Consider the following 241,528-nt stretch of genomic DNA (forward strand, 5'->3'; position numbering starts at 1 on the left):
TCTGTTTTGGCAGGAGGGTTTGCCACCTGGGAAGTAATCCCTAAGTGAATCCAATAAAGATGCTAGAAAAGGCTCACTGTGAGGCAAAGAAATTTTCCGTGCTACAATCAGGTATTTTTCTATTTAGAGTCATAAATTATGGGCAAGTGGAATTCAACTAAGGCATACATTATGTACAAGGTCCTAATATAGTGTTACCGGTCATAGCATGAATATTATTTATAGATTTTATCTTTTTCATTACACGCATTATAGGAAAGCTAAACTTAATCTTGGTTCACAATGATTCTGAAATAAGACAGGGTAGGAAAAGCCTGAGGGTCAAAACACAATAGGAATTATAGCTGGGCTGCCGTCTATGGGGTCACACAGAGTCGGACACGACTGAAGCGACTTGGCAGCAGCAGCAGCAGAAAGGCTTAAAATACAGGTTTAATCATGTTAACAAGAGGTCAGTAATTATAATAAGTAAATTGAAGACATACATGTCTCCCAAAAGTCTTAATTCATACCATTGTTAAAACAAACTGTTAAAATCACAGCATCTTTGTTACTCTTAGGGACCTTAACTTACCCCTTCTGTGAAACAGAAATGGTAGACATTCATACCATGTCTGAGGATAGGCGGCATCATGCCAAATTACTGGCAACCTGCTGGAAAAGCTCTTTTTAAAGAATGTAGTAAAATAAGTCAATGGCATTGGTAATTTCATACAAAAATATAAAATCAAATGAGAGTAAGGACTCAAACAGATGTCTGTACATCAATGTTGGGACACTGCTTACAACAGCCAGAAGGTAGAAATATCCAAATGTCCACTGACAGATGAATGGATAACAAAATGTGTATGTACATATAATGGAATATTATTCAGCCTTAAAAAGGAACAGAACTCTGATATATGATACAGCATGGATGAACCTTGAAAACACTATATCAAGCAAAATAAATCAGACAAAAAAGAATAGATATTATGATTCCACTTCTGTGAGAGACCTAGAAAATAAGATTCATACAGAAAGTAGAACAGTGGTTACTAGGGGGTGGAGGGAGGAGGAATGGAAAGTTCTTGTTTAATGGGTTAAGAAATTCAGTTTCAGAGATTTAAAAGTTCTGAAATGCAGTGGCAATGGCTGGGGGAAAATGTGAATATACTTAATGGCATTGAATTGCATACTTATAGGCAGTTAAAGTGATAAATTTTATTATGTAAATTTTGATACAATAAAAAACTAATTGAGAAAAAATATATTTAAAAAATCATGAGAAATAGTAAATGGTAAGTTCTCTGATTTGGATTTTTCTAATACATGTCATCAAGTAAAAACAGACTTGGATCCACCACCTCAAAGTCATTTACCCTGTGTGTTTATTACTCTATAATTCATGTCCACCATGATTATGAATGATGTATTTACATTAAGTACAAGTTCCAAACACAGAAATAGAGAAACTGAAGCAACGGATTTATGTCAACACAATTCCATCTGTTAACACTGTCCTTTGAACCCAGGGATGAAAGTCATGTGGTAGGGCTGGGAGCGTCACCTTGGCTGTGAAGTCCTACTTTCATGCCATAGGGCACTTCTGGAAGGAAGCTCTGGAATGACCAACTCTGACTACTTGCAGATTTCCTACTAGTCCTACAGAGGAAGTCATTCTTGTGTCTCACCTGCATGAGTTCCTGTTTTGAGACCTGGGGGCTGGCGAGTTGAAATCCAGTTCCAGGGAGTGATGTCATCTCAACTGAGCTATGATCCTGGTGACCTGCTCCCCATCCTGGTGTTGTTGCAGCCCTTCAGCTGGGGTTCAGGTTATAAGGGGACCAAAAAGGAAAATGGGGGAGTAGGATAACAGAACAAGGAAAAATGCTTGCACATTTCCTTCGTTCCACTGAAGCATTTTCTGCTTCCATTTAATGTGATGGGCGGACCTGGCCAATGGCAGCTGGAAGCTGCACAGAGGCTCTCGGGGTGGGGAGAGGCTCTGTCACAGATCTTGAAAATACAAAGAATTAATACATACAGAAAACTTTCATTATGTTTGTGGCACCATTTGGAAACGGTGATTTATTCTTTCATCTTTGGATAAAGTTTTAAAAAAACAGGCATTAACTTAAAAAGTTTGTATTCTGTTGTAAACACAGTATGACTACAGGAGCAATAGTAGCAACAGAAAGAAATAACAAACACAAATGTACAAATACTCACGTTCTTTTGACACAATGTCAAACAGATGAGAAGGTCAAATCTAGAAATCCTGTCAATACGTAACAAAATAGGATTGCCATTCAATCCCACTGAGATGAGATCCTTTGGTTCTTGGGATACTGAGCCAAAAAACTAAAACACAGTCAAACACAGTAAGCAGCAGAAATTGCTAACCTTTCAAAATGAAAGGAAGAGAGGTCTTTGAATAGAAAAAAAAAATTGTAAGCAATTAAAAGAAAGAGAGACTTCAATTTTTAGAGCATTTATTTTACATCATGATCCTTTAATTCTTATTAAGTTGATACAATTTGGGGAAATAAATACTCCCTTCCCTTTTTTGCTGCCTATGTATTAGTAGCGGTAGAAAGAACAGAATATGACAATAGGCAAAGGGTGTAGAAAGTGGAGAGAGAGAGAGAGAGAGAGAGAGAGAGAGCTGAGAGCTCATATGAACCCTACTGTTAGCAATACCAACCAAGAAAGTACAGAGTTGACAACAGAAAGTGTTTTTTTCTTACATGGACTTCAGAAAGAATGAATATGGGACCACATTTGATATACATTAATTATATAGCATTGTGGTTGAGGTTCCCTACCAGACATGATGCGTATCTTTTTTTCCCTCATTTTTTAAGCTTCATAGATGACATTACGTGTGAAGCGCTTTTAGTATATATATCTTGGTTAGCGAAAAGCACAGTCAGCTGCCATGTAAGGGTCGTCCTTCCAAGTAACACTTCATTCTACACTCGGAGCTTCATCTCAGAGGAAGTTCTTAAAGGGCATTCCTCTTTTAGTTGGGTTTACAACTCACCTGCACCACTAAATGCAGATAAAATAAAGCTCACACCTTGGTTTGTATATAACAGCCCCTTGCAAAGGCAGCCAATATCTTGTCCAGACACTAACTGTAAAGGAATTGTTCTCTCTCAGGCCTTTTCTCTCCATTTCCTCTAAAGCTCTTCATCTTAATGCTTGGTGTCCCGTAAGTGAGCGTGAAGCAGAGCTGCCTCCGTGCTAGAGATGCCTGTCGCAGAGAAGGCCAGAATGTGTGCAGAGAACCCTGCGTTCTGTTCATCTCATCAGTTCTGCCCAATCCACAGGGGTAAAAAATGGATGAGATTTGATATCTTCAACACCAGCAACTCCAGCACCAAGCCGCTCCACAGGGTTGAACTGTAAGAGCTAAGAAGGAAGAATTTAAGTGAGTAGTGGGAATCTAACTACAGGATCAAAGGAAAATAAAAACAGAAGGAAAGGAAACGACTTCTAAATTCAACCTCAATAACAAATGGACTTGATGACAGCCAACTGACTATATTTCCTTGAAAAAGGGTTATGTCTGTAACACTACTCTAGCTATGGAGTGGTGGGGAATATATCTGAGTTTATGGCTTTTCAAATGATATCACCGTGAGTAACTCACTTTGTTACTATATACTATATAGCTATAGTATATCTAGTAGTATATATCTAGTATATCTATACTATTTATCTATATATATACTATACTATATATCTATCTACTATAGGATAATTACACCTATCAATTTCCTACTCCAAAAGTATGATCATGACATTACTTAGATACTGCACCAAATTCTGAGAGATCCAGCTACTCCTTTCATGGTTAGAAAGTCTGAAAGGCACACTAAGTGTTTCAACCTCTAGTGAATTATATATGCCCCGGGACTAAACTTTATCTGAGGTCTGAATGTGTGTGTTAGCCACTTCAGTCATGTCCAATTCTTTGTGACCCTACGGGCTGGAGCCCATCAGGCTCCTCTGTTCACAGAATTTCCCAGGCAAGAATGCCCCCCTCCAGGGGATCTTCCCAACTCGGGAACGAACCTGCATCTGTTATCTCCTGCATTGGTGGGTGAGTTCTAAGCACTAGTGCTGCTGGGAAGCCCAAGGTCTGAATAAGCAAATTCATATTCCAAAATTGCTTTCTTTCAACGAGCTGACTCACATGGAACAATCTGATCCAATGAGGGAAATGTGTTTCAACTTCTTCACTAATAGGAATCAGGTCTAAAATAAGTTAATAATGTTATTTGCAACACGATTTGTTAAGAGCAGGAAAATAAAAGTAGTCATACACAATAACAGATGATGCTGGTCATACTGAGAGAATGTGTTGCTTAAGACATTCATGTATCCTCAAATTTCTGTTTTAACAACTTTACTGAGAGATAACTTACATAGCACAAAATTTATCTATTGCAAGCGTACAACCTAATGATTCCTAGCAAATCTGAAGAGCTGTACAACTATCACCACCATCTAGCTTGAGATCACTTTGATCACCCTAAAAAGTTTCTCCATGTTGTTTGCAGTCAATCTGCATTTCCCTCCCCACCCCCAGGCAACCACTGATTTGCTTTCTATCTCTATAAACGTGCCCCTTCTGGATATTTCATGCAAATGAAATCATAAAACAGCTGCCTTCTTTCACTAAGATTAATGTTTGTGAGGTCCATCCGTGTTGTAGGTGTTGTAGAAGGTGTCAACAGTCTGTTCCTTTTGGTTTCTGAAGAGCATTCCACTATTTGGATATAACTACTTGGGCTTCCCTGTAGCTCAGATGGTAAAGAATCTGCCTGCAATGCAGGAGACCCAGGTTTGATCCCCGGGTCAGGAAGATCCCCTGGAGTAAGGGCATGGCAACCCACTCCAGTATTCTTGCCTGGAGAATCCCATGGACAGAAGAGCCTGGTGGGCTACAGTCCATGGGGCTGCAAAGAGTTGAACACGACTGAGCAACTAACACCACTACTACTACTTAGATATAACATATTTTGTGAATCTGTTCACCAGTTAATGGACATATGGACTTCCCAGGTTGTGGCCACAATTAATTGTATTGCTTTTAACATTTACATATATGACTTCCTGCAGACATGTATTTTCATTTCTTTTAAGGACATTCCTAGGAGTGGGAACAGTCAGTTGTGTGTTAAGTTTATGTTTAGCTTTTTAAGAAACTACCAAACTTTTCTAAAGTATCTGTACCATTTTACATTCCTGTCAGCAATGTATGAGAGTTTCAGCTTCTCTATATCCTCATCAACACTTGATACTATCTTCTTTATATAGTCCTTCTAGTGGGTATTAATGATATCTTATTTTGGTTTTAATTTATATTCCCTAATGACTAATAACCGTTGAGCTTCACAGTTGGGAAGTTGTGGCTGGACGGCTGTGGCTTACCTGTAGTGTTTGTGTTGGGTTTAGGGGACTGTGAAGAGCCTAGGGGGAGGTAAGGTGTGTTTGGAGCCTATAGGCTCTGAAAAAGATTTGTAAGAAGGGTGAGTCGCCCTTAGGCTCCTCCATCAGCCAGCGGAGAGACAGAGGTCATCATAGAACCGACTTCCAGCCCTGGTACCACATCCGAGACAGGGTACTCGGAAGAATACACAAAGCTGCCACCGTAGACAGTGTAGCCAAAGTCCACGAGGTTCTGTTGCTTGGAGAGAATGAGCGGAACGACAGGGACAAAATGAACAACTTTCGCCAACTGACTTCTCAATATACAGAAAAGAGACCTAAAACTTCTGAAAATAGCAACACAGCTTGAACATCAGGAAGTTCACGGACACGTATTGCTGAAGCCTGGCTTGGAGAATTTTGAGCATTACTTTACAGGAGCTACCCCACGTCCGAGGTCAGGGGCAGCGGCCTAGAGTGCCAGGCTGCGATGGCGCAGTAACGGCCAAGAGGAGCTACCCTGCGTCCGAGGTCAGGGGCGGCGGCCGGGAGGAGACACCCCACGTCCGATGTCAGGGGCGGCCGGGAGGAAACACCCCACGTCCGAGGTCAGGGGCGGCGGCCAGGAGGAGCTACCCCGCATTCGAGGCCAGTGGCGGCCAGGACGAGACACCTCGTGCCCGAGGCCAGAGGCGGCAGCTGGGAGGAGCCACCCATGCCCGAGGCCAGGGCCGGCAGAGGCCGGTTCGGCCAGGAGGAGCAACCTGGGGAGCGGTGGCAGCGGAGGCGCAGGAAGGCCTAGAGGAGCTATCCCACGTTGAAGGTCAGGAAGGGCGGCAGTAAGCAGATACCCCTCGTCCAAGGTAAGGAGCAGCGGCTGTGCTTTGCTGGAGCAGCCATGAAGAGATACCCCATGCCCAAGGTAAGAGAAACCCAAGTAAGATGGTAGGTGTTGCAAGAGGGCATCAGAGGGCAGACACACTGAAATCATACTCACAGAAAACTAGTCAATCTAATCACACTAGGACCACAGCCTTGTCTAACTCAATGAAACCAAGCCATGCCTGCAGGGCAACACAAGACGGGCGGGTCATGGTGTAGAGGTCTGACAGAATGTGGTCCACTGGAGAAGGGAATGGCAAACCACTTCAGTATTCTTGCCTTGAGAACCCCATGAACAGTATGAAAAGGCAAAATGACAGGATACTGAAAGAGGAACTCCCCAGGTCAGTAGGTGCCCAATATGCTACTGGAGGTCAGTGGAGAAGTAACTCCAGAGCGAATGAAGGGATGGAGCCAAAACAAAAACAATACCCAGCTGTGGATGGGACTGGTGATAGAAGCAAGATCCGATGCTGTAAAGAGCAATATTGCATAGGAACCTGGAATGTCAGGTCCATGGATCAAGGCAAATTAGAAGTGGTCAAACAAGAGATGGCAAGGGTGAACATCGACATTCTAAATGTCAAACTAAAATGGACTGAAATGGGTGAATTTAACTCAGATGACCATTATATCTACTACTGCGGGCAGGAATCCCTCAGAAGAAATGGAGTAGCCATCATGGTCAACAAAAGAGTCCAAAATGCAGTACTTGGATGCAATCTCAAAAACGACAGAATGATCTCTGTTCGTCTCCAAGGCAAACCATTCAATATCACAGTAATCCAAGTCTATGCCCCAACCAGTAATGCTGAAGACGCTGAAGTTGAATGGTTTTATGAAGACGTACAAGACCTTTTAGAACTAACACCCAAAAAAGATGTCCTTTTCATTATAGGGGACTGGAATGCAAAAGTAGGAAGTCAAGAAACACCTGGAGTAACAGGCAAATTTGGCCTTGGAATGCGGAATGAAGCAGGGCAAAGACTAATACAGTTTTGCCAAGAAAACTCACTGGTCATAGCAAACACCCTCTTCCAACAACACAAGAGAAGATTCTACACATGGACATCACCAGATGGTCAACACCAAAATCAGATTGATTATATTCTTTGCAGCCAAAGATGGAGAAGTTGTATACAGTCAACAAAAACAAGACCAGGAGCTGACTGTGAATCAGATCATGAACTCCTTATTACCAAATTCAGACTGAAATTGAAGAAAGTAGGCAAAACTGCTAGACCATTCAGGTATGACCTAAACCAAATCCCTTATGATTATACAGTGGAAGTGAGAAATAGATTTAAGGGCCTAGATCTGATAGATACAGTGCCTGATGAACTATGGAATGAGGTTTGTGACATTGTACAGGAGACAGGGATTAAGACCATCCCCATGGAAAAGAAATGCAAAAAAGTAAAATGGCTGTCTGGGGAGGCCTTACAAATAGCTGTGAAAAGGAGAGAGGCAAAAAGCAAAGGAGAAAAGAAAAGATATAAGCATCTGAATGCAGAGTTCCAAAGAATAGCAACAAGAGATAAGAAAGCCTTCTTCAGCGATCAATGCAAACAAATCGAGGAAAACAACAGAATGGGAAAGACTAGAGATCTCTTCAAGAAAATTAGAGATTCGAAGGGAACACTTCATGCAAAGATGGGCTCGATAAAGGACAGAAATGGTATGGACCTAAGAGAAGCAGAAGATATTAAGAAGAGGTGGCAAGAATACACGGAAGAACTATACAAAAAAGATCTTCACGACCCAGATAATCATGATGATGTGATCACTAGTCTAGAGCCAGACATCTTGGAATGTGAAGTCAAGTGGGTCTTAGAAAGCATAACTACGAACAAAGCTAGTGGAAGTGATGGAATTCCAGTTGAGCTGTTTCAAACCCTGAAAGATGATGCTGTGAAAGTGTTGCACTCAATATGCCAGCAAATTTGGAAAACTCACCAGTGGCCACAGGACTGGAAAAGGTCAGTTTTCATTCCAATCTCAAAGAAAGGCAATGCCAAAGAATGCTCAAACTACTGCACAATTGCACTCATCTCACATGCTAGTAAAGTAATGCTCAAAATTCTCCAAGCCAGACTTCAGCAATACGTGAACCGTGAACTCCCTGATGCTCAAGTTGGTTTTAGAAAAGGCAGAGGAACCAGAGATCAAATTGCCAACATCCGCTGGATCATGGAAAAAGCAAGACAGTTCCAGAAAAACATCTACTTCTGCTTTATTAACTATGCCAAAGCCTTTGACTGTGTAGATCACAATAAACTGTGGAAAATTCTGAAAGAGATGGCAATACCAGACCACCGGACACGCCTCTTGAAAAACCTATATGCAGGTCAGGAAGCAACAGTTAGAACTGGACATGGAACAACAGACTGGTTCCAAATAGGAAAAGGAGTATGTCAAGGCTGTATATTGTCACCCTGCTTATTTAACTTATATGCAGAGTACATCATGAGAAACGCTTGACTGGAAGAAACACAAGGTGGAATCAAGACTGCCAGGAGAAATATCAATAACCTCAGATATGCAGATGACACCACCCTTATGGCATAAAGTGAAGAGGAGATAAAAAGCCTCTTGTTGAAAGTGAAAGAGGAGAGTGAAAAAGTTGACTTAAAGCTCAACATTCAGAAAACGAAGATCATGGCATCCAGTCCCATCACTTCATGGGATATAGATGGGGAAACAGTGGAAACAGTGTCAGACTTTATTTTGGGGGGCTCCAAAATCATTGCAGATGGTGACTGCAGCCATGAAATTAAAAGACGCTTACTCCTTGGAAGAAAAGTTATTACCAACCTAGATAGCATATTCAAAAGCAGAGACATTACTTTGCCGACTAAGGTCCGTCTAGTCAAGGCTATGGTTTTTCCTGTGGTCATGTATGGATGTGAGAGTTGGACTGTGAAGAAGGCTGAGTGCCGAAGAATTGATGCTTTTGAACTGTGGTGTTGGAGAAGACTCTTGAGAGTCCCTTGGACTGCAAGGAGATCCAACCAGTCCATTCTGAAGGAAATCAACCCTGGGATTTCCTTGGAAGGAATGATGCTGAAGCTGAAACTCCAGTACTTTGGCCACCTCATGTGAAGAGTTGACTCATTGGAAAAGACTCTGATGCTGGGAGAGATTGGGGGCAGGAGGAGAAAGGGACAACTGAGGATGAGATGGCTGGATGGCATCACGGACTCGATGGACATGAGTCTGAGTGAACTCCGGGAGATGGTGATGGACAGGGAGGCCTGGCGTGCTGCGATTCATGGGGTCACAAAGAGTCGGACACGACTGAGAGACTGAACTGAACTGAACTGAACTGAATGACTAATAATGCTGAGCATCTTTTCATATACTTATTAGCCATTTATATAGCTTCCCTGGTGAATCTTTGACCGTTTTTATACTGAGCTGTCTGCTTACTGAGTTAAATGGTTTCTTTATTCATTCTGAAAACACATCAGTTACTGGATGTCAATGTATTTTCTCCCAGTCTGTGGCCTGTCTTTTCAATCTTTTACTGTTAGCTTTTGAAGTGCAAATGTTTTTAATTTTAATGAAGCCCACTTTATCATTTTTTTCTTTTACAGATCATATTTTGGTGTCACATATAATAATTCTTTTCCTAACCCAAGGTCATGAAGATTTTCTCCTATTTTTCCCTATGATTTTATAGTTTCAGTCCACATATAGGTCTATGAGCTACTTTGAGTTAATTTTTGCATATGATATGAATTAAGAGTCTTAGTTCATTTTCATTTTAGCATGTTAATATTTTATTTTCCCAACACCATTTCTTGAAAAGACTATTTTTCACCAAATTATCTTGGCATTTTTTATTGAAAAATCATGGGATGCAGAGGGGCGTTGAGAGGGGGGTTCAGGATGGGGGTACACATGTGCACCTATGGCTGATTCATGTCAATGTATGGCAAAAACCACCACAATATTGTAAAGTAATTATCCTCCGATTATATAAATAATTTTTTAAAAGAAGAATAAGGAAAAAGAATATTTAAAAATGAGTATGGTTAATGCAGGAAGCCTCACATCCACATCCAACTAGTAGGTGTTCCAGGAAAAAGAAATAAATGGAGGAGTGAAGAAACTGTCAAATAAATAATACTTTAAAAACTTTCTGGGACTAAAATAAACACATCTACAGATCAAACAAACAAAACAGTCTACTACTCAGTTCCAGCCAAAGCCATACATCATCATAACAGAACAAATTTTGAAGTATGAGTATTTCAGTAAAAAATTATCACTATAAATTTGTATTAAGCATTTTAAGTGCTGACTTTTAATTGATAGTATAGTATACAATTTCTCATCTGCTATCAGCTGTTAGGTTATTTCTATAGTCTCTAGTCTGCACATACTGTGTACTAAATAAATGCTCAGTTCCAATTGAAAAAAAAATTGTTTCGGATACTCTAGGTCCCTTGTCTTTTTAAAAAATTAATTTATTTATTTTAATTGGAGGCTAATTACTCTACAATATTGTAGTGGCTTTCCCCATACATTGACACAAATAGCCATGGGTGTACAGGTGTTCCCCATCCCATCCCTCAGGGTCATCCCAGTGCACCAGCCCTGAGCGCCCTGTCTCATGCATCGAATGTGGACTGGCAATCTATTTCACATATGGTAATATACATGTTTCAATGCTATTCTCTCAAACCATCCCACCCTCACCTTCTCCCACAGAGTCCAAAAGTCTATTCTTTATCTCTGTGTCTCTTTTGCTATCTCACATTTAGGGTCATCATTACCATCTTTCTAAATTCCGTAAATATGCATTAATATACTGTATTGGTGTTTTTCTTTCTGACTTACTTCACTCTGTATAATAGGCTCCAGTTCATCCACCTCATTAGAACTGATTCAAATGCACTCTTTTTAATAGCTGAATAATATTCCATTGTGTATATGTACCACAGCTTTCTTATCCATTCGTCTGCCAATGGACATCTAGCTTGCTTCCATGTCCTGGCTATTGTAAACAGTGCTGCGATGAACATTGGGGTACACGTGTCTCTTTCAAGTCTGCTTTCCTCGGTGTGTATGCCCAGCAGTGAGATTGCTGGGTCATATGGCAGCCCCTCCCTTGCCTTTTTAAAATACTCATTTCTGAAGTCAGCTAAACATTTCCCAATTTTGCTAATCTTTTCAAAGAACCAATTTGAGATTTAATTTGTCTCTTATTTTTATCTTCTAGCCAATGAAGATTTTCTCTTCACTGATTTCTGTTTTCTTTCTTCTGCTTGTTTGGATTTATTTTGCTTTTTATAGTTTCTCTTTCTAGTTTCCTCAGTTCCAAGGTGAGATTTTCATTTGAGACCATTCTTCTTCTATATAGATTTCTAAAGCCATACATTTTTCTCAAGAACTGATGTACCTGTATCCTGTAAATGCTGATATATTGTGGATTTGTTTTCATTCCATTTAAAACATTTTATGGCTTTTCTTGGGATTTCTTCTTTGACTCAGGCTGTTTAGAAGTGTGTTGTTTAATTTCTAAACATCTGTTATGGACTCACCAGATCTCTTTCTGTTGATGATTTCTAACAAAAAATTGTTACGGTCAGTGTATGCTACGTGATTTCAAGCCTTTCAAATACTGAAACTTGTTTTATGGCACAGCAAATGATCCACCACAGAGAATATTCCGTGTGCATGTGATAAGAATGTATTCTACAATCATTGTTCTATACATGTCCGAGTTGTTTGATAGTGTTGTTCAAGTCTTCTCTATATCATTGCTGATTTCCTATCAATGATCATGAATAGGGTATTGAAGCCTCCATTTATTATTGGAATATCTACTTTTCCTTCAATTCAATTGGGCTTTGCTTCATATGTTTTGAAACTGTTATTAGAGCATATACATTTATAATTGTTATATCTTTCTTTGTATTGATCCTCTCATCATTATAAAAAATCTTAGTCTCTGCTAAGTCTCATCTTCACATCTATTTTATCTGATATTTAATAAAACCACTTCATCTCTCTTGTGGTCACTGTTTGCATCGTTTATCTTTTCCCACCCTTTTTCTTTCAACCTATTTGTGTTTATTAATTTAAGTTCTCATACACTGATAATTGGATCTTTTTTATCCAGTGAACAATCTTTGTCTTTAGCTTCATATGCTTAGAGATTCACACTGATTACCATTAACACGGTGAGTTCACATTTACAATTTTGCTATGCTTTCTACAGTTACTGCCTTTTCTATTCCTCTTTACTGCCTTGTTTTGTGCCAAATACTTTTTACTGTACTGTTTCAGTTCCTCTATTAACTTACTATTTTTTGAGTGGTTGCTATCAAGACTATAATATGCTTCTTGATTTATCACAGTCTACTTCAGATTAATATTAACTTGCTTCTTCCAGTGAAATGAAGAAATTTTGCTCTACTCTGGTTCTATCCCTTCTGCCTTCCTTTGTCTTAAATGTTGTATGGTTGTTGCTGTTTAGTCACTAAGTCATGTGTGACTCTTTGGTGACCCCATGGAGTGTAGTCCACCAGCTCCCCTGTCCATGGGATTTTCCAGGCAAGAATACTGAAATGCATTGCCATTTCCTTCTCCAGGGGATCTTCCCAACCCCAGGACTGAACCTAAGTCTCCTGCATTGGTAGGCAGATTCCTCACCACTGAGCCACCAGAGAAGCCCTAAATACTGTATATTATATCTATATGTCATTAAATACTACATACATAGTCATTGAATACTATATATTACATATGTTATAAACCTACCAGCATAATATTATAAATATTGCTTTGCTCAACCTTATGTTTTTTAAAAGAAGTTGAGCAGAGAAATGAGAAAAAAACATATTTAGTCTTCTCTATTAACGCATATTTATCTTTCTAACACTCTTCCTTTCTATAAATTTAAGTCACTATACAGTAACTTTCAGCCTAAGGACTTCCTGTATTATTCCTCATAAGACAGGTTTGCTAGGAATGAATGCTCTGTCTTTACTTGGAAATGTCTTTATTTCATTTTTATTTTTTGAAGGACAATTTTGCTGGATAAGGGATTCTTGGCTGAAAGTTACTTCAACATTTTAAATATGCCTTTCCACTAACTTGTCTTCCATTGTTTCTGATAAGAAGTTAGACATCAACGTTCCTTTGAATACAAGTTGCTCTTGGCTGCTTTCAAAATTCTCATCTTTGTTTTTGTCTTTCAACAATTGAAAGATGAAATATCCCCATGTGGATCTCTCTGTATTTTCCAACTTAATATCCACTAAGCTTCCCGAATGCATTTTAATGTTCTTCATCAAATTTGTGATGCTTTTAGCTATTATGTCTTAAACGTTTTTTGCTGCCCTTTTCTCTATGTCCTCTCTTTCTGGAACTCCCATTATATGTATTTTGATGTACTGGATGTGAGAGTTGGACTGTGAAGAAGACAGTGAAGAATTGATGCTTTTGAATTGTGGTGCTCGAGAAGACTCTTGAGAGTCCCTTGGACTGTAAGGAGATCCAACCAGTCCATCCTAAAGGAGATCAGTCCTGGATGTTCATTGGAAGGACTGATGCTGAGGCTGAAACTCCAATACTTTGGCCACCTCATGCGAAGAGTTGACTCATTGGAAAAGACCCTGATGCTGGGGGGGATTCGGGGCAGGAGGAGAAGGGGATGACAGAGGATCAGATGGCTGGATGGCATCACCGACTCGATGCACATGAGTTTGGGTGAACTTCGGGAGTTAGTGATGGACAGGGAGGCCTGGCATGCTGCGATTCATGGGGTCGCAAAGAGTCGGACACGACTGAGCAACTGAACTAAACTAAAATATCATCTTACAGCTCTCCATATCCCTGTTCATTTTTCTTCAGACATTTTTAATCTGATTTTCAGACTGAATAATTACTATCTCCTGGTCTTCAAGTTCTTTGACTTTTCCTTCATCTGTCTCAAATTGCTGTTGAGATGCTCCAGGGAATTATTTTCACCTATTTAATTCTTCATTTCAATTACAGTGCTTTCCAACTTGAGAATTTCAATTTGGCTCTTTTTTTTAAAAAAAAAATGATTTCAATATCATTGAGAATCTTTATTTATTGATTCATTATTGTCTCGATTTCCTTTAATTCTTTTCTAATTAATTATTTTCAGTTGTTCTGGGTCTTTGTTGCCACGTGCGGGCTTTCTCTAGCTGCAGCAAGCAGGGGCTACTCTCTTTGTCATGGCACACCAGCTTCTCACTGCGGCAACTTCTCTTGTGAATCACAGGTTCTAGGTGCACGGGCTTCAGTAGTTGTGGCACGCAGGCTCTAGACTGCAGGCTCGGCAGCTGTGGTGCACAAGCTTAGCTGCTCCACGGCATGTGGAATCTTTCTGGACCAGGAATCGAATCTGTGTCCCCTGAATTGGTAGGCAGATTCCTATCCACTGTAACACCAGGGAAGTCTTCCTTTAAGTTATTTATACACAGATTCCTTTAGTTCTTTGAATATAACTATAATAACTGCTTTGGAGTCTTCACTATATCCAAAATCTGGGGACACCCAAGAGCAATTCCTATTGACTGCTCTTTTTCTCTGCCTATTTTGTTTCTGTGAATATCTTACAATATTTTGCTAAAAATGAGACATCTTAGACAATATATTTTAGTGACTCGAGTCATTCTTTCCATGAAGACAGTTATCATTGCTGTTTGTTGGTTCATTCTTTGTTTGGTAACTTTTTCCAGCTAGATCTGTAAATCTGCTTTCCCCCACCCCCACCTCCAACTATAATAAGCAGAGGTTGACAGACCTGCTCATTTTTTTTTCCTTTCTTAACAAAAAAAGTTGTTTTTTTTTTTTCATTTTTAAGCTTGGTTTCCTAAGGGTCACTCCTGTGCCTGCATAGCTTAGGGGTCAACCAGTGATTGAAAAGGGTTGCCAAGTCTGTCTAACTTTATAATTTCCTTTTTTGAGAAGAGAACTTTCCAACCTTCTCATACATGGCTAGTTATTCACATATAAGAATATCCCTAAAGCATATAGTTTTTTTCTTCAGAATTTAGTCAACTGCAATAAAATATCTGGATGATTACATTAGTGGTTCCACAACTGTAGGAAATCCCACTACTCAAATTAAACCTACACATTTGTTTCTTGTTTTTCCTTTATTTCTATTTTTTTCTTTCATTCACTAATCATTAATTCAATTATTCATATAAAAATATCAGTTGATTTCCTATTGGGTGCCAATCCACTACTTTTCTAGACCTTCTCAACATGTATCACCAGTAGTTGCCTCCTCTTACACTGGCAACCCTACACTATAATTCAACTACATACTTCATCAAATTATAAATTACTACACATCATGAGCTCCCAATGCTGCTCTATCAATAATAATAATACAAAGTTTTTATGTGACATTTACTGTGTACTAGGCATTATTCTAATTGCCTTGTATAAATTAGTTCATCGAAGTCACAACAACTCTATGAATAGTTACTATAATTATTTCTGTTTTATAGATGAGAAGATAGAAACTTGTTTAAGGTCATATTAGGCAGTAGACGGCAAGGATACGATCTGAATTCAGGTACTAAGTCTCCAGAAGCCATGCTGTTAACCACAACACTACACTGCCTTATGAGTGTGTGATCTACAAATGCCAAGAATCTATTACTTCACTTTGATATTACCAAATCCACAAGGGCAGTGAAGTATATACTTCAAAAGACTGTACTCTCAGTCTTTTCACTTGACATTATTGTATCCAGCATTCAAAATGAATTTTTATTAAAGTGTATTGAGTACAAAGACTTTTTATGTTAGAAGTTGCTAAAGTGTGTTAAGAGAAAAGCTGTTATTATAAAACAAACATCTAAGAACATTCTAACATAGCAAATCCATTTTCAAAATCAGACAATTCATATCTACTGATTGAGGTTTGGAAGGCATCAAACAGTTGAATATAAAACTAAAATACTACACATTGGTAAGAATTAACTAAACTATAGCATGTTGTTTAATATTTCAGCAAATATGTAAACATGTAAGTTCTCTCTTTCTTGTTACAATTGGTTTTTCCACCCCCATTCTCTCCAAACCATGACCTCATTATGAAATTCCAATGGAAGTTCATATTTTGACTTTTACTAAAGTCAGTTTACCTTAGTTCATGAACTCTTCTATAAACTTGTAAGTATAAATCCATAGGCAAAAATATAACTGTTTTACCCATAACTGTCTTGCTTATTCTGCCATTTAAAATATTAATACTATCCCAGATCTTCTGAGAGATTTCACAAAGATTCCTCTCCTAAGAGAATGTGTTGACCAGTGGCAAAACCAGGACAGTCACTGCCAACTTTCTTTCTCTTAAAGAATAGACAATAAAGCTGAGCAATGGAAGCACAGAAGTTTGTTTTGATGGTCTTTTTCTCATATAATATCTTTCAACTGACAAAGCAATTGTGTCATAAAGAACTAAATGTACACTGTGAAGTACAAACATACATGCTCTGAGGATCTGTAAATTGTAAATATATATTTTTTAATTGCATTCAAAATGTAACTATGCTTACTTCAGCACCATTCACTTGGCCTGAGATGACTAAACCATGGGTACAGGGAATTATGAACTCTAGGAAGAAAGCAAGCAGCTAAAAAGACCAAAGGGAGGAAAATCTCCTCAAAGTGGAATAATTCTTTCCATATAAATCATTTGATGATTTTTTAAAATAACCTCTATGAACTGTGAGGTAGTGGAAGAGGAAAGTCAAAATGACAGATTGCTAATCATGCCAAGAGACCTCTTTTCCCTTTCCTGATGATGTTCCCTTAACGTGAGTGGTAGTTTCCTTAGACAGGCCAGGGACAGAATGCTGCTTTACTATATAAGTATGCTCTATAAGATATATACACATCTGCATCGGGGAACTTAACATACCCTGAGCTCAGACTCCTTACAATATAAATTCTGATAGACAGGAGCAGCAGATCTTTATTAATTACTGTGGGGAATTCTAGTCTCAGTATTTGTCATGATGACTACCTCTTTAAGAAAGAGAAACAAACAACAGCAGTTGCTAGCCTTCCTTAAATTAACAGACAAAAAAAAAAAAAAAAAAAAGACTTTGAATTTACCTTGCTGTTCCACAACAAATAAGAAGAAAATAGAGGAGGAGATGTCCTTTCTCTCCATTAGAATGAAATGTTTTATGAATCTTTACATTACCTCTTAATCCTTGTACAAAGTGCTCAGGGTACTCTCATCTCACTATTTTCAACCTAATTATGTTTCTTTATATTTTACATACTCTGGACAAATGAATCTTCCTGAAGCACAACTCTGATCCTTTCATTCTTTGTGCACAAAAACTTCAAATCTCAATTTTCTTTACTGAATTAAATACTATCATTCTCCCCTGGTATTCATGATAAGAGAATCCCAGCTTCTCTTTCCACACTCATTTACTACTATTACTCATCCCTATATTCTCCCTGTACTCTAGGTAAACCAAACTTTTGATTTCCCAAATTGAGTCTTTCTGACTCAGTCCTCACCTTCATTCAAACTTTTCATCCCTCCCAGCTATTCCCCCACATCTAACCTTCTGGCTAAAGCTCCACGAAAGTAACACTCATTACATAAAACCTTCCTTAACACCACCACTGTATCAGTTAGAACACCTCTTTATCCTGACTTGCCAAAGTATTTTTTAAACCTCTCTGATAGCCTTTATCAAATCCATCTGTGATATAGCTATTTGTGAGTCTCAGGTTTGCAGCTTATGACACCATGCCTTTATATATATATATTTGCTGAATGGAACCAAAATCACTGCCTAAGAAAATACTAGGTAATCTTTTCTTAATATATTATCCCTTCTCCTTTTTTTCCCTCTCACTTTTTTTCTTTTTTACAAATTTTGTTTTCCTTTATTTAAAAAATAATTTATGTTTCATTAAACAAAAACTTTGGTTCTTCATCTTTTTCAAATAAGTTTTCCATTGATATTTTCCCAAAAGTGAAAGGGATCACAGTTCTGACAACTCTTGCTGATCTGTGGTGAGTCTGCCATAAAGCTAGACAAGCATTTTAAAAGGAGGGAATCAATTTAAGGAGCTCGCTAGAGTAAGCCTCCCTCTGGGACACCAAACTTTAATTATCAATGGTCTCTTTCTCCAAAGCCACCAGAGATACACTAACTGACAGCAATATTCCAGTTCCATGAACGGCTCTAAAGTGATTTAACTTGGCAGGATTTTCTACCACTTCTCTCCCAACCAGCCAATTCTTAAGCTTATCAATATGAATTAAAGATTTAAAATAGCCATTTATGAAATGCCGAGACTAGCTCTAAGGAATAAACGCTTCAATAACTGAAAAAAAAAAAAAAGGAAAAAAGGAGCCATTCGTATATGGTTACGAAATATAAAGCAGCTACAGACAGGCTTAAAAGCAATACTTAAATCTCACGCCTACACAGATATATGGAATTGACTAAACATTAGCCTGGATTTCAGAAATAAAAAAAAAGTAATACAACTTTTAACTGTTCTCTTTGACATCACCAATACTTAGATAATAACAGAAGCCTAAAGATACACAGTACTAGTTCTGAATGTGCAATTACTAATGGGTCCTTCTTGCCCAAAACTAATTTCTTTAAGGTTTTAGAGGTGTGGGTTCTGCCAGTTTGCATGGTTGATATACTTGGCCAATAGGTCAATTAAATTACCTGTTGAATGAGTGAGCGAGCCTCTTCAGAGACACATTCTGGCATGTTCAAAGTGGTGTGAGTATTTATTCCTGCTGGATGGCACTCAACCAGAGTCTGAAACAATCAATCACATACACTTCTTATCCAAAGTAACATCATCTTCTGTTCCATCACAGGGTTTACAGACAGCAAAGACAAGACAGCTCAACAACCACCTTCGCCGCAGTGCCCTCTAAGCAGTCTAGGACAAAGGCTATGAGCCTAAAGCACTTATAACTGGAAAAAAGGCAGTCATCAAAATCACATCATAAGCTTATGCCACTTGCCCCTTTCCCTTAGATATAAAGAAAACAGTCCATAATAGAAAGATTCCATTACAGCCAAAACCTAAAACAGGATTCTGTACCTCAGAAATTTTGTAATGTTCTTAAAAACGTCCAAAGTCAAGAATTTGATAATAATAATGTTTTTTATATGTATAGCACCTTATGCCTCAAATGTATTATCTATAGGTGATTTGTATATTTCACAACAATGTTAAGAGCTCAGTATTAACTACATATTTAAGGTAGATGACTGCTTACAAAGATATGACTGTTCATTTCTTCTATTTTACTCCCAGGAGGCAATTTGCCCAATGCTCTATTAGAATCTATTAACGTCAAATATCTTACTTAAAAGTTATTGATCAGAAAGAGTATGAATTCTGTATTTAAGCCAGAACAGAGAGGAAAAATTTAGTGTTGAGAAAAAAAATCATGCTACCTTTAATATCTACATCAATTTTCTAAAGTGCTAATTCCCTCCTGATTTCAGACAGGTGCTTAAAACAGAGAATTCTAACAAATTATTACACAACCCTTACAGGTTTAACTGTTAAAATTGAATCACAGAAAAAGAAGAGAAAGAATGTCTAGTCTTGTATCTTGCTATGTGCTAACACTGTGACATAACAGAATTTTACTATCAATTTATTCACTGTAATACAATTCTACTTTTTAAAAAACCTGGAATCTTGACAAATTTGCATTTTTCTGGTGTCCCATCCCTTTTGATATCAAGGTTTTCTTACTTAGTCCCCAACCTAAAAACTAAAGGCAAAGGCTAAATATTCTCAATTTGAAATCAAGGTAGCATCTGGATAAACTTATTAAACCTCCAGGTCACTGCTTACCTTGCCAGTGAGAAGTTCAAAGAGGACAGCACCCAAACTCCACCAATCACAGGCTTCAGTTTCTTCCGTGATTGCTCCAACCTCTAAACACACCAAAAAAGGTTGATATTAAAATTCCAAAGGTCAATTAAACTCTCAAAATTAACATGTATTAGCAAGGTGACCTTTTTAATGCTGAGAGAGCACATACTAAATACTACTGGGCTTTCAAAATTCCTGAAAGTTACTTATCCCTTTGGTCACCTACTGTGGTTGCTTTTTTTTTTTCCTATGCAGTCATATATTAAACTGAGACATTTGTTCTTTAGCTGATAGAGGGACACCTTCAAGATGCTATACTTAAAAGCTACATGAATCTACTAGATCAGCATTTTGCTTAATTTTTCAAATTTGAGAATATACAGTCAACTCTATCTCAGAGGTCATTTTTTGTTTTAGGAATAAAGACTCTAGGTTTCAGAAGGAACTTCGAAAATTATCTAAACCAGTATTAATTATCCTTTGAGTTACAGACCAGAAACCAGAAAGGTGAAATGTCTTGTCCAATGTCATACAGTAAATCAGCTGCAGAACTAAGACCCAGTTTATAGTATCACCCCTCTCCTATATAATCCATTGTTTTCAACTAAAGAAGGAGCATGTGAAATGCAAATTTGTTATTCAGAAGTACAGACAGATATGGTGTTTTAAGCCACAACTGAAAATACTGGCTAAGATAAGGGCTTTTAGAATATCTCCAAATTACAATTTTATCTGTGTTATCCCTATCTCTCACCAGCACAAGTTCCTGAAATGTAATCGTTTTCAAGTGTAATCTTTCAGGTTTCTCCACAAATCAGCAATAACTCCTCATTTCACCATTTTTGAGGTTTTTAGCTAACTCATGTTTTGATGTCTTCTTGTCCTTTCCTAATAAGATCCAACTAGTCACTAAGCCTGAATGTATCTGCCCTTTCATTTCCATTAGACTGACAAAACATGCTTGATATTTGTCTGCAGGTAGCCCACAACTCACAATAATCGTGTTGAAAAGGCTTTGTAAGTAGTTAGGTTAGAACCTGGACAATAATAATAAGTGGAAGAGGTGCTCAGGTGCCCAGTCTTTTAACGGATACTTAGCAAATCTACTATCAACTATGTTGGAAAATCAAGAAGACTTGTAATACAGCTTGAGTTTTGAGTTTTAAACTAAAGGTCACAGGCATCAGAAAAAGAGCCATTTCTATACAGAATACTGAAATTATTCCACTGCAGCAACCTTCTTCCTTATCCCTGCCCCATTCTGGGTTGCCAAAGGCCTATGTTCAACTACACCCTCCACACTAGAGCCCACTCAGTTTTTCCCCCGAGTTGTGCTATCCACCAAATGACAACCTCTATTCTCTAACTCAGCTGCTCTCAGCTAGGTGGTAAGAAGAAAACATAGATATGTAACTAACTCAAATTATTCTGTGAATGACCAAAAGTCTCCTAATCCCCTGAGAGCCATTTGCATTCACAAAATAGCCAATTTGTTTGAAAAACTGAGAACTACCTTACTATCTGACAGCAAAGGGTCAGTTACTCATATATTGGCACATCAATGAAACATTACCACATAAGCATTTTAAATGATGTATTCACACAAGGTTGAAGTACGTAAGTAAATGTCTGGATATATTAAATTTTAAAAACCAAGCTATAAAACAATAGAATCTGAATTTTTAAAATATGTATTTTTTTCCTAAGAGACTGGTGAGAAAATACAACAAAATGTTCTAGTTTTTGCCTCTGGGATAGTGAGATCTTTATTTTCATTCTATACTTACTAACCTACATGAATATCTAAGTGGTATAATTTTAAACACATAGTGAAATGACATGAAAACTTCATTCAGGCTTGTTGGAGCAGGACAGATGAAGCTATTATAGGTCAGTCCTCCGTAAGAATCTGTCTGCCTACAGTTTGCTCTTGAACTTAGCCAAAAGCCTGAGAAGCGATCCTCTACTTTAACGTGTTGTAGAACATATTTGAGACAGTAGAAGACTAGGAACCAAGAGTCCTGGACTAAGAACCTTGAGAAATTCACTTGATCTCATCCTAACATAGGCATTAGATCTGAGGGCCTCTAGGTTAAATTCAGCTGTATAATCTACAATTCTGACACTAACGGACTTCCTGAAGGAGATTTTTTTGAGGGACCATTCCTTGGGGGCTCTCATTCAAAGTACTTACACTAGCCCTCCCAGATTCAAATACACGACCCCCAACCCCATTCCCAACATCCACACAGAGAGCCACCATCACCTTCAGAAGAGTGCTCTAGAAACTCTGGAAAGGATGTGTGTTCTTAGAAACGTTTGGAAAGCAGAAGAAATTTACCACAGCCCTGTCATCATATATAACCTTTTGCACATTCCCCTCTAGCCTAAGGCAGGCAATGCATTATATCACTTACCTATTCAAAATTCTGAAATGGCTTCTCGCTAAACATTCAGTAACATTCAAATGTCTTGCTTAACCAGGCATGTATACATTCAGGTCTCCATAATGAGGTCTCAATGTATTTGATTCATTCAAACCAACACTTATAAGCAGTACTAACTAGGTCCCCTGCTAGGCACTATTGCTCTGCACAACTCTATGTACTTACTGCGTTGCTAAATAATGTGAAGCTAAAGTCAGCTTCCCTCCTAGCAGGGTTAATGGCTTTCATTTTAAATATCTTGCTCAAGAATACGTTATGTCATTTTCTTTAATCCTATAGCAAGTACTATATACTCCTTACTTTTATAAAGGTGTTATATGTTCACAACTCAAGACCCCAAGTTAATGACCAGCCATCTGTTTTGAATGTGGCACCTCCAAGTCTAACTTTCTGTGTATGAATGTTGCTAGTGGGCATGTATTGCAATAATGATAGCTGCAACAATAAAACAGCAGCTAACATCTGCTGACTGCTTACTACATGTAAGGAACTGTGTTTAACATTTTACACAAATTATTTAAAATTTCCAAGCATCCTTATGGAGAACTTACTTGCGTAGAAAGACTTTGGAGGAGAAAAGAATACTATATTTGTGTGTTCAGGCAAAGTGGGAACACCTGATCCTGTCAGCTCAGATTAAGTTGTGAAAATCAAACATGTGTTGTAGGGTCTAACAACATGGCCTGAGGAGCTCTATACTAGAATCACACCCCAAGCCTCGCTCCCAAAGGTTTCCTGTCACAACAGAGCAAAGGGTCACTAGGGTGAGTCTTCACAAGGTAATCAATGGCTAATACAATTTATAAAGGGACCTTTCAAATTCAGCTAAGGTCCAAACTGCCATCACCAGTGCAGCCTAGACAACCAAGCACTATGTGTTTGCCTGCTTCCCAGATCACTGCTAGGAAGGCGACTGGGGGTGAAATGTTACCACGTGTGGGGGTGGGCCGGGGGGGAGGGCTCCTTGATGCCACCATAAGCACGGTGCATCTTCCCGAGCATCAAAGATTTTTATGTGTGGGAGGGGGCAGGATATTGTTTTATTATTAAAAGAAACACAGACCCATCATGGAACAGAATGTAAACCTTGCATGGATTTGCAAGATAAAAAGACTTCAAAGCAATGTCAGGATCACATGACTAGTCTCAGGGGTCCCCATTTCACCACCTCTACAGTCAGAACTACTTGGACAGAAAAGTTTGAGAGGCACTTGCGGAGACAGACACGGTGCTCTGCCTCTATTGGTTTTCCGCAACCTCGCTCAACTAAGGCGTCTAAGAACAAGGTTCATTGGTGTTTTATGCTGCTTTGAAATCTCTCACAATTTTCTGCCCGAGTCCTTAACAGGTAGGTAACAACCAACATAGCGCTTCGAAACGAGCCTCAGGCTGAATGTGAGACAACACAGACAGTAGCAAGAGACCCAGACAGGCCCTACAGCCAACGCACTTCCCACTTTGAGCGGGCTCACTGTACGGTCCAGGATGCGCTACACGGCACCTCGTGTGACCGCTGGCGACACTCTGGCACCATCAACCTTAGTCGGCTTCATCTGCTCCCCGTTTCTTTTCCCCTCTTCCTTCCTCCACAAACAGCCTGCTTCTTTTCCCCTCCCCTAATTCTCACTTTCCTCCCCTCAACCCCTTGGCCACCATTGGTTAAGCGGAATTTCTAAAGCACTTGAGCCTAAAGTAACTACTGAAGCCCCAATCTAAGAAAAAGTGTACCTGAAAATCTGGAGGCAGCTAGGCTGAATATCATCTTTAATCTGACTGGACTAAGACAGCAACTTTGAAAAGTTAATTTTTTTTCTCATGGAAACCTGGAAAAAGACACTAAACAATCTTAAATCCATCCCCTTAACAATGCAGCTTGAACGACTTCAAAATGAGTTTATATTAAGCAGGGATTCATTAATTAATGTGAAATTGACATCGTAACCAACTGTCCTTGATTTTAATGGATAACTCTGAACTACAACAAAGAGTTTTGTATTTAGATAAGATACAAAGGACCTCCCAATGGCTAAGAAAATGTAAATGTTAGAACAACTGGAAGCAGAGAGTTATAAAATTTCTCCTTTAGGGTTTTAAAGTAGAATCTCACTTTCTTTTAATAATCAGAATAAAATATTTTGGTTGTCTTTTTAACATTCTTTATAGATCGATAATTCTTAGATTAAAATTTTGAAGGTACACTCTGAAATCTCATTGCCAAAAAGAAGACTGAGGTTGTGCAATTATCAAAACTAATATTCTAAGACTGCTTATTTGTAAAGTCTATACAAAATTTCAAGCATTAAACAAGAGTGCCAATTCATATATAAAGCTACATGATAGCTACTACAAACACAAGGTGAATAGGTATGTATATCTAAAGTCAAACACAGAGAATATAAAGAAATATCAAACAAATCTGTGAGGCTGCTTTTAAAAGTTCTTATACTCTTACACTCTTTTAAAGTATAATGTAGTAACGCTGAGAAATTCCTTTAAACTCCCACCTTGAATTTTTTAAATCTCTGGGGGGAAAAAAAGCAGAAAACAAAAAATTTAAAGGATAAATTCTACCACTGCTTTGTCAATTTTCAAAATATCTTCCCTATAAAACCCACTGTGTTGAGTTCCCACGCGGACCCCTCCCCCGACACTATAGCCTGTATTTGCAGTTTCCAGGGTGGTTGAGCAGTCTCCCTAGTCTCCATAAGTATGGCAGGGCTACAGGCATTAAGCAAAGTGATGGGGTGCGGGGGCGGGGGAGCGGCGGTGGAGGAAGTAAACTATTTCCTATAGAAACAAACAAATTCTCAGGTTATTCCCATGAAAACTCAAACAGTGATATCAAAGGATGCTGGATTTTTGTCTTCCAGTCAAAGAAATGTACCGATGGGGCTCTAGCTCTGCTACTGTTTGAGCCCAGCTGGGTATTTCAGCTTCTCTGAAAATGAGGACAGCCAGACTTCTAACATTCTTTCTACCTGTAATTTTATGATCCTGAAAGTGTTTTCAAAAGCACTCATGAGCCTTTCTCATAACTTCTCTCTCCATTAACCTAAGACGCCAGAAGAGTGGGATTATGCTAAAAAGAGCCAGCATTCCACAGTCTTTCTTCTCCTTTCTCTCCACAGTGACTCTTCCCTTCCCCTGAGACCTGATGGTGAGCAAAATGAATCAGTGTCACTAAATCGAACCGCTATTATCGTTTAACGTAATGGAAACACAAACTCAGTTCCAGATTACATTTCAACTCATCCAAATTTTTTGGAGGACAGCAAATATCTAAGAACTCTTCAGTAAAATTCTAGAACTCCCATTTTAGCCCTATCAATACTCATATCCTAACAATATAAAATCTAACTGATTCACACTAATGATTCAACCCAAAATTCACAAGTGAAATAACAAGTTTAAATAAAACAATAAAGATATCACAACATAAAAATTGTTTACCTCTGTTTCACTCATGTTTAACTCACAGAACACTTCAACAAGCTAGGATATTTTTCAGAAAAATAATGCTGCTTTAGTAACCCATATTGTCAAAAGGCTTGCTAAAACATAGAATAAGAGTTTTATAGTCCTCATGATAGTCAGTTTATTGTCTCCTTCTTACAATCAAAAATAATAATGTTAACCTGCCCCCAAAACTGTGTTATAAGCAGCTTCACTCCAGAAAAGTAAAGAAAGCAGAAACCCTGGACTCAGGAGACAAAAAAAATATCTCTATGTGTATGAGAAGAGAAGGGAAAGACGCAAAGAACACACTCTTAGACTATGTGAAGTCTGAGGCACTGGAGAGGCCAGGTGATCCCAACATTACTGAAATCACAACACGTACTGTCTACTGACCGAGGCCCTGCCTTTTAGGGCTATACAATTGAAGCCACGTGGATCTGTCAAAGACATGACTCAAAAGTAACTGTAGATAATACTAAGCGAGAAATTGTACAGAAAATTTTAAAAGCTAGAAAATGTGTCTCAAACCCAAGCTTTAAAAATGAACACCAACCTTCCTATAAAGCTTTATGAAGAAGGAACTACCTTGCATTTAAACTGAATTCCCAGAGTTAGAATTTACTTTTCTTTAAGAGACATTACTGCTATGGTGCTTGATAAAGAAGGGAATCTGATATTCCACATTTAGGCTTTGATGCATTTGTTAAGGCACATTTTCAGACTGGTGATGTCACTTGATTCTGTTCCCTGGTTTTTCCACTAAGGGAGACCCACACATGTCATCGCATCCTTCTCCTTACCTCTACTGATAACAACAAATAGCTACTCACCCACATTCCAAAAATACTAAGAGACAATTCCTTGACCTCCCTCTGGCAGTATATTCTGTTGCTGCTCTCTTCCATTCAGGATATGATAGGAAATACAGTATGTTCACATATAGAGAAATTCTATTTAAATTTAGAGTATTTAAATATCTCTCCCAAACTCTTTCCCTTAACTACACTTCTTTTTAATAAATAGAATCTTAGACACTTCATTTCTCTTCACTCTCGAAGTTACAGTAATTGTGAAACTGTTACTAAGAGGTCATATAAAACTCAATTAAAAAGCAACTATTGTTGCAAATTAAACCAATATTTAGATGCTAAAAGAATTAGTCACAAAAATGATGGAGCACTTGATCCAAATATCAAAATGATGGAACAATTTTAAAAGTATACACCTACAGAATACATTAAAATGATAATCAATAGTAAGTATACTTTGAGGGGAGGTGGGGGGGAGGGTAAATGCAGTTCTCTAATGTCACAGGATTTTCTTCCCAAAACAATTCTTTAAATTTTGAAGTTAATTATATGACTCAAGGATTCCAAGTCTCTCTTTTGGGGAAAAAAAAAGTAAGAAAAATATATAAGCTTTTGGAATAAAAGAGAGATCTTTGGTGAATAGGACAATATAAAAATTAAGCCACGTTCTTACGAACCTTAAAATTAAGCACCACATACACTTTAACAGTATCAAAAAAAAAAGCTATGGTGTTAAGTTTTCCATAAATTCTGTAAGTGTTGAGTAAAATTTAAAACAAACAGTTTGTTAACTTTCTTCCAAAAGAGTCAGACTTCATTAATGGCCTTAGAAATTTTTATTTTAATGTGATCTATCATTAGTGATATATGTGAACCAAGGAAAAGAATATCTTTCTTCTGCAATGAGCATTCCATGTCAGCTAGAGCATGGAAACATTAGTCCTGTGTTTCTACACAGACAGTCTTTCCCTGCAGCATCTGTTGCTAATTGAAAGGAACTAGAATTACAAAATTCTAGTCAATTTCTCTCACCAGCTCTTGCTGTGTATAAAGATTTTCTATGCAGGGGCTGAGCATTAGTCTTCCACTATAGATAATGACTAAAGAGCTAAGAGAAACACGGAAGAAAACATTTCTTTTCTGTTTATATATCCAACAATACATGGAACTAAACTGTGAGAAGAGGGACAGCTAAGCATATCCTTTGTTAGCTTGGTAAATTACAATTCTGTAAACATAACTATTCACCTATAAAGTCCATTAGTGTCCTAGTTAACCAACTGTGTATGTCTACTGTTTGGGCTGTCTCTTCACACAAATCTTCAGAAGCAACTGTCAATATCAAACCAAATCTGTCTTGTTTCTAGCTCCCAGGCACAGCACCTGGCACGTGGGCAGCACATTAACAGATGTGTGTTGAACCACTATCTCCACCTCATGTTTTGTAGCATGATGCATTAAAACACCTGCAAAGGCTGCCCTGCATGCATTTTCTTTAAGTCTCATTGAGCACAGAGATCTACAGCAAGTCTTTCTGCATCTTTCATGCAGTAGGCCAGAAAGTTTTAAACGTTATCAAAAGCATCACTCTGGCTGCTAGATGAAACCCAGATTAGAACAAGGTAGAAATGGAGGTCAGTGAGCTAAGCGTGAGGATGGCAATAGTCCAGGGAAGAGATGATGGTGGCTTGAAGAGGTGTGGTCAAATGGACACCCTTCAGGGCTCCCCTCTGCAGAGTGTGACTACAGTCTGTCCTGGCATGGACAGCGTGTGGTAAGGAAAAGGGACTGCAAAGCTCTGGGAGTAGGAAGGAGGGAGAGCTGGGAAGTAAACTGAGCTTTCCTCTGCCCATGTTCAATGGAAGGAATCCAGACACAATTACATGCAATGTGCTGCTAACGGGTCAGCTGGAGATAATCCCTAACTAGAGCCTGGAATCTGCATTTCCTAGCCCATCCTTTCAAATGGGCATTTTGCTCCTTTGTTATTTAATAAAGTTTTATCTGTATTTCAGAAAATGTAAGCTGCCCAGTTATCTGGCTCCATATGCCATAAAGTCCTTCAACATTGTATTCAACTGATTATTCAAATACCTTATTGTCAAGTAGAGCGTATGAACCGCTTACAAGTTGCTGCTGTTGCGTCACTCGGAGTCATTAGAGTGTCACCAGACAAGACCGAAGACGGGCTGGCACTTTCCATAGGGGAGAGTTTGCAGCGCCCGGGCTCTATGCTTCTCCTCATACCCCAGGTGACGGGACGGAGGCGGGGCTCCTGCCCTCTCTTGGCTCATCCCAGTCTCTAGCCTTGCTTCCTGCCACCACCAGACTAATTCGGGTGGTTTCCAGGTAATGTCATGATATGAAACCCTGGGCCCTGGGTTGTATTGCGGAGACTTGAACATAAGTAACAGACCACACTAAGACAATTCAGGGGAGGGTTGACAGACTTCTGAATCTCTCACTACCCATATTTTAATTCCTTGTTGTCGTGGCGACCTGGCAACCATGTTGGGTCAGGACTCCTTGATTTAACTAGATGCAGCATTCCAGAGCCAAAAATTACTGGTTCAAGGAAGTTTATAGGTACCGTTACTGTATCATTTTCTTGTGAGACAAAATAAGAAACAGCTAACTACCAGATGACTTCTGGTTGACTGACTGTAATTCTGAGCTCTGTACAGTCCTGCTTACTTAACTCTCACCCTGCATTTCTGGTAGGAAAAAAACCAATAGCATGCTCCACTTTCCATTGATCGTATCACAACAACGCCACTCTGAATAGCCATCGGGTGTCACAATGTTACCCAACCAAAGCCATTACAGTTGATTGATGAGAAAAAGGCTAACTGGGAACTGTTGACTGTGACAGGCACGGTTCTCCCTCTCCCTGCTGCCCTGTTGCTGTGTCAGGCAGAGCTACATGCACTGCTACGAAGGGAGTTTCAGGAATTCTATTTGCTTTCTCATCAATTTTTTAAAACCTTAGGATTTTTAAACATGTATTGGAAGGAAGTATTTATGAATAACTGTTTAGAAGGCATCAGACCTGGTTACTTCCTGGCGATTCAAACTGACAAGACTTTACATGGTATAAAAATTGAGGATTTGGTCAAAGCAGCTTGGCAAGAGTTCTGGTATGTAATGCTGAACTCAGCTTTCATCTTCGTGTTAAGTATCAGGAGTAAAAGACAGCTCCCTGTCTTCTTCAGAATAATATGGTGGTAAGGTCAATTAACTGAACAATTGCCAGAAACACATCTGGTCTTAAAATTAAGAAGCATTACAATGCAGCTATTACTTAAAACTATTTAAGAATCTAATCTCATGTTCCTCTTCTAAAAAAGAAATTTGTCTAAGATCATAAAGAGAAAGATTAGGAGGAAATAAGAGATGAAAATTAACTTTCTTTTAATAATCTGAAGCTTGAAGTAAACCCCTTATTTCCCAATATCAGGTAGTACTAGGAAATGGACAGCAACTTTGTTTTTACACAGAAGAGGTGAAATACAGTATCAATTCATTTACCCTTATCAATTTTCTAGTTCTAATAGCCAAAGAATTTCTTCTCTTAAGAGAGACTAATAAATTATTTACTCAAGTGCCAAATAACAAGAACTAAACACTCTATTACTCTGTCTCATTTTTACCACTAGATCCAAATCACATTCTGATCTGATAAGAAGTATGGTTTCAAAATGGGTCTATTTCAACACAGAGTGACCTTAACGCAGAGGTGAAGGAGACTGGCCCATGATTAAGGGATTCATGAAGGCTTCAGGATATACCCTGCCTAGGGATTGATCCCAAGGTTCCAGACCCTCAAACATACATAAGTGAAAGTGAAAGTCGCTCAGTCGTTTCTGACTCTTTGTGACCCCATGGACTATACAGTCCATGGAATTCTCCAGACGAGAGTACGGGAGTATGTAGCCGTTCCTTTCTCCAAGGGATCTTCCCAATCCAGGGATTGAACCCAGTTCTCCTGCATTGCAAGCAGATTCTTTACCTGCTGAGCCACAAGGGAAGCCCAAGAATACTGGAGTGGGTAGCCTATCCATTTCCCAGCAGATATTCCCAACCCAGGAATCAAACCAGGGTCTCCTGCATTGCAGGCAGGTTCTTTACCAACTGAGCTATCCAGGAAGCCCAACAAACATAAAGTAACCCTTTAATCTTCCTTCCATCAGAAAGCTCTTGCCCTCCTGAACACGGTTAAGACTTAAGCTGAATTGAACCTTTTTTTGCCTAACCTAATATACTCAGGGCACAAGCTTCATCAGTACACAGGGGTATACCGATGGGGGTGTAGTGCACTGACGGAGGGAATTTTCCTCGTGTAAAATTTCCACTATTCTATGGCAAACTTGAAAAGATACTGCTTCTCTCAAAGAAGATATAGATTTAGTTTTATAACATTAGGAACTAAAGGCAAAAGATTAAAAGTACTCGCTAATCATTCGAGGAAAACATTAAAACATTTACTATGTACAAGAGAGCTACTGTTGAAGTTTTGCTTAAGGGTAAATCAAACAAAAGAGCTTCTGTTTGAAACATAACGTTTAAATATTAACCACAGATATTTCACTCTTTTAAAATTACTTCTATGATTCCCTCTTGCCTTTTTCTTCCTTTTCCTATGGGGTGGAAGACTAGACCAGAAATACAGCCATACTTCCTGGTTGTAACATTATTATCTCAAAATATACATCTATATTCGTCTGCTTTCTCTATCAACTTCACATGCTTAAAATTAGATTCCTCACTCATGGTGAAGTTACCTAGGACCAGAAATTCTGAGATCTAAATGATCCTTCTTTTAGACAACTTTGTTAAAAATCCTGGCAGTTAAATTTCACACTATTCAAGAGCTGTCTTGGCTTTTTTCCTCCAAATGAAAATATTTTCCATAAACTCCTCATTTCCATATTGCATATCATTTATGTACAAATGATATATGAGTAAAAACAGAATACTTAGAAAGTCCTCCAAGTGAAATAATTTTTTAACTTACTGATGTTAGACAAGAAATCAGTATTTATTCCTCAGGGGAAAAGTTCTTGCCTTAATAAGATGGACTCCAGTTTTGACTAAACTTTGTATAAGAAGGCTATTAGATCATCTGACATCTGGCATGTCCTCAATATTCAATAAATCTACTTCAGGTAGATATATGATAAAGCAAATGTTAATATTATAGGATGTTAACTGCAGAATCTAGGTGACAGATAAATATGGGTGTACAATTCTTCCAATTTTTCTGTATGTTTGAAATTTTTTCAAAATAAAATGTTAAGGAAAAAGTTCAAAAATCTATTTTACTACTGAAATATTAAGGCCTAAAAAGTCTTAAATAATTTGTCTAATGTCATGCAATGAGTTAATGGCTGATTTCAGAATCTTGAGTTTTGATAATTCTCAATTCCATCATAATATTCTAAATCTTAAACCTATGACACCCTCATGGTATTTTTAAACCATCCATGGTCTGAGTCTTAGATCTAATTATCAAATACATAACTGTCACACAGAACACCATGCTTAAAAGGCAACTAATCGTGTGTAAAGCATGCTTATGGAGAAAGGCAGGAGAGACTATGCCCCAAAAATATATTCATGGATTATTTGACAAAATCAGGCAAGAAGAGCAAAGAGTGGTAGTAAATAAATGTCATGCTTTAAAAGTGAATTTTGCAGATAGTTTTCAGCATGGTTTTTCTGTTTCACTTTTCACCGTCAGCTGTGAGCTGTTTCCAAGTGTGAAATCGCCTAAGAGACGAAGCAAAGCTGTCATTTGACATCTGGGAGCGTGGAGATTGGGCTGCGGTAAAAAGCACTTCGGACTTCTTCAATTTACACACACATTCACCTATAAATTCTCAAGTGTGAAAAGTATTCAATGAAAAATATCAATGTAAATCTCAAGCATTTATAAAGGCTCATAATAGGCTGGAAAATAAAGGTGAAAGACACACTGACAGGATACCATATCAACTTGTTAACACTAGAATGGGAAACTTAAGTGATTATGTTAGCATAAAAACTAACATATAAACAAATTTTACTCACTTGTCTTAATTGCATATTAAACCTTCAAATCTAGTCTTTTGTGTTTTTATGTGCTTAATATTCTAAGGACTATTTTCTAGCTGCTTTTTTATGATAAAAGACGAGAACACTAAGAAAAAAATACTAGTAAAAAAAAAAATTTGACATTTTATTTTTCCTCTATATTTAAAATACTGTAACAAAAATTTTATTCTATATTATGATAAGCTAATAGCTCCAATGATAAAGCACATAAAATCTTTTACATAAATCTGTGTTTGTAGGTGTGTATATACAAACAAATAAAATCAGAGTAACTGTAAGGAAGCCCTCTGGAGAAGAATAACCAATTAACTCCATTTTTTCTATAATACTCCAGATTATTCTAAAATCTCTCCTAACAAAAAACAGGAGACTGATGTATGGCAGAAACCAACACAATATTATAAAGCAATCATCCTTCAATTTAAAATAAATAAGTTTAAAAAAATAGAAGAATCTGTCTAGACATCTCTTAATAAATATCTAAAACTCTCCTCAGATGGGAACTAGATAGTGTTATATTTATATTGTCATGCTATAAAATCTATTCCCACTTTGGGGACTATTTCTTCACTCTTTCTTTTCCTGAACTCTGTTCTGTGTTTCTATGGTATGAAAGGAACCCATTTGCCACGAATGATGTTTATTTAAAATAAAACCTTTCTAGAGAATCATCCTAGATAATCTAAGGATACAAAGTGAATATAAAAGGAATGGCTTCTACTTTGAAAACAGGGCTGGGTTTGATCAGTGAATTCGTATTCTCAAGACCCTCTTGATGGGCCTGCAGCTGCAGCCATTTATTTGCTGGCTTTTTCACAGATGTAGACAGAGAAAGCTCCATGGTTTTTGTCTTTTTGTTGTTGGATTTATTTTCTTTAATATAAAAATGTGACAACTTTTTTTTTAAGTTTTTGTTTCACTGTAGAAACTTGTGCACACCGGACATCCTTGGTAGAATATACATCGTTGAAATAACTATAACTTTTTAAAATTTAAGATCTCAAAGTTGGCAGAAACTATACTTAAATAACAGAAGGTGATCATTTGCATTTCAAAATTTATCTATCTTGCTTTTCCCCTCAATTAGACCAAAACATGTTGATTCACAGGTTTCTCTGTGTGTGTTTTCTTTTTTAAACTTATTTATAGAGCAGGATAATGGCCCCCCTGCTAGTTTGGCATTTGCTCAAGTTTCTGTCGAATCTGTTACTGGAAAATTTTCTCAAAATATAAAGGCACATCATCCACAAAATAAAAAGATACACTGCTGATATTACAGAGTACAGGGCAGGTGGGCAATGTTTTTAGGACAAATGTGTGATAAGGATTCCCAGGAGAGAGGAGTGGTGAGGGAGAGGCTGCACGCTGTTTACACAGAAGTGAGTCGTTCTCATCACAATCTTCCGACAACTTTACTTTCTAACCAAACATCAGCTGTTTAACATGCTTCAGAGTTACTTGGGCAATAATTCTAAGGTCAGAGCTGGGAAACAGGAGGGAAGCGGGGACATGGGAGACGTACTTCAACCCTTGGTACTACAAGGGGCAGATCAAAAGATAACTTGGTACTCTATGTCCCCGTGTGTTCACTGATTCGTGATTTTAACCACTGAAACATCAGCTTCTTATCACTGCTTCCACCCCTCTGAGAAGAGGAGCAAAGTCTACTTGTATTTTTATCAGCAGCACTGCTGTTCAGTTTTGAAAGAAACAGTAAATCACAAATTTTTGCTCCTTACAAATGCAACTCCCCTTCTCTATAAGCAATGGGCAGGAGTACACAAACTTGAGTTCTGCACCTCTAGGTTTCAAATCATCTAAACTTGAACACCAGCGTTACTTTTCAATTAAGGCCATTACTGATCTGAGTTTTATCCTATTGGTAAATTAATAGGTCCAAGGAATGAAGAGACTTCTCACATTGTTCAATATATGCCATAATACAAAACGCTTTTGTAACTCACAAAGCTTTAAAGTGCAATTCTTTTATACAAATAATTAAAACAAAGCCCTTCTTCAGATGACAGCTTTTTTCAAATGTTAGAGGACAACCTAGACCATGACAGAAAAAATCCATTAATGGTAGACTGCCACCTGCTGGTAAACTTTGGGAACTGTGCTTTCTGGGAAAAGGCTTAAAAATTACAACTTGGAAACTGATCTGTGTTAAATTCAGTACACAAAACTGTATTCAACTGAGCACAGAGGCGAAAGTATGTACCTGCTGATGAACATCATATGGTTTTGTTCCACATGTATTAGAATTCTCAGGGGGTCAACAAGCTATGGATGTTAAACATGTCTGTAGTTTGAAGAAAAATAATCTGCTAGAAAGCCAAAGTACAACCCTACGGATAGTTTTCAACAAGAAAGTGAGAAGAAAAATAGGAAATAAAGAGTCAGTTATAAACATTAAACTACTTCACAAACATCTGGTTTTGATGCGAGGTTTATACTACACTTATACTTAACGATTTAACAGGTTTTACATTAAAAAAAAACAACTCCCAGATTTAATGTTGACCCTAAACCCTTGAATCTGAGCAAACTCTAGGAGATAGTGAAGGACAGAGAGGCCTGACATACTGCAGTCCACGGGGTCACAAAGAGTCAGACACAGCTTAGCTACTGAACAACAATAAAACCTTGAAATTCATTATATTAACATACATATTTATATACATTGGTACCTAAAATATTATTTATTATCAAATTAGAAAGGGGGAAAGTCTGTCAAAAAGTAAACCAGATAACCATAATAAAGTGATTTCACTATGAAATTTTTTTTGTTATCCCATTAACTAAATCATACTAATAAGATCAACAGCCAGCATAATATTATCTATTTGTGAGAAACAAAAAAATGTAGGCATGTTCTATGCTCTATTGCCCCTGGGAAGAAACAAAATGAAACGATCCTAATTTGGGGGACGAAAGAGGAAAGAAAAGAGTGTAACAGTAAGAAGAAAATCTAATTCATTGTTTTCAGGAAATAGTTTGAGGATATCTGCTTGGCATATTGAAAAACTTTTCTATTCCCCAATAAAGAAATAATTCTTAACAATGAAAATTATAACTAAAAACCATATAGCTCTTTCAATCCTAATTATAATCATTTCCCATTATGCAGGGAAACAATGTTAGCATAAACAAAACGCTGGTTTGCAAGTAAACGTTAAATACTGTATTAATCAACAACCAAGCTGATCATGTCAATACAATCCAGAGTGGTGACGAGTAAAGCAACTTTGGCCATCCAAAGGGGCTGAAAGTGAAAGTCGCTCAGTTGTGTTTGACTCTTTGCAACCCCATGGACTATACAGTCCTTGGAATTCTCCAGGCCAGAAAACTGGAGTGGGGAGCCTTTGCCTTCTCCAGGGGATCTTCCCAACTCAGGAATCGAACCCAGGTCTCCCTCACTGCAGGCAGATTCTTACCAGCTAAGCCACAAAAGAAACCCAAGAATACTGGAGTGGGTAGCCTATCCCCTCTCCAGCAGATCTTCCCAACCCAGGAATCGAACCGGGGTCTCCTGCACTTCAGGCGGATTCTTTACCAACTGAGCTATGAGGCAAGCCCATACTAGGCAAAAGGTGAACAAACTTTGGATTCAAACACAGCCCCATCTGCACTGATGACAGAGAAAGTAACTCAAACCCAATTCATATGCTTAAGAGACCTGTAATTATCAGCAAAGGACCTAACAACCACAGAGAGTCTCTAATAAATCTCTAATTTTAGAAAACAAAGATAATACAGTAAATATCACAAAGATAATACAGTAGATAATACAAAGATAATACAGTAAATATCTGACCCAACAGGTTGGGTCAGATATTTGGTTATTTCAAAACAAGAAGAATACGCTTCCTAAAATTTCTCAAATATGGAAAGAATTCTTTAAAATCTGTTCTAAAATGTCAGGATGACTCATTACTGAAGTCACAACATTGTATTTTTTTTTATTTCAAATTTTATCCATTTATAGCCTTAGGAATTTTATCGTTTTAGTCATCTACCTCTCACATCATAAAAATGATCCATTTGAAGAGGTTCAGGAGGACTTCCCTGCTGGTCCAGTGGTTAATAATCTGGCTTGCAACACAGGGGACAGAGGTTCAATCCCTGGTAGGGGAACTAAGATTCCATTGGCCATGGGAAAAACTAAGCCTGCCCGCAGCAACTAAGACCCAATACAGTCAAATAATTTTCTTTTCAAAGAGATTCAGGATACTTAAAGGTCTTTTTAAACACTAAGAAGTTAAGACATTTCTACAAATTCATTGCCAGTTCTAAGAGAAGTATAAACCCATTTAACAGCATACACTAACAAATATACATATACACATATGCTATGGACCATATAATGATTTTATCCCCCAAATAATCTTTTTTAGGTTAAAGGGTTAAAGAGATAACCAGATCCAATATTTTATCAATGGCTAGTGAAAATATAACTTTGATAAAGAAATGAGAGCTGATGAACTACTTTTGCAAGTGAGACATTTAGGAGATGGCTCTAACCTGGGGCACAGTACATTCTCTCTATGGCATCGCTGTCACAGGAATCTTCAACCTCACTCCACCTGCTAAAATACGTTAGCTGAATGTGTCCTAAAAACAAAACGACAGGAGAAATCAAAACATTTTTCTCTTCCATTTTCTGCAGAAGTGAACTGTAATTACTCCTTTTGTAGCTAAAAACAGTATCATTAAGAATAATGGCATCATTAAGTACTAGAAGCTATTACTGGGGGTGAATTTGCTGCACTGATAATGAAGCTCTAGACAGGAAATGAAGATACTAATTACAAGATAAAACGCCTACTCAGTTAATTGGAAGCAACAGCGAATAAAAAGAAATGCATTTGCAAAAGTTCCTGACCTCTATCATTCAATAAGATGTTGTTTGGGTTCAAATCGCGGCACACAATCCCCTCTCTATGTAAAGCATCAAGGGCTACCACCATTTCAGCTGCCCATCTTTGAATGTAGCCCTCTGGGATGTAAAACCTGGAGTTTAGTGCTAATTTTTTATCAAGGTCCTCAAAAATCTGATGTATTTCCTTGTCTCCTTCTTGTGCTAGCCCACTCGCTTGCTTAGGCTCCAAGTCTCTCTGAAATATAGCGGGTTCCTCTTTAGCCAAATCATCAGTTTGATCTGTAAACAGCAAGACTTCTTCAGTTTTTAAAGTGTCTGTATTTACGTTATATTCATTAGCACCTGAGAGTGGGTCAGAAATGTGGACTAAGCTTTCCTCTGTGCTGTTTGCAGTTCCTGGTGACTCAACCACGCGAAGTCCTGGGAACTTAGACTCTGAACTGTGTAACAAAGACATGCCTCCCGTATTACTATGATCAACAGCTGGTAAAAATAACATCCCAAGATCCCCCTGTATATAGTGTTTCTCTGTTATACTGTGGGCTTCAGGCCCACAGGGATCACTCAGTTCCTCTGTGCCTTTTTCTTCCTGGGCTTGGCACTGTTCAGTACTAAGCCTGAGGCATAAAACATCAGGGGTTTCCAACAGTTTACTTTCTATTATGCCTATATTAGTCTGTGTGAACTTGGTAGGTCCCATTGCCACGCCATCTTTCATTGGCTCCAGTTCACCAGGTAGATTTACAAGAAGATCAGGCCTTCCTTCATCAGCACCACTGACATCATCAAAAGCAGCATCTTTAAAAGAAATAACGGGGACTGAGTCATCTGAGCCCCTGCTAACAGTGTCCTGAGCTATACACTCTACCTTGCTTTCACTAGTACTAACACTCCCGGGAGTGCTTTCTCCGTCTGACAGAGTGAAGAACGGTTTCAAAGGTTCTGACTTTAGACTATACAATTTTTCTCCAAAATCAAGTCCTAGGAGTTCACTAGTGCTGTCCTTACTATCTATCCTAAAGAATTCCATGGGGATGTTTTTAGATCTACTGAGGGAATCTGATGTTCTTGGAGAACTAGCTGCTTCAAGGCCATCATCTCCAGGGAAGAACTTCAGCTGTCTGCTGTGGCTGTCGCTGTCAGTGGCAAGCTGTCCTGGGAAGTTTTCTACAGCTTTGGTACCAACATCATTCCTTTCAGTCTTCATGAAAGGTTCCTCACTCAAAGACCCTGGTTCAATTTTCTCTTGCCCGTACTCATTGCATAATGTTAAATAACTAGTAGTACACTCTTCTTCGGAACTTGAGCCAGAGTCTGGCCATTTTGGAGAGCTGTCTTGCCCACCATCATCTTGGTTGCTATCATCCTGAGAGCTTGGAGTAAGACTAGTCTTCAAAGGCAGGACTTGGAGCGAGGCTCCACCATCACTTCCTCTGGATTCAAAGCTGGTGCTGTCCTGGGGACTACAAGCCGGTTGTTGCAGATGAACTTTAGCAACTGGAGACTTTTTCACTTCTTTGATGTCAAAGCTTTCTTCAGGACTTCTGTTGAGAAACTTACTGATATATGACCAGAGTTTGCCACCTGTGAACAAATACAACCAAAAAAAAAAAAATTAAGAACCCCAAATTAATGGTTATATATTGAAGCCATTAGAAAAACAAAAAAGTATTCTAATAATCAAAAGCAAGTCAATGATACCCATTAACATCAAGTATGCTGTAGGAAGCATTTTAATAAAAATGCCTTCTTAAAGAACAGTCACGCATGGATTTGGGATTCATGACAACAAAGAGTTTAAATAAAATTTCTACAATGAAAAAAGAAACTAAATATTTTATTACTGGTGAGTACAGTTTCAAGCATATCTCCTAATATCAATTATTTTATAAATATCAACCTATTTCTTCCTTTGAAGAACTGGTTATAACAAAAACTAAATATGAAATTTCACAGCTAAAATTCTACTTACAAATAATTAACTCTAGAAATATCTATGTTCTGCTTTGTTAATAATTTTTTCAAGCATGGCCACTGAAGCTCTCCTGACAAGAAAACAGTATTACAAAAAGAAAGAATAAGTCTGATCCATAAATCTTAAAAACAGTAATTATGGGAACATACAAATAGCTGTGAAAAGAAGAGAAGCGAAAAGCAAAGGAGAAAAGGAAAGATATAAGCATCTGAATGCAGAGTTCCAAAGAATAGCAACAAGAGATAAGAAAGCCTTCTTCAGCGATCAATGCAAAGAAATAGAGGAAAAGAACAGACTGGGAAAGACTAGAGATTTCTTCAAGAAAATTAGAGATACCAAGGGAACATTTCATGCAAAGATGGGCTCAATAAAGGACAGAAATGGTCTGGGCCTAAGAGAAGCAGAAGATATTAAGAAGAGGTGGCAAGAATACACAGAAGAACTGTACAAAAAAGATCTTCATAACCCGGATAATCACGATGGTGTGATCACTCATTTAGAGCCAGACATCCTGGAATGTGAAGTCAAGTGGGCCTTAGAAAGCATCACTACGAGCAAAGCTAGTGGAGGTGATGGAATTCCAGTTGAGCTCTTTCAAATCCTGAAAGATGATGCTGTGAAAGTGCTGCACTCAATATGCCAACAAATTTGGAAAACTCAGCAGTGGCCACAGGACTGGAAAAGGTCAGTTTTCATTCCAATCCCTAAGAAAGGCAATGCCAAAGAATGCTCAAACTACCGCCCAAAGGTACTCATCTCACACGCTAGTAAAGTAATGCTCAAAATTCTCCAAGCCAGGCTTCAGCAATACATGAACAGTGAACTTCCTGATGTTCAAGCTGGTTTTAGAAAAGGCAGAGGAACCAAAGATCAAATTGCCAACATCCGCTGGATCATGGAAAAAGCAAGAGAGTTCCAGAAAAACATCTACTTCTGCTTTATTGACTATGCCAAAGCCTCTGACTGTATGGATCACAATAAACGGTGGAAAATTCTGAGAGAGGTGGGAATACCAGACCACCTGACCTGCCTCTTGAGAAATCTATATGCAGGTCAGGAAGCAATAGTTAGAACTGGACATGGAACAACAGACTGGTTTCAAATAGGAAAAGGAGTGCTTCAAGGCTGTATATTGTCACCCTGCTTATTTAACTTATATACAGAGTACATCATAAGAAATGCTGGACTGGAAGAAACACAAGCTGGAATCAAGATTGCTGGGAGAAATATCAATAACCTCAGATATGCAGATGACACCACCCTTATGGCAGAAAGTGAAGAGGAACTAAAGAGCCTCCTGATGAAAGTGAAAGAGGAGACTGAAAAGGTTGGCTTCAAGCTCAACATTCAGAAAATGAACATCATGGCATCCAGTCCCATCATTTCATGGGAAATAGATGGGGAAACAGTGGAAACAGTGTCAGACTTTATTTTGGGGGGCTCCAAAATCACTGCAGATGGTGACTGCAGCCATGAAATTAAAAGACGCTTGCTCCTTGGAAGAAAAGTTATTACCAACCTAGATAGCATATTCAAAAGCAGAGACATTACTTTGCCGACTAAGGTCTGTCTAGTCAAGGCTATGGTTTTTCCAGTAGTCATGTATGGATGTGAGAGTTGGACTGTGAAGAAGGCTGAGCGCCAAAGAATTGATGCTTTTGAACTGTGGTGTTGGAGAAGTCTCTTGAGAGTCCCTTGGACTGCAAGGAGATCCAACCAGTCCATTCGAAGGAGATCAACCCTGGGATTTCCTTCGAAGGAATGATCCTAAAGCTGAAGCTCCAGTACTTTGGCCACCTCATGCGAAGAGGTGACTCATTGGAAAAGACTCTGATGCTGGGAGGGATTGGGGGCAGGAGGAGAAGGGGATGACCGAGGATGAGATGGCTGGATGGCATCACCGACTCAATGGACTTGAGTCTGAGTGAACTCCGGGAGTTGGTGATGGACAGGGAGGCCTGGCGTGCTGCGATTCATGGGGTCGCAAAAAGTCGGATACGACTGAGCGACTGAACTGAACTGAACTTTGTCAAGATGTAACTATTGCTTCCAAAAATAGGAAATAATGCACTAAAAATGAAACCCTGTACTAATAAGAAGACGGCAATTTTTTCAGTACATTTTTAAATGTTGTTATTAAACATCATGTAACAAAGGTAACTAAATCTCAGGGGAAATAATCATTGACAGTCAATTATATGTGTAAAAAGTCGATGGAAGCATCCAAAAACTCTTTCTCCTTGGCATTTCACTTCATTTAAAGGAACTCAGTAAATAACATAAATATCCAACATGGTGCCCAGCACAGAGTAAATGCTATGAAGGGTAGTTGTCATAATATTATTCCTAGGATATTCAGACATCTTCTACCAGTGATTTAGTTTACAGACTTATCCCACTTTTTAAATTCAGAACATTGTGGTTTTTAACTTTTCCCTGTGGCTTTTTCTTAGCTAATCTTCTGTCATCACTAGATTATATGCAAGAGTCTCGTTTCCCCATATTCAAACTACTTTAAGAATTCATACATGGCTTTGAAATTCACTCGTTCACACACAAAATAAGCCATGCATTGATTCCACCTTTTTTATTTCTTTGACAACAACGATGACATTCCTCTGATCACAGATACCTTCCGTGGCACACTGATAATAACGCCTACCGTGGGACTCTCCTGGTGGTCCAGTGGTGAAGAGTCTACCTGCCAACGCAAGGGACATGGCTTTCATTCCTGGTCTGGGGAGATCCCACATGCCACAGAGCAACTAAGCCCACGAGTCACAACTACTGAGCCCCGTGCTGCAGTTACTGAAGCCTGAGGGCCCAGAGCCCGTGCTCTGCAACAAGAGAAGCCACTGCAATGAGAAGACTGCGCATCACAATGAATGAACGTGTGCACGCCCCACTCGCAAAACTAGGGAAAGCTCCGGGGCAGCGACGGAGACACAGAGCAACCAAATAAATAAATAAGCAATGCCTACCCTGAAGCTGGTATTCTTGTGTGAAATCCAAAAAACCATGTCGTCTACTGTTTTCAGTCCTCTTAGATGATAACTACCGTAAGGACAGGACCAAGTCTTTTTCATCTTTATGTATCTACTGCTGATATGGTGTACAGGAAATGACAGGCATCACTCAATGCTTGTTAACTCAGATGGTTACTCATTCGTCATGAGATACACCATCACGAAGTGGACACGATCCATAGCTGTAACGTTCCAGTAATCAGCAAGGAACTTAATAAAGTTCTTAAGAAAAGCTGCATTTATTTTTAGGCTAATTGGGCTTCCCTAGTAGCTCAGACAGTGTGAAAAAAAAAAAAAATCCACCTGCAATGCAGAAGACCCAGGGTTGATCCCTGGGTCAGGAAGATCTCCTGGAGAAGGAAATGGCAACCCACACTAGTATTCTTGCCTGAAGAATTCCATGGACAGAGGAGCCTGGTGGGCTACACAGTCCATGAGGTCACAAAGAGTTGGACACAGCTGAATGACTAACACACATGCACATGCACACACACACACACACACACACACCCTGGATGAGCTGCTCAAATCTAAAACTGAGTGTGCTTAAATTCTTTATTTTTGCTCCCCAGATCACTTCCTCTTTCTGACTTCAGAGCTACTGCGGCACAAAAACTTTGGGCCATCTTGGACTATTTTCTGTCCCTGTTCTTCCTACATCTGACAAGTTTCAATGTCCTATAAGATCTCCACATGCTTCCCACAGTCCTCCTCTTCTTTCAATTCCTCCGATCACTCTGTGTTTCCCGGAATAATGTTACAGCTACAACTAGACCCCTACTGTCAGTCCTTCTTGTGGCACCCTGCCATACCAACTGCTACCCAAGTAAGCTTTTCACTTTAGCACAGATCTTATCATGTCACCTCTCCAAAAACCCCAATCCCCCTGCTGCCCACCTACTGAATGATGTACATCCTCAGTCATTTCAGTCGTGCCTTTTTGTGACTCCATGGACCGTAGCCTGCCAGGCTCCTCTGTCCATGGGATTCCCCAGGCAAGAATACTGGAATGGGTTGCCATTTCTTCCTCCAGGGGATCTTCTTGACCCAGGGATCAAACCCACATCTCCTGCATCTCCTGCATTAGCAGGTGGATTCTTTACCACTGCGCCACCTGGGAAGCCTCACTGAATGATGTACCAACACCATATGGGCATTTAAACCCCTACTAATGCAGTATCAATCCATGGCTTGGTTTTCTCCCTCAAATTACTATGGCATTTTACCTGAACAGAATTTCTCCACATATAACCCATGCTGTGTTTTTGCTCAAATGAAAGCTGAGTGCCAAAGAATTGATGCTGTTGAACTGTGGTGTTGGAGAAGACTCTTGAGAGTCCCTTGGACTGCAAGGAGATCCAACCAGTCCATCGTAACGGAAATCAGTCCTGAATATTCACTGGAAGGACTGATGCTGAAGCTGAAACTCCAATACTTTGGCTACCTGATGCGAAGAACTGACTCATTTGCAAAGACTCTGATGCTTGGAAAGATTGAAGGAGGGGAGGAGAAGGGGATGACAAAGGATGAGATGGTTGGATGGCATCACTGACTCAATAGACATGAGTTTAAGTAAACTCCGGGAGTTGGTAATGGACAGGGAGGGCTGGCGCGCTGTGATTCGCGGGGTTGCAAAGAGTCAGAAATGACTGAGCAACTGAACTGAATTGAACTGATATTTATACCACTTAGAATTTTCTTCCCTGTTAAGTTTCCCCAATATCTGCTTGTCAAAATCCTATCCATTCTTGAAGGTCTTTCAGAATTTGTTTTCTTTCATCAATTTTGTACATGTCCTCACTGGATACAAGGGGCTTCCCTGGTGGCTCAGAGGTTAAAGCATCTGCCAGCAATGCAGGAGACCTGGGTTCAGTCCTTGGGTCGGGAAGATCTCCTGGAGAAGGAAATGGCAACCCACTCCAGTATTCTTGCCTGGAGAATCCCATGGACAGAGGAGCCTGGTAAGCTACAGTCCACAGGGTAGCAAAGAGTCGGACATGACTGAGCGACTTCACTTCACTTCACTGGATACAATTCCTATTTTCTCTGAATCCTCTGTATCACTTCATCCCTCTTATTACATTTACAACATCCTATTTCCTACTAATATTACTTTTATGCTTTCATCAGCTCCTTTACCAGAGTGCAAGGTCTTCATAACTACAAAGAGGGGATTCTGTGTGGAAAGTAAAATAATAGGAATTAAATATTTATTACAGTTTTAAAACAATGATATTTTTACAAATTTTTAAAAATCTTTCAAGGAAAAGCTTATGCACACTAAAAATGTCATTTTTTTGGTCATACTTTCTTCTTATTCTAAAACAGATACATGTCATAGTTTTACTATGAAAAAAATTTAAATACAGAAAAGGACAAGGAGAACAGCAAAAAATTCAGCATATATAATTCAACCACAAATACTATTAACCATTAGTATATTTTTTTTCAGACTTTTCATAACTAACCTCTAATTTTCTAATTTCATGAGAATACAAACTTGAATGCCTACGGAGCATATCCATGAGTTAAACAGATAAGGTGTTTAAATGTTCCTCTACTGTTGAACATTTGCTTCCAGTCTTCTACTATTAGAATTTAAATAGTGTATATTCATAGTTTAACTTACAAATACTTAACACCTCTGACTATTTCATCAGGACAGAATATCAGAAATGAAAGTGGTAGGTCAGGAAGTATGAATATATTTAATGCTCCTGATATGTGTCATTAAACTGCTTTAAAGGCTATGCCAGAATCCACTCCCGCTACGAAGTGTACTGGAGCCATCTTCACGGCATCTTACCTGCACTGAACATTAGCATGTTTACTGATTTGATTAATCAACTATGGTTAGATAAAATTTTAATGTGATTGTGGGCATTTTCTTTATGAAATTTGTTACTAGCCTAAATGAGTACCCTAACACAAAATATAAAAACTGCACGTTCCAAAGAGAAAAAAACTGTTTCAGCTCATCTCCATTCTATGTGGCCCCAGTTAGATCTACAGAATATAATACAGAGCTACAGAAACAAAATTTGGTCCTATGACATATTTTTTTTTTTAATTACAAAATCATGAAAACCACAAAACTTACAAAAAACATATTATTCCATGAAGTTCCTGATCCACAGAAGCTGAATGGGTTTTACTTTCTACAGAGTTAAGATCAGGCCTAATACACAAGCTTACACAAACATTAACATTATTATTGTAACATTAATGACATTAACCTAGAAAATCCCATTATTGCTAACTCACAAATATAAATAGAAAATACCTAAAATACTTAATTTTTAATACTCTAAAAATATAAATTACACTTTTTAAGCCCTGTTGAAGCATATAAAATTGTATATAGTAGCTATTTTATGCTACAAAAATAGCAATCCATGAAGTTTAATAAAAATTGTCTCTCAAGATTTTCATCTATTGGTTTTCTACAAGAGTGCAAAGAAAACCTGTTCAATTTACCTGATCAGAATTGGAATTGTTTTAAAACATATGATAAAATATTTCTGAACAAATGATCAAAAATTATCTTTTGACCCAGAAAGTCTACTTCATGAAATTTGTTCCATAAATAAGCAATAATTTATTATTAATTAATTCAATTTTAAATAAATATTTATACACATGTTATTTCATTCAATTCTAATAAATTACTGGTTATTTAATTTATTCTAATAAATGATCAATAATTATAATAAACTGTTATTTAAATAACTCTCAAAACAAAAATGTACAAAGATGTATAGGGACAAGTACTGGAAACGATTTAAACAACAATTGACAGAGGACTACTTAAATCAATTACAGTAAATCAGCACAACCAAATAAATACCCTGTGTCTATTAAAAAATAAATAGAACAACAATACTGCAAACATGTTCTAGGCACTATTTTAAGTATTTTACATATATCAACTACTTAATCCTTACATCAACTGTATGTAATTATTAGAGTTAACGATATAACTATTATATAATTCTTATTATGCCTATTTTACACATAAGGAAACAGAGGCATAAAAAGGCTAAATAATTTGTGCAAGGTCACCACTAGTAAATTATGAACCAACCTTCAGTCTAATGTGGTCTGGCTCTAAGATCCAGGTTTTCAATGACTATACTATACCGCCTCTCTGAGTACAGACAACTATACGAGGTACTGATGAGGAAAGATGACCAAAGTACACTATTAGGATGGGGGGAAAGCAAGCCATAGAACAACATGTGAAATCCATTTATTTTTAAAAATCAGAAAGATGAAGAGGGAGTTCAGTTCAGTTCAGTCCAGTCCTGTCTGACTCTTTGCAACCCCATGGACTATAACACATCATGCCTCCCTCTCCATCAGCAACTCCCGGAGTTTACTCAAACTCATGTCCATTGAGTCAGTGATACCATCCAACCATCTCGTCCTCTGTCGTCCCCTTCTCCTCCCGCCTTCTATCTTTCCCAGCATCAGGGTCTTATTTTTCAAATGAGTCAGTTCTTCGCATCAGGTGGCCAAAGTATTGGAGTTTCAGCTTCAGCATCATTCCCTCCAGTGAATATTCAGAACTGATTTCCATTACGATGGACTGGTTGGATCTTCTTGCAGTCCAAGGGACTCTCAAGAGTCTTCTCCAACACCACAGTTCAAAAGCATTAATTCTTTGGTGCTCAGCTTTCTTCACAGTCCAACTCTCACATCCATACATTACTACTGGAAAAACCATAGCCTTGACTAGATGGACCTTTGTTGGCAAAGTAATGTCTCTGCTTTTCAATATGCTATCTAGGTTGGTCATAACTTTCCTTCTAAGGAGTAAGCGTCTTTTAATTTCATGGCTGTAGTCACCATCTTCAGTGATTTTGGAGCCCCCAAAAAATAAAGTCTATCATTGTTTCCCCATCTATCTGCCATGGAGTGATGGGACCGGATGTCATGATCTTAGTTTTCTGAATGTTGAGCTTTAAGCCAACTTTTTCACTCTCCTCTTTCCCTTTCATCAAGAGGCTCTTTAGTTCTTCTTCGCTTTCTGCCATAAGGGTAGTGTCATCTGCATATCTGAGGTTATTGATATTTCTCCTGGCAATCTTGATTCCAGCTTGTGCTCCACCAGCCCAGCATTTCTCATGATACATATAAGTTAAATAAGCAGGGTGACAATATACAGCCTTGATGTACTCCTTTCCTGATTTGGAACCAGTCTGTTGTTCCATGTCCAGTTCATGTCCATGTTGCTTCCTGACCTGCATATAGGTTTCCCAAGAGGCAGGTCAGGTGGTCTGGTATTCTCTTTCAGAATTTTCCACAGTTTATTGTGATCCACACAGTCAAAGGCTTTGGCATAGTCAATAAAGCAGAAATAGATGTTTTTCTGGAACTCTCTTACTGGATGATCCAACAGATGTTGGGAATTTGATCTCTGGTTCCTCTGCCTTTTCTAAAACCAGCTTGAACATCTGATGAACTATGGATGGAGGTTCGTGACGTTGTACTGGAGACAGGGATCAAGACCATCTCCAAGAAAAAGAAATGCAAAAGAGCAAAATGGCTGTCTGAGGAGGCCTTACAAATAGCTATGAAAAGAAGAGAAGTGAAAAGCAAGGGAGAAAAGGAAAGATATACCCATTTGAATGCAGTTTCAAACAACAGCAAGGAGAGATAAGAAAGCCTTCCTCAGTGATCAATGCAAAGAAATAGAGGAAAACAACAGAATGGGAAAGACTAAAGATCTCTTCAAGAAAATTAGAGATGCCAAGGGAACATTTCATGCAAAGATGGGCAAAATAAAGGACAGAAATGGTAGGGACCTAACAGAAGCAGAAGATATTAAGAAGAGGTAGCAAGAATACACAGAAGAACTATACAAAAAGATCTTCATGACCCAGATAATCATGATGGTGCGATCACTCACCTAGAGCCAGATATCCTGGAATGTGAAGTCAAGTAGGACTTAGGAAACATCACTATGAACAAAGCTAGTGGACATGATGGAATTCCAGTTGAGCTATTTCAAATCCTAGAAGATGATGCTGTGAAAGGGCTACACTCAATATGCCAGCAAATTTGAAAAACTCAGCAGCGGCCACAGGACTGGAAAAGGTCAGTTTTCATTCCAATCCCAAAGAAAGGCAATGCCAAAGAATGCTCAAAGAACGCACAATTACACTCATTTCACATACTAGCAAAGTAATGCTCAGAATTCTCCAAGCCAGGCTTCAACAGTACATGAACCAAGAACTTCCAGATGTTCAAGCTGGTTTTCTAAAGGCAAGAAGAGGGAGTAGTGTATGTTTATATACAAAGGAAGTTTCTGAAAATATTCCCCTTGTTTCTTGGGCATCAAAGTGAATAAGGAAGAATTTTCATTTCTATTTTATAGACTTCCATCTAGTGTGAATTTCTTTCTATATTCATTTATAATATTTTTTAGAAACTAGCTAATAAGAATCATTTCATCCTTTGGGTTCCCAGGTATCTTGAGGAGAAACTCTTTCCTATCCCCCACCTAATTGGTGTGTTCATGTTCAGATGCTTTTCCAATCACTTTCTTATAACCTAATCATTCATCTTTTCTTATTCAGTATTGAACAGTTATACACTGAGCACCTTCTATGTACCAAGCATTCCTGTAAGTGTGGGTATCTGTATACACAATGAATCATAATCCTTAATCTTAGGAACCTAAAGTTTTTAATGACACACATAGCCTTGACTGAATATATTTGTTTTCTCCCACCTTTCCTTCTTCAAACTGAATTAAAGTAAGAGATCCATTCATAGGAACAATACCTGTTTTAACCCTCTCTCCTAAAATCCTGTCTGGCATTTCCAAATGCCTACTCAACACCACCTATAAATTTAATTTAATAAGCATCTTAAACACAAAAGGGGCTTCCCAGGTAGCTCAAATGGTAAAGAATCTGCCTGCAATGTGGGAGATCTGGGTTCGATCCCTGCATTGGGAAGATCTCCGGAGAAGGGAATGGCAACCCACTCCACTATTCTTGCCAGGAGAATTCCACGGACAGAGGAGCCTGGTGGGCTACAGTCCAAGGCGTTGCCAAGAGTCAGACAAACACGTTCACTTTCAAACTCAAATGTCCAACACTGAATCTCCAGTTTTTCTCCCTAAATCTACTCTTCCCAGAGCTTTCTTTATCTTAGTAAATGGAAACCATTCTTTCGGTTATTTGAGCCCCAAACCATGGAGTCATACAAGGCAGAACCATGCCAGTTCTGTCTTCAAAATACATTCACAATCTAATAACCATTTCTCACCACCTCCACCTCTATGTTCATACCAGCGTCGACTTCTGGATTACTCCAACAACCTCCAAAATGGTCTCCCTCCTAAATTCTATTTTTCCTCCTAGATTCTGTTTTTCACCAAGCAACCAGAGTGATCCCTACCTTGTCATTTCTCTGCTCAATATCCCCCAGCAACTTCCTATCCACCCAGAATAAAACTATGTTCTTAAAGTGTCTTAGGAGGCCATACCAGATCTGTCCACGTGTGTGTGTCCCCACTTCTACAAGACCATTTCCTATCACTCTTCCCATTCTGCTCCAGCCACCGCTGACCTTGCTGTTTCTTGTACAGCAAATACACTCTTGCCTCCAGGCCTATGTGCTTGATCTCTTTGCCAAGATACTCTTCCCTCCCACGTCCACATCTGCTCCCGCTCTCACTTCCCTCAGGTCATTTGCCAAATGTTCCCTTCTTAATGAGATCGACCACTCTGTAAAACAGAAACCCTCAACTCACCCTTCTGGCATTCCCTCATATATTTACCAATGAATTTGCTTATTGTCTGCTCTGCCTCTATACTATTAACTCCGTGAGGGCATATTCTTCTTTTTGCTCATTACCATGTTAGAACTAAGGCTTCTCTGGTGGCTCAGATGTAAAGAAACTGCCTGCAATGCAGACCTGGGTTCAATCCCCGGGTTGGGAAGATCCCCTGGAGTAGGGCATGCATGACAAGCCACTCCAGTATTCTTGCCTGGAGAATCCCATGGACAGAGGAGCCTGGCACCCTGCAGTCCATGAGGCTGCAAAACATTGGACACAACTGAGTGAGTGAGCACAGCACATGTTACAACTAGGGCTTCCCAGGTAGCGCTAGTGGTAAAGAACCTGCCTGGCAACGCAGAAGGCATAAGAGACGTGGGTTCAATCTCTGGGTTGGGAAGATCCCAGGGCATGTCAACCCACCCCAGTGTCCTTGCCTGGAGAATACCACGGACAGAAGAGCCTGGTGGGCTACAGTCCGTAAGGTCACAAAAGAGTCAGACACAACTGAACCGACTTAGCATGCATGCACACATGTCAAAACTAAGAGCCCAGAGCATGCCCCAAATATTTCTAATTGAATGAATTAAAATGTTAAGAAAATTAGTCCAGGAGACTCGTGTGAAAAATGAATAGTTCTGTAAGCAAAGGGAAGTTAAAGCCGAAATCATAAATATTCAAACATTTATATTATGGAGAAAACAATTCTTCAATGTTTACTTTTTCAGTAATAGCTACTCATGCATATGAAAGTGGTATTTTTATGCTAAATGCACAACCTCCTGTTTCACAGGGTAACAAAGTACCAGTGACACGTAAAAGATAACACACTGTCCAACCAGTTCACGTGACTGCTCATGCCAAATCCAGGGAATTAGCCTAAATTCTCTCCCTAACTTTAAATCCATCATAGGTCCCACTGAAAGTGAAAAGTGAAAGTGAAAGTTGCTCAGTTGTGTCTGACTCTCTGTGATCCCATGGACTATGAAGTCCATGGAATTCTCTAGGCCAGAATACTGGAGTGGGTAGCCTTTCCCTTCTCCAAAGGATCTTCCCGACTGACGAACTAAACCAGGGTCTCCTGCATTGTGGGTAGATTCTTCACCAATTGAGCTATCCAGGGAAGCCCACATAGGGTCCCATTGATTACCCTCAAAGCAACTCCATAGTATCCCAGAAGGCCATGCCATCATCATCTCTTGCCCAGGTTCCTTTACTAGCCTGCTCACTGCGTCTCCTCGTGACTTTCTATAATCCATTCCACACGTAATAGTCAGAGGGATTTTCTTGAATGTGAACCAGATCTTGTCACTGCTTAAAATGTCCAATCATTTCCCAATGCCCTTGAATGAAAGCCAAAGTCTCTACCTTGCTCCTGCCTGCTTCTTCCGTAACTTCATACAACACCAAAGCCGTCGACTGCTGGATCCCACTGAATGGTCTCCATTCTTGTTCATCAGACCAACCAAGTTTGCTTCTGCCTTCGATTTTTCACACTGATCCCTATACCTAGAACAGGCTTCCACCTTACATTCAACGGGTTATTTCTTTTGTCATTCAGAACTCCTCTAAAATGTCCCTTTTTTAGTGTAGGCTTCCTTGAATAAGTAAAGTTGTCACGCAGTCACTCGCTATTAGATCTCTCTATGTTAAAAATGAGTATGAGTGAGTGCTAAGTCGCTTCAGTCATGTTCAATATTTTGTGATCCTATGGACCATAGCCAGCCAGGCTGCTCTGTCCATGGTATTCTCCAGGCAGGAATACTGGAGTGGGTTGCCATTCCCTCCTCCAAGGAATCTTCCCGATCCAGGGATCGAACCCTTGTCTCTGGCATCCCCAGCACTGACAGGCCAGTACTTTACCACCAGCACCACCTGGGAAGCCCCACAGATGAGTACAGCCCCTGTTATTAACTGATATTATCACTCTTTCATTTTCTGTTTGACTCTCCACAAGAAGAATGTAAGTTAATTTTTCTGTCTTGTTCATCGAAAAGAAAGCCGAATAGATAGTACACACTCATTAAATTCGCTGAATATTAAATGAATCCAGAGTCCCTATTTCTACTATAATCTATCTGTATCATAAAATCTTTTTAAAATTAAACAATAAACACCTGAAATAAACTGTCAAAAGCAATTCGTCTCCTCTCCCCACCCCCATCCACCTATCTCCCCCCCATTTAAATAATTCAGGACAAATTCCATGGCCATGTGATTGTTCAAAGCCAGGCATGGTCAATAGCAAAGGAAGAGATTTGGTGAAGACAATCTAAAACAGTGAAAAATTTGAAAGCCACATGTCTATGGCTTTAAAGCAGATTATAAACATCTTCTATAGTAACAAGGTAAAATCAGTTGAAACATGAGCTTTAAGAAGTATAAAAAATGATAAGAAGATGGCATAAAAAAAAATTAAGTGTTGGGAGAAGGAAAAGGAAAAACAGGAAGAGGAAGCTTCAAATAGCACAGGTAAACTAGGATTGAAAATTTACCACAGATTATCTCCAACATGAATAATCCACACTGGGTAATAGAATATTGGCTATAATTACATTCATCCTACTGACCTTGTTCTAAATTATTATGGATTATTACTACGCAAGTTATTTTGTTCCACACCAGAGGTGGCTGTATTTCGCTATCAGATGACATGACCTCTAATTCAATAATGTCTGTAATGCACTGGTATCCTCAGATAAAAGCTGTCTATAATGTCTGAACAAAGGTGAATTAGTTATCCAATTCACACACGCAATTAACTCTCTTAATACCTGAGAGACCATGGAGCCCCTTCTGAATTTCCTATTAAATACTACATATGGAGGTCTTCCCTCCATCTGTAGTTATCTTGCACTGTACTTCATAATAAACAATATTAATAGTTTATTGCCCCTGTCAAAAATCTTACATTAGTTATCATAAGAGACCTCATTCCACAAAGCAATGACTCATTTTCCTAGCAAAATGCATTCAATTCAAATGTTAAGCCTATTACTAAAGCACAACAGTTCTTTATTCTCAGTGACACAGAAATAATAACAACACCTTCTTGAAATATGGAAAATAATTTAATTTTCTTTACCATTTAAAAAATATCTCTCAAAACCCAAAAGGTAATGCTTATCTTGTGCATTTATATTTATATGCTGTGTTCATTTTAATAAAAGACTAATTATTTAAACTCAAGTGTTAAAGGGCAAAAACAAACCAAAATGTTTTTTTTTTTTTGCCACCTGTTCCCTTTACTAAGAGCTGAAATCTCATAAAGAGTCTGAAGGCAGAGCACTGCGCCTCTGCTTTGTATCCATATGTGATGCCAATGGCTGTATTCATAAAAACCCAGATCAGAATAACTAGTTAATGTCAAACGTTAAGCAAATACCTACGCCTTCTAAGAAAGGAGGTAATTAATTAATTCTTCAGGGGATGCTTTTCATTTTGTCATCTAACATTAATGTATTTTTTTTCAGCAAAGAACAAGAGAAATCCCTAAAATAAAACCTAGTCCTCTTAGCACATGGCCGCATTAAACTTCTCGTCATATTGGACCCATCCTCAGAGTAAGGAAGCAGTTAAGCGTATCTAAGAATGTTCCTACAGTTCAAATGAAATCTGCTGCTCGCCTGGGCTTTCATTGTCCCTCACAACTCAAAGTTGGGGGTGGGGGGCAGGGGGCGAGCAGAGGAATAAGGAAACAGTTTCTTACATGTGTTTCGTATGTTTTATCCACTCAAGGAATGACAGAAGGAAGAAGGACATTATAGGCACCAAAAAGCTGAGAAGGCTGCCCAGCTTTCAGTGCATAAACAATTTAAGCTGCAAACCAACCTTCTGCGTGCTGCAGCACAAGAAACACCGACTCCTCAGAAACGATGTACTTGTGCAGGCACACCATGTTGGGCACGCAGCGGGGGACGATGGTCTTTCTGTTCCTGCTGTATTCACTGCTTTTCCTTAGACCCTGACAGAGAACAAAAAGGTCAGTTGTACCCTCAGTTGCCTTTGGAGCCTGCTGTGCTCTGTGTTTATCAACCAAACTAATCTATCCGAGTTACTCTGGGCTTCAGAGAAACCACTCATCTGCTGCTCTATGCCCCTCGGTCCCTGGAGGCTCTGCTGATGGCATCTGGCGTGAGTCCAGAGCACTGAAGATGCCACAAAGCTGCCATTAAAATCAATTACGTGGGTCAGTGTTTTTATTAGAGATGCTCTCAAACTAAGTCATCAGGATGACACACAGTTATTTCTCTATGACCTTTTCTTAAGTTTTATTTTACTTATGTGTATCTTCAAAGCAGCAGATATCGTGAGATCAATTCAAATTGCTGAGACACAAAAGGTATTCCGAGATTAAACGGGCAGTTTTGAAATTCTATCCCCCCAAAAATACGAAGATCATTTTAAGTTTTCTCCAAAGGAACAAGGTATGTGGAGTTTCTCACGTCACGCCCTGGTTTAAAAACCTGAGGACATAGCAGCAGTAAAGTACACACAGAGAGAAAAATTTATTTCAGTGTATGTCAATGTGACCTACTGCCATGCTGATAAGTAAAAGGAAAAAATCAGAAAAATATAACACTAATTTGAAATTCATTAATTCTGGATGCTGAGGAAATGCTTAAAATTAGGATACTTTTAGAATATTGCACTAGCAAAATCCACTTCAAATACAATTTTGAAATTACAAAATTGAGGGGGGTTTCTTCCCTTATTCACTTAATTACAAATTGAGTAATACAGAGAATCGAAATTGAATTTAGGTAAAAGACACGGCCAGGGATGTAGATAACACTTTTCCAAATACCTTTAACAAAAAAATTTCAGCTCTTAAGAACTGTAATCATAATCAAATGTATGATTGCATGTAGTCTTCATAAATTATGCAAAATATATTAGAGATGTATTTAAATTATACAAGATACATTTAAACAGCATAAAATGAGTCTTCAACTTATCTAAAGTATTTCCTCCATACTCTTTTTAAATGTATGCTACAGAGTATTTATCAACTGTGATGGAAGGACACACAGTAAAGTGAATCCAGATGACTGTAAACACACACAAAAAAATTCAAACACCCAAAAAAAAACTACTTTCTTTCAGAAGCATAATTTGAAAATACACTTCTAAACTCATTAAACAGAAAAATTCTACTTACTTTTAAAATAAATGTCTGTTCTGTCCTTGTGTCCATTACAAGTAAAACCTACAAAAAAAGACATGAAGAATAAATTATTTACAATACAATGAAATACGAACTCATAACTTTTTGAAACCATACTAAAGGTTTGGGGGGAAAGTATTGAAACTGACTCAGCCAAAACTGATAATTTCTGAACAGGCTTTTTTTTAAGTCACCAAATCACACAGTGAAAAATCTTATCCAAAGGGTATTTCCTTTCTAAAAATGCCATATTTCACAAACTCTACCATGTTTCCCCAGATTTGTTTTAAAATATAATTCTTAAAAGGAAAAATTATTTTAGAAAAAGAACTTCTTATGAAACATTTAAGTGGCTAAGTAAAAAATAAATAAATAATTGTTTTACAGAAATTGAAGTCTCAATTTTCTTCCCAAAACCTCAAACGTAGCCACTTGCTACAATGTGATCTCAATAACTCAGGCTCCAACCCAAGGCACCCTTCTGGTGCTACTTCTCCATCTTGGACTCATCCTTAAATCCTCTTTTCCCATCAGCAAATCCTGCCAGCTCTATCTTCAAACTGGATCCAGAATCGGAACTCACCTCACCCCTTCCACAGGTATTACCCTGAATGAAACAAAGATTTACCAGGATTATAACAATGGCCTCCCAACAGATTTCTCTGCTTCCATCTTTGCTGCCCTATGCTGTATTCTCAAAATAGTAGGCAGGTTTTCTTTTTACAACATTCAGTTCAGTTCAGTTACTCAGTTGTGTCCAACTCTTTGCGACCCCATGAATCACAGCACGCCAGGCCTCCCTGTCCATCACCATCTCCCGGAGTTCACTCAAACTCACGTTCATCGAGTCAGTGATGCCATCCAGCCATCTCATCCTCGGTCATCCCCTTTTCCTCATGCCCCCAATCCCTCCCAGCATCAGAGTCTTTTCCAACGAGTCAACTCTTCGCATGAGGTGGCCAAAGTACTGGAGTTTCAGCTTTAGCATCATTCCTTCCAAAGAAATCCCAGGGCCAATCTCCTTCAGAATGGACTTGTTGGATCTCCTTGCAGTCCAAGGGACTCTCAAGAGTCTTCTCCAACACCACACTTCATAAGCATCAATTCTTTGGTGCTTAGACTTCTTCACAGCCCAACTCTCACATCCATACATGACTACTGGAAAAACCATAGCCTTGACTAGACGGACCTTTGTTGGCAAGGTAATGTCTCTGCTTTGGAATATGCTGTCTAGGTTGGTCACAGCTTTTCTTCCAAGGAGTAAACATCTTTTAATTTCATGGCTGCAATCACCATCTGCAGTGATTTTGGAGCCCTCCAAAAGAGAAAGTCTGACACTGTTTCCACTGTTTCCCCATCTATTTCCCATGAAGTGATGGGACCAGATGCCATGATCTTCGTTTTCTGAATGTTGAGCTTTAAGACAACTTTTTCACTCTCCTCTTTCACTTTCATCAACAGGCTTTTTAGTTCCTCTTTCTGCCATAAGGGTGGTGTCATCTGCAAATCTGAGATTACTGATATTTCTCCCGGCAATCTTGATTCCAGCTTGTGCTTCATCCAGCCCAGCATTTCTCATGATGTACTCGGCATATAAGTTAAATAAGCAGGGGGACAATATACAGTCTTGATGTACTCCTTTTCCTAGTTGGAACCAGTCTGTTGTTCCATGTCCAGTTCTAACTGTTGCTTCCTGACCTGCATATAGGTTTCTCCAGAGGCAGGTCAGGTGGTCTGGTATTCCCATCTCTTTCAGAATTTTCCACAGTTTATTGTGATCCACACAGTCAAAGGTTTTGGCATAGTCAATATGTTATATCATGCCACTTGTCTTATTCAGGAAAAAAAGCATACATCCAAAAAATGACGTCAAGACCCCTCATAATTTCACACATCACCCCCTCAAACCACCTACTCCCCCCTACCCATCTTGATGAAAAGAGTGAACAGAGATAGGAAATTATCCTCTCATATTTACATTTATAGTTTATAAATATATTTGATATTTACATATTTTATATCATGCTGATCTTATCATTTTGGAGACATTACAGCAGAGGCTGGCAAACTATTCCTGGAGAGATACAGACAATAAATATCTTAGGCTTTGCAACCCATGTAGTCTCTGGTGTAGTGACTGAACTCCACTGCTGTAGCACAAAAGCAGCAGAGTCTGAAATGGGCCGTGGCGGGAGAACTTACACAGAGAAATCTGTAAACATCTGGCAATCTGTAAGCACTGTATACAAGGCCTTCTTTCCTGCCCTCTTCAGTGAGTTGGGAGCCAAGGGTAAAAGAAGATATCAAGCTTAGGGAAATAAAAGAATGCTGAGAAGAAACAGGCAAGTTAAAATGAGGAATCTGTTTAAGACCTGATGAATCTGAAGTCACAGCGACAACTTCATCCTTGACCCCTCTTCTCAGTGCTTCATCGATCCTATTCTACTCCACCTAATCTCAAACCAATACTCGCATGGATACCTCCTGAACTCCCATCCTCTTCCCAAAGCCCTCTTCTCACTAAAAACAAATCCCAGTTTCACCTCTTAACAGTATTAAATAATATTATCACCCATGAAACCCCCTAAATCCAAAAGCTCCCTAAGTCCTGTGAGTTCTCCCCTGTCCCCACCTTCATGACCAGTGGCCTAGCAGCCTAGTCAATTCTACCCCCTAAGCATTTCTCTTCTCCACCCTCCACTCTCTTTCGCCAACCATGGTTTCAGTGTTTACTATGTGCTATGCTTCAGTCATGTGTAATCATTGTTAATTCTTTCAATTACCCAGTAAGATAATTTTACCATTCCTACTCCATATGTGAAGATAGTACAGCTTCATCTGTAGAAGATATAATGGTGAGGTGAAGCAAAAGTCACTTAGTGGTATCTGACTCTTTGCGACCCCATGGACTGTGTAGAATTCTCCAGGCCAGAATACTGGAGTGGGTAGCCTTTCCCTTCTCCAGGGGATCTTCCCAACTCAGGGATCAAACCCAGGTATCGATTTGAAAAACTCACATTGCAGGCCGATTCTTTCACCAGCTGAGCCACAAGGGAAGCCCATAATGGTGGATAATAATAGTATCTACCATTTGTGAGAATTTCGTGAGATAATCTTTAAAAGTGCTTGGTACAGCCCGTTGTTACTATTACTGCTGTTACCATTATAGCTTCTTCTCCCTGAAATGTTCGCCCAGCCCCTTATCAAACAAACACTCATATTTCCATATTCAGCTCAAATGTCACTGATGCTCTTCTTCTTATGTTTTCCTACTATATACAACACCAGCCTCTTCAATATGGTTTTATTTGGTCACTTTGGTCTATATCCCAACCAGATTTCAAGCTTTTCATCAGCATATTGTAAGCAGAATAACAGTTGCCAATGATGCTCATACCTTAATCTCCATAACTTGTGAATATGTTATGTTATTGGCCAAAAGGACTCTGCAGATGTAATTAGGACACAGACCTTAAAACAGATTACCTTGGATTATCTGAGTGGGCTCAATCAAATCACATGAACCCCTAGAGAACTGTCTCAGTCCAGAACTGTAATGATGCACAAAACTGATGTGACAGAAGGGGAAATCAGAGGGATTCATAGTATGAAAGAGAGGTGCTACTGCTGGCTCCAAGACACAGAGGTCCACATGTAAACACAGGACATAGACCTCTAAGGAGCTCACAGTAACCATGAGAAGGAACAGGCAGCTTTTAGGCACAAAGACCAACCCTTGGCTGAGAGCTAGCAACCACAGTCCTACAACCCCGAAGAAAGGAATACAGCCAACAGCCTGAATGAGCTTGAACGTGGATTTTCCCCCAGAGTCTCCGGGAAAGAAAGCAGCCCTTCCAGCACCTTGATTTCAGCCCAATGCAACTCATGTCAGACCTCTGATCCAGAGAACTCTGACATAATAAAGTGAGTTGTTTTAAGCTGTAGAGTGTGGCAATTTGTAATGCAGCAACAGAAAATTAATACAGGGCAGAAACTGTATTTCCTGCAACACATAACCTATCCACCTCCCAAAGTAACTGTTCACTAAACATATGTGAATGAATTTAGGCATAAAGTTTGGAAGGTAGATAGCAATGTGGGAATGGAGTTTAGAAAACAAGTCAGGACTAGAGATGTATATGAATAACTAAGAATTCTCCATTAAAAACAATAGCTAAGACAGGAGAAATTATCCTACTAGAATGCTTTGAGCAGGCACTGTGATGGGGTTTAAAGAATCAAATCACATAATTCATTCAACAATCTAATAAGGAAGGTATACTTTTTCCTTTTCTCTTTGATCACACCATGTAGCATGTGGGATCTTCGTTCCCCAACTAGGGATCAAACCCATGCGCCTTGCAGTGAAGTGTGGACTCTTAACCACTGGACTGCCAGGGAAGTCCTGAGCTAAGCATACTTCTATTAATCACTTTTATAGATGAGAAGGCCTTTCCTGGTGGCTCAGATGGTAAAGAATCCACCTGTAATGCAGGAGACCTGGGTTCAATCCCTGGGTTGGGAAGATCCCCTGGAGAAGGGAATAGCTACCCACTCCGGTATTCTAGCCTGGAGAAGTCCATGGACAGAGGAGCCTGGCAGGTTAGGGTCTATGGGGGTCACAAAGAGTTTGATGTGAATGAGCAACTCTCACTTTCATAGATGAGAAAACAAACATAAAATTGTTAATGTGCTCAAGCTCACAAAAACAATTAGAGGAAAACAGTAGAACAGGAAAGACTACAGATCTCTTCAAGAAAATTAGAGATACCAAGGGAACATTTCATGCAAAGATGGGCTCGATAAAGGACAGAAATGGTAGGGACCTAACAGAAGCAGAAGATATTAACAAGAGGTGGTAAGAATACACAGAAGAATTATACAAAAAAGATCTTCATGACCCAGATAATCACGATGGTGTGATCACTCACCTAGAGCATCCTGGAATGCAAACTCAAGCGGGCTTTAGGAAGCATCACTATGAACAAAGCTAGTGGACGTGATGAAATTCCAGATGAGCTATTTCAAATCCTGAAAGATGATGCTGTGAAAGGGCTGCACTCAATATACCAACAAATTTGAAAAACTCAGCAGTGGCCACAGGACTGCAAAAGGTCAGTTTTCATTCCAATTCCAAAGAAAGGCAATGCCAAAGAATGCTCAAACTACCGCACAATTGCACTCATCTCACACGCTAGCAAAGTAATGCTCAAAATTCTCCAAGCCAGGCTTCAAGATCACATGAACTGTGAACTTCCAAATCTTCAAGCTGGTTTTAGAAAGGCAGAGGAACCAGAGATCAAATTGCCAACATCCGTTGGATTGTCGAAAAAGCAAGGGAGTTCCAGAAAAACATCTATTTCTGCTTTAATGACTATGCCAAAGCCTTTGACTGTGTGGATCACCACAAACTATGGAAAATTCTGAAAGAGATGGGAATATCAGACCACCTGACCTACCTCCTGAGAAATCTGTATGTAAGTCAGGAAGCAACAGTTAGAACTGGACATGGAATAACAGATTGGTTCCAAATATTGTCACTGTGCTTATTTAACTTATATGCAGGAGATCAGCCCTGGGATTTCTTTGGAAGGAATGATGCTAAAGCTGAAACTCCAGTACTTTGGCCACCTCATGAGAAGAGCTGACTCACTGGAAAAGACTCTGATGCTGGGAGGGATTGGGGGCAGGAGGAGAAGGGGACGACAGAGGATGAAATGTCTGGATGGCATCACTGACTCGATGGACTTGAGTCTCAGTGAACTCTGGGAGTTGGTGATGGACACGGAGGCCTGGCATGCTGTGATTCATGGGGTTGCAAAGAGTCGGAAATGACTGAGCGATTGAACTGAAGAGTACATCATGAGAAATTCTGGAATGGATGAAGCACAAGCTGGAATCAAGATTGCCAGGAGAAATATCAATAACCTCAGGTACACAGATGACACCACTCTTATGGCAGAAAGCGAAAAAGAACTAAAGAGCCTCTTGATGAAAGGGAAAGAGAAGACTGAAAAGTTGCTTGAAGCTCAACATTCAGAAAACGAAGATCATGGCATCTAGTCCCATCACTTCATGGGAAATAGATGGAGAAACAGTGGAAACAGTGACAGACTTTATTTTTCTAGGCTCCAAAATCACTGCAGACGGTGATTGCAGCCATGAAATTAAAAGACGCTTACTTCTTGGAAGAAAAGCTATGACAACCCAGACAGGATATTAAAAAGCAGAGACATTACTTTGCCAACAAAGGTCCCTCTAGTCAAGTTTTTCCAGTGGTCATGTAGGGATGTGAGAGTTGGACTATAAAGAAAGCTAAGCACCAAAGAATTGATGCTTTTGAACTGTGGTGTTGGAGAAGACTCTTGAGAGTCCCTTGGACTGCAAGGAGATCTAACCAGTCCATCATAAAGGAGATCAGTCCTGAATATACACTGGAAGGACTGATGCTGAAACTGAAACTCCAATACTTTGGCCACCTGATGCAAAGAACTGACTCATTGGAAAAGACCCTGATGCTGGGAAAGGTTGAAGGCGGGAGGAGAAGGGATGACAGAGGATGAGATGGTTGGATGGCATTACCGACTCAGTGGACATGAGTCTGAGTAGGCTCCGGGAGTTGGTGATGGACAGGGAGGCCTGGCGTGCTGTAGTCCATGGGGTCACAAAGAGTCGGACACGACTGAGTGACTGAACTCAACTTAACTGAACTGAGAGGTGAAATTTAAACCCTACCAATCTGGCTCCAGGGTTCTTCCTCTTTAACTGCTAAACTATACTATTTATGTCTGTATATACATAGCTAGAACACTGAGGGTATACAAGACAATAACCACCATAGTACCATAAGAAATGTACCCCCAAAATGCAGAAAATACAGTAGTTCAGACATCAGGAAAAGAGACTGTAAGACTTTGACGCTGGGAGGGATTGGGGGCAGGAGAAGAAGGGGACGACAGAGGATGAGATGGCTGGATGGCATCACTGACTCGATGGACATGAATCTGAGTGAACTCTGGGAGTTGGTGATGGACAGGGAGGCCTGGCGTGCTGCGGTTCATGGGGTCACAAAGAGTCGGACATGACTGAGCAACTGAACTGAACTAAATCACCTACCTGTGCCAAACAACAAAGAGAAATCATGAAGAATAAGGACTTAGAAAGGACTACAGCCTAAGGCAGTTAGGGAGTCACTGATAACTTTCAATACTGCGCTATGCAGTGACCTGGGGACAGAAGCGAACTGCTCTGAGTTAGTAATGGGGGATAAGAAAATGGAGGAAACATATACATATCTTTCCATAGAGAAGTATATCAGAAGAAGGAAAAACACTAAAATGAAAGAGTTGGTAGGATCATCAGGTTTGCACTTTCTCAGAAAGGGTCAAACTGCTCTCCCTTGGAACCTGTATTCACCACCAATCTTGAACCTCCAAGTCAAGGAACTATAGTTAAAGAACCTGAACCTTGACAGTCAAATTAATATCATGAGTGCAAAAGGAGGCACACCCCTGTAAAGGACAGCTCAATAAACATCTACTGAGTCTGTAAAGACATTCAGTGTTCCTTAAATCTCATTTGTTTTCATATCGGTTTGTGACTCTTTTAAGTCACTCACCAGATTCCAATCCAAAACATTTCACCAGGTCAAAGGTATGGAAGCTGTACAAAGGAAAGAACTTTTTTCTACCAGAAGCTTCTTAATCGACTGGACAATATATACCTGTGTAAATCAGCAGTGTTATCTCTTTGATGGTCTCATTTAGCCATGAAGCATGAAGTATAGATAAAAAGGCCAAAGTAAGATCAATAAACATGGCTGAGAAGGGCTTCTTTGTTTACATTTACTTTCTTCTCCTACCAAGTTTGTTTGTGACTAGACAATGTTCACATTGAGGCAATAAACACAAGAACATATGTGATTTTTTTTAAATGTGCCCTTTGACTGTCAATTTCTCCCAAACAGGTGTTGGCTAAATGATTATAAATTGGCCTCTGGATACACCTCTTCAACTGAGCCGTACAGGGCTGGTGATAATATAATTAGACCTAAAAACATCAGGCTGGTGAATGCTTTCCATCTGTTTGGCAATAATGTTTAGTTAACAATAGTCTTTAAAAGAAGCACCTTCAACTTTAGTTCTTAAAGTTATTTATAGAGCCATTCTTAACACACCAGCACTCCTGCTAACAAGAGCTTTAGCCACTTGGAAATTATTAGCCATACGGCTGTATACAAAGAGAAACGACTGCATTTAACATCTGTATCTTTCCAAATTTACACGCTTCAACCTCATTTAGAGTCATTTCTTAATGAACAGTGCTATGGCACTGCATTAATATTATAGTTGCATGCACAAAGATCATAAGGAGCCAAACATTTTTTTAATGCCAACAGTAGGCCAATCTGTAATGAAGCTGTCAGCATAAAGGACAAAATAATAGCTTCTTTAACCCTCAAACAGAATTTGTTCATTTGTGGACTAGAACACATCAATTTAAAAACTGCTCATGGGTTTGCTCACCTTTATAAAGACAAAAATCTAATCTAGGACTAATTTGATACAATTGTCTTTCCAATAAAAGGCTCCTAAAACCAGCTTTTATTTCATGATAAAACAAGTTCTATAACTCAAACTGTCATGAAATAATTATCTTGGATGGCATACCTTATTGAGAGAATACAATTAATGTATTTTTCCCTTTCATTTTTCACACTTACTTATCAGCACTATATTAGCATATGGTCTAACAGGAGAGATTACTCCATCTTTGCCCATGGTAATATATAGAATCACTGCTCCTAACTGGAAAAAAAAAAAAAAAAGGCAAACAACTTATCCCTCTAGGATTAGCCTCATCTGTTCTTCAATTCCACCAGCACAATGAGACTTGCCTACTTTCCTTTCACAACAGTAGCAAGAAAAGCTCCAGTTGATTATCAGTAAATTTTGTTAAGTAGAATGGGGAAGACTTGACATTTAACTAAGTTTAACTAGGTACTGCCTCTGGAAAGAGGGGAGGCAGGAGAGCATATCAAAAGCATCAAATGACAATTAATTTTTAGGCACATGAAAAATAAATTTAGAGAAAAGAAAAGAAACAAACAGCAATAAAGACATGATGAACGTGGTAAGGAACTGCAGAAAGTTCCCTTCGGTGACGATTATATGTCATCTATTTTTGAATTTTTTTAGATACTTAATTTAAATGCTGACATTCAAAGTCTATAAGCCTGGAGAAGTAACTTCAGCTCCAATTCCTTTAAGAAGAAAGATTACCTGGGTAATCCAAGGGAACATCTCTCACTACTTTGGTGCCACTTATTTCACAGAACTCCAAAACAGTTAATAAAAGTGTGTGTGTGTGTGTGTTTTAATGTTTAAGAAAAGCCTACAGAGACAGCCATAGTGGGGCAAACAGCCTTTCCTTTAACGGTTGTCACAGTACTGTTCGTGTTGTCTGGATGTCATCTAAATGGACGTCAGTTGTGCAAGTTATACCATTTAGAATTCACATATAAATACACCAGAGAACAAGGAGATCAACATAAGAAAGAAGGCAGAGAAAACAGAGAAGCCCAATCACACAAGTTAGCTAGTTTTTCTCAACATAGTTCTCAACACTTGACCATTATTAGATTCACTAAACTCATCTTCGCAGCGTTATAGGTACTCGTAATGTTATTCTTCTGTAGAAATAGTCACAAACCTAAAGTACTAAACCGTTGCTTTCCCTGTCAATACCACATGATGACAATCAAATGTTCCTTACACTCATTGCTAAAACTCATCTCATTTCATAGGCTAAGAATATTCAAAATGTATTTTGACTGTTAATTCCATACCTTATTCTTATGAGAGATATCTTATAAAAATTCAACAACCAGAAAACAAAAAGTACTTGGTGAACTTTAATACCAACAATTTTTCCAATTCTTCCCACCAGGGTCTAACTTTCTCTTTCTTGGATATCAGAAACTAGCAGTGCTTCCTGTACCACCGCCCAGCAACTAAAAAACAAAGGATGCTCAGCCTACCACTTTTTTCCATGAGAAATTGCAGCACCAGGGGCATCAGCATGGACAGTGAAGAGACACTTCTTGCCCTTATGCCATGAAACCAATCTGTTCTTGATGGTCCTGTGCTCACAGAAGTTGTTTCACTGATAAGAACTGAAGTATGAAGAACAGCATTTGACATGGATACTTACAACTCCTTACAATCCTAAAAGATGGAGAGTTCAAGGATCTGTTTTCAGTAAAGCATAAAAAGTACCCTTGTGACTGAAAGGAAACAGAAAAAAATTCTTTGGCATCTTATTAGTGCTTTATTGGTGCTAGAATTTCCAACATAACACAACATCATGAAGTAAGTGAACAAACAATCCAAAAGGATACTGCTCTGTGGATTGATGGCAAAGCCAAAAACATCACCAAGCAGCTTACAGCAAGGTGAGATATCATTTTGAAGTGGGCTGAGTTCTCTAGGCATCTATATAGCCTAGAAATATCTTCAAAGGCAGGAAACAACAGAACTGATCTACTAGGATTATATGGAAGTAGTATGCAAGATCCACATTGTTTTCCAGTTATTAAATGTCAAATTATCATAAATAAAAATATAGTTTAAATGTTTATCCAAACACATTTAATTCCCCAAAACATCCCATTTCAGTTTACCTAACTTTCTTATCTGCCTTAACTACAAACAAATTGGGGCAGGAACAAGGGGAAAGAATGACATTAGGACAAGCAAGCAACACAAAACTAAGCTGGTAAATAACTAATTTCTCTATGAGAAAACAACTGATCTTAGACTTCTTTAAATGCCCACACATTTGCAAAGGTTTGAGTATGCTAATTTTTTAATTAAAAGATATTTCAGCAGTGAAAGCTCTTTCATATGCACTACTGATTCTTCATCAAACGTTAACTTTCCAACTTAACACCAGTATAGCCGGTGGCAGCCTGAAGGTTCACCATCTGCTGCTACCCAAAGTCACTGTGGCCACCTTCAGAACATATGCATCAAAGCCTGGAGATAAGAGACTGAAGGAATACTGCCTAAGTCAGCATAAGGGCGATGACAAACCCAGAGGCAGGCAACAGGCAAGCTACCAGAAAATTCAGAACATCACAAACCAGCAGTCACCTCTTCGAATACATACCCAAGGTCACAAGGGACTCTAGTGGCTGAACAACCAGCCAAGAGAAATACTACCACTAATGGAATTTACTTAAGTAAATAAGTGTGATGATTTTTTCCTTAAAAGAGAGGGGATAGTTATTTTTTAAGTCTCCTATAATTTTATTCAAAGCAAGCATATGGTAAATAAAATGAAATATAAAATTGAAGTTATATTAATGAATAATATATAATAATATATATAAATGAATAATAATAAAGGTATAAGTATATATTTTAGGCAGTCATAAAATAAGGTACTTTGCTTTAAAAGATTTATTTTATTTTCTGTGTACCATCATACCTACCATTCAAATACTAACAAAGTACTTTGAGATGAGATTTTATAAAATTCACAAAATAGCAATTAAAAACCCTGATTTCTGGCTACTGAAAAATGTCATTTATTTAAGGTAATAATCATATTCACTACAATACTGCATATAGAAACATAATATCGTGGTGTCTTTTAAAATACTAAAAAGAGAAACTCAAAAACCTGGCTATATTCAATTATAATACTGAATAATTGACATATTCATCTTAAAAGAAATTAACTAATATGAAATTTTCTTATACATCATCTTTCATTTCTAGGTTGGTTATTTTGGTTTCTTAAATGTAGTGTAAAAAAAAGCAATACAGAAAATATCTTTTAGAGTATATAAAGCATCTTTCTATTCTTAATTTTAAAATGGCAACAGATACATTTACTTAGAATTCATTCTAATCTTAACCCAGATAGTTTAAAATTCTTCCAAACGTCCACAGCAAATTAGTTATAAATTAAGTCTAGGGCATTATTAAGCATTCATATACCATAGGAACTGTCATAATGAAGCCTATTTGTCCTGCCCTCTATCAAAATTGAACACAACCTGTTGAGCACATCTACAGCTTCTACAACCGAATACAATAGTGTAGTGTGTGTGTGCGTGTCCCAGGTAAACACAATTCATACCTCTGTATACTTAGTAATTTCAATAACAATCATGATGATTTTTTCAAGGTTCATAGTCTGTCATTGTGAGAGCTAAAAATAGAGTTCAGTTCAGTTCACTTCACCTCAATCGCTCAGTCGTGTCCGATTCTTTGCGACCACATGAATCGCAGCACGCCAGGCCTCCCTGTCCATCACCAACTCCCGGAGTCCACCCAAACCCATGTCCATTGAGTCGGTGATGCCATCCAACCATCTCATCCTCTGTCGTCCCCTTCTCCTCCTGCCATCAATCTTCCCCAGCATCAGAGTCTTTTCCAATGAGTCAGTTCTTCACATCAGGTGGCCTAAGTATTGGAGTTTCAGCTTCAGCATCAGTCCTTCCAAAGAACACCCAGGACTGATCTCCTTTAGGATGGACTGGTTGGATCTCCTTGCAATCCAAGGGACTCTCAAGAGTCTTCTCCAACACCACAGTTCAAAAGCATCCATTCTTCGGTGCTCAGCTTTTTTATAGTCCAACTCTCATATCCATACATGAACACTGGAAAAGCCATAGCCTTGACTAGATGGACCTTTGTTGACAAAGTAATGTCTTTGCTTTTTAATATGCTGTCTAGGTTGGTCATAACTTTCCTTCCAAGGAGTAAGCGTCTTTTAACTTCTTGGCTGCAATCACCATCTGCAGTGATTTTGGAGCTCAGAAAAATAAAGTCAGCCACTATTTCCACTGTTTCCCCATCCATTTGCCATGAAGTGATGGGACCGGATGCCATGATCTTCGTTTTCTGAATGTTGAGCTGCTTTAAGCCAACTTTTTCACTCTCTTCTTTCACTTTCATCAAGAGGCTCTTTAGTTCTTCTTCACTTTCTGCCATAAGGGTGGTGAGGAGAGCAAAAAAGTTGGCTTAAAGCTCAACATTCAGAAAACGAAGATCATGGCATCCGGTCCCATCACTTCATGGGAAATAGATGGGGAAACAGTAGAAACAGTGTCAGACTTTATTTTGGGGGGCTCCAAAATCACTGCAGATGGTGACTGCAGCCATGAAATTAAAAGACACTTACTCCTTGGAAGAAAAGTTATGACCAACCTAGATAGTATAGCCAAAAGCAGAGACATTGGGAACGCATGTAAGAATTAAAGATTTTACATTTTTTAATTAATTAATTAATTAATTTTAAAAAAAAAAGCAGAGACATTACTTTGCTGACTAAGGTCTGGCTAGTCAAGGCTATGGTTTTTCCTGTGGTCATGTATGGATGTGAGAGTTGGACTGTGAAGAAGGCTGAGTGCCGAAGAATTGATGCTTTTGAACTGTGGTGTTGGAGAAGACTCTTGAGAGTCCCTCGGACTGCAAGGAGATCCAACCAGTCCATTCTGAAGGAGATCAACCCTGGGATTTCTTTGGAAAGAATGATGCTAAAGCTGAAACTCCAGTACTTTGGCCATCTCATGAGAAGAGTTGACTCACTGGAAAAGACTCTGATGCTGGGAGGGATTGGGGGCAGGAGGAGAAGGGGACGACCGAGGATGAGATGGCTGGATGGCATCACGGACTTGATGGACGGGAGTCTAAGTGAACTCCGGGAGATGGTGATGAACAGGGAGGCCTGGCGTGCTGGGATTCATGGGGTCGCAAAGAGTCGGACACGACTGAGTGACTGAACTGAACTGAATTGAACATCTGCATATCTGAGGTTATTGATATTTCTTCTGGCAATCTTGATTCCAGCTTGTGCTTCCTCCAGCCCAGCGTTTCTCATGATGTACTTGCATATAAGTTAAATAAGCAGGGTGATAATATACAGCCTTGACATACTCCTTTTCCTATTTGGAAGCAGTCTGTTGTTCCATGTCCAGTTCTAATTGTTGCTTCCTGACCTGCATACAGATTTCTCAAGAGGCAGGACAGGTAAATATTATCAAAATAACTTTATCTTCCAAGAAATGTTATCAATATATTATGAATCATAACATTTTTAAAAAAGTAAGCATATTTTGGTGGTCCTAAAAGAATTTGCAAATACAAGTAATGTACGCAAAATTCAAAAACCAGTCATTCTCACACTATTTCATTGCTCCAAAGGGCACTGAAATATGGCTGTCAAAGGGTGTTTTCTTTGACAGTCTAATATCAGGATCAGAAAAGATAAAAAGGATTTTAAGGATGTTTCTCTACTTCCCATCTAAAAGTCATTTGGCCAACACCTGGATTATTCATCCTTAGGCAAATAGCTAAATCTAGTCCTGCCCTACAGCAATACAAAACACATGTGATTCTCTGGAAAATAACCCAGGGAGTAATTATTTCAACCACAAATATGAATTTTAAATCTCTTATATTCCTATTAGCCAAATGTAAATGAATGTGAGCCATTCCTCAGTGATATCTCGTATTAGGATGTGAAGTGAATGATTTAGTGAACAGTAACCTATATAGAAATGTCTTATATATATACACACACACAAACATAAATACATGAAAAAAATTTTACTTTGTATAATTTTTAAAATCCTAGGCCTATACATCTATTACTTCATAAAACATGCTTCTAAAGGACATGGTGTGTCTTTGTAAGAAAACAGGATATAAATACAGCAGAAGGCAGAATATAAAAGACAGAGAAATCAGGTTTAAAACGGAAAGGCTGAACAGCTAGGAAAAACATCCACTTAAATGCTTTAAAAGCTAGATCTCTACACCTTTGTCATTCTCATTTTGATTGTCTGTCTTCTGTTTTTGTGAAGCAACTTGCCCAAGGCCACAAAGAGATTATGCTAAAGAGAGGTTAAAACTCTGAAGTTCTAGGTTTATAGGCCCAAGTTCAGCTTATGTCATTCAATTCCATAATGAAACCATTTATTTTTTTGGTTTGAATTCTGAAGTTCACTTGGGATAATGATTTGACACTGTTAACTTTAGATGAAAATTAACTCAAAAGTATGATCTGTTATACTTAGCTTTAGATACATTTTTTTTTGTATTTGCCAGAAACATCTAATACTCCAGTGCTGATAAAAAATATCCATGAAATTAAAAGACACTTACTCCTTGGAAGAAAAGTTATGATCAACCTAGACAGCATATTCAAAAGCAGAGACATTACTTTGCCAACAAAGGTCCCTCTAGTCAAGGCTATGGTTTTTCCAGTGGTCATGTATAGATATGAGAGTTGGACTATAAAGAAAGCTGAGTACCAAAGAATTGATGCTTTAGAACCATGGTGTTGAAGATTCTTGAGAGTCCCTTGGACTGCAAGGAGATCCAACCAGTCCATCCTAAAGGAAATCAGTCCTGAATATTCATTGGAAGGACTGATGCTGAAGCTGAAACTCCAGTACTTTGGCCACCTGATGTGAAGAACTGACTTGCTGGAAAAGCCCCTGATGCTGGCAAAGACTGAAGGCGGGAGGAGAAGGGGCCGACAGAGGATGAGATGGTTGGATGGCATCACCAACTCAATGGACATAAGCTTGAGTAAACTCTGGGAGTTGGTGACAGACAGGGAAGCCTGGCATGCTGCAGTCCATGGTGTCTCAAAGAGTCAGACACAACTGAGTGACTGAGTTGAACTCAACTGAACTCCGTCTTCACCTGTCTGATTTTTAAAAACAAATGGATTTCACATATTGTTCAGTAGCTTGCTTTCCACCTGTCCTAATAGTCTACTTTGATCATCTTTCCTTATCAGTGCCTCATATAGGTGTCTATATTCAGAGAGGCAGCATAGTATAGTCATTGAAAACAAGGAGCAAAGAGTCGGACATGACTGAGCGACTGAACTGAGAGACTGACAGTGATTCATACTCTGCCTTAATATTTTCATTCGGCTGCTAAATGCGCTGTCAATACACTCCAATAAATTTATAGGTTCTGGAAATTGAAATAAGTTCCTAAAAAATAGCAAATACATGCACATAGTTTGTATATGGTGTTCAAAATTGGAGTAGTGTGTACTCAGCAAATGCTGCGTTACAAAGGTAACAGGCTGACACAGAGCCTACATCTTCAAGTCAATCATATGTATCCAACCAAGTTACCAATGTCAGAGACAGCCTGATTCCAATGCAGAATAAAATCCTTCAAGGGCAAGAAAGCTTTAGATGCTATTAAGTGTTTTAAATGGGTTTTGCACTTTTAGAGCAGATGGAGTTGAAATTTTGGTACTGATTAAAATTTAACAGTGTTTTCATATGACCTAGAACATTTATTTAGTTTAAAAATCCAAGTGTTGATGTTCTTAAAAACATTCCAAAATATTTCAAAGCACATACGAAACACAAAGACACAACACTCATTCTCAAACTGACAATTTCATTAACTGCAACTATTTCCCTGCCAACAATCTACACGTGTATTCCGTGAGATGGTGCAAAAAAGAGGGGGATGAATGCTTGGACAGTTTTCAAAACCCCTCTCTTGCTCTGATCTTGAACATACGGTATAGTTTGAGGTGCAGCCTCACAGAGTATGTGAAACCTTAAAATACATGTATTATTTCTTTTTGTCCCCTTTATAACTATTCAGCAAGCATTTATTAAATCCTTACTGGATAGACAGCAATATATCTAATCAGGCATTATCAAAGACAGGAAGAGAGGTAAATAAGGTATACTTTCTGCCCTCTAGGACAGGTTAACAATATATTTAAGGCAACTAAAGTGAAAATAAGAGACAAACGAATGCTAAGTTTAATTCAAAGAAAGGAAACATGAATATTACAGTTGAGGAGGTAAGCTTTCAACTACATCGTGAAGACTGGACTATACATAGGCAGGCAGGAAGGAAAAAAGGAGAAAATTCACAGTTGAAGAAGCTAGAAAGAAAGCTCTGAGTCTGGCACATCTCTGTACTGGCATTCCTTTAGCCTTCTATGAGTAACCCTACTCATTTCTCACGTCTTTACTTTCTTTAAAAAGCCTCTCGAGAGCCCCAAGTTAGGTACCTCTCTTACATGTTCTCATAATACTCTAGTGTACTTCCCTCACTGAAACAGCTTCACATTGTGTTCTAACTGCTATTTCCCACTAAATTATAAACTCTGAGAGAGTAGAGATGAAGTGTTTTATTCACCATTATATCTCCAGTGGCTATTATCACATTTGACATATAGCAGGAGCTCAACAAAACACTGCAGAGGGTGATTCCAGCCATGAAATTAAAAGATTTGGAAGGAAGCATATGAAAAAGCAGAAACATTACTTTGCCAACAAAGGTCCATCTAGTCAAGGCTATGGTTTTTCCAGTAGTTATGTATAGATGTGAATGCTGAAGAATTGATGCTTTTGAACTGTGGTGTTGGAGAAGACTCTTGAGAGTCTCCTGGACTGCAAGGAGATCCAACCAGTCCATCCTAAAGGAGATCAGTCCTGGGTGTTCACTGGAAGGACTGATGTTGAAGCTGAAACTCCAATACTTTGGCCACCTGAAGTGAAGAGCTGAGTCACTGGAAAAGACCCTGATGCTGGGAGGGATTGAGGGCAGGAGAAGGGGACCACAAAGGATAAGAAGGTTGGGTGGCATCACTGACTCAATGGACATGAGTTTGGGTAAATTCTGGGAGTTGGTGATGCACATAGAGGCCCGGCGTGCTGTGGTCCATGGGGTCACAAAGAGGTGGACACGACTGAGTGACTGAACTGAACTGAACTGAGGAGCTCAACAAATATTTTCTGAATTAATGAATGAATGAGAAAATAGAAATAGAAAAGACCTGAAGAGAAATGGTGAGGAGGTAGGTCAATTAGAATAAATGGTCCCTACCTGTTTTTAAGATAATATGAGTAGAGAGGTATCATTCATTTATTTATTCATTTTTTTCAACACATATTTATTGAGTATCTGCTGTTTCTAAGTCACTATGCTAAATGTCAAAAACACAAAATTAAATAAGACATAGTCACCAAGCTGGTATTTGACATCTTATAGAGGCTTCCTCTTCAAAGACACATTATCTTCTGCCCAAGATTTATACTATCTTTCCTGTCTAAAATTAATAGATGTCTATGATACTGTATCAAAATACACAAAAATGTTAATTTTTAAGAAAAAAAGAAGAAAAATACCTGGTATTTGAGGCGTGTGAAGGCTTGCTGGAGGAAGCATAGAAATAGTATCAAAAACTACCACACAGGGACTTCCCTGGTGGTCCAGTGGCTAAGACTCTGCACTCCCAATGCAGAGGGCCTGGGTTCAATCCCTGGTCAGGGAACTGGATCCCATATGCCACAACTAAGAGTTCGCATGCCACAGCTAAAGAGCCCACACACCACAATAAAGATCGAGGATCCTGCACACTGCAGTTAAAACCCGGAGCAGCCAAATAAATAAATATTTAAAAAATAAATCTACCGTATAATATGGATGAATGCTATGGCAGGAAGGTTCAAGGCATTAAAAAGACACAGCAAAAGATATTTTAAAATATCACACAGTAGAGGTAAGCAAGGTAGCCTTCCAAGAGAAGATAGTAATTCAGAATGAGACAAAATTAAGTGAGGAAGGGAAAAAAAAGTCACTCCAGGTAGAGGGGTACATCCTGTGTAAAACTGTGTACCCTGCGTACCTGACAAGTTCCACAGGGCTGTACCCAAGGAAGCATGCTGAGGTGGTCTGGGAATGGTCTTTGCAGGCTTAGATAAGAAGTGCAAACATTATCCTAAAAATCTATGTGATGGTATTAAAGGCTTATAAGCAAGAGAGTTATTAGCTTTAGAGAGATCACTTTTCTAAAGCATCCACTTTATGAATTATTCTGACAGCAGTGTCAACAATGAACTGGAGGAAAATCAGATTAGAGGCAAGTATAGTATGTATTAAAAGGGGGATAAAGAGAATAGTGTATGCCTTTAAACTTACAAGTAACTTGGGATGCCTAAGTTTTGATTTGAAACAGTTGAAGGTTAGTTGTAACTAGCAGTGCCCAGAAGGTATTGGGTCAACTTGAAATAATTATTCTAGCTATATGTCATCTACAGGATTCTTTGTCCTATTTTGGTGAAAAAAAAAATTGTTAACTTGAAAAAGGTCAACAAAGACATGTTGATCAAAATCATGGACACCACGAAGCTGAGAGGTCCACACAATGTGTTAAATTTAACATTCTCTGAAATACGGATCACTATCCCCTACAGAAACTGGTGATGGACAGGGAAGCCTGGCGTGCTGCAGTCCATGGGGTCGCAAAGAGTCAGACATGACTGAGCGGCTGAACTGAACTGAAAGAAAATTTTAAAGCTATATAATAATGACTACAAAGAAAACAAGAGAGGAGATGAGAAAAGATGGAAGACAGAAAAGATAGAAGACAGACAAGAATGAACCAGATACTACAGACAGCTAAAGCAGGGATTGAAGAGTGGCAGTGAAAATAGGGCTTATATGAAGACCTACACACCAAACGGATGAGGACAGTGGTCCTCCTTCAACCACTGGGCTCCCAGAATCCTGGCTGGTCTAATACTACATCCCTCAGTAAAAGACTGGAAAGTTCTTTTCTAAGAAAACCAAGTAGCCTAAAAGATAAGACAGATAGATACTGAAACTATTAGGTTTCCTAATAAAATATCTGTATCATTTCCCAAATTGAAGGTCACCAAACGCCCAACTCAACAAATTAAAATAAAATAAAATCCCACCAAAACAAATCACTGTGAAATTCTGAAACAGTAGAGTCAGAAAGAAGAGCCTACAGGCCTCCAGCAAGCAGAAAGAAGGTGGGGGTGGGGGAAAGGTCAGGAACTGGAATTCAATATAGAAGACTGATGGAAGGAATTCCCAGGAAAACAAGTGAAAGTGTGATGAGGGCAGCTATGCAGAAGACCAAGAGAACAAACCAATCCAGACTTGAGAAGAGCAAAGAAGGAATCTGAGAAAGAAGACTACGAGAAAACCACTGATCCAAAGTACTGTCTGAGGCACCGGATGGTACTGAGACATTTTAAAGTTTTATCAAATGGTTTAGTAATAAATGTAAAAAATAAGAAAGACAGGGACATAGGAAAAAATAAGAGGAGCATGACGGGGAGAGAAGGAACCAATCTATTAACCCTAAGGAACAAAAAGTGTGTAAAAGGAAAGTCTGAAGATATTTCAACAGATTGAAGTTTTGGTCAAATTTAAGCAAAATAAAACTAGAAGAAACAAAAAGAAAAACAATACCAACTGGAAAGACAACACACTGTCTTGAAATAACTAAAAAATGGTTATCGGAGAAGGGCAGTACTAAGGACTAAAGCAGCAGTACTTGGCTCAAGAGTAAACAAAAAAGCCTTTCTAAGAGTTTCAATTGTGTAAAATGGAATGACCGACTGAGACACTGAGTAGCTCAGTCTTTACTCACACTTCTTTATAGTCCTTCCCATGTTGTTTTAGAATTTACATACTGACCTGTATCTCTCCTGCTAGACTAAAAGGAAGAGACAAGTCCTATACAGCACCCAGCAGTGGCTGTCATATGGTGGCATTCAAAAGAAGCTTGTTAAATTAACAAATAAAAAGAGCCTAAAGCTGAGCAGCCATTCAGTGGTGCACTACAGATGGGCCACAAGATCTGTAATTCATTGGGTCAGATGACCTTAAAGTCCTTTCTAACCCTGAGCTTGAATAACCATTAGGAGGTAAAATGAAACTAGCTCCTTGATCCCAAAATTACTTAGGTTATCATATTATAAAACTGCCCATACAAATCTATCCCTAAAAATATATTAGATAATCATACTTTAAGTACAAAAAGAATTAGTTCTTTAGAATAAAAAAAAACTCTATTAATCTATTAACATTAATATCACAGATAAAGGGTTTTGCAAGTATAGAATTCATTTTTATATATTCAATTACAGTTAAGACGTATGTTTCCAAGAGAAAGAACAAAATATTTAAGTATTGAACATAATGAAACAACCAAAATGCATGTGTGTGTGTGTTTATCAAACATGTAGCTATCCCTTGTTTTAAAAAACAGGTATATTAGATGCCATTCTTTAAAGATGATATTACTAGCTATAATCAAAGTCTATTTTGATTTCATGTATAAAAACTGTGGCTAAACTACATGCCCTTCAACAATATGCATAAATCAGCTTGTGGTTATCATGTTATCAGCACAATCCAACTCTACTGTTAACTATTCCTTAGCTTCTTGAAGCAGTTTTAGGTTCACAACAAAATTGAACAGAAAGTACAAAGTTTCCATACATTCCTCCTGCCCCCAAACGCCCTACAAGCTCCTTCACCATTATGAACATCTTGCAGCAGTGGTACATTTGTTGAAACTGATGAACCTACAGTGACACGTTATTATCACCCAAAGATCACAATTTAGAGTCCACTCTTGATATTTCAATGGTTTTTGACAAATGTACAACATGTATCCACCATTATATCCAGCAGAATAGTTTCACTGCCCCCCAAAATTCCATCTCTACCTGTTCATCCTTCCTTCCTCCTCCTAATCCCTGGTAATCACTGATCATTCTCCTGTCTCCCTGACTTTGTGCCCTTTCCAGAATGTCATATACTTACAGCCATACAACACGTACCCTTTTCAGGTCTGTATCTTTTACTTGTTTGGGCCTCCCAGGTGGCACTAGTGGTAAAGAGCCCGCCTGCCAATGCAGGAGACAGACGAGATGCAGGTTCAGTTCCTGGGTTAGGAAGATCCTCTGGAGGAGGAAACGGCAACCCACTCCAGCATCTTTGCCTGGCGTCCCACGGAGAGAAGAACCTAGAGGGCTATAGCCCACGGGGTTGCAAAGAGTCTGACGCAGGCAGCATGCACATCTTTCACTCAGTGATATGCGTTTAAAGTTCCTCTGTGTCTTCACAGTTTGATAGCTCATTTCTTTTAAGCGCTGAATCATTTTCCATTGTCTAGATGTACCACAGTTTATTCATCCCATGAAGGGCATCTGGTTGCTTCCAACTTTTGGCAATTATGAATAAAGCTGTTATAAATATACACATGTAGACTTTTGTGTGGATGTTAACTTTTCAGCTCATTTGAGTAAATAACTAATAAGCACCATTGCTGGATTATACAGTAAAAGTATGTTTAGTTTGGTAAGAATCTGTCAAATGTCTTCCAAAGTGACTGCACCGTTTCATACTCCCAGCCAGCAATGAATGAGAGTCCCTATTGTTTCACATCCTCGCCAGCATTTGGCGTTGTCAGTGTTTCAGATTTTGGCCATTCTAATGGCCTCCCTGGTGGCTCAGCAGTGAAGAATCTGCCTGTAACTCAGGAGACTTGTGGGAGACGTGGGTTCGATCCCTGGGTCGGGTCAGGAAGATCCCCTAGAGAGGAAAATGGCAGCCCACTCCAGTATTCTAGCCTTGGAAATCCCATGGACAGAGCAACCTGGCAGGCTACACTCCATAGGGTCACAAAGAGTCCCACATGACTGGGCAATTCAACAAGTATCTAGAGGTATTTCATTGCTGTTTTAGTTTACATTTCCCTGATGATGTAGGATGTGCAGCGTCTTTTCATATGCTTACTTGACATCTGTATATTTCCTTTGGTGAGGTTCCTATTAAGGTCTTCAGCCCATTTTTAATTGGGTTGTTCATTTTCTTATTGTTAGGTTTTAAAAGTTCTTTGTATATTCTGGATAACATTCCTTATCATATATGCTTTGACAAATATTTTTTCCCAGTCTATAACTTGTCTTCATTATCTTTACAGTGTCTTTCATAGAGGAGAAGTTTTTAATTCTGATGATGTCTAGCTTATCAAATATTTCTTTCATGGATCACATCTTTGGTGTTATATCTAAAAAGTCACTGTCATACCCAAGGTTATCTAGATTTTTTCCTATGTTGTATTCTAAGATTTTTATACCTTTGTGTTTTTCTTTAGGTCTACAATCCACTTTGAGTTCATTTTTTTTCAATGTGTCTATGTCTAGGACCCCTTTAAGGCCTGCGTCTCGGGCCCCTTTAAGGCCTGTGTCTCGGGCCCCCTTAAGGCCTGTGTCTTGGGCCCCTTTCTTCACTGGCTTTGGTGCTTCAGTACCATCTGCTGATGCAACTATCTTTTCTCCATGGTATTGCCTTTACTCCTTTATCAAAGACCACGAGACTATATTCATGTAGATCTATTTCTAACTCTGTTCTGTTCCATTTATCTGTCTATTCTTTCACCAATCCCACACCACTGTCTTGATTTCTATAGCTTTACAGAAAGTCTTAAATTCAGGTAGAATTACTTCTCTGAATTTGTTCTTTTCCTTCAATATTATGTTAGATTTTCTGGAACATCTGTTCCTTTATAAAAACTTTAGAATCATTTTCTCAATATCCACAAAATAACTTGCTGTGATTCTGACTGAGATTGTACTAAATGCATAAATCAAGCAGGGAAGAACTGACATCTTGACAGTAAGGAATCATCCTACATAGAACATGGAATATCTCGCCATTTATTTAGCTCTTCTTTAATTTTTTTCATTAGAGTTTTATAGTTTTCCTCATATAAAGTTGTATATATTTTGTTAGATTTATGTCCAAGTATTTCATTTTTTTGGAAGTGCTGATATACATGATATTGAGTTTTTAAATTCCCCTTGTTCACTGCTGGTATATAAGAAAGTGATGGACTTTTATACATTAACCATGTATCATGCAGCCTTCCTATAATAGTATTTTTGGGTGCATTTTTCATATAGACAATCATGTCACCTTCAAATGAAGTTTTCTCTCTTCCTTTCCTATTTTTGTATCTTTATTTCCTTTCCTTACCTTACTGCAATTGTGAGAACTTTCAGTAGGATGCTGAAAAGGAGGGATGAGAAAGGACATCCTTGCCTTGATCATTATCTTAGAGGGAAACTTCAAGATTCTCAGCATTAAGGATGATGCAAACTATAGGAGCTCTGTAAAAGTGCTTTATCAAGTTGAGACATTTTCCCTCGATTCCTAATTTGCTGAGAGTTTTTATCACGAATGGGTATTGGATTATGCCATATGCTTTTTTATAGTCAATTGAGAGGATGATGTGATTTTTCTTCTTTAGCTTGTAGATATGCTGGATAACATTAATTGACTTGGAAATGTCAAACCAGCCTTGCACGCTTGGGATAAATACCACTTGGTCATAGTACATAGCTCTTTCTATACATTATTAGATTCAAAATTCTTAATTTTTTTAGGCTTTTTATATCTATGTTTATGAAAGATACTGGTCTATAACTTTCATTTCTAGTAATATCTTTACTTCTGTTTTTAAGCTAACACTGGCCTCAGTGATTGAGTTACGAAGTATGACCACTGCTTCGATCTTCTGGAAGAAATTATAGAATTGGTTCAATCTCTTCCCTAAATGTTGGTGGAATTCACCAGTGAATCCATCTAGGCCTGATGCTTTTGACTCTAGAAGCTTATTAATTATTGGTTCAATTTTTTTTAATAGATATAGACCTACTCAGATTGAATATTTCTTGTGTGAGTTTCAGCAGACTGTGTCTTTAAAGGAATTGGTCCATTTCATCTAGGTTATCAATTTTGTGTGCATAGCACTGTTCATGGTATTCCCTTATTACCCTTTTAAGGTTTATGCCTAAAGTGAGATTCTCTCTTACATCTCTGATCTTAAAAATTTGTATCTTTTCTTTTTATTAGTAAACCTAGTAAAAAGCTTACTGACTTTTTAACAGAACCAGGTTTGAGTTTTTCTTTTTTGAGTTCCTGTTTTTCAATTCTTATGATTTCCGCCTTAATTTTTATTATTTCTTTTCTTCTGCTTGCGCATGCCCGCTAAGTTGCTTCAGCCATGTCTGAAATCCCATGGACTGTAGTCCACCAGGCTCTTCTGCCCGTCGGATTCTCTAAGCAAGAGTATTGGAGTGGGTTGCCATGCCTTCCTCCAGGGAATCTTCCTGACCTAGGGATCGAACTCATGTCTCTTACATCTCCTGCACTGGCAAGAGGGTTCTTTACCACTAGTGCTACCTGGGAAGACCCAGTGTTAGTCACTCAGTCATTTCCAACTCTGCAACCCCATGAACTATAATCCGCCAAGCTGCTCTGTCCACGGAATTCTCCAAGCAAGAACAATGGAGCAGGTAGCCATTCCCTTCTCCAGGGGATCTTCCCAACCCAGGGATCGAACTTGGGTTTCTTGCATTGCAAGTGGATTCCTGAATCCATGCCTGGTGGACCACAGTTCATGGGGTTGCAAAGAGTTGGGACATGACTGGGCGACTCCCTATTTATTTTGCTCTTCTTTTTCTCATTTCCTAGGATGGAAACTTGGATAATTGATTTTAGATCTTTCTTCAATTTTAATATATGCATTCAATGCTGTCAATTTCCTTCTAAGCACCACTTTCACCATATCTCACAAATGTGAAATTGTTTATTTCTCCTTTCAGTTTTATCAGTTTTTTCATATTATCAGTATAGTACTAATTAATAGACCAAACTTAAATTTGGTGAGTACATGTCTAGGACTGCTACATATTCTTAGTGGATTAACCCTTTGATCATTATATAATTTTCCTGTCTCCGGTTAATCTTCTTTGCTCTGAAGCCAATTTTTACATTTTCTGTCTGTATTCTTTGTTTTTTCTCTTTTCTTTTTCTTGCCTTCCTGTGAGTTACTTGAATGCTTTTCAGAATCCCATTTGGTTTATCTAGAGCGCTTTTTAGTGTCTCTCTCTCTCTACGTCTACCTTTTTTACTGCTTACTCTAGCCATCAGATACAAACAACATCTCTGCCTACTGGTGTCATCATTCTACCATTTCAAATGAAGTGCAGAAACCTCACATTCCTTTATACTCCTTCATTTATAATTATCGTAAATATTTTCTCTCTACACTTTTAGAACTACATGAGGCCCGCATGAAGCAGGGCTCCCAGGGCTGGTGCTCTGTAATAGCCTGGAGGGATGGGGCGGGGCGGAGTGGGAGGATGGGGGACACAGGCGTACCTGTGGCCTACTCATGCCTATGTATGGCAAAAGCCATCGCAATACTGTAAAGTAATTATCCTCCAATTAAAATAAAGAAATGATTTTCTTTAAAAAAGAACATCAGACAGGATAGTTTTTGTTCAACCATAAAACAACTTAGAATACTCCAGAGGGAAAGGAAAACATCCACTCGTATTTCACTCTTTTGTTCTTTCTTCCTTAATATTTCAGAATTCCTGCTTTTATTATTTCCTTTCTGTTTAGAGAACTTACTTAAGCTGTTCTCTCACAGCAGATTATCAAGTGACAAATTCCCTTAAGTGTTGCTTCATCCTTTTCTTCAGCCTTCAAAAGGGCCGATTTCCCCTTCATTCTTGACCGCTGTTTTTCAAGACAGAAACGGGGTTGACAGCTCTTCTCCAGCACTCCAGTGTTGTGCCATGTTCGCACAGCCTTGATGATTTCTGGTGAGAAAGCCACCGTCATTTGAACTGTTTCTCCTCAATAAGTAAAGTGCTGCTTTCCTTGCACTGCATTAAAAGGAAAGATTTTCCAATCCCAGTTAAGGAACAGAAAGTCACTTATTCCTCTTTGAATTCTAGACCAAGACACAACTATGTAATTACTGTCCCTCTGGATAAGGACATCTAAGTGTCTTGAACCACGATACTAGATAGCAGTCTCACGTTATACCAGTAGGTGTCACTCTATATATGATACATTAAAAGTCACTTATGTCTCAATTTCATCCCTTCAACAAATATTGACTAAGTGTCCATTATGTGCCAGGCATGATTCTGGATGTTGAGATTATAAAGGTGAACAAGAACGACATGATCTTATTTTCATGAAGCTTACAGTCTAGATATTAATGAACAAATCTGCTTTACTTGTTTTCATTATAAACGTCTGTCAAATTCTATTCCAAAGGAAATTTTATTTTCCTAAGCTATTAGAGAATAACATTTTAAATAGCTCTTAAAGAACGTATCATAAGGAAACAGAATTAGAGAATCTATGTTCAGTACAGGTGAGATTGGGGCTTCCCTGGTGGCTCAGTGGTAAAAAATCCACCTGCCAATGCAGAAGGCACGGGTTCGAGCTCTGGGTCAGGAAGAGCCCCTGGAGAAGAAAACAGTAACCCACTCCAGCATTCTGGCATGGGAAATCCCATGCAGAGAAGCCTAGTGGGCTACAGTTCATGGGGTCGCAAAAGAGTTGGACACAACTTAACAACTAAACAACAGCAGGTGATGATTAATGTATCTAGTGTATTTTCTAGAATTGACACAACACTTCTCTTCCAAACTTTTAAGTTTCTAAAACCCAAATATTAGGTATCCTTCATTTCAATGGAGAAGAATTCATCTTTAAAAAAAATTCAAAGTTTTAAAAAATCTATCTATTCATGTTTTTACAATAGAGACTATTACAAATTTTTAAAGATTATTTGCAAAGTTTATTAATTCCAAAGTACAGATTTCTTTATTTCTACTTAGAAAAGTTAAAACGTCCCCTTCTAAACACCAACATACTCCCCCAGTTAACAGAACAAAGATAATAGTGAATTATCATTCTCAGCATAGAATTTAGGGATTCCTCCACAGTCGGCATCCTTATTTGGATAAATATGTGAGACTCATAGCTATTACCAGGACTTAAAGGTGACGTACTCATGATTAGAGTCGAGCAATGAAAGGTCATATTTGTCAAAATAAACAGATCTAAGAGAGGGAGCAGACACAGTACCTCAAAAAAGTACATTTGCCTGCACAGAAATCCAAGAACTTTTAATTAATCCAAGAACTATTTAACTGCTATTTTACTTCTCTGAATTCTCAAACAGAATTTTCTCTAATCTGGGAAGGCTAGAAAAAAATATGGTTAAGGAAATATTTCAGGATCAAAAGTTCTATTGCTTAGAATTCTTTAACTTCAAAATTCAGTCAAATAAATTTCTCTGAGACAAACTGATGCTGATAAGAATTTAAAAAGACCACAACAGCTTCATGTAATATCTAACCTAATATTCCTTTTGAAATACCTCAAATTACCTGAGATACATTCCACATTATTCAATTTTAGCTTAGAGTCACACACATACTTTAGAACACAAGAAGCAGTGAATGAATGTGAAGTTATAAATAAACACTAAGGTGCTTCATAAAGGATTGACTGACATCAAAAAGATTAAATTAATTTATATCTAATATTAAGGCGTTTTCTTTCACTTTGAAAGGTATTAAAATAGTGGTGGTTGACCAAAAATATTTAAAACTGGCTCACGGGGTATGATTTTACAATTACTCAAAAACTTTCTGACGCCCCAGCACTGTTGTTTGGCATACCTGAGATGTCACCAAATCTGGGGAAACTGAATGGCAGAGACACCTGCTATCGCAATACTTGGATTTCAAATATAAAAATGTGAGTGTGTAAAGGGGGATTTAGTGTTCAGGGGAAAAACACAGTTCTTGGTGTTACAATGATCCTGGTTTGAATAATAAATATTTCTATGTGACTTTTGGGGCAAGTTACTTAAACTGTTCTAAACATCACTTTTCCACCAAGATGCAAATAACAGGGTTGAAAAAGGATTATGTTGTTTATACTGTAAACATACATAAAACATTGTATTATGTTGTTTATATTACATAAATTGCCTAATACATGGTCTGATAAGTAGTAGGTACTCAAGAAACAGTATTTATTAGGAGAGCACCATTCTTCTTTGACCATTAGACTGACTATACCAGTTAATGCTGAACAACTACTGACTCACTAGTGTTTGTAACTAACACACAGTGTATCTTTATCTGCTAAAACAGGTTTATAAAATCAAACTCTTTACTAGACTGAATGCCAACAAATAAGCACCTTCTCCTTTAACATAACATATTTTGCATGACCTTACATGAATTGCTTAGATAAAAGCTTTTTCTTTTCTGCTTTTGTTATTTTAAAGTGCAGATGCATTTGAGTCATTTTCTCCTTTTGTTTCATATCCTTAAGATCCAAAGCTTCAAAGACATAATGTCAGCATGCAGTCGATTTATTACTGAACTCTTGAAGAGACACTGAAGAATTACCTTGTCAATCACCCCAAGGACTCTGAAGGCCTTCAGCTCCTCGGCAGGGCTCCTTAGGTTCCAAGGGGGCCTTGAACTTAGTGATCCTGGAGGCTAATGGAAGATATCAAAGATTACACATCAATCAGGGAGGTACTTGAAGGAAGACTGCCTGCTGAAGCAAATGCCAGGCCAAAGGAACTAAATTTATCATAAATCAGAGAATGGAAAGATGAAAGGAGGAAGTTTCTGTTTGTCTGTAATATAAAGTAAAAAAAAATAATAAAATCAAAAATGAAGGAAATCAAAAAGAAAAAGCAAGAAAAAAGTTGCAAGTAAATAAATCATGATAACACTGGAAACAAGATTTTAAAAAGAAAAATTAATGAGCTGATACAGTTTCCAAAGCAACAATTCAATTCAGAACTGTACAGCTATAATGAAACTTTGTAACAAATGGATAACTGAACCGACAATCAATCACAGCCTTATATTTGTCCCAGAAGGCTCAAGAGTAATTTAGAAGAAAAAGACTAAAAAACAATAGATAAACTTGGGGAGAGAGGGAACATAAGTCATTTTCTCTCATCATAAAACTACAGTTCTTTAATGCTACTTTTAAAATATATACTATGTATGTTAAGAGGGATTGGCAAATTTAAGGTCAACCAGAATTGCTAATAATGGTGAAGAATTAAGAAACTCTATCCCATAACCAATAATTATTAGAACTGAGATTGGTTAAGCCTAGAAAAGAGATGATTTACAGAAGAAAATGTCTTTTAAATATTTGAACACCTGTGATGTGGAACACTTCATCTGTTCACCGTAATAAAATGTGCAAAAAAGATCAATGAATACAGAAGGGATATTTCAGTACCACTTACAATGAAAGAATAATCCTAACTTCCCATCCATTGGTCTTAGTTTTTCACTACCAGTCATACAAAACATTAGACTAGATAAATTCCAAAGACCTTTCCATTTGGCATCTACAATCAGAAAGCAATCCTTTATTAACCTTTATATTAAAATGGTGATGCGATGACAGGACACACGAAGCCTTATTATATCCTCAAAACAGACCTTTCTCTTCTCAACAATCTGTTAGAATACAGAGGAAACATTTATCACCCCACTGAGTGGCTACTGATAAATAACCTGGTTAACCAAATGTTATGATTACTGGAGTTACTGAGTTACCATTTTCGATACTTCAAGTCCTAGCGCAGCCCAACATCACTAGACAAGAAGCTCCTTGAGAACAGGAAGTATGCCTTATTCACCTGTATATTCACAGTGCCTAGCATGCTGGTTGGAAGCCAAGAGGAAGAGCAGAAAAGAAAGGAAGGAGGAATAGAGGAGAGTGACAAGTGAGGGAGGTCACATAGACAAATCAAAGTGTCTTTAACAGCTAGGAAAACTATCACTTTGTGCAATTAGCTTTCAAAATTTTTTTTGTTTGTTCTTAGGTTTAGCAAGCAAACACTAACTTCAATATTCCTAAAGAGGTGATATTTCAAAAAGATAACTCTTCACTTTTTAAAGAAACTTGAGAATGTTGGTGATAATGGAAACTCAACAGGGTAATAACAATCTTTTCAAATCTATGTAATTTCCACTTCTAGGATATGTTTCCAAAAAATTACATTTTTAATATCTCACTTATATTAAGTGCTGAGCTAGATGACATAAAACACAGATACATCTCTGTCTCCCTAAAGCTTAAAATCCAAGGCGAACTTTTAAGGCTAGAAAAACACTTAGCAGGGCATTTTAATAGAAATAAAACAGAAATACAGACTCTTCTCTCTTAATCTATGTTATATTATTTCATCCTCATACCTCACCCTGGTCTGAGTGTAGTACTTACGAGAAGTTATCATTATAATCCCATTTTAATAGAAATAAAACAGAAATACAGACTCTTCTCTCTTAATCTATGTTATATTATTTCATCCTCATACCTCACCCTGGTCTGAGTGTAGTACTTACGAGAAGTTATCATTATAATCCCATTTTACAGATAAATAAAAGGAAGTTCAGAATGGTTGGCAGTTTACAGTCAGAAAGAGCAGTGAAAGATCCCGGACTAGATCCTAACTCCTTACTTGGTTGCTTGCAGTCCTTCTGCTACACAACACATTCTGATGATTAAAAATTCGGCTCTCCCTACTCTATTATCAAGGAAGCCTCAAGAACTGCTTGTGATTTTTGTAAAAGGAATGGCTAGAAAACATTATAAGAGGAAAAAGAATAACATGGCCAAACATGGCCAACATCCCTATCTCCTACTCATCCCTCTTATTCACTGATGTCACAGGATCTTTCAGTTTCCAAGGAAAGTTATCAGTTCACTTTATCAATCTCAACAGCAGACAGAAAACCACAAGCTCTCTACTGTGTCTTTCAATAAATTACCATGCCCACTATGTGCATGATAACTGAAAGGGATAAAAATCATCAAAAGACACAGTCCCTAGTTTCAAGACATTTACAATTGACTTGAAGAGATAAGCTAAACACATGAAAACTTAAATAACAGTAAAACATTTTTTAAAAATATAAGACAGGAGACAGAAAAAGATGGCGGAGGAATAGGGCGGGAAGATCACGTTCTCCCTCACAAATTCCTCAAAAGAACATTTCAACTCTGAGCAAACTCCACAAAACAACTTCTGTAGGCTGGCAGAGGACATCAGGCAACCAGAAAAGCAGACCATTGTCTTCAAAAACAGGAAGCCCTTATAGAAGAGGAATGAACCCTGAGCGGTGTGAGTGGCACCACCAAGTTCCTTCCCTGGAAACTTCCCTCAGCATCTCAGCGTCAAGCCACCATAGCCTTGAACTGTGTCTATAAGCATCTGGATTTGCTCTGTTTATCTGTTAGCAAGATGTATCATAAGGTAAAAAAAAATAAAATAAAATAAAAAATAAAAATATAAGACAGAGATAAGTCATTAGTCAATGTATGATAAACTATGGTCTCAGAAAGAAGTGAAATCAAAGGGGATTTTAAATGTTATATAGAAATAACATCAGGAAAGGATATTATACGTAGGATTGGGGGAAAAATGGCTTGGTAGGGGGAAAATGTTGCAATTGTAGAACAGAGGAAAATAAAATTACACATTTAAGGTTGGTTGGTTTTACTGCTTTTAACAGGCCTTGAATGCCAAGAAGAAAAGTCTGGACTATGTTCTCCAGAATCTAGAAAACAAGTTTTTGTACAAGAAGCAACTCAACAAAACAGTATTTAGTAAGGTTACTTTTGCAAAGACAGGAATGGTGAAATTGTAATGGGGAAAGACCAAAGGCAAAGTGATCATTCAAGTTCTCTTTCTACTTTAACCATCTATAAAAGTCTAAGATCAGAGAAACGAACAAAGAAAGATCATGAAATAAAATCATCAATAAAAAATCCTGTATTTCTGATATGCAGTGTTTAAATTGGGTAGAATCCCTATAGATCTATTCCTTTTTTTAGATGGCAAAAGGAAACATAAATCCACAGAATTTTAAGAACAGAAGAGGCAGAGATCAAGTCCAACATTTTTTTTTTTTTTTCAGATGAGAAAACTGAAAAGCAGCAAGGTTTAGCAATCTGGCTAAGATGACAAAACTAAGTAATAGATAAGAGGGGATTAGAGCTTATTTATATAATTACATAACACTGTTTAAAGGAACTTCAGCAGATACTGTTGGGGCAGGGTAAATGGAAATATTTCTAGGCAATATGGCTCATTTCCTTAAGAAAGAAAATAAAAATTTTACTTCTTTGTATCGGCTACAATATCAGAAGATGCCTAGAGAAACAAAAAGTTCAAAACTAGATACAGGAGGTGTGGAAGCAGGGGGGAAACACAAGAATAGGTGATAATCCACCAACTTTCAGAAGCAAAGATGGCACGTACGTATCACGCAACTGCTCCAGCCTATGGCAGACTCTCTTAGTCCACACACTGTCTTGCACTTGGCGGCCACCACCAGTGGACCAGAGTTATCAGCACACCAGCAAGACCTATTTACTATCACTGTCTGACACTGTCTACATGGCTAAAGTGAAGCTTGCCTTTGTTTTCATTTGGGTTCTTTTTTTTTAAGTTGTTACTTATTCAGCCCAGAGTGTTTTTTACTTGATATTATTCCCTTTTCTGAATGAGATCTATCTCAATTCTTAACGATCTGTTAGTGAGGTACTTTTCAAACTTTAACATGCATGCGCATTACCTGAGGACTTGATGAAAATGGAGATTCAGACTCAGTCCGTCTGTGGTAGAGCCCGTGAATCTGCATTTCCAAGAAGCTACCAGGTGATGCTGAGCTGCTGGTCCACCACCTGTATGTGGAATAGGGTTAGCTACTTGTTCTGAGAGCTAAGTCAGCATTATCTGGGTGGCAACAAGTAGTCAAAGGCAGAAGGAAAGTTCTACCAAGAACATATCAAGAATCCATACTCTGAAACCATGATAGCTAACTGCACTAGTTTCTGAACTTGGCTTCAACTATAGATTTCTGGCTTTGCTGAGGCTTTCCCTGGCAACCTACTAACCCCCAGTACTCAACCTCCTAAACAAGTCTCTCTTAGGTCACACTTCAAGCATGACTCCTAACTGCAGTCCTATTACTGATCTGGAGTGCACCTGACTGCCACCTTTGCTTTGCCCATGTCTCATTAAGGGTGACACAACACTCGTTCTAAAGTATTTGCTGAAGAAGAATTGAGACATACCAGTGACACTAGTAAATAAAATGTACAACAGTGAAATACTGTCAATACTATAGCAACTATACTCAGACTCTATGAAATACTCAGGAAATGCATACATTCTACGCACAACTGTCCCTGGAACCAATGCACAGGAGACTGATTCCAGGATCCCCATGAATACTAAAATGCACAAATGCTCAAGTCCCTTATATAAAATGGTGTGGTGCTTATATAACCTACGTAATCCACCCATATATTTTAAATCATCTCTAACTACTTATCGTAGAAGGCAATGGCACCCCACTCCAATACTCTTGCCTGGAAAATCCCATGGACGGAGGAGCCTGGTGGGCTGCAGTCCATGGGCTCGCAGAGTCAGACATGACTGAAGCGACTTAGCAGCAGCAGCAGCAGCATTTTGTCTCCCCAACTATTTTCAGTTTGCAGTTGGTTTAATCCACAAATGTGGAGCCCATGTGTACAGAAGGCCCACTGTGTTTCCATTCATACCTTATAACTGCCAGTAAAAACTGCATTCATACTTTAGAAACTTCACAGTCTTTTACGTCCTAAATTTAGACCATTTACTTTTTCTAAATTTCATTGATCTTGAGTTTTAAATTCCTAGAGCTAAAAATAGCAAATGAGCTATTCCATGTCTTTAACAGGGAAATCTCCTCTAAAACTACTAACTCTTAAATCATTCAAAGTCATCTACAGTTCAAAAAGAGGAAAAAGAAATCCATCTCCTTTAGTTAAAACTGCAACTTTAAGTGAAAGTTTTAGTCGTTCAGTCATGTCCAACTCTTTGCAACTCCATGGACTGTAGCCCACCAGGTTCCTCTATCCATGGAATTCTCAGGACAAGAATACTAGAGTGGTTTGCCATTTCCTTCTCCAGGGGATCTTCCTGACCCAGGGATCGAACCCAGGTCTCCTACACTGCAGGTGAATTCTTTATCATCTGAGCCACCATATCTTTAGTTTACACAAAGATGATTTTTTTTTTTTTGAGATTTGGTCTTTAAATTTCCTCGGAGCTTTTTAGTAATGAAGAAAAGAAACAGTAGGATAGCGTTTTTGCTCCTTTCTATCCTTTTTTTGAAAAAGATATTATCAACAACAACTGGAAAAATTTGGAACTTTTTATTTACTGCATGAGAGTCTCAAATAAATTCAATAAAGCTAAAGTTTGAACCATCACAGAAAACTCGGGTAAAGTAACTCATGACCTAGACTGCCCCAAAGGAAAAACACTGATCAACAAAAAATTCAAAACTGAAAAGGAAGATTCTTTTATTTTCTTAATAACCAGGCTAGAAACAAATGTTTGTTTGTGTATTCAAGAAAAAGATCTGCTCTGCAGAGAATTAAAGACTTGCCAAAAATCATTTAAATCAATTCACTTGTTGTATTGGTTGACAGTATGGTCCAAATACGGTTAAAGAAGAGAAATAAATTCATCAAGCTAATCAAGAACCTCCAAGACATTTACATTAAAGTTCAGACAAGAAATAATCAAGCATGACTCTAACCTAAATAAAGGCCAGGTTTAATAGAGTAAGGGCTTCCCAGGCGGCACAGTGATAGAACCTGCCTGCCAACACAGGAGACATAGGAGATGTGGGTTCAATCCGTGGGTTCGGAAGATTCCCCTGGGGGAGGAATTTGCAACCCATTTCAGTATTGTTGCCTGGAAAATTCAACGAATGGAGGAACCTGGAGGTCCATGAGGTGACAAAGAGTTTCAGAAAAGATTGAGCCACATGTATGCGTGCGGAGGCACACACACACACACATACACACACACATTAATACAGTAAAATACCAAAGTGAAAATGAAAAGTAAATGCTTACTCCAAAAGAAAAACACCTTGCTCTTAACTGCCTAAGAACTGGGGAAAAAAATCCTAACATATCAAATCTAACTCCCTAGGTACCCCTTTTTAACCCCTGCTGATACAGGTTTTATTATTCTACACGGCTCTTACAATTCTAACGTTCATCACCTCTATTATGCACACATACTGGCTCCCCAATTATGCTTTAGGGCAGTGGTCCCAAACCTTTCTGGCTCCAGGGACAGGCTTCATGGAAGACAATTTTTCCATCGACCGGTTGGAAGGGGGATGGTTTGGGGACGATTCAAGCACATTACATTTATTGTGCACTTTATTTCTTTTATTATTACATCAACTCCATCTCAGATCACCATGCATTAGATCCCAGAGGTTGGGAACCCCTGCTTTAGGGTATGCAAGAGCAGAGATTGTGTTGAAATAACTCCAATGCACACCTAGTTTGATACTGTATACACACTGAGTCTTAGATGCTAGTGAATTTATACAATCCAATACAATCAGCTTCCCTATACTAAATCTCTTTTATTTTCATTTAAAGCTATGCCTGAAAGAAAATTCTGACTGATACACATCATGGTTCCTTTCTCAAAGTCAAAAGTTACATGGCAGGCTTTATATATTTATTTGCTTAATAAGTTATTGCCTTATAAAAGTGATTATGGGGAACTGTAACAGAGAATGTATAAAATAGGGAGCCTGAATGAGTAAGGATGAGTAGAAATGCCAGGCTGGATGACTCACAAGCTGGAATCAAGATTGCTGGGAGAAATACCAACAACCTCAGATATGCAGATAATACCACTCTAACGACAGAAAATGAAGAGGAATTAATCAGCCTCTTGATGAAGGTCAAAGAGGAGAGTGAAAAAGCTGGCTTGAAACTCAACATTAAAAAAACTAAGATCACAGCATCTAGCCCCATTACTTCATGGCAAATAGCTGGAGAATAAAATGGAAACACAGTGACAGATTTTATTTTCTTGGGCTCTAAAATCACTGTGGATGGTGAGTTGAGTGAAATAGGTAAAGGAGATTAAGAGGTAAGAACTTTCAGTTTAAAGTAAATAAGTCAGCACAAGGAACACTGTTAATAGTACTGTAATAACCTTATATGGCAATAGATGATAACTAGACTTACTATGATGCATGTTTTGCAATATATAAATATACTGAATCAGTATGCTATACACCTAAAACTAATACAATATCATTAAGTCACTTATACTTCATTAAAAATAATTTTCAGTTTTAAAATTAGATAGAATAATTCAATAGTAAAGAAATAATAATAGTAAAAGAAAAAATATAATTGAAATAACAATGACAGAAAGCAGGAAAAGGTTAGCAAACAGAACAGAGTTATAACCATTAACAATCTGAAAATGACTCAGCAGGTAACTTACTTAAACACATTTATTATGTTAGAAGTAACAAAAGTGTATACAGTTTGTCCTAAAAAGAATGGTCAACTGCTTAACAACAGAAATTCTTACACTAGAAGTATAGTTCTGGTAACTGTATGTTTTAAAGGCCACAGAGAAAATGAAAAGGACTCAGAAAAGCAGCAGAAAAATTTCTAGCGGTCTGATGAACCAAGATTACAGTCTGTTTCTAAACTAGAAACTGAAACCTTTTACAATTTTCAAAAAGTATAAAAAGCATTTATAAATGTGCAAAAAGGTATATAAAGTAAATATATGAGGGGAGATGGAAAACAGGTTAATGCTTATTAAGCTAGTCTTAAAAGCCACCTCACGTGAAGAGTTGACTCACTGGAAAAGACTTTGATGCTGGGAGGGATTGGGGGCAGGAGGAGAAGGGGACGACAGAGGATGAGACAGCTGGATGGCATCACGGACTCGATGGACGTGAGTCTGAGTGAACTCCGCAAGTTGGTGATGGACAGGGAGGCCTGGCGTGCTGGGGTTCATGGGGTCGCAAAGAGTCAGACACGACTGAGCGACTGAACTGAACTGAACTGAAAAGCTTCGCTTATCAGCCAGTCTTTTTACAAGGCAGGCGCTTGATTGTTTACATGGGAGTGTGTGCATGCATCCACATACGTGAGCAATTTTTTTTAACCTATTTAATCCTAACAACAGGGAATTACTATTATCCTCATTATTCACATGTAGAAACTGAAGCGAAGAGGTGGAGTTAAGTATCTTGTCCAATCTTCCATAGCTTCAAGGGACAGATCTGAGACGTAGACAAGTCTGCCTTAGATTAATTAAGAAACATTTTCACTCTAGAAGATGTAACTCTTAAATTGCATCATAAAAATAAAACCTTAGTTTAATTAAAAAAGACAATTTCTTCCAGAAATATGCCACATCTAGATAGATGTAACATAAAAACAATCACGATAAACCACAATGTTTCTAACATTTTAAGTATTCACCTGCTTTCTTAATAAGACTAGGGGTAGCCCCAGATAAACTAAATATCCCTGTTAGAATTATGCCTTTATAATTCCAGGTGATCTCTAGCTGCCACTTGTAGGGCTTATGCTTAAATTATTAGTTTTAGCATGAATCAATAAAACCGTATGTGAATGCCAAAAGAATCATAATTTTAAATTTCAAATAAAATAAAGTATAAAATTACTGTCATTCTACACATGGCGATATTAGGGATATTAGGGATGGAATTCCTGCCTGGAGAATCCCCAAAGACAGAGGAGCCTAGCGGGCTACAGCCCATGGGGTCGCAGCGAGTCAGACACGACTGAGCAACTAAGCACAGCACAGAACAGAGAGCTAAGGGCTAAGAAAAAGAAGGAGAAGGTGAGTGTCATTTTATTTCATCTTTGGTGGTTTGCTTTAATGCTTTTCACCCATCAATAACTTTTAAGAAAATCATTAATGGAAAAGGTAATGGTAACCCACTCCAGTATTCTTATCTGGGATATCCTGTGGACAGAGGAGACTAGCAGGCTCCATGGGGTCACAAAAGATTCAGACATGACTTAGTGAGTAAACAACAACAGCAAAATAAAATCATGAACAATTAAAATGACAAAACTGATAAAGAGGAACAGTTGTTATATATACTTGTTTAGACTCATTTCCTTCTTTGGATCCCAAGCCTATGCTAATTACCTTCTAACACTGTGCAGGCCAAAATGAGCAATCAGAGGTCCTTTAAGCCCTTTTAAGAACTTTTTGTTTAACAAAAAAGTTTTCTTGACACTCACAGAGTAAGCTGCTTAAAAGGGACTGATTCAATATTGTCGGTACCAGTGTGAGTGAAGAGAAACTGAACTCCTGGCAAAGAGACGTTAACTTAGAAGGCAGGAAGTTGTCGTCTAAGAAGTACAAATAATTTTGCACTGCATGAGAGAGACGTATATGATGTGATTTACATTCCATTTTATATATTGCCGGGAGAAGTATCAATAACCTCAGATATGCAGATGATACCACCCTTATGGCAGAAAGTGAAGAACTAAAGAGCCTCTTGATGAAAAGGAAAGAGGAGAGTGAAGAAGTTAGCTTAAAGCTCAACATTCAGAAAACTAACATCATGGCATCCGGTCCTATAACTTCATGGCAAATAGATGGGGAAACAGTGGAAACAGTGACAGACTTTATTTTGGGGGGCTCCAAAATCACTGCAGATGGTGACTGTAGCCATGAAATTAAAAGACGCTTGCTCCTTGGAAGGAAAGTTATGACTAACCTAGACAGCATATTAAAAAGCAGAGACAATACTTTGCCAACAAAGGTCCCTCTAGTCAAGGCTATGGTTCTTCCAGTCATGTATGGATGTGAGATTTGGACTATAAAGAAAGCTGAGCCCCAAAGAATTTATGCTTTCGAACTGTGGTGTTGGAGAAGACTCCTGAGGGTCCCTTGGACTGCAAGGAGATCCAACCAGTCCATTCTGAAGGAGATCAATCCTGAGTGTTCACTGGAAGGACCGATATTGAAGCTGAAACTCCAATACTTTGGCCACCCGATGTGAAGAGCTGACTAATTTGAAAAGACCCTGATGCTGGGAAAGATTGAAGGCAGGAGGAGAAGGGGACGACAGAGGATGAGATGGTTGGACAGCATCACTGACTCAATGGACATGAGTTTGGGTGAACTCCAGGAGTTGGTGATGGACAGGGAGGCCTGTCGTACTGCAGTCCATGGGGTTGCAAAGAGTTGGACACAACTGAGTGACTGAACTGAACTGAACATTTTACAGACACCTCTTCAAAAGGAAGAAATAGATTTCCTAATTAGTGTTATTTATGTTTACACTTCAGAGAAGGCAATGGCACCCCACTCCAGTACTCTTGCCTGGAAAATCCCATGGACAGAGGAGCCTGGTGGGCTGCAGTCCATGGGGTCGCTAAGAGTCGGACACGACTGAGCGACTTCACTTTCATTTTTCACTTTTATGCATTGGAGAAGGAAATGGCAACCCACTCCAGTGTTCTTGCCTGCAGAGTCCCAGGGACAGGGGAGCCTGGTGGGCTGCTGTCTATGGGGTCACACAGAGTCGGACACGACTGAAGCAACTTAGTAGCAGCAGCAGCAGCAGCAGCAGCAGCAGGATGCTTACACTTAATATTTTACCCTGAACTCTTCTGAATTTCCCCAGGCTTTGCGAATTCGATATGTGAAATTTTGATCATGGTGGAAAAAAGAATGTCTCGTGTCTCCTACCGTCACTGAACTCAACAAGATTTACACTTCCAGGCTCAGTAAATGTCTAGTTAACTAGTAAGTAAATACTGTAGACAGCGGTGGATATACAAGTAAGGTAAAACCAGTAATTTACCGTTTATTACAGAAGACAGCTCATCTTTTCTATGGCATTTTTGCACAAATAAGTGACTTTATAACCACTTTGGCCTTTTCTTTCTCAAGTAACCTTGTAAGCTGCTCCTTTATTTTAATATAGGAATAGTGGGAATATAGAGACGTTTTCCATTTTGCATGCTGGGTTGGACAGGAAATTGGTAGAATTGGGACTGTGGAATGTGGGTCACTTAAATTTTTATATCTCGTATAGCCAAATTTTTAATATAGGAAATTACCATGTTCCTATTATCTAGTACTTTAAGGGCCTGTGTATAACATTCTATTTCATTTATCCCAGGTATATACCTGGGATTCAAAACTCTTTCAAAGGTATATCTTGAAGGTGCTTCTATAAAAGCAGCACTACATGTATTCATTAAGTGATCTAATATTCCTAGAATAGTTTTCATCTTCTCTTTTTCCCCTCTAAATAATAAATTTTCATAGAGCTTCTCTTTATTTCTTTGGGTTTTACTTATTTTCCATCTCTTTCATTGTTGCTGCCAACGTAAAACTTCTCTTTTGCTGGTGGAAAAAAAAAGTTTTATTTTGAATTTTAATTATCATGTATCATACATCAATTAGGCTCAATAAAGTTGCCATTTTGAACTAGAGGTATCCTGTCAAGAGCCTGCCAAGTAGTCTCATTGCTTCCTCTAAGAGCAGCAAATCAGTGATATATCTGCCCAAGCAATATTTTGCCCGAACGTTTGTGAGTCTGATCAATAAACAGAATGGGTCTTCTGTGTCAGAAATACTGTGAATGAAAAATTGCCAAATCTTTCTTGTATATTTTAAACACCCCTACAACATTTTACCTATCTGTCTTTAATTGTTTCTAAACACATGGCCAAGTTTGATCTGGGTTTGATTTCTTTGGTGAAGAGGACGTTGTCAAAACAATTCTAAATAAATGTCTGAATACATGGCTAGGTTGAAATGTCAAAGACTATGTTTTAATTTGGTTTGAATATACTAGAGTGAGCAATTATGATTTCCCTAAGAACAACACAACAAGCTCATATTTTGCTTTTTTCTAACCGAAGACATTCACATATATATTTTAACCTCAAATGTATTTTTAAAAAATAATAAGTGGTTGAATCAAAATTCTTCCAATAAAATTTCTGCTAAAAAAAAAGAAAGAAAGAAGGAAAGAAAATCACTGATAAAATTCCAAGGACCAAAATTCTCAAACATCCCAGTTAGAAATAAAATCAAGAGGAAAAAAAAAACAGCAAAAATGGCTAAAAGGAAATGCACAGTGAAACAGAAGACATACCTGAGACACTTCATCAAGCTGAGGTTTCGCCCAAAAGCTAGAGAGACTCTCTGCTCGCATGAGATATTCTGCGGTTCTTCTCTTCACAGCTTCTCGCCGGGTGGGGCTTGACTCTCCTAAAAGGAAAAAACAAAAGTCAGGACATGTGAAAAGTAAACTTTCATTTATGCAAACTGAAGATTAACTTCCTTTTACCCAATTTACCACCCGTTCACATTTCTAATTGAAAAGATGAGAGAGACCAAAATTGGAACAGACATCAAAGTCACTAATATCAGCAAGGTCTAAACATTACCCAGATAAATTGCATTTATCTAAATTCTGAAATTCCCATATTTAAATATGTATAGAGAACTTGATGTATTGTATAAGAGGAATCAATATATAAAGAATGTGATATAAAAAGCTCTGTGGACAAAAGATTAGGCTAGTCCAGACAGTATACAGTTGTCCAACTCAACAAATAGCACCAAATGGAAGAGATGTTTAGTAAGAGCTGTGACATGGATGTGAGAGGCTATAAAGCACCACCAAACCGGAGAATAAAAGTATTCAGGGCAACTCTAATATTTGCAAGTGTCATGGTTTAGTTGTTAACAACAAATTGTCACCCACCTCACAACTGAACACAAGAATGTGACTTCAATTCTTTTAACATATAATTATCTGAAATTGAAATAAGGTCACTACCCTGTCTGGCTCTCAGTTTCCATAACGGAAGGGTATTCAAAGCAGCCTTTAATGAACTCAGGATCTCAAAGAGGAGGCGGTCCACTCCTGGATCTCTCCTCTCCAGAGAAGGATGATCTGATGCTTTTATCCATTTTATATACTCGACTATAACATTCCATTTGAAGAAAGGATTCTAGGGCTGAAAGTCAAAAAGTTTGACACCACTGTACTATACGATGTCTAAGGTTCCATTCATAAATACTATTCAATACTGTGCATGACTCATTTTTATCAAAGCACTTAATAATACACAGTACTGTTTTCATAATTCACCCTATGCACCTTCTGAATGAAGCTGTTAACCAAAATATACATATCACACAGTGCAAAGTACCCGCGATTACATCCCAGAAACGCTGGTTATCTGAATTCTGGCCCTGCATCTCATTAGTCATGTGTCCAGTGATAAGTCATTTCAACTCTGAACCTCTTCCTCATTCTCTAAAATGGGAATGCATACCTCAAATGACTACAGAGATTACAGGAGACCAAATACATAAAAGGCGCTACAACAGATCTAGTAGTGAAGGAAGCAATGAAGTATTAAAGTTTTCGATCTTGGTTTTCCTTTCAAAACCAAATCCTATGTAATAATGCCACCTAGTTTACTGAATTAGAATAAAGCAGATATTTCCCCCCAAAAGACTACAGGTAGAAAAAGCTCTTCTTTTTTCTGCCTGGAATAACATCTACTTCTTCTGGGAAATGTCCTTTTCTCCTCCCCTTCAGACCCCTCCATCTCCTGAGAACCACTACCAACTCTTAGTTCAGTTCAGTCGCTCAGACATGTCCAACTCTTCCCGATGCCATGGACCACAGCACACCAGGCCTCCCTGTCCATCACCAACTCCCAGAGTTCACTCAAACTCACGTCCATCGAGTCGGTGATGCCATCCAACCATCTCATCCTTTGTCGTCCCTCTCTCTTTCTGCCTTCAATCTTTCCAAGTTATCAGGGTCTTTTCAAATGAGTCAGTTCTTCACATCAGTTGGCCAAAGTATTGGAGTTTCAGCTTCAGCATCAGTCCTTCCAATGAATATTCAGGACTGATCTCCTTTAGGATGGACTGGTTGGATCTCCTTGCAGTCCAAAGGACTCTCAAGAGTCTTCTCCAACACCACAGTTCAAAAGCATCATTTCTTTGGCGCTCAGCTTTCTTTATAGTCCAAATCTCACATCCATACACGACTACTGGGAAAACCATAACCTTGACTAGAGGGACCTTTGTTGGCAAAGTATTGTCTCTGCTTTTTAATATGCTGTCTAGGTTAGTCATAACTTTCCTTCCAAGGAGCAAGCGTCTTTTAATTTCATGGCTGCAGTCACCATCTGCAGTGATTTTGGAGTCCCCTGAAATAAAGTCTGTCACTATTTCCACTGTTTCCCCATCTGTGTGCCATGAAGTGATGGGACCAGATGCCATGATGTTAGTTTTCTGAATGTTGAGCTTTAAGCTAACTTCTTCACTCTCCTCTTTCCCTTTCATCAAGAAGCTCTTTAGTTCTTGTTTGCTTTCTGCCATAAAGGTGGTATCATCTGCATATCTGAGATTATTGATATTTCTCCTGGCAATCTTGATTCCATCTTGTGTTCATTCAACCCTTAATATGGTTTGAATGAAAGCTTCTACCTTATTTCAGATCTCAGACCCTCCAATCACTACTTGTTAGCCAAGGGTGAGCCTCCCTGTTACAGCAGAGCCAATCAGAACCCCACCCTCCTGGTCACAGTTGGAGAAGGGAGAAGTTGACCCAACACAAACTGGGCCAATCTTCTGTGTAATTGATGCTGGAAGTAAAATGAGTGGGACCGCCAATAGCCATCGTTTCTGTCAAAGGAAAAAAAAGACCAAGAAGGAACTTGACAGACGCAAATATGAGAGACAAAAAAAGAAACTCTAATGTGCCTGGGGCCCATGATTTTAGCTGGACCTACAATCCTAAGGAAGTGGACTGTATCACATGTAAACCAAAGAACCCTAAATGAATAGAGACCTCAAAGAAAAACTGCAGGAAAGCTGGGATTGCAATTTTGCTTATGCATCTTTCCTTTCACAGCTTTTACCTTACAGTTCCATCTCTTCTCTCCTTTATGGTTGCTGTTGTTCAGCCTCTCAATCACGTCCAACTCTCTGTGACCCCATGGACTGTGGCCCACCAGGCTCCTCTGTCCATGGGATTTCCCAGGCAAGGACACTGGAGTGGGTTGCTATTTCCTCCTCCAGGGGAATCTTCCCAACCCGGGGATTGAACCTCTTGTGTCTCCTGCATTCACAGGCAGATTCTTTAGCACTGTGCCACCTCGGAAACCTTCAGTGTAACCTCTAATAAAACTTCAAAATATTCTTTTTTCAAAAGAAAAAAAAATTAACTTGTCTCACAAAGTAATCTGAAATTCAAAAATGTCAAGACTATAGAACACCTATTTAAAGCTAGAGGTAAAACCCTATTTTGTCATCAAATTGCTGCTCTTTAAACTTTTGGTATTTCTGTCGCTTTCTAGGCAGTCACCATAGTAACAGAGAAAAAAGAACCGGAAACTAGCAGTCGAAATGGACTCCTGCTGATGATAGTGGTTCCGCTTCCATGGAAACAACAATGAAGTGATGGAAATACTAGAAGCCTTTTTAAATGTAACCTTAAATATACATACTAGGACTCCTTCCTTATCAGCCCCTTAAAAGTAGGTCACAAGCACTGCTGATCAACAGCAGCAGCCCAGGATGAAAACCACCTCTTACAGACTGCTGCTGCAGGATCCTTGCTGAGGTCTGTGAGTCCCAGAAAGAAAAGATCAATCTATCGATTTCCAGAATAAGTCCAACTAATCACATTATTTATAAATGTGACTTTAAACAGATTTTACTTGATCAAAACTTTTGACTTTAACCTTCTTAATTTCTTAATCTTCAAGACATACACAAAGCTTATGATTATTTTGGGGGGAGACCAGCCTACCTGGAATTTAACAGCTAACCCCACACTAGGTCATGTGACTATTATTTCTTCAGTAATCTATCTATAATGCTTTTAAAACTGGATCCATATTTAACATGCTAAACCAATACCTTCAATAAGTTCTCTACATTTCTGTTGATCATTCAGAACAAGAATTTGCACTGTGCTTTGGCAGTCAAGACAGAAAAGCTGCTTCCGTTATTTCTTTAACAACCATCAGGTCAAAAAGTTCTGGTGTCCAATAAAAGACGTTTTGTATATATTGAGTCAACCCATATTTCTTTACCTCAAATCAAGAGAGAGAATAGAATCAGGCTGATTACAGAACACGTGAAAAGAAGAAACTGTAGCTGAATAAAAATGAGGAGAATTTTTGAAGTTGTTATTGAGGGACTTCCCTGGTGGCTCAGTAGATAAGACTCCAAGCTCCCATTACAGGGGGCCCAGGTTCTATCCCTGGTCAGGGAACTAGATCCCAAATGCCACAATAAAGAATTTGCATGCTGCAATGAAAAAGATCCCACATGCCACAGGGAATTCAGATCAAAGCACCTGTGGGCTGCAACCAAGACCCTGTTCAGCCAAATAAGTATTTTTTTTTTAATTTGTCACTGACAATTTTAGAATCATTGGCCTGCCTATCCTGCATTTCTCAGAGCACCAACTCTCACTCAGCTTCCTCAGAGAAGTTTTTATAGAAGGCATCATCTACAGATAACAGAATTGTGAAATTCTTATTTACCCAAGAGACCATCACCATCTGGCCACTCCCTGATCACAACAGTAAATTCATTTACTGTATTACCTTCTTTTTATCACAAAGGAAATGGAGGCTTGGAGATGTGAAATGCCTTTCTCCGTCACAAAGTTAATTTAAGAACCTAAACCTAAACCAGGTCTTATGCTACCACACTTCACATAATTGAATCTGAATTAGATTATTGAGTAGAACAAGAAAAATACAGAGCACAGAGCAAGTACAATACAAGTGAGTATGGGAACAAAGATGAGGAGAAAATAAATGTAAGGAGTTGAGTCTGAGTCAGAGAGGAGCGAAGAGACTGATGAAATCAGACAGCACACGGTGAAATCACAGCTATGAAGAGGTACACACATTTCACACTATGTAAAAGAGAATGGGCCTCTAGGAGAAAAACCAGGCTCTCAAACATTCTTCTTACCCAAGCACTTCTTTGGAAAACAAAGGCCACTCATTTATCCGTTTTTTAAAAAGGGCATTTTTATTCACAGAAATAATGAAAATCCGTTTCAAGAACTAGAAAAGTTAATTCTTCCAGTTCTACACCTGGACACTAAAAAAAGAATATAGCTAATGCCTCATCACTGAGTCAACAGAAGAAAAGCAATGCTAAAGGAAGAACTGACCATGCTGAGCTTTTTTCAGCAGCCTTATGCATTCATTTTCGGCTGTGCTGGGTCCTGGCTGCCACACCGGCTCTGCTCTGATTGCAGGGAGCAGGAGCCGCCCTCCAGGCGCACTGCATGGGCTTCTCTTTGGGGAGGTTCCTCCCGTTGAGGAGCACAGGCTCTGGCACACGGGCTCAGGAGATGTGGAGACAGGCTGGGCAGCTCCGCAGCATGTGGGGTCAAACCTGTGTCTCCTGCATTGGCAGGCGGGCTCCCCACCCCTGAGCCACCCGGGGAAGCCCCACGTTAGACTTCTTGAAAGCCAGTGTGTCTACATTTGTACTTCATGGGAAATTTTAGGGGATTTTCAAGGGCATTTTGATCATACTTGATCATCTCCACATGCACAGAATTTAATTCCCATATAAGACTGTCCTTAATCATATCTTACATTCTGATCTCTACTCCTCTACCCCACACTGTCCACCAGGCTCTATGCCACATTACCCTTGGTCAAGGGTGCCTGGTTCTCATTCAAATTTATCACATTAGAAAGAACATCCAAATCAACCTGGGTTTGCTGCAATAATTTTTGTTTGTTAGTGATTCTTTTTTTAAACAACTTCAGTCACATAAAAGAATATGCCTATTTGAGATGGCCTTGGTGGTGAGAGTTTGTTTTTCTTTTTTAAGTGCTGATTTATTATATTTAATGGGTTTTTTTTGTTCTTTTCAGGGAAAGCCTACCATTTCTGACTTACGCTAAGTGTTCTGACAACAAAAGGAAACCTTGAGAAGAACTGTAATGTGTGGTTCTACACAAGATCCACAAACATGGAGCCATCAGCCTTTCCATGAATAACACAAACCTGGTCAAGAAAGGGAATCTGCTTCCCATTTGCATTTAGCCAACCTTTTACTGATGTTTTTTCTAAGCTCAGTGTTAGGTGAACCCTAGAAGTTCAAAGAGTCACCAAAGAACAGTAAAAGCAAAAGTCACAATAACATTCACACCCAGGCATTGCCTCGATTACAATTGCTTTCAATGTGTTTCACAGTTTTTCTGTCCTTAAAAAAATGAAACAAGCAGCCCAAAATGGAGCCACCTGAGCTAAGCCCATGTCACCAAACCAAGACTTAAGACCTAAACTAACTGTGGCTTCAAACTTCCCCAGGACTGGAATCTTAACCAGTCAGTCTGGAATTTCCTGGTCAGCACCAGGAAGGCCAATAAATATTTTTGTCTCCTGAAGGAAGGTGCCTTGCTCAAATAGTTCTTTTCTGTTTACCACTTCCTTGTCCCATCCCTTCTCTGGCTTTAACAACCTTTCCCTTTCTGTAGTTCCCTGGAGCTCCTTTCTACTTGCTGGATGGGAGGCTGCCTGGTTCATGAATCAACTAATAAAGCCAACTAGATCTTCAAACTTACTAGGCTGGATTCTTTTAATAGATAGGGTGTCAGTGTCAGGATCCAAAGTGAACAAACTTCTGATGGCATTCCAGGACAAGACAGACAGGTTTGGAACCTGTGGAGCCCTTTTTGCAGTTGCTGTCTTTCTTGCTATTTTCAAGGACCAGGGGTAAGTTTCTGTAAATACCGAGCTCCTTTCTCTCTGCATCAAGCTCCACATCTGATTGGCTTTCCTTTACAGAGCAAGACACCTTGAGCTGATGGACACTTCTGCCTGGAACTCAAATCCCTCGCTTTATTATGGATTGTAATTCCCAGGCTTTTGAGCAGTACCCTCAACCCTTAACTCTGTCCCAAGATTCACTTAGGAACTGTTCGTGGTAATGTGCAGTTCCTTATGTATGTGGGGCCCCCAGTCCACCGCCCTCATTTATTGAGATCTGCTGGTTTAATCCTTTCCCCAGTCCAAGGTCCCACACTGGGGCATTGGTGTGGTACACACAGGGCCTCTTCTTGGCTGGAACTCAGTTACCTTAAGGTACATTTTTTTGGGGGGGGGGGTCTTATTTTATGTAGATAAAGGCTAAATGCTAATAATATCCCAGAATTCAAAACAGCCTCAATATTTACGGTTAAGGATTAAGGATTTAAGGTCTGTTAGAGCAACTACCACCTAACTCAAAAGACTCCCAAATTAGGATAAGCTGGTCACAGAATGGGATATTGACACTCAGTCACCTGCTAACCTCAAGAAAATTTCCACACAGAGGTAGACTGTAAAACACTACATAATCCCCAATGCTATGACACACCCCTCTTAGGTATCAGTTTGATTCCAAGAGATCCAAAGGCTTAGCTAAAATAATAAAAATAATAATGGAATCTTTAAAATCCAGAGTTAAGCAAACCCTTCTGACACACCTGCTGATTTCACGTCTAACAACTATAATCCTGGAAATCTGCAAAAGTGGCAAAAATCGTACTGAAAACACCCTAGAATTATGATGGCCATTATGCGGAACTTTGCGATCAGACAAGATCGTTCACTTGAGACGCACACTTCCGAGTGCCCCAATTAAATTACAAACAGAAGGGGATACATATTTTAATTGGTATGCAGAAGCTTCTACAGGCTTCAAAATGCCAAAAAGAACTTTAAAGTTTCATTACAAAAAACTAATAAAAAATTAAAGACACAAGAGGTATCTAAAACAAAGGATTATAAGACAGACACAGCTCCTACTGCCCCCTATCTACCATTATCTAGTACTCACTCGAGTAGTCCTCTGTTTGAACTGTCTTTCTACTCTGAAGAGACCTACAGGGCCATAAACAAAAGTCTATGAGGTTAATGGCCTTAAAGGTACCCCCACCACCACCATGTAGCTCTGAAAGAAGGACTCTGTAAAGACCCCTCTCAGAGATGATGAGACTGAGGATTTTCTGGTAAACTGCTACACCATTCCCTTAAACAACCAAGGGGAAGCTAAAATCAAAAATTAATTTTAAACCCTTGACAAATTCTGGTAAACATCAGAGACACATTCTTTCCACTTAAACCCCACTTAGAACCTGCAGACAGGATCTTGGAAATAAACTGGCAAAAGTTAGCTAAGGGGAAGAATTATTATAATTCTTCTGGATCTCTGTCTGTAGTACCCAATAAAGAGAAAAATATGTTTTTCATCCCATTACAGGATGCCTCTTAAGTCCAAAGGGCTGTTCAATACTGTCAGAAATATTTACTGTTTATTCAAGCTGAAAACTGATAAGATTTTATTTTTAAAATTTTAAACAGATCTGTGGTCAAAAGTTGGCCAAATTGGAAGCTGATATACAGAGCCTGCTAAGAACTTTTTAAGGCCTTCTCCCCTAAACTAAAATAATGTACCCAGCAGCAAAGAAAAACTTTCTATAGCCCTTGAAAGGACTTATGGGTGGATCAACTTATGATGTCATTTAAGTAACCACCCAATTCCTTGAGTAGTTGAGAGCAACTGTCCTTATCCTACAAATCTTTGCAAGACTAGAAATGCAGCTCAAGGCAGTCCAAAATTCACCTATTCCTTTTCCCAGTCCCATAACCTCCCTTATTTACTTAAAATTCTTATAACTTGCATTTTTTTCTTATGTCTTTGGGATGTAAATATTAACATACAAACTTCAGAGAGGTAATTCTTATCAGTTAAAAAAAAAAAACACAGGAGAGGGGAGCTGGGGGTAGGTCATTTGGAACTTGAATTAGTGAGGAATCTTACATGTAGAGAAGCTATGCGGTCCCTGTTCACGCCTGTCTATACATTCACATGTGCCTATACCTGTGTTACAGATATATTTTCTACCTCTGGATTGTACAGCCAAAATGAATTTATAGAAGAGCTCTATTTAATTGGCTTACAAAAAATTAAACACTTCATGTATTCATAAAATTCTTTAAAAAACAAGAAAAATTAACCCCAGTCCTTTTGAGGTTCATATGATCTGAGATAACATTGAGTAACTAAGCTTGTTTTAAGTTTGTTGATTTAATTAAAACAGACAGACATGTCTTTAAAGTTACTGATATTAAAAATAATGAAAGTATACACCTTTCATTCAACCCAGGCTCACTAAAGATCAAATAAGTTCATGTTATCTATTACAAATTTTTTCAGCAAGAAAAATGGCTTAGAATGAACACTGACATTGTCTAATGTCTCATGAAGCTTTTGTGGGCAGTCTAAGCATAATTGTTAAAAACAAGTAAATGAAATAGATGTCTAATAGTGTCTCCAAATCTTTATGGTAACCTGAAATTCCATTAAGTTAAATGATAGTCATTAAATATCCAGATCATTTCCAAACAAGGTAGAGCACTGAAATATTAATTACTGAACACAAGTTTATTTAATTTTTGTTTTCTTTTATAGAGAAATTAAAGGTATTTTGTTCTCTTAATAAGCTTGTTTTTGCCACACTGAGAAACTATAAGAAAACACATTTCTAGAAATTTTAAAAATATTTATGAATCTGCCAATCCATGGAATGCTGATGTGAAAGATAGTTCATAATTGCTTACTTCCCAGTTTTCACTAGAAACAAGTTTAAAAACAAGGTTTCTAAGGGTTAAAAATTCTCATATTGATAATTAAAACTACTAGAAATAATAAGGAAAAGGAATTTTATGTGTTATCAGGACTGGCTAACATGGGAATGAGTCTGATTAAGTGAGTTTTAATATCAAAAGTAAGCTGGTATAAAATTAGAATTTGACTTTCTCCCTATTGAAAGGGACAAAGCTTTCTTAGACTATTGGTCTGCTTTTGACAATCAGAGATTATAAAAGGTTTTTCTTTACCTTTTGAACAATCTGCCAGGGAGGAGGTAGAGGACACAAAGATCTTGTGCTTTGTCAAAATAAGCACCTATGTTCCTGTTGTCTATATCAGACCTTTGATTTCTTAAACCTAGTCCTCTCAATATTAAAAGAGCTAATTTTCACTCAGAACGATGTAGTCTATATTTGCCTGTAAAGTCTTTGTCACTTTGGTTAAATACATAAGTACTGTTTCGCAGTGTCCTATGACCCTAGGTGACCAAGTATTTTTAAACCTTTTAATATTTTTGACAAACTTCCCCAAAATCAAATTCTAAAAGAAGTCTTTCTGACCTCAAACTAACTTTGGGATGTTTTTAAGAGGGCCCCAAGCATATTACAAAAGATTTTGTTTGCTCTTCTCATAAAAAGATAGATGTTAAATTAATTAGACTTATTTGATATGTTAAGTTACATGTGAAGAGGCATTGAGAAATAAAAATACTAAGCTTTATGTTGTATTTATATAGGATATAAGTACTTTTAAAACTATATGAAGTTCCTAGAAATCTGATATATGTTAGTATCTGGTAATGTTGTGATAAAACATTATAATACACATAGTGATATTTTATTTATAATAGTAATATAATAGTAACTCTGATAATGTTATCAGTCATAATTCTAGTTACTGTCTTAGAGTGCTATGTATCATAGAAATAATCAAATTTCCCTGTCAACTACGCTGTAATGAACTCTAATCAGATCTTTAACCATGGCATTTTAAGTCTTTTGACATTTACAGACAGTTATTGCTTTACTCTGAGGTTTTTCCTAAAGCATTCCTAAAAAGTGTTCTTTCTTCAGAGAAATTTCTAAAAAGCATTCTGACAGGTACTCTAGGATACAAGTTTATGGGAACTTTCAGATCATCATACCAACTGGGTAAGGATTTATAGAACTCTAAGGAAAAAACCAGATTCATAAAACTGCTAACAAAAGATGAAGATCAAAAACTAACTGCATAGGACTGAATGAACTGATAAAGATGTGTATAATTTTTTTATGATTTTTTTTGTTTAAAACATTGCTGGTTCTTTTGTGTTTTGTTTTTCCAGGCTTAAGGAAATCCTCTTTTCTCTTAAAAGCTTTCAGCAATTTGGTAATAACATTTGTGAACTAAAGGGAAACATTTATTTTTTCTCCTTACTTGATCTCACCAAAATTCAGAAACTCTTGAGTATTCTTTCCATTGTAATAAATGTCATTATTTGCATAAGTTCAATAAGAATCTGTTCTCATTATACCAGAACATAACTGGAAATACTCGCTATATCACAAAGGCTTTAAACAGAATGTCATAGTTGAGAGAAATGTGTATAGACCCAGATATGACCAGACAACTTGGAAAAACTGGCCGAGTGCCTTACTTAACACGTTTACCATCAGCCTTACCAGATGAGTATGGACGGTTACACTTCCTGGCAGGCCCAGCAACCTCGAAGAGAGGAGTTCACTCAGACTGTAGGTGCTGCAAGGAAAATCTAGTGATGATTCTTAGATTGGCTTTTGAGTCTCAAAGGATTTTAAGAGTTCAGTCTGAGACCCCTTATGAAAATTTCCACCAAAGCAGTCTTAAAAAGAACTTACACAATCAATCACTATTCTTGCTGCATTTGTGTAAATAATCAAGCCAGTCTAATGCAAACTAACTAATTTTACTGTAATTATCCTTTAAAAAGAGAAGTGGAGATTATTGTATGCAGAAGAATTATGCCTGGACTTTTGTCTATTTTAGAGTCTCACCCCATCAACTGGTTTTGAGGTTTTGTGATACATCTAGCAACTGAACTAGACCCTAAATTCTTCTAGTTTCCTCAAATATCTGGCTACAACTCTCCAAACTAACATTTCTAATTCTCTCTGACCCTTCTAATTTAAAATTACCAAAAACAAAGACTGCCCTTGAACCTTCTTGGAAGGGACTAACTGTAACAACCAGGTCCTCTTCCCTTGCCCAGATGGCAGTCAGGCTTCAGGCACTTGAGCCATGGAGATGCGTCTCACAGCTGAAGATGGCTCCACCTGACATCTGGTCCTGGACAGGCACGAGGGACCTCTGAATCAACTGTCAAGGGAGAGCAGTAGCTGACATCAGGGTAGACTGCTTCTGCCCATGATGTCAGATCAAGACAAAACATGAAATCCTTTATTCTTCTCTTTCTTTCCTTTACTCTGGAATTGGAAAGACATTTACACATCTCTCAGTCCAGTCCTAAGTAGGGTAACATCTCAGCCTGCTGGGTTTGTCTCTAAAGATTCTGATCTACCCAACACTAGAGGTCTCCTGGTCCTCCCTGTGACTAATTTCTCTTCTATCCCAATGCCAATGGGAACTATCATCAACACCACCCCCTCAACCTAGAAGTCTCTTACCAACTTCAACTCTTGTGGTCAGAATATCAAGTAGTGTTTCTATCTTTCTCCAATTATAATACTTACCAGTTAGACACAATCGCCTACATAATTTTAGGTCATTTGCACCCCCACATTCCCATGATTATCTAGATGAATCTGCCCCCACTCACTAGGAGATCTCACCAGCAGCACCCATCTTTGCAAGGTGGGTGCCTCTTTCTTTCAGACTAAAAGATTTTCTTTCTGTATGCACTGAAATCCTAATTGACTCCTGGTTTGAACACTAAAAACAGCAATCCCTGTGAATGATCCATTAGCAGCATCCCTTGAACAGGAATACAGTTCGTGCCCCGATAGGGCTAGTCTTTGTTTGTGGTGGTTATAGTTCTCCTTGGGCCCATGAATGCCGAGATGGCTGGCATACAAACCATGTGATGCCTCTTAGGTTATCTAACAGTACCCCTAACTTTCCATGAATGAACGAGTCCCCTCATTGGTTAACTCCCATAGATTTACATCAGAAAGTTAGACAAGGCCTACCAGGAGGTGTTCATGACTCAGAATTCACTTCCTTTGGCAATGCCATGCCTTCCTGGTGAGGAGCAAATGTAACTGAGAATGTGATTTTAAAATTCTCCTTAGTTCTTGAAGATATTCAAGAAATCTGCTGCTAAAACAACAGCTGTCCCCAAAAAACTCCTCGGACTCTTCAGCCAGAATTGTTCCTCAAAATAGAAGAGCCCTTAATTATCTTTTAGCTGAGCAGGGAGGTGCTGTGGCCAACACAAACTGCTGTGCCTAGATTAACACTTCAGGGGAAGCTGAAACAATTATGTAAAATCACTGAGCAAGCCACATGGTTAAAAAGGTGACTCCTTCAGGAGGGTTGTTCTTTGCTTTATTTGGTCTCAATTAATTTGGATCTTGGGGACCATGGTTCCAATATTCACTCCAAATACTGGGAATTATCCTGCTTTTGATTATTATAATCATAATAATCTCCCTGGTACATTATACTGAACCTTAAACTTTGATCACATTTCTCAGTTAAGCTAAGGGTTTGATCAAAGGGGGAGAATTGTTTAAAAAAAAGAAAAAGAAACAACATGTCTGGAATGGAGTCACTTGTGCTAAACCCATATCACCAAACCAAGACTTAACTTTCAACTTTTCCAAGGATTGGAATCTTAACCAATAGACCTGGAATTTCCCAGTTAGGACCAGTGAGATAATATGCATAATAAACCCCTTCGGGACTTCCCTGGTGGTTCAGTGGCTAAGAATCTGCCTTCCAATGCAGGGGACATGAGTTCAGTCCCTGGTTGGGGAACTAAGATCCCCACAGGCCATGGGGCAACTAAGCCCATGCACCACAACAAAGAACTAGAAAAGCCAAAAAATAAAAATAAAAGAAGAACCTTTTGACCCCAAAGGAAAGAGACCTCGCTCAAAATAATCCTTATTTTTATTTTAAAGGTGAGAATCCAAAAGACAAATCATTCAATTCCTTCAAAAGAATATTACCTGGACATTCTCTTTCTGACAATAAACTCTTCTAAGTAAGAAAATAAGTAAATAAACAACCCCCTAAATGTTCCAGATGATGATAATCCCCTAAGGATTCTGTTCTAATTAAATGACTTCTAAAAGATTAAGATAAAAAGATTAGGAGAAGGAAAAGGGAATAAAGAATTAAAACCAAGGAGTTAAAACTTTCTCTTAAAAGATGGAATAAAAATAAGATAGGAGAAAATTTGGAAATCAAACTCCACATAAACTTAAGAGTTTTTTTATCTGCCACACAGATAAATATGGAAAGTCCCTCAAGCCATACAAAAGTTTTTACTCATCTTTTCACTGCCTATAGGAGACATCTTAAAAGAAGTAGCAAATCTACGGAAGATTCAGTTCAACAACTGTTTTCTTGATGTCATGATACGGAATCACATTTTTTTCCTCAGATGATATAAAATGATAAACAGAAATACTGACTATAATCTGTAAATCCTTCTCAACTGTAGAAGCTTTACAGACTCTCTTAATGCATCCCACTGGTGGCTCAGGCAGTAAAGAGTCTGCATGCAATGCAGGAGACCCAGGTTCTATCCCTGAGTCAGGAAGATCCCATGGAGAAGGGAATGGCAACCCACTCCAGTATTCCTGCCTAGAGAATCCCATGGACAGAGGTACCTGGAGGGCTGCAGGCCTTGCTATCACAAAGAATTGGACATGACACACTTTCACTTTCACCTTAAAAATTAAGTTGACTTAGTGCATACTAGAATTAGAACAGATGCTATCCCATCTTTCTTCAGACTGATCTAAGGTAAAGATATACATATCACCATGTTTAAACAGTTCAAAGTATGTGTAAAGCAATACTCCCAGAATATATCACATGTGAAGCTCATTTCAAGATAACAATGAAAATCCCCCTAGCAACTGGCTTTCTTTAAGTAAGCCATCAAAGTGAAAAAGTTCTCCATATCACTTAGTCCTGCCCTTCCTACCCCTTTCAGAAGGAAAGATATCTACTAGTTACTAACCATATATTACATTCCAGAAAATCAACTCAATGTTTATAGTCATTTCAGTGTTATCACTGAATATTACATATAGAAGACTATCAATAAAATTTTGTTAAACAAATGAATGGAAAAGTTAAGTGAATGATTTTGCACCAATAGTACACAGTCTGATAACAATACCTTCCCGCCTACAGATGACCCAATTATAACTTAGTGCCTTTCATAACAGTCACATAAATGCATTTCAGAAATATGTATAATTATTGTCTTTATCATCTGTGTATATAAAAGGAATATAAAGGAATATAGCATAGACGGGCCATGGCTGAACTAAAGAGAGAGTCTGTATTTGGTCTAATTTTACATTATAACTATCAGTGAGGAAAATACAACACAAATATTCTAATTATAAATCACTGTGAAGTCTATGAACTCTCTATTGTTTGACAATTTTGGAAAATGTGTTTCTTAACAGTTTATAAAAGTATGATATGTCTGCACAGTGATCTGGTTATTTTTTATTTTTCAAATAAACACACTTTGAGACCACAAACAGAAACACAGTGTAATCTTCTGAGAAAAAGCAGAGCTACATTTTTAATACTCCCTAACAGGGAATAAATAGGCTGAACTTCCATGCAATTTATTAACAGCTCTATGTTTAAGATACAGCTGAAGCTCTAAATTATATAAAAGTACGTAACTCAAATAATAACAAAATAATGATTAACTCCTTGCCCAAGTGCCTAACAACCTGCCAGAATTAAAATAGTAGTAGTAGTGTTCCCACCTAGAGTATTTTAGTTTTGTTTGGTTTATTTTAAAATACTCATAGACATACACAATTCTTCCAATCAGAATCACGGTTTTTTCCTCCCCCCCCCCACCCCAATAACCACAGGGATTAAACCAGCCCTCTCATTTTAATGTTTTTAAATTGTGTTGCTAAAGATATAAAAATGCGGTGATACTGATGACAGAGACCATCTAATAAAATAAAAAAACCCTTCGAGAATCCTCATCTATCTCACTGATTTTGCTGTAGAGCAGCTGTGCCTCACAGATTCACATGAATGAAAATATTTAGACGAGAAACCACCCACTTAGTTTATTTTCCATATGACTTTCCTGTAATTATTTTGTAAACTGTTCACACAACAATACATAAAAACATCTGCAAAAACAGGTAATTAATGTGTCAAGCCAAACTAATGCATTTTTTATGGTGTCCATGCTTCGTCAACTGTAATTATAACTCTTTTTTAAGCAAATGATGATGTGTTTGTTGCAATGTGCAAGTGGTTATTTTAGATGCTCTGTTTACTCTTCATACAATCTGAATATAAAGCTCCTCAGCTACTTTACCCCACATCGATGCTTTACCTAGCTTTTTGCAGAAGCAGGAAAGTGGCTCTCTTTTCCAAGCTATAATTTCCAGTAAACATTTTTGTCATTAAAACATGAAATTCTAAACATAAAAGTCATTACCAAAATAGCCAACAATTCAAGAAATAATATGCCCACAGATGATTCAACAGGACTTTCTTCCTTCAGTTGTAACCACCTGAGAATGCAGCACTTTTTGCCAATCGACTACAGTATAAGCCTTCTGAACATCAGAGATTTAGAAGGTGCATTGTTTTTTGAATGTATAATATTCATTCCATCTAGACCACCAAATATACATATCTTCGAAATGAGACCAACAAATGAAGAATCAAATCCTGCCCAGTATACTGCTTCATAATCAATTCATCCTGCTTGAGTTCTAACTATGTGAAAGATCATCTTAATTATCATTACTATTATTATACATTAACAATATTGTTAATAATAATCCTTAAATGGACATTCTTCTAGGCCTAAGGTATGTGATCTGTTAAATTCTGTTTCCAGGGGAAACAAAATCTAAAATTAATGAAGAAGCACAACAATACAAGATTTTTCTGGGGTTCCTTCTTTTCTTAAAAAAGGTAGTTTTGGGGATTTCCCTGGTGATCCAGTGTCTGGGAATCCACCTGCTGATGCAGCGAACATGGGTTCAATTCCTAACATGCCACCGAACAACTAAGCCCGTACACCATAACTACTGAACCTGCACTCTAGAGTCCATAAGCTGCAACTCCTGAAGTCCACACACCTAGAAACCATACTCTGCAACAAGAGAGGCCACCTCAATGAGGTGCCCTGCAACAAAACAGTAGCTCCAGCTTGTCGCAACTAGAGAAAGCCGACACACAGCAATCAAGACCCAGCAGAGCTATAAATAAATAAATAAATATTTTTTTGAAAGAAGAAAAGTAATTTTTAAAACATCTATGATTAAAACCCACAGTATTTTTTTTAAAAAAGTGGTAATAAAGAATTCTTAGTATACAAGGTTTTCACAATCAAAATTTTGAGAGATAATATAAGAATTAGCCCTTCTGGGTCCAAACTTTTATAACTCTTAATCTTAATACAAATACATCTAAACCGAGTTATTCCATTCTTCCCCTGACTATCAGCTATGACAGGTGATATGACAGGTGATATGATACTGTGATATGCTACAGGTGTCTTCTGGAACACAGTGTAGGTGTCTGTCTATCCCTACCTTGTTCTCAAAAAGAACATGAGGAAAATATTAGAGTAAATCAAATGACAGTTTCCCAGCTGCGAAGCATGTGTTTTAGGTCAAATGCTAATTCTGGACAAATTAGTGAAAGCATTCAGTTGTGTCCAACTTTTTGTGACCCCCCTGGACTGTAGTCCGTGAAATTCTCCAGGCCAGAATACTGGAGAGGGTAGCCTTTCCTTTCTCCAGGGGATCTTCCCAACCCAGGGATCGAACCCAGGTCTCTCACATTGCAGGTCAGTTCTTTACCAGCTGAGCCACAAGGGAAGCCCAAGAATGCTGGAGTGGGTAACCTATCCCTTCTCCAGAAGATCTTCCCAGCCCAGGAATCGAACTGGGGTCTCCTGCATGGCAGGCAGATTCTTTACAAACAATTTAGGGTTGAGTCTAATTAAAACAGAACAGAGTCCTAGTTCCAAAGATGCTGGGACAGGAAACACAAGACCAAGACCTAGAAATGTGCCAAGACAAAAGTATATTTGTTGAAGCTAGAAATCAAACTTAGGGTCAGATTAGCAGAAACTCTCAATTCTGAGTTCTCACCATTTATGTAGCAACAAACATTAATGTAATAATGCATATAATTAATGTCATTTCAAATGGTTGCATTCTACACATTGTCAACCTTTCGGGATAAATAACACTAATGTCTGTGTGGAGTACTGACAGGACAGGCAGAGGTCATTTTAAACCTACCTGACACTTTCACAATCTACCTTAATGCATACTGGCTATTTATTATACATATTTTAAGATTTCACTTAACTATCACCTCTTCCAGAAGCCTTTCCTATAAGCCTGCTCCTTCCCCTTGGTCAAGTGCCCACTTCTATGTCTCTACAGAAGCACTCTCATTCAAAATTATTTATAGGGAATTTTCTATGGAAAAGCTACTATGCTAGAAGATACAACAATGAATAAGAAAATTCCTTGCATTCAAGGACATCTACAAGTAAATAAAGAGACATTAATTCAACAAATAATTAGATGAACAAATATTTCATAGTAAATATAAGCACTTGAAACAAAACAGCGTACAGTGACCACAAGGTTCAAGGAATCTATTCTGGTCTAAACAGAGGTAAGGAAAGGCCTCCTTGGGGAACTGACACTGAAACTGCGACCTGATGACCAAGGAGGTAGCAACTGAGGAGACACAGAAAGCCGCTCAAACACAGCCCAGCTCACATGACAGTATTAACACAGAAAAGACCTTGCTGCCTGCCAGGAGGCAAAGAAGCCACTGCGGCTAAAGAAGGTGAGGTGAAGAGTGGTTCAAGATGAGCCTGGAGAGGCAGGCAGAAGCCACAGCATCCACAGCCTTGGAGGCCATAATATCTGTGGATTTTGTCCTCAAAGTAATGAGTTTAAGGCACAAAAGTGACATGATTAGACCATTTTTAAAAGATCACTCAGGCTACTGGTAGAGAAAGAATAAATTAGAATCAAGCAAGAGAAGCGCAGGGGAAAAAAAAAATTATAGAGTTGTTAGAAAAGCAATGATGGAAGGTGGGACTTCCAGATTATTAGAGAGAGGAACTGGAGAAAACATCTTCCCAGACAAAACTGGTCAAAATTATCAAAAAATCACAGTTCTGGAAACTGACTATAGAGAAACAGAAAATTAAGAAATACATATGTAAGAAAAAGTGCTGAACTGCAACAGAGAAGCAAGGGTGTTTTAACACGCAGCTACTCCTACCCATCCCTAGCCAAATGCTGACAAGGGATGTGGGGATCAACAGTCTTCCTGATGCTGGAGGGGACTAGTCTGACATCCACTGGAGAAAGCTCCAGGCTATTAAAATCAACAGCAAACAGTGAAAACAGGCAAGACAAAAATTTAACAGAGAAATCTGAGAAACTAGGTAAGTCAGTGTGCTTTGATAAGCTCCCACATAGTCATAGGGATCCTGAAAGTTATACACATGCACAGAAGAGATCGCAGGGGTCATAACTACCCACTCACTCTCGGTGAACAGGAGACCCTGCAAAAACAGAAAGTAAAACCAGGGAAGACTTACAAACCACCTGAATTTTTAAAGCCTCAGCCCACACACAGTCTCAGCAAATGGCAGAAGCCTCACTAACTAAGGCAGTTTAAGCATCATCTCTACATAATCACTGACTGGCCACAAACAACCCTAGGTAAATGGAAGGGAGGAGGTAGAATTTTAAGAGTTGCTCTGTTATCTAAAATGTCAACTTTTCAACAAAAAAATACGAGACACGCAAAGAAACAAGAAAGGTATGGCCCATAATCAGAATAGAAAGCAGTCAGTAAAAACTCTCTCTGAAGGGCATGCGTGCATGCTGAATCACTTCAGTCGTGTTGGACTCCTTGTGACTCTATGGACTGCAGCCGCCAGGCTCCCCTGGTCACGCTATTCTACGGGCAAGAATACTGGAGTGAGTTGCCATGCCCTTCTCCAGGGCATCTTCCTGACCCAGGGATCGAACCAACATCTCTTATGTCTAACCTGCACTGGCAGGCGGATTCTTTACCGCTAGTGCCACTTGGGAAACCCATCTCTGAAGGGACTCATATCTAAGAAGATCAACAAATATCATGGATACAACAAATATCAGCAAGGATAAACTTAAAGAGTCTCACACCCAAATACATAACAGCCAAACTGTCAAAAGCCAAAACAGAAAATCTTAAAAGTAGCAAAAGATAAACATTACTTATCACATACTAGGGGATCTCAACAAAATTTAACAACTGACTTATTATCAGAAAAATGAAAACCAAAAGGCAGTGATATAGCATATTCAACATGCTGAAAAAGGGCATAAAAACCTGTCAAACAAGAATCCAATATCTAGGGAAAGCATCTTTCAACAATAAAGACAAAACAGAGACCTCCCTGGTGGTCCAGTGGTTGGGAGTCCACCTTCCAGGGTGGGACACGTGCATTCAATCCCTGGGCGAGGAATTAGGATCCCACGTGCCATGGGCAACCGAGCCCACAAGCTGCGACTAGAGAAGCCACACACGGCAGCTAGAGAGGCCTGCACACAGCAACTACTGAATCCAAGTGCTCTGGAGCCCTGCGCCCCGGCAGGAGAGGCCCACATCCTGCAACTAGAAAACCCGCTTCGTGCCACGACTGGACAAACTGTGTGTGCCCTGAGGACCCAGCGCAGCCAAAACTAAAACGTAAAGACAAAATGAACATTCCTACAGAAACATTGAGAGAATTTGTTGCTAACAGACTTGCCTTGGGAAAATTTTTAAAAAGATAGCATATTTCTTCTCATTTCTTCTCCAAAGTAGTTTCAAAAACAAGCAAATTTAATCAGTAATTGTAAAACTGCACTGTAGGGCTTATATAAAGATAATACATATGAAAATACTAGCAAAAGGAAGGGAAGGAAGCTATACTGAAGCAAAGTTTCTCTATATCAGTAGAATTAAGGCAGTTTTACTCTCAAGTAGAAATGTTTTAAGTTAAAAGGCTTATTACTTTAATCTTCAGAAAAAGCATTATGGGGGGAGGAAGGAGAGGGTGGGATGTATGGAGAGAGTAACATGGAAACTTCCATTACTATATGTAAAATATATAGCCAACAGGAATTTGCTGTGTGACTCAGGGAACTTAAACAAGGGCTCTGCAACAACCTAGAGGGGTAGGATGCTGAGGGAGATGGGAGGGAGGTTCAAGAATGAGGAGACATATGTATACCTATGTCTGATTCATGTTGATGTTTGGCATAAACCGACAAAATTCTGTAAAGCAATTATCCTTCAATTAAATAATTTTTTTTAAAAAACCATTATGGAAAATCAGTCAAATCAAAGTCAAAATGATATAGTCTAGGAAAAAAAAAAAGATAATAAAGATAGCCTAGAAATATATCTACTTGCCACAGAGGAGGCAGTAAAAGCAAAAAGAAATGAGACATATAGAAAACAAATAGTGAGACAGCAGACATAAATCCGATGATATTATTAAATACATTAAATGAATATGGATTAAACATGCCAATCAAAACGAAGAGATTATAAGACCAATTTTAAAAAAAATCTAACTACATTCCATCTACAGGAGACAGACTTTTATTCAGACAAATATAGGTTGAAAGAAAAAGAATGGAAAAACGTATCATACAAAAAGTAATCATAAGAGAGGTAGATAACTATACTAACATCTATTGAAATAGATTCTAAGAAAAAAAATTTACTAGAGACAAAAACAATGTTAAAGTTAAATTAATCCAGGTTTATTCATGATAACTATTTTATACCAAGATTTTACTTTAATCGTGAACTTTTAACCCACAGCCAATAAAGCAGGTATGCTTTCATTAATCAGAGAATAACTTAACAACACCTCATATAGTTCAAAAATCAATTTAATTATAAGTTCCTATGACTAGTCCATAATGACTGATTATCAAAAATTACAGAGACTACCAAAATGTGGGAAATGTCCTACAAACATAAATATGATAGCCATGTTATAGAAAGTGTCCTGAAACCTTCAAATAAAATAATGTATCAAGCATCCCCATTTCAAGTCCCTGTGTTAAAATGATTAAATAGTATGACCTGGCCATAAAGAAAGTCTCAACAATTTTCAAAAAGTTAAAATCATTCGGACAAAGTCCCCTGGACACCATGGAATTAAGCTAGCAATAGAAGCAAAAAGATAATCAGAAAAAATCTCAATTGCTAGGATATTAAATAGTACACTTGATCTTTCCAACCCAGAGACTGAACCCAGGTCTCCTGCATTGCAGGCAGATTCTTTACCATCTGAGCCACCAGGGAAGCCCTAGAAATATATTACTTAGAAGTAATTCACAAGTGCAGCAGGTAGACTAATGGACCCCTAAGATGTCTGTGCCCTAACAAAGAAACCTGTGAATATTCTACTTTACTTGGCTAAACAACTTTACAAAATGTGATTAAGGTTACAAATTTTGAGACTGGGCAATTTTCCTGGATTATCAAGGTGGGCCCAACCAAATCACCTGGGTTCTTAAAAGCAGGTAACATTTCCTTGCTAAGAATCAAAGTGAGATATAACTATGGAAAAATGACCAGGCAGATACAAAATTGCTGGTTTTCCAGGTAGAAGACATGCAGGTGGCCTCTAGAAGCTGGAAATACCTGCCCAAACTTTGATTTCAGCCTGTAAGATTCATGGCAGATTTCTAACCTACAGAACCATAAAATAATAAATTTGTGTTATAAATCTGTAGTAATTTTATGTAACAGAATCTAACTCTTTCTTGACAAAACCACCCAGAAAACTAGAAACAAATGGGAACTTCTTCAACATTATAAAAGACACCTATGAAAAACCAATAACTAACATCATAGTCAATGGTTAATGACAAAGCTCTCCCCCTATGATCTGGAACAGGACAAGGATGCCTACTTTCCCAATGCTCCTGAACACTATACTAGAAGTTCTAGCCAGAGCATTAGATAAGAAATAAAAGGCAACCAAACTGCAAAAGAATACATAAAACTACATCTATTCACAGATAAAATAACCCTATATGTAGAAATCCCAAGGAATTTACAAACACCTAGCTAGAGCTAACAGATGAATTCAGCAAGTTGTCAGATACAAGATAAACACACAAAAATCAGTTGTGTTTTAACACACTAGAAGTCAACAATCTGCCAAGAAAATAAATGAAACAATTCCATTTATGATAGCATTGAAAAATATAAATATCTAGGAACCTATTTAACCAAGGAGGCAAAAGACTCATATGCTGAAAATCACAAAACATTGCTGAAAGAAAGATCTAAATAAATAAGACACCTATGTTCACAGATTGAAAGACTTAATATTGTTAAGACGGCAATATTGCCCAAATTTATTTAGATTTAATTCAGTGCCCAGTAAAACTTCAATAGCTTTTTTTGGCGGAAATAGAAAACATGATTTCTACAATAATAAAAACAAACTTTGAAAATAAAATATGTCAATTATACCTCAGTTTTTTACAGTGATTTTCAAATTCATATAGTTATAAGGAGACCCCACAGTAGAAACAACATTGACAATGGAAAAAATTCTCAAAGAAGATCACAAATCAAAAAAGCTAGGAGCCAATGTATTAGATGGCTAGACAATCATGCCACTATTGCTTGTAAAAAATAGAAGTTTGGGGATCTCCTTGGTGGTCCAGTGGCTAAGAACCCACCTTACAATGCAGGGGACGCAGGCTGAATCCCTGGTCAAGGACCTAAGATTCCCACATGCTGGGGAGAACTAAACCTGCCTGCCACGACCGCGGAAGCCCCCACATCCTGGAGCCTGCACGCTGCAACTAAAGAAGCTGTGCACCGCAAGGAGAATTTCCGCATGCCTCAACTAAGACTTGACAGAGCCAAATAAATAAACAAATATGTTTCTTAAAATACAGGTTTCTGTCTTGTTAGCCTTATAAATATGCTTTGTATTGAAATGGGCAATCCCTTAGAGAAAAAGTGGGCCGAATAATATTTTCGTAAGATCATCAGAGTTAACACCATAAACAGCCAAACAAAGTTTAAAGCTACATATTTTCATTCCTGGAATTCAGCAATAAGAAATCATGTGACTTGCTTCTCTTCATCAAACATAAACTTACTACTACCTTTCTCATATATCCATCCATTCTAAAGCAAAGTTACCCTTTGAGTGTCCTCATATTTGAGTAACTCATTCAAAGGAATAAACTGATGGTCAAAAACTATTTTATAAAGCATGTGAATATATATTATTATGACTGCACAGAGACTAGCCACATTCATAGAGCCTACACATGTCCTAGAACCAGCCCTGTAATTCTGAGCTAGTCCAAGTGACTGAAAGGAAACCTAGACATACATGTAGATTTATGATTTCTCCAGAAATTCTATTCCTCACTGTAGGAAGGGGAAGAAAAACAATCAAGACCCAGAAAGAGACCCAGAATGATGTAGTACCTCTACACTAGTTCAGCTTTTGAAATATGTCTGGACATCCCTGAGAGCCTAGCACACATAAACCCAGGGGATGGGTAAACCATGAAAAATGGTTTGGTACTGCTTATTATACCATTTACCAAGAGGAAAACTGCAGAAGACTGCTTGCATCTTTCAGCTGAGTGACAGCATCACAAGCAGTCTCACATGCCAAAAATATCAGCAAGTTTGACAAAAAAAAGACACCAACATCATCAAGAAACTCTTAATCAGTTCATTCACTCAGTCATGTCCGACTCTTTGTCACCCCATGGACTACAGCACACCAGGCTTCCCTGACCATTACCAACTCCCAGAGTTTACTCAAACTCATGTCCATTGAGTCGGTGATGCCATCCAACCATCTCATCCTCTGTTGTCCCCTTCTCCTCTGCCTTCAATCTTTCCCAGCATTAGGGTCTTTTCAAATGAGTCAGTTCTTCACATCAGGTGGCCGAAGTATTGGAGTTTAAGCTTCAGAATCAGTCCTTCCAATGAATACTCAGGACTGATTTCCTTTAGGATGGACGGGTTGAATCTCCTTGCAGTCTAAGGGACTCTCAAGAGTCTTTTCCAACACCACAGTTCAAAAGTATCAATTCTTTGGTGCTCAGCTTTCTTTATAGTCCAACTCTCACATCCATACATGACTACTGGAAAAACCATAGCTTTGCCTAGATGGACCTTTGTTGGCAAAGTAATGTCTCTGCTTTTTAATATGCTGTCTTTTAATATGCTGTCATAACTTTTCTTCAAAGGACTCTTTTCATAGTGATATTCATAATGCATGCAGGAGACTTAAAAAGAAAAGAGAGGGGAGAGAAGAAGACGGGAAGAGAAAGGAAAAAAGGAATGAGAGAAAGTAGAGGAGGTCTCATTTTGAAAGGCCATCATTCAATTTTATATTTTTATAAGAAACCACTATATAGTCACTATCACAATACCTGGTACATACAAGTAGTAAAAGCTTGTTGAACGGTCAACTGAATGAACAGATGGCTGAATGAGCAAAGAAATAAATGGGTAGAATGAAAAAGAAAAAAAAAACTTGAAGTTTAAAAACATTTGATTGTAAAGAAGATATATGTCTCCATTTTTATAGGAGAGATATATGTGAGAAGTAGCATGGCAGGGTGGAAAGGCGGCAAGATTTGGACTCAAAAGGACCTAGATTTAAATCCTGGATGAAACTTTTACTGGTCTGTGCTGCTAATATTTTATATAAGCCTTACTTTTGACTGGTTCAGGAGTGAGAAATGAGTACAACAGGGCTGTACATTGTCACCCTGTTTCTTTAACTTATACACAGAGCACATCATGTGAAATGTTAGCTGGAGGAGTTAAAAGCTGGAATCAAGACTGCCAGGAGCAACATCAACAACCTCAGACATACAGATGATACCATTCTAATGGCTGAAAGAGAAGAGGAACTAAAGAGGCTCTTGATGCAGGCGAAGGAGGAGAGTGAAAAAGCCAACTTAAAACTCAATATTGAAAAAAGTAATAAGATCATGGTATCCAGTCCCATCACTTCATGGCAAATAGAAGGGGGAAAGGTGGAAGCAGTAACAGAATTCCACTTGGGCTCTAAAATCACTGCAGCTGGTGACTGCAGCCACAAAGTTAGAAGACGACTGCTTCTTGGCAGGAAAGCTATGACAAACCTAGACAGTGCGTTAAAAAGCAAAGACATCGCTTTGCCAATAAAGGTCCATATAGTCAAAGCTATGGCTTTTCCAGTAGTCATGTATGGATGTGAGAGCCAGACAGTAAAGAAGGCAGAGTGCCGAACAATTGATGCTTTCAAACCACGGTGCTAGAGAAGACTCTTGAGAGTCCCTTGGAAAGCAGGCAGATCAAACCAGTCAATCTTGAAGGAAATCAACCCAGAATACTTTTCAGAAGGACTGATGCTGAAGCTGAAGCTCCAATTCTTTGGCCACCCTATGCTTTTTAGCTGACTCACTGGAAAAGACTCTGATGCTGGGAAAGACTGAAGGCAGAAGGAGAAGAGGGCAACAGGGGATGAGATGGCTGGATGGCATCACCGATGCAATGGCCATGAAATTGGGCAAGCTCTGGGAGATGACAAGGGGCAGGGAAGCCTGGCGTTCTGCAGTCCATGGGGCCATGAAGAGTCAGGCATGACTTGGCGACTGAACTAGTTTTCTCCATCTGTAAAATGGGGATTCCAGTAACCACCTTACAAACACAATAAACCAGCAATGTTGGCACCTAGAACAAACTGAACAAAACCAGCTCTCAAATCAATTCTGTAATTCATAATGTAGCCCACAGATGGGTGTTACTAACAATGCTCGCCATCTGGTAGCTTCCTCTTTTAAATAATTATTCTTGCTAACTAGGTGCCAAGCTTTTAGAATCATTATAGTGAATGTTTGCACCCTCTAAATTTTGGTGTCCTTAGAAAAAGCCCAGTAGGACTAGCCATAGTTCATAGTAGACAGGTTTGCTCTGAGGATTAAAAATAACATTAAGAAAAACCCGTTGTACAGTGACAGACATGTAATCAATAATAAATTATTGTTATTTAAATATTTCATGAATACCTTTATGTCATCCATTTGCCACTCCACATTATCACAATTATTCCAATAAGCCCACACTAAGAATACAGATTAATCATATCACTCACTTGTAGAAAAACATACATTAGGCAGAAATGAAAGGTTACAGAGACAGAAATGAAAAATTATGAAACATTCTCTTCAAAGAGTCAGTTTGATTCCTTCAATCTTGACTTTTTGGATTTTCTCTCTTAAATCCAGAAAAACCTGAGGACTTAGAAGAGTAGAGGGACCCTAATTTCAACAGCCATTTCCAGACTAAGGAAATAACTGTTGGATTCAAAAGGAGGGTTCAAAGTTACCACTCAGTGTGTGCTTTTTCTCTGCTGGATGGGCAAAGAGAACTGCTGCTATTGTGTTCTGCACTTAGTCTCAGCTGTGCAAACACCAGCTAAGTAAGAAAAACATCAAGCCATCTTTATAAGATCTACAAACAACCTAGACAAATTCCTTTAGAAAGCATAGTTAGTTAAGCTGACTAGTTAGTATGCAAAATAACAAAATTTGTCAACTCATAAGAACCCCTGTATAAAGTACTCTTACTTAGCTCTGAAAGATTATTTCTTTGGATTATCAGATATCCAGAAATAGTTATTTTATTTTAAAGCATGCCAATCCAACCCAAGGTCACAGGTAATAATTTTCCAGCAAGAGTTAAACTAAAATGACTCATATTATAATGATGCCTCAGCAACAGTTTTTCTCCAAGAAAACATCTCTTCTGCTCCTAAATGTTAAGTTAGTTCACAAGCTAGAGCCCCTAGTTTCCCCACACATAAAAGAACAAAGTCTTTATATTCAACTTCAAACAACAGTAATAAGTTGAAAACTTTTTCTCTAAGATCAGGAACAAAACAAGGATGCCCACTTTTGCCACTTTATTCAACACAGTACTGGAAGTCCTAGCCAGAGTTAATCAGGCAAGAAAAAAAAAGAGCAGCAGGGAGAGCATCCAAATCAAAAGGAAGAAGTAAAACTGTCTCTTTTTACAGATGACATGATGTTAGATATAGAAAATCCTAAATTCCTCCCCCAAAACTGTTAAACTAACAAACACATTCAGTAAAAGTGCAAGATACAAAATCAATACACAAAAATCAGTGTGTTCCTACACACTAGCAACAAAGTATCAAAAGATAAATTAGGAGAGCAACCCCACTTAAAACTGCATTAAAAAAAAATACCTAGGAATAAATTTAACTGGGGAGGTGAAACATAAGTATACTAAAACCGACAAATAACTGGTGAAAGAAACTGAAGAGAATGATGAAAAGATATTCCATGCTCATGAACTGGGAAAATAAATAATGTTAAAATGTCCATACTCCTCAAAGTGACCCATGATTTAAAGCAATCTCTATCAAAATTCCAAAAAGCAGAAAAAAAAAAAACTCTAAAATTTATACAGAACCTCAGAAGACCAAATAGGCAAAGTAATCTTAAGACAGAATAAGAAAGCTGGAGGTCTCACATTTCTTAATTTCAAACTATATTATAAAGCTATAGTAATCAAAATAGTATGGTATTCACATTAGAAAGACACAAACGTCAATGGAACCAAATAGAGAGTCCAAAAAAAAAACCCATACATGCATGGTTAACTAATTTTCAACAAAGGAGCTAAGAATATTCAATAGGAAAAGAATATGCACAATAAATGGTGCTGGGAAAGCTGGGCAGTCACTTGCAACAGAGTAAAACTGGACACCTATCTCACACCATACACAAAAATAAACTCAAAATGGATTACAAACTTGCAGGTAAGACTTGAGACCGTGAAATTCCTAGAAGAAAACATAAATGGTAAGTTCCATGACATGAGTCTTGGGAATAATTTTTTGGACTTGAAACCGCAAAAAAAGGCAACAAAAGCAAAAATAAACAAGTGGAACTACCTCAAACTAAAAAGCTTCTTCTGCAGAGCAAAGGAAACCATCAACAAAATCAAAAGGGAAACCAGAGGGGGAAGGACAGTTGGGTTTGGGATTGACATGTGTACACTGCTTTATTTTAAATGGATAATCCACAAGGACCTACTGTGTAGCACATGGAACTCTGCTCAATGTTATTTATGTGGCAGCCTGGATGGGAGATGAGTTTGGGGGAGAATGGATACATAAATATGAATGGCTGAGTCCTTTTGCTGATCACCTGAAACTGTCACAACATTGTTAATCAGCTATACCCAATACAAAATTAAAAGTTTAAAGGATTTTTTTAAAAAATCAAAAGGCAAGCCCAGGATCAGACGGCTTCACAGGAGAACTCTATTAAACATTTAGAGAAGAGCTAATGCCTATCCTTCTAAAACTCTTCCAAAAACTTGCAGAGAGAGGAACATTTCCAAACTCATTCTACAAGGCCGCCACCACACTGATACCAAAACCAGCCAAAGACAACACAGAAACAGAAAACTACAAGCCAATATCACTGATCAACACAGATGCAAAAATCATCCACAAAACCTTAGCAAACAGCATTCAGCAACACATCAAAAAGCTCATACACCGTGATCAAGTTGGGTTTTTTCCAGGGATGCAAAGATTCTTCAGTATACACAAATCAATCAATGTGATACACCATATCAACAAATTGAAAGATAAAAACCACATGATAATCTCAATAGATGCAGAGAAAGCCTTTGACAAAATTCAGCACCCACTTATGATTAAAACTCTACAAAAAATGGGCACAGAGGGAACCTATCTCAACATCAGTTCAGTTCAGTCACTCAGTCGTGTCCAACTCTTTGCAACCCTATGAATCGCAGCATGCCAGGCCTCCCGGTCCATCACCATCTCCCGGAGTTCACTCAGACTCACGTCCATCGAGTCCGTGATGCCATCCAGCCATCTCATCCTCAGTCGTCCCCTTCTCCTCCTGCCCCCAATCCTTCCCAGCATCAGAGTCTTTTCCAATGAGTCAACTCTTCGCATGAGGTGTCCAAAGTACTGGAGCTTCAGCTTTAGCATCACTCCTTCCAAAGAAATCCCAGGGTTGATCTCCTTCAGAATGGACTGGTTGGATCTCCTTGCAGTCCAAGGGACTCTCAAGAGTCTTTTTCTCCAACACCACAGTTCAAAAGCATCAATTCTTCGGTGCTCAGCCTTCTTCACAGTCCAACTCTCACATCCATACATGACTACTGGAAAAACCATAGCCTTGACTAGACGGACCTTAGTCGGCAAAGTAATGTCTCTGCCTGTGAATATATTATCTAGGCTAGTCATAACTTTTCTTCCAAGGAGTAAGTGTCTTTTAATTTCATGGCTGCAGTCACCATCTGCAGTGATTTTGGAGCCCAAAAAAATTAAGTCTGACACTGTTTCTACTGTTTCCCCGTCTATTTCCCATGAAGTGATGGGACTAGATGCCATGATCTCAACATAGTAAAGGCCATATATGATAAGCCTACAACAAATATTATTCTCAATGGTGAAAAACTGAAAGCACTCCCCCGAAAATTAGGAACAAGACAAGGGTCCCCACTTTTACCACTATTATTCAACACAGTTTTGGCAGTCCTAGTTACAGCAATCAGAGAAGAAAAAGAAATAAAAGGAATCCAGATTGGAAAAGAAGTAAAGCTCTCACTGTTTGCAGATGACATGATACTGTACATAGAAAATCCTAAAGATACTAACTGAAAACTACTAGAGCCAATCAGTGAATATAGCAAAGTCGTAGGATACAAAATCAATACACAGAAATCACTTGCATTTCTACACACTAAAAGTGAAAAATCAGAAAGAGAAATTAAGGAATAAATCCCACTCACCATTGCAACAAAAAGAATAAAATATCTAAGAATAGACTTACCTAAGGAGACAAAAGAACTGTACACAGAAAATTATAAGACACTGATGAAAGAAATCAAAGATGACATAAACAGACGGAGAGATAGTCCATGTTCCTGGGTAGGAAGAATCAATATTGTGAAAATGACTATACTACCAAATGGAGTCTACAGATTCAACACAATCCCTATCAAATTACCAATGGCATTTTTCACAGAACTAGAACAAAAAATTTCACAATTCATATGGAAACACAAAAGACCCCAAAGAGCCAAAGCAGTCTTGAGAAAGAAGAATGGAGGCGGAGGAATCAACCTTCCTGCCTTCAGACTATACCACAAAGCTACAGTCATCACAACAGTATGGTACTGGCACAAAAACAGAAACATAGACCAATGGAACAAGATAGAAAAGCCTAGAAATAAACCCATGCACCTATGGGTACCTTATTTTTGACAAAGGAGGCAAGAATATACAATGGGTAAAGGCAGCCTCTTCAATAAATGGTGATGGGAAAACTGGACAGCTACATGTAAAAGAATGAAATTAGAACACTTCCTAACACCATCCACAAAGATAAACTCAAAACGGATTAAAGACCTAAATGTAAGACCAGAAACTATAAAACTTAGAGGAAAACATAGGTAGAACACTTGATGACATAAATCAAAGCAAGATCTTCTACCACCCACCTCCTAAAGTGAGGAAAATAAAAACAAAAATAAACAAGTGGGACCTGATTAAACTTAAAAGCTTTTGCACAGCAAAGGAAACTATAAGCAAGGTGAAAAGACAACCCTCAGACTGGGAGAAAATAACAGCAAATGAAACAATGGACAAAGGATTAACTTCCAAAATATACAAGCAGCTCATAGAACTCAAAACCACAAAAACAAACAACCCAATCCAAAAGTGAGGAAAAGACCTAAACAGACATTCCTCCAAAGAAGACATACAGATGTCTAACACACACATGAAAAGATGCTCAACATTGCTCATTATTAGAGAAACACAAATCAAAACTACAATGAGATATCACCTCACACCAGTCAGAATGGCCATCATCAAAAAGTCTGCAAACAATAAATGCTGGACAGAGTGTGGAGAAAAGGGAACGCTCTTGCACTGTTGGTGGGAATGTAAATTGATACAGCCACTATGAAAGATAGTATGGTGATTCCTTAAAAAACTAAGAATAAAACCACCATATGACCCAGTAATCCTACTCCTAGGCATCTATCCTGAGGAAACCAAAACTGAAAAAGACACATGTATCCCATTGTTCATTGCAGCACTATTTACAGTAACTAGAACACGGAAGCAATCTAGATGTCTATCGACAGATGAATGGATACAGAAGTTGTGGCACACATACACAATGGAATATTACTCAGCCATAAAAAGGAATACATCTGAGTCAGTCCTAAGGAGGTGGATGAACCTAGAACCTATTATACAGAGTGAAGTCAGTCAGAAAGATTAATATCGTACACTAACGCATGTACACAGAACCTAGAAAAATGGTACTGAGAATTTATTTGCAGGCAGCAATGGAAAAACAGACATAGAGAACAGACTTATGGACATGGGGAGAGGGGAGAGAGGGTAAGATGTATGTTGAGAGTAACATGGAAACTTACATTACCATACGTAAAATAAATAATAGCCTACAGGAATTTGCTGTATGTCCCAGGAAACGCAAACAGGGGCTCTATATCAACCTAGAGAGGTGGGATGGGGAGGGAGATGGGAAGCAGATTTACAAGGGAGGGACTATATGTATACCTATGGCTGATTCACGTTGAGGTTTGACAAAAACAACAAAATTCTGCAAAGCAATTATCCTCCAATCAAAAAATAAATTTAAAAAAGTCAACAGGCAATATACCAATGAGAGAAATATTTGCAAATTATATACCTGATAAGAAGATAATATCCAGGGGCTTCCCTGGTGGTCCAGTGGTTAAGAATCTGCCTCACAATGCAGGGCACACGGGTCTGACCCCTGGTCAGGAGGATCCCATATGCCACAGGTCAACAAAGTCCAAGCACCTCAACTACTGAGCCCATGCTCTAGAACCCGCAAGCTGCAACTACTGAAGCCCGTGCTCGGCCACAGAAGAAGCCACCACAGTGAGAAGCCCAGGCACCACAAGGAGAGAGTGGTCCCCACTCGCCACAAACACAGGAAGCCCAGGCACAGCAACGAAGCTGCAGTGTAGCTATAACGTTTTTTTAAAGTTAATATCCAAAATACATACAGAATTGTCATAACTCACAAGGAAAAAAATCAACCAGATTAAAAAATGGGCACAGGAAGTGAACAGACACTTCCCCAAAGTAGACATATAAATGCTTAAAAAGTACATGACAAGGTACTTAACATCACTCATCATAAGGGAAACCACATTAACTTCCAAAATATACAAGCAGCTCATAGAACTCAATACCACAAAAACAAACAACCCAATCCAAAAGTGAGGAAAAGACCTAAACAGACATTCCTCCAAAGAAGACATACAGATGTCTAACAAACACACGAAAAGATGCTCAGCATTGCTCATTATTATTAGAGAAACGCAAATCAAAACTACAATGAGATATCACCTCACACCAGTCAGAATGGCCATCATCACCTCACACCTGTCAGAATGGCTATCCTATCATCAGAAAGACAATAAATAACAAATGTTGACAGGGATGTGAAAAAAAGGGAACCCTCATACACTTATGTAAATTGGTACAGCCCCTACAGAAAGTGGTATGGAGGAAAAATTTAAAATAGAACTACCATATAATTGAGCAATTCCATTTTCAGGTATATATCCAAAGGAAACAAATCATTATCTCAAAGATATATTTACATGTCCATGTTCACTGCAGAACTATTCACAACAGCCAAGAAGACACAAATCAACCCAAGCGTCCATCAAGAGATGAACTGACAGTGTGGTGGAATATTATACAACCATAAAGATGTATTTTATGATATATAGTGAATAATATACAGAGGAATATTATTCAACCATAAAAAATAAATTCTTCAGGGCACTATGCTAAGTTAAATTAAGTCAAAGAAAGACAAATACCATATGATCTCACTTATATGTGGAATCTAAATGGAACCAAACTCAAAGAAACAGAGAACAGACTGGTGGTTTCCAGAGGCAAGGGGTGAAGGTGGTCAAAAAATACAAACATTCATTTATACGATTAATAAATTCAGGGGATAAAACATACAATATGGGCTTCCCAGGTGGGTCAGTGGTTTAAAAAAAAACCCGCCTGCCAGTGTCAGAGACTCCAGTTCAATCCCTGGGTCAAGAAGATTCCCTGGAGAAGGGAATGGCAACCCACTCCAGTATTCTTGCCTGGGAAGTACCATGGAGCCTGGAGGGCTACAGTCCATGGGGTCACAAAAAGTCAGACACAACTTAGCGACTGAACAATAACAACATACAATATGGTGACTACAGTTAATGTTACTATATTCTATATTTGAAAGCTGCTAACAGAATAATCTTTAAAGTTTCTTATTACTAGAAAAAAATATATAACTATGTGAAGTGATGTATGTTAACTAAACTTACTGCAGTAATCATTTCACAATATATACATATATCAAATCATTATGATGTCATATGTCAATTATACCTCCATAAAACTGGGGAAAACATTTTTCAAAAATAATGTCCATGTGTGGTGAGTGGTATGCTTCTAAACAGAATCCACAGACTAGAAACACTGCCCTAACGTTACATTTAAACATGGTTAAATGTATAACCATGTGCCTGAAACAGACATTATTATACATTTTGGTTAAAAGTTAGAATTGTGACTATGGTCACCATGGTTTGTATGAATTAAATTGATCAGATTATGGATAAACAATAGAAGGCTAAAAGCAATTACTTGACTACAACTTTTTAGACTTGATGGCATATTAACCACAAAAACTAATCCAGGCATAAAATAGAGATTGCAGTTTCAGAAATATGTTAAGCTAAATAGGAAAAGTATATTTAAATTGTAACATTCCTTAAGACAGAGGTCTAGTAGGTTTACAACTAGCCAATCTGATCACATGGACCACAGCCTTGTCTAACTCAATGAAACTAAGCCATGCCCTGTGGGGTCACCCAAGACGGACGGGTCATGGTGGAGAGGCCTGACAGAATGTGGTCCACTGGAGAAGGGAATGGCAAACCACTTCAGTATTCTTGCCTTGAGAACCCCACGAACAGTATGAAAAGGTAGGACACTGAAAGATGAACTCCCCAGGTCGGTAGGTGCCCAATACGCTACTGGAGATCAGTGGATGACAGAGGATGAGATGGTTGGATGACATCACAGACTTGATGGACATGGGTTTGGGTAGACTCCGGGAGTTTGGTGATGGACAGGGAGGCCTGGCGTGCTGCGGTTCATGGGGTTGCAGAGTCGGACACAACTGAGCAACTGAACTGAACTGAACTAGGAGGTTTGGTATCAAGTTGCAGTGGAGAAATAACTCGCCACCATAATCACAAATAACAACATTATTATTATGAAATAATGAAACAATATTATTTTTTGGTATTTGCTGATATGTATCCATAATTGTCATTTTGAAGAAAAGATTTTTATTTTTCTGGTGCCATCAAGTGGTAACATTATGAAGTGTTCTAAGGTTTAAATACTAATAACTTTTAGACAGAAAAGTAACACACTGATATGTTTTATATATGTCAATTTTGTGTTTTAGCAAAAAATTACATAGAAAGAAAAGGGGGTAGCATTAAATCTAATTGTTTGCAACTCATCCCCATTTTAAAACTCCATATGAGAATTAAGACAAAGAAGAAAAATGAGTAAGTCATTAAGATTGGAATGTTCCACTAGCAGACAAAAAACCCAAAAGACAATGAAACTACTTGAGAAACAAAATTTATATCAAAATTATATATCAATCAAATCATAAGAGATTCCATTAATGTCCCACCTGAAGTTCCATTAATGCGGCAGTAAAAGAAATTATTTTTAAGGCAAAACCCTTCAAGAACAGAAAGAAAGAAAACAACAGCAACAAAATTTTAGAAGCTAAAAAGTAGATGAATGAATGGTTACTGTGTGATCAACTCAGGGAAGCTGCCCGACTTACAGAGCAATGTCAATCTCTCCAAAAGTTCAGGAACTGGTGGTTTTAGATAGCTGTGGAAGTGAGTGTGAAAGCTAAAACCAAGAAAATTCACCAAAAGTTGTTAAGAAGTTGTTAGGACGCCACTATACACTCCTTCTTCCACTCCTTACGGCCAATATCCATTTTCACATCACTCACACCAGAAGATGGAAAGTTTATACTCGAGGAAGAGTAAACAGAAGGCTCCTGACTACAGTACACCAAGCAGAGTGAGGGTCGAAGTACTGCAGTTAAAAAACAAAAATCGTTAGGAATCCAGGAGACTGTGATAATCTAAACAGTACTGACAAGTCGAAGACCACAGAACAACAACGGTGCTTTTCCTGAAAGAAAACCACTGGAAGAAGGTTCTGTTAACCTTTGACTATTGTGTCCAGGACATCAGATTATGAATCGCAATACGCTTCAATCTGCTTCCCTAAGAGAAAGGCAAATGATGAAAAACTGATGCTTAAACATAAATAACAGGCTAAGTTCTACTTACAGACATTTAGCAGCATTCAGCTCTCCATGTCCTGTATCACCCCCATTAATTGGCTGAGAATTTAACACAACTAACAAAAACAGAACAGTAAGCAAATCCAAGAACCCTTTACGTTCTCAGTTTAAAAGCCCATTTCATCTTGCCTCTTCAGGCCATCAAAAGTAAATGTACTAAAGAATCTCTGGGAATACTCCTGACAGAATCAGGTGAACATGGCAGGAAAAAAAAATATATATTATTCAAACAAGGGACTTAGAAGCTTGATTTTTAAAAATTCTGTTTGTGTTGATTAATTGATCAAAGCAGAGACTTAAGTATATTGTCTTCCACGCATAATTAAAAGCTAAATTACCATATTTAGGTAATTTAATCTCCAGTAATTTCTTCTTTTCAGTCTTGTTTTTACACAAGATTATACATAAGAAATTGCTATATATGTATATGTGTGTGTGTGTGCGTGTGTTTTCCCCCAAGTATCAACATAAGAACATGCCAAAATATAATAACACAGATAAAACTGTACCTTGAACACCTTCCAGGAGTAAATCAACTCCCTTCCTATAAAAATCAGAGGCAGCTTCATAGTCATCTTCTTCTTCCTTTTTTAAAGCCAGCTTTATTAATTCTCCTGCTTTCTCCAAATAATCTCTCTTGCCAAGCTTGGATTTTAAACTGCCAGGAAAAAGGCTACGACTTTCCCGTTCTTCCTCTGTTTTGTTCTGTTCACTGTCAGAAAAAACAGCCCCTAGTGCTGAAGAATCCGAAGAAAGATTGGGACCAAAAGTCCTGATGGGCGAATTTTGATTGGAAGCCATGCCATCATCCAGCTCAGCCAGAGAATCCACATCAACAGTGAGGGATACCAGATCACTATCACTGGAGAAACCTAGAAATACGATCGCAACAGTGAGCAGGTATGACATTGAGAATCAGCCAAAAGAGTGCAAATCATACTGACTAAACATTTTTTCACACTACCCATGCCAACCAGGAGGACTGCAACTCACGGGGGGAAGTCAGCGTCTAGCAGTTTGTCTCAGCTTAGCTCATTCATTCTTGTACTGTCTCCCCACAGTTCTGGAAGACAATCTCCTGCCTTAACCATCAAACTAAAACTGAAGACAAGTCTTTATCTAGCCCTGTTGTTACAAGAAGCCTTTACCACAGGATCTTGTATTTACAGAAGGTTGATGCTTACATACACAGCTTCTGTGAACAACAGAATTATGATAAAATTGAATCCCAGCTCTTAAAACTTATCGTGCGACCAACCACACGTTACTTAATAATAAAACTTATTATGTGGGGCTTTAAATGAGAAAAAGAGCTAATGCATATAACAGGCTAAGATTAAATTATAACTTTTATAGCAATTACATGATAATAATTTTACTATATATAATATAACATATCCTCAGAGACGTGCTTTTAAGTAACCATCCATATCTGGAAAATGTATGCCATGCAGCACTCTTTTAACTGAATTTTTTGAAATTCCTGTTTCAGCTGCTTCCACAAGCTTCTGGCAAAAGCTTTGGTCAGTATTTGCATCTTAGTTTTCTGACAGAAAATGAATAGTGGATGCTACTGAACATTTACTCAATGAAAATTACTTCTTCCATTTCATATAACTGACTTCATGATACATGAGCTTGAACTACAATAACCGTTACTAAACCTGCTCTACTTTTACATTCTTAAAAATGATTAAGGACCTCAAAGAGCTTTTGTTTATATGGATTACATCTGTAAATATTTACTAATCTTGGTATTTTAAAAAGACTGAATTTTTAAACACTTAAAAGTCCATTATATGTTAGATAATTTTTATAAAAATGATTAAGAAGTACCATTGTTACATATTTGCAAATCTTGTTAACAGAAGATGGCCATATTCTCAGGTCTAACTCTGTACTCAATCTGTTAGACGTCATTCTGGTTAAAAGAGTTGAAGAAAATGTCACACTGCTAAGTAACTGAAAATGGGGTATTTTAACAGCCTTTTCAAATAACTATAGCTATCATTTTTTTGATACTATAACAAAACAAGTAGTAGCTTCTTAAAGGTTAGTTTACATGTGGAATATAAATTTCTATCAATGTCATTTCTATTTCTGTTACATTCTAATTCATGGGTCTGTCTCACACACTGAGTCTATAACATCACACTCTGGTCATTTTGAAAATATTAGTTTCCTGAGTTACACGGAGCCTCCAAATGGTGATAAATTTCATCGTTACAATATCTCCAAGAAAATCACATTTGCTACTTATCACCACCGACCTTGTCCAAAAATTGTTTACGTATTGTGAAACTGTTAGGCTCAAAGTGGCTGATACAGGTTCTCCAAAATTATATTTTGCTGTTGAGAACTAGAATATCATCACTATTTGGCAATAAATACTGTTAACTGTTTTCTTTGAAGTGCAAGCTTCCTTTTAGCATTAAAAAAAAAATTGCTAAATATTCAAGTCTGAAAATGAGTTGTCTGTCAATCACTCTCTCAAGCAAAAATGGGGTCCCGGGAAAAGAGTAGCTAGTTTATGGTTCAAATAACTGCAAAGGCGCTCTTTTTTTTTTTTTTTCCCAAGACAACCAGGGCAGTTCAGCATGTAAAGTGTTTTTTCATTTTCATTTCATCCCACATAATAGCATATAAAAGACATATATCCAAGGGTTGAGATTCAGTAAAATTAACTGTTTTTACTGCTTTATCAAGGATCTCCTAGGTGAAATAAGCATTGGTATTACTGTAAGTATGTGCAACAAATACTGTTACAGTCTCATATCACTGTCTTGATTCATGCTCAAGTACAGCAGTTTTACTGACCACTGCTTTTGGATCATCAGTACAAACGTCAGCACAATAGAAACAGAAAATAACTTCCTATATTATCATAAAAAAAAGTTTCTTACTTGGAGAGTCCCTGAAAAGATCTCAGGAATGAAAACCCAGAGATCTGAAAACTATACTTTAAAAGCCACTGACTTGTATCATTAAATAAGATTCACAACAGGGTTAGGCAAAACTTAGGTTTGGGAACAACTATGTGATCTGCATCACCACTGAATACATACTGACTGCCACGCTTCTCAGGAAGGAAAATACTGGGTTGGCCAAAAAGTTCATTCCGGTTTTCCCATAACTCGAACAAACTTTCTGGCCAACGTAATACATAAAGAAGAAAATGATCTCCCCAGCATCATACACTAAGTCAAAATCAAAGGTGGATCTGAGTGTACAGTTGCAGATCAAGGGTCCGCAAACTTCTTTTCTGAGGGCCACAGGGTGAATTATTTTAGGCAACACTGCTGCTGTAGCTCGAAAGCAGCCACAAACAACGCCCACACGTCCAAGTATGCCTGTGTTCCAACAGAGCTTCCTGAGTGGAGGCTGAACTCTGAATGCCGCATAATGTTCACGTGCCACAAAATAAGATTCTTTGGAATTTTGTCAACCATTTAAAAATGTAAAAACCATTCTTAGCTTATAGGGCAGGACATATAAAAACAGGTGGAAGGCCAGACTTGGCCCATGGGCCACAGTTTGTCAACCCCTACTATAGACTCAAATTGCTTCAGTTCAGTTCAGTCGCTCAGTCATGTCCGACTCTTTGCAACCCCATGGTCTGCAGCACGCCAGGCCTCCCTGTCCATCACCAACTCCCGGAGTTTACTCAAACTCTTGTCCATTGAGTCAGTGGCGCCATCCAACCATCTCATCAAACTGCTTACTTCATACCGAATAGAGTAAGTTGGGATAAAAACATTTATTGGCAGCTAAGCTCTAATTTCAAGTCAACTTTAGACACTGTTTTGGCACTCTTGTCAATATATCCTGTTTCCAGGGTTTGGCACTTTTTTTCCCCACAAATCTTTGGAATGCCCATGAAATACTAATTTTGTTCCATGAAAGCAAGAGACTTCATTAATGCCACGATATCAGATGAAATTCATTGGATCTATTGGAAATATCTTCAATTCACCACAGTTCAACTCTATAGACAACACTTAAAATCAAAATCTCTTTATAGCCGTCTACAAATTTATGCACTGCTTTGAGAAATATATAAACTTTCCAAGATTTTTTAAAATAATTTTAAATATTTTCTATATTCAATACAAATTTACTTCCTTAAATGGTTATCATTGTGTAACCTGGTCCTCCGAAATTAATAAACAGACAAAGAAAATAATGCTGTGGTTTATACAGCTAATCACAAATGAAAGGAAATGTTGTTACAGATCTTTGTCTGCTCTCTGATGTCTTGTCACCATAACCTCTACATCATCTATCACATCATACTGCTTCATGCTTTGCTTGATTTTCCTTTCTAACAAGAACAATAATACCAAAGGGCAAGAGGGTAAAGTTATGTATACTCAGTTTCTTGGCTTTTGACCATGAAAATTTAGTCACACAGTCATATTTCCTCTTACTCTTCCAACCTTATTTTATTAGCAAAGAAACCATGATTATATGAAACTAGATCCGAAAAGTAAGATCATAAAACACCTAGGGAAAAGTCAAATAGTAAAATAAAGGTTCTATACAAATGGTTCCCTTTTCAAATTCTACCTAATTCTAAATGAGAAATGTTTCAAAATAAGCAAACAAATAAGAACTAGCAGGTTAGGAAAAGAAATTTTTTTAGCCTAAGCAAGAGAAGCAAAAGGAAACAAAATTACTTCTTCTGGTTTATGGAGGACAATTTTAAAATATATGTCAGAGGGAGAGGGAGAGGGTAGGATGATTTGGGAGAATGGCATTGTAAAACGTATACTATCATGTAAGAATCGAATCACCAGTCTATGTCCGTCGCAGGATACAGCATGCTTGGGGCTGGTGCACGGTGATGACCCAGAGAGATGTTATGGGGAGGGAGGTGGGAGGGGGGTTCATGTTTGGGAATGCATGTACACCCGTGGTGGATTCATGTCAATGTATGGCAAAACCAATACAGTATTGTAAAGTAAAATAAAGTAAAAATAAAAATTAAAAAATAAAATAAATGTCAGATGCAAAAATGCCTATATCTTTAGTCCAGAAATTTAGTAATATATACCAGAAACAATCAGAGATGTAGGAAAAAAAGACATACACATAAGAATATTCATCACAAAAACTAGTGCAACTGAAATAACAAATTTCTAACAATTGGAGAATATGGCATATCCCATGAGGAGGCCTTACAAATAGCTGTGAAAAGAAGAGAGGAGAAAAGCAAAGGAGAAAAGGAAAGATATAAGCATCTGAATGCAGAGTTCCAAAGAATAGCAAGAAGAGATAAGAAAGCCTTCCTCAGCGATCAATGCAAAGAAATAGAGGAAAACAACAGAATGGGAAAGACTAGAGATCTCTTCAAGAAAATTAGAGATGCAAAGGGAACATTTCATGCAGAGATGGGCTCGATAAAGGACAGAAATGGTATGGACCTAACAGAATCAGACGATATTAAGAAGAGGTGGCAAGAATACACAGAAGAACTGTACAAAAAAGATCTTCATGACCAAGATAATCACAATGGTGTGATTACTCACCTAGAGTCAGACATCCTGGAATGTGAAAGTCAAGTGGGCCTTAGAAAGCATCACTACGAACAAAGCTAGTAGAGGTGATGGAATTCCAGTGGAACTATTTCAAATCCTTAAAGATGATGCTGTGAAAGTGCTGCACTCAATATGCCAGCAAATTTGGAAAACTCAGCAGTGGCCACAGGACTGGAAAAGGTCAGTTTTCATTCCAGTCCCAAAGAAAGGCAATGCCAAAGAATGCTAAAACTACCGCACAATTGCACTCATCTCACACACTAGCAAAGTAATGCTCAAAATTCTCCAAGCCAGGCTTCAGCAATAAGTGAACCATGAACTTCCAGATGTTCAAGCTGGTTTTAGAAAAGGCAGAGGAACCAGAGATCAAATTCCCAACATCCGCTGGATCATCGAAAAAGCAAGAGAGTTCCAAAAAAACATCTAGTTCTGCTTTATTGACTACGCCAAAGCCAAAGCCTGACTGTGAGGATCACAATAAACTGTGGAAAATTCTGAAAGAGATGGGAATACCAGACCACCTGACCTGGCTCTTGAGAAACCTACATGCAGGTCAGGAAGCAACAGTCAGAACTGGACATGGAACAACAGACTGGTTCCAAATAGGAAAAGGAATACGTCAAGGCTGTATATTGTCACCCTGCTTATTTAACTTATATGCAGAGTACATCATGAGAAATGCTGGACTGGAAGAAGCACAAGCTGGAATCAAGATTGCTGGGAGAAATATCAATAACCTCAGATATGCAGATGACACCACTCTTATGGCAGAAAGTGAAAAAGAACTAAAAAGCCTCTTGATGAAAGTGAAAGAGGAGAGTGAACAAGTTGGCTTAAAGCTCAACATTCAGAAAACTAAGATCATGGCATCTGGTCATGGGAAATAGATGGGGAAACAGGGGAAACAATGTCAGACTTTATTTTGGGGGGCTCCAAAATCACTGCAGATGGTGACTGCAGCCATGAAATTAAAAGATGCTTACTCCTTGGAAGGAAAGTTATTACCAACCTAGATAGTATATTCAAAAGCAGAGACATTACTTTGTCAACAAAGGTCCGTCTAGTCAAGGCTATGGTTTTTCCAGTGGTCATGGATGGATGTGAGAGTTGGACTGTAAAGAAAGCTGAATGCTGAAGAATTGATGCTTTTGAACTGTGGTGTTGGAGAAGACTCTTGAGAGTCCCTTGGACTGCAAGGAGATCCAACCAGTACATTCTAAAGAAGATCAGTCCTGGGTGTTCATTGAAAGGACTGATGTTGAAGCTGAAACTCCAATACCTGGCCACCTCATGCAAAGAGTTGACTCATTGGAAAACACCCTGATGCTGGGAGGGATTGGGAGCAGGAAGAGAAGGGGACGACAGAGGATCAGATGGCTGGATGGCATCACCAACTCGATAGACATGAATTTGGGTAAACTCCAGGAGTTGGTGATGGACAGGGAGGCCTGGTGTGCTGCAATTCATGGAGTCACAGAGTGTCAGACAAGACTAAGCAACTGAACTGAACTGAAGATAAAATATTATAGAGTTATTAAAAACTTTTATCAGTTCAGTCGCTCAGTCATGTCCGACCTTTTGTGACCCCAAGGACTGCAGCATGCAGGCCTCCCTGTCCATTAGCAACTCCCTCAGCTTGCTCAAACTCATGTCCATTGAGTTGGTGATGCCATCCAACCATCTCATATTCTGTCGTCCCCTTCTCCTGCCACCTTCAATCTTTCCCAACATCAGTCTTTTTAAATGAGTCAGTTCTTCACATCAGGTGGCCAAAGTATTGGAGTTTCAGCTTCAGCATCAGTCCTTCCAATGAATATTCAGGATTGATCTCCTTTAGGATGGACTAGTTGGATCTCCTTGCAGTCCAAGGGACTCTCAAGAGTCTTCAACACCACAGTTCAAAAGCATCAATTGTTCGACGCTCAGCTTTCTTTACAGTCCAACTCTCACATCCATACATGACTACTGGAAAAACCACAGCTTTGCCTAGATGGACCTTTGTTGGCAAAGTAAAGTCTCTGCTTTTTAATATGCTGTCTAGGTTGGTCATAGCTATTCTTCCAAGGAATAAAGAATCTTTTAATTTCATGGCTGCAGTCACCATCTGCAGTGATTTTGGAGCCCAAAAAATAAAGTCTGTCACTGTTTCCATTGTCTCCCCATCTATTCGCCCTGTAGTGATGGAACCGGATGCCATGATCTTAGTTTTCTGAATGTTGAGTTTTGAGCCAACTTTTTCACTCTCCTCTTTCATTTTCATCACTTTAGTTCTTCTTTGCTTTCTGCCCTAAGGGTGGTATCATCTGCATATCTGAACTTATTGATATTTCTCCCGGCAATCTTGATTCCAGCTTGTGCTTCATCCAGCCTGGCATTTTGCATGGACATTTCACAGACTGGTTCCAAATAAGGAAAGGAGTACGTCAAGGTTGTATATTGTCAGCCTGCTTTTTTAACTTATATGCAGAGTATATCACGCGAAATGCCGGGCTGGATGAAGCACAAAAATTGTTATAGGAGAATATTTAATGCTAATGTATTCATGCTTTATTAATCAAAAACAACAAACTCCAAAGCAGTATATATAGTATAATTCTAGTTTAAACACACACACACACACCAATGGTCATAGCAGCACTATTTACAATAGCTAGGACATGGAAGAAACCTAGCTGTTCATTGACAGATGAGTCTATCAAGAAGTTGTGGCACATATATACAATGGAATATTAATCACCCATAAAAAGGAACAAGTTTGAGTCAGTTGTAGTGAGGTGTATGAACCTAGAGCATGTCATACATTGTGAAGTAAGTGAGAAGGAGAAAAACAAATATCATATATTAATGCATATATATGGAATCTAGAAGAATAGTACTGATGAACCTATTTGCAGGGCAGGAACAGAGATACAGATGTAGAGAATGGACTTGTAGACACAGTGGGGTAAAGAGAAGAGGGGATAGACTGAGAATAGCATTGACCTACACATACACTACAATGTGTGAACTAGAAAGCCTCGTGGGAGGCAGGCGATGGCAGAGGGAGCTCAGCTCGGGGCCTTACGATGACCTAGAGGGGTGGGAGGGAGGCTCCAGAGGGAGGGGATGTACGTATACTTAGAGCTGACTCACACTGTTTTACAGCAGAAACCAACACAACACTATAAAGCAATTACCCTCCAATTAAAAATACATAAAAAACAAAAATTAAAAACACAAACAGGAAGAAAGGTTAGAAAAGTACACGGAATGTTAACAGTACTTCTCTCTGGGTGCTGGAAGTACAGGTGACCCATCATATTTGCTGTACGTGTGACAAGCCCTTAAGGCTATGAATGTGAAGGGTATCGAAGAAGACGCAGCAAGAGCTGAAACTGGGGGCTTGTTTGTAAATCAAGGTATGTTATACAGACGTGATTTATAAACCATAGACCTACGTGAGTCATCCAGCAGCCAGTGCCAAGAAATTTCTAACTTGAGAGAAGACAGAGATGATTATAAAAACAGATCTGTATAAAGCAGACTAACCCTGACACTTCTTCCTTCCTTATTTTCTTCCTTTCATCTCCTCCTAGGATGCACCCTAATGTTTCTGAAAAACCTAGGCACTAGCATAGTTCCTCAACTATACACTGCAACTAACCTAGTATTATCTGATGTGTTTCTCTTCCATACTGAAGCAATTGCTAACTCTCCTTTTCATTGAAGAACTCCCCAACCAGCTCAAGAAGAACATTCCCCATCACTACCTCAACAGTGAGTACAAAGATACAGAGAGAGGAACGCAAATACTCAGTACCTATTTTATTCATCTTATATCTTTAATATATCTACTTAATACAGTGCTTGCCCAACTCCTTGAAACCATGGTCTTGTCATTCAGTCTGTTTTTTATAAAGCTACACATAATGGACACTAGCTCCCTGAAACCCGGAAAGTTAACAAGTAAGATAAAAAGAGCTGCAAGCAAGAAAGAGGTTCTCAGTTAAAGTGAGTAAGAAGAACATTGTGGATAATGCAGGGCAACAACTGACAATACAGAGGCTATTTGTCAAAAGTTAAACCAACCTGAAGTCCATCCATGTTTAAAGGGGCCCTCTGGGCCATCAGAAGAGTAAAAGGTGCATCCTTTACCAACACCATCAAGTCAAAAACCTAAGCCTTTTTTGGAAAGGATGGGGGTGGGGGGGAGTCAAAGGTTCTATGAAAGTGTTCAGCCTCCAGGTTCATATCACAGAGATTCAAGTCTCAGGGCTATTAGAGGACCCCAGGTGACTGGTTAAAAAGCAGCTACAGACATGAGGGGTTTGTACAGCGTCCCAGTTCACCTACCTACCCTCACCTTCTGTGCTTTGAACTGCTCAGAGTAGGGCAGTGTAGTGTAATCTGTCTAGGACACCATCTCTGAAAGACAGGCGCCAGGGGAAAAGGTTGAGTTGCCATAGAATAAATCTTTATACTATAAGCTATCAGAAATCTGTATTTGAAGACCTTCTGCAAAAAGAGATCAGTTTCCTTTAGAACAACAGGTGGTCTCTCATGGCTGACTATGCCTAAAATACATGGCCTCATTATTATTAGCTGATAGCTTTCACTGAGCCCTGAGGTTCAAATATTGCCATAGTCAATGAAAGGGAATTTCTACTTTTCCTAGTAGCGATGACTCAAGCTTCACACACAAAGCAAGGTATCTAGCTAGCAGAACAAAGGTCACCCTGAGGTAGAAGACATACATATCAATCTCCATTAAGAAATAAGTCTTTATTATAAATGTGATTTTAAGTGACTACATAAACCTAAAAGTTGATGTTAGTTAAGATTCCTCTATTTGATCACCAACTCATCACTCAATAATAGCTACTGTTACTAAAAAGAGCCATTCCTCTGACATTTCACATTTTTATAATGTTTTTGATACATGTCTTGCTTCACCCTTGAAATTTTATAAAAAGAACATCAGAATATTTATTACATATTTGGTTTAAAAAAAAGAATAAGCACAGGAAAAAACACATCAATCACAATTACAACCCTGGTACTGTTACCTTATCATGAACAACAAAGATCCATGAGTTGGCTTCCACGTTTACTTAATGAACTTTTTATGCTGCTCCATAATCTACTCTGCAAATCAAATCTGTGACCAGCACACAGTAGTTCATACTGAGCTCTCTATACCAAATTAAATCTCATTTCAGAATACAGGTCTGGGATTGCTGTTAAATATCTGGAGGGCTTTGACTGCCTCAGGCATCTGTCTTAACTTTTCTGAAATTCCAATTTTTAACTATAAAGTAAGGTATTTATCTATATCATTCCCAGTGTTCCTTCTACTCTAAAATCTATTCCCACAACATATCCTGAAAATTTTATTTGCCCCATCAGACTCTTAAACTCTTACTATACAATGTTATCCTCAATAGTCACAGAATTGTTAAGGGTCAATTTTTGTAATTTTGTGTCAACTGCTTTATATCCACGCATACACACAAGGACATGTTCTCATTTCTGCTTATCTTAATAATAACAACTTATTCTTTTTCTATTTATTTTAAACTTCCCCACAAAGAAAATTCAACTAATAATGGACAGTGAATAAAAGTTAAGTAGATAAGCACTCAGGAGAAAAAGGAACTTCAAACTGAATAAACATACTCTGAAGTAGTACAGAGCACCGAGAATTAGCCAGTAACAAGATTTACCGTTCTTGTGGTGCCACCTGGTGGACATTTGCTATAAATTCTACTTTAAAGTTAAAATCTTAATTTTGTCATCTTTGTGCTTTTCTATATAATGAAAAGAATTATTACCCTGACACCAAATAAATACACAAATTTTGAACTGAAAGTGATTTTGAAAAGGTCCCTTACATGGACCAGCAACAGATTCTATTCTCAAAATGTACATCTCATTTACTTTAAAATAGCTAATTCAAGACAGCTTACTTAATAGACCCTTTCTTGTGTCTACAATTGCTACAATGAGCACTTAAGAGAGTTCCCACTCCACAATTTACAGGCAAAAAGAAAAAGGAAAAAAAAAGGTAAATTTGACTAGTTTAGGAAACATTTAAGAATATTTACTCTTAAGATATACTACATATAAGAAGCTGATCTCTCAATTTGTATCTGTGGTTATGATCACCTAATTACTTTTTCTTACTTGCTGCATATACCTGGGAAATGTCCCTCCCAAAACTGCAAAAGAAGTCAAGTAATGTACTGCGAAGAGGAAATGACACAGTTTACCAGATGAGCTTACACAAACATCAAAGGCTCCGATATTAAGGCCAGCATGCAGTAAAGCAACCTATATCCTTCCGAAAGGCCAACAGACGAGAGAAACATGCCAAGAAGCTCAATTCCCACCCACCACTTTGGCCAGGTCCCCACAAATGCCACAGGAACTTTATGGCTAAGTTTAATTCAACAAAAAGATGGAATTTTAAAAAGGAAGTAAGATGTTAACAATCAACTAAATCTTCTTTCATCTTTGAGAAAATATACGGTTTAATTTCACTGAACAAAAGAGATGAAGAACAAACCAGCACTTCATTTTAAAAATATAAAACGTTTCATCTAAAAACCTACTGAAAAATTTTATAATTTTTAATTTCATATTAGATAAAAATACATTTAGCAGTTAATCACTAGATTGTTGGGGTTTCTAAAACCTTAAAGGGGTTTCCTCTATCACACTATACTATATAAAATACTGAAAGTTTTTAAGAATCCTCGAATCCAACTCTTTATGCTTTCCTTAGAAAACTTTCTTTCAAGGTAAAGACTTGTTGATTGCATTTTATGCTACTAATAAAAATAATGATCACTTAGCCTCTGCATTTGTTCTCTGAGAGGTGATGTACCTGCCGTGTGTCATTCTGACTCTAACTGAAGGGCCCTGGCACAGCAGACTATACGTATTAAGACCCGCCCCGCTGGCTCATTCCACTGGCAAACTAAATGACAAGTATGAAAAATGAATCCACCTTCAAAACACCATTTAAAGCCCTGCACTCAGAGGAGCTGTTACGCAGTGCAGCACCTCCTCACGTTCTGGCTCTAAATCCGCTTCGCCAGCATGTGCGCCACAGTCCCTCGACAACCTTCCCTTGCCCTGCACACCTGCGGGGCTCGGCTGGCTGCGAGCTGTCCTGCCCCCTTCCTACGAGAGAGGCCCTCTCTCTTGGTTGTCTCTGGGACTGGCAGACCTTTTGGTGTGAAAGCAAATCCTGTGCTTACCCAGGATCCCAGACAATCTCATGGTATTTAAAAGTCATTTTTCCTCTCAAATATCAGCAAATTTGTAAGATGTCTGATACTCAAACCTGTATTTGTCAACAAGGTATTTGGGCAGGATCTATGAGCCATGCAGAGGTTTTTAAAGGGAGGGGGTGAAAAACATATACATTAATGGCTTTTCCAGCTCCCTGTTTTTCATTCTTCATGGAGCCCAGGGTGTTTCAGAGGTGGTAATGCAGTTAGAAAACTAACTTATGCACTGGAAGGATAAAATTTCAGTACTATTTTTAAGTACCATTAAGTCTTTTTCTGTGTTTTTTAACAGAAATGTTGCCCCCAGTTTCTCCCATAAAAGCATATTCCTAACATGATAATTGCTTCCAAGGAAAACTCATCATTTTGAAATGTTAAAAGATAAACTCTGAAACAAATACACCCTACCTCTACTGTAGGGACGGTGGCCCATTCACCCAGAGAGCAGTCCTGGTCTTGGTGAACAGTAAGTACAATAGCATCTTCTTTAATTCTCAGAAGTGTCTCAGTTGGGACAATAAATTACAAACTCACCCTATTCTATGAGTTTAAGGTTATAACCCACCTTAGGTTATATCTCCTTTAACATGAATACCTTTTTATTCTGAAGAGCCTTCCACATTTTAAAACACCATCCCAAGAAAAAACATCCTAATAACAACTCTTCCCCTTCTCTTCTAAACTTAAGCAAAGGACAAAAGATCTCTGCACCACTCCTATCCTTGACTACTTTCTACTAAAATAGGCTCCTGAGACACCCTTCTTTCACCATGGCTGACACCTACCTAGGTAATAAAGACTTATCAAGGATATAAAAGAACAGAGTCATCCTCAGGTCACATACCCTTCAATTCCTGAACCAAAAATCAAAGAGAGAAAAGAAAAGATTCTGTAATTTTCAGGAACTGTACTCCTCACTGAACACTCTCCCACAAATCTTTTCTAAGTCTCCTGCTTGGCCTCTCTTGGACATCACCAAATCTGCCAGTTTCACAAGCAGAAAATGTCGACTCCCTGTTTCTCAAAAGTAGGAGGATGTCTCTGAGGCAACAGCCAGATCAGGTTATCCCAAAAGAGTCATCCTCCAAGGAAACTTGTTCTAAAAATAGTCATCTTGGGATCCCAAGAAGTGGTTAGATTTTTCCAAAGCCTAGCAAGAATCTCAGATCAAAACAAGTCATGAAGAATAGATGTATTTTTCCCCCAAAACACCTGATGGACTGCAAAGTAAAATGACTATCAATATTGTTTTTCTATGATCTTAGCTGATTCAGGATGGAGTTGAAGATACAGAGGACCCAAAGGAGACCCCAGCCTAAGATCCCCCATACATTACACAGAACACTGGATGTAGGTTAATGGACTGTGCTTTTAAGTCAATGGGAGCTACCATGAAAAATAAGAAATTTTAATTACTTCTCAGTGTGGATTTTCTTCACCAAAAGAAAAACAAATTTTAAGTGCATCAACCCACAAAATGGATGGGAACTTGTTGCTCCTACCAAACCATGATGAGAATTGACTGCAACAGATCTATGTTAGTGTGTCAAGGTATGATATCAGTACACATTCCAACAAGACCATCACTACAGAGAGATCATGACCACCTCTCATGTCAGTCATAAACCATTCTCCTCTACCATAAATTCTTACTCGTGAAACAGATCAAGAAATAGCCTCTGGTGTATGATTTTTCTTTTATATAAACCAAACCTAAGCGACTTCAAGCAAATCTAATTTACCTATTTTTAAAGACTCTCCCCAGCCCTGTCCCCACATATATCTCTCTTTTAAATCTAAAATACTTTCTGGAAGAAAACTAAGGAAATTTTTAAAATCTTCATTAAAAATTCAAGAATGGCTTAACAGAAGAATAAAACAAGAGATGACGCATTCTTGAATTAAAGTGATGAAAAGTACAAAAATTGCTTTGGTTTAGACTCATGCTATTATAAAGAATATCAAAAATACTGAAACTGCCTTAGATTTATTCTTTCTAGTACATGACTAAACTTTCAAAGTCCCTTTTGAAATTAACTGTCTGAAAGTCAGATCCAGCTAAATAAACTTCAGAAAGGCACTCAACAATACTAATTCTGAGCACTTACTATACCACATTTCAACAAACCTAAGAAGCCATTAATTGTAGGACAAATCATTATTTTATGTATCACTAAGAAAGAAAAAAGCTGTCAATGTATCCTCAACCCAATACCATGTACTCAATAGCAATGATGTTAAAATGTGAAGAAAAAAGTACCTTAGAATTAGTGCAATACTCTCAAACTCCTATATCCATCTGATTTGGGCAATGTAGATATGATTTATAGTCTGCAGCAATCAAAACCACTGAAATGAAATATATATATATATATAAAAAAATATCTTACCTTCTGTGCTGCACTCAGGAAAGCTATCAGTGAGGGAATCTGGATAAGCTTCAACGGGACCAATCAATTCAGAGCCATCATTGATTATCCCACCCTAAAAAGATTAGAATAACTGTGTTTCATGGTCAGTATGACTATTTTAAAATATCAGTAATGAATGAATGATAGTTATTGCAACTATTTAAAAGAATTACAAAAATGTTCATCTATTAAACTAGATTACAACTGCTTTTAAAAAATCAACAGGAATAGCCATATTGGTTTATCAAAAGTAAAAAATGTACCACACCAAGGCAAGATGCTAACAACAAGGGAAACTGAGGGAGAAAGGTGAATATATGGGAAAACTCTATACTTTCTCCGTAATTTTTCTGTAAACCTATACTGTTCTAAAACTTCTTTAATTCAACAGGAATTTTATGTTTCTAATAATGTGTGGCTTTTTACAAAAGCATGTTATTTGAAATCTATCAGAAGTGCTCATCTTTTTAAAATGCAGAAAAAGAAAAAGCCCACCTGCTAAAGTGGGGGATGTCATTCAGTTTCTTTAGAGTCACTAGTCTTTCGAATTAGTGATAAATGAAGGACTCCATTAGGGAGTCATTTAATTTTACCAAATTAAAAACTACCACATGCCACACAGTACCTCAAGTGATCCAAAAAGTGTACTTGAGAATCATTTGAATACAATGCACACAACATGAAATAAATTTATTAAGGAAATTTTTTTTTAATATTTATTTGGCTGTATCAGGTCTTAGATGCAACATGTGGGATTTAGTTCCCTGACCAGGGATCGAACCCAGGCGCCCTGCTCAGGGTCTTAGCCACTGGACCACTGGGGAAAGTCCCTAAGGAAACATTTTTAATAAACATAAACTGATTTATCCGTGTGACCACCATCTTAATTAAATATTTAAGTTTTCAAATTCATGCCAAAAAGATTCTCTTACTTTATGTACAACTAGAGACTGCTCTGTCAGGCAAGTGGTGTAGTGTGATTTTGTGCTGTGGCTTTATGGACTGAATGCTCTAAAGGCTTATAACCCTTAAAGAACTAAATTAACGGGCTTCCCTGGTGGCTCAGTGGTAAGAATCCGCCTGCAATGCAGTAGGCCCAGGTTTGATCCCTGGATGGGGAAGATCCTCTGGAGAAGGAAATGGCAACCCTCGCCAGTATTCTTGCCTGGGAGACACCATAGACAGAAGAGCCTGGAGGACTATGGTCCATGGGGTCGCAAAACAGTCGGTCGGACACAGCTTAGCAACCAACCAACCAACAATTAAAATGACAGCTCTTCTGCTCTTTAACCTTCCACCAACAGTTCTATACCCCCAACACTATTACCACGATAGCAAAGCCAAAGAGAAACAGAAGCCCCCTATTTCCTCTCTGGTTCAGCACTCAGAACTCAACAAGTATCCTTCCCCCAACTCTCAACAACATCTTTACCTCATCAAGTCTCCCTGCCAGTTAAAGGAAGAGAAATGTGAAATGGTCCCTCTCAAAGTGTCAAATTTACTTCCTTGAGTCTTAAGTGAACTGAAACCCTGAAAATGTTTGAATTTTTATCCCTTTATTGTATGTACTCAAATATTCAAATAACAGATTACAATTGACTTTTTCTCCAAAAAGAAGAGTATCTATTCGACTCTAAACAACATCCAAACCAAATCCTAAGAAAATCTAAAAGTATTTTTGAGCATTTTAATAGACAAAGTTGATTTGACCTACAATCTCACGTAACAGAAAGTGCCTTTCAGCTGTTAACTACCTCTTCCACTATCAGGTATGTGACTTTAAGTTACCTACCTATAAAACAGAAATAACATGTATATAACTAACTCAGGGATTTCTCAGGACTAAAAGATTTCATGCATATGAAGTGTTTAGAGCAATGTAAGTACTCAGTAAATTATTATTTGCTATTATTTCTAGCTGATATAAAGTCTGCTTATAAAAAAATAAAAACAAAATACTAAAGAATACAAAAATGTTTTAGCTCATAATCCTATGGAAATTTTACTTACCTAACTTAATAAACAATTTAATAAAAAAAATAAAAAATAAATCTTTAATGAAACAATAACAATAAAAACTATTCTAGAGGAACTTAAGTAGTAGGAAAATATGCCACAATTCTATTTTAAATCTTCAGTTCAAAAATATTAACCTTTTAGTGTTTCTGAATATGTAGTAAAAAGAAACTCTTATACAGCATCTCAAAGGTTTTGATTAATGAAGAGTCAATTTGGAGGCGGTGGGGAGGGGAGTTCAGATGTGCCAGAATATTCAAATATGGTGGGAAGTTAGCAAATGCTCTCCCTGGAGAAGGCAATGACAAAGCTAGAGGAAACTGTCAAAGCAACCATTCCAGAGCTCTGGAAACTGATAAAAAAACACAGAGCAAATGAATAAGTGGCTACTCATGAAAAACTATAGAACCAAAGGCAAGAACTGTGGGAGTTTGTGGCATTCTTGCCTGGGGTTGTTTCCATCTTCCATCCCATCTGGGTTGCCACGGTAATCATACAAGGGAAGACAAACCTTAAAAACTAGCAGATTCACTTGCAGATGCGGCTGGCATGATTCAGATTTAAGCAGAGAAAGAGGTCCACTCCAGTGTCATCAACAACAGTAGTAATCTCAGTGCCAAACATGGCAAGAACATAGAAACAGTAGCAGCACAAAGCTGCAGTTGGCAAAGGACCAGACATTTAGCAGGAAGATCCAGAAAATGGCAGAGCTGTAAGGGTTCTTATTCTTAATAAACTCTCCACCTATCCATGAAGGAAAAACCAGAGAGAGATCAAGCTATCTGCAAATCCCTGGCAAACCATGAGGGGGTGCACATGCACAGAGGAAATGCAAGAGATCCCAGAGGAAAACAAAAGCCAGAGCAACTTAAACCATGCCAGAACCTTTAAAACACAAAAAGAATCATCACCATCAAGGGAGAAATAGAATGAAACACAGTGTACAAGCAAAGAACAATCACTGGCTGACCCAAGCTATGCTTACACAGGGCTAGCCAACGCCAAGCCAGGTTTAAAAATACAATAAAGATATTAGGCTGAGCAGAAACAGTAGCAGTCACACACTGTACATCAAACAGACTCCACAGATTTAGTACAGACATGTTACTAAACACAGTGCTAAAACTACAGCAAGAACCCTCAGGGGAAACAAATTAGAACACAGATTTGCTATATTACCCAAACTTTTCGGTTTTCAACAACAAAATTACAAGAAATTCAAAGAAACAGAAAAGTGTGATGAAGAGTGAATACACAAAATGTGATATATTTATATCCACTTAATAGATATTATTCAACCATAAAATGGATTTAAGTACTGATACATGCTACATATAATACAGATGAACCTTGAAAGCACTAAGCTATGTGAAACAAGTCAGATGCAAAAGACCATATATCGGATGGCTCCAATTCATGTCCAGAACAGGCAAATCCACCAAGACAGAAAGCAGATTAGTGTTTTCTACAGGATAGGGCAAATGGTGTAGGAAGGGTGAACGCTAATGGGAATAAAGTTTCTTTGTGTGTTCAGTCGCTCAGTCATGTCCCACTCGTTGCTTTCCCATGGGCTGTAGCCCACCAGGCTCCTCTGTCCATGGGATTTTCCAGGCAAGAATACTGGAGTGGGCTGCCATTTCCTCCTCCAGGGGATCTTCCTGACGCAGGGATGGAACCTGCATCTCCTGCATAGGCAGGCAGATTCTTCACCACTGAGTCACGTGGGAAGCCTCTAAGGTTTCTTTAAAAGTAAGAGTATTAGTCATGTCTGACTTTTTGTGACCCGATGGACTGTAGCCCGCCAGGCTCCTCTGTCTATGGGATTCTCTAGGAAAAAATACAGGAGTGGGTTGTCATTTCCTCCTCCAGGGGACCTTCCCAACTGTACACAGAGGAGACTTCATTAATGTGCATTCTTTATGGGGTGATAAAAATGTTCTGGAATTAGGTAATAATAATGGTTGCCTAACCATGTGAATATACTAAAAAAACACTGAACTGTACACCTTAAATGGTGAATTTTACATTATGTGACTTGATCTCAATTTTTTAAAAAAGTACCAGATGAAAATCCTGGAATTGAAAAGTTTAATAACAAAAATTTAAATTTACTAGAGAAGTTCAACAATAGATCTGAGAAAGACAAATAGTCAATGAGCTTGAAGATCAATATAAACTATCCAATATGAAGATCATAGGGAAAAAATGAACATTATAATAAAGAGAATCAGGGAGAGCTACAGGACAATATCAAACATACCAATTTATATATAATGGTAGTACCAAACAGGAGAGGGAAAAAAGGGCTAAAAAGTATTTGAGGAGATGAGGGCAGAAAACTTCCCAAATTTGATTTTAAAAAATCAGTCTACAAATGTAAAAAGATAAACCCAAAATAAACACAAAGAGCTCAACACCTAGTCACACAATTGAAAGACAAAGGCTAAATTCTGAAAGAAGTAATAGAAAAAGACGTAGGCAGTGGAGCCATAGTATAATTAACCACTGACTTCACATAAAACACAATAAAGGACAGAAGGCAGAGGAATGATAAGTTCAAACTGCTAAAAGAAACACTGTGGGACCTCCCTGGTGGCACAGTAGGTAAGAACCCACCTGCCGATGGTGAATTTTACGTTACATGACTTAAATCTCACATAAAACTCTCATAAACCCAGGGTGCATGGGTCCGATCCCTGATCCAAGAAGACTGCACATGCCACGGGGCAACTAAGCCTGTGTGCCACACTACTGAGCCAGCCCTCTAGAGCCCTCGAGCCGCAACTACTGAGCCCACATACTGCAACTCCTGAAGCTTGTGCACACCTAGGCCTGTGGTCCACAAGAAAAGCCACCGCAATGCGAAGCCCACACGCCACGATGAAGAGAGGCCCCTGCTCACGGCAACTAGGGAAGCCCGCGCAAAGCAAGGAAGACCCAGCACAGTCAAAAATAAAATAAAATAACTTTTTTAAAAAGAAACATGTCAATCGATAATTCTCTATGTCCAGCAGAAAAAGAAAGAGAAAGATAGTGCTATGTTGTGTCCAACTCTTGCAATCCCATGAACTGCAGTCTTCCAGAGTACTCTTTAAAAATGATGGATGCAAGGGACAGTGCCATGAGTATGACGTCCAGCATACAAGCTGAATGGACTGCTGCAGTGACCATTGCTGCTGGGACAGCTGCAACTGGTTATCTAGCTTACAAAGGATTTTAAAGATCATCACAACAAATCTAGGGGAAACCCTCTCATCCAGAAAGACAACCCCAAGGTAGTACATGCTTTTGACATGGCAGATAAAGCTGGGTACTGATGACGCTGCTGAATGTCCAAAATAGTTCCCGTTCTGTGTTGGATCTGACACAAAACACAATGAAGAAACCAGAGACAATATGGGGCCTCTGATCATTAAGAAAAAAGACACTTAAATGGATGCTTTTGATGCTGTAGACCAACTTGTCCGGGTGTTTCCTGACTCTTTAACTAGAACGACTACCACTTCTGTCTAATTCAGCTCCTCTGATTTCTAGATGTGGTATATTGCAAACTACAGCTCTCGTATTCACCACATCTGCCTTGTATGCTGAACCACTTGTATGCACAATTGTTGAAACAAACAAAAAGGAAAAAGGAAAAGCCAATCTCATGGCCCAGGGGTTACTTTGGTTCTATAAGGATCTGTTTCTTTACATTTAAAACTGACATTATTATATAGTTGTATGTCAAAGCTAACATATTAAATTATTCTTAAAATTTAAGAAAAGATGGGGTGATAAAAACATTTCCAGATAAGGACTAGAGACTCTATTACTAGCAAATCTGCCTTACACACACACAAGAAAACTACAGTCCTCCAAGCTGAAAGAAAAGAATAACATATGGTAATTCCAATCCACCTAGACAAATAAAGAACGCCAAAAAAAAAAAAAAAAAACAGAGAAACAAGGAAAACAGAAAGACTACATATATATGTGGTCTTATTTTTTCCTCCCTTAACTTTTTAAAAAGACACTGTAACACTGTCTTGTTCTGTTTATATATGAGGTATCAGTTCAGTTCAGTCACTCAGTCCAACTCTTTGCGACCCCAAGGGCTGCAGTACGCCAGGCTTCCCTGTCCATCACCAACTCCAGAAGCTTGCTCAAACTCATGTCCATTGAGTTGGTGATGCCATCCAACCATCTCATCCACTGCCGTCCCCTTCTCCTCCCACCTTCAATCTTTCCCAGCATTGGAGTCTTTTCCAATGAGTCAGTTCTTTGCATCAGGTGGCCAAAGTATTGGCTTCAGCATCAGTCCTTCCAATGAATATTCAGGACTGATTTCCTTTAGGCAGGACTGGTTGGAGCTCCCTGCAGTCCAAAGGACTCTCAAGAGTCTTCTCCAACACCACAGTTCAAAAGCATCAATTCTTCAGTGCTCAGCTTTCTTTACAGTCCAACTCTCACATCCATACATGACTACTGGAAAAACCATAGCTTTGACTAGATGGACCTTTGTCGGCAAAGTAATGTCTCCACTTTTTAATATGCTATCTATGATGATGATAATAAAAAAGGAGACGTAGATAGAGCAAGTTTGCACCAGAAAGCTCTACTTGACTAGAATTTAGTATTCTTCTCAAGTAAATTGTCATAAATTAAAATGCATACATTAATACCTAGAGCAAACAGTAAGAATATAACTTTTAAAAGCACATCCACGAGGGACTTCACTGGTGGCCAATGGTTAAGCACCTGCCCTGCAACGCAGGGGACCTGGGTTCAAAACCTGGTGGGGGAGCTAAGACCCCACAGGAGGCAGAGCAACTAAGCCCATGCCCATAACTACTGAGCCTGGATGCCACAACTAAGCCTTGGGGCAACCAAACAAATAAGTTCTTTTTAAATAAAAGCACACACAGGAAAAAAAAAAAAAAGAATTTAAGTGGTACAATAAACAATACCTATTTAATACAAAAGGTGGCATAAAGTAGAAATAAAAAACAAAAAATATGTATGACATATAACAAATAGCAAGTGACAGACAAAAATTCAGTCTTATCATTAATTGAATACAAAAGGACTAAATACCACATCAACAACAGCAGTTCTCAGACTAGATTAAAAAAATAGGATCAAACTATATATAGTGCATGTAAGAGTACTCTTTAGATTCAATTATACAAACAGAAAGCAAAATTTTAAAGAAAAGTACATGCAGACTGTAAGAAACCTAGACTGCCTATATTAAAATCACACAAAACAGACTTTCAGACAATAAACATTACTAGAAAGAGGGACATTTCATAAGATTAAGTAAATCATTTCATCAGGAAGATAGAACAATTCTAAACATACATGCAAATGCCAAAAAAGGCCCAAATTAAAGTAAAACTCAACATAAAAGAAAAATAGAAAATTCAACAATAATAAGAGACTTCAATACCTCAATCTCAATAATTGCTAGAACAACTAGACAGAAAATCAGCAAGGATAATGCAGACAATACTATCAACTAACTTGAATTAATATTTACTCCACCTGTATTAATAAATATAATATTCTGACAACAGAATATGTCAACATGTAACATTCTCCAGGGTAGAGCACATGCTAGGGAATAAATCATGTCTCAATAAATTTAAAAGGACTGAAATCATACAATGCATATTTTCTGATCACAACCGCAAGAAAACAAAATTAGACATCAATAACAGAAGAAACTTTAAGAAACCCACAAACATTTGGAAATTAAAGAACATACCTCCAAATAACCAATGGATCAACAGAAAAAAATCATAAAAGGAATCAGAAAATACTTTAAACTGAATAAAAGTGAAAATAAAGCAAAAACTTATGAGATGAGGCTCAAACAGTGCTAAGAGGGAAATTTATAGCTGTAAATGCCTATGTCAGACAAGAAAAACCATCTCAAATCAATAACTAACGCTTCCAATTTAAGAAATTAAAGAATCAGACAAAGATCAAACTAAATCCAAAGCATGCAAAAGGAAGGAAATATAGTTTAGAACACAGATCAGTGAAACGAAATAGAAAAATACAGAGGAAAAAAAAAATCAATGAAACCAAGTTCATCCTTTGAAACGATCAACAAAAATACTGTTAGCTAGATGGGTCAAGAAAAAATAGACACAAATCACCAAAATTATGAATGAAAAGAGAGGACATCACTACCATTCCTATAGGAGTTAGAAACATTGTCTAAGTGAACAGTATGAACAAATTTTAGGATTCAGATGAAAACTCCTAGTAAAACACAAGTTACCAAGCTGTATCAAGTATCAAGCAAAAAGAGAAAATCAGAATAGACCTATGCAAGAAAATAAACTGAATTAGAATTTAAAATCTTCCCATATCAATTCCACTCCTAAGTATATACCTAAGAGAAACAAAAAATGTCCACACAAAAACTTATATGCCAATATTCATAACAGCATCATTCATAGTAGTCAAAGGAGACAACAACCCACATGTGCATCAACTTGATGAAGAGAGAAACAAAATGTGGTATATCTATGGATCCACACAAAGGAAATTTATAATTAGTATTTAAAAATAAAGAATTAATGGAGACTGGCTATAACATGGATAAACCCTTAAAGCACAATGCTAAATGAAAGAACAATTCCATTCATAATAGCATCAAAAGAATAAAATATTTTGTATTAAATTTGGCAAAAGAAGTACCTTATACAGGAAAATCATAAACAGTGCTGAGATAAATTAAAGAATACCTAAATAAATGGTGAGTTATTTCATGTTCACAGATTATAATAGTAAGATAACAATTCTCCCCAAATTGAACTGTATACTTAATACAATTCCAATCAAAATTTCATCAGAATTTTGTGCTCACATGGACAAACTTTTGTGCATCACATGGATGCTAAAACATTTTATGAAAATTCAAAAGAATCAAAACTGCTGTAATAACTCAGAAAAAATACAAATAAAGTGGGATAACTTATACTTCTTCATTTCAAAACTTATTATAAAGCTACAGTAATCAAGACAGTATGGTATTAGTAAAAGAACAGGCACATAGATCAACAGAAGTTTATGTTTTTAAGAAATTGCCAAACTGTTTTCCAAAGTGATTTTTACCATTTTACATTCCCCAGTAATGAAATTTTGCCATCTGCAACAATGCATGGGCTCAGAGGGTGTCATGTTTGGTGAAAAACGTCAGTCAGAGAAAGACAAATACTGTTTGATATCACTTATATGTGGAATCTAAAAAAGAAACTAATGAATAAAACAAAAAAAGGAAACAGACTCGCAGAGAAACTAGTGGTTACAATTGGGAAGAGGGAAAAGGTGAAGAGCAAAATAGGAGTAGGGGATTAAAAGGTACCCCTTAAGAGGTACTGCATAGCACAGGGAATATAGCCAATATTGTACAGTAACTATTAACAGGGTACAGCCTTTAAAACTGTGAATCACTATACTGTACACCTGAAACTTACATAATCTTGTAAATCAACTATAATTTTAAAATATGTACATATGTGAAAAAAAAAACTTTGTTGTATGAGACAGATAAGATAACATGGTGAGTTTTGCTTTGTTGCTTACTTGGGAGTTAAATAACCTTCTAAGACCATATTTACTCATCTCTACATTAAGAAACTAAGCATCACTGTTATGATATTAAATCAGTATACCTCTCTCACCAAACACACTGCTTAGGATATTTCCAAGATATTTTCCAAGACCAGCTTGACTTTTCTTAAACTGCCCAATTTTTCCTTCCTCTTCTTTTGTTTCTCATTTCACACAACCCAAAAATAAGTGTCTTTCAGCAACAGTTACAATGAGGAGTTCCCAGATCCAAAAGAAACAGAATGAACAGCTTTTATTTAAGTTATTCAAAATCTACGATCTGATCTCTATATTCTTTTCTTAGCCCTTGGTATGTGTTAATTTGCAAGATTGCCTTTCATAATTTCTATAAAGCAATATTCTTCTTGCTTAATAATGCTGTCTTTTTCTATAAGAATAGATTATACAGAAACAGCTATATTTAGCAAATAGCTAATACTGTATCAATTTGATTTGGTCTTTTATCCTAAATATCTGCATTAGGTCATAAGCAGAAGCCAATTCATCATCTCAACCCAGTTTGCAGAGTAATGAAAAATTAAGCAACAAAGTCAATCAGCAAGAATCTTATTACCACAAACTTTTCTACTATTATTTCTAAATCACAAGTTTGTAATGTCTTTCAAAAGATCAACTTCCTTCAGCAAACTAAAATAGACCATAAAAAATAAATTCCTTCTATAGATAATATTCTTTTGTAAGATCCTCATATACCTTGCTGGCTACATGTTCTAAGAAATTACATTTATACAACTGAGTAGATTTTTAGTTAAAGAAGGGAAAAAATAATTACGGCACAATCATCTAGCTTTAGTCTAGAAAGCTAAATGTAATAGAAAAATTAAGACATTAACACTGAATAAAGACACTGATGTTAACCAACAACTAGCAAAAATTCAATACATAATAAACTAGAATATTATTAGTAAAAATGATAATGAACTCAGAATGAAGGCATCTCATGACAAGAAACTTAAAACACTAATATCCAAAGATCTCTGGTGATACAGTTTGTACTAGACTACCTCTTTTAAGTTGTACATGAACTATTTTTGTTCTATCTTTACACAAATTAGTCTAATTAGAACAAATTTAATATGGACTTACAGTGGTTTCTGTCCCCAAAAGAAGTCTATTACTGAAAGAAACTTCAAAAAGTGAAGATAACTACTGGAGTTTCATATTTAAACGTTTTAAAGTATTTAAATTATGATGAATTAGATAATCTCTAAGCCCTCTGCAACAATTTTCTTAAATCGGTGAATCACAAACTGTACACATTTTCACAAGAGAAACAGAAGACATGCCAGACACTGTTATTTACTATTAACTTCTAGTTATTTTACTAAATAATGAAATTTAAAAGTAAATGACATTTTGTTTGGGGAAGAAAATTTTAAAAAAAACTTAAATCTTGCTTTACTACACATTAGAAAATAAAAACATTTAATAAGATACAAGATATTCCAGAAAGAACAGCAAACCTTGAAAAACTCTTCAAGCTGTTTGCTGTGATAGAGGGCAGGAATGTTGGCAGAGAACTGTAGCAGGTCTTCAGCACACTGTCTCCTCTCTTCAATAACGGTTTCAGCAAATCGCCCTAGAATTAAACAAGAGTCAACACTGAAGGAAAGAAAGACCAAAGCTGGTTTGCAACAGCTGAGCTTCCCAATGAGAAAGCACTTTGCTGAGATCAGTACGCAGTCTTCTGAAGTCAAATCTAGTCTCCGTAACTGGAATCACTCGTGCTCCCACCAGGGAAGAAAGGAACGTTTCTCATAGAAGAGGATGCAGAGGTGGCAACTAGCCAATAAATAGTGCTGTCATAATCTAAAGGCTGTCAATACAAAAACCTTGCCATTTAAGAAGCTGGCAATTTGAAACTAAAGTTGAAAAGAGAATTATAAAGAACTCAAATAGTTTTCTACAGTAATTTAATACTGCAATTACTCATATCATTTTCCCTTTCCCACTCCTTTTTGATTTATAAAAGGAGTCGAAGAGAGGAAATTATGAGAACATCTGCATGGCAGTGGGGTCAAACACCTCAGCTTGAAGCGAAAAGATTTCAAGCCAATTTCCACGTGCGATGCTGTCAGTGTACACAAAGCACGCTCGTGAGAAAACAGAGAACCTGCACGGTGCAGTGAGCTCTGGTTTACAAGGTGATCGAAAGGTAATTTCATAGAAATTTTTTTAATGATATATACAGTTTGAGTGCTGATAGGACATTTTCAAATCTGAGTACTTTGCGCTACTCTCAGGTAAGACCACTGGTTGGTATTTGTCACACGCCAAGTATCATACTGACTGCAATTTAGGTTAAAAAACTATAAAATCAAAAAGTAACACATCCCATACTTGACTGGCTTTGCAAAATGTTAATGAAAACAGAAGCATAAAGAGATTCTTAGTTATAGGCACCAAAACTTACTGGAAATAAATCAACTTCTTAGCAGTTATCACAGAGCCGCAAATGAGTGAAAGGGAGGAAAGAAATAGACAGATTAAAACAGAGCCCTCAGTTGCTTTAGTCAAAGCATTAAATACTGTACACCCAAGAGTACAAAGAGAAAAGAGGTCACTTTTACCCTGCCACACTTCTTCCAGGAGCTTACTAAGTACTTAATATAACGATAAAGTAAGGAAATCTGTTTTTTAGCAACTTTTTAAAATATCACATCTGTTTTCCACTCACTCAGAAACACAATTAATGATTAAATCTTGGTATGCTAACTAAATTTGTGCCAAATCTCTACTCTCCCTATTGTTTATAGGGAAATTTGTTTCAAAATGCTCTATTGTGAGACCACAGAATTACAAAAAAAAAAAAAAAGATGTTCTAAGCTAGGAAACATCACACACATCTAATCCAACATACTTTAAAACCAGCACTTACATGTAAGATTACACTATCTCCCAGCTGACAAACTTAAGATAATAACTAGACTTTGTGGAAAATAACTGAGGTTCAAGCTTGTTGATTTTAATCATGACATCACCTTAACATGGTTAACAACAGAAAGTGAACAGGTTTTTAAACAGAAATAGAACAGAAATGGCTCTACATATATAACAACAGAAATGAGTGTGTATATATATAACAGTAGAAATGGTTATACATATGTAACAATAGAAATGGGTATATATATATATATAACAATAGAAATAGTTATATAGAAAATGAACAGGTTTTTACAAGTCTATGAAGTGTAAATAAGCAAGGTAGTATGATCACAAAAACGCTAGTCAACCTTAAAAAAAAGAGAGAAAGACTCCTAGTTATACTACCCAAGGCAAGAATTTGAAACTGAACAATTAAATGCCTCAGCTTAATGTGTCTCGAGTCTAATGAAACGTTAACCCTAATTCAATGACAACTGAAAGAAATGGTTTGAGAGATAGACCTGGGTTCAAACTACTTGCTCTCTCACTTGGTAATTATAAAATTTAGGTTGATGACATCCTAATTTACAAAATGGAGAAAATGAACAAGGTACTCAAAATGAATAATTCCATACCAAGCACATGCATGCATCCACAGTCACTTCAGTCGTGTCCAACTCTGTAACCCCATGGACCATAGCCCACCAGGTTCCTCAGTCCATGGGTTTCTCAAGGCAAGAACACTGAAGTGGGTTGCCATGCCCTCCTCATCAAGCACATAAAAAGCTCTTAATAAACCAATCATGGTTTCTTTAAATCTTCAAGTATCATTATACTGTCCAGTATATAGAATGGGCTAATATATTTTTGTTGACTATATGAGTAAATAATAAAAACTTAGAAACTCTGTCCATAGAATCTTCCAGACAAGAACATTAGAGTGGGTTGCCATTTCCTTCTCAGGGGATCCTCCCGACACAGGGATTAAACCCATGTCTCCTACATTAAACCCACGTCTCCAGCATTGGTAGACCCGTTCTTGACCACTGAGCTATCTGAGAAGCCTGGGGGGTGGGGAATAGACAATAATTTCCAGCTTACCTTGAGGTTACATGTGGACTAAATTCTGGCCAAAAATATATAAATGAAATCTATTCTGCAGCTTACCAGAAATCTCTTTAAGAGATAACTGCTACACACCCTCCTATACACACTCTCCCCCTCCTCCTCTTTTTTCTGTCTCCTCTTCCGCTTCCAGGAAGGACTAGGATGTGGGAGGTTAAAAACAAGACAGAACAAGGCAGGAAGGAGCTTGGATTCCTGATCACTCTGGAGCCACCTTGCCTACAGCTACATCCAGAGCATATGCCATGAGAAGCCAAAACTAATATTATCCATTATGCTAAATCTACTAGTTTCCAGTTCACACTCAACAACTACATTAAATTCTTCCAATGACAAAAACACGTCTAATGTGACACTGCTAGCTTACCTATCAATAATATTACCTGGAAACAAACTTCTGAGAACTGTAACATGTAGCACAAATTCTCTGTCCTGAAAACAACCTAAGATATTCAATCCTGGGGGGAAAAACACATTGGCCAAACAGGTTAAAATGACAGCTAAAAATGTCCATTATCCCTTCTTTTGCCTAAATAAGAATTTGAGTATTCATCAGTGCTTAGGATTATTGTCCAGCATATTTATCCTTTAAACAAAAAAGCAAACTGCAGTACCTATAAATTCAATAGTAGTAATTGTGTGAGCATCTATAATCTTAGAACAGAAATCCAGAAAATGCACACATTATATTATGTTTCAACCCACAAGACCACCCGATATTATCTTTAAATGAACTAATAATTTGTTGAGAAATATAAATGAAAAACTTCCCCATATTTGATGACATCCTAAAAAATGCTAGTTTACTAGTTGAAACAAATACATAAAAATTTGGCTGCTTTAATCCTAGTGTGATCAATGACTCACCTCACCTCCCCATTAAAGTAGATTTACATGCTTAAGTTGTGAGTATATCAACTTCTAAGTAGAATAAACATGTCAAAAGTGCATTTTTGCTCTATTTCTATTGATCTATGCATTTCTATTCCACTAAACTTGGACAAGCAGAGATGAATTAGAACATTTTTCAGAGTACAACCAAAATTAAAGGCTAATGCATTAAAAGGTTCAATTACACTAAATCCTCTCATCAGAACAAATATGATAAAAGAACAAACATGTTCACTTCTTTGTTCCCAAGATATTTCAGAATAACAAAAATAAAAAACAGTATTGGTAGCACAGACAAAGAGAAGCAGATAAATTTTAATGCATTGACTACTGGCTCTAATACATGTAACAAAGCCACCTAATTTGACAATTAAATTTAAAAGTAGCAAGATTCAACAGTAATTCTAATGGGAGACAACGCCCTAGGGGCTACTCTCAAACTGTTAATCTTTTAATATCATCATAACCTCCCTTGAAAGTCAACAACAATGAGAAATTATAAACAGGTGCTTCTCTTACAGCCTTTAAATTTCCATTTACAGGAATGGAAATTTTATTTTCTTGTGAAAAGTAGAAAAAGTGTAGGTAATTTATGATAGAAAATGTAAAACAAATTTTTCCTGAGGTTTATTATGCAGTATTACACATTATGTACTATATTATTTGTGTGTGAGTGTGTAGATATTATCTCTAAGTCACCTCTACCACCTCCAAATTACTCCACAATGGTTTGCTATTAAAAGCGGCAGAAAGAAAATTAAACCAAAACCTTCTCACAAAGCTGGTAAAGCACTGAAAATACAGTCTCTCTCTTTGATTTATGGGCTTCCCTGGTGGCTCAGAGGTTAAAGCGTCTGCCTCCAATGCAGGAGACCTGGGTTCAATCCCTGGGTTGGGAAGATCCCCTGGAGAAGGAAATGGCAACCCACTCCAGCACTCTTGCCTAGGGAAGCCCATGGACAGAGGAGCCTGGTACGCTCCAGTCCACGGGGTTGCAAAGAGTCAGACACGACTTCACTTTCACTTTCACTTTCTTTGATTTCTAAGCTATCTTTGAAATCATCTCTATTTTTTTTTAATTATGAAGAACAACTCATGAAAGCAGGATTTACAGCTTTTTTAAAATGCAACTGTCAGTAACCAAAAACCAGTTAAACAAAACTAAAGGTTATCCTTGACCAGTAAGAAACTAGCCAGAGAAGCTTGGTGCTAATTCCTAACTGTATTAAAAACTCATTCACAAGGCAAAAAGAAGACAGAGGCCGAGTTCTTAGGTGTGAATTCCCTCTAGTCAACAGCACCAAGAACGTACCTCTAGTTAAAGAAGTTAGATTTAAGACTCCTTCCGACTAAGGAGAATGTATACTCCGGGGAATCCTGGGGCGTTTCACTCAGAGGGTGTTAGAAAGGACTTACAGAATTAGTGTTTCTCTTGGCTGCTAGGGGAAAGATTCAAAGAAGTGGGGCTTTGTTTGCTCTTTCAGGAGTGGGAGCCATTCTAAGATTCTGTTAATTCTATCTACTTCTTCGATTCTATGGTTTTAATAAATTTTACTATGAAGCAAGAAAAATGAAGAGAGGCTAAGGCTGTGATTTATAAAAGAAACTCTGCAGTCACCATGGTAGCCGGGATGAAGCGCAGCTTGATCATTTTTGTGACTTGACAATGTCCATCTTTTTGTCTGTGTTCAGACATGATGACAGAGTGGTCTTGTTTTACTCTTGCTCCAAAGACACAGGGCGCCCTTGTCTAATGCTCCTATTCTGTGAAACTGCTTATATGCAACAGGAGAACACCACAGCCTAGCTGTGAATGCCAGGCCAACCCTGGTAAGAAACACCGAGGTCGAACAGATAGGGAGTGTCGGCCAGTTCCTTCCTCCATCTGCCAGGAGCTGCTCTTCCCATCCTCACAGGAAATCACAGTGTGAGGAGAGATGTAACAAAACAAACAAAAAACAGGTTTTCATGATCTCAAAAAAGATCAAGATTGCGAAACCTACAAACTAATACTCCTTTAAAATGTCAGAACAAAGACCCAGCACAGTCAATAAATAGTTATTTTTTAAAACAAAAGCAAAATAATAATTTTTTTTAACGTTAAAGTCATGAAAAGACAAAAAAATGCATAAGGAATAGACTAAAGAAACGAACCTACAGATATAATCCTGGATTTAAAAAAAAATTTTTAGAATAATTAGAGAAAACTGAATATTAACTACATATTTGACAACAGTATAACATCAGCATTAAATTTCTTGAGTAACAGGGGAAATATGGAAGTAGGGATGACATGTCACAAAATCTGCAATGTATTCTCAACTGGTTCAGGAAAAAAATGATACACACAGACACAGGAAAATGTGGCAAAATGTTCTTTAGTGAACTTGAGCCAAAGGTACACAACTGTTCACTATATTTTTCTTTAGGCTTTTCTGTAAATTTTGCAAGTTAAAAAAATTGGAGAAAAATAAAATGAATTAAGGGCCAGACTGGTGAGACATAGAGCCAGGAGGTGAAAACAACCATCTCAACTATCCCCAAAGAAAACAGAGAACTTCCTAGAAGAGACAACTAGAGCCCTGGAAGGCTAACCAGAAGCTTCTCAGCGGAGCCGGGCAACACTGACGGAGGAGACACGGAGAGTGCGGTGCGTTAGGGGAAGGGCAGACCAAGCGACAGATGAGAGCTAACGGAGCTGGTGTGCACCAAGCACTGAGCTACACACGCTACCGATATGACCCTCAGGACAAGAAGCTATAATCCCTAACTCCTCAATAACAACACAGGCTCAGATGTTAGTTTGTACAAGATCACATCACTAGCAAACAGTGGAGAGGAGATTTGGGCCTAAATCTGATTCCAAAAGGCATGTTCTTTTCCCTGAAACACTCGAATAGTAACTACGGATCTGATGGTTCTGTAAATCACAAACAGGACTCTTTTGCAGCTGAGGCTCATGTACTAAAAATGTGAGACTAGCTAAAAAGATAGATGATTAACTAAAACTTCCCTGCACACAGCCACAGCTGCTGCCTGCAGGGTTCACTGCAGCTATAAGTATTACAAATGGACTGCACCAGTTACTGAAAGAGATAAATTGCTTACTTGCTAAGATTAATAAGAAACTTTCACTCTTTAATATATAAGGATGTGTAGAAAAGTTGGAAATAACCAACTAGCAACAGACAATAATAGCTAAGAATCTCAACCAATCCAGAAGCCATTCCCTTGCACCCAGTGACAGCTGATCATTTAATTTGCACAAGATCACAAGCTACTTGGGCACAGTTGAATTCCACAATACAGAAGGTGTAAGGTAGAAAGTAAAAATGTCTCTCCACCCACGTCACCACAGCCTGCACACATTAGGTACGTCTTCACACAAACATGAATGTCTATTTAAATACAGATGGGATCTGACTAAACATACTGCTATGCAACATTTGTTTCTTTATCTTAAAAATAAATCTTGGACATGTTTTCATATCAGTGTACCACAAATAGCTGCAGAATCCTGTAATTGTCTAAGTTTGTATGGCACATCCATACAATCATATAGTGAGAAAACTCAGCTTCAGTTTTCTTCTGTTGAAGGAGAGGGAGGGAGAAACAGAGAGCAGCGCTGACATACATGACCTACCACGGGTAAACAGCCAGCCAGCGGGGAGCTCCGGTGATGACCCAAGGGGTGGGCTGCGGGAGGGGGAGGGAGACCCAGGAAGGGGGCATATGGATACAAAAGGCTGACCCACATTGTTGTACAGTGGAAACTAACCAAACTAAAGCAACTATATTCCAATAAATAAAGGGGGAAAAGTGCTGCAAGGACACTCATCTGTATACACATATATGTGTCCAGACATATGTTATGTGTTCTCAAAGTGTAGTCCACAAACTGCTGGGGGTCCCCCAAGGGCGTTCAAAGAATCAATAAGGTCAAAAACATTTCCATAATGATACCAGGACAGCAGCTGCAATCTTCACCACATGGACATCCGCACTGGCAATCTAAAAGCGGTGGCAGTAAGCCGCTGACCTCTTGCCATGAACCAAGACAATGGCACCAAACTATACTTATTAGTAATCGTCATATTCCTTATTGCCACTCATATTAAATTTTTTAATGCCAGTTTTGCATAGCAATGTCCGTGATGAAGCATAAAAATTAACTTTATTAAACCTCAATACTTGAGGCCATTTCTTTTTGAAAGTCTGTGGGTAAAAAATATATAAACTACTATGACTTGGATATCTCACAGATATTTTCTCAAAAATAAACAAAGTGAGCCTAACACTTCAAAGAAAACAACCAATGGCATCATTTTCAGTGATGAAATTCAAGCTGTCAATTCACTATAAGCTTAACAGCTTCCTAATACTTTAAAAAATTTCCTTTAGAGATCTGTGGTGATAGTTAACATTGTCGGAGTCTATCTAATGAAAATGGCCAACATTTGCAAAATCTGCATAACTCAGGGAACCAATACTTGTCAAATGATCAATGCATGTCATAAGCTTACACATAAGTAAAAGATACATTCAAATCTAAGACAGACAAATGGATTTTAATACAACAAAGGACCAAAGGTTCATTGATTCAGTGTCAGATTCCATAATGTAACTAAGCCTTTAAGAAATTACTGCTGTCTACCCAGCCATAGAAAAGAATAAAATTTTACCATATGGAACAACATAGATGGACCTCCTAGAAGGGAGTATGCTTACTGAAATTAGTCAGACAGAGGAAGACAAACATTGTATATTTTCACTTATTTGTAGAATCTAAAAAATAAACAAATGAGTATAACAAAACAGAAACAGATTCACAGATACAAAGAACAAACTAGTGGTTACCAACAGAGAAAAGGGTGAGGGGAGGGGCAATTAGTGGTAGAGGATTAAGAGGTACCAACTACTAGGCATGAAATAAATATGATACCAGGATGCAAGGCACAGCACAAAAAATATAGCCAACATTTTATAGTAACTTCAAATACAGTATAATCTAGAAAAATATCAAATCACCATGTTGTACACCTAAAACTAATATAATACTGTAAATCAGCTATACTTCAGTAACAAAAAAGAACAAATTTACCACTATCAAGCTTCAGTGTATCAAAGTGTATCCTCAACCATCTGAAAAGCTGTTAAAATACTCCTCCCTTTCTCAACATCATATGTGTGACCCTAAATTTTCTTCATATGCTGCTGCTGCTAAGTTGATTCAGTCGTGTCCGACTCTGTGCGACCCCACAGATGGCACCCCACCAGGCTCCCCCGTCCCTGGGATTCTCCAGGCAAGAACACTGGAGTGGGTTGCCATTTCCTTCTCCAATGCATGAAAGTGAAAAGTGAAAGTGAAGTCCCTCAGTCATGTCCAACTCTTAGCGACCCCATGGACTGCAGCCTACCAGACTCCTCCATCCATGGGATTTTCCAGGCAAGAGTACTGGAGCAGGGTGCCATTGCCTTCTCCGTATACTTCATCACATTTCACCACAGACTGGATCCAGAAGCAGATATGAGAATTAGGTATTTTTCTTTTAATCCAGGCATTGAAGATTCATTTAAGTAAACTAATACTACACTAATTTTTCATAAAAATACTCACATTACATTTTTAACTAAGTACAAAAGTATTTTTAAACTTCTAGTGTGATAAATATATTTAATAGCTACAACCACATAAACAAGTTTTTCAAGCTTCAATAATTTTTAAGAGTGTAAAGGAGAATTCTGAAGCCAAATATCTAATAATCAATAATTATCTCCCTGTAGACAAGAGAATAGATGTGTAGTAAAATTTACTAAAAAACAGGAAGAGGTATACTCCAAATTGTCCTCCCCAAACTATGCAAATTTCTACTCTTCCTATATCTATTTCCCCATACTAGTTATAATCAAACTTTTAAATTTCTGCCATGAGACTGATTTTTAATGTAACATTGTCTGTAACTAGTCCAGCTCTTAAACCTTAACTCATTATTTCTGTATTTTTCAAGTATATATATGGTTAGGCATGGTGCTACAAGCTGAAGATACATCTGTATATAAGAACAAAGCAGTCTCTAAATAACACAGCTCAGGAAAGGCAGAGGAAAAGACAGGTATAATACAAGAGAAGTTTCTTTACTTTCAGAATACAAAAACAAAACCTGCTGTTGTGGCGTTATAAGTATGATTCTTAAAACTCCTCAGAATAGTCAATTTTTTACATTATTTGCACCTTCATAATAAAAGTAGAGAATCAGAAGACTTAAAAACCTGACCAGATGAAAGCCATATCCTAAAGCACTTCTGGATCACGACGCTTGCTTCAACTATGAGACTACATTTCTGAGAAAGCAGAGGCTCCAGTCACTGTATACAACAGTGCCCATCTCTAAAATGTTTCTTGAATTAAATGTGCTCATAAAACCCCCAGATAATTAAGGGTTAAGGTGAAATTAACCATAGAAGACTCTAGTAATAGAGTCTTACGTTCACGGCATGTAGCCAGCTACAACTTGACAACCTTAAACAGGACAGGCGTCATGAAAAAAAGGAAGGAACCATAGAGTTTGGACAGTAACTATGAACAGAAAGCAAGAGAAATGTGGAGAACCAATGGGATGTCTAGACTCAAAGACCAAAAGCAAGCAGTCAGAGGCTAACAAGCCTACAATAACAAGAGTTCATGGATCCCCAGATGCTGAGTACAAGAACGTAATGAATGGATGGAACCATCAGAACTAATGGTTCTATGGCGAGTGACCAGTTGCCCACTTCCCTCAATTGTTTTTTTAATCTTTCTAATCATGCATCCAAGATACTTCTTGCCATTACTTATATTTTGAAATGTCAGCATATATCATAAATTGTTAATATTTAGCATTTATTAAAATTAAAGAATTGTAGCAAGAAGCTTTCAATGACCCCTTTATTCTGGCATAAATGCCACTGATGTTGCTATACTATGTAAGATTCTCTGCATCTTGCGCCCAAATCTCAAGGAGCTGTGAAAACCCGCTGAACACCCTGAGGAAGCAGGTGTGAAGCTCAGGATACCGTGATCCTGCAATCAAGCCAGAATGAAGAAATCCCTGTGCCACGAGAACTCTGAGCCAACAGAGCCAGGATAACGTCATGTCACCCAGAATTCTTCTAAAGTCAAAGACAGACAGCAGGGTTCAGTCAAGAGATCAAAATCGCACAGCAACTGGAACAGGAAAAATTTAACATAAAGAATTATTAAGCATGACAATGGAAAAATAGAAACTCTAAAGTGAAAAGAAAATCCTAGTGAATACCCCAGGGTACCTAAGGAAAAAAAAACTTGGAAGGGGGAAGCCCTCCCCACGGTTTGATCTCAGATCCTCTTGGAAAAGGTATGGTTACAGCCACTGGATTGGGAAACATATGCTGAGCTCCACGGACTGGTCCACAGTCACCAGGAAAGACCCCCTCCATACTTCAGAAGGGACAGGGCTGGCAGGTGGGCAACAAGAGAATCACAGTGCCGGGAGCCCACGCATAAAGCAAGGTCGTGCAAGGCCTGGGGAACACGCTGTCAGGGTCAGCAAGGCCTCAGGAAATGACTTTCTGAGGTAAGGAAGGCAGGCCAAAGCTGTCAGACTGGCATGCAGAAGGGGGGAGCATCAAGAATCTGCTCGCCTACAGGGCAATGAGGCCTGAGCTCTAGTGTCCTGTCGGAGGGGTACAGAGTGCCAGCGGGCTGCAGCTGAGGGGCAGATACACAGAGAGAGTGTGTGTGAAGCCCACTCTCCAACAGGCCTGGAGACCGTGGAGTGCTTAGCTAGATGGCCATGGACTAACTGCGGCTACAAGCTCATCACGAGCCTGGTCTCCAGGTGTATGGCTGAGGCAGATGCTTCTGGCAACAGCGCAGCAAAAGCAAGAAGAAAAACAGTCCACAGCAGACTGCAAAGAGGGAGAGGAGACCTGACCCTCCCAGAGCGCCCCACCAGTGTCCCCTACAGTTAAGCATATGTTTAAGTGGAGCTTAACTGCAATACTCACTGTGAAGGGAAACGCTTAAGGAGTCCAGCCTATTCATGTGGAACAGGAAATGAAAGGACCTGAAGGGAATTCCCTGGAGGTCCAGTGGAACTAAAATGGGGGAACTAAATCCCACAAACCCCACAGTGAGGCCAATCAAAAAAAAAAAAAAAAGGAACAGACCTGAAGCTAAGAGGCAATAAATGGATAACGGATAATTGGCATGGCTTCTTGGAACCAAGAAGAACCAACGAAAGAGCCCCAGGAATTCCAAGACGACCTTGCAAGGCAGCATTTCCCCAATGCTGATAAGAAATATAGCTAGCATCAGAACATACTCTATAAAGCCATTATACAAAAATCAACATGGTATAGAAACAAGAATTAATGTAAGAATAGACAAATAAATGCCACAAAAGAAAAAACCCTTAATTAATGGCAATGCATATGAAAAGTATAACTAAGATTTCATTAGGAAAAATACAAATTATTGAATAAGTGATCTGACAACAGATATCTAACTATCTGAAAGAAAACTAAAATGGAGCATCATCGGACATCCCATTCAAACAGAAATTCCACACAGATATTAAAAAGAATTTTTTAAGCTATAAAAATCATCTTACAAGCAAATGTAGGTATGGGATGACCTTTCTCATCAGGACCAAAACCATAAAATCTTGGCAAGGTTAGTGGAGGAGCATTCAGGAATAAAACTGAACATATAAAAATTTGTTTGGCAAAAGCTATCATAAACAACTCTGAAATAAGCACATGTAGGTGTATATGTATATCGGAGAAGGTGATGGCACCCCACTCCAGTACTCTTGCCTGGAAAATCCCATGGACAGAGGAGCCTGGTGGGCTGCAGTCCATGAGGTCGCGAAGAGTCGGACACGACTGAGCGACTTCCCTTTCACTTTTCACTTTCATGCACTGGAGAAGGAAATGGCAACCCACTCCAGTGTTCTTGCCTGGAGAACCCCAGGGACGGGGGAGCCTGGTGGGCTGCCATCTATGGGGTCACACAGAGTCGGACATGACTGAAGTGACTTAGCCAGCAGCAGCAGGTGTTCAGTTCAGTTCAGTCGCTCAGTCGTGTCCGACTCTTTGCAACCCCATGAATCGCAGCACGCCAGACCTCCCTGTTCATCACCATCTCCCGGAGTTCACTCAGATTCACGTCCATCAAGTCCGTGATGACATCCAGCCATCTCATCCTCGGTCGTCCCCTTCTCCTCCTGCCTTCAATCCCTCCCAGCAACAGAGTCTTTTCCAATGAGTCAACTCTTCTCATGAGGTGGCCAAAGTACTGGAGTTTCAGCTTCAACATCAGTCCTTCCAAAGAAATTCCAGGGTTGATCTCCTTCAGAATGGACTGGTTGGATCTCCTTGCAGTTCAAGGGACTCTCAAGAGTCTTCTCCAACACCACAGTTCAAAAGCATCAATTCTTCGGCGCTCAGCCTTCTTCACAGTCCAACTCTCACATCCATACATGACCACAGGAAAAACCATAGCCTTGACTAGACGGACCTTAGTCAGCAAAGTAACGTCTCTGCTTTTGAATATGCTATCTAGGTTGGTCATAACCTTCCTTCCAAGGAGTAAGCGTCTTTTAATTTCATGGCTGCAGTCACCATCTGCAGTGATTTTGGAGCCCAAAAAAATAAAGTCTGACACTGTTTCCACTCTTTCCCCATTTATTTCCCATGAAGTGATGGGACCAGATGCCATCATCTTCGTTTTCTGAATGTTGAGCTTTAAGCCAACTTTTTCACTCTCCTCTTTCACTTTCATCAAGAGGCTTTTTAGTTCCTCTTCACTTTCTGCCATAAGGGTGGTGTCATCTGCATATCTGAGGTGATTGATATTTCTCCCGGCAATCTTGATTCCAGCTTGTGTTTCTTCCAGTCCAGCGTTTCTCATGATGTACTCTGTATATAAGTTAAATAAGCAGGGTGACAATATATAGCCTTGACGTACTCCTTTTCCTATTTGGAACCAGTCTGTTGTTCCATGTCCAGTTCTAACTGTTGCTTCCTGACCTGCATACAGATTTCTCAAGAGGCAGGTCAGGTATTCCCATCTCTTTCAGAATTTTCCAGTTTATTGTGATCCACACAGTCAAAGGCTTATATGCGCAGATTTGCACATGAATGGAAGTATGTACAACATATGCACTGTAATCTGTATGCACATAAATGCACTGTTTCCCAACTACAGCAGCTGAGCGAGCCTTGGAACAGGCTACAGTGAGCCTGTCTACCGCGCAGAGAGTGAGCTTATCTACTGCCCAGATAGAGGACCCTGCAGCAGCCAGAGTCCAGCCAAAAAGCGGAATCCACACGGCAGTTTGAAGAGGGAAAGTCTTATAAAGAATTATTAACTATTTGCACAGGATTAACTACTAAGAAGGAATAAAAGAGAAGTGTAAGGAATATCCTAGGATGGAGGAAAAGAACCGAAGGCAGTCCTAGCAAGGGGGCCTGCTCCCCAGGGCTGGATTCGGGGCTCCTGGAAACAGCGGCTGCAGCAGACTGGCTAAGAGTCAGCTGGGCTGCCCCAGCCACTTGCTCTGCAGCAGGAGGGCCAAAGGTACTGGGCTGAGAACTGCAGGCTGGACAGCCAAACAGGAAACTCTGCTGTGGTATCAGCAGGCCGCAGGTAGAAAGAGGGGATCCCTAGACAGGAACTAGCAACAAAACTTGCTAGAGGGTGAGAACCACTGGGAAGCCCACACACGTCCACGCCACTGGCAACACAGAGCACGCAGGAGCAGAAGTCCATCTCCCACAGGGTCCCTCCAACACCTCAACGGATTAAGTTTATACATGCCAGTTGGAAAAGTAGGTCCAATAAGGGGGGAAAAAAGAGGTGAATTTGGAGCTAATTTTATGCAAAAAATTGATAACTAACATAGTTTCTAAAAACATTCCCCACAAAAAGCAACCAGGGCTCTGTGAAGAGATGGCTGATTCCAAGGCTGGAGCATATAAACTCACAGATGAGCACTCAATGTCTTGTTATGCTTAAAAGTAGTAAGTGCTTTAAAAACACAACCACCACAAAAACACTTGATGGTGAAAAGTTTCAAGGACAGAGAAGCCAAAGTACAGGGGCCCTACTGGTCAAAGCTAGAACAATTTGGGCATCTGGTACCCTGAAAGAAAGAGTGAACATGAAAGTCACTCAGTCGTGTCCGACTCTCTGCGACTCCATGGACTGCAGCCTTGCAGGTTCCTCTGTCCATGGGATTCTTGTCCAGGCAAGAACACTGCAGCATTCCCTTCTCCAGGGCATCTTTCCGACCCAGGGATAGAACCCAGATCTCCTGCACTGTAGACAGATTCTTTACCATCTGCACTACCAGGCAGGCCTAATGAATTCTGAACTTTGGAGGAGGGGAGGAATTAGGTATATGAGTTCAAATAAATAATGGATAGATGGATAAATGCACAAATAGACACAATACACAAACATGCAGCTATACAGATAGATAACATAGACTCAGGTAAACAGAAGAACAGTTACAAAGACACACAAGTAAAGAGATAGGGAGGATAATCACTAAGGTAGAACCGGTGCTGGAACTGGAAAATCATTATTATGAAGCCATGATGGGAGCTGGTGATGGACAGGGAGGCCGGGTGTGCGCAGTCCACGGAGTCACAGAGTCGGACAGAACTGAGCAACTGAACTGAACTAAAGCCACGATGGAAACACTGGTCTGTGCAAGAATCTATGGATGCCAAATCTAAGGGGCAGTTTTGTAGAAGAGCAGAATATATTCATGGTCTTTAAAGTTTTGAAAGAAAGAAAGGAAGAGAGGGATGGAGAGATAGAGGAAAGGAGGAACTCAAATATATGTGATAGTCTCAAGGCAGCCCCAACGATACTAGGTCCTAATTCCTGGAACTTGTAGATGATACTTTATTCAAAGAAGTGTGTGCAGATGTGATTAAGGACCTTGAGAGGCAGAGATTACCCTGGATTATCAGGATGGGCACTAACGCCATCACAGATGTCTTATAAGAGAGGGGCAGAGAGAGATTTCACACAGAGAAGGCAGTGGAGTACTGAAGCAGACAGAGGTTTGAAGATAAGGGCCTTGAAGGCTGAAGCGATGCTGGCACAAGTCAGGGAACACACCCAGTCACCAGAAACTGAAAGAGGCAAGGAACGCGTTCTTCCCTAGAAGCTCTAGGCTCTGCTAACAACCTTGATTTCTGCCCAATAATACTCATTTCAGACTTCAGGCCTCCAAAACTATAAAGAAATAAAATAAAATAAAGCTCTAATGTCTTAAGCCACCACAAAAAACAAACCTTCCTCTACCAAGAAGAAACCACATCAAACTTATTAAACACTTTGGTTGGAAATCTCCCAGCAGCACTACCCTCTTCCCTTGGTACCGTCCCTACTTCCCACACCTCTGTACGCAACCATGTTGCTAAACTTTCTACAACTATGTCAAAAGGACCCACTCCCTTCCTCTAAGTTCCAGTAACATTTACCTCGTTTTCCTGCAAGCCCTCACCTGCAGTCTTATCAAAGACCACAAGGCTTCTATAAACAGCTTCCTCAAGACAGTGTAGGCCCTCACACTCTCCTCAAAGCCCATGGCTCATTCCAAAGCCACTCTCCACATTTTTGGGTTTTGTTATAACAGCACTCAAACTTCCAGGTAAAAAAAAAAAATTTAAGTACTGATTGCAATGTAAAAAATTATCCCAAAACTTGGTAGCCTACAATAACAAACATTACTATCTCACACAGCCTCTGATAGTCAGGAATCCAAAGAGGCTAGGCAGGATGTTTCCAGCTCAGTGTCTCTCACGAGGCTGCAGTCAAGCTGTCAGCCAGCGCTGCAGTCATCTCAAAGGCCTACTGGGACCGGAGAAATCTGCACCTAAATTCATCCACGTGACTGGACCAGGTTTCACGTGACTGCTGGGTGTTGGTGTTGGCCTCTGTTTCTTTCGGTGTGGGCCTCATCGTGGGCTGTGTGTGTCCTTACAGTATGAAAGCTGGTAACCCTCAGAGCAAGTAATGAGAGAGAGAGAGAGACAATATCCCCAAGAGAGAAGCCACAGCTTTTATAACCTAACCTCAGAAATGACACACCGCCACTTTTCTTTACGCTACTGGTCACACAGACCAATCGATTCCTGGGAAGGGAATAAACAAATATGTAACTAGCAGGAGAGAAGGACTGCATATGGCCATCTTGGAGATGGTCTACCACAAAAGGTATGGTCCACATATTTAGCAAACTAGCACACAGCATGAATTTGATTTACTGGTGTAGTATAAGGAAAAAAGATCCCATTAAAGCTACATTGTCATAACATGTGTATGTGTGGCTAAGCCCTCCTGCTGTTAAACTACAATACAAAATAAAACGTTTTTAAAAACTTACATTGTCACAGTAGTCATCACAATTAAACTTAACAAAATATAATTGTTACCTGTTTAATGAACAATATTCACAGTCATAATGATACAAATATTACCTGACATAATGAACAATATTTATAGTCGTAATGATACTAATATTACAGATGAAGTTGATTAAAATTCCAGATTTGAAAATCATTCTACAGATTAAGTATGAAATCTTAATTACGATTACTGAAAAGAATATAAATATTACCACCTTTGAGAAATGTTAAAATAAGCATACAAGTTTCAAAAGCTGAGTGGTAAAAGGAGCTAATGAGGTAAAAGAGAGGATAAATACACTCTTAGATTCATCTTACAGAGACAAATGGTATTGTCCATAGTTATGGAACAAAGAAATAGAGACATGGTCAACAGAAGAACTAAAAATATTACATAATAATACAGGGGAACAGGTAAGTCAAAATCTTACCTACCAGAGCAAAAAGTAAATAGACACGTCATAAGCTGTTACACCAAAGAACAAAGGAAAAAACTGCATACATTTACTATTATAGATACAGAATACACATTCAAGAAATGAAAAATAAAAAAGATAAAAGCCAGTTTTCTCTAGAAGCAAAACTGGGAAGACGATGCACAGAGCAGAAAATTACAGTGTTTTTTGGTGGGTTTTTTTTGAGGTTTACAACCATTTGAACGTTGGTTTATAACAGTAAGTTTCTCATGTATAACATTATAATTCTACTTTTGTACACACCACAGCATGCTCACCACCAAAGCCTAGTTTCCATCCATCCCTATGCACTTGACCCCCTTTAACCATTTTGCCCTATCCCCACTACTCTTCCCCCTGGTAACTACCAATCTGTATCTACCTGTTTGTTTTTGTTCCATTTCATTTCATTTAGATTTCACATGAGTGAAATCATACAATATTTGTCTTTTTCCATTTGACTTATTTCACTTAACATAATATCCTCCAGGTCCATTCATGTTGTTGTAGATGGCAAGATTTCATTGTTTCTTATGGCTTAGTAGTATTTGATTGCATATACACACACACACACACACACACAGACATGCGCGAGCGCCAGGAGCCAGCGTGAGGAATTCCACCCGTGACAAGGTCATGCGGCAAGAGCTCTGATAGTAAGGCTAATCAGAGCTCAGGTTTTCCCCCTGGAATTTCCTGAGCATCCACCCCCCAAAAAATAAGAATCTGCCTGCTTTTCCACTCTTCTGATATTCTCTGGAAAAAAGTCAATTCAGGGCTTTAGTCTTCTGCATTTGAAAAGGATGTTTCAGTTAAACCCCCTCTGATAGCTCTCTAGCTTGCCTAACAGGTTCCCCAGACTTCTTACAGCCTGTGAATTGCTTACAGCCCCCCAACCGCGAGAGGCACAAAGCTTGAAAGCATCTTAAGATACAGAGCCTTTTTTAAAGAGTTAAAAATCATATTGGTGACGGGTTTTCACTGTTGACTCAAGGATTGCTGCCAGACCTCCATATTCTTTATCTTTTAGGCACCTGGAAGGATGTTACTCAATGTAAGCAGGATGTAGAAAAAGATACATAGTAGTTTTGATGTTAGCAACACTAGACTTTTGAGTTAATTGCTTCTCTTTTGCTGTAAATCACTGTACACCCTCTACTTGTTGTAAGTTGTTATATCTTTGCTGTGTAAGAATGTAACTTTATTTAGTGCTTTCTGAGAGTGGCACCAGACCTTGGGAAGATCAACACAAATAAGTCTTCTGGTTGACAAACCCTTATCAGAAAAAAAGCTGTAAAATGTTCATTGGCCCTTTTGGCTGGAAGATGATGTAAATTACCTAAGACTTGTGTATACAATTAGGTACGCAGAGAGAAAAGCCTGGTTTTGATAAGAGTGTGGACTGCTAACGCTGCATAACTTTGTGTTACCCATTGATCTCCATGTTTTATCAAAAGTATAAAAGGCCTTCTGAACAACAGAGGATGGAGCCAGTCGCTGGACTGGTTTCCCCCGTGTCTCTCTCTCTTCTTCTCTCCCTTTCCCTCCCTCTGCTCTTTACTTTAATTTCAGGCTGAATTTCCATCTGGGGCGCGGAGGCTCGCCAAGTCTACTTACTTGCCCTGGCTGTTAAGACTCGCGCGAAAGGGAGCCTAAGGCGAGGCACCCTTAGATATTCAAGCGAGCACCAGTGGCCCAACGTAGATGGTGCAAATTCCTTGTCTGGAATTTTATTGGTCTTCCGCGTAATCCAAGCTATTCAGCCCTCTTCCTCCACTTAATTTTCCTACTACACTACTGTTTCTTAATCTAATCTTATATCAATCAATAAATAAGTTTTTCTCACGCCAACGCCGTCCACCCTTCAAATTCCCTGGATCCACCGGGGCTGGACCCCAGCACATACACACACACACACACACACAAACATCTTTATCCATCCTTCAGTGGTATTTAGGTTGTTTCCTTATGTTAGATATTATAAATAATGTTGCAATAAACATAGGCCTGCATACATCTTTTCAAATTACTGTTTTCATATTCTTCAGAATACCCAGAAGTGAAACAGATGGACCATATGGTATTTCTATTAATTTTCTGAGGAATCTCCATACTGGTTTCCATAGTGGCTGCACTAATTTACATTCCCACTCCCAGTGCATGAGGGTTCCTTTCTCTTCGCATCCTCTCCAACACTTCTGATAACCAGCATTCTAATGAGCATGAGGGGATATCTGACTGAGACTCTGACTTGCATTTCCTTGACAGTGATGCTGAACATTTTTTATGTGCTTTTTGGACATCTGTATGTCCTCTTCAGGAAAAGATTTATTCAGATTCTCTGCCCATTTTTTAATCAGGTTGTTTGGTTTTTTTGTTGTTGACTTAGAGGAGTTCTTCATATATTTTGAATATTAGCCCTTAAAAGGTATATAATTTATAAGTACCTTCTCCCACTCAGTAAGTTGTCTTTTCATTTTGTTAATGGTTTCATTTGCTGTGCTGATGCTTTTTAGTTTGATGTCATCCCATTTATCTCTGCTTTTATTTCCTTTGCCTGAGGAGACATATCTTAAAAAATTACTGCCAAGACTAATATCAAAGAGTGTACAGTCTGTTTTCTTCTAGGGATTTCACAGTTTCAGATGTGACATTCATATCTTCTGTACATTTTGAGTTAATTTTTTGTGTATGGTATAAGACAGTGTGCCAGTTTATTCTTTCGCACACAGTTGTTCACTTTTCCCAGCACTAATGGAGAGACTTTCCTTTCTCCATGGTATGTTCTTAGTTTTCCATATGTATGTGTGGGTTTATTTCTGGGCTCTCAATTCTGTTCCACTGATCTGTGTGTCTGTTTTCTGCCAATAACATGCAATTTTGATTAGGACAGCCTTGTGCATGCATGCTAAGTCACTTCAGTTGTGTCCGACTCTCTGTGACCCCATGGACTGGAGCCCGCCAGGCTCCTTTGTCCGTGGGATTTTCCAGGCAAGAATCCTGGAGTGGGCTGCCGTTTCCTCCTCCGGGGGCGCTCTGCAGTGTAATTTGAAATTAGCGAGTGTGACACCTCCAGGTTTGGTCATTTTCCTCAGGATTACTTCAGCTATTCCGGATCTTTTGTGATTCCATCCAAATTTTATGATTTTTTTGTTCAATTTCTATGAAATCTGTTGTTGGGATTGTTGACAAGGATTGAATCTGTGGATAGCCTTAGGTAATATAGGCATTTTAACAATGTTAATTCTTCCAATCCATGAACACGGCTATCTTTCCATTACTTTCTGTTTTCTACAATTTCCTTCAACAATGCTTACAGTTTTCAGTGTACAAGTCTCCACCTCCGTGGTTAAGTTTATTCCAGAGTATCTTATTCTTTTTGCTGTGAATGTAAATGGGATTGTTTTCTCTTTCTGCTAGTTCTTATTAGGGTATAAAAATGCAACAGTTTTGTATTTTGATTTCATATCCTGCAACTTTACTAAATTCGTTTATTATTTCTAATGGATTTTTGGTGAAATGTTTATAGGGGTTTCTATATATAAAATCATGTCACCTGCAAATAGTGACAGTCTTACTTCTTCCTTTCCAATTTAGAGGTCTTTTCTTTTCCTTGCTTAAAAGCTCTAGCTAGGACTTCCAATACTATGTTGAACAAGAGTGGGCATCTTGATCTCACTGATAAAAGGACAGCTTTCAGGTTTTCACCATTCAGTATACTGTTAACTATCCATTTGTCATATATGGCCTTTATCATGTTTAGGTACGTTCCTTCTATAATTTTATTTTATTCAAAGTTTATCACAAACAGATGTTAAAATCTGTCAAATGCTTCTTCTGCATCTATTGAAATGATCGCATGATTTTTATCTTCCATTTTATTAATGTGGTATAGAACATTAACAGACTTGCAGATACGGAGCCATCCTCGTATCCCTGGAATGAATGCCACTTCATCATTATGATCCTTTTAGTGCATTGTATTCAATTTGCTTAATATTTTGTTGAAGACTTTTGCATCTATTGCAAAAAATAGAGATATTGGCCTGTAATTTTCTTTTCTGCATGTTATCTTTACCTGGTTTTGGTATCAAAGTAATGATGGCCTCATAAAACGTGTTAAGAAGCACTCCAGCCTCAATTTTTTGGAAGGGCTTCAGAAGAACAGGTAATAAATCTTTGAAAGATTCATAGAATTCACTGCTGAAGCCATGTGGTCCTAGACTTATGTTTTGGGGAGGTTGCTTTTTTTTTTTTTTTAGTTTCAATCTCTTTACCAGTGATCAGTCTATTCAGACTTCATACTTCTTCATGTTTCAGACATGAAAGGTTGAATGATTCTTAGAATCATTTATCCAGTTCTTATAGACAGTCCAAGTTGGTAGTATATTCATTCATAGCAGTCTCTCATAATCCCTTGCATTTCTGTAGTATTCATTGCAACTTCACTTCTTTCCATTTCTGATCTCATCTGAGCCTTCTCTCTTAGTGAGGCTACCATAAGGTTTGCCAACTTTGTTTACCTTTTCAAAGAGCCAGCTCTTAGTTTCAACGATCTTTTCTACTGTCTTTTAAATCTTTATTTACTTTCACTGTGACTTTTCTTATGTCCTTCCTTCAACTGACTATATACTTCACTTGTTCTCTTCTTCTAGTTTCTTTAGTTTAAGGTTAGATTACGAGAGATTTTCTCGTTACTTAAGGAAGGCCTGTGCTGCTGTAAACTTCTGTCTTAGAATTGTGTTTTTGCGGCATCCCATACATTTTGGTGTGTCCTATTTCCATTTTCATTTGTCTTCATGCATTTTTTATTTCTCTTTTGACCAATAGTTGCTCAGTCTCCACATACTTAACGATATTTTCCAGCTTTCTTCTTATAGTTTGATCTTCTTTTTTTTAAACTTATTTATTTGGCTGTATCGGGTCTTGGTTGCAGCATGTAGGATCTTTCCATTGCAGTGCAGTAGTTGCAACATGCAGGCTCTCTGCTTGTGGTGCCAGGGTTAGTTGTCCCACGGCATGTGGGCTCTTAGTTCACCAGCCAGGGACTGAACTCACATCCCCTGCATTACAAGGCGGATTCTTAACCACTGGACCACCAGGGAAGTCCCTGGCCAATTTTCTTAAAGAGACTTGTGTCCCAACATACAGTCTATCCTTGAAAACAATTCATGTACCCTTGAGAAAAATGTGTATCCATTGCTTTTGAATAGAATATTCTATATATATCTGTAAGAATGGTCTAATATTTCATTTAAGGTCAATGTTTCCTTGTTGACTTTCTGTCTAGATCTATCCACTGATGTAAGTGGGATGTTCAAGTCCCCTAGTATTATTGTGTTGCTGTCCATCTCTTCCTTTAGGACTGTTAATAATTGTTTTATATATTCTGGTGCTATGTCAGATGTATATATGCATATTAATGAGCCATGTCTTCTGAATGGACAGTCCCCTTTATCATTATATAACATTCATTTTCGTCTCTTGTAATTTTTTTGGCTTTAAGCCTATCTTTCTGCAGATGGTGATTGCAGCCAAGAAATTAAAAGACACTTACTCCTTAGAAGTAAAGTTATGACCAACCTAGACAGCATATTAAAAAGCAGAGATATTACTTTGTCAACAAAGGTCCTTCTAGTCAAGGCTATGGTTTTCCCAGTAGTCATGTATGGATGTGAGAGTGGGACTGTGAAGAAAGCTGAGCGCAGAAGAATTGATGCTTTTGAACTGTGGTGTTGGAGAAGACTCTTGAGAGTCCCCTGGACTGCAAGGAGATCCAACCAGTCCATTCTAAAGGAGATCAGTCCTGGGTGTTCACTGGAAGGACTGATGTTGAAGCTGAAACTCCAATACTTTGGCCACCTCATTCGAAGAGTTGACTCATTGGAAAAGACCCTGATGCTGGGAAAGACTGAGGGCAGGAGAAGAAGGAGACAACAGAGGATGAGACGGTTGGATGGCATCACTGACTCAATGGACATGGGTTTGGGTGGATGCCGGGAGTTGGTGATGACAGGGAGGCCTGGTGTGCTACGATTCATGGGGTCACAAAGAGTCGGACACGACTGATCGACTGAACTGAAATGAACACATGCTTTCTTCTGGCTGACATTTGCTTGGAGTATCATCTTCCATCCCTTCACAGTGAGCCTTTATTTGTCTTTAGAGCTGAGCTGAGTATCCTAAAGGCAACAAACAGTTTTTAATCCATCTGTTCATTCTGTTTCTTTTGAGTGAATTCAATCTATTTACATCTGGGGTAATTACTGACATTTGAAGACAGTACTGCCATTTGTTTATCATTTTCTGGTTGCTTCATTTTTTTTTTTTCTTGTTTCTACCACTTTAGTTTGGTGGTTTTGTGATGTCTTTCTCAGTTTCCTCTTTATTATGTATCATGTTTCTGTTCTAGATTTTACCATACTGTTTTTCTTTTATGCTTTGGTCTTTCGGCTGCAAGGCAGGTGGGATCCCAGCTCCCTGACCAGGGATCAAACCTATAACCTGGACTGGAACGCAGTATTAACCCTGGACTGCCAGTGAAGTCCAATACAGCAGCATTATTTTTAACAGCCAAAAGGTAAAAGCAATCCAACTGTTCACTGATGGATGAAAAAATAAAATGGTGTACACACACCCGAGGGACTACATTCAGACATAAGAAGGAAATTCTGATACATGCTACCACGTGGATAAATCTTGAGCAATGATGCTAAGTGAAATAAGCCAGCCACGAAAGGACAAATACTGTATGATTTTACTTATATGAGGTGCTGATCCACAGTTTGTTGAATCTATAGATGAGGAACCTGCAGATACCGAAGGTCAACTGCACTACACCTGACAAGGAACTTGAGCATCCACAGACTCTGGTACCCAGAGGGGGTCCTGGAATTAGTCCCCCAGAGACACTGAGGGACAGCTATGCAAGAATAAGTTAATGTCACCCTTACGTTCCTACAGGGTTTTTCTATTTGCTTGATTGGTTAGAGTTTGAGTTGTTCTGGTGCTGATTTTTTCATGAAAGAGAGGAGTAAATGCACTCTGAGTTAACAAAACCACAGCAAGAACATGAAAAAACAAGTGACCCAAAAGGACTGACTTCTAGCCTGCAATGTTCCTCTCTGTGGCATTTGAGCTCGCAAAGCTAGCCTCACCACCCAGAGGGGAAGATGTATAGGGAATCTGCGTAAGACAGCTGTGCAAAATGGAGCTGGAGGAGCCTTATTTGTGCACAGAGATACTCTTGAGAATAACCCAGACACTCCATTTGATTTCATATCATAAAATTCTAAGAGGACAGAAGCAACTATTTAAAAAAAAAAAAACAACTACCCAGCAGAGCATAAGGCAGTAGCTGTGCTTCCACTCCTGGACTGAGCCCAGACAGAGTGGCTGGCTGCCCCTCTCTACATGAAAAAGGTTACAGGAAGTTCTGCGATTATCTTCAATGAAAGTATATGAAGCAGCAATTTTTTATATAATGTACAATCCAAAGCCAGTTGTTCAGCTCAGTTCAGTCACTCAGTCGTGTCCGACTCTTTGCGACCCCATGAAGCGCAGCACGCCAGGCCTCCCTGTTCACCACCATCTTCCGGAGTTCACTCAGACTCACGTCCATCGAGTCAGCGATGCCATCCAGCCATCTCATCCTCTGTCGTCCCCTTCTCCTCCTGCCCCCAATCCCTCCCAGCATCACAGTCTTTTCCAATGAGTCAACTCTTCACATCAGGTGGCCAAAGTACTGGAGTTTCAGTTTCAGCATCATTCCCTCCAAAGAAATCCCAGGGTTGATCTCCTTCAGAATGGACTGGTTGGATCTCCTTGCAGTCCAAGGGACTCTCAAGAGTCTTCTCCAACACCACAGTTCAAAAGCATCAATTCTTCGGTGCTCAGCCTTCACAGTCCAACTCTCATATCCATACATGACCACAGGAAAAAAAATAGCCTTGACTAGAAGGACCTTAGTCAGCAAAGTAATGTCTCTGCTTTTCAATATGCTATCTAGGTTGGTCAAAACTTTTCTTCCAAGGAAAGAAGAAAAGTTTTTTTTAATTTCATGGCTGCAATCACCATCTGCAGTGATTCTGCAGCCCCAAAAAATAAAGTCTGACACTGTTTCCACTGTTTCCCCATCTATTTCCCATGAAGTGATGGGACCAGTTGTTAAGTATCATATTCAAGCCTGCACTACTATGCCTTGCATGCTTTGAAACTTGGACAGCACACTGGAGGCCATTCAGAAAAAAACCTGGAATAAAGGTTGGGGAGGCTACACCTGAACAACTTTTCACTCTTACAGATGTGGAATGTTTAGAAGGCTGTGTAAACTCACCAATGGTTCAAATAAACGACAGCTACTACGAGAATCTGACACCTAAGGATACTGAAGAAATTACTGAGGAACTCAATACTGGCAAAATCCCAAAACCTGGGTCAAGGCGCGGATGCTTCTCATGTGCATCAGTCAGTGGTCTCACCTCTTTGACTGAACCACCTAAGACACTTGCTTTTGGTGTGCAAGCAGGCCTTTAATTTATGTTCAACTGTAAATATAGCACTGAAGAAATAAAATATGAATCTCCTATATTTAAAAAAAAAAAAACCATGAGAAAACAACTTCAAGAGCCTGCGGCATAATAGCAATTATCTTAATACAGGGCTTTTGACTTCATGGTACAGTGTTTTACTGTTCAGTGTATATACATAATTAGCTAGTCATCACTTTTCAAAATCACAATTTCAAAATAATCACTTACCAAACACTATTCCTTTAGCAAATGGAGGAAACAATTCTGAATGTCGAAATAAGTTTTTGTGAATTTGCCATAGTTCTTTGTGCAATTTCTTAAAGTCACTATATCTCTTCCATACGATTATCTAAAGAGAGAAGAAAAGTAAATGTATCTCACAGTCAAACCATTTAGGTTCATATGTCTGAACAAGAAAAAAAATTTTCATTAAAGTGCTCAAAACTGTCATGCAAAGGCAAACAAAAATGTTCTAACCAATGCAGTTACCTGTCTGAAATCAACTAATAATATTTGCTTTAAAAATATAAAGCAGCAATTCTCCCTCCAACTGTTTTGGTTTTTAAATTTCATTTTAAGAAAGCACTGTTTTCTTCATATTAGAAAAATATTCAACCTAGTACAAAAAAGGTCTACACTACACAAAATGTCACTTAACCTCTTCAAACATTAATTACAATTGCCCTGGAAATGAGTTAGATATCAAAATATATTCATCTCAAAAATAGCATGTTTACAAACACAAAATAATTTAAACAAATTTAAACATAAAGAACATACTCAGCATTTGCCTTGAAGGATAAATAATCTGAAAAATACTGAAGAACAAATAGCTTTGTAGCAAGTAATTAACCTAAACTTTTGCATTTCATAAAATCTCAGTTAAGACAGTAATAAGATTTCCGGAGGCAAGGTAAATCCTGATCAGAATACCACTAAAATTAGGATATTTCAAAAAACAAAATATCAATCATTTAGATTATATAACACATAAAAGTAAGCTACCTTCATTAGTTTAAATTATTGTCTAAACTTATTTAGATTAAATCAAAAGGAAAAAAAAACCACTTAATAAAGAAAAAGAATGTAACACACGGTCTTAACATTGATCCAGACCTCAGTCTCATAGGGTAAAACTGAGTTTTAAATTCCATTACCTAGTACATCGGGGCCTTTACTTCTGAAAAATCTAATTATCTAACTTCTAACAAACTCAATAGTGTAATACTAATAAGCAAACATTAGGCCAAACAGGTAACCAAGTGTGATTTAAGAGACTTGTCAAAAAATCCACTCACTGCATATAAGAAATTATTTGCAAAATTCTGTCATGCTATCAAAAATTCCATTATGATTACTAAATGTCATATAAGAAATTCTTTGCAAAATTCTGTCATGCTATCAAAAATTCTATTATGATTACTAAATGTGCTGCTTTTCATATAAGAGACTTGCTTTTAATCCTAGGAGACTAGTCAGACAACGTGAATTAATTTAAACAAACTGCTTGCCCCTGAGCTTTCCTTTTAGTCATCTGCATGTGTCTGTGCTCAGTCACTCAGTTGTGTCCGGCTCTTTGTGACCCCATGGACTGTAGCCTGCCAGGCTGCTCCGCCCACGGAGTTTTTCAGGCAAGAATACGGAGTGGGTTACCATTTCCTCTTCCAGGGGATCTTCCCGACCCAGGGATCAAACCCACATCTCCTGCGTCTCCTGCACTGGCAGGCAGATTCTTTCCCACTGAGCCACCTGGGAAGCCCTTTTTATTCATTTACTCAACAACAAAAATAGTCAACAAAGCAAATATTTTCATGAGCATACTTTATGCTAGGCACTGTGTTGGCACAAAGGACGAAGAAATAAGAAACACAGTCCCTCCTTTAAACGTTTTCTGTCAAATTAGGAAGAATAAGCCAACACAGCAACTATATCACAAGACGGCATGATTGTGCTGAAAGCGCGTTGTGGAAGGAGCACCCACACAGTGTCGACTCAGGTGAGCACACTGAAGGAAGCAACGGCCAGAAAAAAACAAAAAGAGAGGGAGAGAAAAGTGGTCAGGGATGAAGCATTTTAAAAGGACAGGGAAAGGGCCAAATATAATTACTAAAATTCTGGCTTTTACAACTGGATAAATGGTGGTGCTATATTCCCAAAGGTGAACAGCCAAGGAGAAAAAGCTGTGATGGGATAAGAATGAAGCTCAGTTTTAGATATATTTTATCTAGGTGCATGTGAGGCTAAGTCTAATTGAAGATATCCAATAGACAGGTCAGGAGTTCAAGAGCAAGAACTAAAAATAAGGTGTAGTAACTGGGGAGAAGAGAGGCGGAAATAACTCAAAAAGATTTCTCAGCATTTGTTACAAGATGAGGAGTCTAAATGGCTGAATGATGGGGGTCAGCCAGAAGTAAAAGAAGAGGAAACCAAGGACACAGTCCATATTGAAGAAGCTCAGCTGTGCCAGGAGATAGGACACCTGGAAGAAGAGGTTTCATATGAAATGGAAATGAACAAGACAAATGCAGACAGTAGAGCATCCACAGTTCCAGCAGAAGACAGAGTAAGAGGAACCGAGAGAGTCAAACCAACACTTGAAAAGTGAAAGGCCTCAGGACACTGAGATTACAAGTGATTTTCTAATTTTCATATTTAACTTCCCTGCAATTTCTAATCTTGATACATTAACATAATTCTGGTCATGGGAACATAGTGCTATTTCATATTTTTTAAATAGATCAAATTATGGTGGTACCACATCTGCCAAGGGCTTAAGGGCAAAATGAGCGCTGGGCTTCTGACAATAATCTTACCTAAGGGAAGCACAATCCTTAAAGCTATTATAAATTAGACATGAGAGCTATTCAAAAGACCACAGCTCATGGAAACAAATCTGTAGATAAAATCTGTATTCCAGTTAGGGTCACTATCAAATAAAATCAGGGCAACTTAAGGGGCAAAAGTTAATAATTTAATCACAATAGTGATAATAATGACATGGCATATAAACCAGCAGATAGTGTTTCAGAGCAAAAATTAGGAAATCTGTGTTTCTTCATTATGTCCTAATTTATTCATTCACATACTCACTCACATATTCTCAACACTACAGGAGTGAAATACCCAAGAGCAAATAAAAACCCTCAAAAAAGGCAGGAAACCAAAGCATCTCCAAATGTCACAGCCACTGCCTCCTTTTCTTCTTACTCCTTTTAAGCTTGGACATTTCTAAAAATCTTCAAAATGGAAAAGTGAACAAAAGCACACCTCCACTATATCAGCAAGTATCGATGTCTGTAACTGGACTATACAAAGCAGCCAAAAGATACATGCAAAAAAAATATTTTCTCTAATAATCAATTCTTTCCTATTAGGAAAAAAAAGTTATAATAACTTATTACTCTATTGAATCAACTCTGTAGAAATATCCTATTCATTAAAGTTACTTCTGCATAAAATTTCTCAATTAAATATTCCTCAATTAAAAATTCAGTGACAATCATAACAGACTACAAAGAAAAGCTTAATTTTCATTAAAAACATTTCCTTAGATATTTTTTACATAAAATGAATGCTTTCTATACGGATAATTTCTCTTAACAATACCAAAAAAACTTTAGATCTTTTACAAAACCACTCAATTAACTTTCTCCTTTTTTATTCTCATATAATATTTAAAACTTGCTGGATCCAATTTTTCTGCAATGTCACCACCATACTACCTGCTTATGAATTTTGTTTCCTCCCCTTTTAAAGAGCCTTTTCTTTCCCCTGACACATTTCTGAATGTGCTCAAATAGTTTTTCTAAAACTGTTTTACTTATGAAATGACTTAACAGTGAGAGACTTCGGATACGATACACAGAAAGTTCTATTTTGGTTCTCCTTTCCCAGATTTCCCCAGTGAAATAGAGAGACACAGAGCTACAGGCTACTTCTTTTTTTAAAGGTGGGGAGTGAAGGACACATCTCTACCTCATTCTTTGCGTCCTATAGTTGCATGCTCTAGAGAACCTGCTGAACAAAGGTCACATTAACTGTTGCTGTCCCCCTCCAGAGTGAACCGTGCTGCTCTTAATAAATGAAAACTTGGAGGGAATGTTTAAAAGATAAAAAGGAAAACCATCCTGGATAATTTTAAATTATTGACTCTATGCAAGTATTCTGGCCCACTTAGGAACAAAACATAACTCTTTTAGCATGTGCCAAGGTGCGTGTGTGTAAGTGAGAAAAAGAGCTAAATCTCCCCAATCTTTTAAGGATAGCATATTATTTGTCCTACATTTGATTAGACAAACAGTACATCTACTGATCTTCAACAGCTCTGGTGAAGCATAAGTAAATTCTAAGTGAATCAGTTAACAGAGAAAGAAAGTGAGAAGAAAGGAAATGGAAACAAATTCTACGTAGTAAATTCCTTTCCTAAGTAAGAATTTCAATGTTTAAATGAAATAATACATGGGAAGCTAAAAAATGTTGTTATAACTTCAAGGTTATTCTATCCTTCAAGAAGTCAGCTAGACAGAAGACATTCTTTTTAAGATTTTATACCATTTTTAACAAAGGACCATGCAACCATCTAACTAAAGCACACTTACAAGAGTTTCTGATGAATGGTTCACCAACTGTTGTTATTATAAAAGAGTTTTCCCCAAAAAAGGATTAAGGAAATGGCAGAGAGTATGTTCATGGATAGGTTGGCTCAGGATTCTCCCTGGAAAAGGGGAAGATCAAGCTACAAACTACAGCACAGCAATCAGACACTGTATTCAAAGGAAACAACCCATTTTCAATTCTAACAGATATAAGTATTCAGAAGCAGAAGTCAACACCTGGTATTGACTATTTTTTTTTTTGTATTGACTATTAATTCAACGGAATTAACAGAATTCTAAGGAATAGTTCATACTAAATGAACTGACTTAAATATGAGTACTCTCTTAATCAAAGGTACAAGTTATTTTCAATGCCATTTTGAAAGGATATAGACATATATAAATATAGACTTAGCCTTTTCTTCCAAAATAACAATATTTTCTTCCTGGCTATCAGAGGGGCAGGGAGTGAGGTTAAAACCCCTAAGGAAAACAGTATGGAATCTTTTTAAAATGTGTCTTTTATCCAACTTTTTTTTTTTTAACTCTTTAACAATAGGACAAAAACAATTACCAGATTAGATATAGCAAGAAACAGTAATACATAAAAGTTAAAATATTATCGAAACATGTTCAAACCAACCAGAACCAGTCAATTTAAATCTATGAATCAAGACAGGTATGTTTGGTAAGCAGTAAGTGGGGCTTGTGGTTAAATAGATAATACATAGCCCACCCAAAGACATTAAAATGCAATTAGGAAAAAAAATCTTGCAGAATAAAGATGTAACAAATTACAACATCTGTTTTAAACACTTTAATAGGAAGAAAAAATATATATATATAGACTATATATATCCTTCTAGTCCTACTATAAATAAACAAGGACCAAAATGAAAGTAAACGTAAAAATGTTAAAAGACGTTAACTCCTCAGTTAGGATTCCTAAAGGTATATAACAAGGACAAAGTAATTACAAATAGGGAATTCTACAGTTCTAAGCAAAACTATAACAAGCTGGTATTATTTTAAAAAGAAGGAATTAGTCTGCAAAAGAACTAAATACAAAATTCTAAAAAGAAGCAATTTTCCAGGATGTCAACACGCCAACTCAATATAACAATGGAAGTAGAGAAGGAGGTTCGGGAGGGAATGGATGTATGTACATGTATAGCTGCTTCACTGTGTTGTGCAGCAGAGACTAACACACACTGTAAAGCATTTCTATGCCAATAAAAACAAATGGAAGTACAGAGAAACCCATAATTTATTATGCTCTTTAAAATTAATACAAGTTACCAAATACTCTTTTTTATTTCTTTTTCTTTACCATACAGGCATCATAATTTGCAAATCAATAGGGGCCCTTAACTAGTACTGAAATCTTATGAGTGGCATTATCAGAAAAGTTATCACATTATTAAATGGCACTATAATTCCTGAAATTTTTATTTATATAACTTAACACCTACTGAAACTTAACATTTACCTAATAGGTCTGAAATAAGATACTTCAGTTACTGTTCAGTGAATTGAAAACAATTTCCAAACAAGATACAAAGACTGACATACAAATAACTGCTTCCTTAATGAAGCATTTAATTAAATTTTTGTCAAAATGCATAAAATAAAATTTTCATATGTATAAACATGTTACCTCCTGGACATCCTCTGGATTTCTTCGTGAAACAACCTAAAACAAAGAAAACACAGAAATATCTAATCATTATCAAAACTAACTATTTTACACTTGCATGATTACTTTCAACAGCATTTGTATGAAAAATTCAATTTGCTGAATGAAATATCATATTATATCATTTTCACAGAACTCAGTTAAATAACTTCACTATTTGAAACACATACTAAAAAATTAAAACAAAAAGGCAACTAAAATAAAGTCCACATGCTAATGTTCGTGTACTATTACATTCACAAGAGAATGCCTCATCCTTTTACTCTTACTTGACAATTCTAACAGCTTATCTACCCCCCTTTCCAGGCTACATACAAATCAGAAGCATAAAAAGGCAGCTGCACCTCAACAAAGTATACAAAGGGACAGCTCTGTATTATTTCTTCTTTTTTATTTTTCATTTTTTCTGTATTATTTCTTACACCCGTATATAAATCTACAATTAGCTTAATAAAGATTTCACATTAAAAAAAAAAAAAAAAACCACCCACAATGCTCAGATACACCAATATCTGTTAGAAGTAATCACTGATCTCCTAATGGTGAAAAAGAAAACAAAAGTAACCTGTTTTAAAAAAAAAAGTATACACATCACTCACTGACAAATAATCCTATCATTATTGCCTGAGCAGGGACGGTGGGGGTTGGATTCTTTCAGACTTCTCTAATGATAAAAGCCAAAAAGTCTAACACCATGTACAAAGAATTCCTCACAAAGTGTACAAAAAGCAGGCTGGGTGCTTAAATCATCAAATGCATTGCAGAGTGGGGAAAATCTCATATTAGATACATAATACCCTCTATGCAAATATAAAAGTCATAAACTTGATGCTACAATATGTATTCTGCAGAAACAAACAAAAAAATACATCAAACATATTAAAACCGTGCTTGCGGATGAGAGGAAGAAAAGTCTTTGATGCCAGGTGACAATACTATAACTGGAGATAATGATCAATTCAACACTACACTACTCCTAAGGTCCAAATCAAAAACAAAAAGTATACTGAAGCCACACAAACTTGGGTTCAAATTACAGTTCCTCCACTCACAGGCTTGAGGGCTCTATAGAATGAGGATAATACTCTGTCTGGCCTGGCTGTAGCAGACAGCAAATATGGAGACACAAGAACTCCATGATTTAAAAGTTATCTTTCTCTTACTAGAGAACTTAAGTACCTTGAAAGATCCCACACAACAATTCCGAAAGAAAAGGTTTCCAATTTCTTGCCACTCTACTCTCCAACTTTCAGGACATAAAATTTGGTGAAATCTCTTAGCCATTTTCATTAATTGAGAACAATGCTGTCCAACAGTACTTTCTCTGATGATGGAAGGAAATATCCCCTATTGCCACTGTTCAACGCAGTAGCCCCTGGCCACATGCACAGGTGGCTCCTAAGCACTGGAAATATGGCTACGGCAACTGAAGAATGAAACTTTTAATTTTATTTCATTTAAATTAATTTAAATTAAAATAAAAGTAGCCACATATGGCTAATGCTATTGCTAAGTCACTTCAGTCATGTCCGACTCTGTGCGACCTCATAGACGGCAGCCCACCAGGCTCCCCCGTCCCTGGGATTCTCCAGGCAAGAACGCTAGAGTGAGTTGCCATTTCCTTCTCCAATGCATGAAAGTGAAAAGTGAAAGTGAAGTCGCTCAGTGTGTCCGACCCTCAGCGACCCCATGGACTGCAGCCTTCCAGGCTCCTCCATCCATGGGATTTTCCAGGCAAGAGTACTGGAGTGGGGTGCCACTGCCTTTCTAAACAACACAGATTTACAGTAAGAGGTTAGAACAGGTAACTAACAACAATGTATTATTCAAAAACTGGATTTTAACTATTACTTTCAAATTCCACCCCCTAAAAAATGTCCACCTTTCCAAAAGCATGGTGTTTCACATAATTAAATGATTTAATTTTGCCTCCTATAAATATAAATTTGCCTCCTAAAAATATAAGAACATATTTTTATACAATGTGCTAAAGAGAAGTTAATCAGCCCTCTAATATCCACCCACCAAAAATAAATCAACATATGATCACTGGCAATAAGATTTATTCTAAACAATACTTTATTGTTTCTTTATTAATAATACTTTATAAATAATAAATAATACTTTATTCTAAACAACACTTTAACACATGCAGATGATCCTTCTGGGACAAAAGAAATGATTTTCCTGCTTGGTGTATGTAGTAGAAGTATCACATTTTAGATTTTCCTCAGGTAAGCTGTTGCTGGAAATCAAATATGTCTGTACTGCATCATCAAAACTATATTAGCCATTCCCTAACAACAACCACAGTGTAAAAACAATTTCGTCAGAAATAACCAATCTGGGGCTTCCCTGGTAGCTCAGTGGTGAAGAATCCGCCTGCCAGTGCCAGAGACACGGGTTCAGTCCCTGACCCGAGAAGGTCCCACGTGCCCCAGAGCAACTAAGCCCGTGCACCACAACTACGAAGCCCACGCTCTAGACCCCACGCTCACAGGAGCAGCCGCCGCAGTGAGCAGCCTGTGCCCCGCACCTGCACAGCAGACCCTAGTCTCTACAACTAGAGAAAAGCCCACGCAGCAACCAAGACCCAGCACAGCCAAAAACGAGGTTTTTAAAAGTTGGTTTAAAAAAGGAAAGAAATCACCAATCTGGGACTTCCCTTGTGGCCCAGGGGCTAAGACTCCTCACACCCAATGCAAGGGGCCCAAGTTGAATCCCTGGTCAAGGAAACTAGATCCCACATGCTGCAACTAAAAGACCCACATGTATCAACTAAGACCTCGGGCAGCCAAATAAATAAATAAAAATTTTAATAAAAGAAAGAAAGAACCAACCTGATTATGACTCCTCATCCACACTCTTTGTTGGCTCATGGATTTCTGCTATATGGCTATGATGGCAAGAAAAAGAAAGTGCCTGCCTTCACACCTCCCAGAGCTTATAGTCTGGTGGCACACGGTTGTTGCTAAGCAACAGGTTAAGAATGGCTGCACCTTCAATGTTTTCATGGCAAGTCATTCATAGTTATTATAGAAAAGCAAAACTTACTCAAACTAAGTGGAGATCTTTAATTTTAAGCTCTCAAAAAGAACTTCTCCTCATCCTCACATACTTCTCATATGAAGAGGCAGAGTTGAGAAAATTAGGTCAAAAGTTACTTCCTGAGCATTCTATCCTCTTCCCAAACAGCATTAAAAAAAGCTTGGTGAAAAGCATGTCCGGAAAGTAGAGGGCTATACTTGCTTGATTCTTTTTCCTCGCTGGTTCTTTTGCTTCTCTTTTGTAGGTTTTCCTTCCTCCTTCTACCCTCAACACTCTGTAAGCACTCCAAGAATCAATCCTAACTCTGCTTCTTAGCCTACTTTTCAGTATTAAGAGAGAAAGTCTGAATCTGTGTTAATACTGTTCAAGGCACTGTACTAGGCAAGTGGGAGGGGGGAAAAAAAACTTGACTTCGTACATTTACATTTGCACAGCATTTTATATCAATCTTTCATTTTATTCCCTCAACAACCTATGAATTATGAGGAAGAGGTTATTATGAGTCCCCCTTTTACCCCACAAGGAAACAAGGTTCAGAAACTTGTATAAGGTCCCATGGCTATTCACCTTCAGATTTGCAATTAGAACTCGGATTTTCTGATTCTTGATTCAGTACTCTTTCCACCGTAGTCTATTGCAAAGGTCCCCAACCTTTTTGGAACCAAGGACCAGTTTTGTTAAAGGCAATTTTTCTACAGACGGGGATGTGGGCGTGGGCTTGGGGATGACTCACAAGCATTACACTTACTGCGCACTTTATTATTATGATATCAGCTCCACCCTCTGATCATCAGGCATGAATCCTGCTCTACTGTGTCCCTCCATTTACCTGCAGTATTTTCTGCAATAACTTTACTTAACTCCACATCGCCCTTCACCACTAGGTTTTATTTACTCTTATTCATTCAACAAATATCAGTGCCTACTCTGTTGATAGGTAGAGTAGCATAGCAGTGAATACACTGGATCTGATTCTTAATAACATTAGAAAAATATAATCACTTGCTAAATACATTACCAAATTCAACCACTTGGTACCCCACTATAAGGATTCAGTATTCCCATGTGTGCAAACTCACTTAAATGAGTTAATTATCTGTCCTCTGAAATGAAAACCAAAAAACACACTGGGCTGGGATAACATGGTGGTGGTGGTTTAGTCGCTCAGTCGTGTCCGACTCTTGAGACCCCATGGACTATAGCCTGCCAGTCTCTCTGTCCATGGGATTCTCCAGGCGAGAATACTGGAGTGGGTTGACGTTCCCTTCTCCAGAGAATCTTCCCAACCCAGAAATCGAACCCAGGTCTCCTGTACTACAGGAAGATTCTTTATTGGCTGAGCTATCAGGGAAGTCCCCTCATGGAATAACATGAGTTGAGCCCAAATGTCCTTTAAGGGTAACTCTTTCTAACTATGTAATTCTCTTCAGCAGGACTACAAAACTGACAAAAATAAATAAATAAAAATATCAGAACTCTGAGGAAAAAAATATGATCATACTGAAAATGAACAAAATTGAACCCTCAGATTCAGATTTCTATAACTTTTAACATTGTGTTAACAATTATCTTAATAAGTAGTCAATTCCAAAACAAAAATACTGTAAATTCAGGGACTTCCCTGGTGGTACAGTGATAAGAATCCGCCTGCCAATGCCAGGGACATGGGTCCCATCCCTGATCCCAGAAGATTCCACATACCAGGGAGCAACTAAGCCCACTCACCACAATACTGAGCCGAGTGCTCTAGAGCCCAAGAGCCTCAACTACTGAGCTGGCATGCTGCAACTACGAAAGCCCTCATGCCTAGAGCTTGCGCTCCAAAACAAAGAGAAGCCATCTCAACAAGAAACCTGTGCACTGCTACAGAGTAGCCCCACTCACCACAGCTAGAGAAAGCCTGCTCACAGCAACAAAGACCCAGCGTGGCCAAAAATAAATAACTAAATAATATTCTTAAAAATACTGTAAATTCACCCTGATGTAGGTTGCTAGCATTCAGTTATTTTTTTTTTCTGGGTGAATTTCAGTATTTTGTTACACAATTCACAAAAGTTAGAATTTAAAGCAGTGATTCTTTTCATTTAAAGTACATAAATTTCCATGGCAAGCATAGACTATCGCCAGCTCAGTAAGTACTATACATATCATGAAGAGCCTTTTGCTATAGAGAATTCTATCACCAAGTCATCTTGAAAATTACTATCTAAGCAATGCTTGATAAACTGCACTGCATGGAATACGGATATTCTTTAAATCACCTGTTTTAAAGAGCTTAATGATCAATTCAGTTTACTTTCATTAAAAAAAATTTTTTTTTTTTTACAGCAGACTTTCTCAAGGCCTCAAGGCCTCTCAACATTATTTTGCCTGGTAAATTTCTGAAAGAAAAACAAATAGTATTTCCCAAGGTCATTTATCCACCCAACTATTAATGCAACACCTATTACTGATAAAATTTGGAACACAACTGGGAAATGCTACTGCAACATTTGTCGTCCATTTGCCTCAATTAATGCCAACAGCAAGTTCTGAATTTAGGGAAACGGGCTCACAGTAAATGTTAACTATCACTTACTATGCTAAGAAATTAAATATTTTATTACAGTCAATCAACACAACAATCTTGCCTGCTAAGATGAGATAACCAAGGCCCAGGGGAACATATTAGCACTAATCAGATTCATCAGTAATACACAGGACCAGGTCTCACAACCCTCTGGTTCTAAACAAAGTGCTCTTTCCAGGACATAACTAAATTGGCCCTCCTAGAGATTAAAATTCCAAGTAACAGCCCTAATGCCAGTTCAGTTCAGTTGTTCAGTCGTGTACAACTCTTTGCAACCCCATGGACTGCAGCACGCCAGGCTTCCCTGTCCATCACCAACCCCTGGAGCTTGCTCAAACTCATGTCCATCGAAGCCATGATGCCATCCAACCATCTCATCCTCTGTCGTCCCCTTCTCCTCCTGCTTTCAATCTTTCCGAGCATCAGGGTCTTTTCCAATGTATCTAAGTAACAGTCCTAATGCCAGTTAGGCAAACCAATTTTGTCCTTCACAAAGAAATGCGATTAAACCAAAAAACAGAAGCACTTTGGCAGATCAGAAGGAACAAAGAAGAGTTAGTACTTCTTGAATGAGTGAATAATGAACACTGGCTCCACCAGCAGCTGTGAACAGCCTTCTGGCCAGTTCTGTGATAAACCTAAGAAAAGCAACCTTAAAATGAGCTCTCTCGCCTATCTTTAAAAAAATAAATAAAGAAGGAATGCTGCAGCTTGGCTTAGATAAGGCCTATAATAAACAACAAATCATACTGTCATTCAGTTCAGTTGCTCAGTCGTGTCCAACGCTTTGCAACCCCATGAATCGCAGCACGCCAGGCCTCCCTGTCCATCACCAACTCCCGGAGTTCTCTCAAACTCATGTCCATCGAGTCGGTGATGCCATCCAGCCATCTCATCCTCTGTCATCCCCTTCTCCTCCTGCCCGCAATCCCTCCCAGGATCAGGGTCTTTTCCAATGAGTCAACTCTTCGCATGAGGTGGCCAAAGTATTGGAGTTTCAGCTTCAACATCAGTCCTTCCAATGAACACCCAGGACTGATGGCCCTTAGGATGGACCGGTTGGATCTCGTTGCAGTCCAAGGGACTCTCAAGAGTCTCTCCAACACCACAGTTCAAAAGCATCAGTTCTTCGGTGCTCAGCTTTCTTCACAGTCCAACTCTCACATCCATACATGACCACTGGAAAAACTATAGCCTTGACTAGACAGACCTTTGATGGCAAAGTAATGTCTCTGCTTTTGAACATGCTATCTAGGTTGGTCATAACTTTCCTTCCAAGGAGTAAGCGTCTTTTAATTTCATGGCTGCAATCACCATCTGCAGTGATTTTGGAGCCCCCCAAAAAATAAAGTCAGCCACTGTTTCCACTCTTTCCCCATCTATTTCCCATGAAATGATGGGACCGATACCTTGATTTTCGTTTTCTGAATGTTGAGCTTTAAACCAACCTTTCCACTCTCCTCTTTCACTTTCATCAAGAGGCTATTTAGTTCCTCTTCACTTTCTGCCATAAGGGTGGTGTCATCTGCATATCTGAGGTTATTGATATTTCTCCCGGCAATCTTGATTCCAGCTTGTGCTTCTTCCAGCCCAGCGTGTCTCATGATGTACTCTGCGTTTAGGTCCTCTAAATTCTTCCCAGTGCTAACTTCTTTTATCTACTTCTTACCAAGTTATTACCTAGTTTCCTTAAGGAGCCTTCCTGGTAGCTCAGCTGGTAAAGAATCTGCTTGAAGTGAAGAAGACCCCAGTTCTATCCCTGGGTTGGGAAGATTCCCTGGAGAAGGAAATGGCAACCCACTCCAGTATTCTTGCCTGTATAATCCTAGGGCCAGAGGAGCCTTTCGGGCTACAGTCCATGGGTCACAAGAGTCGGACACGACTTAGTGACTAGTTTCCTTTATAGTCAAAGCCAAAAGCACTCTTTTCTAATTATCATGATAATGATTTGAAATCAATCTCTTAACTCGAATACACAAAAGAACTGTCATCTTCATAAGATTAAGAGATGGCTACTGGAAAATAAAACCACAAAATTTATTCAATCTAACCACTATAGTTCCTACCAAAAATGATCGCAAAATAAGTCCCTTCGGAAACAAACAGAAATCATAATATGATTTATAATCATATAATCATGATTTATATCACAAATTTAAACATAAATTTTAAAAAGCTACTTTTATGAGCAATTTATAATAATCAGGTCTTCTGACGGCCACTTCACTATCAGTATTCAGCTGCTAGTTCGGGGTAGAAGCAGAGGTAAGAGGATAAAATATTAACAAAAGTAACATATTTTTTAAAAAACTGTCACGACACAAATAATCAAACTCAATGAAAAACAGAGACATGCCCCACACATTTTATTTCTCAAAGATATGACTTTCCAAATGTAGAAGAGAAAAAATAAGGTATACAGAAATGTAAGGCTACACTATACTGAACATTTCCCATTGTGGTGATTAGGCAAACCAAATGGAACATCCATCTGTGTAATGCATGCAATCCTGACTTTCAGACATTTGACTTTCATAAAATCCACCTTCATGTAAACATACTGACATCTTTAAACTGCATTTCATACACACACACACTCTGGCAAGAGGAACAGTGACCTCAAAGCGCTCAGCTCACAGAGGCAAGCATCCCCTTACCAAACTCAACCCCCCTCCCCCTGCCCCTCCATCACCTGCATCTCAGCTCCTCCCCCTCTTTTCCCCACAGAGCTGCAGCTGTCACTGGTTGGCAAGGATACCTGGGTTGGTTAATCACTTGCCAGCCAGGTAGTCAGGACCCAAGAGACAGCACCTGCACAAACCATAATTGGATATTTTACAATATTTTTTTTTAGTACTCTGAAGAGAGAGAACTCCCATTAAGATAGATAAGTCAGTGGGGAAAATTTTAGACATTCAACTTTCTAGTAATTGCTTATGATAGTAATATGTTGAGAGTAATAAATATTTTCTACATTATTAAAATCCCAAAATCTACAGGAGAAGAAACTAAGAGCAAGTTACTTTTGCATACTCAATAAACGCTTGCTAAAGTTACTTTTCTCACTTCAAATTCTCCCAATTATTATAGCACTACTCTAAGGTAAACTACTTTCCAATCAAAGTTCAAGGAAAATAAAAATCCATAATGTTAGTTAACACAGGGACTTCCTTGGCAGTCCAGTGGTTAAGACTTTGTCTTCCAATGCAGCGGATGTGAGTGTGATCTCTGGTCCTGGGAGCTAAAATACCACATGCTTCACAGACAAAACACCAAAACATAAAACAGAAGCAAAAATGTAACAGACTCAATAAACACTAAAAATTGGTCCACATCCAAAAAAAAAATCTTTGCAGCAAAAATAAAACTTATAGCGGCAAGTTACCTTGGTATATTCAATAAATGTTTTGCTAAAGTTGCTTTTCTCACTTTAAATTCTACTGATTATTATAATACTATTAGTGTTTTTTAGTTGTGAAGTTGTACCCAACTCTTTTGCCATCCCATGGACTATAGTCCACCAGGCTCCTCTGTCCATGGGATTTCCCAGACAAGAATACTGGAGTGAGTTGCCATTATCTTCTACAGAGGATCTTCCCAATCCAGGGACAGAACCTGGGTTTGATCTCCTGCATTGGCAGGTGGATTCTGCCAGGGAAACAACTGTTTCCAATGTGACACCAGGGAAACAACTATTTTCCAATCAAAATTCAAAGTAAAAATTCTTAATTATAAAGTTAATGTACTGATTTCCTGGAAGTCTAGCGGCTAGGACTCCACATTTTGAACCCGGGGGCGCAGGTTCAATCTCTAGTTGGGGAAATGCTGCTGCTGCTGCTAAGTTGCTTCAGTCATGTCCGACTCTGTGCGACCCCATAGACGGCAGCCCACCAGGCTCCGCTGTCCCTGGGATTCTCCAGGCAAGAACACTGGAGTGGGTTGCCATTTCCTTCTCCAATGCAAACCCTGGGGTGAGGCCAAAAAAAGAATTAATATAAAAATCTTTACTATTAAAATGTTAATATCTGAGCATGTAAGTTGTCAATAAACAAGATGAAAACAGGAATTGTTTACATTTTTTAAAACCTGGTGTGAACAGAGATCTTATTAGATACAGCACAAAAAGCCTATTTTTCCTCCATAAAAGAAAAATAAGATAACCTAGACTTCACCAAAATTAAAAATTTTTACTTTGTGAAAGACACTGTTAAGAGAATGAAAAGATATGCTACATACTGGGAGGAAACACTTGCAAACTACATATCTGACCAAAAACTTACATGCAAAAGAGAACTATCAAAAGTCAACAATAAGAAAACAAACCCACTGGAAAAACTAGGCAAAAGGTGATCTCAACAGGTTAATTACTCTGATTCTCTTTATAAACTGCCCTCAAAAGGACAAAAGTATGGAGGGAGGGAGCAGAACAGGAGCTGCTAGGGACTAAGAGGTGGGAGAAGAGTGTAAAACAGGGAACGCAGAGGGACATTGTGAGGCTGACGGGAACTGTTCTGCTTCCTGATTATCACAGAGGATATGTGAATCCATTCACGTGTAAAGATTCATAAAATTACGCAACAAAATATCAATTATACTGTATGTTAAATTAAAAGATAACAGAAAGGAAAACACTGCCTCTTTCCAGGCTTCTCTCAAGTCCCTACTATATCCAGGCTGTGTTAGGCACCAAAAATAGGTTAGAAGACAGTTTGCCCTCAGAGGAAGCAAACAAGTACAATAAGGTAAAGGCTTTCACGGAGGGATATATTAGGTGGGTGAAAAAGTAATTGTGGTTTCCGATGGTGAACCTTAAATCATTGTAATCAGGCTCAAACACATCTTTGTTAATTAAAATAGGAACCATTGTAATCAACACATTTCTGCCAATGAGAAATAAGTATATATCCTTAGCACAAAAATCTGTGCTTCAAGATTCGATGAACTCTTGGAAAGCATTTTCTGCCTCCTACTGGTCGTGAAAGCGTTTTCCCTGTAAAAAGTTGTCAAGATGTTTGAAGTGGTAGTTGGTTTGGCAAGAGGTCAGATGAATATGGAGGATGAAGCAAACCTTCGCAGCCCAAATCATTCAACTTTCGAAGTGTTGGTTTGTGACATGCAGTTGGTCACTGTCGTGGAGAAGAATTGGGCTCATCCTGTTGATTAATGCCGTTTGCAGGCGCTGCAGTTTTTGGTACATCTCATCAATTTGCTGAGCATACTCAGATGTAATGGTTTGGCCGGGATTCAGAAAGCTGTAGTGGGTCAGAATGGCAGCAGACCACCAGTCAGTGACTATGACCCTTTTCCTGGTGCAAGTTTGGCTTTGGGAAGTGCTTTGGAGCTTCTCCCCAGTCCAACCACTGAGCCGGCCATCGCTGTCTGTCATATAAAATCCACTTTTTGTTGCACGTCACAATCCGATCGAGAAATGGTTCATTGTTATTTCATAGAATAAGCAAAGACAACACTTCAAAATGACTATTTTTAAAAATTTTTGGTCAGCTCATGAGGCACCCACTCATTTTCACCTTTGCAATTTGCTCAGAATGCCAAACCACCATAGAATGGTCAACATTGAGCTCTTCAGCAACTTCTTGTGTAGTCATAGAGGACCAGCTTCGATGACTGCGGTCGACTGGTCATTGTCAACGTCTGACGGCTGGGCACTATGCTCCTCATCTCCAAAGCTCTCGTCTCCTTTGCAAAATTTCCTGAATCACCACTGCACTGTATGTTCATTAGCAGTTCCTAGGCCAAAGGCGCTGTGGATGTTGTGAGTTGTCTCCGCTGCTTTACTACCCACTTTGAGCTCAAATGAGAAAATCATTAGAATGTGCTTTTTGTCTAACATCATTTCCCTAGTCTAAAATAAATATAAACAGACAATAAAGAATCTGCCTGCGATGCAGAAGACCTGGGTTGGATCCCTGGGTCAGAAAGATCCCCTGGAGAAAGGAATGGCAATCCACTCGAGTAATCTTGCCTGGAAAATCTCACGGACAGAGGAGCCTGGTGGTCTATAGACCATGGGGTCCCAAAGAACTAAACACGGCTGAGCGACTAACTTCACTTTCACTAAGTCATTAACAAGAAAACATAAAGCAAGAAAAGGGCATTAAAATGATGCCTAACATAACCACATTTATCTAAGAATGTATTCCAATATCAAACAGCAAAGTTCAACCATGCAAACCATAATTGCTTTTGTACCAACCTAATACAATACAGAATACAGAATGTGGTCCACTGGAGAAGGGAATGGCAAGCCACTTCAGTATTCTTGCCTTGAAACCCCATGAACAGTAGGAAAAGGCAAAATGATAGGATACCAAAAGAGGAACTCCCCAGGTCAGTAGGTGCCCAATATGCTACTGGAGATGAGTGGAGAAATAACTCCAGAAAGAATGAAGGGATGGAGCCAAAGCAAAAACAATACCCAGTTGTGGATGTGACTGGTGATAGAAGCAAGGTCCGATGCTGTAAAGAGCAATATTGCATAGGAACCTGGAATGTCAGGTCCATGAATCAAGGCAAATTGGAAGTGGTCAAACAAGAGATGGCAAGGGTGAATGTCAACATTCTACGAATCAGCGAACTAAAATGGACTGGAATGGCTGAATTTAACTCAGATGACCGTTACATCTACTACTGCGGGCAGGAATCCCTCAGAAGAAATGGAGTAGCTATCATGGTCAACAAAAGAGTCCGAAATGCAGTACTTGGATGCAATCTCAAAAACGACAGAATGATTTCTGTTAGTCTCCAAGGCAAACCATTCAATATCACAGTTATCCAAGTCTATGCCCCAACGAGTAACGCTGAAGAAACTGAAGTTGAACGGGTTTATGAAGACCTACAAGATCTTTTAGAACTAACACCCAAAAAAGATGTCCTTTTCATTATAGGGGACTGGAATGCAAAAGTAGGAAGTCAAGAAACACCCAAAAAAGATGTCCTTTTCATTACAGGGGACTGGAATGCAAAAGTAGGAAGTCAAGAAACAGCTGGAGTAAGCAAATTTGGCCTTGGAATGTGGAATGAAGCAGAGCAAAGGCTAATAGAGTTTTGCTAAGAGAATACACTGGTCATAGCAAACACCCTCTTCCAACAACACAAGAGAAGACTCTACACATAGACATCACCAGATGGTCAACACAGAAATCAGACTGATTATATTCTTTGCAGCCAAAGATGGAGAAGCTCTATACAGTCAGCAAAAACAAAACCAGGAGCTGACTGTGGCTCAGATCATGAACTCCTTACTACCAAATTCAGACTCAAATTGAAGAAAGTAGGGAAAACCACTAGACCATTCAGGTATGACCTAAATCAAATCCCTTATGATTATACAGTAGAAGTGAGAAATAGATTTAAGGGTCTAGATCTGATGGATAGAGTGCCTGATGAACTACGGAATGAGGTTCGTGACATTGTACAGGAGACAGGGATCAAGACCATCCCCATGGAAAAGAAATGCAAAAAGCAAAATGGCTGTCTGGGGAGGCCTTACAAATAGCTCTGAAAAGAAGAGAGGCAAAAAGCAAAGGAGAAAAGGAAAGATATAAGCATCTGAATGCAGAGTTCCAAAGAATAGCAAGAAGAGATAAGAAAGCTTTCTTCAGCGATCAATGCAAAGAAATAGAGGAAAACAACAGAATGGGAAAGACTAGAGATCTCTTCAAGAAAATTAGAGATACCAAGGGAACATTTCATGCAGAGATGGGCTCGACAAAGGACAGAAATGGTCTGGACCTAACAGAAGCAGAAGATATTAAGAAGAGGTGGCAAGAATACATGGAAGAACTGTACAAAAAAGATCTTCACGACCCAGATAATCATGATGATGTGATCACTAATCTAGAGCCAGACATCTTGGAATGTGAAGTCAAGTGGGCCTTAGAAAGCATCACTACGAACAAAGGTAGTGGAGGTGATGGAATTCCAGTTGAGCTATTTCAAATCCTGAAAGATGATGCTGTGAAAGTGCTGCACTCAATATGCCAGCAAGTTTGGAAAAGTCAGCAGTGGCCACAGGACTGGAAAAGATCAGTTTTCATTCCAATTCCAAAGAAAGGCAATGCCAAAGAATGCTCAAACTACTGCACAATTGCACTCATCTCACATGCTAGTAAAGTAATGCTCAAAATTCTCCAAGCCAGGCTTCAGCAATACGTGAACCGTGAACTCCCTGATGTTCAAGCTGGTTTTAGAAAAGGCAGAGGAACCAGAGATCAAATTGCCAACATCCGCTGGATCATGGAAAAAGCAAGAGAGTTCCAGAAAAACATCTATTTCTGCTTTATTGACTATGCCAAAGCCTTTGATTGCGTGGATCACAATAAACTGTAGAAAATTCTGAAAGAGATGGGAATACCAGACCACCTAACCAGCCTCTTGAGAAATCTGTATGCAGGTCAGGAAGCAACAGTTAGAACTGGACATGGAACAACAGACTGCTTCCAAATAGGAAAAGGAGTACGTCAAGGCTGTATATTGTCATCCTGCTTATTTAACTTCTATGCAGAGTACATCATGAGAAACACTGGACTGGAAGAAACACAAGCTGGAATCAAGATTGCCGGGAGAAATATCAATAACCTCAGATATGCAGATGACACCACCCTTATGGCAGAAAGTGAAGAGGAACTAAAAAGCCTCTTGATGAAAGTGAAAGAGGAGAGCGAAAAAGTTGGCTTAAAGCTCAACATTCAGAAAACGAAGATCATGGCATCTGGTCCCATCACTTCATGGGATATAGATGGGGAAACAGTAGAAACAGTGTCAGACTTTATTTTTTCGGGCTCCAGGATCACTGCAGATGGTGACTGCAGCCATGAAATTAAAAGACGCTTACTCCTTGGAAGAAAAGTTATGACCAACCTAGATAGTATATTCAAAAGCAGAGACATTACTTTGCCGACTAAGGTCTGTCTAGTCAAGGCTATGGTTTTTCCTGTGGTCATGTATGGATGTGAGAGTTGGACTGTGAAGAAGGCTGAGCACCAAAGAATTGATGCTTTTGAACTGTGGTGTTGGAGAAGACTCTTGAGGGTCCCTTGGACTGCAAGGAGATCCAACCAGTCCATTCTGAAGGAGATCAGCCCTGGGATTTCTTTGGAAGGAATGATGCTAAAGCTGAAACTCCAGTACTTTGGACACCTCACGCGAAGAGCTGACTAATTGGAAAAGACTCTGATGCTGGGAGAGATTGGGGGCAGGGGGAGAAGGGGATGACAGAGGATGAGATGGCTGGATGGCATCATGGACTCAATGGACATAAGTCTGAGTGAACTCCGGGAGATGGTGATGGACAGGGAGGCCTGGCGTGCTGCAATTCATGGTGTCACAAAGTCGGACACGACTGAGCGACTGAACTGAACTGAATACAATACACAGAATTCTCCATTTAAGAAAGGCTTCCTGTAGAAACAGGGCAGAAGAGGTCACCTGAGACTAGCGCGATTGCCAAGAAAAAATGGAAGCGCATTCCAGACTGAGAAAACCACACCTAACAGAGAAGCAAGGAAGTATGCTTCCCAGTGGTAAAGAATTTGCCTGCCAATGCAGGAGACACAGGAGACGCAGATGCGTGTTCTATCCCTGGGTGGGGAAGATCTGGAGGAGGAAATGGCAACCCCCTCCAGTATTCTTGCCTGGAAAATCCCATGGACAGAGGAGCCTGGTGGGCTATAGCCCACGGGATCGCAGAGAGTCAGATACAGCAGAGCATGCACACATGTGCACACACACACAGGAAAAACGCAGTGTACCAGCATATTTAGGAAACTACAGATAATCACCTTTCCAAGCACAAGCAGCCCAGACAACAATGTGGTCAGGAATTGAAAGCAGGTTCCCTCCAAAGCTTCCCTGGTGGCTCAGAGGTTAAAGCGTCTGCCTGCAATGCGGGAGGCCTGGGCTCGATCCCTGGGTCGGGAAGATTCCCTGGAGAAGGAAATGGCAACCCACTCCAGTATTCTTGCCTGGAGAATCCCATGGACAGAAGAATCAGCAGACACGACTGAGCAACTTCACTTTCACTTTCCCTCCAAGAAATACAAATAGTGCTTGAATTTGAAGCTTTGGAAGAGGCAATTTTCAGATTCAAGTCAAGCTGAGTACTTCTATTAATATTTGCTTTAGTAAACATCACTTTAGTAAACTACAGTATACCCACAGCCTCTAATAAAGTGTGTTTAGGAACTCAGCACAGCACTAGGATTAAAAGCACTGACAGACAGACTACCAGGGTTCAAATCTAAACTCTACCACTTGTTTGCTGGGTGAGCCTAGGCAAGTTATTTAACATTTAGGTGCTTCAATTTCCTCACGTGAGGAATTCTCCTAATGTGAGAATAATGATGGCACCTACTCACGCACTGCTATGAAAAATGTGCTAATTTATATAACGTGCTTAGAATAGAGCTTGACTCACACTAAGCACCGCAGAAGTATGTGCTATTAATACTCAACAAACGTTAGCTATGTCAAATAGACTTATGTATTCTGATATTTTGAAAACAAACCCAAATTATGTGCAAGACCTGCACACTAAAAACTGGAAAATATTGCTCAAAGAGCTAAATAAATGGAAAATTTGTGTTCATGGATTAGAAGATTCAATATTACTTAAAGACATCAATTCTAAAACTGATCTACACTCTCAACATGCGTGCCTGCATGCTCAGTCACTTCAGTTGTGTCCACCTCTTTGGGACCTTAGGGACTGTAGCCCTCCAAGCTCCTTGGTCCAAGGGATTCTCCAGGCAAGAATACTGGAGTCAGTTGCTCAGCCCTCCTCCAGGGGCTGTTACTGACCCAGGGATCAAACCTGTATAGCCTTTGGCTCTTGCATTGCAAATGAATTCTCTACAACTGAGCCACCAGCCACCAGGAAAGCCCCACATTCTCAGTGTAACTCCAATCAAAATCTGAGTAGGCATGTTTGCAGTTTAATAAGCTGATTCCAAAGTTTTTCTAAAAATGCAAACAATCTAGAATAGCCAAAACAATTTTGAGAAAGAAAGAGGATTAAGACTATCAGATTTCAGCTTAGTATAAAGGTAGGAAATGGTAACCCTCTCCAGTATTCTTGCCTGGAGAATCCCATGGACGGAGAAGCCTGGCAGGCTACAGTCCACAGGGTCGCAAAGAGTTGGACATGACTGAGCGACTTCACTTACTTACTTACTTGTAAAGGTATAATAAGGCTGTGTGCTACCAAGAGAAACAAAAGCCCACATTCATTGAGCCTTGTATATAAATGTCCGTAGTAGCTGTATTTAAAAGAGCCAAAAACTGGAAACAATCCAAATGTCCATCAACCCAAACGTGGAAGGATTAACTATAGGATAACCATACAAGGGAATGTGCATGCTTGCTCAGTCGCTTCAGTCAGGTCCAACTCTGTGACCCGCCAGGCCCCTCTGTCCATGGGATTCTCCAGGCAAGAATACTGGAGTGGGTTGCCAGGCCCTCCTCTAAAGAATCTTCCTGACCCAGGGATCAAATCCCTGCTCTCCTGCACTGCAGCTGAATTCTTTACCATTGAGCCACCAGAGAAGCCCGCAAGGGAATACTGGTCAGCAATAAAGGAGAATAAAAATACACAATATAGACGAATCTCAAATAAACCTGCTGAGTTAAAGAAGCCAAATCCCTCCTCCACAAAAAAGCACAGTACAACAACAGAAAGCTGACCAGCAGCTGCCTAGGGACAGGGGGTGGGGAGAGGGGACTGCCTGCAAAGGAGCATGAGGGAACTGCCGCAGTGATGACTGTGGCGGTGGTGGTTACACAGTTACAGACACATGTCAAAAGTCGTCAAACTGTACACTTAAAATTGGTGAATCTTACTCCATATAAATTATGCCTCAACAGAAAGAAAGTCATAAGGCAGCATTGTCTTTTAATAATAGAAACAAGATTTTCTTTTCATATTCATGAAAGAACACAGGCAAGAATTACTATTTACTTAATACTGTTAAGAAATCTATATTACCTTATACAATTCTGTAAACTTTAGCATGATGAAACAACCAAAAACACTATGTGAATGGTTCTTTTACATCTGCGTCTCCTTTAACTAAACAATCAATGGAAATCTACAAAAGAATTTTCAAATGCTGAACAGAAGTACTTATTCAAGATGAAAATCAACAAGCAACATAGGACTTAACTAGGAAATCCATTAGCAAGCTTGTAACTGGCCATAAGGTTATCTAAGCCTGCCAGCTTCCAAAGAACTAGGGGGAAAAGAAAGGATAAAGGAGATTTAAGAACATGAAATAGCTCTTATGCCAACCAATACTTAACAATGGTAATTCCAATGATTCTAATTCTATTCTTACATAAAGAACCTTGCAAGAATCAAGAATACAGAGACTATTCCTTAAAAATCTGTCAGTCAGTAATTGGAAACATAAAGAGGATATTTTTATCTCACAAAGTTCTGTCAGGGGAGCACTACTTACCTGATTAATTCTCCTGAGGTAAAATGTTTTTCTCGTTAAGTCTCAAAAAATAACAAATAATTTACTTGTATTTTATACTATGAAGCTTTTTAAAGTATATCTCTTTATTAATCCTCAATCTTTAAAATTAGAAAACAAAATCTGTACCATAAGCAATAAATGAGGACACAAATATTTACAAGGAGAAAAAAAAGACAAGTGTAAGCAATTTCCAGTTAAATAACCACAGGGATAACTAATATGCATATTACACATATCTGGTTAGAACAGGCAATGTGCTACTTTATCTTCTAATTGATGTTGTCATATGTTAGTTTACAGCTTGAAAAAAGATATTTAAGATCTCAAATAGATTAACCATTCCTTTTGTAAAGTAAGACTACAAGTAATAATCACATTCAGTTTCTTCTTCAAGTTCTAGACACACTCACATATTCCTTCTCCTTGCAGTGCCCTTTCCACTTATCCCACCCATCTAGATTCTTCCCATCTCTCACCACCTATCTTAATTGGTACATGTTCCCTGATCCCTTGAGCCAGAAACTCTGTATTCTGAAACCCCATAGCTCTTTTCTGTAGTCTCTTATAGCATTTAACACTTTCTACCTTGCACTAGACTTCAAGTACAGTAAACCATCTTCTACTAGGAGTATCCTCGAAAAGAAGGACCACACTTTATGCTGCCTTGTCACCCTCAGAGCTCATAGTACCTGAAACTAAACATTTAGTAAATGTGCTACCTAAAACACAGAGGAAAACAATAATTTTTAGGCACTCTGTGCCCCACAATGCCTTGGGAGATATAAAAGGAAAGAAACACCTATGATAGTGACCTGCTCTAAATCTGAGAGACAGAGACAAGCAAACAGATTAATACGATATATTATAACTGTGATAAGTGTTATAATAGGAGATGAACAGGGTGCTCTGAGGGGAACATTAGAGCTAGGGCATTAAGTATGTTGAAAATTGTTCTAATTTCACAAACTATGTTAGGAAACCAAGTCTAGGTTTCCGAAGGGCCAAAAGAAGCTTTCAAGGGGGCTATAGTAAGAGCACCTTTAATCTCGAAATTTTTTCTTAAACTGAAACTAACACTCCACCTATATAACAACCTTACTTGCAGAGAGTAACAATTTTCTCTGTATTCTTGGTACAACCCTCTGCAATAATCAGGCCTGGTCTTACTACATTTACACAAATTTATCCATCCTATCCTCTTACACTTGTTTGAATTGTGCACCAACTCCAAAAAGCACATGCCATTCCCATGCCCCAAACTCTGCGGATCTCAATCTATTTAAACTCTAAGGTTCTTGTCAAGGCCCACTTCCTGATCTATCCCCCAAGAGTACTACATCCCCCAAATGTATACTCTAATATTACTACTATCTGTACCTCTCTTTTTTAACAATTAATGATGAAGGTAATTCTTAAACATTGTTTTTTACAACTTAGAATTAAACAGAATAGAACTCATACCCCAGAGGTGCTACTTCCTTACAATGTGAAGCTGGGCCAGCTACAACACTTTCTTGAACCATAGTTTCCTCTCCACTAAAATTAGGATTTAACTGGGTGATGTGTACATATGCCTAATACACACATACATTCGTACTACATATAATACATTAAATATATGTAGTTTTAATACTAATTTGTATTTAATATTAATATTTAATTTTATTACTCATTTCAAGGAGGAAGATGCAAACTCTAAAACTCAAAGTAAGAGCTATCAAACATGAACAAAGTGGGTACTAAAAACTGTATCAATTAGTCGATGTAAAGGAGCCTCACAACTTTCAAATGTGCTCTCAAGACAACTCACACAAGACACCCTCAGCAGAATTTCTCATGTCTTCTATGGAAAACCACGAAAAATTCACAGGCGACAAGACACAACCAGTTACAGAGGTCCTAGGATGGTGGCCGTACCACTGACATAGTTCCCAAGGGTTTATCTGCCTCTGTGCAACCCAGAAGGAAGAGAAGAAATACCCTCTATTATATAAGTCAAATAGTACATCAATTTAACTTTTTTTTTTTAACCTGCATTATCCCTAGGAGACAAGCAAAACCACTTCTGCATATTTAAGCCTCGGAAGAGAAAGTCCAAGTGGGATGGGGCTGAGTCATCTATTAAAAATCATCAACGCCTGCCCCACCCTGGAAAGGGGACACTGTTGAGACCATTTCCAGCCCGATCAGGGACTTCGCACGCTCTGCCCCCACCTCATCCTTTTTCAAGTCCCCCACCTCGGGCGCCTGTCCCGGCACTAGGCGCAACCTGGCATCCGGCATCCCCACACCAGGGTCCACGCCGGTCTCTCGTCCCTGGTCAGACTCCGACCCCCGTCCGGCAACTGCACTCACCCGGGCGGTGACCTTATACACCGTGTAGCCCCTCGGGTGTCGCTGGGGCTCGGTGACAGTGTAGAATCGGGCCAGATCGGCACCCCGCTCGCGGGGAGAGGTCATCCTCCCGCCGCCTCTGCCGCCGCCGCCTGCCGGGGATCATCAGTGCAACCCGGCGCCGCCGCGGTTCTCTGAAGCAGCAGCCAGGCGGCGAGGGGGCGGTGGCTCATCGGCGGCGCCTCCGCCGCTGGGCTCTGCTTCCGGGGTCGCGGGAAAGCTTCCGGGTCAGACCTGGGCTCCAATCCTGGGACGGAGACTCCACTTTAGACCCGGACGCCCATCGCCAGCCTGAGCCTGGCAAGTGAACGAGGATCAGGCAATGGCACCGCCCGCGACGAGACGGAGGGATACCCCAGCCTAGTATCTTCTTTCCTTCCTATTGGCGGCCCATTGGTTTAAATACCCACAACCCCTGAACTCTTATTTCAAGACAAACCCCGTCCATCTGTGCACCTGTGTTTATACCATCACAAAGTGAAAGTGAAGTCGCTCAGTCGTGTCCGACTCTACGCGACCCCATGGACTGTAACCTACCAGGTTCCTCTGTCCATGGGATTTTCCAGGCAAGAGCACTGGAGTAGGTAGCCATTTCCTTCTCCAGGTGATCTTCCCAACCCAGGGATTGAACCCAGGTCTCCCACATTGCAGGCAGACGCTTTACCATCTGAGCCACCAGGGAGGCCACAAAGTGAAAGTCGCTCAGTGTCCTGATTCTGCGACCTCAAGGACTGTACAGTGCATGGAATTCTCCATGCCAGAGTACTGGAGTGGGCAGCCTTTCCTTTCGCCAAGGGATCTTCCCAACCCAGGGATTCGAACCCAGGTCTCCTGCATTGCAGGCAGATTCATTATCAGCTGAGCCACAGCAAGCCTCCCAAATTTTTAAAAAAAAAAAAAGTTGCCTGTCTGAAGAGGTTTGTAAGGATTAAGCTTCAACCCACTGCACTGTGCTCACTGACAGTACACCCTGAGGGGAATTCAAACTAGGGGAAATTAACACACATTCCCTGCTTTGAGTATACTAACCCTTGGGTAGTTAAGTTGCATATCTAAGGGAAAATTTCATAGATGTCGTGGTCCAGGCGTGGGTTGGAAAGGAGTTTCCAGGCATGAGACAGAGTGAGAGGGAAAGTAAAGGTTATTAGAGTGGGAGATGCTGTTAGAATAGCGGGCCTGCTCAAGGGAGAACCGATGTTGAATGGGGGTCCTTAGTCCACTTTTATACCCAGGATACAAGTAATGGGATAGGGGTCTTGCAGTCATTTGCTGATTGGATGAGGCACGTATACTGGGTGGGGAAAGAGTAGAGCAAATACCTTCTCCCTATGGGATAGGAGGGGAGACAGGTTATACTGTTCCATTAATACTGTATATATAATATACACAAAGTGAAGTCACTCAGTCGTGTATGACTCTTTGCGACCCCATGGACTGTAGCCCACCAGTTTCCTCCATCCATGGGATTTCCCAGGCAAGAATACTGGAGTGGGTTGACATTTCCTTCTCCAGGGGATTTTCCTGACCCAGGGATCGAATCCGGGTCTCCCGCATTGAGGGCAGATGCTTTACCGTCTGAGCCGCCAGGGAAGCCCATATGATATACACAGTATATAGTATATAATATATACTGTTCCATGGGGGAGGAAAGGACGATAAGAGTCTGGTTTTTCTGTTCCTGCATTCCAAGACCCTCCTTGGTTTTATCTGCTCTTTCTTCCTTGGGTCACCACATTCCTCCTATTTTTAGGGCCAGTTCTTTGGCCTCTTTTGATACCCTGCTCATGTCTAACTACCTACCTATTTCACTTCTTAGGCATTTGGAAACCCAGTCTCAAAGGAAAAGGGGCCATGACCGCTCTGGCTTCTTCAGGCTGTACAGGGGCGTAGTGGAGCTCTGGGTTCCTTTTGCCTGCTCTCTGTCAGGGTGCATTTACAGAGGGAGATGAAAGTCCATGGAGTGATAAGGCAGCTTGTTTCAGCATCGTCTGGGTGTTGACCAGGGAACGTTCTTGTCATACTACCACTTGGAGATTTGTTGTATTCTAGAAGAAACAACAAGAAAGTTAAAGGTACTTGGCCCAAAGATTAACAGAAGGAGAAAAGCTGCTGAGGAGCTAGCCAAGAGAATCAGGACTAGACATTGGTTTGTGACATTAGTGTTTCTCTAGGTATGAGAAGATGCAAGAATTTGGGCTCATAAAACCTTTACCTGAAAACATCTGACTATCTGAAGGCCAGTTCTTGTGGGTTTTTCCCAAGCACAGAGTGCCTTATTTCTGATCTCCACCCTGAACTCCTTTCAGGGGGTGTTGAAGGTCAGCAGCTTGCAGTGGTCACAATGTAATCCTTGCAGAGGCAGCTGGCAAGTGCCAATTTCCAGTCAGCAGGGTCCCCTCATAACTGACCATGCTTTGGGGGCATTTCATGGCCATTGTGTCCCGCAGTGCTGGGAAGGTTCATTCCCAGGTCTAATGAAGATTCCATTGACAGGCCATTCAGTGTGCTGTTATTGGACCAGGGCTTGCGAGCAGCAAAAGTCTCTGGACCATGCCTGTCTGATTAGCCTCTTGGTCCAAGAAAATATTCCCTCTTATTGCTTCTTCCCATATCTAGAGTTACATTATTACAATCACTGATCTCATATGGAACTGCATATCAGCATTTTATCACAGGTCAGTCACACATTTGGTGATATAAGAAACAATCTTCTGAAACAAGTGACATAGAAAACAATATACCTATACTTAGCAGTTATTAGTAAGGTCATAAGTCAGTCAGATAGGATCATGTAAGTCACTGTGAAATAATATATTCACTTAGCCAAAGTAACAAGATTTCAAAGGTAAACATAGAACAGATCACTTCAGAGGTAAAGAAACTTAAAATCCATTATGAAAGGCAGTTCAAGAAATCAAGAAATCTTGTATTTATGCACAAAACTCTTCCCATGAGTGCACTTTCCATCAAACCTTCTTAACACTTTCTGTACCCATTACTTTCTTCTCCCATCCTGAAACAGCCACTTGTAAGTCAGACTTACTTCCTTTTCCCTTCATAAGATGTAATTTCATTCCTCATACCTTCTTTACTGAAAACACACATCGTACTTTCCTTAAGCAACCAAGAACTGACCTTTATATTAGCATTCTACAGATTGGTGGACATAAATACCAGTGACAATTTCTAAAAAAATTCTAAAGAACATCTCAGGATGGCATCAAATATTATTCATTAATAGTCCAAGATCTCTAGTTTCTCTGTAAGAGGAAGTTAGTGAAGAAGGCAATGGCAACCCACTCCAGTACTTTTGCCTGGAAAATCCCATGGATGGAGGAGCCTGGTAGGCTGCACTCCATGGGGTCACTAGAAGTCGGACAGGACTGAGCGACTTCTCTTTCACTTTTCACTATCATACATTGGAGAAGGAAATGGCAACCCACTCCAGTGTTCTTGCCTGGAGAGTCCCAGGGACGGGGGTGCCTGGTGGGCTGCCTTCTCTGGGGCAGCACAGAGTTGGACACAACTGAAGCGACTTAGCAGCAGCAGCAGCAATGAATGTTTCAGAATCTTATTTTATTTGGAAATGATCTAGCTATTCAGTAAATCAGTCACTTAGTTTAGCACAACCCTAGAAATTCAGGGTTACCAAAATCTATAGGGACTGTTTTAGAGAGACATTTCTAAAGTATAATGATTCTTAATAGTTTATCTAAAAGCTCCTATCTCATTTACTTTTTTTTGGAAGTTTCTTCACTTGAGGTACTTTCCTTGCTGACAAACTTGTAACAGAAATAACAATATAACAATGTTTAATTTATAATTAACCCAGGCACAATGAAAATATGCTTAATATTAATGACTCTTATACATGTCTATATTAGATTAGCAAACAAACATTAATACTGGATATTTAATATTGATTATTTCCCAGTTTATGTGAATATGGAATTCATTTAGGTTAATTTCGCTTCAATGGCACCCCACTCCAGTACTCTTGCCTGGAAAATCCCATGGACGGAGGAGCCTGGTAGGCTATAGTCCATGGGGTCACCAAAAGTTGGACACCACTGAGCGACTTCACTTTCACTTTTCACTTTCATACATTGGAGAAGGAAATGGCAACCCACTCCAGTGTTCTTGCTTGGAGAATCCCAGGGATGGGGGAGCCTGGTGGGCTGCCATCTATGGGGTCACACAGAGTCGGACACGACTGAAGTGACTCAGCAGCAGCAGCAGCTGTACTGTTCTTTCAGTTCAGTTCAGTTCAGTCACTCAGTCGTGTCTGACTCTTTGCAACCCCATGAATCGCAGCATGCCAGGCCTCCCTGTCCATCACCAACTTCCAGAGTTCACTCAGACTCATGTCCATCGAGTCAGTGATGCCATCCAGCCATCTCATCCTCTGTCGTCCCCTTCTCCTCCTGCCCCCAATCCTTCCCAGCAACAGAGTCTTTTCCAATGAGTCAACTCTTCGCATGAGGTGGCCGAAGTATTGGTGTTTCAACTTTAGCATCAGTCCTTCCAAAGAAATCCCAGGGCTGATCTCCTTCAGAATGGGCTGGTTGGATCTCCCTGAAGTCCAAGGGACTCTCAAGAGTCTTCTCCAATACCACAGTTCAAAAGCATCAATTCTTTGCAGCTCAGCTTTCTTCACAGTCCAACTCTCACATCCGTACATGACCACTGGAAAAACCAGAGCCTTGACTAGATGGACCTTTGTTGACAAAGTAATGTTTCTGCTTTTGAATATGCTATCTAGGTTGGTCATAACTTTCCTTTTAAGTTAGAACTCATTTATAGCTTCAGCAATATTAAAAAAAAAAAAGACACACACTGAGACATACATAAATCCATACAGAGATCTCATAGTTAGCTTCTTGAGATTTAAAATGTCTCTTTGACCCTCCCCACTTTTTTCTTTGCTTGAAGTTCCAATTTGCCCGAGGCTGAGGTCTCAGGCAAAGCTGGCTGTGTATTTCAAGAACATGAAAGGATTAACCTCAAGCTTTTCCCTAGGCAGGGCTTTTAACTAGCTAGTTGTTTTTAACTGCATATGCAAAAAGAACTGGTTTTGTAGTTTCCAAGAAAAAAAATTCATTTTAACCAGTTTTCTCCAGAGTCTAAGGAAAATCATGGTCATCCTGTGTCAAAAAGTCATCTTTCCTTTCTGTGGTCATAGTTTTATAGCTAAAATATAGACCAACTAGTGCTCAAATTGACTCTGATATCAAAGACAGATCAGCTGATGAAAATCTTGGATTGTCCCATTGGTGGGAAGTGAGGTCCTTGTCCCTTAGTCCCTGAAGGGCTAAGGGAATTTGCAGGAGTGGGGAAGTGTGGTCCTTCCCTACCCTGAGAAACAGGAGTAGTTAGAAGAGAATTCTTTAGGATGTTCAGGAGTGGGGGAAATTTGGTTCCCTCTCCACGTGCGAGGAGAAGGCAATGGCAACCCACTCCAGTACTCTTGCCTGGAAAATCCCACAGACAGAGGAGCCTGGTAGGCTGCAGTCCACGGGGTCGCTAAGAGTCGGACAAGGCTGAGAGACTTCACTTTCACTTTTCACTTTCATGCATTGGAGAAGGAAATGGCAACCCACTCCAGTGTTCTTGGAGCCTGGTGGGCTGCCGTCTATCAGGTCACACAGAGTCAGACACGACTGAAGCGACTTAGCAGCAGCCACCTGAGATTAGCGTAGTTGGAAGGGGATTCTTTAAAATGTTAGGAGAGTTTTTGATTCTTCAGGTTTTTGAATATAGGAGAAAGACCTGGACAAAAAGGAACCTCAGAATCCTTTCCTAGAGGTCATGTGGATATGAAAGGTCGAGTAGGGGTTGTCTAGGAAATCTGATGGAGACAGAGGAGGCAAGAGATAGGGAGGCAACAGAAAGACACATGCAGCCTGAGTCCCTCAAGTCTGGATTCTGACTGAGAACCATGAAAGCAATGTCTAGGCTCCTGTAAGTCAATCCGGACCGAAAGAGAAAGAAGTGGCAGGGAAGAAGGCTGAGGAATCTGCCTTCAATCCTATCGGAGAGACGATGGCCAGGGGATGATGGTCTCTGTTTTGCTTCAGCCACGGTGTTCCTGACTTGGTGCATGGAAATTGTCTTGCTGGGGGTGGATGCCCTTGTGGCCCGATCTGTTCTGTGTCCCCCTTATCAACGTGGCAGGAGCCCCAATGGCTTTTAAGTGCCTGACCCGTGCCTGCACAATACCGGTTGGCCTAGTCCTCAGTTGGAAAGAAGACAAAGAACAGACCCTCACCCATTCGGGCGGCGGCTACTGGGGTGCAGTGAGCAGTGGGGCCTTTGGAACACACTAGAGGGTAACCCTGGCCAGAGTCCCTCAGTTGCTTCCACAGCACTTGCCTGTTCGCAGAGGGCCCCTATGAAAAAGAAGAGGCGAGGAGGTAGATGAAGAGACCCCAAGGTCCCCGTACGGGCCACCAAAAATGTTGTGGTCCGGGCACGGGTTGGAAAAGAATTTCCAGACATGGGACCGAATGAGAGGGAAATAAAGTTTATTAGAGTGGGAGATGCTGTTAGAACAACGGGCCTGCTCAAGGGAGAACCAATGTTGAATGGGGGTCCTTAGTCCATTTTTATACCCAGGGTACAGGAGTGGGATAGGGGTCTTGCAGGTCATTTGCTGATTGGATTAGGCACATATACTGGGTGGGGAAAGAACAGGGCAAATACCTTCTCCCTATGGGATAGGAGGTGGGGACAGGTTATACTGTTCCATTAATAGTTACAACATGGGGGAGGGAAGGACGATACAGGTCTGGTTGTTTTGTTCCTGCATTCCAAGACCCTCCTTGGTTTTATCTGCTCTTTCATCCTCGGATCACCACAATAGATTCTTATATCTTCCACAAATGGAAAAGCACTAAAATCATTAACTGTGATGGCTTTTCTGTAGTCAGCAGTAATGTTTCACTACTTCATGTTTTTCCCAGCAAAAAAAAAAAAAGAATCAAATAAAACCTGTCTCCTCCCTTACCTCTTTGGAGCAGTTTCTCAGCTATCTGAGAGGCTATCTCTTGGGCTATTGTTCTCAACGCGGAGCCTGAATAAGACTGAAACTCGTTCTCACACTGTGCATGTTTTTATTTGACACAACCTATTTCAACTTTAAAATTCACCCATTCATACTCTAAAGCTGGAACCTGTGTCTACTACGAAGATAGAGTTCCTATTTAAATTTGCCACTATCCATAGCTTGATTCCTCTATCTTCCTTCATCAAGATTTTCTCATTCCCCACAACATTCATTCCAAATGGTTGCCGTTCTCAACACTCTGTTCCTCTTCACCTTGCCTTTTTACCTGTTGGCCCCTCCTTATTTACAGAGGGGGAGAAGTGCTTAGTACCAATCCCTTCATCTTCACATAATTCTGTTTCAATCTGAGACCTACACATACCCCTACCTCATTTTCCAGGACTAATCACTCTTCCTATGCACTGATATCCATCCTCGTTGGCACACCTAAAGACCTTGTTCTATCAGTGACATCCCAACTCTACTTTCTGTACCTTCAACCTCTTCCTTGTCACTGGCTCCTTCTTCTCAGCCTATGTATGCAAGGTCTTCCCTGTAATTCAAATGGTAAAGAATCTGCCTGCAACGCAGGAGACCTGGGTTCGATCCCTGGGTCAGGAAGATCCTCTGAAGAAGGGAATGGCAGTCCACTCCAGTATTCTTGCCTGGAGAATCCCATGGACAGAGGAGCCTGGCAGGCTACAGTCGGTGGGATCGCAAAGAGTTGGACACGACTGAGCGACTAACACTATGTATTCCTAAATGTATCATTTGTTTATTCAACCTGAACTCACCACCTATTATATGCCAGTCATCATACTAACTAGGCATTGGAGTTACAAAGTCCCTGATCTCAAGAACCATTTAGGAAGAAAAAGCAAAGAACATTTAAAGTATATTGTTATTAAAATAAATACTATCACAGGTGCATATATGGAGTGCTACAGAACACAGCTAATTCTGTTTGGAAGACTAGCTAAAGTTTTCTGATACTGGGGAAACTATGGTGACTTTTGAAAGAGAGACAGAAATTAGCCAGGAAGAGAAAAGAGTAAAGGAAACCATTCATGTTCTCATCTCTTCTGATTTTTTCTCCTGATACTGAGCAGTATCAAGAGAGGGGAGTGGAAAGGGCACTGAAAACCAAGTTCATGAGGAAGCTATGTTCAAAGAGCTAAACACACACACACACAGACACAACAAGCAAAAAATGTCCAAACTGCTTAACCAAACTGGTTCAAGAAGAAAGAGGAAATGTTAATCGACCCATAATGAGTGAAAATACTGAATCAGTCATTTCAAAACTTGAACAAATAAAAAGCCCAGGATCAGATGGCTTCACTGGTGAATTCTACCAAATATTTAAAGAAAAATTAACATGAATCTTTTTCAAACTCTTCCCAAAAAAATAGGAAACGAGAAAATAATAACTCATTTTATGAAGCCAGTATTACCTGAATACCAAAGGCAGATGGAGCCGTCCCCAAAAAAAAGAATTGCAAATATCCCCTATGAATATATGTAAACATATTCAACTAGGGGGCTTCTCTGGGGGTCCAGCAGTTAAGAATCTACCTTCCAGTGCAGGGGAAATGGGTTCAATTCCTGGTCTGGGAAGATCCCACATGCCGTGGAGCAGCTAAGCCCAAGTGCCAGAACTAGTGAGGCCTGAGTGCCTAGAGCCCGTGCTCTGCGACAGGAGAAGCCACTGAAATGAGAGGCACTCACATTGCAATGAAGAGCAGCCCTGGATTGCTACAACCAGAGAAAGCCTACTCAGAGCCACGAAGACCCATTGCAGCCAAAAATAAACACAAACAACAACAACAAAAAATCTTCAACTAAATATTAGCAAATAGAATCCCAGAGTATATTTAAAAAGTTAAATAACATGACCACATATGATTTATCCCAAAAATACAAAGTTGGTTCAAAATATGAAAATAAATCAGTATAATATACCATATCAATGAAATAAAGCCAGAAAGTGAAGAGGAACTAAAAAGCCTTTTGAAAGTGAAAGAGGAGAGTGAAAAGGTTGGCTTAAAGCTCAACATTCAGAAAACGAAGATGATGGCATCTGGTCCCATCAAACAGTGAAAACAGTGTCCGACTTTATTTTGGGGGGCTCCAGGGTCACTGCAGATGGTGATTGCAGTCATGAAATTAAAAGATGCTTACTCCTTGGAAGGAAGGTTATAACCAACCTAGATAGCACATTAAATAGCAGAGAGATTACTTTGCCAACAAAGGTCCATCAAGGCTATAGTTTTTCCAATGGTCATGTATGGATGTGAGAGTTGGACTTTGAAGAAAGCTGAGCACAGAAGAATTGATGCTTTTGAACTGTGGTGTTGGAGAAGACTCTTGAGAGTCCCTTGGACTACGAAGTCCAACCAGACCATCCTAAAGGAGACCAGTCCTGAGTGTTCATTGAAAGGACTGATGTTGAAGCTGAAACTCCAATACTTTGGCCACCTCATGTGAAGAGTTGACTCACTGGAAAAGACCCTGATGCTGGGAGGGATTGGGGGCAGGAGGAGAAGGGGATGACAGAGGATGAGATGGCTGGATGGCATCACCGACTCAAAGGACATGAGTCTGAGTGAACTCTGGGAGTTGGTGATGGACAGGGAGGCCTGGCGTGCTGCGATTCATGGGGTCGCAAAGAGTTGGACATGACTGAGCGACTGAACTGAGCTGAACTGAATGAAATAAAGGGGGGAAACACTGGATAATATCAATAAATACCAAAAAAAGAAAGCATTTGACAATATCAAACACCCTTTCATGGTAAACACAAAGCAAAGAAAGAATAAAAAGGAATTTCCTCAACCTGATAAAAAGCACTGAGGAAAAACTCACAATTAACATCATACTCATGGGGAAAGACTAAAAGTTTTCTCCCTGAGATTAGCAAGAAGGCAAAAATGAACACTCTTTCCACTTCTATTAAGCATTGTACAGAAGTACTAGACAAGGCAACTAGATAAGAAAAGGAAGTAAAAAGCATACAAAAGAGAAAGGCAGGAATAAAAGTCTTCATTTGCAGGTGACATGATCTCATACATAAAAAATTCTAAACACACATACATGCAATAAAACTATTAGAACTAATAAACAATTTCCATTTAACAGTAGGAATAAGATCACCACACAAAAGTCAATTTTATTTCTATACATTAGCAATGAACAGTCTGAAATTAAAATTAAGAAAAGAATTCCATTTATAATACCATCAAAAATAATAAAATATTTGGGAATAAATTTATAAAAGAAACATGACTTGTACACTGAAAACTCTAAAAACATTGTTGAGAGAAATTAAAGCATACCTAAGTAAATAGAAAGTCATACCCATTCATGGCTTAAAATATGGTTAAGATGGCAATACTCCCCAAATTTATCTACTGATCCAATGAATCCCTATTAAAATTCCAACTTTTTTTTTTCCTTTTTCAGATATGGTCAAGCTGATCCTAAAATTCATTTGGAAATGCAAGGGACTCTGAAAGGCCAAAATAATCTTGAAAAAAAAAAAGTTGGAATTGAAATCTTCCTGATTTCAAATTTTACCACAAAGCTACAGTAATCAAGGCAGTGGTAGTGGTATAAGGATAAACATATAAATAAATGGCATGGATCGAGAGTTCAGAAATAACTTGATATATTTATAGTCAAGTGATTTTCAACAAGGATCTTAAGATTATTCAATGGCTGAGGAGGATGGAAGAGGGTGGGGAGGGGTAGCAGACAGTCTTTTCAACAAGTAATGCTGGAAAAACTAGATATCCACATGCAAAAGAATGAATTTGGATCCCTACCTAACACCATATACTAAATTTCTTTTCTAATTAACTCCTGCTCATGGGGCATGGGTCAAAAGAAATTCATCTGATGTTAATGCACATAATGTTCAGCCTCGCTGCCAGAAATCAGTAAATACTCTATGATTCCATAAAGTTCAAAAACAATTAAAGCCAATCCGTAGTGATAGAAGTCAGGACGGTGGCTCTCCATGGAGGATGGGGATGGTGAGCACATGAGAAGGACACGAGGAATTCCTCTGGGATGCTGGGAAGGGCCATGATCTGGTTAGTAGCTACATAAGGCACCCCCGCCCCACCCCCCACCAGTGGTGCAGTGGTAAAGAATCCACCTGCCAATGCAGGAGATGCAGGAGACAGAAGTTCAACCTGCAAGTTCAATCCCTGGGTCAGGAAGATCCCCAGGAGGAATAGTCTAGTATTCTTGACAGGAAAACCCCATGGACCGAGGAGCATGGCGGGCTACAGGCCATTTGGGTCACAAAGAGTCAGACGCAACTGAACACGCATACACAAGTATATGTATATGAAAACATTTATCACACTAAACATTTATGATTTATTTACTTTACTGTGTATATGTTATGCCCCAATCAATAAGCGTAATTCTTCATTTATCTATTTTTGGCTGTGCTCTGCAGCATATGGGATCTTAGTTCCCCCATGGATTGAACCTGAGCCTCCTGCAGTGGAAGGCGAAGTCTTAACCAATGGACCTCCAGGGAACTCCCCCAATCAGTAAGCTTTTTAAATTTTTAAGAAAATAAAAGTCCCCTGGTCTCCCTAGACACTTCCAATCCACCTTTCATATTCCCATTAAAATCATCCATTTTAAAAGCTATGGCATTATGTCACTCGTCCGTAAATTCTTCACTGGGTTTTATTGTCATGATTTCTCTGTCATAGATTTTTAGGATCCACTATGTCTGGTCCTTGCTCACCTCATTTCATTTATCTGGGTTTCAATCAAATCATTTGTAATATCACACCTCCAGATCTTCAGATCATCTGTTTCTTTAGAAATTCCCACCACCTCCAACCAGCCTTCAGAAATCAGCTCACTCAAGGACTAATGAAGTCGTCTTTCACAGACCAACCTTCTCTTTCAAGGAATAGTAGGTATTTCTTCTTTGCTATCACCTCTCTATTCTTCATCTGTGCTATGCACCTGGCACAGGGTAGCGATATGTTATGTGGGCTAATTTAGGGCTGAGATGTTTTTATCCCATTATGCTGTGAACTCTTTAAAGGCAGGGGCTGTTTTTGCTTTGTATTCATACCCCAGGTAACTGTTGCAGTGGCTAGAAGGGAAGAGCTATTTGCTAACTACATTAACTCCAAGGTTCTAAAGACTTTTTTGCTGCCAATCCAATTAAATATACTGTTATAACTATTTATCTTTTTGCTCAAAATAACTGACTTTTAACTACTGATCTGAGCTTCTGACCAGAATAAAATAAAAAATATACTCATATTAAGCTCATATAATATCAGTCAAAAGCAAGAAACTGTGGTTTTGGCAAACCCTTGCTACCTTGTTACAGACTTCTCTTCAATTTCTATTTGATATTTTAAAATACTATAATAATTCAAAGATTTCCTTAAATTTTTTTGACCTCTAGGATCCTAAACTTCCCAGGTTTAGATAACTGTTTATGAATTAAAGATTAATTAAAGAGAATAAAGTGATATGTTACTTTACACCTTGATGTTACCCTTCATGAAAGACACATACTGCTTTCAACTAAATGCTTAGTTTTGGCATGGCAAAGTCAAAATACTTGGTAAAATACTATAAAATATCACATTATTTAGACAAACAAAAGACACAGTTCCTGTCCTCAAGTGGGAAATAGACAACCATGAAGAGCATTTTTACTCTTTCTTACAGACAGCTTCCTCATGCTCTCCTCTGCTTTACCATCATTCTCCTCTGTATCTAAAGAACCTCTGCTGATATCTGCCCTTACTCTTTCATCAGTTCAGTTCAGTTCAGTTCAGTCGCTCAGTCGTGTCTGACTCTTTGTGACCCCATGAATCGCAGCATGCCAGGCCTCCTTGTCCATCACCAACTCGCAAAGTTCACTCAAACTCATGCCCATCGAGTCGGTGATGCCATCCAGCCATCTCATCCTCGGTCGTCCCCTTCTCCTCCTGCCCCCAATCCCTCCCAGCATCAGGGGCTTTTCCAATGAGTCAACTCTTCACATGAGGTGGCCAAAGTATTGAAGCTTCAGCTTTAGTCCTTCCAATGAACACCCAGGACTGGCCTCCTTTAGGATGATCTGGTTGGACCTCCTTGAAGTCCAAGGGACTCTCAAGAGTCTTCTCCAACACCACAGTTCAAAAGCATCAATTATTCAGTGCTCAGCCTTCTTCACAGTCCAACTCTCACATCCATACATGACCACTGGAAAAACCAGAGCCTTGACTAGATGGACCTTAGTCGGCAATGTCTCTGCTTATGAATATGCTATCTAGGTTGGTCATAACCTTCCTTCCAAAGAGTAAGCATCTTTTAATTTCATGGCTGTAATCACTATCTGCAGTGATTTTGGAGCCCCCAAAAATAAAGTCTGACACTGTTTCCACTCTTTCCCCATCTATTTCCCATGAAGTGATGGGACCAGATGCCATCATCTTCGTTTTCTGAACGTTGAGCTTTAAGCCAACTTTTTCACTCTCTTCTTTCACTTTCATCAACAGGCCTTTTAGTTCCTCTTCACTTTCTGCCATAAGGGTGGTGTCATCTGTATATCTGAGGTTATTGATATTTCTCCCAGCAATCTTGATTCCAGCTTGTGCTTCTTCCAGCCCAGTGTTTCTCATGATGTACTCTGCGTATAAGCTAAATAAGCAGGGTGACAATATACAGCCTTGACATACTCCTTTTCCTATTTGGAACCACTCTGTTGCTTCATGTCCAGCTCTAACTGTTGCTTCCTGACCTGCATACAGGTTTCTCAAGAGTCAGGTCAGGTGCTCTGGTATTCCCATCTCTTTCAGAATTTTCCACAGTTTACTTTTTCATAGCTTCCCAGAAAGATAACCACATGAGCCTGAAGACAGACCAGCCCAGGCAGCAAGACCATTTGTCGGAGTTGAGCTCTATTCTGTGATATCTGCAAGTGTCTGCACTATTGAGACCCACAAATCTGCAAAGTTCCCATTCTGGGACTGAGATGGGAATAAGAAAGGCTTTGGAGGTAGAGAGCAGAGAAGCGCTAATCTAAACTCTATGTCCTGACTGCCAAATCTCTATCATTGCACCTCTGCTGTAAAAGCCTGAACATTAAGATGTTCCCAGTGAATTAAGGTTCTTGCTTCATGGCAAAAGAATTTGGAGACAAAGTGACAGGAAAAAGTGGTGTTATTTAGGGAGAAACACCCTCTACACACAGAGTATGGGCCATCTCAGAAGGTGAGAAACCCTGAAATCTGGCAGGGTTAGTTTTTATGGGCTGGGTAGTTTCATAGGCTAATGAATGGGAGGATTATTCCAATTATTTGGGGGAAAGGGCAGAGATTTCCAGGAATTTGGCCACTGTTCAGTTTATGACCTTTTATGGTTGGTCTCAGAACTGTTCTGAAGTTCATGGGTGTGTCACTTAACATGCTAATGTACTACAATTAATGAGGCTCAAGGTCTACTGGAAGTCAAATCTCCCGCCATTTTGGACCTAGCTGGTTCTAATCAGTTTGTGTCATGTCCTATGACTGTGTCATTCTTTTAAAGGTTGTGGCCCTGCTCCCTTCCCTCCTATTTCATTCCCCCCTCAGAGATTTTACTCCCGTAGTCTTATGGGAAACAGAGGGGTAATCACCTGTCTTCTGTTAACTGCTTTGTTTCAGAGAGTTCTTAATTTAATCAGTCCATTTACAGGTTAGGCAAGAAACGAGAGAGTCTAGCAAGGGCTGAATGCTATAAAGTGTTCATCAAGAAACACTGCAGAACATATATACTCATAAAGACTTCCATCAACTTTCCAGACCAATTTACTGACTACTGGCTATTGTGAGTGAAGTGAAGTGAAAGTCATTCAGTCGTGTCCAACTCTTTGTGACCCCATGGACATGGAACTCCCTAGGCCAGAATACTGGAGTGGGTAGCCTATCTCTTCTCCAGTGGATCTTCCTGACCCAGGAATCAAACTGGGGTCTCCTGCATTGCAGGCGAATTCTTTAGTAAGTGAGCTATCAGAGAAGCCCTGCTACTGTGAGACCATTCATCAGATCTGTCCTGCTCCAAATCAAACCTTTAATTTGCAACCACTCTAGCAGGCTCAATGGCACCCCACTCCAGTACTCTTGCCTGGAAACTCCCATGGACGGAGGAGCCTGGTGGGCTGCAGACCATGGGGTCACTGAGGGTCGGACATGACTGAGCAACTTCACTTTCACTTTTCACTTTCATGCATTGGAGAAGGAAATGGCAACCCACTCCAGTGTTCTTACCTGGAGAATCCCAGGGATGGGGGAGCCTGATGGGCTGCCATCTGTGGGGTCGCACAGAGTCAGACACGACTGAAGCGACTTAGCAGCAGCAGCAGCACCAGGCTCAAGTGCAATTTATGCTGGAAAAATAAGAAAGAGCATGAAAAAAATAAAGGTAAGATTTCATAACCATAAAGAGTTAGGAAACCACTGCACCAGACAACAAAATTCTGCAGGGGAGAGAATTATGTCCCCATGACAACCTGAGATATTTTTATTGGGAGAGTTGGTAGGCTATACAGAAACATTTTCCAAAAATTGGAGTTGAGACTGAAGTATAAGAACATGTGTGGGAGTTGAGAGACACTTCAAGTTTGAATTTTCATCTTTATTTTTTTAGCTTTTTCTTGCAATCTACATATTGCCAAATCCTGCTTTGTAAGTGCAAAAGGGCAAAAATAATTTTTATAACCCATACTCATATACAATGTTTTGTACATATGTATATGACTATGCAACTTCAGGAATTAGGGGGTTTTGTTAACAAAAGATACAAGGTTTCTTGAAGAATAGACATTTATATCAATCAACAAATAATCAAATAGATTATTTCATATATTAGCACATCTATCCTTGACTAAGAAACCTGAGATTATTGGTGGATACCTCATGTATTGAATCTATACTATATTACTTTATATTTGATTTTATAACATTTTAATTTTCTGTGTTTAATTATTTTGTACTGTTTCCCAAAATGTCTGCATAAAGCTGTGTTATGTGTGTCTTATCTACTTAGTATATGTAGTTTATTTAATCAAGTTTATGCTCACGTTTGTTTTGCACACAAAGTTGATGCAAAATAAACATTTCTGCCTATGTCTCACAACAGATACTTCACAGCTATCACTTTATTTAATCATCACACTATTTCACAAGTAGCATTATCGCCTTTTAGAGATGTGCTAACTGTAACCAAAGAGGTGACACGTTTGCCCCATATCACATCTGGAAGTGTCGTGGCTGTTAAATTGCAGGTCTATTTGCCGCTCCCAAGTCTTCCCATTTCCTGTGCTACACCGAATCTCAATGTCCTCATGATTCTTGAGGCATATATTTTGAACTTATAAAGAAATTGCTTCTGGATATTACATAGTACAACATATTTGGACTTCCAGCTAAGATAATTTGTAAGTTCTTACATTGACATACCCTCTGCTCCAACACATAGCAACGAGAGATAAAATATAAAAAGAGAAATTAACACACAAAACCAAACCAAAAAACAAACAAACACGTAAACTACCATGCTCAGAACCAATTTAAACCTCTCTGAGGCTCAAAAACGCCAAAGTTGAGGCCTGGTGGATCCTCCATCTAAGAATTTTGCTCCTGCTCATTAACATGGACTTGAAGTCCTCCCATGAAAGGAAAGAGATGGATTCAGTCTCACTGCAGAAACTGGGGGCTTCTTGACCTATGACAAAAAGGTTGAAAAGGGCAGCAATGACTGCTTCCAGAGCCATGCCCCAAGTGGAGAAAGGTGCCAGTTTCATATCCAGGACCTAGTCCACTAGCTCACAGGCTGGACCTGCAGTGTTTCTTTCATTTATATATTATTTATTTATTTTAATTGGAGGCTAATTACTTTGCAAACATTGTAGTGGTTTTTGCCATACATTGACATGAATCAGCCATGGGTGTGCAGTGTTTCTTGACAACATAACTTGACAAGCCTGAAGCCAGCAATACAAGATCTAATTCTGGTCTGGGATTCCATGGAGGGAAATGGAGGCAAATAAGACACAGCTTAGTATTGATAACTATACCAAACCCTAAAGTATCACTCACAGAGAAACCAGAATGAAGATATTTATCAGTGACACTAAAAAGGAAAGATTTTATCACCAACAGTTTGCAAAAAGGAGAAACAATGTTTTAAAAAAGAAACAACAAACCCCAGATGGGCTCACTTTGCTAAGCCCTGTATCTCCAGATCAAGACTTAATTCCTAACCTAATTGCAGTTTCAGCCTCTCCCAGGAATTTAATTTTAAACTAGTCAATCTGAAATTACCTGGTCAGCACTGGCAAGGTAGTCTACTCAATAGGACATTTTTGTCCACCAAAGGAAGGTGACCTTCCCTGAAACAACCCATTCTTTTCTAGAAAATACTTTATCTCACCCCTTTCTGCCTCTTTAAAAGCCTTCGATTTTATACAGCTCTTTGGGGCTTCTCTCTGTTTGATAGGATGCTGCCTGATTCATGAATCATTGAACAAAGCCAATCATATCTTCAAATTTCCTCAGCTGAATTTTGTTTTCAACAACAACAAAGAGCAAAGAAGTTGTTATCAATATGTTAGTGAATGTACTATTAAAATACTAATGTTGAAGGCACAAAAATTCAAGAAGTATGAAGTGAAGTGAAGTCGCTCAGTCTTTTCCGACTCTTTGCAACCCCATGGTATGTAGCCTGCCAGGCTCTTCCAGCCATGGGACTTTTCAGGCAAAAATACTGGAGTGGGTTGTCATTTCCTTCTCCAAGAAATATGGGCAGCAATGTTTAATGAAAAATTAAAGTCTGCTAAAGTTCTTGTCTTAATCATGAAAATGACAGAGATAACAGTTATTATTAGAAATTTTGTGAGCAATTCAAGTGAAATTAGTGTTTGGAGCAATGGAAATTTTTACACATCCCAAAGGAAAGTTCAACCACTCTAGACAGCAATTTGGCAATATGTAGTAAAGATGGAACAATTTTATGTTTCCTATCATCGGAACAATTCTACCCCAGGAACACATAAATAAACCTCATAGATGTGAACAGGGAGACGTACAAGAACATTTATTAGTAATTGTAGTATTAGTCATGATAGCAAAAATGGTAAACAACATAAATGTGTACCAGTAGAATGAAAGAAAAATAAACTGTGACTTGTATTTGGAATACTGTATAGTATTGAAGAATAAATGAATCAGAAAGAGGTATAAATATGGGTAAATCTTAAAATATTATGTTGAGATTAAAAAGCAAGTTGCATAATGATATGGAGTATGCCATTTACATATAGTTTTAATATGTTTTATAAAACATTACATAATGTTTGGAATACTTACATGTATAGAAAGATATAACAGCATATATCCACTCCAGTATTCCTGCCTGGAGAATCCCATGGAAGGAGGAGCCTGGTGGGCTACAGTCCACGGGGTGGCAAAGAGTCGGACACGACTGAGCAACTTCACTCACTCATAACAGCATATATGGGAATGAAAAGCATGAAAATCAGGACAGGAGTTACATCTGGGGAGATGAAGGAATTGCGGATAAAGTGCCAAGAGGCTTCAACTACATTTTTAATACATTATTTCTTAACCTGGGTATTGGGACAAATGAATAAATGAAAGAGTGAATGAATCTTAACTGCAAATGTCATTGGAATTCAACTGGTGTAGAGATACAACAATAATAATATCTGGAAAAATTATTTAAATTGTAACTTAACAAATTACAAATGCTCTGTTCTTGGTATGTCATTAACTTCTTCCTCAATGCCCCCTATTACTGAGGTATGATGGACAAATAAAAACTGTATATATTAAGGTATAAAACATGTTTTGGTGTATACAAACATTTTGAAATGACTATCACAAGGTAATTAACATATACTATCCATCTCTTCACTTAATTACCATTTTGTGTGCATATGGTGAAAATACTTAGCAAGTTTCAGGTATTCATTTTCATTAACTATAGTCACTATGCTGTGTACTTCAGGTCTCAGAACTTATTCATTTTATAACTGAAAGTTTGCACCCCTGGACCAATATGGTATTAATTTCAGATTCCTCCTGTCCTCTGGAAACTCATGAAGACCTTCTCCAGACATGTAATGTTTCTCTTCCAGTCTATTCTAGATTTTTCTTCTATCATAATCCATACAATCTTGCTTGTATACTGATCCAATCTTGCTTGTATACTGATCCAGTCTGTACATTTCAGACTAAGCAGCCAAAATTGTCAAGCCTCTGCTCAGGGACTCGAAAATAATCTTCAGATAATTCTAGGTCTTTTGCTATTGTTCAAAATTAATATTTTTTAAAAAATTTTATTGGAGTATAGTTAGTTTACAATGTGTTAGTTTCTGCTGTGCACAAAGTCAATCAGTTATGCATATATACATATATATGTCCACTCTTTTTCATATTTTTTTCTCATACAGGTCATTACGGAGTACTGAGTGGAGTTTCCTATGCTGTAGAGTAGGTCCTTATTAGTTGTCTGTTTTATATATAGAAATGTACATGTATCAATCCCAATCTTCCAATTTATCCCTCTTTCTTCTTCCCTCCTGGTAACTATAAAGTTGCTTTACGTCTGCGACTCTATTTCTGGTTAGTGAACAAGTTCATTTGTACCGGTTTTTAAGATTCCACACATAAGCAATATCGCATGGTATTTCTTCCTCCGTCTGACTTACTTCCCTGAGTATGACAGTCTCTAGGTTGATTCATGCTGCTGCAAACGGCATTACAAAATTCATACTTTTCAGTCTTTTATCTCTGACCACATTTCCACGGCTCTATTCATCTCTATTTCTAGTTGGAAAACCCTTAATTCCCCAGTGAATTTCTCTGTACATGTGTCACACGGCTAAGTGCCTCCACTAGTGACTTTTTCAGGAGGAGAGTCAGTCTCTGACTTCATGCCATTGCACCTCTCCGCCCTCCTCCTTGCTCCATAATCAGCCCAGGCAGTTCTGTGGAAGAGAGGGGCAGTCTTACCTCCTTTAGTTTCTGGCAGCAGGAATAACTTCCATGAATCAAGATTAAACACAGAAACTCAAAAACTCACCCATCCAGGGAATCCCCTGGCCAAATGGATTCTATGCTTTCACTGTGGAGGGATGCAGGTTCAATCTCTGGTCAGGGAACTAAGATCCCACAAGGGGTGCTACGAATGGACAAAAATAAATAAATAAATAAACTCCATACAGAAAAACAACTAAACGAACAAGCAAAACCTCACCCATCTGTCTTTAAAGAATTGTTCTTTCCAGTGGGCACAGAATTCTTGAGAGTCCTCGTGCTGTAGAAATGTGGGCTCTGAAGCACTTTTCTTTAAAATATCAGAGCCTCTGGGAAACATTTAACTCACACTCTATTGCCATATTATCTCCTCACTCCTCTGCCCAACTGATTCAAGTTCCTAAGCTTTTAGGCAGTCCCCTTAGTACCAGATGAATCTCCATATGCTTGTCTGAAATATTTGGTTTCCTTTTAGTGCCATGTACCACGTGCTAAGATGCTTCAGTCCTGTCTGACTCTTTTCGACCCTGTGGACTGTAGCCTGCCAGGCTCCTCTGTCCATGGGATTCTCCAGACAAGAAACCTGAGTGGATTGACATGCCCTCTTTTAGGGGATCTTCCCAACTCAGGGATCAAACCCGTGTCACTTACATCTCCTTCATTGGCAGGTGGGTTCTTAACTTGAATTCGAGGTATCCCTGACCATTCTTCACTGCCTCAGCCCCTGGCTATCTATACAATTATGATGAGATGGTATCTTGAGATATCAATCAGTGTCTCACCCCACCCGTTTCTTATTACCATTCAGTTCAGTTCAGTTCAGTCGCTCAGTCGTGTCCAGCTCTTTGCGACCCCATGAATCGCAGCACGCCAGGCCTCCCTGTCCATCACCAACTCCCAGAGTTCACTCAAACTCATGTCCATCAAGTCGGTGATGCCATCCACCATCTCCTTGTCCCCTTCTCCTCCTGCCCCCAATCCCTCCCAGCATCAAAGTCTTTTCCAATGAGTCACCTCTTCGCATGAGGTGTCCAAAATATTGGAGTTTCAGCTTTAGCATCAGTCCTTCCAAAGAACACCTAGGACTGAGCTCCTTTAGAATGGACTGGTTGGATCTCCTTGCAGTCCAAGGGACTCTTAAGAGTCTTCTCCAACACCACAGTTCAAAAGCATCAATTCTTTGGCGCTCAGCTTTCTTCACAGTCCAACTCTAACATCCATACATGACCACTGGAAAAACCATAGCCTTGACTAAGACAGACCTTTGTTGGCAAAGTAATGTCTCTGCTTTTGAATATGCTATCTAGGTTGGCCATAACTTTTCTTCCAAGGAGTAAGCATCTTTTAATTTCATGGCTGCAGTCACCATCTGCAGTGATTTTGGAGCTCCCCAAAATAAAGTCTGACACTGTTTGGCTCTTCAGAAATGGCAGTTGGGCTTGTTTGTTTGTCTTTGTATCTTTTGGTCTAGAATTAGTCCCAGCTGGGCATGCACACGGTTATTTTTAGTCCCACATAGTTTTTTGTATTTTGTTACTGTAGGAGGCATGTGTCCAAGTCCAAGTTTTGCAGCATTGCAGCAAAGGGTCCCAGGTTCCAGTTGGGGGAACTAAGACCCTGCAAGCCTCTCAATGCAGCCAAAAAAAAAAAAAAAAAATCCCACATATGTCTATTTCTTTGTTTTCAGATAATTTGGGGAAGTGAAATTTATGTACCTCTTTATCTTTACAAACAATTCAGAACAGAGCTCCTTTAATAAGCTTTATAATTTAGTATATTAGTACCATCCAGATGTAAAACATCTCACTTTCACATATGCGAAATAAAGGTCTTTAGAAATAACAGACACATAGACACACAGGCATATGGAGCGTTTATGGCTTAAATTCTACAATTTCAGCTATGGGTCAAGAGTAAACACAGAAGTGTGAAATGTAAAACCTCACTAGTTCAGATATCAAAGAGCTATTCTACCCAGTAGAGAGAGAATTTTTTTAAGATATATTTATTTGTAAGGCTCGGAGAACCACACTCTGAAAAGGACACTCAGGGACAGCCTCTGGTGGACTGACAAATTTCATTATCTATCTTTTTGCAGATATATGGTTTCAGGGAGCAGAGCATAAAGCAGACTTGCACGTAGCCTTTTTCGATAAAACATCAAAGCATTCGAGTATAAAATACAGTTCCCACTGCCCAAGCCATAACATAGCTTTGGCAAAACTCTAAAAGGAGTCTTATCATGAAACAACAGTCCTTGCTCCCAGAAACAGGTGGTCAGAAGGAAGCCTTCGAACGCCTCAAGGCTGGGCGTATAACACTTCATTATCCGTTCCCAGCCTTGGGCACTCGGTGAACGCTCATAACCCTTTGTTATGCTCGTCCCAGCTTCCAGCCTTCGTCATGAGTGGAGCAAATACATTCTCAGTATATGCTTAAAGCCTTCCAGCTCCTCCACATTTATTTACTTGTGGGTGTTCTGGGTCTTCCTTGCTGCACTTGGCCTTTCTCTAGTTGCAGAGAATGGGGGCTTCACTGTCGCTGTGGTGCATTAGCTTCTCGTCGCAAAGGCTTCTCCTGTTCGGGAGCGCAGGCTCTGGGCGCTTGCGCTTCAGTAGCTGTGACTCACTGGCTTCAGAGCACGGGCTCAGTAGTTGCGCACGGATTTAGTTGCCCCTCAGCATGTGGGCCCTTTCTAAATCAAGGATTGAATCTTCCTCCTGCGTCCCTTGCACTGGCAGGTGGATTCTCAACCGCTGGACCATCAAGGAAGCCCAGACGCAGAATTCTTGAGCTCAAAATAGACAAAAAGAAAAACCAAACTAAGAAACCACATTCTCTGTCTCTCACTCAACAGATAATAGATCTCTATAAATCATTAATTCTTTTACAGAGCCCACCGTACAACCAAATTCTTGATCTTGCTGCCGCAAGAGGGGAATAACTTACTGATAACATAAAACTCTAACTGATGGAGGAGAATATTTCTGGGAGGAAAACAGAGGACCTAAAGAATTTGATTATGCTTCAGATTCACCTCTGGGAACAAGAAAAGAAATTCCTGGATTTAGGTATCCATGAAGTGTATTCCTCTGATGGTGAAGTTCATCTGCTCATCAGATGAATTCATTGGGCATCTCAGTGGGAACAGCAGACATTTTAAAGGATAATTCACACACACACACACACACACACACACACACAAAATATGAAATCATATTGTTACCTGCCAGGGTTCTTGGCCTCCCTAATCAATAGAAATTGATAAAAAGTCACACAAGAAATTCAAGCAAGGGTTTATTGGGACTCTTGCTGCTGCAGGAGGAAGCAAAAACAAGCAACAGTTTCCCTTCCTCACTCCTCGAGGCGGGGTGAGTTGGTTCCTTACATAGGGTAAGAGTAGGGATGGGCTTCCCTGGTGGCTAAAATGGTGAAGAATTTGCCTGTGATGCGAGAGACCTGGGTTGCATCCCTGGATTGGGAAGAGCCCCTGGAGGAGGGCATGGCAACCCACTCCAGTATTCCTGCTTGGAGAATCCCCAAGGACAGAGGAGCCTGGTGGGCTGCAGTCCATGGGGTTGCAAAGACTTGGACAGGACTGGGCGACTAAGCACAGCACAGGGATGGGTCCAGAGGTTGGGCCAGAGGGGTGGCTTCGTTGGTCTGTCCACCCGCTTGGTAGTGCTCTATGCAGAGTGTATGCACAGTACCCTGCTGTTGCTCCCAGCACACTTCTTTTGCTGGGGGTTTTGGTCTTTTTGTGTCTTTTGTTCATAATTTGTCCCAAGTACCCATGAACACAGTTATTTTTAGTCCCTTAGTGTTTCTTTGTGTTTTGTTTGCCCAGGTACAAGCACTGCAGCAAAAGGTCCCAAGTCCCAGCTAGTCTCAATATAAAGTGATTTTATTTAACTTATTAATAAGGGAACCAAAGATATGTTACAATTTGTTCAAAGAGAATCCAAATACAAACATTTTACAGAACAGGGATATTGAATGTACAAATGGATGCAAAACTGGTTCATCTACAGAGGAGTTTTCCCTCCATTGGATAGAATTTGTTCACATGTTCACAGGCAACAATTATTTGCATTACCATCAGTTCTCTACAAGTTAATATCTATGAAATTCTAAACTAGTTTAATCCAAGGTAAACATGACTATCTTTTAAGATCAGATAATCCTCCAAATTCCAGCTCCATTGAAAGGATATTCATTAATCTCTGTTGCTTCTTTTCTTTTCTTGTGAGACCTACTGGCTCACTTGTCAATGCAGGAGACTCAGGTTTGATCCCTGGATTGGAAAGATCCCCTGGAGAAGGAAATGGCAACCTACTCCAGTAGTCTTGCCTGGGAAATCCCATGGACTGGGGAACATGGTGGACTACAGTCCATGGGGTCACAAAGAGTAGGAAGCAAATGAGAGGCAAAACAACAACAACACTGGCTGATTTATTTTCCTGTCAAAGAATATTTCCAGAGGAGTCCCCAGGGATGTTGCTTAAAGTGCTACATTCCTCCTTACAAATCACAAACCAGAGGTTATAGAGTGTATTCAAGAGAAAAGGTTCTGTTAATTCATAAGCCTTTATTTCTGGTCCAGTAAGTGAAAAAGTTGGCTTAAAGCTCAACATTCAGAAAACGAAGATCATGGCATCCAGTCCCATCACTCCATGGGAAATAGATGGGGAAACAGTGGAAACAGTGTCAGACTTTACTTTTTTGGGCTCCAAAATCACTGCAGATGGTGATTGTAGACATGAAATTAAAAGATGCTTACTCCTTGACCAACCTAGATAGCATATTCAAAAGCAGAGACATTACTTTGCCAACTTAGGTCTGTCTAGTCAAGGCTATGGTTTTTCCAGTAGTCGTGTTGGATTGTGAAGAAGGCTGAGTGCAGAAGAGTTGATGATTTTGAACTGTGGTGTTGGAGAAGACTCTTGAGAGTCCCTTGGACTGCAAGGAGATCCAACCAGTCCATTCTGAAGGAGATCAACTCTGGGATTTCTTTGGAAGGAATGATGCTAAAGCTGAAACTCCAGTACTTTGGCCACCTCATGAGAAGGGTTGACTCATTGGAAAAGACTCTGATGCTGGGAGGGATTGGGGGCAGGAGGAGAAAGGGACAACAGAGGATGAGATGGCTGGATGGCATCACGGACTCAATGGACGTGAGTCTGAGTGAACTCCAGGAGTTGGTGATGGACAGGGAGGCCTGGTGTGCTGCGATTCATGGGGTCGCAAAGAGTTGGACACGACTGAGCGACTGAACTGAACTGAACTGAATAACCATTCATTCAAAAAAATACTATCCACAATCTATTGTGTAATGATCATAGCACCAGGTAGGGTATATTTTGAAAATAATGAGTCATAGTCCTTGCTCCACAAGGTACTTACAACCTCATTATGGAGATAAGACATACAAGAAACTATCAGTCAATAAATTTAATAAACTGCCAAACTGAGACTACAGTAGGACAGTATAAAATGGAAATGTATTTGATCATCATTATTCATGGACTATGTAAGTAAGACACTATAAAATGGAAATGTATTTGATCATCATTATTCATGGATTATGTATTTGTGAATTTGCCTGCTGGCTAAAATAGATCTGTGCCTCCAAAATCAATGTTTGCAGTGCTTTTGTCCTCATTCATGGACATGTACAGAGCAGTGAAAAATTTGTTTTCCCAGCATGAATGTTCCCAGGTAAGGTCTAAGAAAGCAAAGTGCTGCCTTCTTTTTCAGCTCTCACACTATAACGAAACATTCAGAAAATGAAGATCATGGCATCCGGTCCCATCACCCCATGGGAAATAGATGGGGAAACAGTGGAAACAGTGTCAGACTTTATATTTTTAGGCTCCAAAATCACTGCAGATGGTGATTGTAGCCATGAAATTAAAAGATGCTTACTCCTTGGAAGAAAAGTTATTACCAATCTAGATAGCATATTCAAAAGCATATTCACCTTTTCACAGCCTATTTAGAGCCAAGTGCTAAAAAAACCTCTTGTGCTTTTTTTTTTTTTAAGTTATTTTGCTGTTTAAATGGCCTCCAAAGGTAGTGCTGAAATGCTGTCTGTTGTTCCTAGAGTCTGTGATGTGCCTTATGGAGAAAACACATGTGTTTTTATGCTTCACTTTGGTATGAATTACAGCGCTGTTGGTCATGAATTCTATGTTACTGAATCAAAAATATATAATAAATAAAGTGTCTTTAAACAAACATAAATAAAACAAGGAAATAAAACAAGGTTAGTAAATAAAACAAGTAAATAAATAAATAAAAGAAGTAAATAAAACAAGGTTAGTTAGTGACTAACATGTTGCGATCAGCGTTTCCGGGGAACCTAACTCTGTATTTCCCTTAGGAACAATGGTTTCAGTTCAGTTCAGTCGCTCAGTCGTGTCCGACTCTTTGTGACCCCATGAACTGCAGCACACCAGGCCGCCCTGTCCATCACCAACTCCCGGAGTTCACTCAGACTCACATCCATTGAGTCCGTGATGCCATCCAGCCATCTCATCCTCTGTCGTCCCCTTCTCCTCCTGCCCCCAATCCCTCCCAGCATCAGAGTCTTTTCCAATGAGTCACCTCTTCGCATGAGGTGGCCAAAGCACTGGAATTTCAGCTTTAGCATCATTCCTTCCAAAGAACACCCAGGACTGATCTCCTTTAGAATGGATTGGTTGGATCTCCTTGCAGTCCAAGGGACTCTCAAGAGTTTTCTCCAACACCACAGTTCAAAAGCATCAATTCTTTGGCGTTCAGCCTTCTTAACAGTCCAACTCTCACATCCATACATGACCACTGGAAAAACCATAGCCTTGACTAGACGGACCTTTGTTGGCAAAGTAATGTCTCTGCTTTTGAATATGTTATCTAGGTTGGTCATAACTTTCCTCCAAGGAGTAAGCATCTTTTAATTTCATGGCTGTAATCACCATCTGCAGTGACCCTGGAGCCCCCAAAAATAAAGTCAGCCACTGTTTTCATTGTTTCCCCATCTATTTCCCATGAAGTGATGGGACTGGATGCCATGATCTTCGTTTTCTGAATGTTGAGCTGTAAGACAACTTTTTCACTCTCCTCTTCCACTTTCATCAAGAGGCTTTTTAGTTCCTATCACTTTCTGCCATAAAGGTGGCGTCATCTGCATATCTGAGGTTATTGATATTTCTCCCAGCAATCTTGATTCCAGCTTGTGCTTCTTCCAGCCCAGCGTTTCTCATGATGTACTCTGCATAGAAGTTACATAAGCAGGATGAAAATATACAGCCTTGAAGCACTCCTTTTCCTATTTGGAACCAGTCTGTCGTTCCATGTCCAGTTCTAACTGTTGCTTCCTGACCTGCATACAGGTTTCTCAAGAGGCAGGTCAGGTGCTCTGGCATTCCCATCTCTTTCAGAATTTTCCACAGTTTATTGTGATCCACACAGTCAAAGGCTTTGGCATAGTCAATAAAGCAGAAATAGGTGTTTTCCTAAAACTCTCTTGCTTTTTCAATGATCCAGCGGATGTTGGCAATTTGATCTCTGGCTCCTCTGCCTTTTCTAAAACCAGCTTGATTTAACACCTGGAAATTCACGGTTCACGTATTACGGAAGCCTGGCTTGGAGAATTTTGAGCATTACTTTACTAGCCTGTAAGATGAGTGCAGTTGTGCGGTAGTTTGAGCACTCTTTGGCATTGCCTTTCTTTGGGATTGGAATGAAAACTGACCTTTTCAGTCCTGTGGCCACTGCTGACTTTTCCAAACTTGCTAGCATATTGAGTGCAGCCTTTTCACAGCATCATCTTTCAGGATTTGAAATAGCTCAACTGGAATTCCATCACCTCCACTAGCTTTGTTCCTAGTGATGCTTTCTAAGGCCCACTTGGCTTCACATTACAGGATGTCTGGCTTTAGGTGAGTGATCACACCATCGTGATTATTTTGGTCTTGAAGATCTTTTTTGTACAGTTCTGTATATTCTTGCCACCTCTTCTTAATATCTTCTGCTTCTGTTAGGTTTAGTAGTCCTTAATTCAGTGTCTGCACTAACTTTTAGACAGTCTGGGACCTGAGACCTGAGACCCTTTGCTGCAGTGCTTGCACCTGGTAAACATCTCCTTGAGCACTAAAATACAAAGAAACTAGAAAGGGCTAAAAACAATTTTGTGCAGGCACAGTTGGGGAAAGGGCATCCCTGGTAGCTCAGCTGATAAAGAATCCGCCCGCAATGCGGCAGACTCTGGTTCCCTTCCTGGGTTGGAAAGATCCCTTGGAGAAGGGATAGGCTACCCACTCCAGTATTCATGGGCTTCCCTGGTGACTCAGCCGGTAAAGAATCCGCCCGCAATGCGGGAGACCTGGGTTCAAGCCCTGGGTGGGGAAGATTCCTTGGCGGAGGGCGGCACAGCAACCCTCTCTAGTATGGACGGAGGAACCTGGTGGGCTACAGTCCATTGGGTCGCAGAGTCCCACACC

General features: G+C 38.9%; 1 protein-coding gene, 2 non-coding genes and 2 pseudogenes across 12 annotated transcripts; 4 read left to right on the plus strand and 1 right to left on the minus strand.

Annotated features, from left to right (window-relative positions):
* Nucleotides 1–2,457: 2,457 nt before the first annotated feature.
* RPS6KC1 (ribosomal protein S6 kinase C1) lies at nucleotides 2,458–213,132 on the minus strand. 10 transcript variants are annotated; one of them, XM_069544172.1, is made up of 15 exons: nucleotides 212,889–213,132; nucleotides 192,384–192,419; nucleotides 186,360–186,480; nucleotides 160,282–160,397; nucleotides 149,153–149,246; nucleotides 134,461–134,823; nucleotides 97,608–97,723; nucleotides 84,978–85,070; nucleotides 55,841–55,888; nucleotides 54,511–54,643; nucleotides 37,890–39,470; nucleotides 37,529–37,618; nucleotides 20,179–20,261; nucleotides 19,023–19,118; nucleotides 2,458–3,396 (listed from the first exon to the last, which is right to left on the minus strand). In XM_069544172.1, the coding sequence occupies exons 1-15, from the start codon at nucleotides 212,991–212,993 to the stop codon at nucleotides 3,286–3,288; spliced, it is 3,186 nt and encodes a 1,061-aa protein (XP_069400273.1). In that variant the 5' UTR covers nucleotides 212,994–213,132; the 3' UTR covers nucleotides 2,458–3,285. The 10 variants fall into 10 exon arrangements, with proteins under 10 accessions (XP_069400273.1, XP_069400275.1, XP_069400274.1 ...); XM_069544174.1 differs by lacking the exon at nucleotides 134,461–134,823; XM_069544173.1 differs by lacking the exon at nucleotides 84,978–85,070.
* On the plus strand, nucleotides 74,116–74,188 carry TRNAG-CCC (transfer RNA glycine (anticodon CCC)). Its single transcript has one exon. It is a non-coding gene; the product is annotated as a tRNA-Gly (tRNA).
* LOC138929729 (CDGSH iron-sulfur domain-containing protein 1 pseudogene) lies at nucleotides 154,311–154,621 on the plus strand (annotated as a pseudogene).
* TRNAW-CCA (transfer RNA tryptophan (anticodon CCA)) lies at nucleotides 164,527–164,598 on the plus strand. Its single transcript has one exon. It is a non-coding gene; the product is annotated as a tRNA-Trp (tRNA).
* Nucleotides 184,715–186,135, plus strand: LOC138415736 (NADH dehydrogenase [ubiquinone] flavoprotein 2, mitochondrial-like; annotated as a pseudogene).
* Nucleotides 213,133–241,528: the final 28,396 nt, after the last annotated feature.

This window comes from Ovis canadensis, chromosome 12 (assembly GCF_042477335.2).
Source record: "Ovis canadensis isolate MfBH-ARS-UI-01 breed Bighorn chromosome 12, ARS-UI_OviCan_v2, whole genome shotgun sequence".
Classification (NCBI taxonomy): Eukaryota; Metazoa; Chordata; class Mammalia; order Artiodactyla; family Bovidae; genus Ovis; species Ovis canadensis.

Coding starts and splice junctions, on each gene's coding strand:
- RPS6KC1 (XM_069544172.1), bottom strand. CDS start 212,993: ATGACCTCTCCCCGCGAGCGGGGTGCCGATCTGGCCCGATTCTACACT. Junction 55,889..84,977: donor TCCTTGGGGTGATTGACAAG/GTAATTCTTCAG, acceptor CTTTTTTTGTAG/GTTTTACTTGTAATGGACAC. Junction 54,644..55,840: donor AACAGACATTTATTTTAAAA/GTAAGTAGAATT, acceptor GTTCTCTGTCAG/GGTCTAAGGAAAAGCAGTGA.